At 38.0% G+C, this 240,591-nt stretch overlaps 14 protein-coding genes and 1 long non-coding RNA gene across 25 annotated transcripts; 7 read left to right on the forward strand and 8 right to left on the reverse strand.

Annotated features, from left to right (window-relative positions):
- Positions 1–7,961: 7,961 nt before the first annotated feature.
- On the forward strand, positions 7,962–65,079 carry LOC125232436. Its single transcript, XM_048138094.1, has 49 exons — positions 7,962–8,129; positions 10,119–10,326; positions 10,867–10,953; positions 11,337–11,566; positions 12,329–12,542; positions 13,130–13,225; positions 13,686–13,915; positions 15,143–15,368; positions 18,697–18,792; positions 19,277–19,506; positions 19,961–20,177; positions 20,611–20,703; positions 21,133–21,362; positions 21,638–21,842; positions 22,282–22,374; positions 22,705–22,931; positions 23,388–23,601; positions 24,071–24,166; positions 24,340–24,569; positions 25,539–25,755; positions 25,980–26,072; positions 26,230–26,459; positions 28,848–29,055; positions 29,457–29,552; positions 30,355–30,581; positions 31,131–31,347; positions 32,660–32,755; positions 33,159–33,388; positions 43,662–43,872; positions 44,063–44,155; positions 44,602–44,831; positions 46,193–46,400; positions 47,761–47,856; positions 51,366–51,592; positions 52,066–52,282; positions 52,397–52,492; positions 52,809–53,032; positions 53,459–53,669; positions 53,848–53,943; positions 54,578–54,813; positions 55,327–55,546; positions 55,766–55,861; positions 56,167–56,393; positions 56,891–57,098; positions 57,449–57,532; positions 61,172–61,398; positions 63,264–63,480; positions 63,835–63,930; positions 64,522–65,079. Exons 1-49 carry the CDS (start codon positions 8,007–8,009, stop codon positions 64,731–64,733), a joined length of 8,691 nt encoding a protein of 2,896 aa, XP_047994051.1. The 5' UTR covers positions 7,962–8,006; the 3' UTR covers positions 64,734–65,079.
- Positions 65,080–65,267: 188 nt separating this feature from the next.
- Positions 65,268–68,744, forward strand: LOC125232441. The gene is made up of 2 exons (XR_007177742.1): positions 65,268–65,343; positions 68,645–68,744. It is a non-coding gene; the product is annotated as an uncharacterized LOC125232441 (long non-coding RNA).
- Positions 68,745–75,446: 6,702 nt separating this feature from the next.
- Positions 75,447–82,642, reverse strand: LOC125232557 (serine/threonine-protein phosphatase 5). The gene is made up of 9 exons (XM_048138268.1): positions 82,318–82,642; positions 81,948–82,189; positions 80,726–80,873; positions 79,995–80,116; positions 79,593–79,863; positions 78,738–78,968; positions 77,981–78,200; positions 76,778–76,859; positions 75,447–76,110 (listed from the first exon to the last, which is right to left on the reverse strand). Exons 1-9 carry the CDS (start codon positions 82,409–82,411, stop codon positions 76,048–76,050), a joined length of 1,473 nt encoding a protein of 490 aa, XP_047994225.1. The 5' UTR covers positions 82,412–82,642; the 3' UTR covers positions 75,447–76,047.
- LOC125232559 lies at positions 82,289–112,352 on the forward strand. 5 transcript variants are annotated; one of them, XM_048138276.1, is made up of 7 exons: positions 82,289–82,388; positions 83,386–83,538; positions 100,807–100,889; positions 102,783–102,857; positions 103,314–103,446; positions 111,403–111,556; positions 111,925–112,352. In XM_048138276.1, exons 4-7 carry the CDS (start codon positions 102,834–102,836, stop codon positions 112,088–112,090), a joined length of 477 nt encoding a protein of 158 aa, XP_047994233.1. In that variant the 5' UTR covers positions 82,289–82,388; positions 83,386–83,538; positions 100,807–100,889; positions 102,783–102,833; the 3' UTR covers positions 112,091–112,352. The 5 variants fall into 5 exon arrangements, with proteins under 5 accessions (XP_047994233.1, XP_047994232.1, XP_047994229.1 ...); XM_048138275.1 differs by lacking the exons at positions 82,289–82,388; positions 83,386–83,538 and adding an exon at positions 91,898–92,016 and having other exon boundaries at positions 102,763–102,857; XM_048138272.1 differs by lacking the exons at positions 82,289–82,388; positions 83,386–83,538 and adding an exon at positions 91,898–92,016.
- On the reverse strand, positions 83,329–91,874 carry LOC125232558. Of its 2 annotated transcripts, none has more exons than XM_048138271.1 (5): positions 91,765–91,874; positions 86,279–86,429; positions 84,917–85,073; positions 84,067–84,253; positions 83,329–83,524 (listed from the first exon to the last, which is right to left on the reverse strand). In XM_048138271.1, the coding sequence occupies exons 1-5, from the start codon at positions 91,872–91,874 to the stop codon at positions 83,371–83,373; spliced, it is 759 nt and encodes a 252-aa protein (XP_047994228.1). In that variant the 3' UTR covers positions 83,329–83,370. The 2 variants fall into 2 exon arrangements, with proteins under 2 accessions (XP_047994228.1, XP_047994226.1); XM_048138269.1 differs by having other exon boundaries at positions 86,279–86,441.
- On the reverse strand, positions 103,735–110,598 carry LOC125232556. 2 transcript variants are annotated; one of them, XM_048138267.1, is made up of 5 exons: positions 110,468–110,598; positions 107,051–107,157; positions 106,150–106,253; positions 105,752–105,973; positions 103,735–104,657 (listed from the first exon to the last, which is right to left on the reverse strand). In XM_048138267.1, the coding sequence occupies exons 2-5, from the start codon at positions 107,133–107,135 to the stop codon at positions 104,112–104,114; spliced, it is 957 nt and encodes a 318-aa protein (XP_047994224.1). In that variant the 5' UTR covers positions 107,136–107,157; positions 110,468–110,598; the 3' UTR covers positions 103,735–104,111. The 2 variants fall into 2 exon arrangements, with proteins under 2 accessions (XP_047994224.1, XP_047994223.1); XM_048138266.1 differs by lacking the exons at positions 103,735–104,657; positions 105,752–105,973; positions 106,150–106,253; positions 107,051–107,157 and adding an exon at positions 107,933–110,049 and having other exon boundaries at positions 110,468–110,597.
- A 670-nt stretch (positions 112,353–113,022) lies between the features above and the next one.
- LOC125232400 (L-asparaginase) lies at positions 113,023–127,812 on the reverse strand. The gene is made up of 13 exons (XM_048138047.1): positions 127,382–127,812; positions 124,916–125,041; positions 124,379–124,491; positions 123,806–123,931; positions 123,182–123,306; positions 122,547–122,776; positions 121,871–122,028; positions 121,203–121,316; positions 119,466–119,522; positions 115,477–115,621; positions 114,920–115,049; positions 113,704–113,929; positions 113,023–113,180 (listed from the first exon to the last, which is right to left on the reverse strand). The coding sequence occupies exons 1-13, from the start codon at positions 127,734–127,736 to the stop codon at positions 113,028–113,030; spliced, it is 2,058 nt and encodes a 685-aa protein (XP_047994004.1). The 5' UTR covers positions 127,737–127,812; the 3' UTR covers positions 113,023–113,027.
- LOC125232401 (N-acetylneuraminate lyase-like) lies at positions 125,589–139,976 on the forward strand. Of its 2 annotated transcripts, none has more exons than XM_048138048.1 (7): positions 125,589–125,740; positions 135,776–135,905; positions 136,846–136,988; positions 137,516–137,684; positions 138,070–138,203; positions 139,258–139,429; positions 139,766–139,976. In XM_048138048.1, the coding sequence occupies exons 1-7, from the start codon at positions 125,666–125,668 to the stop codon at positions 139,918–139,920; spliced, it is 978 nt and encodes a 325-aa protein (XP_047994005.1). In that variant the 5' UTR covers positions 125,589–125,665; the 3' UTR covers positions 139,921–139,976. The 2 variants fall into 2 exon arrangements, with proteins under 2 accessions (XP_047994005.1, XP_047994006.1); XM_048138049.1 differs by lacking the exon at positions 125,589–125,740 and adding an exon at positions 130,923–131,009.
- Positions 139,977–142,320: 2,344 nt separating this feature from the next.
- Positions 142,321–150,366, reverse strand: LOC125232404 (N-acetylneuraminate lyase-like). Its single transcript, XM_048138052.1, has 7 exons — positions 150,275–150,366; positions 148,229–148,358; positions 147,547–147,692; positions 145,311–145,479; positions 143,973–144,118; positions 143,205–143,376; positions 142,321–142,542 (listed from the first exon to the last, which is right to left on the reverse strand). The coding sequence occupies exons 1-7, from the start codon at positions 150,275–150,277 to the stop codon at positions 142,397–142,399; spliced, it is 912 nt and encodes a 303-aa protein (XP_047994009.1). The 5' UTR covers positions 150,278–150,366; the 3' UTR covers positions 142,321–142,396.
- Positions 150,367–151,158: 792 nt separating this feature from the next.
- On the forward strand, positions 151,159–154,035 carry LOC125232403 (SAGA-associated factor 11 homolog). Of its 2 annotated transcripts, XM_048138050.1 has the most exons (4): positions 151,165–151,739; positions 151,867–152,056; positions 152,902–153,045; positions 153,577–154,035. In XM_048138050.1, the coding sequence occupies exons 1-4, from the start codon at positions 151,385–151,387 to the stop codon at positions 153,800–153,802; spliced, it is 915 nt and encodes a 304-aa protein (XP_047994007.1). In that variant the 5' UTR covers positions 151,165–151,384; the 3' UTR covers positions 153,803–154,035. The 2 variants fall into 2 exon arrangements, with proteins under 2 accessions (XP_047994008.1, XP_047994007.1); XM_048138051.1 differs by lacking the exon at positions 152,902–153,045 and having other exon boundaries at positions 151,159–151,739.
- A 1,478-nt stretch (positions 154,036–155,513) lies between these two features.
- LOC125232549 (adenylosuccinate synthetase) lies at positions 155,514–189,608 on the reverse strand. The gene is made up of 10 exons (XM_048138256.1): positions 189,330–189,608; positions 176,168–176,270; positions 166,808–166,941; positions 165,007–165,152; positions 163,940–164,145; positions 163,368–163,522; positions 162,262–162,386; positions 160,622–160,748; positions 158,750–158,870; positions 155,514–158,223 (listed from the first exon to the last, which is right to left on the reverse strand). Exons 1-10 carry the CDS (start codon positions 189,510–189,512, stop codon positions 158,171–158,173), a joined length of 1,353 nt encoding a protein of 450 aa, XP_047994213.1. The 5' UTR covers positions 189,513–189,608; the 3' UTR covers positions 155,514–158,170.
- Positions 189,609–202,175: 12,567 nt separating this feature from the next.
- LOC125232468 lies at positions 202,176–217,404 on the forward strand. Its single transcript, XM_048138148.1, has 4 exons — positions 202,176–202,649; positions 209,458–209,706; positions 213,951–215,114; positions 215,985–217,404. The coding sequence occupies exons 1-4, from the start codon at positions 202,364–202,366 to the stop codon at positions 216,761–216,763; spliced, it is 2,478 nt and encodes an 825-aa protein (XP_047994105.1). The 5' UTR covers positions 202,176–202,363; the 3' UTR covers positions 216,764–217,404.
- On the forward strand, positions 216,115–233,338 carry LOC125232471 (putative FERM domain-containing protein FRMD8P1). Of its 3 annotated transcripts, none has more exons than XM_048138151.1 (11): positions 216,115–216,184; positions 225,329–225,546; positions 225,763–225,888; positions 225,988–226,227; positions 226,786–226,951; positions 227,263–227,424; positions 227,778–227,963; positions 228,698–228,827; positions 229,518–229,658; positions 230,006–230,126; positions 231,478–233,338. In XM_048138151.1, exons 1-11 carry the CDS (start codon positions 216,171–216,173, stop codon positions 231,660–231,662), a joined length of 1,689 nt encoding a protein of 562 aa, XP_047994108.1. In that variant the 5' UTR covers positions 216,115–216,170; the 3' UTR covers positions 231,663–233,338. The 3 variants fall into 3 exon arrangements, with proteins under 3 accessions (XP_047994108.1, XP_047994109.1, XP_047994107.1); XM_048138152.1 differs by lacking the exon at positions 216,115–216,184 and adding an exon at positions 225,020–225,257 and having other exon boundaries at positions 230,006–230,137; positions 231,478–231,611; XM_048138150.1 differs by lacking the exon at positions 216,115–216,184 and adding an exon at positions 225,022–225,257.
- LOC125232472 (SAYSvFN domain-containing protein 1) lies at positions 223,397–224,724 on the reverse strand. Its single transcript, XM_048138154.1, has 2 exons — positions 224,220–224,724; positions 223,397–223,964 (listed from the first exon to the last, which is right to left on the reverse strand). The coding sequence occupies exons 1-2, from the start codon at positions 224,379–224,381 to the stop codon at positions 223,584–223,586; spliced, it is 543 nt and encodes a 180-aa protein (XP_047994111.1). The 5' UTR covers positions 224,382–224,724; the 3' UTR covers positions 223,397–223,583.
- A 22-nt stretch (positions 233,339–233,360) lies between the features above and the next one.
- On the reverse strand, positions 233,361–240,311 carry LOC125232470 (dynein regulatory complex subunit 7). Its single transcript, XM_048138149.1, has 12 exons — positions 240,049–240,311; positions 239,025–239,186; positions 238,617–238,802; positions 238,305–238,515; positions 237,701–237,848; positions 237,438–237,547; positions 237,055–237,202; positions 235,344–235,620; positions 234,722–234,943; positions 233,871–234,080; positions 233,618–233,709; positions 233,361–233,517 (listed from the first exon to the last, which is right to left on the reverse strand). Exons 1-12 carry the CDS (start codon positions 240,229–240,231, stop codon positions 233,361–233,363), a joined length of 2,106 nt encoding a protein of 701 aa, XP_047994106.1. The 5' UTR covers positions 240,232–240,311.
- Between the last annotated feature and the right edge of the window lie 280 nt (positions 240,312–240,591).

Raw genomic sequence — 240,591 nt, forward strand, 5'->3', positions numbered from 1 at the left:
TTGAAAAGATCCGATTTCTTAATACATAAATCAGATAAGTTAGGTGCCTTCTCGTCCAGTGGCAGATCCGACAGAGCATCATAGTCTATTACACCCTTAGGAGAACGATTTTTCTACGACGATAAACCCGAAACCGCGTTGGCCACTTGAAGGACAACATTCGCCGCGTTCTTGCCGATATACAGCCACAAATGTTGGAAAAAGTAATCGAAAACTGGACCTCTAGATTAGACTACGTCCGAGCCAGCCGTGGCGGTCATATGCCAGAAGTTATATTCAAATTATAATGCCAGAAAATTGTCTATCGAATAAAGTTAATTTCATGTAAATTGAAAAATATCATATTTGTTTTATTCCATTTCAAAGTTCTATACCTCTAAAAAAACACCCTTTATATCCCATACATTACAGGCGCACTTACTCCTTCCACCACACTCCTTACGCACTTACTCCTTCCACCACATTTATTCGTAATAGGTACTTTTCTCGTAACATGACTTTCATACCTCCGCATCACATCACCGTAGGTACCGCGCTAAGCGATTTGCCCGTACTTTTCATGTTATAAAGTGCCACTTTCAGGATTCCTCTAATATACTTTTCATCACACCCGCACTTTAAATGTGCTATTGCACGCAGGCGGAGCGTGAGTTATAGAAAAATCGTTCTCCCAAGGGAATAATGAAATTTCTTGTACCGTACTTAACTTTTTTTACATCTTTTTACATATTTTTTACATTGCGAGTTTGATGAAAAACATTGTGTGTAACTCGGGGAGTATGAATATAACAAACTCGAGTCTTTAAATCGCTCCGGCAGGCCATCGCGATTTAACTTACTCTCGTTGGTAATATTCAACTTCCTCCCTGTTAACGCCATGACTGGCAACACTGTCCAGGACAGCCAACCTCCGGTCACCCCGCTGATCCAAGGAGCATCGGCCAGCGCCTCGACCTGCCGGACCAATAAGAATGAAGACTGAAGCGCCACAGCGCCCTTTGGCGTCACTATAAAAGCAAGGTGCATGGCACCAGCGCCCCTTCTTTTCTAAACAAAATCTCTCTCTGTTACGTGTCCTAGACGAGAACCTCTCATTGTATTGAAAATCCATTAAAAATGGTAATATTTTAAAAAACTGTTTTATTTAATGTTTGGGTTCCGGCTCAAACACTCCCCTTGTTGCTCAATGTACTATTATTTACCTATACCAAGATAACTTTATTGCCCATAAAATGTATTACTTATCGTACGTTACCTACAATAAAAATAACATCATTACCTACTGTTATCAATATCTAGAAACATGAATTATCCTAATCCAAATGAAAGGGTATCCCCTGATTGATACAATTGTTTCAAGTTTGAATTCTAGAAACTTCTTTCATCGCCTTGTTCGCTCGTTCGGTACCTAATATATTTATAAAAAGGTTGACTGGTAGAAAATGCCTTATGACATTAAGTTCGCCTATTGTATATTGTGTTTCTTTGTTCAATAAAGATTAAAATAAATAAATAAAATATAACCGTTTAATAAATGCAAGGTTCCGGCATTTGCGACGCATGGTAATACATACATGTGATGTGACTAATTATCATGATAGCTAATAGTATAATCAGTTTTATTATCTGCAGCTTATGACAAATAATGACACAGTTGCAAAGAACTGCATATCAAAATAACTGCGTCTATGTACCTATAATTATAAATACATGAATATTTTTTTTGCATATCAGACTACATAAGCAGCACTGATATAAAACCCGTAATCTGTATTTGTATAATAGAATTGACATTCAGCATGTAAACGAGTTGGTGATATTAATGTAAGTTTATTATGTGACTGAATAAATGAAAAAAAAAAGAAATCTGTTTGATTGCGAGGTCCGTGAAAGAAAATTCCCCTTTTTAACCGCCGCCTCAAATCTCTCACAGAAGGAAGGTTCTCAATTCGTCTGTATGTTTTTTTTTATGTTTTAATATAAGTAGGTACAGTCAGCTGCAGAGTACCTAACCCCTTCATAGAATACAAATAAGGCTAATGAGATTTTGAAATTAGTGGCATTCTGTAGCATGCCATTAAATTATACAAAAACTAGCCTTTGCCCACGGCTTCGCTTGCGTTAGAAAGATACAAAAAGTAGCCTATGTCACTCTCCATCCCTTCAACTATCTCCACTTAAAAAATCACGTCAATTCGTCGCTCCGTTTTGCCGTGAAAGACGGAAAAACAAACAGACACACATACTTTCCCATTTATAATATTAGTATGGATATAATTCAAAATGTGTTATGAATACCAAATCATAATAAAATGTAGCTTCACACGAGACACATCAACAATTTAAGTTAAGATTCTTTAAATAGTTTAAATCATGGTTCTCCAAGAAATTGAGGTTATATTAAAAATTTAACATAGATTACCTACCCCCTACCCGTGTGGTCAGCACGTTAAGAATTTTACCACCCTCTTTAATCCCGTGGATGATAAGTCGACTGTGGCAAATATTATTATGGGTTTCATTGTGGTGTGGGCGATAGGTATGCAAACACAATATCAGTTTCTTTCATCCCCTTAATTGCCAAGAGTGGCACTGGAGCTTAAGCAGTTTCCGGCAAAAATAAGTGATGATTTCTGTACCTTGTCGCTTTCAAAAATCATTTGACAACTTCGTATGACATTTCAAACAAGATGTTAATGTGACAAGGTACAGAAATCGACACTTATGCCGGTGACTACGCTATCCCGTTTGAAAATACAGGCATGAGGTTACGTATGTTCCACATCGTACGGTCATGGAATTTAATTGCTGATCCACTTCTAGCTTATTTTATACCGGACATCTCATAGTTAAGCTATGACTTTCCAGTATAAAATGAGCTAGAAGTGGATCAGCAATTAATGTCCGTGACTGTACCTACGTACAGTAGCCGGGTCTCTATTGGTTCCCATAATTTTTTTAGTTCGATTTTTACAATCCATAACGTTGTTAGTCATAATTTTTAATAGTCATATTATCATTAGTCATAAAGTTGAATGTCAGAAATTGCAGGTCAGATTTTTGCAAGTCATCATTATTGTTAGTCATAAACATTGTTTGGCATAATAATCAAATTGCATTTTGTATTATGGACATAATGTTGAAAGCAATAAACATGTTTGTCATAATTGTCGTAAAGTATATTTTCACAAGTAATAATGATTACTGTCCACATTAACTTTAATCATAACATTCAATGGGATCTATATTATTTTTCATTATAAGGAACACAAGGTAACTAACGAACCTACCCGAGAAATGAAAATTTTCTCGTTGGGCTCACTGATTTTCCCGCCATTACGTCTTTTACATGTTATGTGTTTAATTTTTTCATGTCGCTTTTAAGAATATTAGGCCCCGCCAGCGATTCGACGGAGCCCCGCTATGCGGGGCTCCTATTTCTGCTCTGAATGACACAAGGTAACTAACGAACCTACCCAAGAAATGAAAATTTTCTCGTTGGGCTCACTGATTTTCCCGCCATTACGTCTTTTACATGTTATGTGTTTAATTTTTTCATGTCGCTTTTAAGAATATTAGGCCCCGCCAGCGATTCGATGGAGCCCCGCATGCGGGGCTCCTATTTCTGCTCTGAATGACACAAGGTAACTAAAGAACCTACCCGGGAAATGAAAATTTTCTCGTTGGGCTCACTGATTTTCCCGCCATTTCGTCTTTTACATGTCATGTGTTTAATTTTTTCATGTTGCTTTTAAGAATAGGCCCGGCCAGCGATTCGACGGAGCCCCGCATGCGGGGCTCCTATTTCTGCTCTGAATGACACAAGGTAACTAACGAACCTACCCGAGAAATGAAAATTTTCTCGTTGGGCTCACTGATTTTCCCGCCATTTCGTCTTTTACATGTTATGTGTTTTATTTTTTCATGTTGCTTTTAAAAGTATTAGGCCCCGCCAGCGATTCGACGGAGCCTCGCTATGCGGGGCTCCTATTTTTGCTCTGAATGACACAAGGTAACTAGCGAACCTAGCTGAGAAATGAGGATTAAAATACTCAATGAGGTCACTGATTTTCCCGCCATTTCTTCCTTTGCATGCTGATTTTTGTAGTATTCGGCTTCGTCAACGAGTAGAAGGGGGGCAGGGGTCCTATTTCCGTTCTAATGGACGCGAGGTAAATGCGGACTACCAATAAAGTCATAAGGTATAATGTATCGATTGTCCACATTTTCGTTAGTCATAATTTGGTTTTTCTCAAAAACGCGTAACTTTTCAGGATTGCCATAAAACAAACCTAACCTAACCTATCTATAGGTGACCCTAATGAAACCGTTTCAGAATTATGACTAATGATAATCTGGCTAACAAAGGGATCCGTTTTAAATGTTATATTCATCAACTTTCTTGATTCTAAGATTATAGTATTCTATAATATGGGTTGTTAACGTTAGAACTATTAAACGTTATTCGTAACAAAGATAATGACTTATGAGGTTTATGCCTTAAAAACTGTATGCAGAACAATCAGTAGGGCTTCAAAAAATATGCCTAGTAATATTTCTGGATAATTATTGTTATGCCTTTCAATTTTATACTCATCAACTTTATGACTTTTAAGGTTATGGCATCCAATATTATGGGTTGTTAATGTTAGTACCATTAAGCATTATTCGTAACAAAAATTATGACTAGTGATGTTTATGACCACAAAATATATGAATAACAACTTATGACTAACGAAATTCTGACCAAAAAGTTTATGGGAAAGAAAGGGGTCCCACAGTAGCCTGTCTAAGATTACCTTTGTCTAAATATTAATTAACGGTAGCACATTACATAGTTTATTTATCATTAACGAGTTCGTACCAATGTACTTGGATTAAAAAGACAAATATCTTATCCTTAATAGTTTCAGTATCTCCAAAATTACAGATAAAGTACACGAGCAAGTATTTAGCTGTAGTATCTAAATTATTATTTAATTCTTATCTTCAATAAACTTCAATAATAGTTTATATCCATATTGTGGCTTATAGAATACTAGCTTATGCCCGCGGCTTCGCTCGCGTTAAATTCAAAAATTGCGGAACACTACATACAAACTTCCACCTCCCCCCATTTTAGGGAAGTGGAGGGTTAGAAAGCGACAAAAAGTAGCCTATATTTAAAAATCACGTCATTCGACGCTCCGTTTTTCCGTGAAAGACGGACAGACAGACACACACACTTTCCCATTTATAATATTAGTATGTATTTAATTTTACCATTACATCTTTTTGTACTTTTAAAATGCACAACTTGTAACGTGGTGGTTCCATTATTGAGGTATGGTTAAGTTCCTTTAAGAGGCCTTACGCCTTGGAAAAATACTTATTAAGAAATTATATAAGTTTTTCGAACTACCCGCACTTGATTGTCATCAGTCACTTTTACGCTAGGGTTGCCACTCTGCCTACATACAACACTCACGACATCCGATGGTATGGGACGGGAAGTTTTCTCACGTTTACACTTGCCAATCACTGGATTCCACGAAGATGAAATCCCTTGCCCTTCATTTTGATTGAAATTACGATGTTTCCTGATTTCAATCGCTTCACGTACTTTCCTGCTATAGTAAAGACGTTCAAGGAAACATCGTAATTTCAATCAAAATGAAGGGCAAGGGATTTCATCTTCGTGGAATCCAGTGATTGGCAAGTGTAAACGTGAGAAAACTTCCCGTCCCATACCATCGGATGTCGTGAGTGTTGTATGTAGGCAGAGTGGCAACCCTAGCGTAAAAGTGACTGATGACAATCAAGTGCGGGTAGTTCGAAAAACTCGTACAGCTAGAAGATGTTGATACAACTCCCAGCCAGTCTACCCGTGACCACGGACGTAATGTCATGTCCGAAACGTCGGGTTAAATATAAAACGTAAGTTTTACGCGATTAAGTCCCGTTTTAATTTAATAATATGAGTGAAGATCGTGTTAGTTTAAATCAATATAAATTATATAAGGTACAGCGGGGCAAATCTCTCCAGGAGGAACGCCGTTTGCAAAAATTTACTACTGGCCATTTGTTCTTAAATATTATATATCTACTCAGAAACCACTTTTAAAATATTTGTCCTATCTGGTGTGGTTGTGGTGCGGTGGTGGGTTAAGAATTTCACCACCTCCTTTCTTCCCGTGGGTGTCGTAGAAGTCAACTGTCGGATATGGGTTAAATTGTGACGGAGGCGAGAGGCTCGCAACCTGTCACTGCAATGTCACAATTTAGATTTCTTTCAATCCCTTTTTGCCAAGAGTGGCACTGAAACTTATTAGTTCATGTGCTCTGCCTACCCTTTTATGGGACCTGTATCGTTGATATAAGGCCTTTTATCAACGAAACCTTACGCATTCAATTGATTGAAACACTAGTTCTGTCTAAATTAAACTACATGGACATGGTGTACGGCCCTCGGCTTCTATCAAAAACAAAACGGCTTATTCAAAGGGTACAGAATGCTTGCGCACGCTTCTGTTTCAATATTCCACCCAGAGCTCATGTCACGCCATTTTTGAATAAGCATAACATTCTCAAAATGTTGCACCGTCGCAAACTGCATCTAGCCAGTCTCCTTTTTGGCATAGTTAAACATAAATCCCCTGTATATCTCTTCGAAAAGCTGTCATGGATGGCCACTCGCAGGTCTCTTGGAGTACGCACTTGTAGCGTACAGCTGATAACTCCTCGGCATGCAACAGCTGCTTTTCGTGGCTGCTTCAAGTACAATGCGACCAAGTGCTGGAACATAATCCCTCCTCCCCTCAGGAACCTACAAAGTGTAACAAGTTTTAAAACTAAACTAAAAGAACTCATACTTAAACACCAGCAGTCACAGGAAGCATTACGGCATGACACCAGTTATATCTGATATTATATTATTTGTATATATTACTGCATACCTACTTAAATAGTGCATACCTGTTTTTCTGTCCTTTCCTCGCTATCAATTTTAATGTACCTAAATGTTCGTGCTGTTGTAGTTGTGATTAGTTTATTTCTGATGTGCCACATTGAGGTTATGTTTAGTATCCTGTAATTCTCTTCCAAGCTACGTGTTTTTGTTTTCTTTCTTTATTTCTCCCTTAATGTGCATTGTATAACTTTTAATCACGAAAACCTAACATAATCACTCCACTTAAGCTCTCTCCTTTGTATAGGAAAAGATATTACTATTTAAGTCCCCATGTTACGTTGTGTTGTACCAACATTTATCTTTGCTATTATAGCCACTTTATTATGATATTTTACCACCAATGTTTATTTAGTTATAGTATAACTTCTATGCCATATCAGCGTAATTAAATTACTTTGCTGTGCGGCATGGCTCCATTGATATTATGTGAGATGTCACCATTGTCAAAAATGACGCAATGATACCCTGCCATAGATATAAGACAAGATGGCGTTGATCGCTTCAATAAGGATGCGTTCGAATTGCGATGGGGCTGTGTCGTGCGGCTGCGTTCGTGGTCTCACAAATGGTCTCGTCGGAAGATCAGCGCTGACCTCCGGGTCAGCATTATGCTGAGACGGGACCTTTTCGCAATAAACTTATTAATCCCTTGTACGTTTGTAGTTTTAGTAATACTGTTTTTTTGCATATTGTGTAGTTTTAAGTTTATTACGAATAAATATTTTGATTGATTGATTGATTGATTGATTGATTGATTATATGTATATATGTACCTGTCTGACCTACCTATTCTTCTATAATCTTATCTACATGCAGTACCTAGTGCATGACATAGACGTAGGTCTATTAATACCTAAACATAGTCCATACCATGCTCAACTATTGACGCACCGACATCGATTTACTTATAATTATTACATCCGCAAATCACAGCACACCAGATTAACGCTAAATACCAAAAATATCTATAGATAAAGTTTTTATAAATATGATAAGCTAAGATAATACCGCCATTTGAGTATTGAGTTCATTAGTGAGCGGGGACTATAATGATCTCATGATGTTGGCGTTAGTAATAGGTTTTAGTATTTTAGGGCTTTTAGGAACTAGTGCTCAAATTGTACAGGATGGACAGTGTAACCCTGACATCGGTTTGCAGGCAGCCTTCAATATTGATAATGTAAGTTTTGATTGATTTGTATACATATATATTTACACGTAGGTAAAAGTGTACACCTTAAATACTCGCAGCTCATTTTTTAGCAAGCATAAAGTAAACGTCCGACAAAATGTTGACACCGAGGATCCCAATCTCCTTGAGAACGCAAGGGCTGTACCTTGGAATTGTGGGTTAGTTTTTAGGGTTCCGTAGTCAACTAGGAACCCTTATAGCTGAAATTTGGTACCAATATGTTTATCAATCACGCCAACAAAGTGCAAAAATAAAAAAATGAAAAAAAAATGTTTTATTAGGGTACCCCCCCCCCTACATGTAAAGTGAGGGCTGATATTTTTTTTCATTCCAACCCCAACGTGTGATATATTGTTGGATAGGTATTTAAAAATAAATAAGGGTTTACTAAGATCGTTTTTTGATGATATTAATATTTTCGGAAATAAAAGTGCGCCCTAAAGGAAAAAAAAGTGCGTCCCCCCCTTCTAACTTTTTAACCATATGTTTAAAAAATATTAAAAAAATCGCAAAAGTAGAACTTTATAAAGACTTTCTAGGAAAATTATTTTGAACTTGATAGGTTTAGTAGTTTTTGAGAAAAATACGGAAAACTACGGAACCCTACACTGAGCGTGGCCCGACACGCTCTTGGCCGGTTTTTTAGCGTTAAACGCACAGACTTGTACCTTGGTGAGGTTTAATCGGACTAAATTGTCTCGATTTCAATAAGGAAATTGGATGGAATCAGGCTCTCCAGCACTTCAGTGCCTGTGTAAAAGGCATTTCCGGTATTGACGTCTACATAGCAACGAATGTCGCCGATAGACAACATAATATTATTGATGTGCAGCAGAAACAGCATTTGGGAATGCGCAGACCGAGATTTTTCTTTTAATTTTGTTTAACTCTTAGTTTAAAACAGTCGAACTGTACAAAGAAAAGTCGATTGCATCAATTAGGTTTAGACCGGTACATCAGTTAGGTTTATGTTGGGTTTACAATAAAAAATATAATTTGAATTTGTTGTGAGTACCTAATATGTGTCATCCTCGATTATTAACTATAATACACAAAATCAAGTAATTTTTCTTTTATACTACGTCGGTGGCAAACAAGTATACGGTCCGCCTGATGGAAAGCGGTCACCGTAACCTATGGACGTCTGCAACTCAAAGAGTGTCACATGCGCGTTGCCACCCCATTAGAAACATGTACACTCCCCTTTGCTGTGTTAAGTGTAAGTACACAGCAAAAAGGAGTGTAAGGAGTAATTACGTAAGATCGCAGTATAAAATCCAACGGCCTTGAAATTGTGTAAATTTAGACCAATAAAAGATAATACATAATATAATTTGCAAATGATTAGCGTCATTAATGATTATGATTAGATAAACATCTATAAAATAATTGTAGAAACTTCTCTGATATTTTACGTGACCCAACGGAGTTTGATAAGTAGGTACAAAGTAGGGGAACTAAAAACCGTAAAATATTGTTCAAACACACAAATGTTCCTTACGACAATTTAAATTTCCAATGTGGATTTAACGTCTACTTATAGTACTATCAGCTGCAAAAGTGGATGGCGAATTTATCAATGAATTCATTCATAATTTCTCCATGCACTTTTGCAGCTGATAGTACATGTATGAATCCTGCTTTTGTATTAACTATGTTGGGACGTAAAATATATGTACTTTTTTTTTATACCACGTCGGTGGCAAACAGGTATACGGCCCGCCTGATGGAAAGCGGCTATGCTATTCATATAGATACATGCATAAAAAACTATCCTGACTCCGGAACAATAACAATAAACAGTAACAATATAACAATAACAATATATTTATTTCAAGAAATACAAATCAAGAAGAAACATATTCGATGGCCCAACAAACATCATTGTTTATCACACAAATGATTAGTAGGATTAGGATTCAGGACTTCACTATCCACAAGACCAGATCAGTCATCAATTTCTACTCAATATTTTAGTTCCTCGGCGACTGGTACGAAGTCGCCAGAGCAGACAACCCCCAACAAGATGGCGACTGTTCTCGTCTCAGCCTGACCAGAGATGACGGCGGTGCGGTCAACATCAGCTATGAGTCTGTCAACCGCAACTTCAATGAGGAGATCAATGGCACCGTCAGCCAGGAAGAGGGGACCGCTAAACTGTCTCTCAACTTTAATGGATTAGAGTGTAAGATTTTTTATTATTATTGGAAACGGCATTTTGACTATTTCCGACTACGATCTCACCTGATGAAAAGTGCCAATGCAGTTTAGGATGGAGCATGTTTACCCAAAAGATATCTATACACTCTTGATTTAGAAAGATTCAAGTAGAATAGAATAGAATAGAATAGAATATTCTTTATTTAACATCAAATTGGACAAATACAAGATAGATAGGTACATACAACACATACTCGATGCTAAATGGGATCCCACTCAGCATGTTGCCACGACAAGCCGAGGCACTGATTTTCAGTGGGTGGGTGGGGGTGGGGTGAAGTACAATGAGGAACATGATTTTTGGACACTATGATTAACGTTAGAAGATTACAACAACAAAAAATCTTTTTTGAAGTAGTAATAGTCCAAAATAAAAATCGTAACCCGCACTTGGCTAACTTTATCGAAAGACTTTTTAGCAACCAATACAAAAGTTATCTTTAATAGGTCATTATTTTATACATTATGTAACAATTTACCAATGTAATCAATGATTTTTTTCCAGCTGTCGACTTTTGGGTTCTAATGACGGATTATAACACTTACGCCCTAACTTACCAATGTGTCAACATAAATGCAAATCAAAGAGCTGGTAAGTACAAAACCAAATTCCTACTTGGAATAACTTTAAAATAACAAAGAATAGTTAACAGCTTTTAAGTTACTAACGAACTTTAAAACCACAAAATTTAAAAAGGCAAATACAAGAACCAACAGTTAGCGTTCCAAATTAAACTTCTCTAGCATTAGACTTACATTTTTTTAATATATAAATAGGCTTACTCATGGCCACAAACTAATAACGAGACATAGAACGAACGATTTTAAAATGTATTTAGAAGCCGTACAATAAATCCGCACACTGTCAAACAACTTAACTTACTATCGTCCAGAATCTCCTAGTTTCGTAGTTTTCGGAAAAGACGAGAACAAAGTTTATCAGACCAAAGAACTGATTACAGTAATTCCTTGCAGTAAACATCTGGCAATTGGGCAGAGGCCAAACATTCACCGACCTGTTCCTCGCTCTAATGAACACCACTCTGAACAATCTCCTCGGCATCAACTTAGATCAGCTAAGATCCACGGATTTCGGGGAAGAAGCCTGTTATGCACTACCCGTGATTGAGGAGAACCAACCAATTGTGCTCCCTGGGCAGTGTGATCCCAACTTACCTGTTGTAACCTCTTTAGATGTTGAGAGAGTAAGTATTAAACACGAGGCGTTGTGGGTATATTTTGACAGCAAGGATCTCAAAATATTTCAGCATTTTGCAAAACTCATCAAAATATTATTTTGTAAACTGGTTGTTCAAGCTGTAAGTACTTTCGTTCCGGAGGTCACGGGTTCGAACCCCGGCTCGCACCAATGAGTTTTTCGGAATTTACGTGCGAAATGTCATTTGATATTTGCCAGTCGCTTTTCGGTGAAGGAAAACATCGTGAGTTCGTGAGGAAACCGGATCGATCGGATCGTGAGGAGGATCGGAGGATAAGGTCTAGATTACCCTTCGGGTTGGAAGGTCAGATAGCAGTCGCTTTCGTAAAAACTAGTGTCTAAAAGATTAGTTGTCAAAGCGGACCCCAGGCTCCCATGAGCCGTGGCAAATGCCGGGATAACGCAAGGAGGAGGATGATGATGGTTGTTCATTGTATCTTCGAGTTTATATGTAGTTGCGCTGAATATCGGAATTTCGGGAAGCAAATAAGCGCCTCATTTTTAGATTTTATTGGTACCTAAAGTATAAATAAAGGCAATGGTTACTGAGAGGAGCGAGCCATACCAAAAAATCAGAACGTCGCTCTAATAATACCAATAGAAAACTAAAAATTTACCTTGATAGAAAGCTCAAAGATATTTTCGTTTCATTATTTTGAGGAGGATCGGAAAACAATTTGATATTTAAATAGTAACAGATAAATCAGCAGGTACATTTAACTGCATTTTCTTCATATTTCGTTCGTAGTTCAGCGGACTGTGGCACGAAATATCAAGTTACTACTCAGAAAACGCCCTCGGAACTTGTGCCAGGGCCGAATACACCCTATCAGGTGCCGCGGTCAACGTTGTCAACAGTCAGGTGGTCAACCAGGGACTGGAAGTTATCACGGGAAACGCGACGGTCATAGATCCCAATGGTGGTGGAAAATTATCGGTGACTTTGGAGGTAGTGCCTGGTGGTAAGTATTTTATGGATACAAAGTAAATTTTATACAGGATGTTTCAATGAACGTAACAAAACATGTTTTTCAACCTGTCATAATAATCACCACCTTGACAACTGACAAGACACCCAACTGACGTATAGCAAGACATGCCATGACGTCACAATGAGTGACCACACTTCGAGAATTGGATTTATTTACTTATTTTGTTAGAAAATTAGCAAAATTTAATTCCTTACGTAGAATTTTAAAACCTGGATACGTGCATTATATTCTTCGACGTTAATAGAGCCGGAATCACTTATTTTGTATTACGTTCATTGAAACATCCTGTAGATAACTAGCTTTTTCCCGCGGCATCGCCCACGTACTAATCTAATCTTGTTTTCCCATACAAACTTTGGACCCCCACTTCACCCCCTGAGGAGGTGAATTTTGAAAAATCCTTTCTTAGTGCTCCTCTACACCTTAGAAGGAACCTACGTGCCAGGAATTTCTAGGACCTCGGCTGTGCGTTGATATGTTAGTCAGTCAGTTTCTTCTTTTATATATTTAGACTTCTATTTTGTTTTGTCTTCATTTTCATGTTTTTTTTTTTTCAGTATTTGTAGATCAAGAACTTTGGGTATTGGATACAAACTACAGTGACTATGCAGTACTATACAGTTGCATCAACCTACCAAATAACCAGAAACGAGGTAATTTTTGAAAACCTGAAATCTATCTGTCACACCAACTTTGTCAGTAGATAGTTTTTGTCGAAGGTTAAAACGCTAACTTTTTTATACTCGTAACTGAGCATTTTCAGAATTTGACCCCGCATTAACGTAAGTCGTTAACAAAAATTAACTCGCTGTCAATTTTGTGACGACAATGAAGCCTAAAATCTGTCTAAAAATTTACTTTTTTCACGTTAGAAATGTAGATTATCGCTTAAAGTTTATATAACTAACACAATAACAATAATTTTATTGAAATTTCATGCTTATAATCATGGGCACAAAACTGACAGTTAGGTACTTAATTTTTGTTAACAACTTACGCTAAGCGGGGGGTCTCGAATTCTGAAAATGCCCAACTACAATTTACCTATAGCTTCGTGTACAGTTTAAAAAAAACAAATAAGTAACTTCATATACATATTTGTATCTATTTTAGTATTCAGTTGGATAACAAGCCGAACGAGAGTTCAAACCGAAGCAGCCAGGGCAGCGGTCACAGAAGTGGTGGACTCGATTATGGACCTCAACTATGTATATTATGACGTAACCGACCAGACGGACGACGGGTGTTTCTACTACCCTGAACACGTGATCGACCAGCCCGTGGTGTTTAGGGGCTCTTGCGATATGAGCATACCGGCCATGGCCGATTTTGATGCTGAAAAAGTGAGTATTGTTCGAATTTAATTATTAATTTAAACTATCGTAACATGAAGCAATTTTTTTATGATTTTGTCACTCGCGTAACTAGTTTTCAATGGCTTTGGTCTCTTTTTAACCCCCGACGCAAAAACGAAGGGGTGTTATAAGTTTGACGTGTCTATCTGTGTGTTTGTCTGTCTGTCTGTCTGTTTGTCTGTCTGTCTGTGTGTGTGTGTTTGTCTGTGATATCGTAGCTCTCGAACGGATGAACCGATTTAGATTTAGTTTTTTTCGTCTGAAAGCTGATTTATTACAGTAAGCAAGCATGCAATGTTTGAAATAAGAAGTCTAAGCTCTCCGAAAGTTACAGTTTTATACAAGTTCTTCTCTACAGGTTACAACTATTTACTCTCAATAGATTTCTGTTTAAAAAGTTTGTGTTATCGAGGTTTTGAAATCCTTCAAAGTGCGAAAATTGCCCTAAAGGACTTAAGCGACAATAGCGCGTTTGGCGCTTAAGTTCATCGTGACTTGACTGTGATGATGAATTCGGGAATATGTATTTTTGCGTTTTCTAAACCTATCGTGAAGTTCTAGGTACAGTCAGCCAAGAAAGTGGTTTACCACTTTTCGACCCTATTTCAAACACGGTCGAAAAGTGGTAAACCACTTTTTTGGCTGACTGTACAGCTCACAGAGCTACCAGTTTAAATATTGTATTATTTACATAAATATAATTCAGGGTCACTAACACATTAACAAACAAAACAATAAATTTACGGAATGCGCTAAAAACAACTGAGTAAACATAATATTTACGTTCATAATTATTATCTTTTCCCCTCACTAGCTCGGAAACACTTGTTTTGTCCTTTAATACCAGCGGGTATAAACGCATTTTATCCACTAGTGGGTAATGTAATTTGACCTTGAATAAAGTCAAATTAACTGCTTTAAAATTGATAAAAGTAGGTGAATCTAGTAATAAAGATGATTTACCACCTGTGGGAACTACTGGAAGCAGTGATAAACGCATTTTTTGCATTGTAGTTTCCTCGCAATAGTGAGGGGAAAAGTTTTGTGTTACACTCGGGTGCAAATGTATTTTACTTCTCGTTTGTTAAAAAACTCGCAAGTTCAGGATTCTATTCTCGAATCCTTTCACTTGCTCGTTTTTCAATTCCACACTCGGCGTTAAAATACAACTTTGCCCCTTATAACATTTCCCATATAACAAATAACTATTTTCAGTATATGGGATTATGGCACGAAATCGAATCTTATCCGTCAGCGTTCCAAACCGGCACTTGCAATAATGCGAGGTATACACTAGACGCGGCGCTTGGCGTCGTCGATGTATTCAACACCCAAGTTATTGACCAATCGCTGGACACCATTCGTGGAAACGCCACTATAGCAGAAGACGCAGATGGCACTGGAAAGTTAGTTGTTACCTTCCCAATCGCAGGAACACCGTGTAAGTACTAAACAAGTTTTTCAATGGAAAAAATGCGAAATACTAATTTTCTATGGTGTGATAAACACACGCTTACATTTTTTGAATGTGCCTCTTTTTTCTAGTGATTGAAATGACCTGACAGACTTCATTATACGTCTAGTGGCCTGTGAATTAGGCCGCGTACAAAATTACCGGCAAACGAAATGGCATGAAAGTGTATTGTGCCTGACTGGCATGCCAGTTGTGCTAGATACAGGCATGTGTATCGCAGGCCTTAACGCTTGGCACGACACGAACAGACAACCAATTGGGACCCTAGGCCACTGAAGAACAATGTCATAGTGACGTTATGAATCAGATTGAAAAAAAATCTCTTACTGCTTGTCATTTTGACATAGTTGTAGAGTGGCCTAGAGTTCCATTGGTTGACTGTGCCTAACTTAAGTTTTGATATCGATGGCAGGATCTTATCTGGTCCAGCGAATATCTTAAGCCATTCAGCATGGCAACTCAAATTGTATATTTGTTCATAGTCTACATATTGAAAGATAAACGGGGCTCATTTGCTAAGTTACTTATAATTTGTACTGATGATATGCGTAAGAGCGTTTCCACATTATCCCATCGAATGTTGAAAGGATTTATGACAGGCAGATGCCAAAGATGGCGTCCATATAATGGATAATGAGAAAATGCTTTATGGAGCTTTTTTTTAAGGAAAGGCACATTATTGTTTAATTTCCCCTCCTTAACACTTCCCTTGTGTACTTAACACAGCAAAAAGGAGTGTACACGTTTCTAATGGGTTAGCAACGCGCATGTGCCACTCCTTGAGTTGCAGGCGTCCATAGCTTACGGTGACCGCTTTTCATCAGGCGGACCGTATGCTTGTTCGTCACCGACGTAGTATAAAAAAAAATCGTAAGTATGGTCACTACCGGCTAGACTAGAAGACTTTCAAAACATATATTTATCCTTGAAAATACCGTTTATCGAATCGGCCTCTAAAAAGTGTCTTGGTCTAATTCACAAATGATTATCAGCTAGATATGAACGCGGAATATAGATACTAATATGTTATCTATATCAATACTAGTAAAACGAATAGCATCTTAAGATGTTATGTAGTATACAAGGTACATTGTAATAAGATGGTACAAGTACTTAAGGTTATAATTGTAATTGAATTTATTAATAAAATCAATGACTCATATTTTATAACATGAAATATTTGTATTATAAGTACTACATGTGCAATACCGCAACAGTACTTTACGATTCAAGTGCGAAGGGTATAATATTCACTACGAGTGGCTATATATTAAAACATACACCGATAGAAGTATTATTATATTGAGTTGCGAATTACCTATTATGCTATTTACAATACATTTAATCCTATCCTATTTGATTTTAAACATATGCACGTTAAAAATTCATTGCCGCACTAGTACGGTAAAGTAGCGCCATCATATGCAATGAAAAAAAAACATAAACTTTACTGGTGTAACAACAATGATCTCATTTCACAGAATTTACCAAACTTTTATAACATAAGGTATCTGTACACTATTACGGGATAGTAAAATGTGGTACATTATTCCGGGACACTTTGGTTTTTGTCGTAAAATAAGGAAACTATCAGTAAAATCTTAAGTTAATGCAGTATTTAATTAACTATAGATCAAACAGAACCTAAAAAGTCGATTTTCGGATATTTATCTTATCTTTTGAAGCCATGAGGTACCTCCAAACGCGTCAGTCGCAACCACGCAGTGGTTTCTATGGGCGTGTTTGACGGTGAGCTTAACGCGGCAGCGGAACTTCGTAAGGGTTTGCTGTGATGATGGTAAGTTTATTGATATTAAATTTGTATCATAATTGTCTTATAGTTATTAAAAGACATTTATATCATCTTTTCAAGTTAATTTAAAACATAATTTTATTAAAATACCCGCTCCCGGAATAATGTACACCATTTTGACGAGGTGTACATAATTGCGGGAGTATCACGGAATAACGGAAACACAGTCCGTAATGTTTTTGTGTCCTATTACTATTTGCGGTTAAGTATATTTATATATTTGATGTAAATACATTAAGTAAAGATTGCAGATTATAGTGACATAATTACGGTACATATATTTTTTAGATTTTAATCTCATAATTGAATACGAAATGTATACTCATTGAGTAATACGTGCGAAATATTGGACTGTGGCATCAACATTAAATTTGTTTTATTTCATAAAATTAAAGCACAAAGTTTATTTATTTCAATGTTTTGAGTATAATTGTTATATAATCTTCCAATATACTAAGAAAAAAATCTTGTTTATCTTTTAATATAGCCTTTTTTAACTGCCGTAATTAAGTACACGACTTTATATGAGTGTATCTTATTCCGGTATACTTATATAAAGTATATTAAAATATATAAACTCATAAAATAAGGTACATAGACCCGGATATTATGTTTTTAAACTTCCTTAGTTAGCTAAAAATCTTTATACCGCATATTGGTTTGTCCGTCAGTCAGTCTGTCCGTCTACGATTTAGCTCAATTATCATTAGTACTAGAAAGCTAAAATTTACATGAGGACAATACATAATAGGATAGACATATATAAATATAAAATAGTACCTATTTAAACCGATTTCATCAAACATGGCTAAGAAGAACACTCTCGATTAATTTAGATCTTTCAAATGAAAAAAAGCTAATCAAAATCGGTTCATCCATTCGAAAGCGATGCCTTAGACAGACAGACAGATAGTGAAACTTATAACACCCTGTCGTTATATCATATAATCGTTATACCGTAAAATATCATATTTCCCTTCCCATTCCAGCCCACCAAAATATTGCCAATTATAAAAAATACACTCTGTATAAGCATTTATCAAAACGATATGTGCATTATATATTTATGTAAACGATATTTTTAATTCGTTTCTTTACATTATGCTTCAACAAAGTGGACTTTAAAGATATCCCGTAATAATGTACAACGACTCCCGGAATTAAAGCCATACCAAAATTGTATCCCGGAATAATGGGCAAACTAAGGGTTTAGTAAAACAACGGTAATTTCTATAAATTAGAAGTTACGATGCAAAATAGTATCTTAAATCGATCGTAGAAGACTTATCCTCAAAATAAAATAGTTAACACGACTAGAAACTTCGCATTTTTGTTTCAATCCTCACTTAAAGTAGGAAACGTCTTAAGTTCCCGTAATATGGTACAGTTACCTTAACATCAAAAATCAAGGAGGTAGGAATCCGCAATAACCTTTTGTCCGATGTATTAACAAAAAGCTGAAATCATACTGGTTACTTACAGTGACGACTTCAACCGACTACTGGGTGTTGGACACCGACTACGAAAACTACGCTTTAGTTTACACCTGCTACAATATTGACCCCGACACCAGAGGAGGTAAAGTTGCTTTAATACACATTTCTACAAGCTACGGCAATCCAAATATTATTAGAGGGGCCTAAACTGTAGTTTAACCTTGATGCACATGAGATACCTATAGTGTTGTGTTATGGTCGTATCATAACAATATTGAAACTAATATCAAACTGGCGAATTAGAATAGGCCTCAGTGTCAAAAGTAAATGCTGCTCACAATTGAGAGATACTGGTATAAATCTTCTTGAGCAAAGTAGACCATATATCACCAAGAATGAACAGGCACCTTGTTAGCACCCTCCATCAGGCCATGTATTCGTCTCGGTTAATACACACGGTTCTATCTATAGATACGTATGTACGCAGCTGCAGAGCTAAGTGACCCCATTTGCACTTGAAATTAGTTCACAAGGGGTCACTACTCTACATCTTACTGTAGCTACATCAATATGGATGTATGTAGTGTTCTTATTTACAAAATCGTGACTTTTCTGATCATTTCCAGTTTGGAGTTGGAAGCTCAGCAGGACTAAAGAGCTATCAGCCGAGGCCAACGCCACAATCAATGCTGTCATTGCATCGATACCTGTTTTGGACGACCGTTATTATCAAATAAGAGACCAGAGTCCTGATGGATGCTTCTACTATCCCGTACCTGAATCGGGAGTACCCGTGATCTTTCCGGGACAATGCGACGAGGGGATCGCTGCTGTGCCTAACTTTAGTTTGGAACAGGTATGTACTTATCTAGTGAGGATAAGATGTATACGATATCAGAAAATTCTGAAATTGAACCTCGTTATCTTCTACAACAAAAACTTTGACTGTCTCAGCATTCGATTGAATACCAGTGTGCGTAGCCGATGCACAAACACTCACGAAACGCTCGCGATATTTTTTTCGTAGCTATCTTTCTCTATCGCTCTTGCGTATTGGCGCGACAGAGCCTGACTATATTTGTGCGGCGTTTCGGTGGCGTTTAGCGTCGCAGAAATGCCACTCGGCTACGGGGCCAGGGCTCAATGACGGACCACGGTCTACCGCCGACCTATCCAATGCGGACCGCGTGTTGTTCCACTATCGCCCGGAATGGACCGCTATGGTTATCTTTTATTTAGAATTTAGATCCTTGAAGACACTTGTTGTTGACCCCTATTGTATTTGTATTTCATTAACGTTATCCTTTCAGTTTCAAGGAGTGTGGCATGAAGTGGAAAGTTATCCAAAGACCGAACAAACAGGAGAGTGCATCAACCATGAATTCACACAAACCGCGGGCAACACGTTGAATCTTCTGTCTTCACAAGTTGTTGACCAGTTCCTGACTGTTTCTTCTGGAAATGTATCTTTCACTTCTACTGATGGAAGTGCAAGATTATTAATAACTTTAGTCTCAGGTGGTCAAGGTATATTTATAATAGTTTCTGGAATATCTTTTTTAATGGCCCGTTCATGTGTCCCACTGCTGGGCAAAGGTCTCTTCCCGTGATTTCCACAGCTCCCGTTGGTGTGCTATTTCTGACCAATTAATCATGAAAATGTCAAGGTCGTCCCGCCATCTCCGTCTAACACTAATAGCTGATGTGGGAGAGAAGACCGCCAGACTAAAGTGGGACTGGGCAGGCCACGTTTTCCGCTTGCACCCGGATAGGTGGGCCAGCATAGACACCAAGTGGATGCCTCGAATTAAGCGCGGACATGGCAGGCCCAGGCGGAAATAGCGGGAATGCTGTTATTTTACTAAAACGGAAAACTTGTGCCTTCGACTTTGTTTGCATGGAATGAGTAAATTGGGTAGCACCTGATAAAAATTACATTGTTTCAATTTTATCTTTTCAGTGATCGAGATTCCTTTTTGGATCCTGAACACTGACTACAGTGGCCATGCATTGGCTTACAGCTGTGAAAACATCGATAGCGATTATCGAATGAGTAAGTGTTAGTTGATCACCATTTTCTTTTGTTCAAGGACGTTTAACTTTCGGTTATTTATTGCAATTATTTATAAAACAATAAACATAGAAGTCGTAGAATTGAATATGATTTTATTTGGAGTCGTGGACGTTGGAAACGTACGAGTAAGATTCGGTGATCCCTTATAAACAACTGGGGCGTATGCTTCTTTTGAAATAGTTGTCCTTAAAGTCAAGGAATTTATTTGTGAGACTGGCCTAGTAAAGTGTCAAAGTCACCATTGTTTCTAAACAAAAAAAAACAAAGATCAGTCTCTTCATGATACTTGGTTTTCAGAGCGAGGAAACATACTAATTTACTAAATCTCACTCTGAAACGTAAAATTTATAAAAAAAAAAAAAAACGTTGTACCTATCTTTCTATCTCTAACAAAAAAACACATTTCAGTATGGAGCTGGAAGCTCAGCAAAACAAAGCAGCTCTCAGAAGAAGCTAGCGCAATCATCGATGAAGCTATTTCAAACATTGATGTGCTTAGCAATGAATACTATGAGCGCGTGGACCAAACCGACTCAGCCTGCTTCTACCTACCTGATTTGGCGCCTGGGGAGCCCGTTTTGATCGTTGGACAATGTCAAACTGATATTCCTGTTGTACAGAACTTTAACGCTACTTTGGTAATATTCTAGAATTTAATATTGCATATTTGAAGTTCACGTGAAGCGCCTTTAAAGACCGAAAAATTCTTAGACAAAACTACAGTCAAAATTTTAGTTTGTGTAAGAATTAAGAAGAGTAAATTAGTTTGTAATGATGTATTGACTGAATAAATGAATTATATTTCTATTAAATCAGTTTAATTTTTGCGATCTTCTTCATAAGTTTGGTTTATACCTAGTATTGATAACGTGATCTGGAAAATATTTACCTACAAATGACCATTATTTTCCAGTTTTCTGATCGCTGGCGTGTAATAGAAAGCTACCCGGTAGACTCCTCGATAGGAACATGTGACGATACAACATACACAATTGATGGGGAATATCTGCGAGTAGTCCACACTCAGGTTATCAACGAACGACTGAACACCAGCCAGGGGTCTGCGAATCTAGTGGCAGTTGGGAATGAGGGAAAAATTCTGGTTACTTATCCTAATGGTGAGTAATAATTAAAAAAAAATTGTTTTCGCAATTTGAAAATCAAATATCAAATATGTCATGAATATCTATAATGATTATTATGAAATTCCTAGAAGTGTTTCTTCCAAAGGAACGCTTTTCTCTTTTCTAACACATATATCCTGATTTTTCTGATGTTAAAGCGTGTTTTTTTTTTCAGTTTTAGGTTCCGTAGTCAACTAGGAACCCTTATAGTTTCACCATGTCTGTCTGTCCGTCCGTCCGTCCGTCCGCGGATAATCTCAGTGACCGTTATTAGCACTAGCAAGCTGAAATTTGGTACCAATATGTATATCAACCATGCCGACAAAGTGATAAATAAAAAGTGGAAAAAAAATGTTTTGTTAGGGTATTATAATATTACGTCATGTTTTAGGTAAGTATATAATTAAACTAATAAAATTATTTTTGTTTCTAGCTGACCCGGTTGAATATTGGGTACTTGATACGGACTACATCTCATACGCTATTTTATACGCCTGTGAAAATGTAGACACCGAATGGAGACGAGGTAAGAACATATTCATTACTTTTTACGAGAACCACCATTTATAGTAACTATAGGTACAAGACTACAAAATTTACTCTGTCCGAAAAAATAGATAAATTTTTATACTAGTAAGACTGAGGTTTCCCATGGATTTAGGGACCCATCAACACAACATATTACGTAAAAAAGTTTGTAAATTTGGATCATGTCTTCGATATTGATAAAAATTGGCAGGCTGATCATGAACAGCAAAATTCACCAAAAAGGAAGTTTCATACAGACTACCTGGTACATTATAGAACTGATCTCAGGGAATTGCTGATTTAACATATTCATCAATTGAAATTCCAGTATGGAGTTGGAAGCTGAGTCGCACCACGGAACTGACGGAGGCAGCTGTGGCTAGCATCAACCGGATAATCGACAGCGTCGACGTCCTAAACAACCGCTACTTCCAAGCGATCGACAATTCTGACGCCGGCTGCTTCTACTACCCTTATGCTGATGGCAACCCCGTCGTGTTCAGAGGCCAGTGCAATGAAAGCATCCCTGTAGTGACTGATTTCAATGTTACTAGGGTAAGTTGTACAGCATATTGCATGATTAGACACGCTGCACGCTCACAATTCATAATGCAGGCGTCAAAACTAAATGGAATTTTTAATGGTGATTTGTTTCGTCTCAATATGAAAAGTTTAAGAAAAAATAGGTATTTCAATCTGAGAGATACATTTTACCAACAAAAATTATATTTTACATACACAATTCTATTCTAGCTAAGTAGGTACGTAGAAAACATCAAATCTACTTTTGATGATTTCTCAATACCGATTATTGAAGATTGTGATTTCTTGTCATAGCTCAAGTCATTTATATCTATCTTAACTGTTAATAACCTTTTCCCCATTTAAATTTTATAATATTTACACTTTAAAAATCGACTGCACCTTTTGGAACAACTGTTGCTCTAAATACGTTTTTCAACATTTATCATTTCTTAAACATTACTAAATTTTATTCTTCACAACTTTTAGTACATGGGTCTGTGGTACGATATCGAGAGCTACCCCCAAGCATTCCAAGATGGAACCTGCGCGACTGCGACCTACACACTATACGACGTGGTTGAAGTATACAACACTCAAGTCATCAACGAAACCTTGGACTTCATTTATGGAAGCGCTGTCCCTGAAAATGACGACGGATTAGCGAAGTTACTTGTGACTTTCCCTATAGCTGGAACTGACTGTAAGTCAGGCCTGGGGTTCGCTTTGATAACTAATGCTAAGATTTGGTGTAGGCACTAGTTTTACAAAAGCGACCGCTATCCTGACCTTCTAACCCGAAGGGTAACTAGGACTTAATGGGTAGGAGTCCGGTTTCCTCACGATGTTTTCCTTCACCGAAAAGCTACATACTAATTTTATAAATGGGAAAGTGTGTGTTGACAAATTGTCGTGATTTTTTAAGTGGAGATAGTTGAAGGGATGGAGAGTGGCATAGGCTACTTTTTCTCTTTCTAACGCGAGCGCAGCCGCGGGAGAAAGCTGGTTTCGCATATAAGTTCCGAAGAACTCATTGGTACGACCCGGGGTTCGAACTCCGAATTTGCAAAGTCGCACGCTCTTACTAACTGACTGTATTTTTATGTGTTGTAGATGTTTCTTTACAATTAATATTCGTGTCCCTTTGTAATTTATGTTTTTATGTTTTGCAGTTACCGTCACCACTCAATACTGGGTGTTGGACACGGATTATGAAAACTACGCAGTCGTCTACTCATGTGCTAACCTCAATGACGAATCGCGCAGAGGTAAACTAATATAAGTATTGCAAGCAAGTACATTCATCTACCAATTAGTTAAAACGACTATGTTCCCATGAAATTCTATAAGCCATTATAAGAGTACTCTGAATAGCCAGAAGTATTTTCAATATACATAGTAATAATTATTTTTTGTCATTATTCGCAATTGTTTTTCTCAGTAACAAGCTGGAAGCTTAGCAGACAGAAAACTTTAACTCAAGAGTCAGAAACAGCTATAGACGCAGTATTAGACAGCGTCCAAGTTCTCAGCCAGGAGTACTTCGTGAACAGAGACCACACTGACAGTGGGTGCTTCTACTTCCCTGAAGCGGAGGCTGGCAAGCCTGTGGTCTTCCCGGGACAGTGCGATGAGAGTATCCAAGCGGAACCGGATTTTAATTTTGATCGAGTAAGTACGAGTATTAGGCGGTATCAGCTTCAACACTTGGCAAACTTGAGTTTATTACCCAAGGAAGTAAGGCAATGGCACGTACTGTCACGGACTAATTGTTATCCACTTCTAGCTAATTTTATACTGGACACGTCATAGCTTAACCACAGTATAATCAGGTAAATCAGGGGCGGCTCACTTCGCGATCCTTTCGCCGCGCTAGTACTAATTCGCGGCCCATTCATGGCGACTTCGCGCGGCGCAATAGAATTCAATGTCGTCTGCACGCGTGCGGTCCGTTTGTTAATGTAGGTAAGAATTTAGAATGGCGGCGTTTTGTGAACATCAAAGGAGTGAGCGTTCTGTACTTGTACTATTATATATTCTGTGGTATAATAAAGAGTACTATCGTACAGTATGGCCACTCCCACTCCCCGCTGAAAGCCCACCCTCTCTTGGTTACCTCAGCTACCGCCTGCATGTGAAAAACGCGAACAGTCGACCTGTCATATTTCACTCATTCATAGTGCGCGTTCACCTACACGAGGTTAGACTGTGTGCTAGGAACACGCCTCTTTCATATATTTCATCGCCAGTGTCTGAGGTGTGACTTAACTATGAGATGTCCAGCATAAAATGAGCTAGAAGTCCGTGACCGTACCTAACATTATCAGTGATTAGAAAATATTAGGTAAGCTATAGAGCTTTGTTTATAGTTATTAAATAGGAACCATTAAATAACCCTGTGAGTATCGGGTTGATAATAAAATAGGATTGTTAGATAATCTATAAACGCCATCAAAAACGCACTTCTTCTTCACGACACCTATCCACCAACTCTTTACAGCAACCGCTTCTATATTAAAGTTTAAACATTGTTATGTTGTTCTTACATGTGAAATATGGTTAGAAATGTTTTAATGAACTCGAACGGATAAAACCTGGAAGCACACTAGTTTAAAATATGCTTTTTCTACTTTTAAACAGTTCTCAGGATTATGGCACGAAACAGCCGCCTACCCCAAAGTAGAGGTGGAGGGACAATGCATTAACTACGACTTCAGAACTGCAACTGCTGACTCCTTCAGTCTGTACACGGCTCAAGTCATTGGCCTAGACCTAGACGAGAATAACGCAACTGTAGTTCGCACTTCGACTGACAACAGCGCTAAGTTCACTATTACCATTACCTCTGGTGGAAACAGTAAGCGACTACTTTACCATTTTGTTATGTCTGAACGTGTCCCCAAAAACTGTAATTGGTATCTTTGTTTGAGTTTAATTTACTAAAGAAAAAATTTGCGCCTCTTCTAGATTTACTTAAGTAAATCAGTATTGATACTTTTGATAATTCATTCATTTGATAATATGAGTTACAGGATAGCAGCAACTTTATAATTAATATCTATATTTAATTTTTGTTTTCAGCAATCCAGATACCTTATTGGATTTTGTCAACCGATTACGAGAACTATACTTTAGCATACAGTTGCAGGAACATCGACGCTAACTATAGAGAAGGTATAACCACCATCTTTATCTTGAAAGTCCCGTGTTCTGAAATCATTATGCCCAAGTATAAATAAATATTTGGCAAGTTATAAGTCACAAACCTGCTGTCCCATTACATAGGTCATATAGTGGTATCACTTGTTTTGAAAATGTATTATCTTTGCAGTGCATAGTTGGAAATTAAGTCGCACTAAGGAAATGACACCAGTATCAGAAGAAGCCATCAGAAACGCTATGTCAGACATCCAAGTCTTAGACGACCGCTACTTCGAATCGACCAGCCAAAGCGATGAGTCTTGCTTCTACCTTCCCGTGCTGGGTCCAGAAGACCCCGTTGTATTCGTTGGACAATGTGACCCTAATATTCAAGTCATTCGGGATTTCGAACCGACTAGAGTAAGTCGATTGTTTTTAAAAGCTGATAAATAAATTTTGGTCAGTTTCTCAAATACTGCAAAAGTTATTTTAAATCACTTATTTGATTAATAATGCCATGGATGATATCCATCCTTCTTCAACAGACTACCTTGAAATCCAGTACACCACATTCCAAAGGCATTATTTGATGTTGAATTAAAGATACTGAAGATATGACATTAATCAAAATTCGTGTTCGAACTCAATAAATCGACATTTACTGCTTCATGAGATCAATACAATACAATACTCTTTATTGCACACCTTGATAAAAAACAACAATACAAAACAAGGAAGCAACACGAACAAAGGTAAACAACAGGCGGTCTTATCGCTAAAGAGCGATTTCTTCCAGACAACCTTAAGGTAGCAGCAAATTCGAAGAAATAAACTTATCGCACAATATAGGCAAAAAAATTAACATACATAAACATACATATATAAAGATAAATAACTAAATGCATAAATATATAAATAAAATATATATAAATAAATTCACATATAACAGTACCAGGTTATTTAGAAGGAGTAATCAGACAAAAATGAATGAATGAATGAATGAATGAATGAATGAATGAAATATTTATTTGTATCAAACAAGCGTATATACAGGTCTTACATAATAATGGTTTTTCATGGACGATTCTTGTTTTGCCACGACGGGCGTACAAATATTGTTCTTATAACTAACTTATTTAGGTACTATGTATAAGATACAAACTAAATTCATGCATTACATGCAATTATATATATACAAATTTATTTTTAAATTACATTTTATTAAATATCATTATTATTTTAAAAATTTACTAGTAGTAATATTAATTATTTCAATGATCATAAATTACATTTGTTGATGAATTCATTAACGGAATAATAACATTGTTTTATTAAATAATCAAATAATTTCTTTTTAAACATATTTATAGGCATTTCTTTAAATGTATCAGACAGAGTATTATAAATCTTAATAGCCATACAGTATGAATTTTTCCGTGATAGCGCTAGATTGGTTTTCGGTAAGTTTAACTTATATCTATGTGTTCCTCTTTTAGAATTTGTGACTCTTACATCAAATAATTCTATATTTTTATTTACAAACATACACATCTCAAACACATACAGACATGGAAGTGGCAGTATACGCTTGGATTGGTAAAGTGGTGTACAAGGGTCAAGGAAGTCGGCTCCACATAAAGTGCGAATGCATTTTTTTTGCAGTTTAAAAATAATATCAGCATCCGTCGAGTTTCCCCATAGTATGAGACCGTATCTTAGTATTGACGACACATAACCGTGATATGCAGAAAGGGCTGCTTCTTCTGAAACTACATTTCTTAACCTATATAACACATAGACAAATCGATCAAGTCGTATTCGTAAATTATCAATATGACTCTTCCAGTCACAGAAAGAGTCTAGTGTTATTCCTAAAAATGTCGCAGATTTAACTTCTTCAATTGGTTGATTATTGTATGATACATTTAGATTACAAATTTTACTTCTACATGTCAAAAATTGCATAAATTTAGTTTTTACCAAGTTAATACTCAAATTATTATTATCCATCCAATTTATTATGTCATTTAGAGCTTGATTTATTTCATATTCAAATGTTAAACGATTATTACACTTTATAAGTAAGGTTGTATCATCTGCGAACAAAATACATTTGTGATTCGTTGCATCTGGTAGGTCATTTATATAAAGAAGGAATAGCAATGGACCTAATATACTTCCTTGAGGTACACCGGTAGCATTGATTTTATAATTAGATCTATATGCAATTCGATCACGACCAGTCATTCTCATGACTTCCACACACTGATGTCTGTCAGTTAGATAACTACTTAACCAATCGTACGGAAGACCCCTTATTCCATATCTAAACAGTTTACTCATTAATATGTTATGGTTTACAAAATCAAAAGCTTTAGTCATATCTAATAAAACTGCTACTACGGGTATCCTATTGTCAAGGTTTTCAGTTACATATTTTACCAGATTGAAGCATGCTTTAGAAGTAAATATTAAGGAAGAGATAAAAAATGGAGTTTAAGTAGTCTCTTGAAAGAGTTAGGAGACTGAGCACGTCTTATGTCATGAGGTAGGGAATTCCAAAGTCGCACAGCTTGAAAAGTAAAAGAATGATTATAGAATTTTGAAGTAGAGGAGGGGACAGAAAGAATTAAATTCTGGGCGCACCTAGTAGAACAGAGATAACTAAAGCGATTTTTAAGATAGCGGGGAGTAGCAGGGTTAAATAGGATAGAATAAAGAAGAGACAAAATGTGAAAGTTACGACGAAGACGTATAGGGAGCCACTTGAGATCATGGACATAATAATTTAATAATTTACTTTTACAGTACGAAGGTCGCTGGCGCCTCATCGAAAGCTACGCTTCAGAGTTCCAAACTGGCACCTGTAGCGATGCCACTTACACCATTCAGAACGATGGCTCCGTCTTAGTTTACAACACGCAAGTCGTCGACGAGACTCTGGACACTATCACCGGATCAGCTGTTCTTGCCACTGCCGACGGCTCTGGGAAACTACTAGTGACCTTCCCTGGAGGTAATCTCAAATTTTATTGCTGATATAATTACATGTACACTACTAATAAAGCTCTATTTATATGGATATTACGAGGAATCAAAACCAAACCAGAGGAACCAAAAAAATTGAGTGAAACACGTCGAGCGTTATATCGACTTAACGTGAGTAAACCGCTTAAAATATTTTTAAATATGTCTGAGTCTCACGGCAGTTTTATAGTTACAATCAAAACCTCTCTAAAGAAAAAACAAGGATATCCCGTTATCGAAACATGATACACATTTTGAGAATGCTTCAAATATTGTTGAAATATTACAATTTCTAGTCGCAACAAATCTAAATTATCATATGTATGTCGTTCTTAATATGGATTCTGAGCTATAAAATACAGGCAGGTTAAAATTGACTTTTTTTTTCAGCTCCTGAACCTGTGGAGTACTGGATTTTGGACACAGACTATTTGTCATACGCGTTGGTCTATAGTTGCGTCAACCTGAACAGCGATCAAAGGCGAGGTAAAATTCGTTTTGAGATATGTTGATGAAAACTATAGGTAGATCGAGGAAAAGAAGATAATAAAATTAGATAATTAAATACACGGGAACTGCATGGTAGATTAATAATATATGTAGCTTTATTCACGTGTGGTGACGGGTTAAGAATTTCACCACCCCCTTTCTTCCCGTGGGTGTCGTAGAAGTCGACAGTGGGATATGGGTTAAATTGTGGCGTAGGCGAGAGGCTGCCAGCCTGTCACTGCGATGTCACAATTTTCGTTTTCTTTCAACCCTTTTTGCCAAGAGTGGCACTGAAACTTGAGTAGTTCATGTGCTCTGCCTACCCCTTTATGGGATACAGGCGTGATTGTATGTATGTATTAGTCCCCTTTTTGCTAAAGCAGAGCTGTGATTTAAATACTTCAATCTGATTTGATGTTCGCATTAAAAGTTTTAGAGTTTTTACGAAATGACTAGCACCATATAATTTACTAGCTTTTGCCCGCGGCTTTGCTCGCGTTAGAAAGAGACAAAAGTAGCCTATGGCACTCTCCATCCCTTCAACTATCTCCACTTAAAAAATCACGTCAATTCGATGCTCCGTTTTGCCGTGAAAGACGGACAAACAAACAGACACACACACTTTCCCATTTATAATATTAGTATGGATGAATCTCCATATATACCATGACTATTCTCTTTCCAGTCAGACTCTAAAAAGCCTTAAGACTGGTCTTGAAATGAGTCAAAATACTTCTTATTCGTGGTTTTATTCGTAAAACAGATATTTCGTAAATGATAGCAACCATTTTAATTCCAGTGTGGAGTTGGAAGATGAGTCGCACGACAGAACTGTTGCCGGAAGCGGCGACCAACATCAGCCGTATAGTCGACAGCATCAACGTATTGAACGACCGTTACTACCAAGAGGTCGACAACACTGACGCTGGCTGCTTCTACTACCCCACTCCTGACGGCAACCCCGTCGAGTTCAGGGGCCAGTGTAATGAGAGCATCCCTGTAGTGACTAGTTTCGAGATTAACAGAGTAAGTTGTAAAGCATAGCGCAGGAATCTGATATGCATGCAATCTAAATTTATTTGGAATCTGAATTGCTAGAAATTTTTGTTCAGCTTTAAATGGGTCAAAGTATTTTAATCAGTGTTCAAATTAAAATTCTTAAAATCACTTCCGTAACAGATATTTAGCCAATTGACTGTCTTGTGATGAGACGCGATAAAAAATAGGCCTGATGGAACTAAATCCCTGTATGATTCTAATTCAATCCCCCCTGGGGCAAAACGGAGCGACGAATTGACGTGATTTTTTAAGTGGCGATAGTTAAAATGACAGAGAGTCACTGAGTCACATAGGCTACTTTTTTATTTCTTTCTAACGCGAGCGAAGTCGCGGGCAAAAGTTAATACTTACTAAAGCCGTTCAGTTTAGGTTGAGAGAAAGGGACACTGCTATACCAGTTATATAGTTCCGTCCCTCTCATTCAGCCTTAAACTGAACGGCTTTTAGACCTTTTAGTGCTTCGTGGTACGAACCAGGACAAGTTTAATGATCGCTCACTACCTACTGTTTTTTTAGTACATGGGTCTGTGGTACGACATCGAAAGTTACCCCCAAGCATTCCAAGATGGAACCTGCGCGACTGCGACCTACACACTAAGTGACAGCGGTGTCGTAGTATACAATACTCAAGTCGTTAATGAAACTTTGGACGATATCTATGGAACCGCTGTGCCGGAAAACGACGATGGATTGGCGAAGTTGCTTGTGACTTTCCCTATCGCTGGAACTAACTGTAAGTTTTTTTTTATTACAGATCAGTAAAATAAAATGGTAATTTTGCCAGATGTGTAAGATTATAAATACCTAGAGCAGTGCGAGTATCTCGAATCCAACTGCTTGTATGCAATGGATTACACTTAATACTTTTGAGTTGAGACAATATTACAATGCATACTTAGGGCCGGTTGCACCAAACCGTTTGTCACCATTAAAGCGTTCGTTAAGTTTTATTGTATGGGAAGTTCCATAGACGTCTGTTGCTGCGTGACGATGATGTGTCTGTCAAATATGGTTGATGCAACTGGCCCTTAATATGTGTAATTATTCACTGAGTCAAAACGACCACTAGTTCTAGTAAATTGTATGTAGGATGTATGAATTGAGGAGTGTCTTTTCAAAAGGGCTTATTTCCATTTTTTCTTTTTTTTTAACTATGAATGCAGTTTTTTTTAGTATAGAAAATTACGTGTTGTTTTGATATTAAAGCTCAAAAAGTCTCGCCTTGATCTTTAAAAAAAAGAGTAACATCAAAGTTTAGAACACATTTTGAAAAATGTGTAATGATTATTTATGTGGATAAACCAATGTATGTAGTACAACAACATTGATATCAACAAATTTAATACAAAATCAAAAAATAAAATAAAACTATTCTAAAATAATAACATTTACGCTGCAAGGCCACAACAAAAGGGCTTAATTGAAGTTAATTCCCAAAAGTTCGCATCAAAAGTGCTTAATTCTCAAAAATATATGGTAATTAAATATTTATTTAGGTACACATGTTACGTTTGATGTAATCATAGCATTAACGTCAACTTACAATATTACAATTTTGCAAATTAAATATTAATTTCAAAATCAATACCGTGGAATTATGTTTTTCTCGATTTCCCAAAAAAAGTTCAAAGTGGAAATAAGCCCTTTTGAAAAGACACTCCTCAATTGTAGTCTCGAACATAACAGCGCAAAAATTTGGAAAACTCATTTCTTCAGAATTTTCACGCTGCTGTTTTCTGGCGTTGTAAAAAATATATGCCAAACCTTATACACTTGTGTGCCGCTCTTTTGGAAAGTATCAACTACGAACATATAATTTGGGATCTGAATGATACAATACAATACAATACACTACAATACAACACAATACAATACAGATACTCTTTATTTCACACCTTGATAAAATAAAACAATACAAAACAAGAAACACGAACAAAGGTAAACAAAAGGCGGCAATTATCTGATGGTGCATTTGAATAGATTTTAACCATTGCTTGCTTGCACTTGCACATGCTTTGTCATTGTTATCGGTATCGTTTTTGCAGTGACTGTCACCTCTCCATACTGGGTGCTGGATACGGACTATATTAACTACGCAGTGGTCTACTCGTGTGTCAACCTTGGTGACGATGCTCGTAGAGGTAAGAATAAAAATATTATAAATAAACAATATAAATAATAAATAAATAAATATTGGGGACACCTTACATACATCAACTTCAAAACTAAGCAAAGCTTGTACTATGGGTGCTAAGTGACTATATACATACTTAAATAGATAAATGCATACTTATATACATAGAAAACATCCATGACTCGGGAACAAATATCTGTGCTCATTACAAAAATAAATGCCCTTCCCGGGATTCGAACCCAGGACCACGGCTTAGCAGGCAGGGTCACTAACGACTGAGCCAGACCGGTCGTCTAGTTTATTACAAGTACATTATAAATTGTAGAAAAAATGAGAAAGTATTGTGACTATTGAGTACAGGATAAATGTCCATTTGATAAATAAAATTGGACAAATGTCCTTTTTTTTAGTATCAAGCTGGAAGCTCAGCAGGCAGAAGACCCTATCACAGGCATCAGAAATAGCAATCAGAGAAGTAGTAGACAGCGTGCAAGTTCTCAGCGACCAATATTTCGTGAATAGAGACCACACTGACAGTGGGTGCTTCTACTTCCCTGAAGCGGAGGCTGGCAAGCCTGTGGTCTTCCCGGGACAGTGCGATGAGAGTATCCAAGCGGAACCGGATTTTAATTTCGATCGAGTGAGTATTTGAAGGTTTACTTTGAAGAGCAGAAGCACACAGTATGTCGAAGATAATTAATAAAGAAGCATTTAAAAATGAATAATGATGTCTACTTGATATCTCCAGAATTGGTCCAAATCGCCGAGTATTCAGAAATAGAAATATTTTTTATTCATGGCAAAATAATACAAAAAAAACACACACAAATACAGATCAACAACAGAGAATTATTTACACATTATCACAAAAAGGTAAGTAGGTACACATAATTGCCATGAAGATGGTCCTGACTCAGCATGGTGTTAGCCTGGGTGGCCAACGCTTCAGAGATAACATACACCAGATAAATAATTAAAAAATTTAAAAAACACGACTGCGGTTTTATAGCTTATCTAAAGATTATTTTCATCTTTTCAGTTCGCTTTAAAACCGCAGTCGTGTTTTTTAATTTTTTAATTATTTATTTTATTTCTTACATTTTAGTGACCACACAAACAAACCATAATTATTTTATTTAGGTCATGGTGTTGGCTCTTGATATTTTCAGAAACAAATAGCTTTGAATAGGTATAGAACTCTCAGATATTTAGAAACTTTTTATTAGAAAAGTTAAAGGTAGTAGCTTCTTGAATCCATACAACAAATTATACGCGAGTCCCAGAAAACTACCAGTACCTAATGCCAAATGATCTACAACTACAGATATGCGTAGTGAGATTCTTCTAATTGTTATTCTGCCAAAGAAGCCGTCGGCGAACCGCTGTTGGCGTGCCGAAAATGATTGTATTTTTTCTCGGAAAATCAGTCGGGCACTGTCACCTACTATTATTACCTGATATGAAAATACCATAGGGACATAAATAAACAAGAAATATAAGAGATAACATACACTAGAGAAATTTCGTCGGGTACCACGGCGGGCGGGTGGTCTAGTGGTGAAGACGTTAGCCGCGTAAGCTCGGCCACCAGTGGGCCTTGTCGTTTTTTCTTTCGTGTATGATATCTATTTAAATTTAAGAAATATAAAGTTAAATAACAATTTATTTATCTAACTATGAAACCATACAGGGGATTTATTATACTATCTTAGTTTACGAATTCTAAGTCTAGCCTTTAAGTCTAAAATACAGATATAGGATATTGATAGTTTTAAGTTTTATAGTTAAGATACAAGTAGTATTAGATTTATCCTTAATCCAACATAGCCTAACTCAAGATAGTGGGTTCTGAGCCTAGATTCTGGGTCTGACTACCGGAGAACTGGTCGGTGCCCTTGTATAATACCACACGTCCCTCGGCTGTGCGTAGCGTGGTTGAGCCTGACAGGAATCCAGAAGCGGAAGATAGTCGAGGTCAAGGTCATCCACGGTCAAGGTCATCCAAGGTCAAGGTCGTCCTAGGCCGACGCGGTGGTAGCGGTCGATGGTAGCCTTGCCATCCAAAGTCACTTAGGCCTTCCAAAGCCCAAGGTCAAGACGGCCACGTGCCGACCCCGTAGGGAGTTCCTGGAACGCGTCCAATAGCATAGGTTAGGCTTGTGTTCAAAAATCCGACCGGGACTGCTAACCATCACACGCTATTGCACCAGCAGTGGTGGGTATTATTTACAAAGTAGCAATCATTTAGTGTGATGGGCATGGAAAAGCGAGGCGGTGAAACGAGAATCAGATTCTGATTTAAGTAATTATGCTGTAGTAAAATGTCGAGACGAGTACTGTTAACATTAAAAATAATGATTAAAAACAATTGTGCAAGCAAATCCGCAGATAACGCTAGTATTATGTGACAGCAAAATCAGATTCTCGTAACATTACAAGAAGAAGGCAGCGTGATTAAAAGAAAAAGAATAGTGATTATTAGCAAACCTCTCCTTATAAATAATACCTGAATATGTTGCAAATTAAGCGAATAACATTTACTTATAGTTTTTTTTTCCTATTTTTAAGAAGCGCTGTAGCATATTTTAGGTATTATTTATAAGCAAAAGCAAACAGAATGTTATCAGGCAAAATCATCTTGCGAAGGTAAAGCGGAAGAGAAAGAAATAGAAATGTATGATAGGTAGTAGAAGCATAAGCCCATTACTATAGGTATGCAGTTACAGTCTAAACTATTGAAGATACCTAGGATTATTTCTACAATACTAATGATTCACATTAATTAAATGATTCCCACTATAAAACAATAAGAAATTTTAATGAAATTATCAAAATGTATGGATGGGCTCGCAAAATTAACAATGAGAACAAAGAAAGTACAAGGTGCAGATAACGGTATTTCTGAGTTGCTATGTTCTATGATCTGGTTAATGCAGTAATTAACAAAACGTAAGCAGGATAAAATGATTAATGCAACACTTACCCAGTATGGGATTCACAGAATTTATCAAATAATTAATTTTAATTAAAATATGGATTACGTCCACACAGTAGCGATCGATCCGCGGACCAGGTCTTACGCTCGGCGCTCACGACAGCCGGTGCGTGCGTAAGACTGGGCGTAGCGGAATGCCATTCGGCTACGGGGCCGCAGCGGCCGCCGGTGCGTGGTAGACTGGGAGCGGAATGTCGGCGGGCCGCAGCGGCCGCGAGAGCGAGGTGCCGCGCGGTGCGCGGCGGAAGGGCGAGGTGGCCAGTGGCCCGACCGGTCCGCCTTACGTATATATAAAATACCTAGCACAGCGTAGGAAATCTGTCTGTGCGTTGAATTATTTTAGTATCTATAATATAAGATAAGTTTGAAACTGTATACATAATTAAGTGAGCGTAAGTAGGTATATAAAAAAAAGGATAATCCAAGGCAACAAATAACTTATTGAGCATGCATTACTAAATATTCACGTTATACGTGACAGTACCCCCTCTCTTAGAGTAGGATTTTTCCTAAGAAAAATCCGTCTAGAGAAATGTGTAACTTATAAAGATTTCATTATTTTATTGTTAAAAAAAAACTAAACATGTATGAAGTCATCACCCGCTCCAGGTTAGGCCATCCTTACAAGGGATCGAATGACCTTGGTGACTTTTGATAAATAGCCAGTAGGAACCATATTAGAAGAAATAAATTGGAGTAGGTAATACTAAAAACAAAGCTACATTAAATTTAAACTACGTATATAATAGGTACAGCCTGGTTTTACGTAAGCTTACGAACTCAGCTGCTCAGATTAGACGGCTCCTACGTCACGCTTTCTGGCGGCGGTAGGGAGATGTATTCTACTACCCGTCCCTACACGGGAATATCAAATTATGGTAAATAGGCCCTGTTGGACATTTTGAAGTCTTTTATATGCCAGGTACCAAGATCACGCCCTGACATATCCTCGACTACATAAACTAAAGGCGAAAGTTTAGCTTTTACTCGACATTTAAGAAATTTAGGCGTGAGCTTTTTGCTGAAATAAGCGGCCTTGTCACTTTGAAAGTAATTTCGTTTAAAAACTATGTCCCCGACTTGGAATTCAACATCTTTACGCCTGGTATTATATATTGCAGCGTTCTTTTGGTGACTTCGCCATAATGTAGTTTGAACACGGTCAAAGATATCAGCTAAGTGGCCAAGATTTTCTCTCATAAGGTTCATAAGGTTCTCGTGGAGAAAACATCAACTCGTTTGGGTTGTCATTATCTAAGTAATGCGACCCGCACGTAACCAGTTGACGACCATACACGAGAAGCGCGGGAGTTTGCCCAGTTACTTCATTTGTAGAAGTATTCATCGCGAATTGAATTTTTGGAAGGTTTACGTCCCATGTTCTTTGGTCTTCTCCGACAAATGTTGACAGGGCAGTGACAATAGTTTTATTGTATCTCTCGACCACGTTGATTTGGGGTGTGTACTTAGGAGTAAAGTGGACATTTGGTATTTTGTACCTTTTAAATAAATGTTCCATTTCCCGACTGGCAAACTGACAGCCATTGTCTAAAATAATAGTTTGAGGTACCCCGTGTACAAGGATCACGTTGTCCTCGAGTATTTTAGACGTGGCTTCTGCAGTAGCACGGCGCAATGGAAACATGAGACAGTATTTGGAGAAACAGCACATCACTACAAGTATGTAGCTGTTTTGTTTCCTGCTAACAGGCAAGGGGCCAACAAAATCAATGGAAATAACTTGCCAAGGCCTGCAACAGTCTTTTGGTCTTCCCATTTTACGGAGGGTTCCGTGGGTTGGGTCCTTATGAGCCAGGCAAACCTCGCAATTAGAAACATAGTTGACGACATCCTTGTACATTTTTGGCCAGTAATAAGAAAGGGTGACACGTTTATAAGTCTTAAAGACCCCGAAATGACCCGCAGTTGGGTCGTTATGGCACTTAGACAGCACATCCAAGCGTTGTTCCGAGTAAGGGACCTCCTTCCAATTGAACTCGGTGGTAAGAGGATTTTTGTTCTTCATAAGTCTAAACAATCTATTACCATCTATTATATAGTTCGGATAACTGGATGGGGAGTTTAAGCAACCCTTAAATATGCCCAAATACCATTTGTCACAAGTGACCGGCAGGGTAGTAGTAGTTGTTACAGCAGCTACGACACATCTCGACAAGGTATCTGGGACTATGTGGTCCTTACCCTTCCTATGTTTGATAATACAGTCAAAGGCTGACAACCTAACACCCCATCTAGCTAGACGCCCAGTAGGGTTTGTCAACGAAAGAAACCATTTGAGGGCGGAGTGGTCAGTAAACACTGTAAAAGTACGTCCGTTCTCTAGGTAACACCGCCAGTGTTCAAGAGCTGTAATTACAGCCAGGGCCTCTCTTTCCGTTACACTATGATTTTTTTCAGGCCCTGTAAGAGTCCGGCTCATGAAGGCAACTGGATGCTCTACACCGCCGATAGTTTGACACAGCATCGCACCTATACCGTAGTTACTAGCGTCGGTGTGGACCTCAAAAGCGTAGTTGAAATCGGGACAGGCTAGGACAGGGGCCTGAATTAGGCAATTTTTCAAAGTTTCAAAAGAGGTTGCCGCGTCAGCTGTCCACTCAAAAGGAGGCGAGGACTTCTTAGATGATGTAAGCTTATTGAGTGGACCCGCTATAGAGCTAAAATTAGGTATGAAACGCCGGTACCAGGAAACAGCACCTAAGAAACTTCTTACTTCCTTCTTGTTAGTTGGGACCGGATAATTAACGATAGCCAGAACTTTCTCTGGATCAGTGCGCAGGCCTTGTTGATCGACAACGTACCCAAGGTACCGTAAAGATTCTCTAAAAAATCTACTCTCTTCAGCATTAATAGTAAGGTTAGCCTTTTTTAAGTTTTTCAAGAACGCTTCCAAGGATAGAGACATGTTCCTCAAAAGTTTCACTTATGACAATAATGTCATCTAGGTAACAAAAGACTTTAAGCTCAAAATCAGGAATAAAAAGGGAATCCACTAATCTCTGTTGCGTAGCCGGAGCATTAGTGAGACCGAAAGCAGTTACGTTAAACATTAAAGTTCCGCGACCTGGCACAAAAAACGAAGTTTTCTCCCTATCAGGCTCATGGATAGGTATCTGCCAAAAAGCCTTAGACAGGTCAATGCTGGACAGAAATCTCGTGTTTTTTAAATTGTCTAGGATTTCTGTGACGTAGGGTAAACAGTAGGCATCCTTTTTTGTGACTGCATTTAATTTTCGGCTATCGAGACAAAAACGCGGTTTGCCATCCTTCTTACGAACGACTAAAACAGGAGAAGACCAAGGGCTTTCACACGGGGAAATAACTCCTAATGACAACATTGCGTCAACCTGTTCGCCAATAATCCGTTTCTTTTCGGGCGACAATCGGTAATACCTTTGCTTAATGGGTTCGGCTGCACCTGTGTCTATTCGATGGGTTATTAAGGATGTTCTACCCAGGCCCTTTTTCTCAAATGCAATGTCATTAAAACGTGCAATTAATTCGTCAGCTACTACTTTTTGTGAGGGTTCAAGGTGCTTGTATGAATGCAAGTGTATATCAGGAGTAATAGATGCTATTTGCGTAGATTTATGTTCAAGAGGAGAGAGATAATCAATGTTGCTTATCCATTTAGGTAAAATATTGAATATCTTCCAGAAGTCAACGCCGAGGATAAGGGAATTTTCTAAATTGGTAATAACATAGACTTTTAACACATGGGTAGATTTTTTGAAAGTAACAGGTAACGCTAAATAACCCAGACAGTGTAACTTGTTGCGTCCGGCTCCGGTAATATTTGAGTTGTCATTATCGGTTAACTGTAAGTCTGGATTAATTTTAGAGAGATACGAATAGGTGTCATCGCTAATAATAGTTAAAGCGGACCCGGAGTCTAAGAGGCCGTACATTTGGACCTTGGAACCGATATTTACTTTAATGAATGGTCGAGGATCGTTTGTGGGTTTTGAATTGAAAATTGTTGCAACCTTATATGTATTGAAGAAATTACGAATGGTCACGAGCCAATTTTCCCAATCTAAATTCTCGTGTCGTGGTGTGCAACAATTTTCGACATTTAGTTTTTTGGAACCGTTTCGGTAGGCGGTTCGATGGCACAAGTTTCTTTTTCTTTGAGGGGTGACACTGTGGACAATCAGGAAAACGGAAACCTTGAAGGCCACACTTAAAACAAAGTATGGTACGCTCTGCTGTACATTCTCTCATTGAATGAGAATTGACACGTCAACGGTAGCAATATTTGTTTTCCGCAGCTGAAACATTCTGAAATTTACTAAAGCTAGGTTTAGAAAAAGTTTGCGAATAGTTCGGAGTGGCCTGGTAGTTGGCGGAACCGGCCTTTGAGCTACTCTTTATAGCGTCCTTTCTAGGCTGGTAGCAGTACTCGGGTGCTAAGGTAGAAGAAGAGACCGCAAGTGGTTCCTTAAAATTATCAGATCGAGCCTTTATTTGTTCATAGTTCCTACAAAGCGTGCGTAATTCAGTGAGTGAGTTTGAGTTGGGACAAGTAGCAAGTACGCTCGAATAACAAGGACGTATATGTATTGTGCAAAATGATTTCAAGGCGTTCTCTCTCACTTGGCATTGCGTCCAGCCTACTAAACATACCATGCATGGTCGCTAGGTAGACAGTGATTGACTCAGAGGGGCCCTGACTACGGTTACTAATTTCCCTGCGCATGAGGTAATCAAAATTGGCAACGTCAAAATCACTCTTCAGCATGTTCAGCAAGTCCTCTCATGAATGAACAGTTTCCTTAACACTGCGGTACCAGTGTAAGGCATCCCCTGTAAATATTTCTGTAGCCAATGAGAGCATTTTCTTATCAGTGACATCTTTAGCAAGACGGAACTCTTTAGCGCGTGCAATAAAAGCCCGAACGCAAGATTTACACCAATAATGCTGATAGAAAAAGGGAAACTACCCTCCAGTAGACCCAAAATCTAAAACAAACAGTTGGGCGCCAACTGTCACCTACTATTATTTTACCTGATATGAAAATACTATAGGGACATAAATAAACAAGAAATATAAAGTTAAATAACAATTTATTTATCTAACTATGAAACCATACAGGGGATTTATTATACTATCTTAGTTTACGAATTATATTAGAAGTCTAGCCTTTAAGTCTAAAATACTCAGATATAGGATATTGATAGTTTTAAGTCTAGCAATTAAGTAGTTAAGATACAAGTAGTATTAGATTTATCCTTAACTAATCCAACATAGCCTAACTCAAGATAGTGGGTTCTGAGCCTAGATTCTGGGTCTGACTACCGGAGAACTGGTCGGTGCCCTTGTATAATACCACACGTCCCTCGGCTGTGCGTAGCGTGGTTGAGCCTGACAGGAGTCCAGAAGCGGAAGATAGTCGAGGTCAAGGTCATCCACGGTCAAGGTCATCCAAGGTCAAGGTCGAGGTCGTCCTAGGCCGACGCGGTGGTAGCGGTCGATGGTAGCCTTGCCATCGGGGTGGTCACTTAGGCCTTCCAAAGCCCAAGGTCAAGACGGCCACGTGCCGACCCCGTAGGGAGTTCCTGGAACGCGTCCAATAGCATAGGTTAGGCTTGTGTTCAAAAATCCGACCGGGACTGCTAACCATCACACGCTATTGCACCAGCAGGGGTGGGTATTATTTACAAAGTAGCAATCATTTAGTGTGATGGGCAGTCCAGGTACATGGAAAAGCGAGGCGGTGAAACGAGAATCAGATTCTGATTTAAGTAATTATGCTGTAGTAAAATGTCGAGACGAGTACTGTTAACATTAAAAATAATGATTAAAAACAATTGTGCAAGCAAATCCGCAGATAACGCTAGTATTATGTGACAGCAAAATCAGATTCTCGTAACATTACAAGAAGAAGGCAGCGTGATTAAAAGAAAAAGAATAGTGATTATTAGCAAACCTCTCCTTATAAATAATACCTGAATATGTTGCAAATTAAGCGAATAACATTTACTTATAGTTTTTCTTTCCTATTTTTAAGGAGCGCTGTAGCATATTTTAGGTATTATTTATAAGCAAAAGCAAACAGAATGTTATCAGGCAAAATCATCTTGCGAAGGTAAAGCGGAAGAGAAAGAAATAGAAATGTATGATAGGTAGTAGAAGCATAAGCCCATTACAATAGGTATACAGTTACAGTCTAAACTAGTGAATATACCTAGGATTATTTCTACAATACTAATGATTCACATTAATTAAATGATTCCCACTATAAAACAATAAGACATTTTAATGAAATTATCAAAATGTATGGATGGGCTCGCAAAATTAACACGTGTTCAATGAGAACAAAGAAAGTACAAGGTGCAGATAACGGTATTTCTGAGTTGCTATGTTCTATGATCTGGTTAATGCAGTAATTAACAAAACGTAAGCAGGATAAAATGATTAATGCAACACTTACCCAGTATGGGATTCACAGAATTTATCAAATAATTAATTTTAATTAAAATATGGATTACGTCCACACAGTAGCGATCGATCCGCGGACCAGGGGGCCGATTTTTGATCTCACTGTCACGCTACCGGTTGCAAACAGCCGGTGCGTGGTAAGACTGGGAGCCGTGAGACTCAATGTCGGTCTTACGCTCGCCGCACAGCCGCGAGGTAAGACTGGGAGCGGAATGCCGCGCGGTGCGCAGCGGAAGGGCGAGGTGGCCAGTGGCCCGACCGGTCCGCCGTACGTATATATAAAATACCTAGCACAGCGTAGGAAATCTGTCTGTGCGTTGAATTATTTTAGTATCTATAATATTAATAAGTGATATAGTACGAAGATAAGTTTGAAACTGTATACATAATTAAGTGAGCGTAAGTAGGTATGTAATAAAAAGGATAATCCAAGGCAACAAATAACTTATTGAGCATGCATTACTAAATATTCACGTTATACGTGACAGCACCTGCTTTGATCTGTACGCAGATTTCTTTTGTATCTTTATGATCGTATTGCCTAATAAACAGACGTAGATGTACCTAAATTAAGTTTTAATTTAACGTTTTCAACCCTATTCGCGCGATTCATAGTCTATTAACTATTAGGTCCCCGAATAACACCTACTGTTATTCCGAATACCTATATTTTCTATTATCCTCTATCTAAAGTCTTCATTTTAATGTCTCATTCAATAATATTTGTTTTTATTAGATTTCTTTAAGTTACATATTTTGAAAACTCTTAATCTCTATTCTCTATACTCTTAATGTCTATTCTTTATTTCCTGCTACCCTAAGGTTGTCTGGTAGAGATCGCTTACAGCGATAAGACCGCCTGTTGCTACCTATGTTTAATGTCTGCTATTTGTAATCTGTTATCCTTGTGGTGCAATAAAGAATATTTACTTACTTACTTACTTAATCTCTCAAAACAAGACATAAACGCATATAATGTGTATATATTATTAATCGCCTTTAAAAGCTCTTCATTTTGATACCCCACTCGATAGGTTTGCAAAAAATTTTTTTCTAAAGTTTGCGCATTATGACGTAATACGCCCGCCATATTGAATTTTGAGTGACGTCACATATCCTATGTTCATTGGGATGACGTAAGGATTCCAATGATACATCACTCATTTAAATCGGTTAAGGCATTCAGAAGTTATGGTGGAACAAAGAAACTCACATACATACAAACATGAACGCTGAAAACAATACACTCTTTTTTTGGGGCAGTCGTGTAAAAATATGCGATGGGTCGACCACAACGGTTGACATCAGCCACGTAAGCGGCGCGGCTTTGCCGCCATGCACTTGACTGACCGACAGACCAGTGATTTTTTCTTTGGCGTGTGCGTGCTATCTATATCATCTTATAAGACAATCTAGTAATTATCACATTGACAAGTCTGATTATTCTTTTAACAGTTCTCAGGATTATGGCACGAAACAGCCGCTTACCCCGAACTACAAACGGAGGGTCAATGCGTCAACTACGAGTTCACAACAGCGACTACAGACTCCTTCAGTCTGTACACTGCTCAAGTTATAGGCCTGGACCTTGATGTGGCTAATGCCACTTTGGTTCGAGCTTCTACTGACAACAGCGCTAAATTCACTAAAATTATTGGCTCTGATGGTAAGTAATAATTTCTTTTGTTATTTCTTGATTTGCCCAAACTTTTAATGAAGGTACGGCAAACGGATCACAATATTGCTGCTACAAATTTAAGTAGCACGCTTGAAGCATCATAATAAATTGGTTATTGATCTTATTAATATAAATATATACTTAGCATATTTTTCAACTATTTGTTGATATGTTTCAGACATCCAGATACCATATTGGATTTTGGCAACAGACTATCAGAACTATGCTCTTGCATACAGTTGCCGGAACATCGACGAGAATTATAGAGAAGGTATTTTTTACCCACAATGTCTTTATTGCCTCATTAACTGTACGGAAATTAAAAAAAATCAAAAGCGTAGGTTCGTATCCTACCGACTGCGCCATTTCAGATATTACTTTATTACTACCCAACAGTGTTATTGTGAATATCAATAGCTACACGTTGTTGTGTGTTTTTTTTTTTTATTATGGACTGATCGGCGATTGGCCCTAGTCACACCTGATGGAATGTGAAGACGGAGTCTAAGATGGAGCTCACCGATTCAGTAATAGCTTATTCACTCTTGCTTTAAAGAGACCGAGGTCATATTTCTATGGAAACACCGATTTCCTGTGCAGTCCGCATCACAAAAGATGAGGCGAATTTTTTTGTGTGGAAAAATGTAATATCACTCTTATAATTTTAAGAAAAACTTTGTCTTCGTGAAAATAAATAAGATTAATGACAATTTTCAGTATACAGTTGGAAATTAAGTCGCACTAAGGAAATGTCTGCTGAATCAGAAGAAGCTACCAGAGAAGTCATGGCAGGCATCCAAGTTCTAGATGATCGTTACTTCGAATCGACCATCCAAAGCGATGAGTCTTGCTTCTACTTGCCCGCGCTGGGTCCACAAGACCCCGTGGTATTCGTTGGACAATGCGACCCTAATATTCAAGTCATTCAGGATTTCAATGCGACGAGAGTAAGTTGCTTATCTTTATGTTAATATAGCGTATTCGGTATTTCTTTGAAAATATTTTGTCCATTTATATCTATCAAAGAGGATCGAGTATTATAAAGACCCATTTAGACGGTACGAGAACTCGCATACGAGTTTTATTACATTGCGGTATTGACGGCTGTGCACAATTGTATGTGACCTCAACAGCCCGCAATGTAACTAAAATCGCATGCGAGTTCGCACGCCGTCTAAAACCCCATTTACTGTCAAAGTAAAATGTGTAAACACAGTGCATAGACTGCAATCTCTCGACACAAACTTAAAACTTTTGAACCTCAGTTTTTACAATTTGGCCCATATTGTTAGCTTGATATGTGGTTAAATATCAAATATTAATATTAGCGCCATCTAGCCGAGCGTTCCTCAAAGGTGTAACGCCATCTAGGCCACCGTACCTTTTTCTCTATGGCTTTGAGGTACGTTTTTTTCTTAAACCTTATCCGTCTATACGGAGTTACATATGTCTTTGTATCTATCAAAATGTAGTACAACCGAATTGGAAATTATTGAGACATTAATTAACACAGATTCATTCGAATTGATCAAAAGCACTTACTTGACAACATCGCAACGGTAACGCAGCTTCTGTTGAAATAGTAGCCACTCGGCTTTTTCCACTAACACTTTGCACCACACTGACACAAGACACCATTTGCGACAACAGAACACATTTCACTTTTTTTATACTACGTCGTTGGCAAACAAGCATACGGTCCGCTTGATGAAAAGCGGTCACCGTCACCCATGGACGCCTGCCACTCAAGAGGTGAGTTTCGGTTGCCGACGACTCAAAGGACAATAGACGGAACAAATTAGTTCCGTAGGTCCTTCCGTCACCAGCACACCGCACCCTCGTTGAGCTCTGGCAGCCTTACTCGCCGGCAGGAACACAACACTATGACTTCACTTATTTCTGCTGCTGCAGAGATCAGACAATAATACTCCTAACTTCTTGAACCCGCGCCGAGTGTCACATCACATATAAATATTATTTACCTACCTAAAAATTATTTTTAACCGCTAAGCAAAACGCAATTTTATTACACACTTTTATTGTGTTTTCATTACGAGTGTACTAAAATTAACTAAAAAAGATTCTGTCAAAACTATGTTTTTAAATCAGTAAAGTTCAAGAGTAAAGTTCAACCAGTATTGTGTTGTCCATGAAGTATCATTATGTTATAACATTCTTTGAACTACAGAGGTCTGTTCCTGTGACTGAGGAATGACAGGTGACATCAATCAAATTATTTATAAATAACAGTCTAACCTTCTCTTCTAACTAAATATCGTCAATATTTTAAGAATATGATATTTTACAGTATGAAGGCCGCTGGCGTCTCATCGAGAGCTACGCTTCAGAATTCCAAGATGGGACTTGCAACGACGCCACATACACCATTCAGAGCGATGGCTCCGTCTTAGTTTACAACACGCAAGTCATCAATGAGTCTCTGGATACCATCACCGGTTCAGCTGTGCTAGCCACTGCTGATGGGTCTGGAAAGCTGCTAGTGACCTTCCCTGGAGGTACATACTAAATTATTGATACATAGCCCCCTCCCCCCCACATCTAGCGTCTCGCGAGCGTAGCGTCGGGCCAACTATCCATATAGTTAAAGCCTGACGTTGAGTCGACGTTGCGTCGACGCGGCTTTTTTTCATACAGTTGGCCCGACGCTACGCTCGCGAGACGTTACCTAGACGTTACCTTTGAAGAAAGTTACCCCGCGTAATTGAATAGACTGTTCTTCATATTCACAATATTTTGTACCAATTAACTTTTTAACAAAAAAATAAAACCGCCTTCAAAAAAAGCGTGTTACAAAACACGGAGAAACTAAAAAGCCAAAAATAATAAACCTTCGAATTCAGATTTCTTATCGGATTGCAATAATCTAAACATCCAAATTATAAACAAATCAATTTTTTTGTAGTCGGTACCAGACCTGTTCGTCGTCTTGCTATTTCCTGTTTGCCCCACCCAACCATACGCAGGCTGGCCCCGACTCCAAAAATAATTGATTTGTTTATAATTTGGATGTTTAGATTATTGCAATCCGATAAGAAATCTGAATTCGAAGGTTTATTATTTTTGGCTTTTTAGTTTCTCCGTGTTTTGTAACACGCTTTTTTTGAAGGCGGTTTTATTTTTTTGTTAAAAAGTTAATTTATTTGTTGATTTTTAGTGGTTCCTAGTGATATTATATGTATCAGTCCGAATATATGTACAGTAGTGAAAGAATTATCCTTTAACTCCTAACCGTTGAGGAGTTGACCTTCCATCATCAGCTCAGCCACATAAAATTATTACCATCAGGCGTAAATACTGGTGTACCTTTGAAAAATACACTAAGAACATTACATGTGCCTATAACATTTGAAGAGTTCCCTCGATTTCTCCAAGATCCCATCATCAGACCCCGACTTGGTGCCAATGGGACCATCTCGGGGTTATACCCGTTCGATCAAAAAAAAATTTTTGAAAATCGGTCCACGATCCTCGGAGATATCGAGTAACATACATACAAAAAAAAAAAAAACATTCAGTCGAATTGAGAACCTCCTCCTTTTTTGAAGTCGGTTAAAAATGCATAGGTATGGCACTGGTCCCATCGCGAGCTAGTAAGCTATGAGCTATCGGCTACAAAAACGAACAAAAGATAAGCACTCCCATGCAAATAAAAAAGAACACGGCGATTTTGATAGCTCACCGCTGGGCGAGTAACTATAAACATCGCCGTGTCTCTTTTATTTACACGGGAGTGATTATCTTTTGTTCGTTTTTATAGCCGATAGCTCATAGCTTACTAGCTCGCGGTGGGACCAGTGCCCAAGTGTAGGTAAAACTTTAGCGTTTATACATTTTGACTAATATGTTACCTTTCAGCACCGGAACCTGTGGAGTACTGGATTTTGGATACAGACTATGAATCATACGCATTGGTCTACAGTTGCGTCAACCTAAACAGCGATCAAAGAAGAGGTAATACTAGTTTTGAGATTTATATGTAAGCAAAAGAAGATTAATATACGGAAACTGAATGGATTTATTAGTCCACATAATATATTTCTAAATCAGAACCGTGATTTAATTACTTCGGTCTGACTTGATGTTCACATCACAAGTTTTCAAGTTTGCACACCTATACGGTAAGTAACTAGGATAAAAAGTGGTCTCTGTCCTCGAATCTTATGCTTTTTTGGAGCTGAAGGATGGATATTAGCGTCGGGTTTATTTGCTTGTCGAATTACGTAAGATCATTAAGGTTTACGTATCCCAAAACTTTAGCATCGAAAGTTTCCGTCCGAAAACCCATTCCTGTCAGTAGCAAAAGTCGACAACTTAAAAAAGGTAGATACAAAGTTAGATCACGTTTAGATGCGCCTTTTCTATTGATAAAATTGAGCAAGATCCATCTGGATCTTGCTCAATTTTATCAATGGAAAAGGTACATCTACTTATACTTACTCAAAAATACGCTTGGTATTTTGTTATACTAATACTTTGAAGTGTAAGGCCTCAGAGCACGTTCATATTGTACTGGGGACGCTATTGCTATGTCTTGTATGGGAACCCTGCATTTTATGATTAAGCACTGAGACTTGGCACAGTTGTTCATTTGGTGGCCCTGAGTAGGTAAAGATCGGGAGGCATCGAGAGCCCCCCTTAATTTAGGAGGGAGGAGGGGGGGAAGGCTGGCGCCTCCGCGCTTCCTTTGAAACCATATTTCTCTAAAACTATACAAAATAGGGCATGCGATATATCATTTTCGGATAAATGAAAGATGAAAAATTCATTTTTGGATCAAAAAAAATGTATTTTAGAACAAAAATACAAAATAAAATGGAAAAATCTGAAAACGAGATTTTTTTATATATATATTATTGCACATTTTATAAAAACCGTAATAGTTATTTTAAAATAAAAAATATTATTAATTAGCTACATTTATCTAGTTTTAGAAAATGTATAATTTGTTATAGAATAATATTATACGACAAGTGATAAAAAATAATTTACATCGCCCGATAGGGTGATTTGAATGCTCATTTCAATAAGTTTAGTCAATGATTTCAGGTATAATCACTATTTTTAACACACGAAAGCCGTAATCATTGTATTTTATGGCTATTTTAGTGATTAATGTACTTAAAATAAAAAAAAATACAAAAATTAAAAAAAAAATGAAATGTGATAATTTTTTTATAACATTATCCTATTTTGTTCTTTCTACTCAATATATATCTAAAAGCAATAAATATAAATTAAAAGTCACATTTATGTAGTTTATAAAAATATATAGTTTATTGTATAAATATATTACGAAACGCGAGATAAAAAATAATGAAAGTGACGTGGCAGGGCGATCTTGATGTACGGTACGGGTCAGCTTGTATGATTCGATGAGGTGCGGTAAAGGTAATCAAAGCTTTCAAAAAGTGTAGTTATTTAGAGTACTTCAAATTAAACAACATACTCCTATATAGTCTGAATTTAACTATTTATATTACATGAAATGATCGATTGATATGATAGGTCAGATATATACATCTGATCCTAATACATCTTGTGAAATAGTAGTTATCTATATGATATGCATAATTTATGAATAATTCTTACTTGACATATTTATTATTCCAGATCTGCGTTACTTTGGTTAACGAGTGCCAAAAATAGTTTTTAACCAAAAAGACCGCCAAATTAACAGCATTTCATCGACAAAAGCTGCCTTACACCATTTTTGTAAGGGGTATAGGTATATCAACCCAATTCAAAATTTGCCATTATTTGCTACTTGTGCAACCGTAAAAAAAGACTTTTATATTAAATGTTCGGAGCTGATGTGCTTATGCAGTGGATGTTGTGATATATACCTACATAATTAAATTCAGACTATTCATGTTGTTTTATTTGAATAACTCAAAATAGCTACACTTTTTGAGAGCCTTGAGTAGTAGCCCCGATACACATGTTTTCGTCTAGTCAGACCATTTTTTGAGGTTCTCCTTTGTACAAAAGCAATGTCTTAGTTAAAAAATCATTAATGTTTAATGCGATGTTTAATACGAATCTAGTTTATTTTTTATGGCACTATTGCGCAATAACTAACTATCATTGACACTGAAAGAAAGAATATGACAATTTTATTTTATCTCTTATGGATGGGTAAAACCGATTTAAAGGGGCCCAAAGGAAGTAACTAAATTCTGCTAGTAAACTAAAAAATCTTCAAGCCTATATGCATGCAGAACTGCTTTAGGAGAGGAGAACGTGATTAAGACATTTTTTTGCAATATAGGTGACATGCAATTTTATTTTACAATCAAAATAAACTATATTATAGGACTTTTACAATTTTTTGTACTGGGTCGTGATATACATACATGTGTAAACGTTATTAGAATAAGTATATTTCTGTATTACTAGACGAATTCCACTGCATAGGGGGTAGTACCTTAACCTCACCTCATCGAATAATGCAAGCTGACCCGTACATTAAAATTTTCATTTTCATTATTTTTTATCTCGCGTTTCGTAATATAACAAACTATATATTTTTATAAACTGCATAAATGTGGCTTTTTATTGATATTTATTGCTTTTAGATATATATTGTGTAGAAAGAACAAAATAGGATAATGTTAAAAAAAATTATCACATTTTAAATATTAAAAAAAAAAAAATTGTATTTTTTATTTATTTTAAGTACATTAATCACAAAAATAGCCATAAACTACAAAGATTAAGGCTTTCGTGTGTTAAAAATAGTGATTATACCTGAAATCATTGACAAAACTTATTGAAATGAGCATTCAAATCACCCTATCGGGCGATGTAAATTATTTTTTATCACTTGTCGTATAACATATTTCCATAACAAATTATACATTTTCTGAAACTAGATAAATGTAGCTATTAAAAAATATTTTTTATTTTAAAATACCTATTACGGTTTTTATAAAAAGTGCAATAATATGTATATAAAAAAAATCTCGTTTTAAGATTTTCCCATTTTTTTTTGTATTTTTGTTCTAAAATACATTTTTTTTGTTCCAAAAATGAATTCCTTGTCCTTCATTTATCCGGAAAAGATATATCGCATGCCCTATTTTGTATAGTTTTAGAGAAATATGGTTTCAAAGGAAGCGCGGCGGCGCCAGCCTTCCCCCCCTCCTCCCTCCTAAATTAAGGGGGGCTCTCAATGCCTCCCGATCTTTATCTACTCAGGGCCACCCAAGGAACAACCTCTGCAAAGTCTCAGTGCTTAATCATAAAATGCAGGGTGTTGTGCAATAGCGTCCCCAGTATTGGGCATTCAGCGGGGCAATAATCAATTGAAGTTTATAATATTGTCCTGAGTCGACGCTCGCCCAACCAGTGGGTTGGCGAGCGTCGACCAGCGTAGAGTGGATCAGCGTACAGTGGTACGCCACGATGAACGCTCCGCTCCGAGCGTCCACTCAGACCTTTCACTAAAACTACAATTGCAGTATGGAGCTGGAAACTCAGCCGGACCACGAGCTTGACAGACGCCGCTGTTACCGCCATAGATGAAACCATCGCTGCCGTGAATGTCCTCGACGCCCGCTACTACTCTTCGATGGACCACTCAGCCACCGGCTGCTTCTATTTCCCAGTTCCCGACGGCAACCCGGTCACATTCCGGGGGCAGTGCGACCAGACCATAGAAGTTGTTTCAGACTTCGAGTTACAAAGGGTATTTTTGAAATCATTTATTCAATACAAATGCAAACGTAGGCGGTCGTACACCTGTCGATCGATGAAGTATATTTTTGTCAAGCTAACAGTGGACATGTCTAGTTAGTATAACTTCTAGCGTGATGAGAATGTGATTAGCGATGACAAGTTTTCCATAATATACGACCAACTTTGTATAAAGTGACGACTATCTCAATCCCAAACTAATCGCGGTTCAGTAATAAGTCCGGCGGGGCCAAAATTTTCTTGGAAGAATTGAGCCCGTGTTTGAGGGAGACGTTATGATCCTGGGTCTGGGACATTTCTGATTCAGATAATGTAGTGATTCCGCGTTGTAAGCATCTTGAGTATCCACAAGTTAAGTACTCAGGACTCAGGACCCTTTAGTACTTAATTTCAAGTAAACTTTCACTAAATTATGATGAAGTACTTATTCTAAAGATCTTCCCTTATAGCCTTTTTATTCCACAGTATATGGGCGTCTGGTACGACATCGAGAGCTACCCACAAGCCTTCCAAGACGGCACTTGTGCTACAGCCACCTACACTCTCAATGGGGACACTGTGACCGTCTTCAACACACAGATCGTTGAACAACTTCTAGACAGTGTGAATGCTACCGCTGTACAAGCGGCCAACGACGGACAAGCGAAATTCATCGTCTCTTTCCCTGTCCCTGGTTCTGACTGTAAGTATACCATTAGTCGCTGGTAAGACCTAGAGAGCTCCAAACAAGCGTTACAATATATTTTGCTAAAATATCTACCTAAACCTAATGTTTTGTTTTAAAATGCTCTTTCAGTGACAGTGGACGTACCATATTGGGTGTTGGATACTGACTACAGCAGCTACGCGCTGGTCTACTCTTGCAGTCAAATAAATGAGGAATACAGAAGTGGTATGTCACTTATAGTGTACGATATTTCAGTTTGTAATTTCACAAGTGATCTATAATCAAGACTTAATCGCGTATGACGTATGACGCCATCCCTGAAACGTTAGAGGTCAGTTTCATTTTAATATGTAGTCATACACGATTAAGTCCCGATTTAAAAATAATCATGTATCTAATAATCGTGAAAGTTTCAATCAGTGTTTATTTATAAGTTGTTGTATTTAAAAGTAGCATGTTAATATTACAACCGCCATTTGGTACTTATTCGATCACACACCGCAAAAAAGTTAAATTTAGCCATATCAAAATCTGTTTACAGTAACCAGTTGGAAACTCAGCCGAACGAGAGAACTAACGCCAGAAGCCCGAACTGCTATCAACGCCGTAATAGAGAACATCCAAGTATTAGACAACCAGTACTACAACGAGCGAGGGCATACAGAAGAACAGTGCTTCTTCTACCCTGACAACTTCGGAGGGCCGGTGGTGCTGAATGGACAGTGTGAGCCGCAAAATGTTGTGCAAAACTTTACTCTCAATTTGGTGAGAATCTTAGTAGACTTCATTATTTTCCAGTAAAGTTTTACAAGTCAGCTGCCTATAATATCCCAAGTTCCTAAAAACTCTGATCATCCCCGGTCTTTTGGCTGGATATCTTCTGAAGTGCGTTCAGACCCTTATGAAAATTTGCTTTTATAATGCAATGCAACAGTTATTTTTTTGTGAAATTCCTGCACCATCTTCATCATCATTATCTTATATAAGATGAGCGTCAGCTTCCTGTAGGCTCTTGGATCACTCCAGTCACTTCACTTACAGAAGGTAGAATCAGGAAAAGAAACATATTTGGCTGTGTTGTGTCTGAGCAAAGTTGGAACATAGATCTAGATATAAATTTGAGTCTCAGGCGGCCCTGACTTTACATGAATAGACCAGTGGGCAGCAATAAACCATCTAATAAAATTTCAGTTTGCTGGCACATGGCACGAAGCAGCCCGCTTCCCATCCGACTCCCAAACCGGCGAATGCGCCGCCAATGAATTCACGATCAACGACAACTCCTTTGTGTTGACGCAGACCATTGTGTACAATGAGAGGTTGACCACGGTCTCCGGACCAGCTGTTGTGGCTAGCGATGGCAGTGGTGTTATTACTGCTACGCTGCAGAATGATGAAGGAGGTAAGTGCATTGAAACGTAGTTCCCCTTGGGATAGTAAGGTATCCACGGACGGTCTACAGCTTTTTTTTTGATACTATGCTATCGTCAAACGGTCAAGTGGATAAAGTTAAGGACAACACCAATTACATGATCTATTAAATTTTTTTTTTTTTTACCATTTTCTATTGTAAATTTCAGTCTCCGTTGATGTGGAGCTTAGCATCTTAGACACGGACTACACGGAATACGCGTTACTATTCAGCTGTGTGAATGTAGAAGAGACCAGCAAACAAAGTAAGTACCATTAATCCTAGAGAAATAATGATTGAGTCTCATCTCATCATTCTCTCTCTTATCATCCGTCATCTCATCATTAAGGGCCAGTTGCATCAACCACATTTGACAGACACATCATCGTCACGCAGCAGACGTCTATGGAACTTCCCATGTAATAAAATTTAACGAATAACAGTGACAGACGGTTTGATGCAACCGGCCCTAAGACGCTGTCCTTTTACATCATGTGAATCATGTCTCACACAGTCCATCCACCTCTTATACGTTATGATTGAGCCTCACGCTCACTTTTCTAAACGTCGTGATCTCCAGCAAAATATCAAAACGGAGACCGTAACGGTTGATTTGACCTCGAAAATACTTGTGGAATAAAATTATAGAATATTCATAAATTAAAAAGAGGCAAAGCACTTTTCTGCCTGAAACACAGGAACTATCCTAGCTCAGGCATTTGTATAAAACATCTCTTATATGTATAACAATTCTTAGCCTTTAAGAACAATCACTGTACAATTATGTTTTTATTAATAAATTGTTTGTATTTGTAAAAGAGGCTAAGACCTATATTATTAAGTTAGTAGCTAAGTATAATCTAAATAGAAACACTTATCTTCAATAAACTTATTCACAGTATACAGTTGGAAAATGAGTCGCACCAGATCAGGTCTCTCCCAATCAGCCAACGACATAATAGACGAAGTGGTCAGACAAAACGTGGACCTCCACGAGAATTATTACGAGCCCAGTGACCAGAGCTATGACGGATGTTTCTACTACCCCGTCTTTGAGGAAACGCCTGCGGCTATCGTGTTGCCGGGGCATTGCGATGATAGGATCCAAGCCAAGGCCGACTTTGATGTTGAGGCTGTAAGTACCGTAAAATCTGAAATATACCTAGTCTATCTGAATGATTTTAACTCTCGAATTTTATACAATTATAATGGATATAATTATATGGGTAACGGGATGACTTGTGGGCTATGATAACCTCAAAGTGGGAGCCCCACGAGTCAAACCGGGGCCAGGGATCTGGCAGACCACATCGGCGATGGCGGGATAGGCGATGGTTGGTCAGACTTAGCACTAAACAGAGGTTAATGGAAAAAGAGGGGGAGGTTTTTGCCCAGCAGTAGAACACAGCACAGTAGACTCTGAATAATAAAATAATAATGGGAATAGGCAATGTGATTGGACAATTAATTTTAGTAGGGTTGTACAAGCTTTGCTGTTGATGCTGTAATCACGGTTGTCATCCATTTCAATCAAAACAATTAGAATTAAATTTTTAGTACCTAATGAAGGCATTTATACAAAAATGAGCCAGTTTATCGCTTTGTTATCTAAGGGTCAGTTAAATAATTTGTATTACTTTACCAACAGTACCTCGGCAGATGGTTTGAAATATCCAAATACCCGCAAAGGGACCAAGTGGGCGAATGCTCCCGCGCACACTATAGCCCTGGACAAGGCGATGCTCCAGTATATGTGATGAACACAATCGTCTACAACCAAACCCTGGAGACGAGGGAAGGAACGGTAGTGCTGCACAGCACTGATGGAAGCGGCCTTTTGTGGGTCACCTTCGTTCTCGATAATGGAGGTAAATTTTGCAAATATTCAAATTAAAATAAATTATGTAAATACCCTAATTACTACAAAGTATAGCGCAGAGATCTGAAGTGGATCTTGACCTTATACCAAAGACATTATTCACTGTTGGTACAAATCCATCCGACAGCGCTGAGTTCGCTAATTCTATTTCCACTTCGTCTCTCCAAATATTAAAGATTTGTATAAAGCTGCATGTTTTTGTTTTCAGTGGTTGCGGAAACGAATTACTACGTTCTGGAAACTGACTACATAAACTTCGCTCTCGTCTACAGCTGCAGGGACTTAGACAATGGCGACAGCGAAGGTAAAATTATTTTTAAATAAATAAACAACAAATATTAGGGGGTCGGGGTCTGCATCGGTAGCACTCATACAATAAGAATTGCTTGCAAGGGTCACTACCGATTGGCTAGACCGGTCGTCAATTGTATTAAGCTGTAGTTGGGATGACAAAGAAAAATCCTGGTGGGAAAATTATGGGTTCCAATTTACCAAGTTCCTACTGTTCTTAGTGTTTTAACGGACTGTTTATGAATTAACCATTATACTGGCCATTTGTGGTTCCTACATATGTAAATTCCAATATCTAAAGCTACTTCTGTACAACAGTATACAGTTGGAAGCTCAGCAGAGAGCCAACCCTCAGCGACGCAGACAACAACATAATCGATGACGTCATAAGAAACACAAGAGGTCTGTTAGAAGAGTACTACGTACCGACCAGCCAAAGCGACGAGGATTGCTTCTACGTGCCCGAACTGAATGAAAACGCTGCGGTGCTCTTTAGAGGACAGTGTGAAAGTGTCACTGGCGTAGAAGGATTTGATGTGTCTCGGGTAAGAAAACGATTATCATAATATCCATAGGTAAATTTTGCTAAAATAAGAGCACTAAAGCTAGGTTTAGACGAAGCCGAAGCAGTGAGATTGGCAGCCAGCACTGGCTTGTTATTGGCCTTGTATAAACAGTTTTTGAAGACAGGCCAGCGCTGGCTACCAGCACTTACGGGAATAGAGCGCCGGTCTATTTTTCAAGCCAGTCACCCCCGCCCGCATGCCCCGCAACCCCTGCGCCAGTGCTTGGACGCGTAAAGACACCTCGCGCCAGTCGCTGGCATATATCAGTATTGCACACGTGCTTGTTTCCCAAGAATTAATCATTTCATTCCATCCAGACAATCCAGCAATCACTGGCCTCATCTAAACAATACACCAGGCCAGCTCTGGCTTGGCTGAAGACTGGCTCAGAGTTATTGGCTTCCTCTAAACCTAGCTTTAAGCGTATTAGGTACTTCCATTTCATCAAGTTGAGAATTTCTAAACCCAATTCACAGTTCGCGGGCTGGTGGCACGAGATAGAGCGATACCCCACAGACAGCAACCCAGGCCATTGCACCAGCTCTCAGTACACCAGCGTTGGCAACACCTTCCAAGTGGTCGATACCAGCGTATTCGACCTCACAGGACAGATCACCACCGGCACTGTAGTGGCAAGCGGCAGTGGCGTCCTGACTAGGACCCTGAGCAATGGACAAGTCGAAGGTATGTATATAGGCTGATAAAACAACCGTTTTTCCATAGTCCGGGAATTTGCAATAGGCTAGTTTCCTACTACCTAGTCAAATCAGCTTCTTATCAACTTAACTGTCAAAACGATTTGCTAATATATGGAGTGACGTCAGCGTCGCGATCAATTCATTTACTTTTTAGCTTTCTTTGACTTATTAAAAATAGAAATTACCTATGTTTAAACATAACTACAGTCCATATTTTTCTTCTAATTATGTGGTGCTTTATTTCGTCACTGCTTAAAATATTATATTTTAAGTATAGGAAACTAGCCTATTTATATAATAGGTATTATACATATACTTTTCACAATTTCTTTTCAGAATTGGTTGTTCTGGCAACGGATTATGAAACATATTCGCTGCTGTACTCCTGTTCCAATACTGAAGATGGAGAACACAGGCGAGGTAAGTTCGTAATTTTCTGCTTATATTTCGACATATGATTAGTAAAAATCTAGTAATACATTTTAATGACACTAGTACTTTAACAATTCTAAACGTTTTGAGATAGGTATAGTGACACTGTGCACGTAATGACGGTTTGGCTTTAAACTATTAGGCTTAATGCAGGTTAAAAATAAAGTTGTACTGTACTTTTACTTAAAATGACGTTATGGTCTTAACTCGCTAAAAAGAATTTGCATGAATGAATCGTCATTATCTGTTTAGTGTCATTTTTGATTGTATGAATTACCATAATTACGCTTGCAAAGAAATGGAATACCGCTGTTATGAGTTTAAAGCCACTTTAACTGGTAATGGTAGCTTTAAACGCGTTGACTGATTATTGTCACTTTAAGTTTTATGTCATGCTTTGCGGTAATTAAAATTACAAAACAGTTAATGATTAATTACCTTCTAGACATATTACGTTTAATACCATTGTTCCATTTAAGTTTAGCACATAAATCTACACAATTTTGATAAAATCCTATGAAAAAGACATTTTACTCTATTTTTTTGTAAAATACCTATAAACAGCGCTATTGAAAATGAAGGTTATTTTTTGTATAATCATTTTTTACGAAGTAATTGCTATTTTTGTGATCTACAAGACACAATTATTAATTTAAGATACTGTAAAAACTATGATTGCTAGTGGATAAATTTCTTGTGCATTAATATAATTAAATTATTAGCCATAAATAAGTATATTTGTTTGTTACAGTAAAAAATGGCTCAACGATATTCAAGGCTCAAAAATTCAAAGCAATCATCAATAGTATAAACACACCAGCATATTTGCTACATCGCCACGGGCATGCAAATTTCAAGCGGCCGACTAAACTTCGCATAAGTTAGGGTATACCACGTCGTCAAAAAAAAAAATCGCACCTCGCGCAAAATCGTTTCAAGCAAAAATATCTCTAATCTTATTGACTGTAATCTATCAATATTTGTATCATTTCAAAGTACAATTAAAGCCCTTTAAGAGAAAATGTGTACAACTTTCTTAAAAACAATAATCGCCAATCTGCCGTGGATTAAAAAAAAAGGTATTGATGCGATTTTAATGGGACTCTAGGTGTGCTACCCCAGACGGTTTTAAAAGGAGCTGTAAAGGTTTCATGTGGATCTTTTGCACTCCAAAGGTCACCGAGGACGAACGCCTGCAGAAAAAAAAAGCCTTGAAGGCAATAGGGGTAAAACACCAGAAAAAGCAGCTCAAGTGGTACTGCTCCTAAACGGACTACGGCAGTAGCAAGTTGCTGAACGCCTAAGCATAATCCGTTTCCGGGTGCGACGAGTCTTGTTGGGGTTTCTGGAGACCAGTAGCTACATCAGGAGGCCTAGATCTGAGAGAAGACGCTGCACCACCGCTAGAGACGACCAGTACATTGTATCGGCCTCTTTGCGGAACCGCTGTCTTATCGCTCCTGAGCTGCAGATACTGCTTAGAACAGCTCGAAGAACTGTAGTGAGTGAAGATTGAGGGAGGAGAAAATGTTACCCCGAAGAGCTGACAGGGGCTACCAATTGAAGCCAGAGCCAATACCCCAATCGAATTGCCATAAGGCTTAAGGTTTGGACGTTGCAGCAATAGAGGAAAGTTTGTTCCCCAACGAGACGAAGGAGATCATTTATACCAACTATAGACGCAAAAGGGTGTACAGCAGTCAAGGAGAGCAGTTTACACCAGTCTTCACCGAAGAAACAGTCAGTTACGTGCATGTTCTGGGGCGGCATTTCCATCGACGGCAAAACGGATCTCGTCTGTGTTTCCCGCACTGGCTGTGGTCGGTTTGAGGGGTCCTTAACTGCAGGCAGTTACATTATGGAGATCTTAGAAGAACGTATGGTCTCGTACGCTGAGTTTTTTGGACCTGATTTCCAATTCATGCACGTCTACGCCCGTTGCCATACTGCCTTGATAGTGCGGGACTCCCTGCATGAGGTCAGAATGCACCGTAATGTAGTGGCAGCAACGAGCCCCGACCTGAACCCCATCGAACATCTCTGGGATGAGTTAAAACGGCTTGTTTGGTCACGGGATCCTTTTTTTTTTTTTCTCGGAGGGGAAAAATGCTGTTACGCATACCACTCGGGTACGGGGATGAACCCGAGTGGTTATGTGGGACTCCTTTACCCAAGTTTACCCACTAAACAACCCCCCCGTCTTACACCTCGGTGCTGTATTGGAGGACATGGGAAATACAGCTGTACGCTACCATGCCCCCCAGCAAACGGCTGTTAAGCCCCGACATAAGATATATAGATTATCCGCCAGTAAAGGGGCATCAGAATACCCTCACCACGAGAACCTTCATTCTATCAGGTGGCAGTCGTCCCCGTGACTGCCACCCAGAGGTCCTCGTTAAGGCGGCAAGCGACGGTCATGGGCGACCCGCCTCCGCCCAGCTCGTTTACGCCGCAACGGGTGAGCATCGATGTCTTCTTCCCGTGCGCGCTCTGCCAATTCTTTTTCGGCCATGACAGCTTCGCAAAATGAGATCATGGCCTTAAAACATGTTTTATTTTGGGTCATTGCCTTAATGATGGCTTGCAACGACAAATCTCCTCCAACCACCGCAACCAATTCATTCCGGTGCTCCTCCCAGCCTGGGCATTCCGCCAGCGTGTGCTGCGCCGTATCTTCTATACTATTGCAGTGATGACACGCTGGCGTGGGCTCCCTCTTAGATCGCTCACACAGGTATTTGCCGAAACACCCGAGGTCACGGGATCCTGCTCCAGCCACCCTCAACGAGCTGGAAGCCGTAGTTATTGAGGAATGGCAAAATATTCCTCAAAAACTGATCGTAACACTGATTAAACCCTATATCACAACTTGTCTTGTCGCGCGCGAGTCCATACTTGAAGTCGTGCTTGATGTATGGACTCGCGCGCGACAAGGCAAGTTGTGCTAAAAGGTCTGGTCCATAACTGATCGCATGGAAGCTACACGAAGGGCCAGAGGGAGGAACACCGGGTTTTAAGGTTAGTTTTAAGTCATTTTTTTCGATATTTGTTGATTTTATTGCGTTTGACTTTTTTTAATTTTAACCTGAATGCACTTTGGTTACTTTTTCCTGACAATTTTAATTTTTTGTATAAAATGTCATGAATTTTATGGATATTAAAATAAATGTTGTATTACTAACGCAAATGTCAAGACTGAAAGTGATTTTTGTTTCTAATGTTTTTTTAGTTTTATTTTATTGTTTCAGAGGGCAAGCCAGGAGTGTTTACACTAGTTTTTAAGGGCAGTAATGCTAAATAGATACAGGGTTTGAGACCGAATGTCATTTAATTCAATAAATTTTAATGTATTTACATAAAAGGTGGTTTGATTGCTAATTATTCATTGAAATAAAAGGTAAATTTCACAAAAAAATGGCTATAGTGTCATTTTTCCACAAAGTAAAACGAAGATATAAAATTGTCATGTGTCCCTAAACAAAAATAAATGGAAAAGTGTCACTACCTTTTTGTTTAAGCTTAATTATCTTAGAAACAAAATAAAAAAAATATTCAAAAATTTCGAATGCCAGAATTTTTTACGTCTCGTGTGTTAAAAAACTCGCAAACTAATAATTCTTACAGTATGGAGCGCTAAACACAGCAAGCAGCAAGAACTGTCAGAATCAGCTAAAACCGCGTTGGAGCCTATAATTGAAGCCAACAAAGTTCTGTACCCGCAATTCTATCTGCCAGTTGATCAGTCCGATGACGCTTGCTTCCATTACCCTGAGCCGACTGGTCAAAAGGTCATTCTTCGCGGACAGTGCGATGACAACATTCCGACTGTTCGGGACTTTGACGTTCCTTCGGTAAGAAATGATGCCCGGAATCATATTTTGGCAAAGTATGTCAATGTGCAAAGAGAACAGAATAGAATAGAATATAACATAATATAATATAATTTATTCGTGGACACAGTCAAGATTAATTACACATTACAACACGAACAGAACGGTATGAAGTGCCACGAAATGGCCTCATCTCAGCGTGTTGCTGCCGTTGCTGGTGACTTCCAGCGCTGATCTTCCGATGAGACCATCATGTGAGAAAAAAAGAGCTGTGTGCAGTCGGTTATTTTTCATTCTCAAAGATTTTTTTAGTTTGCCCTCATCACGTGTACACGGACAGTCGGTTATAGACGGTCAACCTATTCATGGCACTGAAAAAAGGCGGCAAATTTGGCAAATCACCGGCCAACTGTCTTCAAAAAACGCGTGCCTTCCTAAACTTTGACGTTGGCGGAATCATAGACGAGCCATAACACTTAAAAACCGGCCAAGTGTGAGTTGGACTCGTGTTGCAAGGGTTAGATCACAAGAAGAGCTTAAGCGCCTTTTGGAGGCGCTAAGTCATTTTTGAAAATAAAATAATAATATTTTGAACAATGTATAAAAAACCGGCCAAGAGCGTGTCGGGCCACGCTCAGTGTAGGGTTCCGTAGTTTTCCGTATTTTTCTCAAAAACTACTTAACCTATCAAGTTCAAAATAATTTTCTTAGAAAGTCTTTATAAAGTTCTACTTTTGTGATCTTTTCATATTTTTTAAACATATAGTTCAAAACAAAAGTTGGAGGGGTGGGGGGACACTTTTTTTCCTTTAGGAGCGATTATTTAAGAAAATATTAATATTAACAAAAAACGATTTTAGTAAACCCTTATTCATTTTTAAATACCTATCCAACAATATATCACACGTTGGGGTTGGAATGAAAAAAAATCAATCCCCACTTTACATGTAGTTGATGTAGTTTACCACTTTGTTGGCGTGATATACATATTGGTACCATATTTCAGCTTTCTAGTGCTAACGGTCACTGAGATTATCCGCGGACGGAGGGACGGACAGACAGACATGGCGAAACTATAAGGGTTCCTAGTTAACTACGGAACCCTAAAAAGACGAAACAAAAATGAATGTACATGTAATATTCAAACGCACTCAACACTTTCAAAAGATTTGGTAACTCCCTGCAGCCCCAGTGAGTGAAATTCGTAATTTGAGTTTTTTTTTTAAAGTCCAATTTAGGCTTGACTATATATTTCTAATAGGTTTTCTTGTAATCTATACATTCAAGGCCCGGTAATGTTTTGAAAATTTTATGCTAATTAGTTTCGGAGATAAGGGAATGGTAATTTTTGCCTGTTTTCTAAATTACTCGATTGAAAATTATTAAAAACATATATTTTTGAAATAATAAGGGCCATTTTTTTCAAAGTTGTCCACCCCACTTTTTTTGTAACGTGGGTATTTTTTACGCGATTCATATTCGGAGTCGCGAGGTCTTTTGATCGTGGTGGGAGAAAAAAGTGTCCCAAAATTTCCATATTTTTTTTAGACCTTCCATTCCGTTACTCAGGTCAACCTTTAGCGGTCTGCTCCAGTAGATCGGGCGTTTCTCTTTGGTTTTCAATTTTTTTAGCATTCTAATCATTTGCATGAAATAAAAATTTCCAAGGTTTAACCCCTCGTTTGCGGCCTGTCAAATTTGATCATAGAAAGTGACCTTGACATTTAAAATATTAGATTAAAATTCCCACGCACGGGTCCGTGTCTAAGCACACGAGGGGTTAATCCAAATCATAGTTACTAGATACTATCCTGGAGACGTAACCCTCCAGACTTTGAAAAATGTTGAAACTTTACTCTCTATGGTAACCTCTTCTCTTCCTCTAGTATACCGGCGACTGGTACCTCATTGAGCAATACCCCAACCCCCACGTCTCCGACTCTGGCTCGTGTGTGGGGGCTCGCTACACGTACGACTTTGAGACAGAGGAGATCTCAGTTCTCCACTGGGAGGTCGTGGGAGGCAACCTTACCTCGATCAATGGCACCGCGAGCGCGGATGGTGGAAAGATAGTTTTAACTATGGCGGTTCCAGACAGCGATGGTAAGATCTCTTCGTCATTATTTTTTGAAAGACTTGTCGGTAAAGTTTCCATGTATGTCATATCGTCACTACTTTAAAAAAATCTCGTATCTCACGCTGTTCCTCAAAGTTAAAACGCAGTAAGTCTATATGGATTACATACATACTTACTACAATTTTCTTTTCATTGACAGACGAAGATACAAGTTTTTTTAAAAGTAGTGACGATATGCTCTCGTGACTTTTACTTGAAAATTATATTTCTTATAACTGACGTAGGTATCTGCTTTCCAGTTTTAGCTGCCGCTAATTTACTGGCCATAAATTTTCTGGGCTTTGCAGATGATAATTTATAATGCTCATTGACTTTTTCAGACACTACAACTACCGAGTTGAAAATCTTGCAGACTGACTACGCCTCATACTCTCTGGCGTACACTTGCACAAACATTAATCAGTTCGAACGCGAAGGTACGTAAAATTAATAGTTTATGCTTCGCACAACTTAATAAAGAAACACTGCCCACAGCCACAGAACCATGCAAGCTCTTTTGTAACATGCACGAACGCTCGCACACACAGCATCAAGTACACATGTTCGCATGTGATGAATCATCATCATTCTCTTGCCGTTCCCACTATTTGGGGTCGTCGCAGCAGATTTTCCTCCTCCATTCCTCTCTATCAGCCGTCATTTCCATACTAACACCTTTCACTCTCATATCATTGTTCACACATTCCATCCATCTTTTCTTAGGTCTTCCACTACCGTTGTAACCACCCACCTTCATCTTTATCACTCGTTTTATAACATTGCTTTCATCCTCCGCATTACATGCCCATACCATGTTAATCTGCTTCCTCTCACCTTCTCTGTCACTGGCGCTACTCCCAGGCTTCCCCTTACATACTCATTCCGAATTCTATCCCGTCTTGTCACACCAACCACACATCCATCGCAACCACACATCCATCGCAACATTCTCATTTCATTCACATGCAGACTTCTCTCATCCTTCTTCTTCGCATGCGATGAATATTATACAGAAACTCTTCTTACAGTAACTGCCTACAAGTTCAGCAGAACGCGCTCCCTTCCAGCGAGTGCTGTGTCCGCTATCAACTCATACATGGCGACGAGACAAGAGCTTCACCAGCCGTACTTCACCTCGGTGGACCAAGATGAAGAATGTCTGGAACCCAGCTCCGCGCTCCTGATTCGCGGTAGCTTCGTAGTGTTACTAATCTGCGCTGTTTGGCAGATTTTATTGTAATTTATTCGTAGGAACATATAGTTGCGTGACTTATTATAGATGGATTTAACGCAATTTAATTTCCTTATTGATAAATGAAGGTACAGTCGACATCCAATAAATTGGAGCGGTCAAGGTCTTCGCAAATAAAGCCTGACCAGAAATATATGACTACGCGCCATGTTGCGGAATTTCATTAGAACTATTTTCTTCATACTAAACTTAACTGTCACCCCATACATCAGAATAACAGCGCCCTCTTAACAATAATTATATTTCTGGTCAGGTTTTAAGTAGGTCCCTAGGTACTTACGTACAGTCAAACAATTTGAAGCCCAGGCCACTGTAGAACCTTTCCACAGTAAACGTTTAACCTTTCGTATGCGTCTGTCAAAAAATTGTCATTAATATATTAGTCATAATAACTACATGTTAAAGTTGAAACAATATGGAGCAGATCTGCTCCTAAGCATACGAGAGGTTAAGTGACTTCTATGGCAAATAAAGCACGATGTAAATAAGACAGGGTTCTGGAGTGGCCTAGGATTGAAATTGGTTGACGTTTGAGTAGCGACAATTATAAAAATAATGAGTCACGCAACTTTATGTATCGGGAATGATAGTATTTAAGGTGGCTCGCTTAGGTTACCCGAAGCTCAGGCTGCGTTAGATGGCGTTAATCTTCAAATTACCAGTCTTATTTTTTTTGTGGAGTCGTACAGGCATTTATATACTTTCAATTATGCTTCGCGAACATTTAATATTAAAATTGACGTATTACAACAAACATTCAACTTCTCATTGTAACGTTAATCCCCTTAATGTAGATAAATTTACTATTTTACACTATTTCTAAGTACCACTCACACATACAAACAGTGTTATTGTATTCCTTCTAGTCGATAATTTCACGCGGCGACAGCTTGTTTAAATAGCCTTGTGGTAAATACGTGCCATCGCATGATTTGCATGGAAGTACTGGGTTCGAATCCAGGACTTTTTCTCTTTTTTTTTTAATACTACGTCGGTGGCAAATAATCATACGGTCCGCCTAATGGAAAGCGGTCACCGTAACCTATGGACGCCTGCAACTCAAAGAGTGTCGCATGCGCGTTGCCGCCCCATTAGAAACTTGTACACTCCCCTTTGCTGCGTGTGCACAGCAAAAAGGAGTGTACAAGTTCAAAGGAGGGTTTGGGTTGCCGACGACTCAAAGGACAATAGACGGAACAAATTAGTTCCGTAAGTCCTCCCGTCGTCAGCACCCCACACCCTCGTTGAGCTCTGGCAGCCTTACTCACCGGCAGGAACACAACACTATGAGACACTATTTTTTGTTTTATTATTATACATAAATGTATATGTACTCGTACAGAAGTTACTGAGCGTTTTCCACAAAAAAGATTAAAAACCTATTCTCTTACATGGTAATAATTTTTGGGTTCGTCGAACTCAGAATTTCTAACATAATTATCCTAATCTGATATTTTTAAAAATTCCAAATAAGTATAGATAAATTTTAGTTTCTAAACTACGATTCGAATGATTTTTTTTTCTAATTGTTTATTTTCGATGGAGCAAGGGTATTCAAATCGCTTTTGAAATCTTAAATTAGTAAATGAAAATGCAATAGTTAACTGAGTAACGTAATGCTTTAAAAACTCAAGTGGACTTTTTTTATCTAACGCCGTGTCTTGCGTAGGCGACGGTCGCGCGATGGTCGCGCGACGGCGATGCGACGCATACGAAATCAAACCTTATCGATATGGAAGTATGAGACGCGACGGCGACGATCGCGCGACGGTCGCGCGACCGTCGCCCACGCAAGACACGGCGTAAGGAGTAATTTCGATAAAATATTATATTTAGCGAGGGTATTAAAAGTTGTGTTTTATATCTCAACTTAATAAATAGATAACCTAACCACAAAATTAAAATTTTGAAAAAACCCCCGACCGCGACCTAGTGGACCGATTTTCATGAAACATGGCTAAGAACACTCCCGACTAACACAGCTTTCAAATAAAAAAAAACTAAATCGAAATCGGTTCATCCGTTCGGGAGCTACGATGCCACAGACAGACACACACACAGACAAACAGACAGACAGACAGACAGACAGACAGACAGACACGTCAAACTTATAACACCCCTTCGTTTTTACGTCGGGGGTTAAAAATCAAAATGACAATAAAAATATCAATAGGTTCTCTAAGATAAAATTGATACCTTCGGCTCTCCATTCTTGCTCGGTGAATAAAAAATACGAAATTTATATCCAAAAAAATACAAAAAGTTAATAGAATCCTGGGAATCGAACGCACCTTCACGGCGTGACAGACGACTGTACACCAACGACGCCATTACATAACATGCTGTTCCCGACGAAATTGGGCTATACATAATATAATTAATTAAATATAAATAATAATGTCAAATCCATACTAATATTACAAATGGGAAAGGGTGTGTGTCTGTTTGTTTGTCCGTCTTTCACGGCAAAACCGGAGCGACGAATTGACGTGATTATTTAAGGGGATTTAGTTGAAGGGATGGAGAGTGACATAGGCTACTTTTGTCTCTTTCTTACGTGAGCGAAGCCGCGGTCAAAAGCTAGTTTATTATAAATGGGAAAAGCTGGTTACTCTATAATCTGAAGTGGAAGAATTCGTTGTTTCACCAAAGATAATGTGTGTTTGTTTGTTTGTCCGTCTTTCACGGCCAAACGGAGCGACGGATTGACATGTTTTTTAAGTGGAGATAGTTGAAGGGATGGAGAGTGACATATGCTACTTTTGTCTCTTTCTAACGCAAGCGAAGCCGCGGGCAAAAGCTAGTACAGCACGGGTAGCATGGTCGCGCGATAGACGATAAAATATCAGGCCGTCCCTGTCGCACTATTAGTAAGTGCGATTATAGGGACGGCCAGATGTTTTATCATTTATCGCGCGACCATAATTGCCTGCCTGGACCAGATTATATTGATGATAATTATTATTTGTAACCATTTAGTTAATATTGTCTTCAGTTACCGCGATAGTTACTCATGAAATAAAAACTATGAAAACGGATTAAATCGCGTATAATGAGTTTAAAATTCATCCCGATGTTTCAAACACTTTACAGCGTTCGTGGTCAACGGGTGACTGAGGGAAAATTACAATGTGCAAAAGCTACCCAATTTCTTGTATATAACCATTTAGTTGTTGAAGAAAAACATTTACACAACAATAACATAGGTCAACCAGCTCAGTAAATGCAATACTTTACTAATACTATGCCCACACTATGACCTATGTATAATGTATTATACCAGACGTGTAATATTTTATTTTATCAACAAAGGCATAATAAAGGATTGTATTGTATTTTTGTATGAAAATAAAAAATAGGAAAGCAATATAGTAATAGTCAAATATTCCATTAAAAAAATAAAAAATACTTAATAAATCCATAAAAGTTTAAATGATTAAAAAAAACTTCGGATTCGAACCTACGATCTTCTGCATCATAGTCAGTCGTTTGACCGAGACGCCATTTCGATTTACATTAGCAGTGTCGAAATACACGATATGTATCTTTGTTGACAAAATGCGTCATTATTTCTGAGTCTGCTTGAGTTAACTAAACCAATATCTTTAAATAATTACTTGTCAAGAGCCAAATGTCACTGATGACAATGTCAACTAAAAATGCGCGAAATATGACGGCTCTGTGTCTGTACACAAAATTTGGCACGCACATTTACGTAAAATTAATAAAAAATTCACAAGGATTTGTCCATGATTTCTGTATGAAACAATGTATTTCATTCCCTACCGCGACGACGGATAATGTATAGTAGATGTATGCGCATATTTTTATTTAGTTGTAGTGTGCGGTGACTAAATAAATGGTAGATGTTTTTTGTATGGAAAGCGAGCCACCTTAAGTAATTATTTACTTTGTAAATACACATTGTTTGACGCATTTTGCCGTTTGTACAGTTAATTTATTAAGTTTGTAAGATATTACACAAAAGAGGTAATTGTTTTAATTGTTTTACTTATCGTATCCCCGTGTTCGTAATACACTTAGACACATTAGGGATAAATAGAAAATATCTAAAATGGGACTATGTATTTAGTTGCTGCGAGAAAGTTATATATAACTATTCCTATTATAATGATATCTATTTAGACGTCCTTGTATTCCATCAAATTTCTTCAATCAATATACATACAACCTAATCGGTACGTAGGTGCCTATATAAAGATGATATAAAAATCCTCAGTGACCCATATACATACACCGTGTTTTTATTGAATTCCGTTAACTTTAATTAAGGGAAGGTTCTTTAGGTCATATACAATTGATTTCTCTAAGAAACTAGCGTCCTAACTCTTACGGTATTCGAATTATTAAAAAAATAAATTTAATTACTGAACACGTGTGTGGTGTGGCATCCTTACCACTTCCTCGTGTTATTTGTTTTGACTTTAATGTTGTGATTAAGGTCCTCAGTCAATAATTAATGTATTTATTATGTATGGAAACTAAAAAAACGAATTTAACGTAAAGCGATATACAGGGTGATTCCTGATTATGAACCTGCGTGTCGAATTTAAAGGTAAACAAAAAAACAAGGTGTATATAGAATAAGTACTTGTGGAGCTAGTTTGTCGTTATTAAAATATGGGACTGTGACAATGTTAATCATAATAAATAATTGGGTACAGGAAAATGAAAAATCCACATTTCTCCCCCTGATACGCAAGGGAAATACTTTCCAGAATCAAAATGAAATCCAATATGTACAAATTTAACAATTTATTGATTAAAATCAACACCAAACCCTATCTACATCGTCTGATATGCTCGGCAACTCAATTTATGACAAAAATGAACGTCCATCGCCTCTACATCGCCATAATAAAATAATAAATGTTAATTGGGATAAACATAATTTAACTACCTCAGAAATTCTTATGTACTGCAAGATTGTTTTGGTGACTGAAAATAATATTTGAACTAGTAAAATTTGCTATATATTGCTTCGCCCGTCGCGATTTGTTCGGTAAAAGTGAATTTAAAAACATATTTACCTGAAATACTATTATAGTTAACTACTAAACTGGAAAAGGGCACTATCATTAGCTTATGTGAATTATAATCACATATCTTTTTTTATGGTATACTCTTGGGTCGACTCGTTCGTTTTTCGTCACGTTCCTAAATTTGTCCGATTCTGCTTTCGTCAGCCATATTCTTTATTCGTCACGATCATCGATGGTCTTTCTCAACTACGGTTATTTTCACTGTTCATCTTTATCTTAATTCGTTTCGTTGACCCAAGAGTATACCTTTTTTATGGCAGTTTTTTCATAATCTTAACTTACATCGTTAACTGTTTAAATTAATGTGTGATCTCTTCTATATTTATCCTTATTAAAACCCGTATGATAAATAAAATTAAGGTTTATCGTCAATCACCAAAACAAGTATATTTTAATAAAATTCATAAGGTACCTACGACAACAAAAAATAACAAACATTACAGAGCAGTCTCAGTAGCGACTTCCAGTACTTTCAAAATCCAGACATTACAAATGTAACTATTTGAATTTCGTTTGTTTTGAAAGGTTTTATTTGTCATCCGGGCATTTTCAGAATTTGGTGCCCCCAATTATATCTAACGTAAGATGTTAACAAAAATTAATTCGCTGTCAGTTTTGTGACGACAAATTAAGCATAAAATATGTCTAAAAATTTACTTTTTTCACATTCTGAATGTATATTATCGCTTAAAGTTTATGTAATTAACACAAAATTATCGTCACAAAACTTTTGTTAACAATTACGCTAATTGGGGGGTTCCAAATTCTGAAAATGCCCATCCATATCAAACCGATTTTGTCGTCACGCTACTGTTGTATCAAATAATCCACATTGCATCTACTCATAAAGAACCTGGCCAAGATGACAATCGTACGTCATTGTCCTTCACCGGTTGTTAACTTGGCTAGGCCCTAGCACAGAAAGGGTGTTTAATCGCCCCCTGTGTTCTAAATATTGCTAAATCGCTCTTCTTGCAACGAAAACTATCTACCTGCCAAATTGTCTTCTAACATCACAGTTTATCGATGAAACATCCGATTATGAACGCCAGATGTCAAAGGAATATGCCGTGCCTCAGACGCCAGGCGACCACGATTATTTCAGCAAAACTGAACTATACTGGGTACCGCATATTCCCTACTACATTGGCGAAGGTCGTTGCCTCCTTGCTTACATTCCATAAGTGCGGAAAGGCAGGTTCGATAAACTGTGTTAGAAAACGGTAAAAATAAAAAATCAGGGAAAGGCAGTGGATTCACAAGCTTCCTTAATTTAAAGTTCTTGTCACTATACTTAAGTAATAACTTAACTTATTGGTCTTTTTAACCATTATTGCATTGAGTTACACTATTTTGTTCGTTATTGAGTGAACGAATGAAGAAATGCATTGATTGGCGTAACTGCAAATGCTATATATCACGAATTTAGTTCAAAAAAGGTTGTTAAAGTTTACATAGATATGAATTTAAATAGTAAAATAAATGCTGTATTTACGTCTTTCTTAAGTTCAAAGTTGTATAAAGACCGCAACACACTATCGTGATATTTGCGCTTATTTGTCATTAGCCGGGTCCACACAGAGGCACGGCGCGAGGCCTCCGTGCCTCGGCCGAGGCAATGCATGCGTGTTGCTCGGCCAAGGCACGTCTACATAACACGTTTGCCGCGCGGGGAAATTGCCTCGCGACTGCTCTGTGTGGACCTGGCTATTTAAATCGGGAATAGATTAGTAATAATTCATAACCTATCATCAAAATTCGTAATATACGGATTTCGGCAAAAATAGTACATTACGATACAAGTGCGTAAAAAAGGAAGTTCGAAACGAGTGGCGATAAATTAAAACACGACCGAAGGGAGTGTTTTAAATCGACACGAGTTACGAATTTCCTTTTCGCACGTGTATCGTACGACGTTTTTCAGTACAGATGAGCCTCCGAAGTTTCGACCTAGCATATAATGAATCACTTCTCGCACTAGTGCGTAAAAAAAACACCATCTGTACTGAAAAATACCGTATAGTACGAGTCGAGTTCTCGCGCAAGTTCATAATTACTTGAAATCGCGCTAGATGTGTGTCGCGTGTGAAACGGCAACTCATGTTAGCTGTGTAGATAGTAAAATATGCCTAGATAAGTTCATTAATGTCATTATGCTCCAAGCAAAAATAACCAGATGAAACCTTCGTTGAATTCACAATAGGAAACCTTTTTTTTTTCATAATACTCGTTATAATTAGTAGGTACCACTAGGTGACATCATCATTGAAAAATGAACTAAGTAAATCCACATTGAAGGTGCCATCGGTACCCATATTATTAGCACCTAGTCATTATAACTGGATATTCGATCCCAATGTCATATGTGCGTGCACAAATACACTAGGCAGGTCCACACAGAGCGAGGCAAGTTCCTATTGCGGCAAACGGCCAATGAAGACGTGGCTCGGTCGAGGCACCCGCACGCGTTTTCTTGATCGAACCAGTCGAACTAGGCCTCTACTTACTGACACGGCCTTATGTGGCAGATACTACCTACAGTTTACGCTTGTTGCGAACGCCCGTATAGTCTGACCAAAAAGAGTAGAAATTAAAAAGTGGCAACCTTGTAGTGACATCTCTTTCAAATCAATGGGTGAGAGTAAACGGGACGACACTACGTTGTTGCCACTTATTAATTTCTACTCTTTTTGGTCAGACTGTAGTGAATACCTTACAAGACCGTTGTACCCACAACTGCTACTTAGGTAACAGAGTATTTTACTCTATAACGCTGTTAAACATATTGTTATAGTAACAATAAAACGCAGATACTTTTAACACTTAGTTATAGACATGAAGAAATCTACAACAAGGTGTGTATTTTAAAAATAAAAATATATTTCACATTATATTTACAAATTGAGAACATAAGTAAAATTATAGATGGCCAATGAGAACAATATCTCAAATAAAATAAACATTACTTTAGTAAAATACGCCTTACAAGTTACTAAGAATAATGCAGCAACCTAGACTTGCTTTGAGATAGATTTAATCCATTTGGGGAAAATGTATATCTTTGAAAGTGTCGATGAATAATATTTTTCCTGAAATATTATAATATAACAATATTTGACGATTAAGTTAATGCTATTGGTACAGCCCAAATCACTAATATTTACGAATCACTATGATACAACCATGAAATATTTCTTTTTCCTCAAAACATTGTGCCATCAATGAAAACGAACTTACGACAATCCTTTTTTTAGCTAATTTCGAATTTCGTTGTATAGAATAAAGACATCTAACTTCACATTTTGGAACGTATGCACGTTCATATTAAACGGAGTGGCCATAAATCTCAATATTTACAAACATTTGTCAAATCTAGAGTATCCTGACTGAGTGAAACGCCTTGCGAGGAATTTGCCGCGCGAAACAACTCTGTATGGACGAGGCATATTTACACCGACTAAGTTGCGTCGCATGGCAATTTCTTTGCGAGGCATTTCTTTTTGTGGATCAGTCTTAACATTGGAGTTTAAAGGGTAAAGACAGTGTTTAAAGTTAATAGATAATTTTAAACAAACAAAAATAGCACCAATCTTTCTTTTCACGTTTACATTGAAGACACAATATATGCTCAATATTGTCTAATTTAGAAAAATATTTTTACAAGGCTCCTACATAAGTATGTATACGCACCTTGACAAAAATTTCTTTTTATTTCATGTGAATTGACAATTATTATTTCTTTTTGTTAAGACCGTTAACGCCGTCTAATAAGTGTAAGAAAGAAGCTCAATTTTGTAATTAACTATGTAGAAATTGAACTTAAAAATGGTCCTTATAATAACAGTTTTCCTATAGTGTATGTTAAAATACACTAAATGACATTAACACATTCAATTGAGCGTTACCTGGTTTCTGGTGGACTGAATATTTAACTGTTAGAATAATATGTTGTGCAGGCAAAATTTATTTGTGCGAGTAGATAGTGTTAGTTATAAGTTATAAGTATGTACTAAATTGCTTTACCCTACCCGGGTCCATGTAACATAGTCATAAGTCCTAGACGTAATGCATGTACATGACTGCAATAAACGAATATGAATATGAATATTAAAGCATTTTATTGTATAGAGGAGTGCTTTACAGCCAAATAGAAAAATAGGTAGCACTGGCCCCGTAGCCGAATGGCATTTCTCCGACGCCAAACGAAAGCGATACGCCGCTGGCTCTGTCGCGCCAATACGCAAGCGCGATAGAGATAGATATCTACTAGCGCTTCGTTTCGTGAGCGTTTCGTGAGCGATTGTGCCATTCGGCTAGCCACCCTGATAACTCGTCTACTGCTTAGAAAAACTCTCTAAGCAGCTATGTAGTATTGCAACATGTCTACAAGGCTCATCTAGTAAATTTCATACCAGGCGAACCACAGCATTTTGACATAAAAGTTTGTCTCCTTAACCCTTAAATGCATGGTGATGTATATATGCATCACATATTTGATGGCCTGTGGCTCAATATGTAGACATCCAAAATCACATTTATAGCTTAATTATTATTCAGTATTTATTATTATTTAATAAATAATTAAATAAATTAAATAATATTATGATTTACTATTTATTATTTAAGGATAAAGATGAAATGGCGGAAAAGTGTGAAAAAACAGGATGATGGCGATTTTTAGTATGTGATTTAGGCAGAATTTTTCGGAGTTAGTAATTAGTTTATGTTTAAACATTTTATCATGGGGGTTTCACAAATAGTGTACTTTTCTAATAGTAGTCAAACTTTTCAAATAAAACTTTCCAATAATTATATATTCATATAAATAAGTATTGGCCTATTTAACTACTAACACTGATTTAGTAGTATTAAAATCGGTATTAAATATTTTTTTTTCTACTTGTCGACTGTAATCTGTCAATTAGGACACCACAAACTAAACCATAAGTGCTAACTTTTCAGTGTTGGATACTCTATGGCAGTTCCGACTCAATTATAATAAGCTCATTATAGTTGACTTTAGTTAACTGTAATAATTTCAAAAATAGAACTTCATACAATTTCTATACTAACTTGCGATACCTGGCAAATTTTCCTGAATCTGAAACACATTTTTTTATCTGTCGCGTTATCGGCCAATCAGAGACGGTTATTACAAACAATTGGTTGCTAGGTAATTCGATGTTGATACAACGGTGAACGACTCTATTAACATTAATTTTAACTTGCATGAATGATGATATGATATGAATGATTATGAAGATGATGACTCGTAGAAAAAGTATTGTAGGTATACAATAGTGATATAATTATGCTTTTCTTTGTATTATATCACGATTGTATAAAATACTATTTTATTATTTTTCCCAGAGTGAAAACCATTGTCTATCACATATATTAATATCTCGTTAAAAGAAAAATTCATGCATTTAAGGGTTAATCATAAATGCTTTCAACCTCCATTAGCGAATTATCGTTTGCCTTAGTGTCACTTTGACTTGTGTATTTGATGTAAGAAAGTGATAAAACATAATTGAGGCTTGTAAAGAATTATCCAAGTTACCTAAACTTGACCGTGTTCAACAGCAGAGTTAGGGTCGAATTGTTTTATAGTTGCGTCCTTTTTTTGTCATAAAAACATACAAGAAATATTATATCGTAGTATAGTAATCCATGTTTGACATAAATGCTTTTAAATTACAGCAAACGTTTGAAAAATCATCGGCATGTCAACCTTTTTTATTACAAAATTCTAACCACGTATGTTTAAGATAAGCGTCCACAAACCCGCATCGCATTCAAAATCGAAAGTCACAAATTAGCGTACCGTACGTGTCGCAATATCAGTAGACGACACGCGATGCTTACGACATAGAAATGTGAACGCTTACCCTTACACGCTGCGATGTGACAAGGCTTTCTCATGCAGCAGTCTACACAGAGAGAGGCACGTCGCGTGGCAATGTGATCGCGCAGCCTACGTTCAGTGTTGGCATACCACGGTAGAGGCAGGTTGCTTGGCCGAGCAAAGCACGCACTGCCTCGTGCGAGGCAAATCTATACTACAGCACGTTTGCCGCGCGAGAAAATTGCCTCGCGATATGCTTCCTCTGTGTGGACCTGACTAATGATTTTAAAAATTTTGTCTCTATATAAATTTCATGAACATATGGAAAGATGTTACTGTGTGTATATCGTAGTCAGCGTTGGCGGTGTGTAGGCTGTCCGGCGTAGTCCGATCATTGACAGAGCATGCTCAGGAACGAGTTGGCGTATGCCATGGGTTTGACGTCGGGGTGAGGCTGAAAATAAGCTCTTGTTAGAAACACTGTTAATATAGGTATACGGTGATATAAAAAGGACCATTCAAATTTTGCATAGTAACTTTTAAGGTCATAATGAACAACTTTTATTATGGGATCAATAAAAAAAAATTTGGCTGTTCCCTAGAAATGAGTGGCATCATGACAGGCGAAATGCGATTTCAGCATTTCATAATAAAAGTTGTACAGTATAACCTCAAAAGTCACTATGTACATTATAAAACAAGTTGTCAGTAAATAGAACAAAGAAAACTATAGGTATCCTTTTCTCTAAAAAGAAAAGGATGCATATAGTTTTCTTTGTTCTTATTTACTGACAGACTTGTTTGACAGAGTATAGAATGTCCTTTTTATTTCACCATGTAAATAAAATAATAAATACATATTAACACAACTTTTAGACCTACAGTATGTTCAAGGTTTCAGTTGTGAGTGACATAGAAAACACCCACTCTGGAACAATCCATGTTCATCACACAAATGCCGTTAACGGGATTCGAGCCCAGGACCATCAGCAAAGCTACTAGTCAGTGACCCTGCTCATAAGTCTCATAACCTTTTAACATTTGTTTTTTTTTTGTTCGGCAGACTGGAAGACATTGCTTTAGTTATGTGAATTGTGAAAATTGTATTGAATGTTACTCACCACAGCCTCATAGGTGGTGAAGTTCGGCTTCAGGTCTTTGCCATTCATTGTGATGAAAGCACCTAGGTTACCCATTGTATCACTGGAAAGAAATATATTATATGTATAACTTCCATTCCATACAAGCTCTTAGGTATATTATGATTATGAATCATAATCATAGCATAGCAAGAAGTCTAAGTCAGACTCGAAATCAACAGGACAAAAATCCAGTTAATGACCAATGGCAAACAATGGCGCGGCTACTGATGATCTACGGCAGTCCATTCCATTCCGTTGCAGAAAGTTGGCAGTAACATCAAGTCATGTCGCTATAGTGTGGCCGTTATGTCGCTGAGCAATTTGTCTATATATACTCTTTGCCCAAAACATAGCAATACCTATGTAGTACAGTCACCGGCATAAATAAGTGATGATTTCTGTACCTTGTCGTTTTTAATCGTTTGACAATTTCGTATGACATTTCATACACGACGTTAAAGCGACAAGGTACAGAAATCATCACCTACTTATGCCGGTGACTGTACAAGGATGTTGGTAACATCAAATCCAAACTAAGTTACTATGTCGCTAGCCACTATTCAATTCAATTCTTTATTGCTTCCATGTTGGTACAAGATTTAACAGGTGGCAGATATAAAAGGCAAGGCACAACACAACATGAGACCCTGTTAGGGTATTGCAAAACATATAAATAAAAAACTATAACTAAAATACTATGTCGCCAACATGTCGTTATTATGCCGCTGAGTATTTTTAAGTAAAAAATGAAACATACCAGCAGTTTTAGCTCATAGCCCTCATTCTTAACCTCGGGGCTACGGACGATGTACTACAGTCCATTCCGTTGGAGGAAGTTGACAGTCACCTTGGGCCTAGCTTCCTTACAATGTCGCTATAGTGCCGCCGATGTGCCCCGAACAGATCGCCATTGTGTCGCAGAGTATTTTTAATTAAAAATTGAAACATACCAGTAATTAGGCGCAGAGAAGACAGTGATGCACTTCCCATCATGCGCCAGCTCGTAGCCCTCATTCTTTAACCTCGGGGCTACGAATGATGTACTGCAGTCCATTCCGTTGGAGGAAGTTGACAGTCACCTTTGGCCCAGCTTCCTTACAATGTCGCTATAGTGCCGCCAATGTGCCCCGAACAGATCGCCATTGTGTCGCAGACTATTTTTAATTAAAAATTGAAACATACCAGTAATTAGGCGCAGAGAAGACAGTGATGCACTTCCCATCATGCGCCAGCTCGTAGCCCTCATTCTTAACCTCGTGGCTACGGATGATGTACTGCAGTCCGTTTCGTTGCAGGAAGTTGGCAGTAACGTCAGGTCCGAACTGGCAGCCTACGCCGCGCTTGGAGGGCGAGCGGCCGAGCATCGGCTGAGGGTCCGACCAGAGGAGCTCGCACATTATGCCTGGGAATAGAATAATATTTCAAACTGACATAGCGGTATTTTAAATGTGCATAAATTGTCAACAAGGCCTCACGGTTAACTGATTATTCTCACAGAGAACAATTTGATAAGAACAATAATCAGTAAAGAAGCCTTTGAGATATCATTCTGGTTCACATATTTTATTCAGATTGTTTAAAATAAAAATCCTTTGGACCCTGTAAATAATAATATCATCCTTTTGAGAACAGCGCCCGGTCGTTGATGTAGTGTGCTAGTGGCAAACAAAGTCGTAAGAGGTCCTGAGAGGTGTACTTGTATGTTATTCAGCAAATTATTGTATTGCAACTGTACCAAATTGCAAACGGTGCAAATTGTACCATCTTCCATTGGCTGTCAACATTATAACTTTATATCATCCTTGGTGAATAGTCCTCCGTGCATCACCAGCACCCGGCTATTAATGCAGTGTGCTAGTGGTAACCAATTGTACACTCCGTTAAAGAAGTCTGCTAACTGAGAGGTGTGTTAAAATTTTGTTCAGTAAACTATTCTTACCATCTTCCGGTGGCTGCTTATTTCTGTCCACCCTTCTGATATCATCCAGCGTGATATCATCCTTCGAGAAGAGTCCTCCGTGCATCACCAGAACCCTGCTGTTGATGCAGTGTGCTAGCGGCAACCAGTTGTACACCTCGGTGAAGAGGTCAGCCATCTGGGAGGTGTACTTGGAGGTGACTTCGCCGCGGAAACCGTACATGCGGTTCATGTCCAAGGTCTCGTGGTTTCCTGAACAAATAAAGAGTACTTTAACATTTTCCATAATAGCGGTTGCGATGTTAGAGTAGCTCTATTGGGCACCTAAACTTTCAGACTCTCAGAAGAATGATCTCAAGAAACATGACTGTTGATTTTAAAATAGTGTAGTTACACTCAGTGGCTTCGCGTTAGGAATTGCAATGCTCAGGATTTAAATTTGCCAAATATGTAAAATATTTAGATTTTTTTATTTCTAAATAAAAATATTGGTGGTCTAAACACTAAGTTTAGTTGACCTTTTGAACGCTTTACCTCTCGCGTCAAAGAGTGGCCTACACGCCAATACCTCTACTAGTCAACAACAAATATAAACCTTATCTGTCAGCAGGACAATTGCTTTGATAGCGCCCGCCATAGCCACTTTAGTGGTTATTGGCGTGGTGGGCACGACGGCACACAACCACTTTAGTGGTTCTTGGCGTTCAAAGGGTTAATTAGGCTGGTGTTCAAAGGGTTAGGGCACTGGGCACTATGCAATGCTAAGGGACTGAAGCCAACATGTTGATGCAACATTGCACGACGCTCCATCATGACACCCACGTCGTATCGTGTGTATGTGTGTTTGTGTGAGTTCATAGTGAATAATATTCTTACCTCTAGACATGTAAAAGTGGTCAGGGAACAACAGCTTGAAGCTAAACAGTGTGAAGATACACTCCACACTGAAGGACCCCCGATCCACAAAGTCTCCATTGAACAGGTAGGGATTTGTTTCAGACGGCAGCCCGTTTAGAGCGAAAATATTCATTAGATCATAGTACTGTCCGTGAATGTCTCCGCAGACTGTGAACTTCTTATCATCTCCAACTTTGATGTCTACGAGGGATGGTTGTTTCTGTAGATAGTTCTTGACGTCAATTAGAATCTGAAATAAACCATGTTTATAAATTTTTACAAATTTCTTACAATTTTTCAGACAAATGTGATAAATTAGCAGTCTGCCAAGTCTGATTAATATAATTACTATCTGGATATAAAAAATAAAGAGATTATTACCTTATAAGCATATTTCTTGTGAAGTTTTTTCTGCTGCTTATAATGTTCCATTAGTTCAGTGACAAATTTCAGTGTCACCTTGCCATTTTCCAGGGCAGGGCCTTCATATTCATCTTCAATGGCTAAAAATTGATGACTAATAAACTATAGGTACATAAATTGAAATAAAACTATGGAATTGGATTATATCACTTATACTGAATTTACAGTTTATCCCGACGTTTCAAACACTTAACTCACCCGTTGGTCACCCTTTGACCACAAATGCTGTAAATTGTTCAAAACGTCAGGATGAATTGTAAATTCATTATACGTGATATAGTTGATATAGTCCGTTTCCATAGTTTTATTTCATGAGTAACTATCGCGGTAACCGAAGACAATATTATACATAAATAGAGTATATGTATGTACTTAATATACAGAATGTGCTTTGTGGCTCAAGTAAGCACATGCACAACGAAATTTCTGCGTGCATGAGCTCCATCAGTGCCTCAGCGGCATTGCATTGCCTTGGGCAAGGCACATTTTGATCAATCTAGCATAAAGTGTTCCTTTCTCTGATGCTTTTAAGAGTCTGTATTTAAAACCTCAAAAATGATTGTCAACATTTAGAGAACATAATTTTGATCTCTCCAAAATAATGTGCGAATGTTGTGAAAGTCTTCAGCCAGACTCTATCCAGATTATTCCCTTGATGAATCATAAACATTTAAAACTAGTAAACTTACTCATGGCATCTAGGTTGATGGAGTCAGCAATGTTGACTTCCTTCTTGTCTACAGAGATGGCCTTTTCAAATGCAATTTTTTTCACAATTTTGTTACATTCATTGAATTTCATTTTCGCATCCTGGTCATTTGGCCTAACTTTGGTTACCTGCAAAAATAAAAGCCATGTTTGAATAAACAAAAAATTATTATACTAAAATTTAATGTCATGAAAATGAAGATGTGCAGGCAGCATCAAAAGCAGCGGATGAAATAACACTCTAAAAATAACTATCATTCTGTAACCGCTGAACAAAAAGAGATGTGTGTCCACATGTAGCAAAAATAATTTCCCCCTTATTCATAAACATTCACTAAAGTTATCAAGCTGATAAAGTTTGTTTGTCCCTTTCTATCACACCAATACGTTGGAAAGGGACAAAGAAACTTTATCGGCTTGATAACTTTAGTAAATGTTTATGAATAAGGGGGTAAGACTTTGAAATTTTCTAACCACAAACTGTACATATTTATCCATATTTAAAAAAATATTAAGAATATCGGACACTTTTTTGGTGCAAGATTTCATCTGATACTATTGCTGACTGTACCTACTTATTCAAATAATTTTTACTATTTTAATACACACAGGAATAAAGAGCAATATTGAAATGTTGTATTAAACTTTTCTTATACTATTAAATAGAACATGTAAATTGCTTCATCTTATGACAGACAGACAGGCAGAAGATTGCTTAGATTTATTACTGATGTCAGACATTTGATTACTACACATTTTGTACTAAGTACATAATTACTATAGTTGTCATGTATTTAAGACTGGTAGATAGCATATTTTAGTAAGTTTGGGTATATTCTCGAATACATAATCTAAAGTGGGGCAGGCAATTACATGTATGATTAAAATCTTTGATAATGGTATTTGAAATGAATAATAAGTAGATTGTCACAATAAGTAGAAATTAAAATTGTCATTATAATTAGGTACCTATACTAATGCAAAAGGACTACAGAGTGTTGACTGAGTAACATGTCTCAGTAGAGAGTCTATGACATCCGCATCTAGCATGTGTGTATGAAATGTTTTCAATGTACATTGTTCACCTATTTTTTGTACTAAGCTTTTTATGAGGATGCTGTCTTATGGTTAATTTATTAACGGCTGACAGTATTGACTACTAAGATCTGCTGTTTGTTGACATAAACTGAAGGCTATACTCACATATTCAAAATCCTTAAGTGCTAATTTGTACTTCCCGAGAGACATATGTGCCGCGGCCCTCCGGTAGTAAGCCTTCGTGTAAGACCTATCCAGCTCGATCGCCCGCGATGCATCCGTGAGGGCATACCCAAAATTCTCCAACCGCAAGTTAGATATACTTCTATTCGCATAGTACACGGCATTGTTAGGATTTTTCTCTATCGCCTTTGAGTACAAATCAATTGCGGTATTGTAATTCTGCTCTGAAAATTTAAGGTTATGACAATCAATTTTTATTCTATTCTTGTCACGATCAATAATCGAATGTCATAAATTCGGAAGAAGAAATATGTAACATGGTTTTTTAATCGGTTATTTGCTTATTACTTACTTTTAAAGTATTCATTTGCTTCGTTTTTCCATCTATCCGCCGCCTCAATATCCTCCTTGGACAAGGGCCCGGTAAGTTCCTCGTTACTTGCCATTGTTTTCACGTTATACGAATAAAATTAAAGCTTGAGTGACTTAGCGCTTAATCATAAGAAAAAAAAATGCGATTTTCTCACATACATTTACATGCTTTCCGCACTTCAAGAAAAAGTGAATATACTTGAATGAATGATTTTTTATTTATGAATGAACGAAAGAAGGTTACATGATTTAGAGACGTGAAAAGTATAAGTTTATCGACCATTTACGCACACTTTAATCACGTGACGTTACTAAAAGAAGATGTTTAAATACAGGATTGAGTATGTTAACTTGTCATGTAATTTACATTCTTTAATTGTTGATGCTCAAACAAATATTATGTTTAAATATAATAAATACTTTGTCATGTAATACGTAGAATAAATGAATAGTTATCGATAGTTGTAACGATTTCCACATACATCCTTATTTTTTACAATGTTGCCACCACAACAAGTGGCTGTCACTTTTATAGCTGCGTTCATAATTAGAGCAAATACAAAAAAGTACGTTCACAATATATTTCAATAAAATACTTATTACTTATTTTTATACAATTATACTCAAAAACACCCACTTTGTCATTGAAAAAGGCGCGATACTTACAGTATCGCTACGCTACGAGTTGAGAAAATGATGCAAAATATTTTTTTTTATGGGACGATAAATATTCAGAGGCAATCAAAAAGCTCACATTGAGCATTCTGTGAGATACCCTTGGTACTTGCTTGATACATATACAGAACACAAAATGGCGGCAAAATGGCGTCAAACTTGAATAGTGCAGGGGCGAATGTTTATCGTCTCATAGAAAATTGAAATCTCGCTTTTTGAGTGGCAAGATTTGCTTTGCCATCTATAATTTATTAAGTAAAGATATGTTCTGTGTTTAGGTACCTACTAGGCGAACAATAGAAATAAAACACAAATAAACAACTAAGACTAATTTATTCTACAATAATCCTTATCTATTTTACGAGGGCACCAGCTGCGTCAGCACCTTGACGACGGTCTTCTTGTCCAACTTGCACTTTGGATAGAGTTGCTGGCAGTCGCCGTGCGTGCGGCCCGCGCTCACCGCTTCGAATATTGCCGTGCCGTCCAGCATACGACGGACTAGCGAGTTGCTGGAGATGAATAGGTAAAATTTAATAAACTGGTCAAGAAATGGCAACGAATTCCAAGGATCAAGGACGAAGCTTTCTCATGAAAATAATAAACAGGGCAGATGATTTTTCAACAAATCATTTTTGGAGCCGATTTACTTTAATAAATCTTTTTTAGAGGTGAGACACAACTTATGAGAAATGAGGAGCTCTTACATGACATCACCAGCCCATTTACCTACACGTGTAAATTACCTCCCAATGGCTAACAAAGATCACATAAGATTATACCTATTGCGATACCTGAAATTCCGATCTAACTGACATGACGACATGACACACTTGAGAGGCAAACAACAAAATTTCGGTTTTCGCGGTAATCGGTCAAGCCTTCTCAAGAGTTTTTTTTTAATCATGGGGAATCCATCTAAGATAGTAGGTACTTATATCTGACTTCCACGGATCCCTATTGATTTAAAAAGGTACCTGGATTTGTTTTTTATCATGCAGAAACATCTGCGAGCGTTATTACATATTTTTCCTTTAATTTAAAAATAAGGTACCTGGACAAATTAGCCAGCAGCGCGTCAAACTCCGTAGCATTCCCGGCCTGCATGTTCTCATTGGCCAGCTGAACATACGAGCACGCCAGCCGTTGCGTACACGCGCCCGAGTCGATATTGTACCGCGCTAGACTCTCGTCCAGTCGATTCAGCATGTCTGATATCTGGGATGACCCTGAGTCTACACCTGGCAAGAAAATGAATCCTTTTAAACATGTGATTTCAACATGATCGTCGATTGACTTCAAGACGGAGCTCACTAATTCAGGATCTAACAGCCCATTCCCTCTTGCTTTAAATATATTTTTCCCCTCACTAGCTCGGAAACACGTGTTTTGTCCTTTAATACCAGCGGGTAAAAACGCATTTTATCCACTAGTGGGTAAAGTAATTTGACCTTGAATAAAGTCAAATTAACTGCTTTAAAATTGATAAAAGTAGACGAATCCAGTAATAAAGATGATATACCACCTGTGGAACTACTGGAAGCAGTGATAAACGCATTTTTTGCGTTGTAGTTTCCTCGCTATAGTGAGGGGAAAAGTTTTGTGTTACACTCGGGTGCAAATGTATTTTACTTCTCGTGTGTTAAAAAACTCGTAAGTTCAGGATTCTTTCCCTTGCTCGTTTTTCAATTCCACACTCGGCGTTAAAATACAACTTTGCCCCCTTGTATAACAAATAACTATTAACCTAGGCTATATTTTGTTAGGGAATACAGATGGCAGGAGCGCATTTCGTGCCTTCGCATATTCTATGATACCTACATTATAATACTGCTGTATTATCTTTGTAGCAGTCTAGATACCAGTATATTGCCAAGATTCATAATATATAATGGTTTACTTACTACGTCCGTATCCACCACCATAGCCGTACGAAAGCACGTGCATGATCTTAGGCAGGATGAGCACCGCTCCAAAACCTAGGATTGACCCGATCAGCACGCCACCCAGGTCTATTTTCACGGGGCCGTATAGACCCGGAGCCGATCCGCCATACGGGCCCTGAAAATTATAAAAAAAGACATGGATTTTCGATAATTTCCTTGACGTAACACGATTCACTATCGTTTTCGTTTGAGACCTACCATATTAGGGAACATATTTATTAGGTAACCTTTTTGGATCTCTTAGAGTAAGTATGCACTAGGCTTTGTGCCGTTTCGTTCGTTGATCGGAGCGCTCCGATCTCGTTCAATCGCTCCCACGAACTAGTTCGCTCTTTTAGGTCTTTTGTCTACATTCCATACTTTTGCTCATTTAGTTGAGCCAGACCAGCGACCACTGCGGTCGGAAAGATCAGAACGAATGGGACCGAATAGTGTCAAAATGATACGAATAGTCCACAGATAGTAACATTCCGGGTCGAAAGTAAGTAACCGAAGTTTAATATGAAACCTTGATGTTTTTGTGTTGCTCTGCTAAGTAGCTCTCGCTCTCGGTCGGCGCAGTCACACACTCGTTCTTGATCGAAACCGCTCGCGCTCGCCGATCCTATACTGAACTAAATGAGCAAAGACCGATTCTCAGAGCACAAAAAGATTCAGTTCCTTTCGGTCATTGATGGGATTTTATTTATGGCCGCTGTACACATATGGCCAACGGTTCCACCAACCCCCTTGGCCAAGCGTGTAGAGGGCTACTTGGCCGTAAGTTGGCAGTTGGCGCTTGCGCTTGCCGGCCAACCGATTGGTGTCGGTTTTTTGTCCACACATCAAAGGATCTTGGCGCCAATGGCCAACTGCGTTTACACGTTGGCGCTTCATTCAGTTGGTCGTCAGCCGTCAGAGAGGACAGTAGTGAAATATTTACGAAAATAATAAGTTTATCTATGCCAATAATAGTGTAGATTTTAGGAAATAAAATAACCTTGCAAATGTTTAATGTATTTCCTAAAAAAGATAAATGTTCTTATCAGAATATTCAAAAAATTGTTAATATTTCAAATAATTTAATTTTACTACGGGGTTATTATTTTTTAATCAAATTTTTCTGACAACGTCTATGACCTAGAATTTCCTAGACTTTTCCATTCCACGTCCATCTTTCATGAAGAGCCAATGCCAAGTGATTGGTTCGCCAATGTGTAAACAGCGGCTCTTATCTTGGCCAAGGGGTTTCACAAAGGGTTGGTGGAACCGTTGGCCATATGTGTACAGCGGCTATAAAAGACGCCTTCTACTACAGTGGTACAGTGGTGGCTCCCATACCTGCGCCCCCGTCGTGCCATAAGTGGAAATCCCGAAGCGCTGCGTGCGATCCCGATCATTCTGCTCCCTCTCTTCTCTGCTCTTTTCTACCCTGGCCGAGGGCTCCGCCAGCTGGTCCTCCGTGCGAAAACTGGAGCTCGGCATGAAGCCCCTGAAATTCAAACTGGGGTAGCTGATAAAGTGTGTCGTTAAGTATAACAGTTAAAAGGATGGTTGGCTTATGAGGCCAATAAAGTGACATCAATGATTTATCTAAGCTGTTATACATGGATAAATTATTATGGATTAGTGGCTAAGTTTTTTTTTATCAGAACATTAGATGCCAACAGTATTAAGTTAATACAAGGGCCCGTGATTAAAAATATCGAGTTTATTTCATTATTATAATTGTCATGTAACCGTTTAACATTGTAACAGATTGTAATAACTCGCGTTTTTTTACAATAGACATAATATTTTATAAATAGGTAGTAACAAGCATTTATCAAAATTAAAGAAAATATTATGTGCTACTCTGCGGCGGCGCCACCATAATGAAATTCAACTAATTATATGTTAAAATGATGTTCGTAAGACGTACAGTATGTACGTATAATTTTATGACTGTACCTATAGCGGGAAACGAAATAATGGGCTTTTATTGTGGCGCCGCTGCAGAGGATGCTCTGCAGCGGCGCCACTCAGTTCTCATAGATAGATATGACATCATCTACTTTTTTCTCATGGAAATTGATGTACCAATGCTGTTTATTATGTACGTATTGAAAAAATCACTATAACTTAGTAAATTTATGTACTTTCACTAATTCCGCATTCCGCCTGAACGGTATGAGCTAGTATGTAAGGAGGTGTACCTACGGGTAAGCGAGAGGGAGATATGTTCCTTCCCGCTCGCTCCCGCGCTCGGCGCGTTTCGTTCTAGGTTTCAATAATTATTATTAAATTTATGCCCCTGTTGTACACTTTGCTTTTTACTTCGATTGCGAGGAATTAATTATATTTTTCTCGGCAATTTACACCACGAAATTGTCGTAAAGCGAAAGAACATAATAGGTACATAAGATAACCAATTCCCGCCAACTTTTTTTTCAACATGTGATCAGAGTTTCAGACGCTTGGTTTTTTGCCAAGTCAAAAATTTTTTAAACGATAAGTAATCGAATCCTATTTTATTTAATTTACTTAATTTAATGACAGAAAATACGGAATTCTAATAAATTATAGCAAAAATAAAATAACCTATCAAAGTTTTGTCACCTACACAATTTTATTGCTCAATAAAATTGTGCAATATGTTTTAACTGTTTGTCTCTTGAGACCGATTACCTTAGTCTTAGGCTCCCCACAGACAGTCTTAAAAATTCATAATCTTAAAAAAAACTTGTATGCAATCTGACAGTTCAAACTGACACTGACAAGACACTGACAGATCTGAACTGTCAGATTGCATACAAGTTTTTTTTAAGATTATGAATTTTTAAGACTGTCTGTGGGGAGCCTTAGGCCGGCACGGCAACAGACAGTCTTAAAATTCATAATCTTAAAAAACAAGAGTGTGTGTGGACTAGGGCTTCCAAATACCGGACCTTATCCAATACCGGTATTCATTCCGGTATTGGCGATTTCAATTCCGGGATCCCGGTATTGAAATCGGGAAAATATAAAAACCAAGTAATTTGCTTAAAATAACAAATTTTATTCAAAATCTCGTTACTTTTCATGCGTGTTATATACTACAGCGGAATCTTGCCAATCCGACTTAGTGAGGTGTCAAATCGATTACATTTCCAACTTCATAAGTTTCGATTTCAACCCAAACGGTTCGCAAACTTATGTGGCCAAGTCCGTTCAACTTCTATTGTTTTTAAGTATACATAGTTCAAAGGGCTACGCCCTGTGCTCTTTATTTTTGTTATGAGTCCTCAGTCCCAAGTACGCAGTATAAAAGCAAACGGGAAAGAGCGCCAGATCTCTACTCAGGTAATTCTGTAAGTTAGATATCGCCGCCATATCGGACATTTCACAAGAAGACGCGGCTATAGCAAACCATGTTTTCTGCCAAATCGATCTCTTTAAGCTCGTGCGGAATAGAACCTTTTACATTTTAATAATAACAAGCCTTTGCATATATAACCAGATGGTTCAAACGGCATCCTTGCGACACTTACGTTTGTGGCTGTACAGCCCAATTCGATAGAGGATCCCTCGTCCGCACACACGGCAGGTGTATGCTCCCCCAGATGAGCGGGGTTTAGAGGCTTGCTCGTGACGCCTCATGCGTTTATCATTCAAGGAGGAGAACCAGGCATTGTCGTGCTTGGATTGAACGTCATGGACAACACGGCGCCACGTGGTTCGGTCTTCGGCCAGTCGTTGCCACGGGTCGCATGGAATATCAAATGTGACCATGTCACGCTTCACGCAATCTTTAAAGCGCAGCGTTGGCCGTCCGACCGGTCTTTTTGCATCTACAACATCTCCCAGCGTGGCAAACGAGTCCGCTCCATTCGATACACATGCCCGAGCCACCTCAATCGCCTCTTCTTTAGTATGGCTGTGATACTAGGAAGCTGCTGTGGCTCATTCATGCTGTGTTACATTTTATAGGTAGTTTTAGTTTTATTCTGTAGGTTTAACTATAATATCACTTTATTAAATAACAAGCATTAAGAAGCATTTCTCGATTATAGTTTCATCATTGACTTTTGAAATTAGAACATGAGATGATTTTTTTTTAGAAACACATTGTAATCAATATCTGTGGTACAATTTAGTGGTATTTTTGTATTTCGTGGCGCTAGAGGCGCTAATGCACTAATAAAATAAATCCGCCAAATCATTGAACAATTAGCCAAAAAAGCTGAATTGTCCGACATAGATTATCAAAAATCACATTAAGAAATAATCTATGGAATCACACATTACTTTGCGGAAATCCATGATAATCAAAATCAAAAAGATTATCCGCGGAATAGGAACACTTAATTTACGGATTAGAAAAGTATTTTTCTTGATTTTGATAGTTAAGGAGTGATTTCCCAATTTCGGTACTAAGTATAGGGAATGTTATGTACGGCAAAGTTTTGAGCTAGATAGAGTTCAACACACTAACGCACACGCATAGTAAAAATAGAGTAGCTACGGTATACGTTAGTTCGTATGCATTAACCAATTTTTTGAAAAGTTATATCTATGATATAGATGCATCAAGGCGATTTGTTTACAGAGGATTTGTGTCCTGTTGCAACTACGTTTGATGTGTTGCTCCTCTGTCACACTTACGTGCGAATTCACAAGTGCGACAAATGTGTCAAAAAATGTTCGCGGCCGACCCTCCTCAATGAATGCTTTTGACACGTATCTTTAATTCTTTATCTAGCTAATCATCGAAAAAACAATCATTTTCATACAAATATTGCAAAAACACCAAACAGAGAATGTGTCAAATCGAAAAACGAGAGCAAGAAGAAGATTTACGCGTGTAGTAACCATCGTGATGCAGAAATTTAACGTTTTTGATGAGTGATTTACGTTCATTTGGTAGTTACTAAAAATACCGGGATCCCGGTATTACTAAATTAAATACAGGTATTGAAATGTGCCCAAAAAAAGGCGGGATCCCGGTATTGGAAGCCCTAGTGTGGACGGTCGCGAAATTGTATGGAAACTCCGTGCACTCGATCTAATTTTTGTACTGATTATGGCTTCCCACAGACAGTCTTAAAAATTCATAATCTTAAAAAAAAATTGTATGCAAATTGACACTGACAGATCTGTCAGTGTCTTGTCAGTGTCAGTTTGAACTGTCAGATTGCATACAAGTTTTTTTTAAGATTATGAATTTTTAAGACTGCCTGTGGGAAGCCTACTATGACTTTATCAAATTATGAATTTTAAGACTGTCTGTTGCCGTGCCGGCCTAAGACTAAGGTAATCGGTCTCAAGAGACAAACAGTTAAAACATATTGCACAATTTTATTGAGCAATAAAATTGTGTAGGTGACAAAACTTTGATAGGTTATTTTATTTTTGCTATAATTTATTAGAATTCCGTATTTTCTGTCATTAAATTAAGTAAATTAAATAAAATAGGATTCGATTACTTATCGTTTAAAAATTTTTTGACTTGGCAAAAAACCAAGCGTCTGAAACTCTGATCACATGTTGAAAAAAAAGTTGGCGGGAATTGGTTATCTTATGTACCTATTATGTTCTTTCGCTTTACGACAATTTCGTGGTGTAAATTGCCGAGAAAAATATAATTAATTCCTCGCAATCGAAGTAAAAAGCAAAGTGTACAACAGGGGCATAAATTTAATAATAATTATTGAAACCTAGAACGAAACGCGCCGAGCGCGGGAGCGAGCGGGAAGGAACATATCTCCCTCTCGCTTACCCGTAGGTACACCTCCTTACATACTAGCTCATACCGTTCAGGCGGAATGCGGAATTAGTGAAAGTACATAAATTTACTAAGTTATAGTGATTTTTTCAATACGTACATAATAAACAGCATTGGTACATCAATTTCCATGAGAAAAAGTAGATGATGTCATATCTATCTATGAGAACTGAGTGGCGCCGCTGCAGAGCATCCTCTGCAGCGGCGCCACAATAAAAGCCCATTATTTCGTTTCCCGCTATAGGTACAGTCATAAAATTATACGTACATACTGTACGTCTTACGAACATCATTTTAACATATAATTAGTTGAATTTCATTATGGTGGCGCCGCCGCAGAGTAGCACACAAAATATTGGATCTTACCTACATTCGCTATAAAATTATAACGTCTTTTCCTGTTCAAAAATGTTAATAATAATTATTATCACCACACCAACTGTTAAAGGCTTACTTTGCTATTCGAAAACAGATAGCAAAATTGTATTTTATCCACAAGAGTGCAAAGTAATTTCATACAAATTTTAACTTGATGTCTTAATTTGACTGGTAGAATTTACCTATAAATGATGATTTTGAATCATAATTATTGGATAAATTGTTGAATTTGATTTAGTTTGATGTTTTACAGTTAGTATTTTGTTCGTGTTGGTGTGGTGAAAAATTTTGTGTTTCACTCGGTGGCAAAGTTTGTTTAACCTTCGTGCCTTGAAACACTCGCAACGCTCAAGATTCCACTTATTGAACCACTCGCTACGCTCGCGATTCAATATTGGAATCATTCGCTTGCTCGGGTATAAATTTTGGCACGTGCGGTTAAACAACAACTTTGCCCCCTCGTAAAACAAATAACTATTAAATCAAACACTCACAAGTCAGTTTGGGGTAATTAAGTAATTATCTCAGGGACTCTTTATAGAATTTAGAACTACGAAAATTACAATCAATCAACATTATTATGTGTAAATGACGTCCCAAATCTTTAAAACTCCTGAACCAATTTTGTAGCAAATAAACACAAACACTTTTCTCAATGATCTAGATGCCCTACATATTTAACACCCTAACCTCATTAAACACTTACCCATCACTGTACTCCGCAGCCACCGCACCCAGAAGCAACCCAAAACACAAAACCTTCAGACTCATCTTACCACCCATCACAAACTGCCGTCTTCCACGTCCGTATACCATATATACGGGGCGTTCCGTATGCTGCCCAGAGACAATGTTATGGGGAAACACTATTGTCAACTTGTGTATGATCTTTGATGTTGCACAATGACTTACTTCGTCACGCGTCGCGGACAGATGCTATCGAAGGGGGAAGAATGAGGTTAGTGATGACAACGTAACAGGTAGCAACATCTGAGGAACCATCCAGAACTGTTATACTCTGGCAATGGCATGCACAGAAAGAGGTGGCAAATTCAACGAATTTTGTGTTAATAACTTGACTTAAACTATTTCTTCATTTATACACATTTCTTTATTTATTTAACTGTAACGTGATCTGGGTACCGGCAGAATATTATCAGTGCCTCACTCAAAAGGGTGAAGCGTATAGCTGAGTCGGAACCCTTTTGTTTTTGCTGCAATGCACACAGTGTGGGTAAGCATTTTTTTTTATGTTGTGTACGTAATTTTAAGTCAAATGTATGTTTTTTTCTCTTCTTGTTGTTCTGTGTTGCATTTGTAATTGTGTGTTATTGCAGCATTCAAGTAAAGCTTTTATCTATCTATCTATCTTGACATCCCTTAAAAAATTAAAATCGTGTTAGTGCGTTTTCACATTATCCGATCCGATATCGGACGTAGGACCGATATCCCATACATTGAAGCCGCCATCTTTGATTCTTGCCTTAGAATTTTAACAGGATTTCAAAGTTTGAAATGCTTCCTACATCCGATGTCGGATCGGATAATGTGAAAACGCACTTAATGTAGTATTAATTTCTACTGACAAGGTTGATATGCTAAAGGATACCTAATTGCTAAGGTGTTAGGTCTGCTCAAGTGCTCAGTTACCAGTTACGTTCTTATGATGCTGTTATTATTAAACTAAACACCTACAATAGTTTCTGTACGGTGAATTCATATAACCTAACCACAAAATTAAAATTTTGAAAAAAACCCCCGACTGCGACATTGTGACCGATTTTCATGAAACATGGCTAAGAACACTCCTGACTAATTCAGCTTTCCAACAAAAAAACTAAATCTAAATCGGTTCATCCGTTCGGGAGCTACGATACGACAGACAGACACAAAACAGACATACAGACAGAGAGACAAACAGACAGACAGACACGTCAAACTTACTTTTGCGTCGGGGGTTAAAAAACTAGGTTACATGTAGGTAATATATCGCCAAAATTAAGAGTAGGTACTATGGTGTTTTACCTTAATACGTTTGATGAAAATATTGATTAGTGACTATTACCACAGTATAATTAAGAGTACTATCGTACAGTATGGCCACTCCCGCTCCCCGCTGAAAGTGCCGCCCACCCCCTGTCGGTTACCTGACAGTTACCGCCTGTCAAAAACGCGAACAATCGACCTGTCATATCTCACTCATACAAGCATGGTACGCGTTCACCTACACAAGTTTAGAATGTGTGCTAGGAACGCGCCTCTTTCATATATTTGATCGCCAGTGTCCGAGATGTGCTATTACTTAAGCAACTGAAGTGACTTGTATGGTTGTATTATCTAGCAGGTTATTGTAATTACTATTTTAAGACACCTTCACATATTTGCATGCTGTTTGTACACGGCTAAAAAAGGTGAACCCAACGACTGTTTACTTATTTAACATCTGTAAGCCATACCCTTTTTTGCAAATAAATTATTGTTTGTTTGTTTGGGCTTAGTCCACTTTGAATGCTCCAGTCTCTAATGTACGAGTGTAAACAAATAGTCACAAGGCATGTCATGAAAGAAATTATGTATGTGTCTTATAATTAGTAAGTACCTTAGGTACGTAGTGGTTTTTGTCATTTCTTGGCTAGGGCACTTCGCTCGTTATTTGGAGACTTGGGATTCATTGGATCATTAAAGATCCCGATTCAGTATGTTTAACGGTTTTAAAATGGTTTTGATACGACGATTTGAAGCGACGTACCTAGGTGCCAAAATAAATGTACCGTAACAAGTTGTAATCGGAATCAGCCTCCTTCGCTCTTAATTTCACACGATGGGTATACCGTTATTCGGGGTGAGTAGGGTTCGCGGGGAAGTTGGGTTATGAGTACCTAAGACGAGAAGGGACGAATGGGAGATAAATTTTAATCTTCCAAAATCACCTCTGTATGAAATCCCATCTCACCTCAATTTCGAGGGACTACGGGATAAGGTGGGACTTTTTTCAATACAAGTACAAGATATAAACTGAATTGATTTAGTGCGCTATGGTGACGCCCTATGTCTCTCTTTGTATTGGTCGAGACTCATGAGATGGTTCACCGACTAGATTATCTAATCAATTATTTATATATAACTTAAACTAAACAATTTAATATAATTATGCACAACTTAAAACTACACAACTTCCCATTATGACGTAAACCAAAGTCTGTAAGTCTATCCTTCTCGGCTTTTACAAGATTCTCGTCTCTCATTCTCGAGGAGCAAGGTCCGGCGCTAGTATCGGTCTATCTGTACTATCTATGACAGGCTCACTGATGGCTACAGTTACAGGCCCCGTAGCCGAATGGCATTTCTCCGACGCCAAACGAAAGCGATACGCCGCTGGCTCTGTCGCGCCAATACGCAAGCGCGATAGAGATAGATATCTACTAGCGCTTCGTTTCGTGAGCGTTTCGTGAGCGATTGTGCCATTCGGCTAGCCACCCTGATGACCTCAGTGCGTAAGCTTAGTATGGATAAAGCTTTTAACCTCGGGATTTTATTTGAAAAGTTAGGTGATAGATCCAAATAGAACGTGGCACTACTTTCGAGAACTACGAGTAACTCATGTGCGTTGCTGTTCCGAGTTTCTCACACATATTGATTGGGGCAACACAATGATGTTTGCGACTTTTTAATTTCTATCCTTTTTTGCAAGGCTGTGTTATGACCAGAGATCGGATTTTAGTGCGTCATCTCATACTAAAAGTCATTAAAATGACGTAAGTCAAATGTCGCAAATCCGTCCGATCTCTGGTTATGACACGTTGAGGTCCACAAGGCCGTATAGTATAACAAGTTGATGCTGAGCCAGTTTATTATCATTAAGTTTATTGACCTAAGCGGAGACGAACATATTTAGAGCATAAAATCCCTCCATTGTCTTTAGATATGTCGCGACACTAAACATAATAAAATGGCCGGTTATTGCAAGACTTGTGCAAGATGTTTAAATGATGTTCTTGTAAAAGTGACGTAACACAACACAGTGACTATCTTTATGACCTTGACATTTTCATTCAGAAATTGACCTTGCTTTTCAAATACCTACTTATATTCCTACGTTATCAGTAGAAACCAAGGATTATTTATATGTATAGGATTCACAATCTTCATACTAAGAATCGTACAGTCAGCCAATTAAGTGGTTTATCACTTTTCGACTCTATTTCAAACAAATAAGGTCGAAAAGTGGTAAACCACTTTTTTGGCTGACTGTACCTCGATTTTTTTAGCGCCACCTTTAGGGTGTTTCATTTTTCCAAAATTTTGATTTATCTTTGACTTCGCTTTTCTTCTTGGTTCTACACCTATACAGAGCCCATATACCAAAAATCAGGGAAATCGGACAATATTTAGAGGTCGCGCTCTGTGGCAACTTTTGTCTGAAGAAGTTACTATGGGCGCAGGAGAGGCTAGGAACAAAACTTATGTAACTTTTTGTAGGAGGTGGTTTAAAAGTGATTTTAATGAGTAGTGTCTATATTGAAGCAAGTTCTTTTTTAAAAATGAGTAGTAGTCGTGACATTTAGTTTCTAGGCATAGTTCCTTATGGTCATTTTTTTGGACGCTCGACTTCCTTCTAAGGAACAAATTTTGTTGATTTTTTGTCCTGTTTTTGGCATGAAGCAGTGGTCTATCGGCCCTCTCAAGGCACTAATAACAGGATAGGTGGAAGAAATCAAGCAGCACATGGCTATCACCAGGTCCGCCATGGACCGGCTCAGGAAAATATGGAGAAAAAGAAACATCACAAATGCCACTAAAATGCGACTTGTCAGGGCATTAGTATCTCCCAATTTTCCCATACTTCTTTACGGTGCTGAGACATGGACTTCAAGGGGAAAGAAGATAGATGTCCTAGAAATGTGGTGCTGCAGAAGAAAGCTAGGAGTGTCCTGGACAAGGTTCAGATGCTATGGACCGGCCAAGTCAAGGCTGCATTCAGTGGCCCACTCTACGAATGCCCTTGCAAATGGCCATGCATTGTTAAGCTTGCTACCACCCCTGATGTGACGACTACCACTCTGCCAAGAGTGTAACGACAAAGAAGAAAACAAGATCGTTCTTTGACTTAAGTATATTTACCGGGACATAGACCGTACTTACCTTTGTGATTTTTGTTTTCGAACTATTTAATGTCCAGGATGTTAGCGATTGTTAGCGCAAAGAGGAGAATATATTTTATAATAGAAATTAACGCTCCAGTCAAAGATAAAGAGCAAAACATCGGTGTCAAACATCACAGAAAATGCGTTACTACTTACCTACTACTTAAGCGAACAGAAGATAAGGTTGCGGCTTACATTTGTAAGCTAAATTATGATGATGATGACTTTCTTTTATCAAGCATGGATGTTACAACTGTTGATTTGAATAAATTTACTTTTACTTAAAAATAATTTACAAGTACTCTATTGTTTTATTTGGTAATAAAATTGAATAACATTACTTTTTAGTGACTTTCTTTCAAACTGTTCATCAAGCGCGACCTCTAAACAACGTCCAAATCACTTGAAATTTGGTATATATGCGTTTAAGATAAGCTAGAACCGAAAGCCGAGCGAGGTCAGAAAAAATATCACAATTTTATTTTTCCCATACAAATATGAAACACCCTACGCCACCTATTAAATACTATCATAATAACTACACTGATGATGCCTACAATTTTTTTTTTCAAAATTTGTATTGACGTGATATCATGATATTAAAATAAAGAAATACCTATGTCATTTGTTCTTATAAAAAATAAAATCACGCAAAAATATTCAATGTGATTTTAGTCACTTAATGTATACATTTCAGGGGCGTACGCTTTTTTGTATGGGCTTTGTCAGTCCAGTAATTAATTGTTCTTGGTAGAAACTCTTAATTCATATCATCGTACAGCCAGACTTACAATTTACAAGTGTATTAGAGAGAGCAACATTTTTCTAAATTCCCAAGAATTAGAGACAGGCCAACATAAGTTGGCAACGATTTTAAGCCTTATCTCATCTGCGGTGTTTCCGGACCGATACGATATTCAAACTTTCAAGAAAAGAGCGTACACCCATGAAACCTTTGCCTTGAACGGAACGAAGTTCTCCTACGAGTAGGTAGATTAATTAAGTAAAAAGCAGTTCTTACTTGGGCCGCTTGGGTGTTAACACTTTAATCCCTCACTACGCTCAGAATTCAATGTATGCCTTCGCCGTAAATATGTGATGTTGTTTACTAGAGGCACCATCTACTAATAATTCCAAATGATTAAGAACATTCATTTTGTCACAGATATGAAAAAAAACAACTTTCTCCTCCGTTTTCGAAGAACACCGGTGCCCTTACAAGTTGCTGTGATACCTATAAAAAGCAAACATGGTCATTATACTCTTGAACGTCAATTTTATAGTCACCCAATCTTCACCATCACCACCACCATAGTCGCGCATAGTCACACTTTCACCAGATGAAGTATATATTTATAAAATATACCAACCCACTTATTTACTGATAGCTGATAAACTTCAATTGTTGTCAAACAAAAGAATAATAGTTCGGTAGACTCTAAAAGTAATACATTACTTGGGGCAAGCTGCGTGAAAATGCTACAAATTGGCCCTAATATTGAATGCCATAGACCTAGGAATGTGAAGAGATGTCACACATACAGGCATTTCCATTTAAGATTGTAGTGCCTCCAAATTGCGTTTTAGACTCATAAAAGTAAATAGTCATACTTGTTATGGAGAATTTTTGGCCAAAAGCTGCACTTTTGGATGGAAGCAAGCCGCTTTGCATGGTGATAGTAGACATCATAGTAAACGATTTTTTCCGAGGACATCGAAATTTCATCCCTTAGGAAACCGAGCGCAGCGAGGTGTTTTATGAAAATGAAAAAAATTATATATTTTTATTGTATCGTCCGATTTTGACAAAACGTATCTAAAATGAAAGGTATTGCTTTATGTAATTTAAAAAAAATTATTATAAAAAAATTTGAAACAAAAATTATTATAAAAGAAGTAAGAAAAAAATTAAAAAAAGTAAATTTACGTCTCGCACTGAATAACTTCAAAGAATGACAGACAAAATGTACAATGTCGATGTATCAGTTTTTTTAAATCAAAGACAGATAAATTCATAGTTGAAAACTAAAGACCGCATCGAAATTGGATTAGCATTTTTTAAGATACAAGTTGCCAAAGTTGGGAAAATTTGCTTTATATGGCCACTTTGAAATTCCTTTGCCAGAAAGTCAGAAATAATATATTTTTCTTACAAAAGTACATAGTAACAGTAGAACTCAAAATAAAATAAAAAATTCCGAGGACATCATAATTTCATCCCTTAGGACGACGAGCGTAGCGAGGTCTGTTACGAAAACCGAAAAACAAAACTAATTTTTTTGTACGTCGTCCGATTTTGACAAAACATATTTCAATTGAAAGGTATTGCTTTATGTAACTTAAAAAAAGATATTGAAAAAAATTGGAAAAAAAATGTAAGATTTTTAAAAAAAACTAAAATTTTCGTATCACACTGAATAACTGCAAAAAACGGTAGACACGATGTGTAATATCGATTATATGAATTTTTAAAATTAAAGACAAATAGATTCATGATTATAAACTAAAAACCGAATCGAAATCGAATCAGTAGTTTTTAAGATACCAGTTGTCAAAGTTGGCTTAGTTTGTTTATATGGTCGCTTATAAATTCCTTAGCTAGAAAGTCAGAAACATTATATTTTTCTTACAGTTAGAAGTATGCATTGGTAATAGACATCATAATAAACAATTTTTTACGAGGATATAAACATTTCGTCTCTTAGAAAGCCGAGCGTAGCGAGGTCTGTTACGAAAAACAAAAAAAAACAGTTTTTTTTATTGGATCGTCTTTCTAAGGGTTTCTAAGGGACGAAATTTTTATATCCTTGGAAATAATCGTTTAATATGATGTCTATTACCAATGCATACTTATAACTGTAAGAAAAATATAATGTTTCTGACTTTCTAGCTAAGGAATTTATAAGCGACCATATAAACAAACTAAGCCAACTTTGACAACTCGTATCTTAAAAACTACTGATCCGATTTCAATTCGGTTTTTAGTTTATAATCATGAATCTATTTTTCTTTAATTTCAAAAATTCATATATCGATATTATACATCGTGTCTACCGTTTTTTGCAGTTATTCAGTGTGATACGAAAATTTTAGTTTTTTTTTTTAAAATCTTACATTTTTTTTCCAATTTTTTTCAATATTTTTTTTAAGTTACATAAAGCAATACCTTTCAATTGAAATATGTTTTGTCAAAATCGGACGACGTACAAAAAAATTAGATTTTTTTTCGGTTTTCGTAACAGACCTCGCTACGCTCGTCGTCCTAAGGGATGAAATTATGATATCCTCGGAATTTTTTATTTTATTTTGAGTTCTACTGTCACTATGTACTTTTGTAAGAAAAATATATTATTTCTGACTTTCTGGCAAAGGAATTTCAAAGTGGCCATATAAAGCAAATTTTCCCAACTTTGGCAACTTGTATCTTAAAAAATGCTAATCCAATTTCGATGCGGTCTTTAGTTTTCAACTATGAATTTATCTGTATTTGATTTAAAAAAACTCATATATCGACATTGTACATTTCGTCTGTCATTCTTTGAAGTTATTCAGTGCGAGACGTAAATTTACTTTTTTTATTTTTTTCTTTTTTAATATTTTTTTTTTCAATTTTTTTTTAAATTACATAAAGCAATACCTTTCATTTGAGATACGTTTTGTCAAAATCGGACGATACAATAAAAAGATAGAATTTTTTTCATTTTCATAAAACACCTCGCTACGCTCGGCTTCCTAAGGGATGAAATTTCGATATCCTCGGAAAAAATCGTTTACTAAGACGTCTACTATCACCATGCAAAGCGGCTTGCTTCCATCTAAAAGTGCAGCTTTTTTTTCATAACTAGTATGACTAAAATTGCCATACATTCTTTTGTTTGTCCATTTTGTTACGATCCGTTTTGTAACGTTGTACCTACTGAAAATTTCAACGAAACCTTTCCCAGTATTGTTTTTTCTTTTAGTTCTGAGAATACAGATAAAGTTTCAATTTTAATAGGTTATTTTGTAGCAATTTACGCAAAAGAACCTGAGGCACATTCAATAAGTTTGTAGGTTTCGAATATAAATGCCATGATCAGTAGAAAAAAGTCGCAATCGTTTGTCTTCCGTTAAATATATCAAGTATTTTAGTGGTATTAACAAGTCGAAAATAAACTATTTTTAATTCTTAGAATCTGAAAAACAGCATCTTATAGCGGGAGATTAAAAAGTCTCGAGTTTTGTTTTTACTTTCCTCTGTCTAAGTCGGTGCAGAAGTTAATTTAGATGGACCATCTTCCTGCGGGCATGTGTGATAAACTTTCTCGCATCTCGAAAAGGATGGCCCGAAGTGATAGGCTTCATCACGCGATCGAGTCAGTTCTATCCGTTACAAACTCTACACCGTTACATCTCGAGTTATCCAACAATAGTTCGCGGAAACACATTGTCACATAATTTTAATTTCCTACTCTACTTCTGTAAAAACTCCGCGAAATGCCGCCAAACGCCTTACCGTTTCGCAGGTGGCACCACCTGTCCAGAAAAACAAAATTGCCTGCAATTAAAAAAAAAGTATTAAAAAATGTGGCAAAGGAATCTGCTTTCAGTAACTTTGGTTTTAGTGTACGTGTCATGTGAGAAAGATGTGAGAGGTTCGCGAAAATCCAGGCTGTTTACTTTCAATACGCATGACGAAGATGTAACAGTAAGTTTTTGGGTCTATATTAATTGCCATAATTTACTTGTAATACTGCTAATATGATTTGGCATATCGTAAATTACGCACAACTTTAAAAACGCATATTATTATTATGCATATCTAATAATGTGCATAGGTAATTTAATTTGTTTTAACGATAGTTTGGGATTTTATGAGTTATTAAATACTTGTGAGAGTTATATGGCGCGAATCGACTCTTCGTCAATGGACGCAGTCTCATAGACAATTATAGGAGGCGAATGATTGCAGTTCGACTTCCCCATTATTATGTAAACTTATGTTATGTGAAATAAAAGGGACCCCTTTCTTTTCCATAAACTTTTTGGTCAGAATTTCGTTAGTCATAAGTTGTTATTCATATATTTTGTGGTCATAAACATCACTAGTCATAATTTTTGTTACGAATAATGCTTAATGGTACTAACATTAACAACCCATAATATTGGATGCCATAACCTTAAAAGTCATAAAGTTGATGAGTATAAAATTGAAAGGCATAACAATAATTATCCAGAAATATTACTAGGCATATTTTTTGAAGCCCTACTGATTGTTCTGCATACAGTTTTAAGGCATAAACCTCATAAGTCATAATCTTTGTTACGAATAACGTTTAATAGTTCTAACGTTAACAACCCATATTATAGAATACTATAATCTTAGAATCAAGAAAGTTGATGAATATAACATTTAAAACGGATCCCTTTGTTAGCCAGATTATCATTAGTCATAATTCTGAAACGGTTTCATTAGGGTCACCTATAGATAGGTTAGGTTAGGTTTGTTTTATGGCAATCCTGAAAAGTTACGCGTTTTTGAGAAAAACCAAATTATGACTAACGAAAATGTGGACAATCGATACATTATACCTTATGACTTTATTGGTAGTCCGCATTTACCTCGCGTCCATTAGAACGGAAATAGGACCCCTGCCCCCTTCTACTCGTTGACGAAGCCGAATACTACAAAAATCAGCATGCAAAGGAAGAAATGGCGGGAAAATCAGTGAGCTCATTGAGTATTTTAATCCTCATTTCTCAGCTAGGTTCGCTAGTTACCTTGTGTCATTCAGAGCAAAAATAGGAGCCCCGCATAGCGAGGCTCCGTCGAATCGCTGGCGGGCCCTAATACTTTTAAAAGCAACATGAAAAAATAAAACACATAACATGTAAAAGACGAAATGGCGGGAAAATCAGTGAGCCCAACGAGAAAATTTTCATTTCTCGGGTAGGTTCGTTAGTTACCTTGTGTCATTCAGAGCAGAAATAGGAGCCCCGCATAGCGGGGCTCCGTCGAATCGCTGGCGGGGCCTAATATTCTTAAAAGCGACATGAAAAAATTAAACACATAACATGTAAAAGACGAAAAAAGTATCTTCTGTGAAAAACTAAATTATGACTAACGATAGTGAACACGAACAAACATTATGACTTCAAACTTAATGAAAAATAATATAGATCCCATTGAATGTTATGATTAAAGTTAATGTGGACAGTAATCATTATTACTTGCGAAAATATACTTTACGACAATTATGACAAACATGTTTATTGCTTTCAACATTATGTCCATAATACAAAATGCAATTTGATTATTATGCCAAACAATGTTTATGACTAACAATAATGATGACTTGCAAAAATCTGACCTCCAATTTCTGACATTCAACTTTATGACTAATGATAATATGACTATTAAAAATTATGACTAACAACGTTATGGATTGGAAAAATCGGACTAAAAAAATTATGGGAACCAATAGAGACCCGAAATAAAAGCATAAATAAATGAATGTTCGCCTTCTAAACTGCGTCCATTGGCGACACGCACACAAGTCTGAATACATCGTTGTGTGTAGTATTAATTGTCAATTTGCAGGTGACATTGGATTTTTCAATTCCCTTCCTTACAATACCCGTGAAACCTACTATGGACAACGTTTTCGGATCTGCAGTAAGTCAATTAGCCTCTATACCTCATGATAGCTGCCGGAATAACAACGTGTCAATTACTATACAGTTAATTTAAAAGTCCGCTGTGGGACTAATAAATCTAATAGGTAGCTAATAAAGTTCTTCAAACTAAATGCTCAATTTGAAAACTAGTTAATCAAATAAAAGTCCAATTGGCCAAAAAGTATTGATACCTTGTTCTACATCCAAACGAAACTTAGAAAACTAATGTCCCAAGAATAAAACCTAACGTCTTCCTAAGAACTTACAATTAGTCCGTTTTCACACTATCCGATCCGATATCGGAAGTCGGAAGGATTTCAATAGAAAAAATCCAAGATGGCGCCTGTAATGTATGGGATATCGGTCCGACATCCGATATCGGATCGGATAATGTGAAAACGCACTTACACATTACACTTTCACCTAGGTACACCTATTTATTTTCTTTTTTCAGGGTATACCGTCAGTGAACCTAAATGTACCAGCTCTGGTATTAGGGGGAGGGTTGGTCATAGCCTCGACATTCCTGCTTCCGTTACTGTTCAAGACTTACGCACATCATCCTCCTTTGGACAGATATGCTAAGAGTAAGTACTTACCTCGTAAAAGTGCCTAATAAATATGGTGCCTATTGGAGGCATGTGTCTTAACGCCTATAAACAGGTGCCCTTTACAGCAGATTTACGCTCTGGTAAATACTACCTACCTACTCAATAAAAGGAGGCTTCTAATACTACCTATACCTACTCAATAAAAGGAGGCTTCTAATACTACCTACCTACTCAATAAAAGGAGGCTTCTGTAGGAAAGAAGGACGGTGGAATGCACATTTTTTTTTACCAGTTAACATTCCAAAACATTATCTACAATACATATTTAGAGTATCAGCTTTTAATGAATAGGGGCTACTACTTTACAATATGGGACCTAAAAAAAACAATACAAGAATTTATAACTCAAAACGAACAAGACATATACTCTGTCAAACAAGTCTGTCACTAAATAAGAACAAAGAAAACTATAGGTATCCTTTTCTCTAGCACCCTAAAGAAAAGGATGCATATAGTTTTCTTGTTCTTATTTACTGACAGACTTGGTTGACAGAGTATAATTTGATACTTTATATGAGTTCAAAATTAAAAGCAATAAATGGAAAACAACGCAAACCCAAAAAGCCCGTATCCACGGAAAATGACGAGCGCATTTTAGTGGTCAACTAATGGCGCATGATGCTTAGCATCTCTGCAGAAAATTAACGACATGGTGTCATACAACAACACCGTTTTCTAGGTTTCCTCGCTTTAGACGCCGCACCTGAAGAGCATCTCGTGCACTTAGATTTTGGAGGATCGACTATCCCCGCATCAGCTTTCGTGTACTGTGTTTCCACATGGACATAATGTTTCCTCTTTCTCGGAGCTAAATCGAAGCAGCCGAAAGGCGGAGTATATTCGATGTCCCAAGTCGCATTGCTGGATAAAGAGCTAAGAGACTCCTCTTGGCAGATGCAGTCAGGCTCCTTGAATGCCGGACAACTGTCTATGACTTTGTCTATGGCGCTTAAGTCGTTGCAGTAAACGTCCATGTACGCACACTTGCAGATATCCTCAACTGCTTCGGCAAGAGCCTTTCTAATTTGCGCGTCACGCTGTTTCTTTAGTTTGACCATTTTGCGCGCCTCTACCTTGGCCTGCTCCTCAGGGCTGCGTTTTTTGATGATTTTGAAAATTAACGGGTCGCAATCCACGTAGGGGTCCTCGTTTGGAGAAATTTCTGTCAAATCTTTCAATGGGTTCACCTGTTGATCAAACCAATTTTATAACGTACGGTCAACCAATTCGAATCCTAGACCACTTTAGAACTCAGTCTTATTGACACTGTGCTGTATTTATTTGTCATAGAAGTCACTTCGACGTATACTGTGTAAAGGTTGTACAGTGGCCTAGGATTCAAATTGGTTGACATTAATTCTGTCCAGTGAAAGTTACTTCGAGACATATGAATATACCTATAGATATTTTTCTGGCAGGAAAGTTGTTAGTGCTTGACAAAATAAAAACATCGACAATCCTTTTATCGGTATCGGTTAGCCTTACATAAGGTTATTAATTTCCCCAAATAATAATCTCTAAAATCTTGAATAATCGTGCAAGAAATTATGTAAACTATTAAACAGCAGTTCTCGAAAAGTTTGTACAAAAATTAAGGGAAAAGTTAAATTTGTTTTTATTAATTCCTATTTTGTTACCAAGATTTTGTTGATGAATTGAGATTTTATTAAGTTTTATTTCGTCATTAAGGTTCTCTAGTATCTATATTTTCTTAATTATAACAATTATCCTGTATATATCTTACGAAAGTCGAATTATATTACTAAATGTTGGTAACAAAATAGGATCAATTAAAATTTGCTGACGTGGCATTGTACAAAGTTGACGGGAATTGCTGTAAAATACTTATGGTTCCTTTTATTATTCTTGTCCATTTATTTTTAAACATGTCACATTTGTATAAATAATGTTCTATACACATAAAGTCAAGCCTGTTTTCCCTAAATGGGGTAGACAGAGCACATTCAACTAGGTACTCAAAATTAAGTGCCACGGCAATAATTAATGACATAATTATAATAATTAATGACATATTATAAATAATAAATAAATAAATATTATAGGACATTCCTACACAGATTGACTGAGGCCCACTGTTTATTTATTTATTATAATGTAAGTTATCGATGAAGTAAATATCGTAAAGAAGTCACTAGTGTGACTTCGTTCGTGCCAGAAAAATATCTAGGTTTATATATGAATATAACAGGGTTTGATTTCAATCAATGATATGATGAATGAATTCAAAAAAATGATATGATGAATAAAAGTTAGAACGAACCTGAATAGTAAAAGTGTCTCCTTTGCGCTGCACTTTCAGGGTAGGCTTCGGTTCCAAAGGTTCATCAGGCTCTGAATCTCCTCCCCCAACGTATTTCTGGCCAGGTTTCCGCTTCTTTTTCTTCTTATCTTTCTTTCCATCCATTCCTGCCCGGGCAGTTTTGAAGACCATAAGCTTGGCTACGCTTTTACCGATGCGGCCAGGTTGCCATCCTTTCGCTGGCTAAAATTTGATTATAAAAATTTAAACAAAAGATTAAATCTATTTTTAATGGATTGGCGGTATGTACTAAGTTTGAACGTACTATTCGATTTTAGAATGTAATTAGTAATTACTGAGGTACCTAAGTACTTATGTATTTTGATGAAATTTGGAAATAGTATGAATATAAAAGTTACCTTAAGGCCAGGTACGTCATGAGCGTTCCAAAGCCAGCCCATCTTGGTGGGCACCGGCATACCCGGTTGTCCAAGGCACCCTCCATCGCAGATCTTATGCCGTGCTGCACAAAACATAAGTGTAGTTATTATCTATAGCTAGGTATATATCTAGATAATGGTCAAGTTGCAAAAATATTACGCTCCGTAGCGTTTCAAAGTTCTCTCTCTATTGCTTTCCCTTCTTCGCACGACAGAGAGAGTTGAGTTTCGATGATTAGTGGATAGGCGAGCTGATCTGACTAATGCACTACTAGAGCACTATTCGCGAAATGCTGATAGTATTTTTCAGCTGAAATGAGTTCTGTGACCCTTGAAAAAAATCTGAATTTATAATTAGGGCATACTCTTGGATCGACACGTTCGTTTTTCGTCACGTTCCTAAATTTGTCCGATTCTGCTTTCGTCAGCCATTCTTTATTCGTCACGATCGTCGATGGTCTTTGTCAACTACGGTCAATTTCGTTCTTCATCTTTATCTTAATCCGTCTCGTTCTTTATTCGTCCTAATCTTCTTTCAGCATAAATCAATATTTGTCATGTTTTTTCGAATATGACAAATACGAAATGACGAAAAACGATGGAGCCAAAATAAGAGACCAACAACTCATTATGGTCAAAGATAATAATGACTGCAGACTAAGTTGACGAATGAAGAGTAGAGTGGCTGACGAAAGCCGAATCAGACAAATTTAGGAACGTGACGAAAAACGAACGTGTCTTCCCAAGATTATTATTATTACCATAATTAGGTTTATCGTCGGTCTTTCGTCTGTATTCTTAAAAATATCAAACATATAGTACCTACTCCAAAATGCTTCTAAAGTGTTTTTTTACCAACGTTAACAATAAAATGTCTTACGTGGATAAAAGTCTCCAAATGTGTAGTTGTATTTTGATGCATTTTTCTTTTTCTTCTTATTATTATTATCCTCCTCGTCTCCCATTTTCCTGTTGTTTTTTACGGCTCTGGGACAGACATATTGATACTGGTGAGATTGAAGAGTTATTTTTCTGCATTTACCTACTATGAAACTGCGTCCATTGTCGACGCGTATACATACAGGCTAATTTTTGCTATTCGATTCGGCGAGCCTAGTGGACGCCACACTTTACGGACTTTCGGGAGGCGTAGGTACGCTGGGGCAACACAATGTAGGCCTTTTTGACACTTTATTGAATTTACTGATACTTAGTTCAATGATAGTTTTAATCAAGTAGGCTATCTACCCCTAATACCCCCATCTGTCTGTGGTATGGTTATCAAAGTTATAAACTGAAATAGATAACATACACGAAAGAAAAAGCTAAAGAAGTTAGCCACGTAAACTCGCTACCATCCTCATTCCCGGCTCGGCCACCCAGCGAAATTGGTTGCTTTTTCTTTCGTTTGTGGTAGGTATCTAATTTGTGTTTTTTTCTTTTTTAATATAAGTAGGACTACTACTTCAAGAGACAAAAAAAAACAATAAAATAGTTTGATTTGTTCCCTATTAAGTTGTTACCCAAGTTGTTAGGTATATATGGCTTCTAAGGTGACTGTTTTTGTGCGGGGTACCTATACTTCGATTCTTTACTTTTAAACGACTGTAGTGATTCAGAATCAGATGAAGTCGGAAATTGCTTGCGACCCAGGGAAAGACAATGGACTTTTTAGTAATAATCAGCATAATCCCCTATACAGGCGAATTTATAAACTAAAGCTATTAGGTACCTAAATATAAAAGAAATAAAACAGTAGGTATTTAGTATCAAAATTTATAATATGATGTTATCGGGTTACAAAATAAAATAATCAATGCGTTACTATTGCTACTTTTTCTCTTCTTTGTACTTCTCATGTAAAGCTAGCTTGTGCACTCCGCAGCAGCTTTTGCCCATCTGCGACAGGAGAACCTGTTCTTTGTCACAACACCTTCTCTCTGTGTCCACATTAAACGTGTTTACGCACCGCATGTCTCTCTCTTTCTCATATTTCATGTATTCTCTTATAGCAGCCTTAATTCTTTCAAATTCTTTAGAACAACATACTTTTCCAGTGTCACTGTAACTCGGGGGAAGTGGTGGCTGAGCAGCTGTTTTGTACATCCTTGCAAAGCCATCTGGAACTGAGCATGGTCGGCCTATGACGGGGCAAGGACCAAGTTTGATCGGAGGCAAACCGTATGGCAACGGCTCTACTGCTTCCTCATCTTCTTCAGCCTTTTCCTCGTCTTCTATCATCCTCGTCACAGGACAATTATTTTTGTGTCTATACAAAGGGCAATACGCTTTATGCTTCTTCCTGGCCGCTACATTCAATGCCTCAGTTAAACAGACGCAATCAAAGGTTTTGCACGACGGAGTGGGTACTGGTGGGTTGCACTTGCAATCCTTGTCATCAGGAATGTCCAGACAAAGTTGTTTGTCTTGGGTTACACTCACATTGTATACAAATTGAGTGTTGGACCCTATAGTGCGTGAAGATTTCTTATTATTTAATGATTGCATATTAGGCACGCTTAATGAATTGTACGTAGATTCTTTTGGAGGCACAGCACTTGCACATCCTTTACTGCAGCCACAACCGCAGGAACTTACTCTTTTTTCAGTCAATGACATGCTTTCTTTCGTGTTTAAATATTGATAGTAAGCATAGTCTATTTTTTGATTCGCCTCTTTAAACGTCGGTACGCTTAGCACGTAAGCGACTGCCGCAGCATCCTTGTCCTTCTTGGAATCTTTAGGGTTATTGGGCTTCATGCAGTTTTCCATTTTGTCTTCCTGTTCCTTACATGTGTGACCTGGCATAGCGTTACCGCCGCAAGCCTGGCACAGAGCTGTCTGGCCCGGAACCTTATCAGGACACTCTTCTCGGTGATAGCGATCATCTTTACAGTCACAAGCACCGCAGACTTTTTTCGTTATATTCGAAGTGTCTTTATTTGGTAATGAACCAGCTTTTTGTTTATATGCATCGAGATTTCTGATATAACATCTTACTTTATGAGCAAGCGCACAATTAGTATTACCACATGGACCTCTAATGTCTCCCATTTTGATTTTATCAATAGGATATTCCCTTTTCTTAGATTTCTTTTCATGTTCACAACGAAGATCCGCGTCAATTTTTTGTCCACAGCTTTGCAGTTCTGTGCACACTTCAATTTTCTTCTGGGCATTATTAATCACATCTGGATCTTCTAACGTTGTAGTCTCGTAGAGACTTCCAATCATAGTAAAGTTAGGATCATCGCCTTCTACACGTCTACATTTAAACATGCTAGGAGCTCTATTGGTTCTAAATACGAAGCTGTCTGGATCTTCCATTAGTTGCTGGAATTCTGTGGTAATCGATTCACCTAGAGCACTTATTCTAAGAATAAAATCGATTTCCCCAACCTGCCTACAACAACACTCATCCATGAGTTTGGTGCGTTGTTTGATACTCAGAGGTGGATAGAGTCTACAGGGTTCAGCAGAGTCTTTTAGTAACTGGTAAAAATCCTTTTCCCAGAACATTGTGCCAATTCCAACGAACTCTTTTATTTCATTTTCATCATCGGTCCAGACTTCCAGTTCAAGTGGAAACTTTTCTAAGATATTAAGTACGGTATCGGGGTAGCTAGGAAATAAGAAAGACTTGCCTACTCTGAATATTCTGGACCATTTTCTATGCCCGTTCTCATCACATTCAATGATGTCATCTTCAACTTTTGGATTCTGGGCCATTTGCTGTTCTTTGATGATAAACTGGTTCTTAGGCCCAAATGCAACTTTAATTATGAGCTTGTTTTCTGCGCTTTTTGATTCGTTGTCTTCAGATACAAATATCGCCACTCGGTCTATCATAAACTCAATCAGGTACAATTGCTCCATGACCTGCCGAGTTCAATCGATTTGTAAGAATACACTTCACCTTTTTGTTTTTATTTCGGGCTAACATTTAAAATTCGTTTTTCATTTACTCAAACCAAAGTGGGTAAAGATAATCTATTTCAGAATAACAAAATGTAAAGACCAAGAGTAAGAGGAAAATTCGGTAAATAAATAATAATATATATCGTATATAAATTATGTTCGGTATAGGTGTGTAAGTACACATTACGTAGATACTCGCTCTTGGAATAGTCAAAGTCGCATAGCCTTTCAGAGATAATATAATACACCAAAGAATTTTCGAAGAGTACCACGGCGGACAACCGTACAATTTGGCCACCGGTGGACTAGGTCGCTTATTCTTTAATGTATGATACCGATTTCAGTTTATAACTAAACAAAGTAAACCAAAAATACTTACGGTTGTTGTTAGTCGTCTTGTATTTTAATTAGTAAATGTATTCATTACTATGGACACTGAAAATTTTATTTTGTAACCCTAAATTTTGATACATTTATTCAACCATGTTTGTGACAAGACATGACTGTGCAGCCGCTTAAAATAAGAACACCATGGCCGTCAAGATTGTTTTATTTTTTTACTATTCGCCTTGATTTATAACTTGTCAATTATTTATCAAAAGTTTATTATCATAAAGGTTCATTTCTCATGCCCTTGTATATTTAATTATCAAACGTGCAAAAATTATTCATTTGTACACTAGATACCTACCTAAGCAAACTCTCCAAGTATTTTTACAAAGGCTCTGATCACAGCCCGGTTTCTAAAACATAATAAAGGTCATTTGAGGGGTGAAAATGTAGGTACCCTTTTTGCGAATTTCCAAGTTTCCACTGACGATTTTAATAATTATTCTTTTATGGACCACTGAGGGTTCAACAATTCAGCCTATCGCAACTCTTATGCGAGTTCTCGCCCTATCTAAATCAGTGGTGGGCAAAGTACCCACAGCCCACGGGCCAAGTACTGCCCGTGATACAATTTATTCAGCCCGCCACCGGCCTTTCAAAATAGTGTGTGATATGGCCAGCACTGTAGTAAAAATGCATTTTTGGTGTAAATCAGGTGCCGTAGCCGAATGGCATTTCTCCGACGCGAAACGAAAACGAAACGCCGCGAAAGGTAGTCTAGCTCTGTCGCGCCAATACGCAAGAGCGATAGAGATAGATATGTAATTACGAGAGTTTCGTTTCGTGAGCGTTTGTGCCATTCTGCTACGCACCCTGACCCACCTCTAAATTTCGTTCAAAATTTTGGCCTGCAATGAAAAACGTTTTCTTATCAGCATCACTGATCTAAATGAACCATTATGGATAAAGTTTGTTTTCTAACAGTATTGGAGCACACACAATTCGGTGCTGACGGTGTACTGGACTTCGCAAATAACGTGCTGAGCGGCGGCGTGGAAGGGTGCGCGCTCAGGGTTGCTTGCTGGTCGGGCCAGCGTGATCACGAAGATGAGGCCAAATTCTGGACGGGAATGATGAGGTAAATATAATAAACATATTCAATATTCATAATGTATTATTATTCATAATGTTCATAAAATATTATGGTGAATGCCGGGATAACGCAAGGAGGAGTATGATGGTTGAGTATTCATTTTATAGCTTTGCATCGTGTTGTCAGTTACACGAAGATTTCGCATACCTAATAGTAAGTGGTTTAGTATATCTTCGTACCTAGATGTGCAGGTTTTATTTTGATTTTTCTGCTTGTAGGCAAATTGAACCTGCATTTAGTAGTTCCACATAATATTAAATTTCAAATTCATTAAATTATAATTTTACTTTTTTAGAACTAAAATTAATAACAAATGCGTTGAACTATTAAATGAATTCCACATTTGCTTTCAGCAACCAGCTGGTGTCCACCCTGGTAAACTCCACAGCGGTAGAAGACGCCATCGCATCAGGCCGACGCGGTAGGGACTGCTCCGTCTACTCGCCCTGCCCTCTCTCGGCGCAGCACTATCCCATGCTGATGAAACATTTAATGCAGCTGTCTAATACTATCAGTTAAGACTTAAGTTAGTGGTGGGCATACGGCCCGCAGGCCATATCCGGCCCGCGAAAGGATTCTATCCGGCCTGCTACCGGTCCTTTTAAAATAGTGTGTGATATAACACACACTCGCGTCATAATTCTCGCGTTTTGTTCAAATTTTTAAAGACACACAGGTAAAAAGCGATAAAAATGTTTACCTTTTTCCCAACGTTTCGGCCAGGTTGGTAGTCTTCCGCGACCACGGCTAGTGCAACCTGGCCGAAACGTTCGAAAAAAGGTAACAGGGGGGTTACCATGACGTACTAAAGACGTTCAGTTTAGGTTGAAAAAGGTAACTCCGTCCCTCTCTCTCAGTGTTAATTTATCGCGTTTGACCCGTGTGTGACTTTAAAAACTGTGTGATATGGCCAGCATTGTAGTAAAAAATGCATTTTTGGTCTTACCCGTCTTCCAAATTCCTTCATTAGTTTGGCCTCTGATGAAAAAGTTTGCCCACCACTGGCTTGGCTTGGCACTGGCTTTAGTTATTGTTAAAGTCGTCAAGTTTTTATAATAAGTTATGGTACTCCTATTGCTAAATTATATAACTTAAAGTAGATGACTTTGTTAATCAATTATTATATTTGTATTTTATTGTTATTAAAGACTGATTGTTTAAAGATGCGTTTAATTACGTGCAGATATCCCTATGAATTATAAATATTTGTAGTCTGACTTTAAAAAAAAGATAACAGCATCAAGAAGTGCTATCGGTCACAACCAGGTAGATAAGTTGTACCTTTGTTGATTTTCCAAAGTGGTAAAAACTGGAACAAATTCGCATCCCTCTTGTCCGTATATCACAGCCACAATACGAATGTCATTTGTGAGCGATATGATATAGACATTTAGGTTCACATCTACCTATCTAAACCTTTTTGGTTGCATAGGCTCAAAAAAACTTCCAGAGCATTTCACACAGGTTTATTCAGCACATCAACGATATCGTTCCGGTTCAACTTGACAGCGTAGTCCAGAGCTGTATAGCCCAGCAGGTCTTGCAGGCTCGAGTCCGCTCCGTGCTGTTTCAGGTAAGACACCATGGAGGGGAAGTTACAGAGAACCGCCTGTGGAATAAATGAAGTCCTTAGAATTCAAAATTTATTTAACATATTGGTCACACAAACGATCAAGTACTTAAGTGTAATCGTGATAGTATAATGCAGTAATTCTCTTAGTTTGGCCAGAGAATATCCAGAGAATATCTATTATAAACAGAACCGATCTTGCTGACCGTCCCACACATAGCCACTAGAGAAAGCAGCTCTGAGTCGGATTTGTGATAGTCTACTCTTGACAAGGCATTGTCATTGCCTTATGCATGCCTGCTTGGTGCAGACCATCCTTACTCTGGGCCTAAATTTTGCTGATCAACCCGGTGCCACTGCTTGATGCAATGTTCAGACCTGCAGTCCTTATAAAAGCTACCCCCCGAGGGTTGGAGGTGGCAAGATATTGGCAAAATATTATTTAGTTTATAACTTATGATCCCTTCACACGATAAGAAGAAGAATTTTGCTGATCCTTTAACTTTTAGCTGCTAAACGCAGCAACTTAGAATCTAAACTCGACAGAATGTAGGATATGAACCTTATGCAGTGGCGTCTGCTTCAACTCATCCAATTCATTCAAATCCGCGCCAGCTTTCCTCAGCGCCTCAATCTTGTTGACCGCACCAGTTCTAGCTGCCAAGGACAGCAGCTCAGAGACAGACTTGTGGTCGACACTTGAGAGATGGGCACCACATTGCTGGAGCAGGTCTATGAGGGATAAGTCATCTCGGTGGATTGCCGTGATTAGAGGTGTTTCGCCGCATCTGAAGAAAGAAAACGTTTTCATTTGTTTCTTTTTATGATTTTGACTAACCACTGTACTTATTTATTATTTTTTAGCTCAATTCCTACCACAAGTTTGATACTTCATACTAGGCCACGGCCCGTGTCAGTGAATGCGTTGTGGTCATCTTTTATTTTTATTTTTATTTCTTGGAGATACAACAGAAGTATGTAGCCCTTTTAGTTTCCAAGAAATGGCATCCTGGTTTTTACAGGAGTGACTTCTCTAGGATTCAATTGGTTTTTCACAATTTTTGAAGGCTAGGCTTAATAACAGTTGTATAGTTAAATATATTTTAAAAATGTAATACATCTTTACGTCGTCGCGTCGTTCGAGTCAAATGCAAACGTATTATATAATATTTATTTTTATAGTTGGCGCAGTCAGTAGGATTTGCAAAATACTCAAAAAAAGTATGTAGAGTCAGATCGAGCAAAGTTCATAAACTTATCTACACCGTGTTTTTATTGAATTCCGTTAACTTCGGAATATAGTTACGTCCATTATAGGAAACAGAATGACATAATTAGTTTTCTTAAATTTGTATTTTTTTCTACAAAAACCATACACCTGCGATAGATGTTACTTTAATTGCTGATTGAGAAACTGGCTTTACAATTAACTCACACTAAGCAAGTGTCAAAACTATGACATGTCAATCGCATATCGAACACACAAAGCCCGTTTCTTAACAGCAATTGATGTAATATCTATCGCAGGTGTATGGTGTATTTCAGAAAAAAGGTAAGAATAAAAAACTAACTATGGTGTTCTGTTTTCTATAATGGACCTAACTATAAGCCAAAGTTAACGGAATTAAATAAAAACACGGTTTATAAATTCTTAAACTAGTCTTTCGTAGACTTTATCGTAAATTCGTGACCAATTAGGTTTTTTTTTGGTCTAATAGGTTCGTCTGATAAAAACTGTCAGCGTGCAAGGGAATTAATGGAAAGAGGAAATTACTTGCCTCGTTTTTAAATGCACGTTAGCACCGTTCCGTAACAAATATTCTACTATAGTATGTTTCCCTTTTAGAATTGCCTCGTGAAGAGGGCTCCTGCCTTCAGAGTTTTGCGCGTTCACGTCTGCACCCATATCTGAAATCATGTATCATCATATTGTATAATGTATATGTATAATCAAATTTTATATTAATAGTAATTTTGCAACTACTTTTAATCGGTTTGACGTTGCAAGGCTTCACTAGGTATATGAGTATTAATTAAGTACCAAATTCAAGCGAAATTACGCACGCAGCGTAAAGTTTAAGATAAGATTGCCATAAGATAGTTATAAGAGCGGCCAGGGTGCTCACAAATATCTGAACACCCCTCTAATAATCAGGCTAGACTATGTGTTCTAACAAGTACAGTATATATGTATGTATGATGGCCACTGTACATACGAGAACATCTAATTCCGGCAATTGCGACGCTATACGAGATAACCAAAGGATTTATTTATCAGCATTAATAGTCTTGAAGCATGAAATGTAAAAAAAAGTAAAAAACTAGTACAGCTCACCCAGCATTTTCTTGACAGCTAGAATATCATCGTGTTCTATAGCATACAGAAGAAGAGAACTAAATACTTTCTCCGTCACTTCTATCAGCTTCTTGGGAGACTGAATGTTTAGACTCGCGGCCAGAGCGTCCACTAGAGTATTGTCCTGAAAATAAAATGAAGTTCGTTTGAATAAGTGCTTTAAAGAGCGCTCTAGAAAAGTAAATCTATGTACTTATAATATCGTAGAAAGTAGTTTCATGCTAAGACGAATAGTAAACATATATTTAGCACCGTCAACATTAGTCATTTCATTTTAGTCATTTAGGTACTTATAGGTGGACTTGTACATAACATGCGGTCTTGGGCTGCGCGTATAATCGATTAGTATAGGTAGAGGTACTATTAGGTAAGTAAGTAGATTCGTACGAAATAAGTTGACAGTACAGGGGGCCGATTTTTGAGTCTCACTGTCACTAAAATACCGGTTGAAAACGGTGAATTGCCTATTATTTTTAGTGACAATTTTCTGTATTCGAACGCCGTGAGATTCAAAAATCGGCCCCCAGATGTAGTGCGAAAAGATTTACCTTCTTAATGTTACGGAAACGTACGAACATATCATGCTATTTCAGTCAGTCTCAATACAAGATGTACTGACATTGACTGAACTGGGTGGCTAGCCGAATGGCACAAACGCTCACGAAACGCTCACGAAACGAAGCGCTAGTAGATATCTATCTCTATCGCGCTTGCGTATTGGCGCGACAGAGAGAGCGGCGTATCGCTTTCGTTTGGCGTCGGAGAAATGCCATTCGGCTACGGGGCCTGGCATGACAAATACGAACGTTTCCGGAAAAATACGAAGAAAACCCTTTTCGCTCTACATCTGTAATAGTTTTGACAGCGCCACCGGTCTTGATTGGTACGATTTTAACAAATCCAGTCTATTTTAAGGCTTCAACTGAGAGCAGATTCTAGGCAGATAACTATGTAGAAATTTTTAGATAAGTACGATTCTAAAATTAATCATATTTACGGTTAAGATAGTACTAAGTACTCATATACTTTTGCTAAGAACCCCAACTCATCGTCAACGCAATTATATATTGTTGATAACCCTAACTTCGCTTTAATGCGTTAAGTGACCTTACAAATGTTATCACTATTATCAGTTATATTATATTATACAATAAAAATAGCAAATTGTACTTATTTTTACATAATCTTATAGTTGTTATGGTGCTATCATACAGAGTGGGGCCTGTAACAAAGGCGAAGAATTGAACTCTAGGCTATTCTCCTTATACTGATCAACATTTGTTCGGCGACTTTTAAAAATAACTTGTATTTTGATTTTTATCACCCTTGAAAGTTTTTTCTAAGAGGTAATGTATTGCGAATTCTGTTAAGTCTAAAGTGTGACAGACAACGTCAATGACAACAATAATGGCGTACATTGAAGCTAATATTTATTTTGTATGAAAAATTAAAAATTTAAAGACTTCATAATTTTTAAAAGTCACTGAACAAATGTTGATCAGTATAAGGAGAATAGCCTACAGTTCAATTCTTCGCCTTTGTAACAGGCCCCACTCTGTATGAACATTGTGAACGCCACAATTATTTAGTATGGTCACTTATAGTGTTGAAGAAATATTATTGTCTGTATAATATGTTTAATATTATCTGAAATAATAATTAAATATGTTCTTTTCATACCAATCAACTTTAAAAACTTTATCACTGCCTCTAAACTTATAAATTTTGAAATTGTTAATGTCAATCCTCATCACAATAATCGTAATATAAAGCAGGTGATTTTATAATAAAAGTAATCTGTGGCAATGCGATCAGGGGCCTTCTCGAAGTTACAAGTTACAATTTACAAGCGGTAGTCAATGTCTAATTTGACAAGTTGGAAAGACAAGTTGGTCCGCTTGTAACTTGTAACTTTCAATTTTGAGAAATGGGGCCCTGCCCTGTTAGCAAGTCGTCGTTGCCGTCGTTTTTGCAAACATTTGTTTGCCTAATAAAACTCTTTTTAGGAGTTTGTTATGAACGCTAACACATTGTCGTAAAAACTTGTAACGTTACCGCCACACCTCCGAGAATAATAAGCGTGACCCCCCAATACCGATATAATACTATGTATGTACATTTCATTAGTAGGTTGCTATTAATGCTATGACGTAAATATGTATTTGTAACACTTAGATATTTGCATAAACTTGTGCGAATGACATCTGTACACACAGCTAGAAGGTTATTATATAAAATCTATCATTTATTGAATTTTTTTTTTTATTACAAATGGGCATACTCTTGGCCATATTATTACAAGAGCCGGATATCGCGAGAAGGAGAAGTATTAATTATAGACGGTCAACCAAATCATGGCAATTTTGGCAATGGAGCGAAATTCAAATTTTCTATGGGAATGAAACTTTTGCTCCAACTTTTTCAATGTTTGGCTCGTCGATGTTTCCGCCAACGTCAATGATGGCACGCGTTTTATGAAGACAATTGGACGGTGACTCTACATTTTTCAAATTTGCCTCCTTTTGTTAGTGCCAAAATTTGGTTGACCGTCTATAGTGAAAGCATTAAAAACATGAAACATGCCGAAATAAATCCCCTTATCAACAAAATATCATTCATGAGACTACTGTTCTTTTTCAAAGAATTTTAGTCAGACTTAATTATGTAAATTAAATTTCATGTAATTATTTGCCCCCTTATCATGAAAAGTGATTTAAATCATACATACATTACATTTTAATCTAGCGGAAAGTAGTCATACAAAGTTTATTTTTAGTTGCATATACGTACAGGGATGTTTGCTTACACTGAATCAACAAATATTTACGTCGTACTCGTAAAGGTTACTCGTGTTGATAATACGTCACTATAATCTATTTACTATCTAGAGATCTTATTAAAAAGTCGGTTTTTGTTGATTTTATCCATCATAACACCAATGATGGACAAAATCTACAAAAAAACTTTTTAATAAGATTAGATAGATTTTTAAGAAGAATTTTTAATAAGATGCTGTTTACCACTCTCTCTTATTAAGGTAGCAAATTTTTATTACTACCGTTCGTTTGATTCGGTTTTTTCGTTAAAAATATAGGCATTTATGGGCATTTTCAGAATTTGGGTACCCCCAATTAGCAAAAGTTGTTACAAAAATTAACTCGCTGTCAGTTTTGTGACGACAATTAAGCATATAAAATCTATAATTGAAAACGAGATTCTTAATTTCATACGCTCTTATTTGAAAATTGGCAATTCACCGTATACTTAAATATCGAAATTGCTCTTGCGTATTGACGCGACGATTACGACCCAGACGATTAGAGCCAGACTACCTTTCGCAGCGTTTCGTTATCGTTTCGCGTGGCAGAAATGCCATTCGGCTACGGCACCTGGCCTTACACTAAGTTATGACATACTAGCCCCGATGCAAAAGAGTTCGTCTAGTAATACAGAAATATTTTGTTTATTCTAATAACGTTTACACATAATATATAGGTATATCACGTCACAGTAATCAGAATTCTAAAATTACTATAACACAGTTTAATTTGATTGTAAAATAAAATTGCATGTGACTCATATTGTAAAAAAAAATACTTTAAAAAAATGTTGTCTTAATCACGTTCTCCTCTCCTAAAGCAGTTTAGAATTAGTTATTTTACAATACTGCCATAAAAAATAAACTAGATTAATATTAGCATTAAACATTAATGATTTTTGAACTAAGACATTATTTTTGTACAAACAGGAGAACCTCAAAAAATGGTCTGACTAGACGAAAACATAATTATGCATCGGGGCTAGTAAAAGAATCTGAGTAAAAACACACTGGAAATAAAATAGCCATGAAACTAATAATAAACACTTAAACAGCGACGCTGGAAGTTTCCTACAGTCAATCTTAATGACAACACGTTGACTTATCGACCTATATCGGTCTTAATATGTTTTAAATAGTGTTTTATTACCTCAATGGCTATTGATGACGTGTTGGTCAATTCACCCCGTATATTGGTTGACATCAACTGAAATGAAAACATTAGGTTATTTAGTCGGTACCTTTAGGCATTCAAATAAATATAAACAAAATAAATAATAAATATTTAGGACATTCTCACGCAGATTGACTGAGCCCCACGGTAAGCTCAAGAAGGATTGTGTTGTGGGTACTCAGAAAACGTCCATGACTCAGGAACAAATATATGTGCTCATCACACAAATAAATGCCCTTACCGGGGTTCGAACCCATACCACAACCAGGACCACGGCTTAGCAGGCACGGTCACTACCGACTGAGCCAAACCGGTCCTCAAAGTGTACCCTCAAGGCTCCTTACACCACTTGAGGGTAATGAAAAAATTACCTACATGACTAATAAAAGATTACAAAATTTGCAACCTACAGAAAATTTGTTGTCCTAAATAGACATTTTATTAGGCGACTAAAAGGCCTAAGTATTTAACATAATATTCATAAATAATCAATTAAATTATTTAATTGACAATCATGTCACGTCGATGGAATGAACATAAAAAACCAACCTTCCTGACAAAGAATAATTACATGTTTATTGGCGAAAGTTACCACATCGTAAATCGTGAACAAAGTCATATTAAAAGATAAACTATACCTTCCAACTCACAGATCATAAACAAGAGTGATAGGAAAATAATAGATTATTATGCTAATCAGTATCTTGCATGCCAGTGAATTATGTCTATACTACCTATAGCAAAAGCAAATTGCGCACGCTTTTTGACGCTCTTAACCAAGTTTAAAGAGTACATTACGCTATAAGTACGGAAAAAAGGAATTCGAAACGAGTGAATTAAAACACGACCGAACTCCCTTCCCTCTTCGCACGTGTATCATACGACGTTTTAGAGTACATGGTCATTAAATTTTTGTCATAATTGCGTAATGGGATCATTACCTAACTTAACTAGTGTGGTAATGTGCCGCCAGCGCACAGTGCATAGGTAAAGAATTTACATTTGTCAAGTAGCTATCGGTACTGGACGCGCATAGCCAACATGCCAATCACAAACGCTGAATAGAGATATTGTAGTATTTTATTTTATACTACGTCGGTGGCAAACAAGCATACGGCCCGCCTGATGTAAAGCGGTCACCGTAACCTATGGACGCCTGCAACTCAAACAGTGTCACAAGCGCGTTGCCACCCTATTAGAAACTTGTACACTCCCGCCAGTAGCCATAGAAGTAGGATGACAAAGAAGAACTGTTGAATATCAAAAGTGAGACCAAAACTGGAACAATGTCAAGTGTCATTGGGAGTATTAAATTCAGAAATTATGTATAGTAAACATGAATAATTTGCTTTTCTAACTATTTAATCGAAACGGATATCACCTACTGTATCTTCTAAATACAATAAAAGTACCTAGGTATTTGTACTGAAAGGTCCGATTAATACGTTAACTTAAATTGAGTAAGGCCGCTAGCGGCCGCTGCCTGTCATCAAAAATGGTCACGTTTTTTCATTTGTAGGATGATTATTTGATAAGATTTCATTTGTAAGCGACATGATAGGTCTGTGGTAGTAGCGCAAGCGATTGTCACGAGCTAATATTGTATTCACGAGGCAAATAAATTATGTCTGGAATTTTCTGTTACCTGTCTATCTACCTCTACATATTAAAAGTATCCTAAAATACTTAGCTATCCAAAAATAGATAGATTACCTCAGTTTTCTCCTTATAAGTAAGTTCAGTCTTAGATAGCACGTAGGATAACTTGGTCAGAGCTGCTTCTGGCGTCATGTCGTACCCGGATACAACTCCACAAGTAGACAAGACCTATAATAGAAAACAGTCAATTTTACTAATGTATCTATCCAGTAACTAAAAACTTAATTCGAAATATATGTAGATTATTACTTTAGTAGAACAAAGTTTATGAGATGTAACTAATAAAGCGATTTTCGCGATTAGATCCAGGAAACATCGGTGGTCTGAAGATTAATCTTAATCCGTGTTAGTAGTTATAAGTTGAGTCACGCAATTCCATAGTGTCCATACTTAGATTTCGCGCTAGATGGACACAAGCTCGAAAATCGCAAGACTCAAGGCCTTCAGACCCTTACTGTTAGACAAGCAATGCTTCTGACCTGACTGGTGTGTGACCATGATCACAGTCTTCAACATTGAGTGACTGATTTTTATACGAATCCTTTCCAAAATCTCGTACTGTTTGAGGATTTTCGATATTATTGAATAGGTCTAATGGCCAAGTTCATAAATGCCTGTCAATTTACTATAATAAGACTTTTAGACCTAATCTATTTATGTGTAGTGCACCTTGTTTGATTCACAGAAGCTGGTAGGAATGGAATGAACGAAACTTTACACACCCTGCCAGTCTCATAAAGGGGCGACGCCACTGAACCCGTAGTACACTGGGTTATATTGACGAAGATCACACCGCGTTTCACGGCATCCTGTATTTCATTGAACAGGTCTTGGCGATTTGAAGGAATATTTCCGGCACCATAGCTCTCTATTACTACTCCTGTGAAATATACATATTTTGTTTTAGTACAGCCAGGAAATATCTATTTAAATAAATTGCTAGTAACCTGCAGTGAAAAATAATCTACCCGAGCATATAATATGTACATTATTTTTCATTGTCGTGATATTCTGCAGCTAGGTACTATATCTTACGAACATATTCCAAGTTTCGAAGTTCTTAGTTTGTGTGAGCAAAGACAACAGCTTACAGAGTATGTCCCATTTCTTAATAGTTCTAACGAGTATAGATATTAAAGAAGAAAGGAGCCAAGACCGAACCTTGAGGAAGACCTTTCTGTAGCTCTTATAACAACTTTTCGTATTTCGAAAATAATAATGTCTAATATTTTTAAACTTTAAGATAAACAACATCTGGCTAGAGACAAATTAAAGATTCGCATGCTTCTATGTATTATCATGTCGCCTGATATGAATACTGAGAACGTCTAAATGCATATTTAACAGGTGATGTCCCTAAAGCATTCTAAAAATTGAAAATTCCGCTTTCTTACTTACCCTCAATAGGAGGCTGACAGAAAGCTTTGATGACTGAAGAGCTGATACTAGGGAATATCCTCAACAGCCCCACGTTTCTGCACAACTTGGCATGCAGCTGACACTTCTCTATAGTTGTTGGCTTAAATATAGCTTTCTTGTTGAACTCTATATCAATCCCCACCTCGACCAGGGGAGGACAGTTGGGGGAGTCAAAGGCGAAGAGATTGTAGGCTGAGATCTTGCGGACTCTAAAAATAATTTACGGAAATAATTTTACAAACAGTGAAGTTGAAAGCAAACGTTTACTTATAGTACAAAATAGCATTTTAGCACCAAAGTTTTAGAGAGTAAAGGGCGATTATAAACTGGTGTTTTAGAAGCGCTTATAGCTACCGCCTTTCCGAAAATGGGTGTAAGCACACTTAGGGAATGGAATGGAAAGCGCGTGTATGAGAGGAACTTCGAATCTTCTTCACACGCGCTAAATGTTGCAATTTTTTTACTCTCTCAACTAATACCTATTTTACCTTCTCAATTAGCTCGTCGCGCGCGGTACTAAGCCGGGCGCCTTGGGCGCCCTCTAATTTAAAGTGTCGGGCGAAGCCCGGCGCCCTCATATGTCGTTAAAGTAGATGCGAGTTTATAATGCCAACCTGTTCCCTCTGAAGAGTTTGCCCCCAAAGTACACGGTAACCTCAGGTATATTCAAGCTCCCAGCTATAAGCAACGATGAGACAAAGTTGTCAGATCCGTCGCTGCGAGGCTCGAAGATCGGTATCTGTTCATTCAAGCAAAACAAAATAAATATTTTATTAAGGAAACTACTTTGAACTTGGCGTGAAGTGCAAATGAAAGAACTTGATACATTCTTTACGCTAATTTGATAATATGTTGAATGTAGACAATACATTAACAAGTATTAGTATATCGATTGCCAATCAAAACTTTTTTACATCGTTGCATCAGACATCAATCTTTATCATTTTTGCGGGCTTTACAATGAGTACTTACTATATTTCCATCGGATTTTGATTGGAAATCTCCATGTACAATAATTCGAAAACTTCAAATTTTTTCGTATCGGAAAAATTGGAATGGAAATTCTCCTACTTAATATCTTCAATCATTTTTCCATAACTTTTAACGCCAACCCTTACTGATTTATTGTAAAAATGCGTTACAATATTTGCATTCGCACATAAGCTAGGACGACTCTTTACCATGAGGTGGTTCGTATGCTTACTGGCCACATGGAATTAAAAAAGAACCAATATTACCTGAGAGCCGGTAATGACAACACATTTGCCAATGTTCTCGAACATGAAAGACAAAGCCGACGCAGTGTAAGACATAGTGTCTGTGCCGTGGAGTACTATAAATCCATCATATTCCTCGTAGTATTTCTGTAACGGAAAGTAGACATGTGTAAAAAAATGAGGATAGGTTTCCAAAGAATCAATAATAGCAAACAATTATCCAGTACGTATAATAAAGCATCTAAATATTCGGAAAGAAAAGAGCCATGGAATGCACCTATGGAGCCCTTTGCTTTCAACGATAACTCTTAATTTCTCACTCAGGCTAATATTTAGGAATTTTAAGACTCCCTCATTTTAGCCGAGGTAGTTTTTTTTTACTTCGGATTAGAAATGTAAAGTAGAGTATTTAAGTTGGGTGTGTTAACCATTTGAGTTCCGAGCTAATATTAGCACTCCCACTATGTTTGATCGTCAAACCTTTACCTTGACAAGATTGATGTACGTACATATTTACATTTTTTTCTGGAACCTAAAATCAATAAAAAAATATATATATAATGGAAATATTTTAAGAAAATAGTTTTTACTCACCATAACACTTTCTGCTATTTGTATCCATTGGGCTTCTGTCATGTTTGAGGAGTCCAAGAGAGTGTCGTACTCCAGTATTTTATAGAATATCCGAGAGTCCTGATCCTTTGCCTCTGTTAGGTAATAATAAAATATTTAAAATCTCTACTTTTAGTCTATTCATGTCCATGATCCAAAATTCGTAAGAAGAAGAGAATGTATAAAATATAGTACACACTGAGGTAAGTTAAAAAATAAAGCATTCCTTTGGATTTGGCGGCAGATAAAAGACAAAAACTACATATTTAGCATTAATTATGGCTGCCATGATGCCAGATGCTAGTGGATTGGACATAGTAGGGAGAGAAACCAGAAATGTCTGGGAATTAATGACGATACCTATTAGAAGCCCAAAATAGAACATAAAGGCAAAAGCTAGAATAGACTTACATACATTTCTAAAATGTAAAAATACTTAAAAGAAGAGGAGACGACAGTTAAAAAATCAGCAGAGCATGAATGCAATAAAATGAACATAGTTATCCCTTTCTCACTTACGTGGTAAAACAAGGAAAGACGTGTCAAAACCCGGCTCGGACAACCTGCTTCTCCAGAAGGCATGGTCGTGTAGTTGTGGATATCCTCGGATCAGGTTCTCAAACGCTGCTTTTTGTGGTATTAGGACTGTGAACAAAGCTTTCAAGTCAGAAGGTATACGATGACTATAAAAGTGTAAGGTATTAGTTATTTGTTTTACAAAGGGGCTAAGTGTTGTTTATGCCATTAAAGAAAAGAATTAATGAATAGCATTAGTATCATTACCCATATTGTTTATATTGTACGAGTATTACACGCCAACACGCGTCAATTGCAATGGAATTTTATTAATTGTCTGCTTGTTATTATTAACTGCTTCAAAGTTCAAGACCTTAGAGATTATCAAAACTATGGAAGATGAATAGTGTATGATAACTTTATAAACTAACTCGAATAGAATCAAATTAGATTACAAACCAAGAAAGGCTTTTCCTTCCATATATTTTACAAATTTTAGTTATCAATTACAAATTTTCACTTAAAATGTTCAAAGCTAATTTGGCTTTACAGTAACTATACGTAGGCATATAATTAAGCATATTTCAAATTATTGTTTACTAAAAATGTTATCACGATTTTGACCTTTAACCTTGGGTAAGATTCCTACCTATTTAGTTTTATAGCCAAGAAATCTTAGTACTTTGTGGGATCTCAACTGGAACAGTTATTGTAATCTGAAAATGATACGTATTGCAGTATTCTTTTCTTTTAATGGCATTTGCCACCTCTGCCTTTTTGAGTGAAAACCAATGTCCTAAGTTGAAGGTGTTAACAAATTATACACGGGTAAGTTATAAAATAGTACATTACGATACAAGTGCGTAAAAAAGGAAGTTCGAAACGAGTGACGTTAAATTAAAACACGACCGAAGGGAGTGTTTTAAATCGTCACGAGTTACGAATTTCCTTTTCGCACGTGTATCGTACGACGTTTTTCAGTACAGATGAGCCTCCGAAGTTTCGACCTGGCATATAATGAACCACTTCTCGCACTAGTGCGTATAAAAAACACCATCTGTACAGGCCCCGTAGCCGAATGGCATTTCTCCGACGCCAAACGAAAGCGATACGCCGCTGGCTCTGTCGCGCCAATACGCAAGCGCGATAGAGATAGATATCTACTAGCGCTTCGTTTCGTGAGCGTTTCGTGAGCGTTTGTGCCATTCGGCTAGCCACCCTCTGAAAATAAATTTTACGTTTATTGTTTAACATTGCGATAGATATTAGGTAGACAAGTGGCTAATTGTTCATACTTCGAAGAATATCGTAGGTCTATCTATCTCTGTTGCACTTACACGGAAGAGCGATAGAAAGAGATAACTTGAATACAAACCCGTATTTTAACGTTAAAACCTCATGAATAGTTACAACAAACTTAACACTTTCGCTACCAAGAACCCGACTGTCGGGTACACCGCTCGTAGAAGCGTAGCCGATTACATGGGGAAACCCGTATGTAGCGAAAATGTCGTAGCGCCGCGTAGAGCCCGGTTTCGAAAGTGTTACATATAAATAAGAACAGACTGCCAAATCATCGCGACAATAACATTTACTCAAGGATCTTTGATAGTGTTCTTGATTACATTTTTAGGGTTCCGTAGTCAACTAGGAACCCTTATAGTTTCGCCATGTCTGTCTGTCCGTCCGTCCGTCCGTCCGTCCGTCCGTCCGTCCGTCCGTCCGTCCGTCCGCCCGTCCGTCCGTCCGTCCGTCCGCGGATAATCTCAGTAACCGTTAGCACTAGAAAGCTTAAATTTGGTATCAGTATGTATATGAATAACGCCGACGAAGTGCAAAAATAAAAATGGAAAAAAATGTTTTATTAGGGTACCCCCCTTACATGTAAAGTGGGGGCTGATTTTTTTTTTATTCCAACCCTGACGTGTGATATATTGTTGGATAGGTATTTAAAAATGAATAAGGGTTTGCTAAGATCGTTTTTTGATAATATTTATATTTTCGGAAATAATCGCTCCTAAAGGAAAAAAAAGTGCGTCCCCTAACTTTTGAACCATATGTTTAAAAAATATGAAAAAATCACAAAAGTAGAACTTTATAAAGACTTTCTAGGAAAATTGTTTTGAACTTGATAGGTTCAGTAGTTTTTGAGAAAAACCCTACGGAGCGTGGCCCGACACGCTCTTGGCCGGTTTTTGTATAATTATGTTCAGTAACTGGTTCAACCAGGTTTACTTTTATATTCGTACTGTTTTGATTTAATTGGCCAAAACTAGCGAAACCAGCTGCGACTACATTCACGGACACATTTTAACGAGCTAAGTTTTAAAGTAAATTCTTATAACAACTATTAATACCTATTTAAAAACTGGTAGGTTATAAATTTAGTATGGTCGCGCGATAAATGATAAAACATCTGGCCGTCCCTATCGCACTATATGTAATTAGTCATTTAACAAGAAAACTTACCGCCGTCCCTGTTTTTGACCATTCCAATAGTACCACCAGTGTAAATAACAAGAACTCTTCTATCATTCCTACTGAGACTTTTAACAGGATTCGTAGATACCGTCATCTCCATAAAACTTCTCGCTTTTTGAACTTTAGCAGCAACTTTCGGGTTAAACCCGCGAATTTCTGACCCGCCATTTTGATTCACACTTTTTCGCGCGTCCCCATTTAGCGGGTTGCCATTGGTGGGTTGCATTTCACTTTCCAACGCTGCCAAGTGTGGTTTTATCAATTTCGCGATTTTTTTTAGAATGTCGGTCGCACGTGTGTTGTGTTCGCAAAGCTGAAACGCGGACTGAAGTCTTCTTGGCATGAACGCAGTTATTCGAAGCGCTTGACCTATTATAACGACTTATTTATAACTGGGAAACTGTTTCACATACATTGATTTATTATCGAGCTGCTTGAGATAAAGCGCTCCTGTATTTGCGGCAATGAATATTGTTTAAAGCAGAATAAGCGTTAGTACAACCTTGATTTGTAAACTTTCCACATATTATTATTTGAAGTGAATTTGCAAGTTATCCATTATCTCACTAGTTTATCATCTTTTCATAAGCGTCAACATGGGTATATTTATAGACTTATAGATAAAAAATTATGGCAATAGTCTTGTAAAAATAAAAATAAATCTCAACTAAATACTGTAAAAGTGTATCGTAATTCTGTTAATGTCAAGTGCTAATACGATGACACATTGTAATTTTCATTATAGGTTATTAAAATTCACAGCATAGAGTTAGGTACAATTAATATTATGTCTATGAATCATAGTGTCTGTCTCTTTGGCAACTTTTTGTCACCCACTTATTATTGTTATTTAACTTATTTACAAATAAATAAAGTTTATACAATGGTCTGCTAATAAAGTTTATAATTCATCAAATTTAACATAAAGTAGAGCAATAGTTTGAACTCAGGTAAGGTAATAGAGTATTTGATAAGTACTATCGTAAACATAGAGATTTAAAAAGACACACCTCCACTACTTACTTAGATATCTCATGTGCCCTATTTTTGAACTAGACACCATTATGTTCAGGTTCTATGAACTTCTATGTTTAGCTTACTAGCTCGCGGTGGGACCAGTGCCTAATAAAGAGTACGTACAGTATGGCCACTCCCGCTCCCTGCTGAAACTGCGCTCTCGGTTACCTCACAGTTACCGCCTGTCAAAAACGCTACCAGTCAACCTGTCTTATCTTATCTCAGCCATACACGTATGGTACGCGTGCACCTACACGAGCTAAGACTGTGTGCGTAGGAACGCGCCTCTTTCATATATTTTATCGCCAGTGTCCGAGATGTGCTTGAGCCCTCACCGCACAGTCAACCTTAATCTGTTTTGAAGTAGGTACATATTATTCAAGTAAGATAGTGGACGATGTTATTAAACAAGAACCGATACATTATTGTAGAAATCAATAGATTAAGTTCAAATTCATCATTCTACGACTCTTGTATTTCTGCACAAAGGGCCAGGCCCCGTAGCCGAATGGCATTTCTCCGACGCCAAACGAAAGCGATACGCCGCTGGCTCTGTCGCGCCAATACGCAAGCGCGATAGAGATAGATATCTACTAGCGCTTCGTTTCGTGAGCGTTTCGTGAGCGATTGTGCCATTCGGCTAGCCACCCTGTTACATTACACGCTCTTAAAGCCTGACCAAAAATATCGTCACTACTTTTAAAAAATCTCGTATCGCTGTTCCTCAAAGTTAAAGCGCAGTAAGTCTATATGCATTCCATACATATACTTACTACAATTTTCTTTTCATTGACAGACGAAGATACAAGTTTTTTTAAAAGTAGTGACATTATGACTACGCGCCATCTTGCGGAATTTCATTAGAACTATTTTCTTCATACTATACTGAACTGTCATCCTATATATCAGAATAACAGCGCCCTCCTGTTAATCATACATTTCTGGCACACCTCGGACACTGGCGATCAAATATATGAAAGAGGCGCGTTCCTAGCTCACAGTCTAAGCTCGTAAAGGTGAACGCGTACTATGCTTGTATGAGTGAAATATAACAGGTCGACTGGTCGCGTTTTTGACAGGTGGTAACTGTGAGGTAACCGAGAGGGGGTGGGCGGTACTTTCAGCGGGGAGCGGGAGTGGCCATACTGTACGATAGTACTCTTTATTATACTGTGTTTCTGGTCAGTCTAGGTAAGTAGGTAAGTTACTTACAATTTTTTTGTATAATGTTTTGTAATAATAAATTGGGTGCATATTAATAAACTAGTCATTTCTGGATATTTTAAATGAATGCACTGCCGGTCATTAGAGAAATCCATTTAGACCAGACCGCAGAGTACGGAGGGCTGGCCCATTTAGAATCTAACGTCATTTAAAAAAAAATAGATTTTTTCAAGATATACCTTTTTTTATAATTTATCCGTTGAGGTCAATCCTGATGGAGTCAAACTTCCTATAAATATCAAAATATAGAAATTAAAATCATTCCCGTTAAGTATCCATTCAAATTTTAATTGCTTAGTAAACTTGCTGTTCGATATTCTCTACATTGCTTAATATTATATGTATATTAAATAGGTACTCGTAGCTCTCAAGTCCTTTCGAATCCATACTCAAATTGTTAAGCCTAGCGTCCACTATGGCGGGGTCGAGCCGCGTCGCATCGAGTTCCCATACGTTTTGAATGCGAATCGACGCGGCTCGATTCCTCCTTAATAGACGCAGTCTCATAAGAAATGCAGAAAGCGAATTAACGAGGCTCAACTCAGCGAGCCTAGTGGACGCCATCAGGCTTTAAGCCGCTAAAGAGGGTTAGGTACTTAGGTACCTAAAGATTTGACGACCGGTCTGGCGCAGTCGGTAGTGACCCTGCCTGCTGCGCCGCGGTCCCGGGTTCGAATCCCGGTAAGGACATTTATTTGTGTGATGAGCACAGATATTTGTTCCTGAGTCATGGATGTTTTCTATGTATATAAGTATTTATATATTAAATATATCGTTGTCTGAGTAGGTACCCACAACACAAGCCTTCTTGAGCTTACCGTGGGCCTCAGTCAATCTGTGTAAGAATGTCCTATAATATTTATTTTATTTATTTATTTTTAAAGAAAGTCCTATTGTACGCGCAGTTTTCAGTGACGTACCGTTTCATAATTTAGTTCAAATATACCGCCAACGCTAAAGCTCGTATATTGCAAGCAAGCATCTTGCTCTTTTACACCAACAAAGGCGTAATTACAGTGACAGAGAAAGATACGCCTAATTTACGAATTTCGATGTTCGCAATTACAGCCTTATAGCTAACCAAAGTGACAACCGCTTGAGCTGGAAACAGGCGGTACACTCTGGGTACACTCGAATTATCGGTTAATTTTCTTTCACTGCATGTTTAAACGCGGCACGGCACACTTACTTCGGCTAGGCTAATAGGTATTTAATGGAGCAATCCTGTCTTTGGCAACCCTAGCTTAACGTATCAGGTTTTAAGTAATTTAATATATGAATATAATGCGGACTCAATTCTATTTTCACCAGTTTTCTGTTGACATTGTGCCAGATCAGTTGTGCTATAATTGTTAATATAATTTGCAGTAAAATGGTAAGATATTCTATTTCTTAAAGGTAGCCACACATCAATTATGCGACGATTAACTTAAGCAGGGTTCATAAACAAATACCTATAAAAAGTCTTCACCTTGATCAGATGATCAATTCGTAATACGAGTATAGGTGAAAAAATATATATTGTTTTCGTCATTTTTATAGAATAATATAGACACACAGTGCGTTGCAAAACTTTGCTGTTTGGTAATGTAATCCAGCTACCTTGCTCTAATACATTACACCAAATAATTACATGTTACTCAGTCGATCCCGCTTCATATACTGGTAAATTGGTAATTTATTTCATTCATAATTTGGGGTTCTGTAGTGTGGTTGTATCATTTTCTTTTACCATCTTGCCAAAAAAATATTTGTGGTGTTTCATATCTTTTTATCATACTCGTAATTTCGGATGAAAAGAATTTCATTGCACTTTAAGCCCATTACACCCACCTTGAAGGCCGGCAAGGCGCCTCCAACACTTCTGGTGTTTCAGGACTTTCAGGTGTCCATGGGCGGCAGTGAACGCTTACCGGCGACCTGTCTGTTCGTTTGCCTCCTATCTTATCTTAAATCTGCGGGGGCCCTTACGGATACACTTCGACCCATCGGGATCTTTTGTGCAATTACCCCCTACGATCCTAAGATCCTTCAGCTATTCAGGAGCTTCTCGACCATCTCCTCGTATCGGATGATGAGGCTCATGGGTAACCTCTGAAGTCCTTTGGTACCAGGTAGCCTGCTCCAAAGTTCTTCATTATTTGTCTGGCGAGGGCGTGACATTCACACATTAGATGTCTGACGGTCTCTTCCTCTTCGCCACACATGCGACAATCAGTGTTGTCAGCGTGTCCCATCTGGCATCGTGACCAAAATTCGTTTGACCCCGTAAAGGCCTATCTCATAAAAAAGCATAGGTGCGTTTTCACTTTACCCGATCCGATATCGGATGTAGTACCGATCGGATGCAGTCTTATACATACATATATTAAAGGCGCCATCTTTGATCTTTGACTTTGACATCCATCCTTCATCCGATATGGGGTCGAATAAAAGCATTTATTCAAAAGTCATCGGTACATGTAAAACTAACTTAAAAATACTAATTAATATAATACTACTCTATTAAAACTAACATGACTATAAAACTAAATTCTATTCACAAAACTCGTTCCGAGCCCTCTCAGATGCAAAGGTGCCCATCACACTCGATGCGTTCCCACGCTGAATTGCGATAGACAGCCTTTGCATCAGAAAAGACCCGGAACGAGGGTCATGGCCTCTCTCGCTGAGCCGCCGCCCCAATTCGATCAAAAAGGCTCTCCCCTCCGCACACCAACACCCCGACGTCTCCACTGCCAACGGGACAAATAGATAGCGCGACAGCAGCGCCGAATATTTGTCGCGCTTCCGTGATGCTGCTAGTTCAGCCGCTGCTCCAGCAGTCCGGACTGTCCGGCCGATGTGCGAGGCGGCAAACGTGCTGACACACGTAGCGTCCCAGAGTAGGCACTTACCCTTCTCCCACGGTACGAGTGTCAGCCCGTCTGGCCTTTTTCCATCGGACCGGCTGAGGCCTGGAGGTTCTAACATGCACGGCACATTTGCCGACACAAGTGCTCTCCTAATAATGTCATTAAGGGCATGGTGCCGTGGAAACCTCCCCATACACCGACAACAACTCAACGCATGATGGCCATTACTCTCCACCATAGAGCCGCAGATGCATTTATGAGGTTCGCAAACATCGCAGCCCAGGCGAAGAGCGACAGCCACCCGCATTGAGTCGTTGTCGAGAAGAGTACCTATGTGCGGAGAGGGTAGTGCTTGTAGCCATGCACCAGCTTCAGGCCTTGCAACAGCCAAAAGTCTCGCCTTATCTGCACCTACAGCATTTTCCAGCAGGCTATCAAAAACCCGTCTCACACCTATTTCATCCCACATCCGTTGTATGTGCGGTTTATCCGGCAACGATGTATTTGGGTTTAAAGTCTGCCAGGCCGCCACAGCATCAGACGCGAAAGGAATCGTGGCTCTGTCGTCATTCAAAGATAGTATTTTAGTAACAAGACCCACGACCCCCTCTGACGATGCTAAGAAGGCCGGCAGACTAATATCCCGAGCACGTCGTATACCCAATCCACCCTTCCGTATGGGCAAGGACGCTAGAGCCCACTGATCTGGATTTAGGGAGACATTTAACAAACGTTCCACCGATTCCTTCAATACACCGTCAAAGGAGTCGATGTGAACTGGGTGCAACCAGGTTGGTACGGTGCGCAGAAAATAAATAATTTTAGGCACAGCAAAACAAACCCGCAAAAGAACCAGTGCTACGTGTGCCGGAAGATCTTTTAATCTTTCCGCAGCCATCATAAGAAGCTGCCTTCTCTTATTAAAGGCTTCAGGAACAGCCTCTGAACAAATTGGAGAGCCCAGCAAAGATAAAGAGTGAGCCGACACTTCCTTGAGTCCAGGAAGCAAACTACTGAACACAGGGAAAGAAACACGGGACTCTACACTGCAGGGAAAAAACTCACATTTTTCAGGGTTTACTTCTAAACCCAGATCCCGAAAAAGTGGCAGAAGATTACGCAGGTCCTGCTCCACTTCGTTCGGCTTGCCCCCGAGCGTGCCATCATCCAGGTACCAAATGTTTAACGGCGAAGCTAGCCCAGAGATGACTTTCTGTATAGCCAGGCTGAAGACCAACGGACCCAAAGGATCCCCCTGCTGCGCGCCTACCTGGGAAAGGACAAGGGAGCCGTTGTAAAAAAGATTGGATGGGGCGGAATAAACTTGGAACAGGAAGGGATATAAAGAAGGCACCTTCTCCCTGACTTCTGACAACAAAATATCACGCTCAACCGAGTTAAAGGCATTTTTTACGTCGAGCTTTACTAGAACAGATTCTTTATTTCTAGGATCCTGTGTGAACGCTCGAGTCGCATGTATGGCAGCCTCACAACCAAGTCTAGTTCCAAAACCTAACTGGAAAGGTCGCATATATGCCGCCATCTCGTCTCGCACCGCTCGACACCCCAGTTTAGCCACTAATCGGCGAAATGTGCTACCGATTGCGATTGGCCTTAGCCCGCCATCTTTTTTCGAAAGAGCGCACAACGACGCTCCATAAATATAGGGGCAAACTTCTGGGTTTAGCTGTCCACTAAGCAAAAAGTTGCATAACTTTGCTAGGCACTCCAGCAAGCGACCTCCACTCTCGCCCGCAGAGGCAGACACAAGCTCCTTCAAATGAACTGGACGGATTCCATCCACACCGGCAGCTGAACTGTTATTAAACGATGCCAAAGCTTGCGCTACGTCTTCTGGGCTTACCGTTAAGGCAGTGAACGACCTGTCTGGCTCTTGAGGGAAAACTAAAGGCCGAGACGGGACTGGATGCTTCGACTGCAAGATGGAAAGAGTCTCCGCGCTCGGCGGTGCCAGCCCATCATCCGACATAAGCACCCGCACTGCACCCGTAAGGTCTCCCTCAAACACTTTACACTCAACCGTCTTAAGAACAGAGGGCGGCCTCGTGGCCCCCGTCTCCGAAAACTCCCCTACACCACAACTGGCGCATGCGGATTCGACATTGCGCTTAACTTTCGTGGTTAAATTGCCCGAACCTTCTTCTCCCGGCACTTTAAAAGCGGAGTAGGCATACGAAAGTAACTGAAACCACTCAGTTGTGCTGTTGGACCTAATACATCTGTCAATGATGTGACACAATTTCTCCGCTGCCACATTCCGTGCTCCCTTGGAATATGGCGCAATATCCGCACAGAACATTTTAGAGTGGCTAGATCAGCCAATCCCACACCAGGACTATCCGCACCAGCCTGCTGCGAAGTAAATGACGGAGGGTGAGGGGATACTCCCGGGCCACTTCCTTATGCTTAAGCCCTATATGAACTTTTAGGCCATGAGGGTTAAATGTTTTGGTTGAATTAGGGCAATAGGGGCACACCGACAAAGAAGAGGAGGCACTCATGATTACAATGTATGTAGAGCTCTATAATAATATTATTGTGTGTCATAAGAATAAATTAAAAACATGTATATACACAATTTGACCAAACAAAAACACACAATGTTCTAAGTAAAATTATTAAATAACTACATTTGACAATAATAATCAATTAAACATAAAAGTAAATGGGACAATTATTTAAAAAAGTTGTACACGGTAGATGTCTTTCACAATACGGGATTACCCAAATAAACACACACACACACCGTACGTAGAACAGAACTGAGAGGCGAGGCGCTCCAATCACCAGCTGACTCTACCTCACCGTGCCACTGCGGCTACGCTGGTGGGCAGTCTTCGTCGTTGCCTTGACCTTGACTGCGGCACGGAGCACAGGATCTGCGCGGACCCCTCGCCACATTGCACAAATGTGTCAGCTTGAAGCCGTCTTCGCTTGAGTACTTGTGATCGGATCGGCCACCTACCGATTCGACTTCAATGTTAAGAGTAAGATTAGAACGCAATTTTCTGACGACTTTTCATGGTATTTACAAACACACACAAATTTTAAATTTGAATTTAATCGGAAAAAAAATTTGGCAGCCGCTTGACATGACAGCGTTGACAGGTTTTCCTTATTTACTTTAAATAGTATTAATAATTGCCATACCCCACCAGGGTGCCATGTGATCCCATGTACTTATATGTAAACAACTTTGTAACCTTGTTTTTCAATAAACGATTATCTTATCTTATCTTTAATACTTTACTTGTAACCTGTTCAGGTTTCCTTTGACATCAAGGGAGTCATAGCGCCAGTGTTCACTCCGTTCGACGATGCGGGATGTGTCAACTTCTCACTCATACCCGAATACTTCAAATACTTACACGAGAATGGTGTCCAAGGAATACTGGGTATGGATCATTTGCTATTTATACTTACAGATTGTCATAACGTTGTTGACTGTATAAAAGGTTGAATAAACCTGATCTTGAAACCAAAAGAACTAGTAATGTTAATTCGCTCATTTGCTAATCTATAAAATAATGACATGTAGATTGTAGGTACTCATCTAAGTTGCATACCGTTGAGTGAGTGGCGACGGCGATCGGTCGTAATTACCTAATTTTCATCAGATTATAAAATTTCAAAAGTCAAAAGTCAAAGTCAAGACCATTTATTTGTCTAAATATGGACAGTGGGTATGTTTAAACATAATTTCTATTTAATACGTCAGAGAGTAGTATTAATGAAACAGGCGTTTAAAGGAGGTCAAAAAAGACGAGTGGCGTGGGTAACAATTTGAGGCGAAACCGAAAATTGTTATTAAGACGCCACGAGTATTTTTTGACTCAGTTAAACACCGTTGCATACAATACTTTTTCTACGACCATGCACTTAGTTTTTAATAGTTTTCTTGAATAACTTTCGCGAAATTCACACTGTTTCCTGTATTTTGACGCAAAGGTTTACACTGTCCGCTCAGCTGCCCAAAGCCTTCCCGCGCACGCACGCAGTATTGTTATAACAATGCGTTGCCATGGTTACAGAGCCAAACAATGCGTTTTCAGTTTTTTCGATACTGAGCGCATGCGCGGAAAGTCGGCGGACGCTGGCTTTGGGGAATAGACTTTTATGTAGGGTTTTAAAGATGCACGACCCTGTAAATGACGAAAACAGTTCGAGAGTAGAAAAAGTAATTAATTGACCGTGACGTCACTCCTCAGTATTTCATAGTACCTAATTCCATATTAGCAAATCGTTTTGACAGTTCTTAAAAAGAAGCGGATTTGATTAGTAGGAAACTAGCCTAAATATTCCAACCACTATGACATTATACTCTCTTCCCACTAGTGGGCGGCACAACCGGTGAATCCATCACACTGAGCTTGGACGAGCGCCGGGCTCTTCTAGAAGCCTGGGTGAAGGCCAGACCAGACGGCATGAAGATCATCATGCAAGTCGGCGGAGTACCCATGCCTGATGTCATCAAGATGGTGAGAGACTGTCCGTGTCCGCATTATGCCTGATTTAGACGGCGTGTGAACTCGCATGCGATTTTAGTTACATTGCGGGCTGTTGAGGTTACATACAATTTTGCACAGCCATCAAATACCGCAATGTAATAAAACTCGTATGCGAGTTCTCGTACCGTCTAATTGGGCCCTTTAAATCAACTAAAATTGGACTTCAATATTCATCATTCGACTTTATAATGCTGAAGAATAAAAGCTAAATTAACTTTTGGCATGAGCTGTTATAAACCTACTCAAGGCTGCACCTACCATTTGGCCACTTGATCCCCCTCCTTTCCTCACCAGGAGAATAGACTAACCCTAAAGTTTCACCGTGACCCTTCCCACTGAGTGCTAATCTGGATCCGTCCAAATCCCAACTAAATAAGTATGTTTTATGTATCTTGTGTGGTCTTTCATTTCACCATATTGACACAGCACTATCAAAAATACTAGGTTAAAGTTAGTTAGTTAGTGTTAAAGTTTAACGTTTTTTTCCACTTTTAAAGGCACAATACGCCGAGCAGCTGAAAGCAGACGCCATAATGACGCTCCCAGAGATATACTACAAGCCGAAAACCGTAGAACACCTGGTAGACTACCTTCATGCTGTCTCTAGTGCTGCACCTTCTCTACCACTGCTGTACTACCACTTCCCAATGATGAGCGGAGTTGATGGTAAGACAGTGCAAATACTGCACCCTAAATCATGACTTCCAGCCAGAGATATATTGTCTGAAGACCGTAAAAGACCTGGTAATTTTGATTATGCAGCCCCTCTCTGAAACTACTTACCATCACTTCGATATGATGAGTGTATTGCAGTGGAGTTGACGTAAGAATGAATAAGGGCACAGGCACACTAAACAGTACATATAGGTGCTACTACTAAAATAATTTATGACGACACTACAAGAAAGAAAACTGAAATACCTAATTAGCGCACTTGATACATTACACACTGTGCTAAAAACCCAGAACCGGTCAACATATACTTACTTACGGTATGAGAGATATATCAGGATTTATCATACCAATGCATTAATAATGATTCCTCTTGCAGTAAACATGCCAGCATTCTTTAAATTGGCTTCAGCAAGGATCCCCAACTTCAAGGGAATGAAGGCAGATTTAGGAGTGGCACTACAAGTGTCTGATCAACTGGGAGAAGACCAGAGAATATTTAATGGAAATCACGTAAGTTTAACTTTAACTTAGTATATATGCAAGTACTCTTAATTCCATTGTTTCTGGTCGTGGTATTGAACATCATTAGGAAATCTTAGCTCAATACTTAATATGGCCCAAAGCCGTGAGTTCGGGGCTCTTGTTTTGGGCACTCAATTAGGTTTTAATACTAGTCTACAATAGTCTTAGTCATAGGGGATAGGGGTTTAGTGTGTCCTGACCGGGTGCGCCAAAGTTCATATAAAATAGTTATATAGATTTTTGGTAGTCCGAAAATGTTTCTCATACAATTTTACATTATAACGATCATTATTTATAACAATTTTATGTTAATAACTATCGTAATTTCGAATGACTTATGTTCATAATGTCATTCATCATAAATACGTTTTATACTAATGTTTATGTTTATATACTTATTGATCATAACGATTGCGAGTAATATAATTTATCGTTATATTATTGTTAACAGAACAGACATCACATGTGACAGTCCAGTTAGGTGCGACGACGAGCGTAGCGAGGAGGAGCGAGTTAGGTTGACCGTGAGCGAACCAGAAACGAATTTTTAATGTAAATTGTATATGTCACTGTAAAAGCTTCAAGCGCGCTTCTATAAATGGCACAAGTTTTTCATAGAACTTCCCCAAAACTTTTTAAATAATTTTATGATGAATGATTTTCTTAAACACAAAATAATGAATGTTATTAAATATTTGTATAGAATTTATGATTAAAAATTTTCGACTAAATTATTATTATGAACAGTGATAGTAGTACTATTGATAATAATGAAACAAAATTATGATAAGTAAAAATATGAGAAATGATCATTCGGAGCACAAAGTCCTGACCTGACATATACTACCAAATTAAGGATTGTAAATGGATCCTAAATATTTTTCTCATAATTATAACACTCCGTACCTGCTGATCAAGGCGCCTACTGAACTCTTCAATGAAATGTAGTAACCTGACATTTGCTACAACTATTTTATTCATTTATTTATTATAACAATTATTTTACTCCACCATCACCAAAATGTTGACTATTTTTTTACAGCTTGTGGCTCCACCAGTTTTACTCGGCCACGATTCCAGCATAGCCACGGTGACAAACATGTTCCCTAGGCTAGTGAGAGCGGTGATCGATGCCGTGAAAAGTGGCGAAGTCGTGAAAGCCAAGGCTCTGCAGGAAAAACTTAATGCTTTGGTTACTGCTATATCTTCTCAAGGTGATGAATTTTCTTATCAGTTTTCTAATAATAACTATTCTATTTTATACACAATAAAATCCATCTCCCACAGTCGACTTCTAGAACACCCCCGAGAGGTGTGGTTAAATTCATAGCCCCATCACCCCGGGGGGATTTCTTAATAATTTCCATAGAAGAGCCATGAACTGTCGCACCTCCTGTTGAGGCGACTTCTATATGAAATAAATAAAGATAATTGATAAAGAGAACTTAGAACAAAGTATTTTTTTGTTTCTTTTTTCTGATATTATTCTTCAACGAACTACGCATGCAAATATTAACTTGTATTAACCAAAGTATTTTTCACAATTTCAGGGGAGTTTCTACCAACCATGAAAGCGGCAATGCCGATGATAACCGGAATCCAGGTGGGGCCACCTCGTCGGCCTCTAGCCAGTATCGATGACCAAAAGAAGAACCAGCTTATGGAGGACCTCAAGAGACTGAATTTTGGCCGAATGGACGAGTGAGGGTTAAAATAAAGTAAACAACATTTGTTTAAAAGAAGTATATATTTTATATTTCAGTCTAAGTACTAATTATTTCTTTATTCATATAGTCTAAAGTATAGGTACCTAATTAGATATTCAACATCATCACTATCATCAGTCAAAAGACGTCTACTGTTGTGCGGAGGCCTCATACAGTATTTTCCGAATTCAGATGTTCTATTCTTTCATCATTAAGAGTTCATATTCATTCATATTGCATATTAGGTTTCATTTAGCCATCAACCGTTTTCTTCGTATCATATAAAAATATTCTGCTTGATACATTTTCTAATCTATTTGACTAGGTTGAGGCTCCTCAGTTTGCCCTCGATTCTCTTTTTTGCCTCTTCAGAAATTGGCTTCAGGGGTAGCAATGGCGGGCCCATTCTGATGCCAGTCACAATCTCCATACCAGCTTTCATTGTTGGCACCCATTCACCTGTGGACATTATTTTTATTTTTAAATCTTCTGTCATTAAACAGAGCGTATAATTAAGTCACTTGCCTCCAATATTTAGCTCCATCAATTGAATAGGAGTTGAGCTATCAGAAAAGGGATCAGTGCCGATCAAAATGGAAGAGCTATGACCGCGTCAGTTGCTCTGCACTCTCTGCAGCCACATATGATATTCTGAGTTAGTTGCAGTACAAGCTGAATGAAATACCTGATGAAAAGTGGGTTAGTGGGAATGCAGTTACGCACGATGTGTGGGACTCACCGTTTTTACCCCTCCCCTAGTGAGAGGGGGAAACTTGGCCTTACCCACTGAACCCACTTCGGCGTTTCACTATGTTTTCCCTATGCCGTTTGTGAGGGCGCGCTGGGATCGATGTCATTCACCACGGCGACCTCCGGCATTGCCCGGGCTTACGGGGCTTGTGGAGATCAGAAAAGCTTGATCCCCCTTCCTGGCATCAAGCATGGAGGCAAGCCCCCCTAGGGCTCGAGGCGAGGGAGGTACCTACTAATGCTAGATAGGAACGACGTTTCGTTCAGCCACTCTATCTTACCTTCTACTGTATGGGCTTCTACAGCAGTACTAAGGGTATCCTGCAACGCTTTTGCTTTGACAATGTCGTTCACTTAGTCGAGGCTTATGAACTTCTATACTTAGAACAGTTATAATCTGAGCAAAAAGTGTAAAGAGTCGTGGGTTGTACTGGTTCACTTACTCGTTTATAGCATGACTCTTCTCTTTGTACACAGTTTCTATTACTGACAGAAATTCCGACTTTTAATGATGGATTAGTGTGAGCAATTTCCATTGCTAATGCTAATGCGACTGTGGCCAAAGTTATGGATGGCAGGTAGTCGGTCTTAACTCTTAAGTGATTAAATTTATACACACCTAGGACAGATTTAATGCCGAACTTTTGTAGGAACTGCGCATACGCCGGTATAACTTGCAGTTGACGGTTAGGTCTTCGTTGAGCGGAGTAAAGACGGCTGGCATAAGCCCACGGACGTTAAATCTTACCTGTAAAATATTGTAAGAAAGAACCATGAAATTTCACTCAGATTCACATATTTCACTTCAGTAGTTTTTACAATAAGTAGGTACTTACATGTAAGAATTAAAGGTCTGTAGGTCCTTAATGACTTTTGAACCTTAAAGGTACTGTACCTCAAGACTAGTCTTTTAACATCACTATAGGTACTTCATTTATAATATTTAGTAAAATATCCCATATAAAGATAATATACAAAAAAAATCTTACCATATTGAATCCGGAATAATTTTAATGAATAATTATTATGATTATGGTGTGTCAGCATCTTTTGAGCCCAATTGAATACTTATCAACATTTACAAAAACATAGATATCTGTTATCATTACGTATATTTTTTATCAAATATAAAACAATGTACCTAGGATTCCGTAGATCTTCATAATAGATATTCTGTATTGGGAATTGAGCGAGACTGTGTTCTCGGAACTTTACTAAGATGAAATAAAAACCGCTCGATTAGTTGTGCTCATATGGCCGTTTTCACATTATCCGATCCGATATCGGATGTCGGAAGGATTTCAATAGAAAAAATCCAAGATGGCGCCTGTAATATATGGGATATCGGTCCGACATCCGATATCGGATCGGATAATGTGAAAACGCACTAAATCTCACTGCTGACAAAAACTAAAAGGATTCCTAAGGGACCCTTAGTTGACTAATGTTCCTAACCCAAATATAACTAGGTTTGTAGGCAACATTTTTCTATGGTAAACAAGGCACTACCAACTGATCCGTTTGAAGTCGGTGCCAAGCCAAAATTAATTTGGTTAATATTAATTTTATTAGTAAGTTTTCTTAAATTGTATTTTTTCCTCTAGATACTACCTGTACTGTAGCCAAACTATGGAAAAAAAAAACCAATGACCAATTTGTATTAATTTATTGTTTGCGTTTCCATGATTCGATTATTTCTGTTCTTCTCTCTTCCATTTCTTAATTCTACTTGACTAGTTTAAGGTTCCTGAGTTTATCCTCGATCCGTTTTCTCGCCTCGGCAGAGATGGGACGTTGCGGCAGCGACGGCGGGCCAACTTTGATGCCAGTTACGATTTCCATGCCAGCTTTCATTATTGGCACCCAGTCACCTAAACAAAAAGATGATGTAAAGTTTTTTAATGCCTGATATGAGTGATATGTGACAACCTATTCATCCTTCCGAAACCAGAATGATGAAGAATGATGAGCACTCTAACAAGCTTTGAACCTCTTGACCACTTGGGCGGTCAAAGGCGCCTAGCCTTTCAAATATATCAAACACCAGAGATTTTGGAATAAGGTTTGGGATTTGGTTACGCCGTGGTCAGAAGGAGGATGGACGAACACTTGGCCACCGGTGGACTACTGAATTACATTTACTTTAGTGAATCTATCTGTTTCAGTTTATAGCTTACTGAAGATGTGTGTCACCTATGTTGGACCCAATATCAACTACTAAGGACATCTGCAGTTATCTCTGACGCCGTGGCTTGCGTGGGCGACGGTCGCGCGATTCGCGCAACGGCGATGCGACGCATACGAAATCACGATATGTATGAGACGCGACGGCGACTGTCGCGCGACGGTCGACAGCAAGACTGAGGGTCTAATGCAGAGCTCTTCCTTTGGCAATATCGTTGGCTTCTAAGCAGCTAAGATATCTTGAGCCAGTTTCGGAAACTATTTCAGTTTATAAGTTACTGAAGGTATGTGTCACCTATGTTGGACTCAATATCGAGTACTAACGACAGCAACTGCAGTCATCTCTTACCTTCTGCAGTATGTGCCTCGACAGCAAGACTGAGGGTTTCCTGCAGCGCTCTTGCTTTTGCAATATCGTTGGCTTCTACGGCAGCCAGGATATCTTGAGCCAGTTTCGGGAACATGTTGAAGGTGGTACCAATGCCGGACTTAATACCGAGCAATGCTGCTGGAGCCAGTAGCTGAAAATTAAATAAGGTAAAGTAAATATTTACCGTGAACCATGGTATGTACAATTGGTGTTCTTATGAAGGCCAAAATAGATTATACCTCTTCTTGTATTGTCATGCATGGTCATTGGTCATAAGGATAATGGACGGAACCATTCGCTATAAAATACGTCGTCCGCTTTTTTGTTTTAGGTTATCCACTGCCCTGCCGGCGTAGCCAAAGCAAGCGCGGATCCAGCTTCGTGCCCAGGCGGGGGGGGGGTCACGTGGTAACAATCGCCAACTTAGCGCTGGATCGTGAGCCAAAGTAACAATCTTTAGCGCTACGTGGCGATGGAAACACTGTCTCACTCTGTCACGCCACTACAGAAGAGCGATAGGAAGAGCTTTATACGATACGCTTACGATGCGTCAGCTATTGAAACTTATTACAACTTCTCTAAACTATGACGTAGCGCGTAGTTCAAACATCTCCAAAGTCAACTGCTATTCCGATCGATTGAGACGGAATTCGTGATTTTTTTTTTTCCCACATCTTGCACTTACTAACGTTAGTAACTACTTGTATAGTTCAAAACAATTGACTACCTATAGAAGAAAAAACTTACAGTATCCGCTCCCAAGAAAATTTCTTGGCCATCCTTCAGAGCCCTCAAAACTTGCGCGCCCTCGCTCAAATCGTTCGATGTGAACTTAATGCCCTTGAAGTTGGGGATGCGAGCCGTCGCTTTTGCTACGAACGCTGGCATGTTTACTGAAAAAACGAATAGTGCATTTATATAGAAACAGACCAAAGTATACTGGTTCCTGAGAAATTCAATGAAGAAGTGAGAAACAGTTGAGGAAAGTTCCAAACTTTTTTCTTAATATGGAGCAAGAAAAAACCCACAGAAAATTGAGGTAGTGTGAGTAAAGAGTGCTTTGTGTCTGTAATGGGGTATTTTGAAAGAATCTGAGAATTTTTCCTCAACTACTCCATCTTAAAAAAAATAGATGATCTAAGATATTTTTCTTCTGGACTAGTCTTCAAATGCGATCTTTTGATGGCAATCTGAGGCACTTTCAAGGTGTCAAGGTCCTACGAGATAAATCCCAGAATGTATTATTTTATTTACGATTACTTGAGATTTTCTATGATTAGATTATCACTTGCTATGGTGTTGACAAAGTATTTGGCAGGATGACCTTGAACCGATAGCCAACAGCATTACCACAGAATATATGAGTATAATACACGTACAGAAGGCCCACTGCTTTGGTGTTCACGAAATGCCGCCTTTTTAAATGCCTACAAAATTCTAACAAAGAAACGAGCCACACGTGCGCAGCGTCGGACGATAGGGTTGCCTATACATAGATTAAAACGAATTAATATTTGGATAAAATGTTATACTATTATATTCATGACTTGGGTAATTTCTAGTTTCTAGGTATATATACAGTATTTATATATTTTTGTTTAAGTCCCAACATCACAAGCCTTATTGAACTTTTCCGTGGGACTCTATCAATAGTAGATCTGTGTAATATTGTGCTATTTTATTCATGATGTCTATTTAACTAAGCTTTATTAGCCATTCCACACGCGAACATCGCATATGAACCTTAAAAAAACACGCGACGTAAAGTAACAATAGAAAGTGCGAATGTGCGTTGCGTGAGAACGCGCGCCACCTCTGATTAGGCCGCGCATGTACTTGTAGCGCGGCGATAGAATCGCGGAGTGACCGCTCCTGGCATTACTAACTAGGCTTGTGCCGTTTCGTTCGTTGATCGCGCTCCGATCTCGTTCAATCGCGATAGAATCGCGGAGTGACCCGCCCGAATAGTCCACAGATAGGGGCATTACTAACTTTCATAGGTTTGAAAACTGATAATCTATGTCCTACGGCTAAAGTATCTGTTCACAGATTGATATCGTTACATTCACGGTTACTCAGTCTTACCTTCAACTCTGCTCATGAAGGGAATGTGATAGTACAGCACGGGCAGTTTCGGTGCCGCCTGAGCGACCAGTTCCACATAGGAGACCAACTCGTCCACATTCTTTGGTTTGAAGTACAACTCCGGAAGGGTCAGCAGGGAGTCTGCGCCGACTGACTGGCAGTATCTGGCCTGAAATGAAGCAACTAATGGTTAGAATATCTTACTCTTCTAATTTTGAAAATGTTCTTTGTCGTTTGATATTTGCCAATTTGCGGGTCACAACTGGTGATCGGGACTATTTGCGTACTATAGGCCTATTCTCAGCTGATATTATGATGATGATGATGATTTACCCATCGCATTTTGGTGAAGAAAAACATCGTGAAGGAATCCGAACTAATCCTAGTAGGACCTAGTTTTCCCCTCTTGATACCTAATTACGTAGTTCCTAGATGGCAATCGGTTTTGTAAAAAATGAGACTTGTAATTTAATAGGACTCAATAAAAACCTTGCTTCTTTCCTTGCTTACTTCCTTTTTGCCTTCCTTCTTTTTAACCGACTTCAAAAAAGGAGGAGGTTCTCAATTCGACTGAATTTTTTTGTTTGCTTCCTTTTTGCCTTCATTTTTATTTTATAAAGCTACATAAGTATATGTGACGTTATCTGGGTAAAGGGACCTTTTATTGTCGATGGCGCTTACGGCGTTATGAGTGATGTTCGTATAAAAATACGACACCGCGGGACGTAAGCGCCATCGACAATTAAAGTCCCTTTAGGTACCCAGAAACGTCAGATATGTGCAGGAGATTTCACGTTTAATTCATTTCATTATGTTTGTCTTTTCTACGTAGAAATATTTAATAATATATGTATAATCCATACTAATATTATAAATGGGAAAGTGTGTGTGTCTGTTTGTTTGTCCGCGGACTTTCACGGCAAAACGGAGCAATGAATTGACGGATTTTTAAATGGACATGGTTGAAGGGATGGAGAATGACATAGGCTATTTTTTATCTCTTTCTAACGCGATCGAAGCCACGGGCAAAAGCTAGTATTATATAATTTGTACCTAAAGTCTAAGCATAAGTAGATTTTTTAAATTAACCATATTCGCGCAATTTACTTTAATAAAAAACAAACAGTCACATTTTATCTTCCTCGCAGAAAAGTATAATGACTATAATGAGATAAAGGTTACGTATTCAGAGATAACATGACAAGTTAATATGTGTGGTGATTATATATTTTGTTTATGTTTGTTAGCGGCAAATTTTCCATCATACTTATTCCATTCATGGAATTCATAATTATTAACTTGTCTATTAGCTAAATACGAGTGACGTGCGCTGCCCTCATTGTGTCGGCTTGTCTAATTTATGTTAAATCTTATGGATTAAAATTAGTACCAGAAGCCGCCGCAAGCAATAATGTTTTCACCACACCAACTGGTAAAGACTTATTTTGCTATTCGAAAACAGATAGCAAAATTGCATTTTATCCACAAGAGTGCAAAGTAATTTCATGCAAATTTTAACTTGATGTCTTGAGCTGGCTGGTATAATTTACGTGTAAATGATGATTTTGAATCATAAATATTAATTAGATTGATAGATTTGATTTAGTTTGATGTTTTAAAGTCAGTATTTTGTACGTGTTGGTGTGGTGAAAAAATTTGTGTTTCACTCGGTGGCAAAGTTTGTTTAACCTTCGTGCCTTGAAACCCTCGCAACGCTCAAGATTCCACTTTTTGAACCACTCGCTACGCTCGCGGTTCAATATTGGAATCTTTCGCTTGCTCGGGTATCAATATTGGCACGTGCGGTTAAACAACAACTTTGCCCCCTTGTAAAACAAATAACTATTGACAGGCCAATAAGATCGCGTACATGTGTGGCAATATACGCCACTTTGTCACGCACCCTGCCAATAATCTTACAAATCTGAAGGTGCCTAACAAAGGTTACCCTTTTTGTTCGATGTGTTGGAAACGTCAGCTGCGTGTCGTAAAATGGCAATATTCTTTACGCAATATGCGCTTACGAAGGGAACCAATCTTCTTCCTGTCGGCAAAACTGGAAGAAATACCTATTACAGATAAGTTCTCATTTGAACTTCCTTCTTCTTCTTTCTTTTACATTTGATGTCTTGTGTATTTTATGTTGGTAGTGCAATAAAGAGTTTACCTACTTACTTACTCAAAACATAAGGACTGGCGTTTGAGATGCCACCTCTTGTTAAATCTTGCTACTTACCAACTCCTGAACATCAGCCAAAGGCGCACCGCCGACTTGCACTTGGATGTGTAGACCAGTAGTTTTGGCGACGGCAACCCATGAATCTATCACCTTCTTCCTGTCGGCCACACTTAAGGACTGGTGCTCACCGGTAGTGCCACCCACTAAAACAGTGGAAAACGTTGTTCAGAAAATTTGTAAAGGCAGTATCAGAGACTGGAAGCAATTTTCGCGAGTAAGGAACGGGTGTCACCATGGACGGACTGAAGCGCTATGGTCTCCTATTCTACACTAGTTATACGAGTACTTCGGCATGAATGTTTGTATGAAATCCAGACGCCAGCGTTGACGTGTGAAGAATACCGCCGAAATACCACACCCTTCGAACAGCGAAAGCAGTCGCGAGGGTTTTCTGAGGGCCTATCGCCCCACATTCGACGTTTTTCCTCTCTGTTGCATTTGTACATTCGTAAGTGGTGTTAGCAACAGCCGCCGAGACACATGCACCAAGAATAAATGACACACGATGACTATGCTTAATTTAATGCTACTTAGGGCCACTTGCACCAACCGCTTAACTCAAGGTTAATGGGCTGTCAACTGTCTAATTCCATATAAAATGGTGGGATAAGCTCGTTAAGTTAACCCTCCATTTTCGGTTGTGCAAGTGACCCTTAGGTACTATATGTACGGCACTTACCTAAGACCGACTTGATGCCGGCTTTCTGAAGGAACTGCGCATAGGGGGGTATCGCAGCGTAGTTGATGGTGAGGTCATCGTTCAGGGGCGTGAAAACAGGCGGCATAAGACCGCGAGCATTGAACACGACCTAGAAAAGTAATAAATATTTATAAGAAACTAGTTTTTGCCCGCGGCTTCGCTCGTGTTAGAAAGAGACAAACAGTAGCCTATGTCACTCTCTATCCCTTCAACTATCTCCGTCAAAAAAAATCCCGTCAATTCGTTTCTCCGTTTTGCCGTGAAAGACGGACAAACAAACAGACACACACATTTTCCCATTTATAATATTAGTATGGATAATTACAAGTAATAATAATATGTTCATCTATTTTTTTGCTACCATTAGGTATATATTAGCTTTTATTTATTAATTTTTTTGTTATTGCAGTGCACCGAAAATATCCAAATTTTAAGAATACGATAAACAAGATCGTTGGTAAAAAGTCGTATCAAAACGCGATCTCGAACATAACAAAGTGTGAATTCAGAATCGGTTACTTTATTTTTATATTTACCTCCTTATCTCTAAATTCTAATAGCCTTCACAATGATCATGAAAATTTATAAAACTTTAAAATGGTATTATTTTATCAAGTAACTTAAAATGTAAAATTAAGAGCAGGGGGAAATTGTAGGTAACTTGCCCAGATACTAAATAAAGCTAACAGTTAAACAAATAATTTGATTTAAAATCATAAGTAATTTTAAAGATGAATAACCTTCTAATTTCACACTTCACGTTTAAAGAAAACACTGAGCTTTTTTGTTAGGTAGCTACATTGTTTTCAAATTAGCAAGTTATTGTTTATAGTGCCGGCAGGTATATAAAGGAATTCTTTCTAGACAAAATGTAGTAGTAGGTAAGTATGTGAAATGTAAATACCTAATGTTGATAAGCGTTGACAACAATATACAATATATATTTCTGGTACAAAAGTACCTACAAGATCAGTTCAGCAATGAGTACGCTCGTTGAATCCTGAGCAAGCGAATGTTTCTATTATAGAATTACGAGCACAGAAAATGTGTTTTAAAATAGATACATATATAAAGTTGAATGTTCGATATCAAATAGGTACCTACGCATTAATACTTATCAAAATATTAAAAATCTTATATTCATTTAACAATACCTATCTGCAAAGTAAGGTACGGAGGGGAGGGGGGGGGGAAGATTGAAGGGTTTTTTAAAGTATATTTGTTTACTCCCGAACTGATTCGTCATTTACAGGGTCGTGCATAGATCTTTAAAACCCTACATAAAAGTCTATTCCCCAAAGCCAGCGTCCGCCGGCTTTTCGCGCATGCGCGCAGTACCGAAAAAACCGAAAACGCATTGTTTGGTGTTGTAACCATGGCAACGCATTGTTATAACGATACTGCGCGCGTGCGCGGGGAGGCTTTGGGCAGCTGAGCTGACAGTGCAAAAACCTTTGCGTCAAAATACAGGAAACAGTGTGAATTTCAAGAAAGTTATTCAATAAAACTATTAAAAACTAAGTGCATGGTCGTAGAAAAATTATTATACAGAGCATATGAAACGGTGTTTAACCGAGTCAAAAAATACTCGTGGCGTCTTAATAACAATTTTTGGCTTCGCCTCAAATTGTTACCCATGCCACTCGTCTTTTTTGACCTCCTTTAAACGCCTGTTGCATAAAATACTATATCGGGGGCCATTTCTCAAAACTGAAAGTTACATTTTACAAGCAGAAGTCTCTTTCCAACCTGTCAATACTAGACATTGACAACCATTTCTAAATTGTAACTTGTAGGTTCGAGAAATATGCCCCTGATAGTGATAAGGCTACAACATAACCGCTACCCGTCTTTTTATTACTTAAGTAGTTTTACTTAAGCAAACAGTCTGATTCTTGTTTACCTAAGTAGTTAGTTTTCAATAGGTATATATGTGTGCATTTATAGTTAAATTTATACAACCTGATTCGTTAAATTCATAGCTCTTTAACAAATTCAATATTGCAATTTAATTATACATCTTACCATTTTAATTCTTGAAATAATATTGACGAAGTAACCAAACCGCGACAATGCTCTGCCTCAACTGAACTGGGTGAGCTAAATAGACGCACAAATACATTCATTACATTTTTATCTTATCTGTGCGTTCGTTGTTATGTGGTTGTTATCGAGAAGAACAGCTTTATTACATAATTATAATATATGCACTAAGCTATGTTCTACAATGTTTATAATTTAAGGAAGTTTATGTTCTAATCGTGATGTTTTCCAAAACCTAATACACCATCGTTTCAGTAGTTTTGCCATTGCTGTGAAAGGAGACGGAGTTTGCATTAAGCTTTATCGTATTTGGGTCATTTTTATCAAAGTTGTCCACCTCACTTTTTTTGTATTTGGACATTTTTATGTGGTTTCCACCAGAATCGCGAGCTATTTCAATCCTAATAAGAGAAAAAAGTGTACCAAGGTTTTTTCCCATTCCGTTACCAATTTTTCATACATTTTGTATGGCGGTAACGGCATGGAAGGTCTAAAAAATGTATGGAAATCTTGGGAATTTTTTTTCTCCTATCAGGAATATCAGGATCGAAAGACTTCTCGATTCTGAGTATGAATCGCGTAAAAAATACCCATGTTACAAAAAAAGTGGGGTGGACAACTTTGAAAAAAATGGCCCATTTATCGAAAATAGTGTATGTGCTTTATGCCTTATTCACCAGAGTTTATTACCAACAGTAATTATCTAGATTCATAAATTTTAATCGGTTAAATTAAAAGCATCAGTAACAAAACTAAACTTTTCAAAAGTTTCACAAGTTCGCGCGTAAATATTTTTAATTTTGGTGGTCCAATGTTGCCAGGTATTGTAAAAAATAAAGCCGTTCTGACAGTATTAAATAATAGTTTAATACAATCATAGATTCCTTACCAAAATTCTTACTTTCTTTGATATCCCGGCAGTATCCCGGAGGTACATCTCTACGGCTGTCAACTGTCAACTTTGAATCATTCGATGCGTCTCAATCATTCGTTCATCGCCCCATTCAGCTCCATTCATGGTCTTTGTTGAATTGAGACATTGAGAGTTGTGAAAAATAATTTGATTTGATTTATTTAGTGTAAATAATCACAATGAATACCATCGTAAGTGAGCTCAGTATGAACGATTTAAACCACAAATTCTTTGAAATAATGCAAAGCGAAAGCAATGCCGAAGAAGCAGCCAATTTTATTTACGATAGTGTCCTGGACGATGTCGCGATTGGATTTATTTTTGAGTTCCACCACGGCTTGAAAACTGGGTTGACGGATTTATTAGAAGGAGAAAAAGAAGATGAAGAGCCTTACAAAATTATAAACTCGCCGGAGTGCGATGTGTTTGGATTTTCCGTGTTAAAAAAGACCCCAGATAGTAACTGTTCTTGCCCGAATTGTGAAAGGCCCGTGTCGGCGACCAGGTTCGCTCCTCATTTAGAAAAATGCATGGGTAAGTCCTGAACGTTTTGCAACTTGATTTAACTTCCTGGATAATACAATTTCTTCATATTGTCATTACAAGGCATCTATTTTCCTGGTGTTGTTTATAAAGCATGTTAAATGTTTTTTTTTTCTAGGAATGGGTCGCAATAGCTCCCGCATTGCATCCCGTCGTATAGCCTCAAACAGCCGTGAGCCTACTTCGTACGCTGGACTCCTCAGTGACGATGAAGATGACGCCGACTGGGCTGGTGGCTCCTTGCAGAATGAACGCAGGAAGAGAAGGATTAAGAACAATAACAATAGGAAGCCTAATAAACTTCATAAGTAAGTTTCTAGAAAATATTATAGTAATATTGCTGTGTGTAAATACCATGTACATATTATGCTTGATTTAGAAGAGAATTCATTGTAACTAATAAAGAATGTTTTTTTTTAAGTTTGGTTTTTAAATTGGCATTGGCACTGTTTCTAATGATAGCCAATTCGGCTGTTGGTGGTATATACCAACAACTGATCAGAAATATTTGTGACCAGTATGTTTTATCATTCTATTATGAATGGACTTAGGTACTCCAAAACAACACTTACACTTTTATGAAAGTAAAAATCACCATGCACTATGTCCATTTGTGTAATGAACCAGTGACAGACCTAACAATCATAATTAGGTATCACATCTATGGGCTACTTTCTTTGAGAATATGTATTGTGAAGTCACATGTCTATGCAAATAAACCACAAACCTAATGAACCACTTTGGAAGCTGACCATCACTGCATTTTTGCAGATATATGGTCACAGTTACTTGAAAAACTGGTCAAAATTACACTTTCTGGTGGCAGGAATTATGTTTTAACACAAGTGACTAAAGATTATCTTTTAAATATAATCAGAAATCAGTACCACATCCAATATTTTTTTTTATTAGATGTTCTAATTTACCTTGAAGTTGTATACCTATAAAAAAAACAGCCTATACAATTTAACTTGTAATTCTCCTTCAGAATAATTAGTAAGTACTTCAATCACTACATGACTTAAATATTACTTGTTTAGTCCTTTAGACTTGTTATTCAATAAGGCGTTTCAATAAAATTTAAAATTCACCTCCACTTGTTGAAGATAATCTTAAAAAGAAATAAGTATACTTACAATGAATTCCTTTACAGTGGCAATAACAGGAATAATGGAACTCAGAACTCTGATTCAAATGATGGTGTTACATATGACACAATGACTGCCAATGACAAGAAAACCTTACTACTGCAGATCTGCGGTGTTGTGTCCGAACACACAAAAAAATTATGCACTAGGTAGGTATGCCATCGAAATAATTTCTATAATTTCTAATATCTTTTCAAAATTATACAAACCTGTAATTTCTAAAGAGAACAATAAAACTGCTCTAGTTTTAGTGCCATTCTTAGCAACTATGGCGTGAAAGAAAGCATAAAAAACAAACACATACATTTAAGGTATTTAAACTAATATGTGGATTGCAATCTTGATAAGTTTTAAATTACCAAACAAAGACGAAGTTATGAACTAAAAAAATAGATACCAAATAATTGTATAGGGTTTTTTTAAGAAACCTGTAGCAACAAAGGGTTTGAATTAAAACACATATTGGTTGCTTACACAAGCATGCAGATTTACTTCAAGTATAGCAGGGGTCATCAAACCTGGGCCCTGCATGGCAGTCCAATCGGGCTTGAAGAGATCAAACACTGGAGCCTATGGTTGAGACAAGAGTGGACTGACGGTCAACTTTGTAAATCACCTCCGACTAGGCTAAGTGACTAAAAGAAAGGCAACACTTTTAAGTAAGTATTTTCCAACTCCAGATCCACCAGGTGTCCCCAACACACCGAGGAGCAGCGCCGGGCGCTCCGCAACACCGTCCTTGAGCCCTCGACCCCCGAGAGCGGGCTCGGGCCCGACGATGCCGGCTCCCCGCCCGACTCCAGCCCGTCGTCCTCCTGTTCCTCGTCGAGCCGCAAGCGCGACCGTCACCGCGCGCCGCCCAAGCCTAAGAATAAGAGGGGCATGTCGCCTAATGGGAGGGAGTAGCCTGCCAGTATTCAGGTGCTTGGTTTAACCTTTTGAAGCACGCCTCCCTGCTGCCTAAAATGAAATGTCCACGCCCCCCACACGGGAACGTAATTAAATAACGTGTGTGCATTTATTTAGCTCCTCTGGGGGGCGCGCTCGGAGGATTACCTAAATCCCTATTGCGTTGTGAAGGCGACCTTTGCAAATCCTCCAATGACGCCCACAGAAGCCTGGCTGTCAAAAAGTTAAATTTTGTTAGTATAATATGAAAGAAAGACTTTGTACCTAAGAGGGATTATGGACTGATATCGCTATGTAATTGGTTTAGAATTACTTTCTATCTACGTACTATGTGTAACCAAAACTTATATAATTTAAATTATAAGTAGGATTGTAGGTACGACAATTTATCGTTTGAGATGCGATTGAAACCAGATTTTTATTGCATTTAGAACAGCAGCAAGCAAGAATGGAATGGCCCAATAGACCAAAAAGCCTCGACTGACTCGTATTTAGTCACAGTAACAAACATAATGCAAAACTTGTTTAATTTTGTATTTGATGTCGCATTGTATGTTTGTTCCACTTGTTTGCCATATTTAGAATAAGGACGGGAGATGTACGAATCATTTGGGCAAATATGGCTGTGTAATACCGGCCATGTATGTCTCAGAAGGACATTTTTTCGTCAGAATTATATTTAAGACGAATAAATATAAGCTTAATGGTCTCTTGTACTGATTACGAAATGCCTAATGTAAGACGAATAAATATAAGCTTAATGGTCTCTTGTACTGATTACGAAATGCCTAATGTAAATAGTAATGTATATAACTGTATTCATTCCTGATATATAATAGAACTTGAAATGGGCAAAAAATTATTTAGACAGGGTTTTGTATCTTTAGGCACTGGTCCCACCGCGAGCGACTTAGCTATGAGCTATCGGCTATAAAAAACGAACAAAAGATAAGCACTCCCGTGCAAATAAAAGAGACACTGCTATTTTGATAGCTCACCGCTGGGCGAGTAACTATAAACAATATAAACATCGCCGTGTCTCTTTTATTTACACGGGAGTGATTATCTTTTGTTCGTTTTTATAGCCGATAGCTCATAGCTTACTAGCTCGCGGTGGGACCAGTGCCTTAAACATATAACATGATATCTTAAAAATAAATATTTATAAATTGTTTAATTGTATCAATATTATCACAATTTAGTGTAAATTTAAAATATGGCTATATCGGGCTCAAAATTGTTTTATTGTAAAATAATGATGAAATATCTGTGAACTTGCTGTGAACAAATGTTCTAGGTAAGTAATGTAAAAAATAATTAAATAAGGTGTACAATTACATTTGTCTGTTTTATTTCTCTTCCTTTGTCCTTGATAGGCTGATAGTTAGCACTCTTATCGAATTTTCTCTTTTCCGCACTTCTATCGTATTTTATTCAAAGATCATTTTTTTAAACATGTGTGGATAAAAGTAGGTTCAGCTTCGTCGCTGTCGCACGACTAGTATAAATTCAAAACAAATTGTAAAAGAATAAACCGTTTATTTGATAATTATAATAGTCACTGTATTGAAATATTTACAATATCAATAAAATAGATATCACATAAAAACACATTTCAAAAGAATGTTAGCAAAACAATGATTTCCAAATGTAAGTACCTAAATGATTCAAGATCTTTGGAATGGGCGTGTAAAAAGAAAGACATAAGTACATACATACCACGTTTAATAGACTCAATTAAGGCTAGTGGCTTGAATTTGTAGCTTTCTATCAGAGAAGGGCCTCTTGTCAGAATTTCTGCACTTGGAGTACGCATCTATAACGGAAAGCTGCAAATTTCCTATACCTAGTCGAATATTAAAACTAGTGTTAGCAAAAAGTCGCCCCTTGGGCAGCGGCACGCAAAACATAGTCATAAATAATGGTAAAAGTAGTCAAAAAACATTCAACATTTTATAAAACTCGTTGAATTTAACAGTTAAATCCATTTGTGCTTCTTCAATAATAAAGACAAATTTTATGTGGCAACATTATGTATAGTTTCCATATCTTCAATTGACGCATGGTCTTGAATAATGTAGAAAAATTAAGTACTCTCTGAGGATAGGCCTAAAATGGCAGCTACTCTTAGTTCACAACTGCAATGTTAAAATTATCGCCTATGGCAAACACATTTTGCTTTATACATGTTTTATAAACAGGAAAACTCAATGATTTACCTACTTACTTTTAGCTTCTGCGCGCTATGTTCACTTTCAAATGAAATCATTTTTACAATTAACTGATGAGATGCATACTTGTATTATAGCGTATTGCTAGTAAAAACGACAACATGTTTAGATTATATTTAATCTAGAAAATAAGCCTTGGTATCTTATAATACTATGAATATTTGCCTAACATTGGTGTTCTTGGATTGCTTTAACTTATGAAGGATGTAATTGTTAATCTATATACCTATTTAATTATTGCTCCTAGAGGAATTTGTGTCACACGAACCCTTATGTGACTTTTCAGGCAAATGGTTCAAGTTGTAAGCGATAAGGACGAAACCTGCTAGTATCTTTATAAGGAAAAACTGTCAACATTCTTCTAGCAAATGGCAAAAGCGACAATGAGAACTTTATTTATAATCGCGGCGAACATCGAGTGGCAAAAATGTTCCATCTTCCAGTAGACAGATACATTTATACTAGCGATATTGGTTTACGAATCGATTTTAGTCTACCATGGAAATTGAACTTGTTTCGCTTGGCACGTGTGACACATTTATTTGTACTAAGCACCGTATAAGCATCGACGCTGTATGTTATAGTGTGGTTCATTGTTTGTACAGGCAGCTACAGAAACTGTAAAATTGACACAACACATTATTAAAAGCACTCAAAACACTGTAACATACAACAGGAAGTATAAAATAATATTTCGCGAGAAATAATACAAATCAATTACCGATAACAACACTATTCATCGATACACGCGACTGTAAAGCGAAAACCACGACCTGTGGCCCGTTTCTCGAAAGGTACACGCCTTGTATTACAAGTGTATTTCCATGACAGCCCATACGATTTGACAGTTCGCGCACTTGTAATACAAGGCTTGTACCTTTCGATGGCCCCTGATGTTAGTGTTGGCAAGATAAAATAACGAAATACATTGTTATAGTGTCTTATGATTTATTTCTGACGCTTTTATGTCATGCTACCGAAACATACTGTCGATATTTCCGAAACTTTGCAGTCAAGTACCTATACCACATGTCTCAACAATACTGATTCTAACTGACGAAGTCGGCACCCTCCATAAGTTTCAGTTTCTGCGTAAGAGCTACTAGAATACCGTACTTTACAGGTCGTTTCACGAATGGAATGAACTTTGTATGAGTGACACCTGTATATGCTAAGGGCCACTTCCACCACCCGCTTAACTCAAGGTTAGTGGGCTGTCAACTGTCAATTTCCATATAAAATGGAGGGTTAACCCTTCGTCTGTGTTTGATAAGGATCCTAACATGTGGCGTTGGACTTTAAAAAAATTATGTCAAAGTTAAATATTATATGACAATTTTGTGACAGACACAGACGAAGGGTTAACCTAGGTTAACTCTCCATTTTCGGTGGTGCAAGTAGCCCTAATACAGTTGAAACTGTCAAGAGCCACCTTTATTTTTCATTCACTCATTCGTGCCAGTTGTGAATTGACCTTGTATATTATAAGTTAAGATTTTTATACCCCGCATGCCAAATGATAATCTCTATGACAGTTCGTATTTATATTCAGTTGTCTAGTATATTGAGTGGTAAAAACATTACTACCAGTTTTTTCAAAACTGTCACAAGACTATTCGAAGCGAAAGTTTATTGTATTGAAAAATCTACAGTAGCCCTATTTTTTACTCCTGTCTAAAAATATGTCTAAAAACGTCTATAGATTTAAAAGACCATCGCAATATCATTTTTAGGTACAAATTAGTCATTAATACTTAGTAGATAATGTATTATGGTTAATTTTATGGCCAACTGGCTGGTCAAAGGGTTAGCTTTTTTTTTATGGGATAGGAGGCAAACGAGCAAACAGGTCGCCTGATGGTAAGCGATCACTGCCGCCCATTGACACCCGAAACACCAGAGGTGTTAGAAGTGCGTTGCCGGCCTTTAATATGGGTGTACGCTTTTTAGCATATTTTGTTCCTGTTCTGGATTAGCTATTCTATTGTCTTTTTCAACCATAAATGAGCCATTTTAAACCTATAGACGTCACATTTATATAACGGTAAAGGTATAAGGTATAACCTTATGTATAATTAATTAATTAGTGTGAATGTAAATGACACTAAGTACTAACGAGAGGTGGAGACCAGCGTTAATCTATCCGGATGATGCTTTCCCGGCCCTGTCCCACGCCGATGTATTGTACTGAAAACAAAATGGATACAGGTTAGAAATCTGCAGAAACTACATTACAAAATACCTTTAAAATAATGAAACTATATCTCATGAGTAGTAGTTTTTTGATTCGGTATTGATATATATACTAGCTTTACTAGCTTTTTGAAAGAAACGAAAAGTAGCCTATGTCACTTTCCATCCCTTCAACTATCTCCACTTAAAAAATCACGTCAATTCGTCGCTCCGTTTTGCCGTGAAAGACGGACAAACAAACAGACACACACACTTTCCCATTTATAATATTATAGTAGACGCAAAACCATCGTGCCGGTCCATAAATCACCAGGCCGGCCACGCCCCCTTTTCTACCTGCTTGTAGGGATGCGTGCCGCAACCTTCGCATATTATCGATGGCGTTACCGTACTGTTTCATAGAACAAGCGCGATTCATCGATAAGAAATATTGACCAGTCGCATCCTTGCTGACAGCTCATTTTTCATTTTATGGCCCGACCGGCACGATGGTTTTGCGTCTACTATAGTGTGGACTAACCAGGTATCTGAAGGAATTCCGCGATTTTGCGGACGTAAGCGCGCGCCTTCTCGGGCAGGTCTTTGAACTCCCGCACGGCCTCAATACTGCACGCCCAGCCAGGCAGCGTTATGTAGTCCACCTGTGAGAAAAACATTAATTTCATTTTCACCACATCAACTGTTTATTTTGCTATTCGGAAACAGATAGCAAAATTGCATTTTATCCACAAGAGTGCAAAGTAATTTCATACAAATTTTAACTTGATGTCTTAAGCTGGCTGGTAGAATTTACCTATAAATGATGATTTTGAATCATACATATTGAATAAATTGAGGAATTTGATTTAATTTGATGTTTTATAGTTAGTATTTTGTTCGTGTTGGTGTGGTAAAAAATTTTGTGTTTCACTCGGTGGCAAAGGTTGTTTAACCTTCGTGCCTTGAAAGCCTTGCAACGCTCAAGATTCCACTTTTTGAACCACTCGCTACGCTCGCGGTTCAATATGGGAATCTTTCGCTTGCTCGGGTATCAATATTGGCACGTGCGGTTAAACAACTACTTTGCCCCCTTGTTAAACAAATAACTATTAAATGTGTATATTGTTGGTACAACCTGTCAAAAAGAGTAGAAATTAAAAAGTGATAAGTGTCGTCCCGTTATCTTCATCATTCATCATCATCATTATCAGCCTATCCTCGTCCACTGCTGGACATAGGCCTCTTCTAATGCACGCCACTGCTCCCGATCTTCAGCTAATCTCATCCAGCCAACACCAGCCAACTTGCGGATGTCGTCACTCCATCTTGTCACAGGGCGTCCTGCACCACGTTTACCGAGTCGCGGTCTCCACTCAAGAACCTTTCGGCTCCACCGACCGTCTGCCCTGCGACTAACGTGACCAGCCCACTGCCACTTCAATTTGCTAATCCGGTGAGCTATGTCGGTAACTTTGGTTCTGTGACGGATCACATCATTTCTGATGTGATCCCTCAGAGATACCCCGAGCATAGCCCTCTCCATAGCTCGTTGAGCGACTTTGAATTGGTGGACCAATCCAGCCGTGAGTGCCCACGTCTCGGCACCGTAGGTTATCTTACGATGTTATTAGGTATAACTTTGTAATTTGTACAGGCCATAGTCCGCTGTTGCAGCACTCAAAGTATCTAGAGTTCCAATTACGGTTTATACATCATTTCGATAAACCGCAACTCGAGCGATGCATGTGGCTCTTTGGAACTACAGGTATCAATTCAATTCAATTAAAAAAAAATATTTCAGGTAAATGACCCATAGTAAAAGAATCATTACAGTATTTCAAGTCACCAAAAGCACTATCAGAAAACGACATTCTTGGTCCTGGATTTGATTGCTGCATTTATTTTTTGTGATGACGAGTTCCTGAGTCGCTGGTGTTTTCTATATACTGTACTAGCTTTTTTGCTCCTCGGCTTCGCTTGCGCTATATTCGAAAATTGTGGAGTGCTCCATAAAACTTCCATCCCTCATTTTAGAGAAGTGGGTGTTAGAAAGAGACAAAAGTAGCCTCACTCTCCATGCCTTCAATTATCTATTCTTAAAAAACACGTCAATCCGTCGTTCCGTTTTTCCGTGAAAGACGGACAAACAAACACACACTTTCCCATTTATAATATTAGTATGGATATACAATATACATTGCTGTTTAAGTACCCTCAACTCGAGCTTTCTTGAGCTTTCCTTGGGTCTTCAGGCAGGCAAGTATGGACACGCGATAAATGATAAAACATCTGGCAGTCCCTACCGCACTTATAAATAGTGCGATAGGGACGGCCTGATGTTTTATCATTTGTCGCGCGACCATACTTGCTCGTCTGGTCAATCGGTATAGGAATTTCCTTAATGTATTCATACCTCAACTTTACTCAACTCCGTCATCGAAGACGGGAAGTAGTCGATCTTCTTGCCGTGGAGCCTGTACGCGACGCCGATCTTTATCTCTTCAAGCGTGTCCAGGATGTCTAGCTTTGTTAGACACAATCTGGAAGAATATAACATATTTTTAGCTACAAAATTAATGTAAATAAGTCTTAGCAGTTATGTACATGAATTTAATAAGTTTAGTTCAAAGCAGTCATACAAGCCCGCTGAAATAGTCTCACACGCACGTGAACGCAATCGAAGCGCTTCAAAAAATCAAAAAGCATTTATTTCATTAACTAATTTACAACATAACACTCGCAGGTTGAGACTTCTTAGTAAGTATTTATAATACCTGTGACAGGAAGCCCCACTCTTCCACTGTTTGCAATTACATTTATTTGTACCAATGAGGATCGAGTATTATAGAGAGTTACTGTAGAAGTAAAATGTGTAATCACAGTGCATAGACTGCCATCTCTTGACACAGGCTTAAAACTTTTGAACCTCAGTTTTGACAATTTGGACCATATACTTAGCTTGATATGTGTTAAAATGTCAAATATTAATATTAGCGCCATCTAGCCGAGCGTACCCTAAAGGTGTAATGCCATTTAGGCCACCGTACCTTTTTCTGTATGGTACTGAGGTACGTTTTTTCTTAGACTTTATACGGAGTTATATATGTCTATGATTTGTACACAGTTAACGAGGCGCTTATTTTTAAAGCCAAGAAAGGGACTGTGAGTGGAACGTTCGGTTTGTCGGGGGAGGGGCCCGCGTGCACGCTATGCAGCGTGCTCTCAGGACGCTTGTCTGACATGCACGCCGGACGCCGCCCAGCTGCACTCCCTATACGAGCGTGCACTCAGGCCTTACACTTAACACATTACCACGGCAAAAAATGGAGGACTATGTCAGAAACCGCACACGAGAACTCGTCCAGCGGGTTCTCCGGCATCTGAGCAAAGTTCTTGATTGTGTCGAATATGTTAAGGCTGCTTTCGAGAAAAACGTATGCACGTTTAGGAAAACCCGCGTTTAGTGCTGGATTAGTCGATCTTATTTGTAAAATTTGGACAATTTGGAATACTGAAACTGGTTAATTTATAATACGTGTATCCTGTACTATATACAAACTTCTCAGACTACATTTTTATTATAAGGTTTTTAAAAAGAGTAACGAATTCAATTTTTTTTAGAAATTACCTAAAATTAAGTGACAATTTCTTTGAAAATCTACATCACATCGGAGTTATTTTCGTAAAAAAATAATCTGCAACGTTTACTTAAATTGCTTTTATGCTTTAGTGATTATAAATTTCTATTATATATTTTTGGCAATTTTTTGAAAACGAGCCTTCCCCGTCACATTTATTGCCACTTCTGGACATTTTCTCATATTTTGTTAGACCAAGTAGAAAAGGTCGATGGGACTACTTCTTTAATATGATACCACACGGTATGGCTGCCGCTCATAGGCAAAACCACTAGGCAAAAAATGGCGGAATATGTCAGAAACCGCACAATCGCGCATTTATATGGCGAGAACGAGCATCTGAGCAAAGTTCACGTGGGGGGGGGGGGGGTCTTGGTGTCGAATATGTGAATGTTAAGATTGTATGTATACTCACGAGGTGTACCCGTTGACCATGGCGGTGTACTGGACGACGACGAGGTCGAGCCAGCCGCAGCGCCGCACGCGCTTCGTCGTCACGCCTACTTCGTGGCCACGCTCTTGCAGCAACCGACCGACGTCCTGCACAAGTAATATTACAATCACCCCTACTATTCTGAGCACTACTGGACTATTGGATCTCTGACGCCTATGCTAGGAAATGCACAATGGTAGCGGTTCCACGACATGCAAGGTAACAATGCCCCTTGTCAAGTTGTCATACCGCGCGAGTCACGCGGGCATACCATGCCGAGTAGTAGACATGTATTACAACGGACTCATCCCTATAAAAAACGGCTTTTCACTTCTCATGCTCAAAAAGTGCACCTTTATGTTGTACGTTAATCGCATTTTATGCTCTAGAGCATAAAAGTAAAATTTTCCTCTAAGACTAAGGTAGTCGGTCTCAACAGCCAAACAGTTAAAATATATTGCACAATTTTACTGAGCAATAAAATTGTGTAGATGACCAAACTTGTTATATTATTTTATTTTTGCTACAATTTATTAGAACTCCGTATTTTCTGTCATTCAAATTTAGTAAATCACATAAAATAGGAGTTGATTATCGTTCAAAAATGCTCCGAAATGTTTGACTTGGCAGAAAGCCAAGTGCCTAAAACTCTGATCACATGTTAAAAAAAAAAAAAAAGTTGGTTGGCGGAAATTGGTTATGTATTATGTTCTTTCGCTTTACAATTTGGTGGTGTAAATTTTTGTGAAAAATATAATTATTTTCCTCGCAATCGAAGTAAAAAGCAGAGTGTATAAGGGCATAAATGTCCATTTTTACCCTCGCCTACTATTTTGGTGTTCGCTTCGCTCGGACCAAAAAATTGCCCCGGGTATAAATGGGTCACTTTATGCCCTTATTGCACAATCTACTATTGTCCCACTGCAGCTGGGTAGATTGACAGTGGATGAAGCTATAGACATGAGTAAATCTTGGAGCTACAATCGTGGTTTTTTTATGATTTCCTGGCGATTTAAACTGAGCCTCTTCTCATGTTTATGGTGCAAGACAATTTACCAAGAAAAAAATGTATTCAAAGTATAACTTACATCATGTAACTCTGTAGGGAAGGGCCCGTCACCAACGCGGGTGGTGTAAGCCTTGACGACGCCCAGTACATTGCCGATGACGCTCGGAGGAAGACCCAGGCCTGTGCATACACCGCCGATACTGCAGTTTGAGGAAGTTACGTAGGGATATGTGCCTGGAAGGAAAAACATTGATGTAGAATAGGAACAAATACACTCTGAAAGATAAGAACTTAAAATTTAAAAAAAAAAATGTTTGGATCTGCTTCGATCAATTGTAATGAGATTTAAGTCATTTACGTGTGTCAAATCTAAGCTTTAGTGGCATGACAATACGACCAAAACGGTCTTCGTAAATGATACAATCTATATTCTCGAGCAGTAGCTGTAACTCACCAAAATCGATATCCAACATGGCGGAATTCGCTCCGTCGACTAGGATCTTCCGTCCCTCACGCAGCGAGCGGTGAACACACAGTTTCCCGCACTAGAGGCCGCACTTAGTAGACCTTGTCATTCACGATGCCATGCGTACCAACCAAGGCATGAGGACGCACATGAAAGATATACTCTATAGTCTAGCAGTAACTCACCAAAGTCAATATCCAACATAGCGGCATTAGCGCCCTCGACTAGGATCTTCCGTCCTTCACGCAGCGATCGGTGCAGATAAGCCACGGTGTCCTTCACTAGAGGCCGCACTTTGGCCGCGTACTCTCGGTATTGCGCCAGTTGGGCATCGATGTCTACCTCCAGGGCGGGGAACATCCGCTTGTATGATGCAGCTATCGTGCGGAATCTGGAATTAGTTATAAGTACCTAAGTTAATTATGGGTGCGTTAAACAGTCGAGGCTAAGGGCCACATCTAGCGTCTCACGAGCGTAGCGTCGGACCAACAGTATGGCAAAAAACGCCGCGTCGACGTCGCGCACAGTTGGCCCGACGCTACGCTCGCGAGACGCTGGATGTGGGGGGACCCTAAATCGAGGGCTAAACCTACGAACATGACAAGACAAAAGATAGAGATAAAAAATGTTAATTGCGCTATAGTCAGTAATACGACGAGAGTATAAACAGATAAATATGTGTACAAAACGTGAGAGTTCAATGTGTTATTCAACTCACTTTTTCATTCCGTCAAGTAGGCCACATTTTTAAAAGTGTGCTGTAACTTACACTGAGAGAAATTTGCATTGTGAATTTAACAAGTTCGACTTGTTGCGGTTTTATCCGTTTGACACAAAAGTATTTTAGTAAACGGAATAATACACAATATTGATGATACAAGTCGAATTTGATCGAACAACAAGGTCAAACTTGTTAAAAGATATTTGATTGAATCATCTAAACATATGTTTAAAACAATATGTGTCAAGTTCCCTTTATAAAATCGACTTGTTGACTCAAATGACGAGTAACTTGTAGAATGTACTAGTTACACTTAACAAAATTTAACTTGTTGTTTCAACCAAAGAGCACGTAGGCGCTATTTTAACCAAAAAACTTGTTGAACGAACATGATAACTAGTTGTTTTTTTCTCTCAGTGTAAATAGTTTCTTTGTACTAAATACTTAATTATGAGTCGATGCAAGTGGCTATTCAGTTGATCTGATATCGTCAATCAGCAGATACATACTAGCTACTTGGACATAACTAACTTTTCCTCGAAGAGCGCGAAGTCTCCCAGCAGGTCTCCGATCCGCAGGCCGTTTCTCGACGCCTTGGACGAGTAGGTCGGGCCGATGCCCTTCTTTGTCGTACCGAGTGAATTTTTGCCCTTCTCCGCTTCTTGTAGACCATCAACCTGCGTCAAAATAAATGCAGAATACAGAATGATTTATTTGTCCAACATAGGTGTGTGTTATTTCAATCAGTTTCACTATATGGCGCCTTACGGCATACAAATAATGAACGTATCAAAATTAAACTATTCATTTGTCTCCAGTCGCCCACTGCTGAGGGCCTACTTTAGTCAATACACTTGGTACATACGAATTTACAAGTGTGACAGGGGCAACGTAGTTTGGAGTGGGCCCTCAATTATCCTGATCCTGGGCTAGCCTCTTCCAAGTGTCTAGCGATTGCCATCAAATCAACCATGATCAAGCATGAATCATGAGCCAAAAGCCGTCAGGCGCTTTTTTCGTGTGAAAGCGCGCAATGTGTTTCACCTGGTATCACGCTGTCTGGTAACATGTCCCGCCTAATTTATTCAAGCTTTGTAATGACATCACTTATGTCTCGCATTGCATATTATTGAGATTGGTAATCATTTCGTTACATTACATACATTTTATTCGTAACTGAACGAGAACAAAACAATTTTGATATCATGGTTGTTGATAGGTCGTCAAATCCAACTTTCGAGCTTCACGAACATTAATCCAATGGCATTCATTCGCCTTTACCCAACGGTAACGCCACAAAGCACGCATTGCAGTGGATTATTTTACAAGATAAAATGATTATTTACATGTCATCAAGTTAAGGGTAGGTTGGAAACCTGGAACATTGAATGCTTATTAAGGATATCAGTTTCATAGATCCTGGCTAGACCAGGACCCATTAACCCTTAAATGCATGAATTTTTCTTTTAACGAGATATTAATATATTATGTTATAGATAATGGTTTTCTGACTCTGGGAATAATAATAAAAAAATATTTAATACCGATTTTAATACTAAATCAGTGTTAGAAGTTAAATAGGCCAAAACTTATTTATATAAATATATAATTATTGGTAAGTTTTATTTGTAAAGTTTGACTACTATTAGAAAGGTACTTACTATTTGTGAAACCCCCATGATAAAATGTTTAAACATAAACTAATTACTAACTCCGAAAAAATCTGCCTAAATCACATACTAAAAATCGCCATCAGCCTGTTTTTTCACACTTTTCCGCCATTTCATCTTTATCCTTAATAACAAACAGTAAATCATAATATTATTTAATTTATAATATTATTAAATAATAATAAATACTGAACAATAGTTAAGCTATAAATATGATTTTGGATAGCTACATATTAAGCCACAGGCCAACAAATATATGATGCATATATACATCACCATGCATTTAAGGGTTAAGAATGATTGCACAAATTCATCGTTTAATATCAGGGACGCACGTCGTAAGACGCGGAACACGACGCCCGCGCCGCGTCTTACGACTTGCGTCGCTTCTATGTGGGTCACGTCATGACTAAGAGGATACCATAAATCACGTGAACTTGTGACCATACTTAATTATATGTACTTATACTCGGTGCTGCTTCGCAAAATGGACTAAAGAAGAGAAACACCACACATCGCGGAATCCTTTTGCTTTTAGTACTAAAGAGCAGAATCATTAGGGAGTTCGGTCTAGTACAATGGAGGGAATCCTGTCATTGTACTAATAGTATCTACATGTACTACACAAGCCTAGGAATAACAATAAAGATGGAATTACATACCTGCTGGTGTAAGTCCAGTACTATATGTGCGCGATCGGAGACAAACAACCGCCCTTCCCAGTCCCGCATGCCTTTGGTCTCGTTCTTTTTTAATTCCTCGAAGAGGCCCGGTAAGTGCACGACCACACCATTGCCTGAAAAAAAAAATTAGTAAACGAAATGAAAACAAAACCCATTTTAAATTAATAGTTTTTTCTTAATAGTGTGTAAACACTGTAAACTATGCCTATGTCTAATATCCAATAAAAATAATTCAAAAACCTTTTGCGAAATAAACAGGTTTATTATCTAAAGGTCAATATTTTTCAACAAAAATACATAGTATAATACTTTTAAATTTCATACACAGATAGAAAAGATATTTTAATTTAAGACGGAAAACTCTCTCAAACACTGTTATTTAAAAGGAATAATATAATTCTTCATCTAATAACATGGTCTTAACCTAAAGGGATATTCCTTTTTCAAAGAAGAATCAAAATTGTTCAGTCGTAACTTTATATACATTTGGTACAAATAGGACAGATTTGAATCAAAGAAGTATTTATTTGCAACAAAATATTACACCGTTTTAGTATGAATATGCTAGTTCTTAAAAAACGTCTTTGGTTCAAGTAACCTTTATCAAAGCAAAAATAAAAACCTGTTAAAAGAAGATTCACCACAATTTAACTACAAGAATTCTGCGTTTTTAATAGGAAATCATAATTTCTTAATTTAACTTTTACGTTCTACAGTCAAGACATAAAAGTTTAAATAAAAAAAATACACGGTTTTACGTCAAGATTTAGTTCAATCTTGGCTTGATTTTAATAGTTCTTGATTTGATGCTTTGCAACTCCATTCAAAGTTCCAGAATAACTTAAAACAAAAATAAACACAGATTTATGTCAAGATTTATTAAGTTCTTGGCTTTGTGTCACAAATTCTTGATTTAATGTCTACAAGCTCCATTTGAGAATCAACAAGTTCAAATCAAAAAATATCAAGGTTTTACTTCAAGATTTAGAACAATCAGGGTGTCCACTACTAAACCCAAAAAAAATTCCCTGACTTTTCCCTGACTTTCCATGACCATTTAAGAAAATTTCCCTGACCAAATTTTCATTCAACTATTACCACTTTTGCTTAGAGTTGCAAAAAAACCGTTTTTTTTCTGCCTTGAAAAAAAAACCTAAAAAAAATAAGTTTTTACTTTTTACCGTACCTCAAAAAGGAAAAACGGAATCCTTATAGGATCACTCGTGCGTCTGTCTGTCCGTCTGTCACAGTTTTTTTTTTTTCTGGAATATGTTTGTTTTTTAAAGGCGGAATATTAAAATTTGCAAGGCAGTTCATACTTTTATACCTACGGTTTTTTATCTTTATGTTAACTATCAAACTTTAATTTCTGGTTTTATAAAACTAACATTAACGAAATATGTAGTTGGTAGTTATCGCCATTTACTTTTGGCTATACCAGTGCCGGCCCGTGCATCAGGGTAGAGCGAGTTTGAGTTTTGGCGCCCTTGGGTAAGCTACAGTAGAAAAAACCATCGCGAGCGCAGCGAGCGCGAAAAATTTTCCACTTTTTAACCGACTTCAAAAAAGGAGGAGGTTCTCAATTCGACTGAATGTTTTTTTTTTATTATTTTTTTGTATGTATGTTACTCGATATCTCCGAGAATCGTGGACCGATTTTCAAAATTTTTTTTTTGATCGAACCGGTATAACCCCGAGATGGTCCCATTGGCACCAAGTCAGGGTCTGATGATGGGATCCTGGAGAAATCGAGGGAACTCTTCAAATGTTATAGGCACATGTAATGTTTTTAGTATATTTTTCAAAGGTACACCAGTATTTACGTCTGATGGTAATAATTTTATGTGGCTGAGCTGATGATGGAAGGTCAACTCCTCAATGGTTAGGAGTTTAAGGATAATTATTTCACTACTGTACATGTATTCGGACTGATACATATAATATCACTAGGAACCACTAAAAATCAACTGAGCTGATGATGGAAGGTCAACTCCTCAATGGTTAGGAGTTAAAGGATAATTCTTTCACTACTGTACATGTATTCGGACTGATACATATAATATCACTAGGAACCACTAAAAATCAACAAATAAATAAACTTTTTAACAAAAAATAAAACCGCCTTCAAAAATAAGCGCGTTACAAAACACGGAGAAACTAAAAAGCCAAAAATAATAAACCTTTCAATTCAGATTTCTTATCGTATTGCAATAAGCTAAACATCCAAATTATAAACAATTCAATTATTTTTGGAGTCGGTACCAGCCTGTGTATGGTTGGGTGGGTCAAACAGGCAATAGCAAGGCGACGAACAGGTCTGGTACCGACTACAAAAATAATTGATTTGTTTATAATTTGGATGTTTAGCTTATTGCAATACGATAAGAAATCTGAATTGAAAGGTTTATTATTTTTGGCTTTTTAGTTTCTCCGTGTTTTGTAACGCGCTTATTTTTGAAGGCGGTTTTATTTTATACGTCCCTGGGGCTGATAGTAGTTATTATGTACATAACATAGGAAACAAAATGGAGTACCTAGTCTATCAGAGCAGAGTAGTTATGTGCAAGTTGCGGAAACTTTCCAAAAAATCTTAAATTTCATGAAACTTACACGAAAATAAAGGGAATTAAAATTGATGAAATGGAAAATACTAATCGCGAGCGAAGCGAGCGCGAAATTTTTTCTTTGTTGTCAGCGTCGGGATGCCCATTTAGGTGTTTTGCCACTACATGCCTTTAGGTTTCCAACTGCAACTTATTATCCTCCTATGCTCCTTTGACTCATACAAAATTGCGCCTCTATGTGACGTTATGCGCCATTGCCTTTATGGGGAACTCCGCTTTGGATTGTCGGATAGATACTTAGAATTTGGACAGCGACGTAACTTTATCTTTGTCGTTTTCACATCGCCCTAGCAAAAGCAAATTATGAATGTTGTATATGGTGACATTGTGGTGCAACTTTCCAATTAATCTGAATCACAATAACTGACAATGGCAATGCAATGTGGCAATGTAATGGCAATGTCACAGTTTCGTTTTCTTTCAACCCCTTATTTGCCAAGAGTGGCACTGAAGCTTTGGTAGTTTCATGTGCCTACCCCTTTATGGGATACAGGCGTGATTGTTATGTTTTGATTGTATGTACGATAACTGAATTTATTCCCGACCCCCTTCGCCATTTTGGAATATGTGGGTAGGGCACGCAATGTAAAAAAAAAAATCTGGATTTTCCGCATTTACGATTTTGGGCCGGATAAATTAAGGTCAGCTAGAGCATGAGCTGACATCTCTCATTAGCAATCACTGGGATGGAGGCCAGGTACTATACTTGTAATGAAAAGTCTAAAGTGTCATTTTTATGTTGCCTTAAAATCACTACCAGGAGTCGATCTTTGCTGTCATGGATGTGGTCAATCCAAGAAATCATATAATTTTTTAAATACTTTTTGATTTTTTTTTCTTGGTGTCAAGTTTTTCCCTGACCTCCAAATCATTTCCCTGACTTTCCCTGACTTTCCATGACCACTATGAGCTTCCCTGACTTTTCCCTGACTTTCCAGAAAGTGGACACCCTGACAATCTTGGCTTGATTATAATAATTCTTGGTTTGATGCTTATAGACTTCATTCATAATTCGAGCAGGTTTTAAATAAAAAATCAACACGGACTTAGGTCAAGATTTATTACATTCTTGGCTTCATATCACAAATTCTTGATTTAATGCCTACAAGTTCCATTTGAGAATCAACACGTTTAGATCGAAAAATAATAAAGTTTTGCTTCAAGATTTAGTTCGCGCGCCGAGCGGCGACACCGGTTTAGTTACCAAAAAACCCGCTAGATGGCGCTGACCCCAGCCCATAGAATTCGTACATCGCGGTGTTAAGATTTTTCTCGATTTGGTTAGGCTCGCCGGTTGGAACTTGATATGTATCGAATCATAGGAATACAAATTCCGACATAATAGCCCCCTGCTTCCCTCTGGGAACTACGCGCTATTATTGAGGACTATCCTAAACGTGCTTCCGCTCCAGTTCTCTCTCTCTCTCTAACTGGCTGGGGAACTCGAAATTATATATTTTAAATGAAATAAGATAAATTACATCCAAGAAGTAAGTATATTTGGTTTAAGATACTTACTGTTTCACCCCAAGAAACATTAAATCTAACTTCAAACATGTAAATCTTCATCTAATACCGTCAGAACTTTTAAAATGAAAATAGTTATTTGTTATACAAGGGGGCAAAGTTGTATTTTAACGCCGAGTGTGGAATTGAAAAACGAGCAAGTGAAAGGATTCTATAGTTGAACCACGAGTGAAGCGAGTGGTTCGAGAATAGAATCCTGAACTTGCGAGTTTTTTAACACACGAGAAGTAAAATACATTTGCACCCGAGTGTAACACAAAACTTTTCCCCTCACTATAGCGAGGAAACTACAACGCAAAAAATGCGTTTATCACTGCTTCCAGTAGTTCCACAGGTGGTAAATCATCTTTATTACTAGATTCACCTACTTTTATCAATTTTAAAGCAGTTAATTTGACTTTATTCAAGGTCAAATTACTTTACCCACTAGTGGATAAAATGCGTTTTTACCCGCTGGTATTAAAGGACAAAACACGTGTTTCCGAGCTAGTGAGGGGAAAATATAAATATTTGGTGTAAGTAACTAATTGTTTCACCCCAAGAAACATTAACTTTTACTTTAATTATGCATAACTCTTAACCGAAAACCGTCATAACTCTTAATACAACAATTTTATTACTTAGAACCAAGAAATATTATACTTGTTTTTAAGAACTTGCTGATTTGCTTCTGAGTAATAATTATCACTGAACAAAACGTTTACGCTCTTGGAATAAATGATTAAGTTTTTAAAAAAAGATTGTTTTGCTAATCATGTTAAGATATAAAATGGTTAGTGCAAGTAATAAACATCGAGACATTTTATGTTTTATATCAAGTAATTAAAATCTTCCTGATATGGGAAACTGGATATCTCTTGGTTCAAATAGGTTTCTTTGGTTGAAGAGATATTTTCTATCTGTGTATGTACCTACAATCTATACTCTACTTCATGTAGTGTCGATCTTTTACCATCGTATTTCCTCGGAATCGCTCGTTCGTTCGCATTTGCCATACTATCTGTCACATAGGCTACTTGCCTCCTAGTCAAATCAGCTTGTTTTTAAGAACTGTCAAAACGAATTTGAACGGCTTGCTAATATGGAATTAAATATGAAATCGAATTGAGTGACGTCACGGTCAACTGATTTACTTTATATATTTCTATCTGATTTATAAAATACATATTGGAGTTAAAAATAACTTCTGTCTCTGTTTTTCTTATAATTTTCTGGTGCTTTATTTCGTGCATGGTATAAAATATTTTATTTTAAGTACAGTCAAGTTCCTTATTCGTGGTATGTTTGGTATCTGCCTGAATTATAGAATATAGAATAAAACCTTATATGACTTTCATAAAAACGAGTTGTGAAAGGCATAAGTGTGCACGATTGTAATCGTTTGGGTTTATGAGTCACTCGACTCTTGAGACACAGATAAACAAACTGACAAATTATAAACAATTTATCTCAGGCACTATCTCCAGACATTCCGGATGTCTGACATCGGAAACATCTGTTGCAAATATTGTGCAATTTGTTGTTTTCGCAATTTTCTTTTCAAGGTAAAAATAAACAATGACGCAATCAATAAAGATGTGGTTATAATATATACAGAAACTGTAGGTACTGATCACATGACATGATGCCAAGAAGAAACGCTTACATTACATGCATTATATATAAGGCACCGGCCACATCAGACCGTCGCGTGTCTCGGGGCGCGCAACGGGCGTCCGCGCCATTGTAGGTCTCCTCAGTACATTTTGTCGTAAGGCGCGCCGCCAAGCGGCGCGGCGCGCGCCACGCCGCCGCCACGCCACCTGGGGCGCGTCTTACGTCTTTCCTATACAAAATGTACTGAGCGTTTTTCGAATTACACTGAAGCTACTGCGCGCCCCGAAATACTGGGTCCCTGGTAAATTTAGCAATGACTACTGAAATACTGGGTTAACTAAGTGCAACAAATGTAGGCCGTACGCATGTTTTTAATCGCAGAATTTGTCGTTTGACAAGCGCTTTTGAGTAATGAACATGTGACATACACATAAGGCATAGTGACATATCATCACTACTTTTAAAAAAATCTCGTATCTCACGCTGCTTCTCAAAGTTAAAACGCAGTAAGTCTATATGCATTCCATACATACTTACTACAATTTTATTTTCATTGACAGACGAAGATACAAGTTTTTTTTAAAGTAGTGACGATATACAATAGATACTACGGTCACAGAAGCTTGTGTGCTTACTGTACATAAGTACATCCATACTAATGTTATAAATGGGAAAGTGTGACTGTTTGTTTGTTCGTCTTTCACGGCAAAACGGAGTGATGACTGGACGTGATTTTTTAAGTGCAGATAGTTGAAGGGATGGAGAGTGACATAGGCTACTTTTTGTCTCTTTCTAACATCCCTCTTCCCTAAAATGGGGGAGTGGAAGTTTGTATGTAGCATTCCGCAATATTCGAATTTAACGCGAGCAAATCCGCGGGCAAAACCTAGTTTCATATAATGTAAATAAATATTAAATATGTAGTTTTATGACAGTTCTAACACTTTCATTGCTTCGCTCTGAATTGTAAACCTTTTGGTATTGTAATAAGACTTTCCGTGACCTACTACCTGTATGTTAGGGCACTGGACCGCACAAGATTTGAATTCTTACTTGATCAGACAAGTGACCGTCATGCGACTACGTAAAAGTGGACGAAATCTTTCATTGAACAACCATAATAAAGGTAAAAAGTAAAACCGCCTTCAAAAAAAGCGTGTTACAAAACACGGAGAAACTAAAATAATAGTATTTTAAAATCGTGATATAATAAACCTTCAGTCGATTCAGATTTTTATCGGATTGCAATAATCTAAACATCCAAATTATAAACAAATCTTGAAAATCGAAATCGAAAATTTTTTCATCTCGGGGTTATACCCGTTCGATCAAAAAAAAAAATTTTGAAAATCGGTCCACGATTCTCGGTAATAACCGTCGATTGGCCGATAACGCGACAGATAAAAAAAAATTTCAGATGCATTCAGTCGAATTGAGAACCTCCTCCTTTTTTGAAGTCGGTTAAAAAGTCATATAATCGTTTGTTCAATAGCTCTGTTAAGCACGCACATAACATAATAGGCTAGTTTCCTATACTTAAAATAAAATATTTTATGCAATGCACGAAATAAAGCACCACATAATTAGAAGAAAAATACGGTCATTAGTTATGTTTAAACATAATTTCTATTTAATAACTCAAAGAGAAAGATATAAAGTAAATGAATTGACCGTGACGTCACTCCTCAGTATTTCATAGTAATTCCATATTAGCAAATCGTTTTGACAGTTCTTAAAAAGAAGCTGATTTGACTAGTAGGAAACTAGCCTATTATCTAGGTTCTAGAATAAGACTACAAACGCTAATAAGAATCCATTCTTCAGCCGCAGAACCAATTAGTCGACCTTGGGATCAATTTAACTGTTTTCAAGGTACCCGATTAACGTACAGTCGAGATCACAAACATCTTTACAAACCACCATTCCAAATAAATGTATACACGACCTTATTACCATTGTCTTAGAGACGTGTAGATATATTTTTGGCATGTTGGGTTGTGAAGATGTTTGTGAGTGTACCTTCGTGCCTGTCGTGCACCGGCACAAGGCATTAGGACTTTTTATAAAACAGAAATATTAGCATTTAGACGTTTTACCAATCATTCGTTCTTGTACATGCTATTGGAGGGTTAAAAATGCAAACTAAGACACGATACTTTTATTTTATTGTTTGTTGTAAAGTTATTTGGCATAGTGAGACTTATAAAAACACGCAATAGCATGGCATTGTGGCATTAACTTAACGATGGAATCATTCGACTTAGTAGGTATATGATAAAACAGTTTAAGAACTAACATTAATTTAGAACATAACAAACACTGCGATCAAAATTAACCGACCATTGAACCTGGTCAACCCTGATTTATTTCGTAAATAACCTGGTTTCTTTTATTGTGCAGAAGTGTAAAAAAAGTCGAAGTATGCAATTAATACATATACAGAGTGAAGCATTCAATAGCCAATAAAAATGTTTACTTTATGTAACGCGTCTTCGACTCGGCCCTTAAGTGATCATTGAGATCCAAGTTTATTGCAGAAATGCGGTTTCAGAGCGTTTAAAATAGCATCTTCAAGTGTTAAATGAAATTGGTGCAGTACATTGCGCAATGATGCTTTATTATTATTGGTTAGGTACAATACAATACAACATGCCGTATGTAAACGTATCATAAGTAGCTGGTATCATCACACACTGAGAGAATTTTGCATTGTGAATTTAACAAGTTCGACTTGTTGCGGGTTTATCCGTTTGAAACAAAAGTATTTTAATAAACGGAATAAATCACAATGTTGATGATACAAGTCGAATTTGCTCGAACAACAAGGTCAAACTTGTTAAAAGATATTTTTTGATTGAATCAGCCAAACATTATGTTTAAACAATATGACTCACGTTGCTTTTATAAAATCGACTTGATGATTCAAATAAAACGAAACTTGTAGAATGTACTAGTTACACTTAACAAAATCTATCTTGTTGTTTGAACCAAAGAGCACGTAGGCGCTATTTTAACCAATAAACATGTTGAACGAACATGAAAATTGGTTGTTTTTTCTCTCAGTGCAAACGTAACGACGCCGTGAGCCGAAGACATGGTACATGACCGTTTTACCCAGCAATATAGGTAAAGTGAATAAAAAGACGAGCATTAAACACCAGATGGAAAATTCCATTTTAAAGTAAGCTTTTATAAGATGTCGTCGAAATCAGAAGGTTGTTCAAACTCTATCTCCGTCAGTCGACCGACAGGGACATAGTCACAATTTCAGTTGTTATACCTTCCGTGTAAGGCCTGAGTGGACGATCGGAGCGGAGCGTTTGGCGGGGCGTGCAGCGACTTAGGACACTTGTATGACCTTCAATTTTTTGACAATGACATGCACGCCGCACGCCCCGCCCCGCTGAAAGCCCAATATGAGCGTACACTCAACATTACACTCAGATGCGCAGCCAACTTATGAATCTCCTTCTTCAGTCGTTCCCTCAATGCTGAGGATCGTGACATCCTGTCATTCTGTTAAAGACTAGGTCCCTCCATAGGCAGCTGTTCCTCGCCAAGCGTCAAGCTATTTATGAATAGACACTCTCACCAATAACTGATGTGCATTTCGGATTGATGATGCCGCTTGGTAGGAGGTGGAAATCGAACTCCTTGCCTTCTACAACGACTGTGTGGCCAGCGTTGTTGCCGCCCTGTAAGGTCAAACAAATAAAAATGTTAAAATCCTAATTATTAATTAATGCGTTTATTGTGTGAATACATTTTTAAATATAGTAAACGGGCCCTTTGATACGGGATATAATATTAATGACATCAGCGTTATTTACATTCGTTTACACGAAGAGTAAAATTAGTTTAATGAAAGTTAACATGAAATAAAGTACTTAGGCTTACAATAAAGATGTATTTTTGGCAATATAAACAAATATTTTATTTATAAACTTTGGGAATTCTTCATAAAAGCATTTAACACTTTCGAAACCGGGCTCTACGCGGCGCTACGATTTTCGACTGGGGGAAACCCATGTAACTGGTCCATTTTTTCCATGTTTTACAATGTTTGCATTATTAAATAGAGTGTCCACCAGTTACATATGGTAGGCGCGTGCAGTGGATACATGTAGAACTCAACATCGTAGTGTAATAATGGAAAAAATGGATCAGTTACAATTGTCCCCCAGTCGAGATTTGCCCCGCTGTACCTTACGTGAGCAGCGCGCTGAGAAAAATACGCCGACTGTTAAATAAAACAGTGAATTTCAAGCTTAGTAATTGCCGTAGATAATTTTGAATCACGCGGTATAACAGTAAATAAATAAATACAACACAGCTCGGAACATACATCTCTACTGTTATATAATCGCAATAAAACAGTATGACGTCTGTTGGGTTTACGTATACAGAGCGGATGACTACAGCAGTATAATATACTCATCACTTAGAGAAATTTTCAGTTCAGAACTGTTTTCAGTTTGTGAAACATTGAACGCAAATTGTCGAATAAGAAGTTATAACTTCTCAAAGATATCGGCTCCACTATTTTGGTTTCAGCGAATTATTTGGTAAAAGTAGGTTTGATGGAGGTTCAATTTTGTATAGAAATGTAATAGTTTACAGTTTTGAATCTAATAATACAAGTTTGCAAATTGTTTATATGCTAGTCCAGGATATTCGTCTGCCAAGTATCGTCAACATCGCCAAAATCTTGTCATACGTTAACGTAAATCTTTAAAATGGCATAAACGCGTAGAAATGCATCCAGAAAAATCTTTTGAGTGTGAAGAAATGGTGTCAAATGCCATAGTAGGTGCTCAGAAAGAGCACGTGATAAGCGTCTAGGGCTCTAGAATGCTCATTAGATGTGTGAAGTGTTTCTCACATAGCTTCGCCTTCGCCCCGCTTGTACTTTCAGTCATAATAACGTGCTCGATCTATAAAAACTGAAGTGAAACCGTGAAATATATGTTCCAGTCCTTATTTTAGTTAATTTTCAATTCACAGGCCAGTTCGCGCTTAAGGGGCTCCACACGGTTTTCATCGATTTTTGACAAGTTTTGAGTTGAAACTCCTAAATTTGCACTACAGATAGAATTATAAGACCAACGGCCATCGATTCTTCAATATTTTATCTCTATTCGTACGAGCCATATTTGAAAAAAAAACCTATTTTTTTTTAAACGTGGTCTAAAAAAACACTTATCGAAATTTGATTTTAGTGAAGGGACTAAGGGACAGGGTTACATACATGAAATCAACATGTTTGGGTTTACCTTTGACTTTTCTAAATATTCAAGAGAGATTTCAATTTTTTAATTAATTAAAACAAAAGTTATGACCAAAAGAACAGTTTTTGATCCTAAAATTGTTCAACTTTGATGCCTAATATCACAGAAACAATGAGCTGTGAAGTAATTATGAGACGCTATTTTTAACCCCCGACGCAAAAAAAGTTTAACGAGTCTGTTTGTCTGTCTGTCTGTGTGTGTGTCTGTCTGTGGCATCGTAGCTCCCGAACGAATGAACCGATTTAGATTTAGTTTATTTGTCTGAAAGCCGAGTTAGTCGGGAGTGTACTTAGCTATGTTTCATGAAAATCGGTCTACTATGTCGCGGTCGGGGGTTATTTCAAAATTTTAATTTTGTGGTTAGGTTATGTTTAAAGACGATGCTGTTAATATGATAGGCTTTAGAAATTCTATCATAATATCAATGGATTCAAATCGAAAGTTATTGGCACAGGGGACGAGAGAACGAGAAGAAGAATTCAGTTTCAGGCCAGTGTCATGCTTGTGGTAACTTGGTAAGGTACAGTGCAGTGTTGCGATGCGATGCATTACATTGTACACCATTATTACACAAATACACATGCCGATTATCTACTTAGCTAGTCTCGTTACTAATGAATGATAAATACTTATTGCTATGCTACAATATCTTGCTCCAAGTCAAAGTAGATTGAATGATTCTAAAGGCCAGACTAATAAAATCTCGCACGTGAACTTTATTTTATTATGTAAACATTTAGCGATAATGAACTAAAGAGACACGTTTACTGGCATATGCACTTTTCCGATTATATTTTTTAAAGAGTCGATCACATCTCGAACACTCGCGATCAAATATATAAAAGAGGCGCGTTCCTAGCACACATTCTAAGCTCGAGTAGGTGAACGCGTACCATGCTTGTATGAGTGAGATATGACAGGTCGACTGTTCGCGTTTTTGACAGACAGTAACTGTGAGGTAACCGAGGGGGTGGGCGGCACTTTCAGCGGGGAGCAGGAGTGGCCATACTGTACGATAGTACTCTTTATTATACTGTGGGTCGATAAAGAAGTCCATAGAGTACGTCGTATGACATTTTCCCTCCACACAGGCTATTTCCCAATAGTAACCTCTAGAAACTAGTGGGAATAAAAATATGACAGAAAAGCTGAGACAAAGAACTGAAAACGAAGAGTTGAAATCTGGTTTTAAAAGTTCGCAGTAGTATTTGCCTCGAATATTGCGGGCTCTGGCGTTTGCAGACCATAATGCGGTATGTGTAATCAATTTGATTATTTCATGTTTCAATAATACACGTCATAAGGAAAGTTTCATGAAAGTACCGAGTCTCACCGAAAGAAGACACAATGCACAGCAAAAAAAAAGCACATCGAGGTATGGATTTCAGTAGCCGCAGTGCCTACATGCCGTCACAGTTTACATGAATCGGACTGCGGCCGGGCCAGTGGACGGCCTTATCAATAAAAATACTAGTATTACTACAACGAGGCGGACGGTTCCGGATAACTCGGGTACAAACAAAGCGGGCAACGTGTCACCGGATGTTCGACACGTGAAAATTCAAAAAGTCTTGATGGTAGAGATGTTTGATATTTCTGTAGCTATCTCTGTTCCAAGTTGTAGCACACATGGTGATTTGGTCAGTTTTCCTTATCTTTTCCACTTCGCCTTAACCACAGAATATATAATAATACAAGTACAGAAGGCTCACTCCTTTAATATTCACAAAATGCCGCCATTTTAAATTCTCACCTACATAACGGACCGCACGCGGACAGCCGACATTGAATTCTATTGCGCCGCGAGAAGGTCGTCACCATTGAACGGGCCGCGAACTCGCGGCCCCGGCATGTACTTGTAACGCGGCGATAGAATCGCGGAGTGAACCGCCCCTAGCCTCACCTTGACTTCGTCATCTTTTCTTTTAGCTTTCGGTTTACGTTTCCCTTTTCTATCGGAGATGGAAAGTCGTACTACATGTCTAACCTAGTCTTGTGGTCTTCTTTACTAGGGATGTCACGAATGTCGCATGTGTCACATTCGCGAATGCGAATGTGCGAATGCGAATATCGCTGAATTTCATAAAAAAAAAAAAAAATAAAAACCAAGCAATCACCAAGAACCAAGAACCCGCTAGGTAAAAAATTTAAAATGCTTACTATTGGTCAAAATGCCGAGTACGAACTTCACGCTGTACGAATTTGACTTATCTGCGCATGCGCGAGTCGACAGTCGACAAGTAGCAATTGGAGCGGCCGGCGCGGGCGAGGAACAAGCTGCGACTTGCACATATTCGCATTCGCAAAACATTTGCATCGTTTGAAGCGAATGCGAATGTCAATGCAAATGTTTAAAAGAATGCGAATCTTTCGCATATGCGAATGCGAATGCAATATCGTAACATCCCTATTCTTTACAGTTGATATGTCTGTAGCAGTTTTAAATCGGATAATCCTCGGAAACAGTGAAATAGGCACATAAGTACGTATTGAAAATCGAACTTACGTATTCCTAAATGAAAGTCACAATATATTACTTTGAGTATGATTTTATATTTTTATTGAAGACCGTTTGGGATCTAGGAAGGTCTAGGTAAGTTAATAGAAATTCATTGCAACATTACTACACTGGCCTTATAGATAAATAATATCAGGCCTTGTAGATACAATAGAAAATTATTCGATTTCTTTTATTGCATCACAAAATTAACCTTGCTCTGGTATCTATTTGCAATAGTAATTTATTGTGTATTTTTGCGCAACTTGTTTTTATTTAGGCTATACCTACCACCTAAGGCAGCGTTCCCACTTATGCGTCGCGTGTCTCGGGGCGCGCAAAGGGCGTCCGCGAGTGTAATTCAAAAAGCGTCTCCTCAGTACATTTTGATACATAAACAAATCTTATCGATGAGTAACGATCGATCACATATAGGTAGTTAATCTGCAGAGAATTTACTCGTAAGTCATAAGGTTCTTTATCAAATGTAAAGTATCGATTTTGAGACGAATATGGATTAAGGAAAATATCGCGAAAAGCTTGCATAAACTACCTACCTACTTTTTCTTTGGGACCTGTATCATAAAAATAAAACTACCTATACTATACGATTAAGTAGGTATGTGCTAAGGCCCATGATATTTAAAGTGTGTGTACTTGTGTAGTTTAAGTCACATAACAATATCTATCAGCAGTCTCGCTTATTTTATTTTAAACGTGTTAACGAGGAACTAATTGAATTCTGGTTCCAGAATGCACTTGCACATGCACACAATAAATCGGCAGGAGATTGAATTATTAATGACCTATTGAATATTGAGAAGGATGTAATGGATGTACAGCCAGAATAAAAAGAGTGGATAAAAGTACGTTTTAAAAGTATAGCGATTATTCTGTAATAGTTCCATAAAAATAGATTACTTCTACATTACAGAACAATGCAATGATTCGTATTGTAATAATTATTATCAAATGTTAGATTTGACAGATTAGTCGTGAATAAGACGACCGATATGAATGTACATTTGAAATCGAATTAAAATTATGTGTGTGTGTGGATTGAGTGAGCACCTTCCGAAAATAAAAAAAAATATGCTGATCATTTAGTAAAAGTTCTAAAACAATTGTAAAACGAATCTCTGAATTTGTAAAAAGATAAATCAAAAGATACAGCCATTAACATGTGCTCACTCAGTTCTCACAAACCACCAACGAAAACAGTGAATATATTCATTTAACATATAATATTTATATACTAACATTTAGTAAAAAATAGGCCAACCTACCTCTATAAATATTAGATCACCTAGTGACATATTAAATTTTTTACAAATAGTTTCTTATGCTCACTCAATCCACACACTTTTGAAAAGCCGAATTTTGATGAAAAACATAAGATTTAGACCGCTATTATATGTGTATAGTTTAGTAAAAGTGAAATGGGAATTTGTAAAATACAAAACGAACCACTAACGTGTCAGGTTTTTTTATAATAAATTTTTGTAAGTGCTCACTCAGTCCACACGTTTTGAGAAAGTTAAAAATGTAAATATCTTACGATTTGTAGCACCTAAGACACTCGAAAGTACTTCAACATTTAGTAAAAATTTTTACTAAATATCCACCATCTAATATTTTATATTCGTTGTCTGGTTTTAAAGATAATCAGACATAACTTTTCTCATACAAATGTATCAAGTACGGTGACCACACTATGTCGGCTCCTGATTTTCCCCACCTTCCCATTGTCATATTGAGATTGGGGAGTTTCGTTCAATTTTGATAATAGTTTACCGGATTTGTAAGTGGGAGCGAGAAAAGAATAACTATTTCTCGCTCCCACTTACAAATCCGGTACGCTCATCTGTTAGCGCGATTAGATTACCAGGTTCTGGTTTCTTACTAGTGAAGTATTATATTCTTTGTTTCTTACCAATTATTATTCATGTCCTTTTTAATGCATGCATGTCGATATGGTTATTATCCTGACGTCGATAAAAATTACACAATACACATCATCACTAGGCCAAGAACATAACCTAAAAACAGTTTGCAGATGGAGAATTAATATGGTATTAGTTTAATATTATCAAAATTGAACGAACGAAACTCCCCAATCTCAATATGACAATGGGAAGGTGGGGAAAATCAGGAGCCGACATAGTGTGGTCACCCTACTTGATACATTTGTATGAGAAAGGTTATGTCTGAATATCTTTAAAACCAGACAACGAATATAAAATGTTAGATGGTGGATATTTAGTAAAAATTTTTACTAAATGTTGAAGTACTTTCGAGTGTCTTAGGTGCTACAAATCGTAAGATATTTACATTTTTAACTTTCTCAAAACGTGTGGACTGAGTGAGCACTTACAAAAATTTATTATAAAAAAACCTGACACGTTAGTGGTTCGTTTTGTATTTTACAAATTCCCATTTCACTTCTACTAAACTATACACATATAATAGCGGTCTAAATCTTATGTTTTTCATCAAAATTCGGCTTTTCAAAAGTGTGTGGATTGAGTGAGCATAAGAAACTATTTGTAAAAAATTTAATACGTCACTAGGTGATCTAATATTTATAGAGGTAGTTTGGCCTATTTTTTACTAAATGTTAGTATATAAATATTATATGTTAAATGAATATATTCACTGTTTTCGTTGGTAGTTTGTGAGAACTGAGTGAGCACATGTTAATGGCTGTATCTTTTGATTTATCTTTTTACAAATTCAGAGATTCGTTTTACAATTGTTTTAGAACTTTTACTAAATGATCAGCATATTTTTTTTTATTTTCGGAAGGTGCTCACTCAATCCACACACACACAAAATTATACTATTTTCGAATTTCGGGGAATTATTTCGGTAGATGGCGTGAAGAACTTAATAAGTCGAGATATTGTTTTACTGTAATTTGAATATATCAAGTCTTAGTGCGTTTTCACATTATCCAATCCGATATCGGATATCGGAAGGATTTCAAAGGCAAAAATCAACGATGGCGGCTTCAATGTATGGAATATCGGTTTGACATCCGGTAACGGATCGGATAATGTGAATTGTGAAAATGCACTTGTGGCACTATTATATATTCTGTGCTTGTGGTTCAGTTTCGTTCCGTCCTTTACGACGGATTTATCAAGTTCTTCAGGCACCGATTTTATCAGCCTCTTTTTAGGGTTCCGTAGTCAACTAGGAACCCTTATAGTTTCGCCATGTCTGTCTGTCTGTCTGTCTGTCTGTCTGTCTGTCTGTCTGTCTGTCTGTCCGTCCGTCCGTCCGTCCGTCCGTCCGTCCGTCCGTCCGTCCGTCCGTCCGTCCGTCCGTCCGTCCGTCCGTCCGCGGATAATCTCAGTAACCGTAAGCACTAGAAAGCTGAAATTTGGTACCAATATGATATATATATTCATCACGCCAACAAAGTGCAAAAATAAAAAATGGAAAAATGTGTGATATATTGTATTTAAAAATGAATACCCTTATTCATTTTTAAATACCTATTCAACAATATATCACACGTTGGGGTTGGAATGAAAATAAATATCAGCCCCACTTTATATTGTTGAATAGGTATTTAATAAAACATTTTTCCATTCATTACTAAAATAGTTTTTTGATAATATTAATATTTTCGGAAATAATCGCTCCTAAAGGAAAAAAAAGTGCGTCCCCCCCCTCTAACTTTTGAACCATATCTTTAAAAAATCACAAAAGTAGAACTTTATAAAGATTTTCTAGGAAAATTGTTTTGAACTTGATAGGTTCAGTAGTTTTTGAGAAAAATACGGAAAACTACGGAACCCTACACTGAGCGTGGCCCGACACGCTCTTGACCGGTTTTATAAATACTATTTTAAAAACTAGGGGTTTTTATTTTAGATATAATTGGTTTGTCATTAGCACAAGGATTACATCAAGGCTCGAAGATAAAACCAGGATAAATTGCCATTTTTATCATTTCGAGTACTTAATGCAAGCGGCGAGACGCATGTCATATTAACAACAAGCTGATAAGTGGCTTAATGACGGCCATTCACGTGCCAACTATTGAGAGTATGGAGACAAAAAACAAATGAGCTGAAAGCCATTACAATATGACTCATAGGTATTCTCCGCTGTTTATTTAACCGACGTATAGTCACAATAATATCTGACAGGTCAAAATGATATGACGTATTAAAAGCAAGTTTTTAACCGCCGCCTCAAATCTCTCGAGGAAGGTGGTTCTCAATTCGTCTGTATGTTTTTTTTAATAATGGTTCTCAATTCGTCGTGTATTTTGAAAATTTTTTTTTTGATTGAATGTATACCTGTTGCACGACACAAACTTCCATCTATTTTAGGGAAGGGGTTAAATAAATAAATAAATAAATATTATAGGACATTCGTCGTTACTGGACCTCAAGATTTTTGAAAACGATTATTAATATATAAATACTTATATACATAGAAAACATCCATGACTCATGTTTATGCATACAGATTGGTCCCATTTTTCTCAGAACCCAGTTCTGATGATGGGATCCTGGAGAAATCGATGGAACTCCTCAAATCTGAAAGGCACACATTTGTTTTTTGTGTTTTTTAAGGAACAGCATGCATTTACGTACGGAACAGTGACATTTGTCAGTCGAGAAGAGAAAGTCGTCGAATGTTCGGCCGAATATTCGTATTCTAATCCAAATGTACAACTTTTCGGGAATTGCTCAGTTATGCAATAGGTTGCCTAGGTAGGTACCGTCGCTATCTGAAATATCGGAGCGGGCGAAGTGCTAACACAAATATCGGATTACGCTTCTATTGCTTAAGCGTTAAAGTGCTCGTTCCGATATTAGTGAGTAAAACCCACTGCGATATATCAGATGGTAACTGTACCTAGTTAATGTAAGTGACTGTACTTTAGTGGTCATGTCAAAAGATTTTACATTGTCGAAATAAAGTTTATGAATTATTAAGGTGACCCGAACCAGGGGCGGCGGTTTGTTAATGTTGGTAAGAATCTAGAATGGCGGCATTTTGTGAACATCAAAGGAGTGAACCTTGTGTACTTGTACTATTATATATTATATTCTGTGCCCGAACCGGTACCGGTAGGTGCCGAACCTGATATCGAAACTTTGGTCGATCAACTAATAGGAATAGGTCAATCAATTCCACCGTAGCTGTATCCATTTCATATCATATTATGAGTTAGGTAGTAATTAATATGTTATTTGTTCTTCAGTAGTATCCGAACGAAGTTCGATTTCTGCAAACATAAAATAAACATAATGTTTCGGCCGAAGATTTGGTTTTTAGGGTTCCGTACCTCAAAAGGAAAAAACGGAACCCTTATAGGATCACTTTGTTGTCCGTCTGTCCGTCCGTCCGTCCGTCTGTCAAGACCCTTTTTCTCAGGAACGCATGGAGGTATGAAGCTGAAATTTATATCAATTACTCAGGTCTACTGTCCCTTGAAGCTGTGAAAAAATCAAACTTCTAAGCCAACGCAATCAAAAGATACAGCCGTTTATGCCGCAAATTTTCGACATTTGCAAGGGAATCAAAACCTACAGGGTGCTTCCCGTGGACTCAGAATCTTGAAATTTGGTACGAAGCAACGTCTTATAGCATAGATAAAGGAAAAATTACGAAAACCATAAATTTTTAGTTACATCACATAATATATATTTTTTTTAATAATTGTAAACCTTGCAGGTTTGTACGGAACCCTCGGTGCGCGAGTCCGACTCGCACTTGGCCGGTTTTTGATAATAACAAGGTTTCAATCAGGCCACTACTATCTACCTATCTCAAAAAAAACCTAACCAGTGATAACATCATAGTAAGTAGGTGTTTTTGTACGTCACTCATCGCAAGGTCGGTGATGACAATTGCAAACATTGTACGTACTTATACTCACAGTACACACACTAAGTAAACGCCTAATTTACAATATATAACAGTGGAAACACATGATTATTTTGAATACGATCTGAGATAGTTGAATCAAATCCTCAACAATGAAGTTCAGTAAAAAGAAAGAAAGAATGAAATCAATGAAATAGTACATTGTGCAACAAGGGGAGGAAGTTGAATATTACTAACGAGAGTAAGTTTAATCGTGACGGCTTGCCGGAGCGATTAAAAGACTCGAGTAAGTAATATTCATACTCCCCGAGTTACACACAATGTTTTTCATCACAGTCGCAATGTAAAAAATATGTAAAAAAGTTAAGTACGGTACAAGAAATTTCATTATTCCCTTGGGAGAACGATTTTTCTATAACTCACGCTCCGCCTGCGTGTAATAGCACATTTAAAGTGCGGGTGTGATGAAAATACATTTACTGCAACCAAGAAGATACTTACATACTAAGCAGTACAGAATCACAACATGAAGAGATATAAGGTTTTGCATAGTGGTTGGAAAAGGACACCACTCACACAGCATATGCTCTAGCACAGACGTTGCCACAGCGCTGGTACTTGTGAGAAGGTACCCATCAAGTTCAGTTTTGAAATACAACAACACGTTTTGGAATCATTTTGTAGAACAACCACAAGCCCTTTATAGCAATACAATACCAAATTTTTAGATAAGTACTACTTTGTTTGCTTTACCCTTTACCAAACATATTCACAATAAATATTTTTTTGAAGCAAAAAAATAGGTGTTTGTAAACAAGTCTTTGCGGCGAATCGTAGGAGTCTACTGGCCACGGACCATCTCCAATATTAGACTATGGGAACTGACTGGTCAAAACCCTTTAGACAAAGAAATTCTGCTGCGGAAATGGCGCTGGATAGGTCATGTTTTACGAAGGCCAAACAACCACCTATCCAAGCAAGGATTGACCTGGAAAATTCCCGGAAAAAGAGGGCAAGGTCGCCCACGTACCACCTGGACAAGCACAGTGGAAAAAGAGGCGGCATCAGTTGGCCTCGGCTGGGCGGAGCTGGAGGAGGCCGCGCTGGACCGTGAAGAATGGAAATCCCTTCTGAGAGCCCTATGTCCCTGATGAGGGATAACAGGATATCATCATCATCATCATCAAAAAACAAATTGTTTGAAAATTAGAGTGTTCCGGGTCCAAACTCTTTCATCTCTCTTCTAGATTCCCAAATGCAGTGTTTAAGATTTCAACTCGCACTCATACCTTTGTTATTTGTGATTGATTAGATCCTTTTTTAATCCCCAACACATAAACGACAGGGTGTTAAATAAGTTTGGTCTGTCTGTCTGTTTGTGTGTCTGTCTGTGGCATCATAGCTCCCAAACAGATGAACCGAAAATCGGTCTACTATGTGGCAGTCGGGGGTTAGGTTATTAGATAAATGCAACTCTTAAAATTGGCAACATTAAACTGCTAAAAAATTTTAAATAATAGTTTGAAATGTTCATGCATTCCACTAATTGTAACCAATATTGAATTTAGCTGTTATATTAATAAAGATAAATATTATAGTGAATGTAAAACTAGGTTATACCTAAAGGTCAATAACCTGCCAAGCCAAACAAAAGATAATTAAACAGTTCAATCAACTATCTGTCTGTTATAGGTCAATGTAATGACTAACTCGTCACCAGATAATTAAACTGTCATTGTATACTTTGAATTTGTTGCCATGTGAACTTAGAACAAGTGTATGCAATGATTTGATAATAGCTATGATTGTAGAAAATGAAATATGTAGGAAGTTTTAAATTATAAACAGTAACAGGAGAGATTGACACTCCATACAAATAATCCTTATCCATAAAATTGTTTCCCATGTATTTTATTTTTGCACTTAGAGAAAGAATATCAGGCAAGTTAGTGATAGACTATAGCATCCATACTAATATTATAAATGGGAAAGTGTGTGTGTCTGTTTGTTTGTCCGTCTTTCACGGCAAAACGGAGCGACAAATTGACGTGAATTTTTAAGTGGCGATAGATGAAGGGTTGGAGAGTGACATAGGCTACTTTGTGTCTCTTTCTAACCCCCCCACTTCCCCAACATGGTGGGTGGAAGTCTGTATGGATCATTCTGTAATTTTCGAATTTAATGTGAGTGAAGCCGCGGGCAAAAGCTAGTAAACTTATAAAAATAAAATAAAAGATTCTAGTCCCCACATGACATTGCTAGATAGTCAATAATCCATAGGTAAAGCAGAAGTTAAGCCTAGTGAAATAAGATAGGCACCAGGCAAGTATGTAAAAAAACAAGTTACACATTTAAACAAATGTTTTCTTTCCCGGCAATAAATAATCCTCATTAGCTACCAGAAAATGTTTATTACCTATAAGCTTCATTGCCCAGAAATTTACTGAATCTATTAAAATTTACAGCTTAAATTTAGCTATAGCCCTAGATTGAGAGAATGTGTGGATTCATGGGCCATCAATAGCATAACCATGACAATAAATGTCCCAGACCTTGGCAAAACTCCACAATTAGTGTGAAGCAAGGTCGGATTACGATTTCACTGTCTACTACCGGCCACGCTAACGGACTTCCATCCATCAAGAGAACAATAAAAATACTCATGTAATATAACGAAAGTTACGCAATATAATCCTACCTAAATACTAGAAACGTACAATATCCCGTTAATTATTTTATGCAACATTAAACAACCGTCGTCAACGGATTCCCGCCAGAACGTATGCCAACTCCCGCGATGTCGTACAAAAACATTGTATCAAGCGGAATTGTTTTCAAACACGCTGGCGATGTGCCAATAGTAAAAGCTTCAACAAAAAAACCGTACTTGAGCTCCAAATATTCGAATAGCCCGGCTAGATCTTATGAAACGGCAAAATCAATTATGTGAATGATGAAATTTGCTTTATAACCTCAACAGAACTGTAACCTTTTGAGGCGGAAATGTTTTGATACGGAAATTTACAATGACGATCAGAAAGAAGGACGAGTTTGTTATAATTCAAGAGTAAAGTAATGAACAGAAATAACAAAAAAATATTCCGGCAGTTTCTAACCTGGCAGCGGCACACGATGTCCGAGTCTACAGCAAGAAGATCCACCACTTTTCCTTTGCCCTCGTCTCCCCATTGTGCACCAAGTACTACAGTCACTTTATTTTCCATTTTTGATTTTTTACACGCTCCTGCGAGACACGGTCTATTCTCGCCGTTAACTTCTTGCTTCGCAGTCGAAGCCATTGTATTAATATTATCACTAATTTACTTTCGAAATATTCACGGAATTAAATTAATGTGAACATGCGCGCGCAGAAATCGCCGACTAGCAAAAAGATTTTCGGGATACCATGTGTATTGAGGAAAAGTACCTTTAAATCGCAAAGTAATTATTTTGAAAACCCTATTTTTATTATGGTGTATTCTCTTTATTGAAATGGTCAAAAATAATAGGGAAATAGAACGCCATAATTTTTTTTCGATTTATAAAGTGTGATTGTATTAATCACTATGAATTTTATGTATGTCTCGAATTTGCCTCGTATACATTTACTGTGAACGGTGAATTCGATTCGACGCGTCGCTAATGGACGCAGTTTCATAGTAAATGCAGAAGGCGAATTAATGAGACTCGATTTGGCGAGCCTAGTGGACGCCAGGCTTTATAAGTAATAGTTTTGACAGTCCAATTTTTTATAGCTTAAACTGAAAATATGCAAAATTACCTACTTAAGAAACACAGATCAAATCTAGTCCCTAAAAAAATATAAAAACGAAAATAATTTCGCCCTTTTCTAAGCGAACTTATTATGTTAAGATTTTCCCATGTTTAGGGTAAATTTGGAATTCATGACAACATTAACCGAGGTGTATGATACTACTAAATGAATAAGCTACGACAAAAGAAGAAAGCGCATCTTATATCTTATCTTAAACTTATTAAAATAAAAGAGAAGTCACTACTATGAGTGGTACATTTGTAATTTAGGTGGATTATATTATCTGTTCAGAAATCGAACTCGTGGCGAGTTCAATGAATATAAATATTAATAAAAAAAAATTGGTTGTCTGTAAAGTCGGTTTACGGACGGTAGTTTAACGTGATAACGTCAAACATTACAGTAGTATAGACAGGGGCGGTCAGAGTATAGCAAAAGGGGCCCGATTCTGGGACTTTTTCACGTTTTTTTATTTATTTATTTATTAAAAATACACAAAAGTTAACAGTATTTCACCAAAGCACTTATGTGGTAATATAATTATGTACATGTTAAATTGACATAAATAAAAGCAAACACACTTAAAAGTTAAACTATGGTTATTGTCGCGAAACACGCGATGATTGTAAAAATTGTAAATAGCAACATTATGAAGAAAAGAAAAAATAAGTAAATTTGTCTATGGGTGAGTGACATCTTGTTTTCATATTTTGTGAGTAAACTCTTAAACTTTAAATTCATAAACTATATTAGAATCAGTGTTTGTGCACGAAGATCTCCAATTCGCAGTTAACGAGATAAAGCTAAGTATTTAGAATAAACCAATATTTATAAATATCCCAATTAGAAAGTATAAAACGACGATCGACATGATGAATTAATTTATATGTTACCATGCTTTCATGAACTCTAATTTCTTTAGCCATGTCGGGCTGGATAGAGACTATAGAAATTGTGGATACGGTGCACCGTCGTCTTAGTATCAGATCTGGAGATGTCTTCCATATAGGTTGTTTCGAGATTTCCAGAACCTTAGCACGTGAGCTTCATGTTTGCAGTCAGGAGATCCAACAGAGTGACTGGCATAACCTGATGAATGAGGGATGTATGTTGAATGTTCGCATGTGTCCACCTTTAAGAATGTCTTGAACGTTTAAACCCAATAATTCTTATTGTGTGAAATAATTCCTAACCTTGATCTATCCATAACTGTGTCTTAGATTAAGTGCTTAGTGATTCAGAAGGAATCAATTTAACAATCTTTAAACAGATTGGAGAGATGACTACCATTAGCTGTTAATGAAAGGCTGCGATGGTTGGGGACCTTCGGAGCACTGTAACATATATTTATAGAGGTAAGGATGACCACATTATAATAATAATATTGATGCCTTATAATTGAGATATCAAGTTTTCTAAACCCAGATTAATTATATATATAAAAGCGAAGCAGTAACTGAATATTCACTGAGTTATAATTCAATGAGAACTCAGGCCAGTATTTATGATTAAAGGAACACTAAATAACTATTACTAATTATCATAATCAAATATGTATTGAATATCCCCCTTTGGTACATATTTTTGGTGGAATGATGATGGGGATCTGATTAATGAGCATATATTCTACTCATATTTGCTATAAAGTAAACAAAGGCTTCAATAAAACGAATGTAGTCATCCTATTTTGAAATACAGTCAGAAAGATAAATAAATGAGAATAATTAAATCAAGTAGTTGAGGCGACATCTGTGGAGGAGCGGTGCAAATATATTTTACAATACATGGACCCTGAAAGGGTGTAGTAAGATTGGTACTTAATTTACAGTATCTTAAATCATAAGTACTTCGTTTATAGTACTTAAAATATGTTATCATGTCAAAACATTTTCAGCATAAGCCCAGGTGGAAGCTTCAGGCGACGGATTCTTCAAAATAAAGAAATTGTTTGTACTTTATTTATTATGCCCTCAGTTTGTGATACCCTTTTCAGCTAAAGATTGGATAGAGTGGTCTTCATAGTTTGACTACTCTCTCATAGATGGCGTTAAAGCGAGAGAGTCTTCATGGTTTGACTACTCTCTCATAGATGGCGTTAGAACGAGAGAGTCTTCATGGTTTGACTACTCTCTCATAGATGGCGTTAGCGCGAGAGAGTCTTCATGGTGTGACTACTCTCTCATAGATGGCGTTAGCATAGGAGGAGACTTTTAGTTTGGCTACTCTTCCGCAGATGGCGTTGTCAACCGTATATTGGAAAATCGATATTGAAAATCCTTTTATTTGTAAATAAATTCGACTTTCAATAATGAAAATTAATCACAGTAAATAATAAATTAATTTATGCCATTATTTAAATAAGAATTTTGGCAAAATTTGAAATTGAAATAAGTATTTCCGATCACTGAACGAAACGTATCAGTGAAGTGACATTAATGACGTTTTTACAGTAAGCAATCACCATCAGTGTGGAAGAGAACTTTGTTTATTTGCAAGTTAGATAAACTTTCAAGCAAAAGTGCTCGTGAATCAAAAATAAGGAACAAGCTATTGTCCTTACAGGTGAGAACATTTATGTTACATACTTCTAAAGCGTTTTGTTAAGTATTAGAGATAAAATAAAATCACAATGGCGGAAACTTTCCGCAATTTATAAATTGAATTAAATTGTCACTGATTTTAAACTACAAATACTAGGAAACACCTCATAATAAAGTAATTGTTATTTACTCACTAAGGTTTCCCATCGCACATGGAAATGTGAGAAAATTTCACGTGAAAAGGCTACTTATTGGAAATCAGTTTCTTGAATAAATCAGGTACGTAAATTTCCTACTTACAGTGAAATGATTTGTCCTAAAAGATTGAACTACTCTCTCACAACTAAACTCACATTGATACTAGATAAATAACTAATTGATAATGAGAAATAAATCAGTTTATAATAGTTACATACTACATTGTTTATCAAAGACAATTAAGTACAAATAAATATAACATAAGAGAATTACTTGTGAGTAATGATGTCACATTTACATTTCATACTATGAAGGATCCCTTTGTGAAAGGGGCAGTTTAAAATTACTAAAGCAGTGTTGGCTACCTGAAATTACATGTGATCTTAAGTATTGTCTGATAACACATAATAAATTAGATATTTGTGTTATATGAAGTGAACATTTAAAATAAAGCATATGGAGTAATGAATGAAATTAAGTTTAGTCATTCTAAACTAAATAAACAATGAGTAGTCAATTGCATTAATGAAAATAAATAAATGAAAAGGGCTTAATTAAAAGAATTGTTTGTGCTGTCTGTGAATATTTAAAATTAAAACTAGAAATTGTTTCTAAGATCCCTGTTACATTAAAGACAGACCCAATGTGCATGGTCATGGCCAGGTCGAATCAAGTCAATTAACGGTGGCAAACAAAAGGTTGTGTCATCTAGTCGGTAACTATCCTAAGCCGAAATAGTGGGACTTCGATTCGAAAATTAAATATACCCAAGGGTTTGGCCAGGTTGAATCAAGTCAATTAACGGTGGCAAGCAAAAGGTGTCATCTGGTCGGTAACTATCCTAAGCCGAAATAGTGGGACTTGGATTCAAAGATTAAATATACCCAAGGGTTTGGCCAGGTTGAATCAAGTCAATTAACGGTGGCAAGCAAAAGGTGTCATCTGGTCGGTAACTATCCTAAGCCGAAATAGTGGGACTTGGATTCAAAGATTAAATATACCCAAGGGTTTGGCCAGGTTGAATCAAGTCAATTAACGGTGGCAAGCAAAAGGTGTCATCTGGTCGGTAACTATCCTAAGCCGAAATAGTGGGACTTGGATTCAAAGATTAAATATACCCAAGGGTTTGGCCAGGTTGAATCAAGTCAATTAACGGTGGCAAGCAAAAGGTGTCATCTGGTCGGTAACTATCCTAAGCCGAAATAGTGGGACTTGGATTCAAAGATTAAATATACCCAAGGGTTTGGCCAGGTTGAATCAAGTCAATTAACGGTGGCAAACAAAAGATTGTGTCATCTGGTCGGTAACTATCCTAAGCCGAAATAGTGGGACTTGGATTCAAAAATTAAATTAACCCAAGGGTATGGCCAGTTCAAACCAAGTCAATTAACGGTGGCAAACAAAAGATTGTGTCATCTGGTCGGTAACTATCCTAAGCCGAAATAGTGGGACTTGGATTCAAAAATTAAATTAACCCAAGGGTATGGCCAGTTCAAACCAAGTCAATTAACGGTGGCAAACAAAAGATTGTGTCATCTGGTCGGTAACTATCCTAAGCCGAAATAGTGGGACTTGGATTCAAAAATTAAATTAACCCAAGGGTATGGCCAGTTCAAACCAAGTCAATTAACGGTGGCAAACAAAAGATTGTGTCATCTGGTCGGTAACTATCCTAAGCCGAAATAGTGGGACTTGGATTCAAAAATTAAATTAACCCAAGGGTATGGCCAGTTCAAACCAAGTCAATTAACGGTGGCAAACAAAGGGTTGTGTCATCGGGTCGGTAACCAAACTAAGCCGAAATACTGGGACTTGGATTTGAAATTAATAATGATCAAGGCATGGTCGTGTCAGCTCCAGGTCAATTAAGAGTAATAAACTATAAGATGTGTCACTCCGGTTTGGTAATTAGGGCCTGTGTGCCTAAACCAAACCATGTGGGACCTGGATATGAATATTAATTAATAAAAGGGATTAGTTTCACGTCCAAATTAAATTAATGAAACATTTAAATGTAAAGTTTGTCATGTTCGGGTATTAAAATTAAATAAACTAAGCCGAACTATGTGAGGGACGTGAATATAATAAAGTTTTGATTGACAAGTTTAATTTCTAGAATGACGACCAGTAATTAATAAAGTTTAATATATACCATAAAGGGATATTGGTCGATGAAATAAATTCACAGTCGGTACAATCAATCAGCAAATTTTAACTAGAAAGTCGCTTACCATAAACAAATTAATGAACAATAACACTGAGTCTATTAAGAGACTATATGAATAACCGTGGAATTATGATGATTTCAGGTTTCATTATAAGAATTACAGTATCTTGAAAAAATGGAAGAAATCCATATAGAAAGATTAAATAAATTTGTGTCAGAAATAAAGAATCTATCTAATAAAGCCAAGGAGCTTTGTGCGTCAAGATCATGGAATGATGAAGAATATGATCAAGCTAAGATCACTACAGCTAAGTTGCAAGCTGTAGTTACCCGTTTCAATACAGAATTGTACCAGTATTTTAAGATGGCTAGTAACCCTAATGCGGATGATATAAGCATCTTAACAACTGAACAATTAGAAGGGGAAGAGTCCTTGGCTGAGATCAAGTCACGAATTCTATCCCAAAGGGAAAAAACTAATACTTCCTCCTTCCAAAGAAAGCCCAACGTCAAATGCAATATGCGTAAGAAATTTAAACCAACTTTGACAGCGTTTACAAAGACATATCAAAACAAAAGAAAACTAATTGATGAAGAGAATACCTCTGCACCTGTTCAAAAGAAAAGGAAGTTTTCATGCATATTCTGTAGTGGAAATCATTTCAACGATGAGTGTACCAAAGTCAAATCATTGCAACTCAGAAAGGCAAAACTGAATAATCGCTGCTACAAGTGCTTAGGGCTGGGCCATTTAGGAAGAATGTGCAAAGCTAAAATACAAACTTGCCCGCATTGTGGTAAAAGGGGACAGCACAATAGAGCACTCTGTCCATCTAGGGACCAGTCTAAGAAAGAAACGACCACTTCTTTACATGTCAGTGACTGCGGATCTACTGTGCTTTAGACGATAATTGTCAACGCTATAGGAAGAGACAAAACTGCACAGAAATGCCGTGTACTTTTAGATAACGGCAGTATGAGGAGCTACGTCTTACAAAGTGTTGCGAAAAATCTCAATTTAGAACCTGAAGAAAACCATCACCTCACAGTATTCACTTTCGGTAAGGAAGAACCGCGCGAAATTGAAAGCCCTCTAGTTAGACTTTGTCTGCAATCGAAAAATAATAACTCAAGGATTATATATGTCAATGTAGTACCTACAATCACGAGAGAAGTATGCACACAAAATAAAGATTTCTTAGACTGGGAACACCACAATAAGTATGTTTTAGCCGATGACGGATCTCTGGAGGATCGCATTGATATCCTGATTGGTAACGATTACTATCAATCCATTATGTTGCCTGAAAGGGTAGAAATAAAAGAAAATTTATATCTTGTGAACTCAATGTTTGGTTGGATCTTATCCGGTCGGTCAAGAAAGGAAAGGGGAGATGATTTATCTGCACTCACGTACTTTCAGGCCGCATACGAAACCAAATTAAATGAACCTGACTTGCCACTGGACAATGCATCGATGAAGACTTTATGGGATCTAGAATCTATAGGTATCGTCGACTCACCTAACACAAATAGAGAAGGAGAAGCTATTAAACACTTTAATGAAAATACCAAGCTAGTGGAAAGTCGATATTATGTCAGTTGGCCTTGGCAGGATTATCCCCCAGAGTTACCCACCAACTATGGATTAGCATATGGAAGACTGGTAGGACTAGTAAAAAGATTAGATAAAAACACCTTGTCGATATACGACAAGACACTGAATGAACAATTACAGAGAGGAATTATAGAAAGGGTCCCTAATGTTAAAGAGAAGAAACATCCTGTACATTACTTACCTTTTCACGGAGTCATGGCTTCAGGTAAGGCTCTCAGACTAGTGTATGATGCCTCAGCAAAGGTAAAGAATCAGAAAAGTCTTAATGAATGCTTATATGCTGGTCCCATGATGCTGGAAGATCTAACTGGTCTATTGATTCAATTTAGATGTCACGATATAGGATTGACAGCAGATGTTGAAAAGGCATTTCTACAAGTTGGATTGAATAATGACGATAGAGATGTAACTAGATTTCTATGGCTTAAGAATACTGAAAAACCTGTTACAGAAAACAATCTTGTACAATACAGATTCACTAGAGTTCCCTTTGGAATTATATCCAGTCCATTCTTGTTAAATGCGACGATCAAAACTCATCTCCAAACATGCGAAGGAAATTACACAAAACAACTTGCTAAAAACATATATGTAGACAATTTACTTACCGGTACAGAATCATTAGACGAAGCAATCGACTTGTACAAAGAGGCAAAGGAAAAGTTCTCCGATATATCAATGAACCTACGAGAATGGAGCTCTAACTCAAAGGATTTTCTTGATCAAATACCAGATGCAGCACCAGAAACAACAGTGAAAACTTTAGGTTTAAACTGGAAATTACAAGAAGACTCATTACATCTTAGAGCACAGATAAACAAGACAAATGCTATAACTAAAAGAGGAATTCTTAAAACCATTGCTGCAATATATGATCCGTGTGGCTTTAGTGTACCCATAGTATTACCAGCCAAGTTACTTCTACAAAAACTATGGAAGGAAAAGATCAAATGGGACAGCTCGTTATCTAATGAAAGGAAACAAGAATGGATAAATATACGGGAAGACCTAGATGAAATTCAATCAATAAGTCTACCAAGAAAGATGACTGTACCAAATGAGAAGAAAGCACAATCGCATTGTTTCACAGATTCTTCGATGGTGGCATATGCGGCTGTTGTATACTTGGTACAAGGAAATAACGTACAATTTGTGATAGGTAAATCAAGACTTATACCCATCAAAGATCAAGAAAATCTGAAGATACCTAAACTCGAATTGTTGGGCGTTTTAATTGGAAGTAGACTTATAAGCTATGTACTACAATTCCTGCAGTTGAATATAAGTGAGATGATATTATGGACTGACAGCCAAATAGTGAAAAGCTGGTTTTACTCAGACAAACTATTGGAACCGTTCGTGTCCAGAAGAATACAAGAAATCAAAAAGAACAAAAAACTGGTTGTGAGATATGTTCCATCTGGACAAAATCCAGCTGATGTCGCAACGCGGCCGAATGCCTCATCAGAAGAGAGGAAGAGGTGGCTAGAAGGACCAGTCTTCTTAAGACATGATGTGAAAACTTGGCCGAAAAATCCGAATATTGAAGTTTCTCTTCTGTTGGGGGAGGGTCCGTCCAAGACAGAAGAACATCAAGGAGCAAAAACCTTGTCAACCAAATCTTGTTCTGGGCCTAACCTAGACCCTGAAGTACAAGAAATAAGACAGCTACAAGAAAAATGGTTTTTAGAAGAAGTACAAGGAAAAAAGACAAGTCTAGCTCGCAACTTAGGTTTGTTCTGTGACACAAATGGAATCTTACGCTGTGACGGTCGCTTGACATATTCAGATTTAACATTTGATGCAAAACATCCAATCCTTTTGCCAAAAGATTGTGAATTTACTGAAAAACTCATAAAAGAGACTTATGAAAGATTGATTTCTATAGTGAAACATTGTTTAAAAAGAACGTTGGAAAAGCACATTTTAACTGATAACCAGTTATTGACAATAATGAAAGAATCTGAGGCAGTAATCAATTCAAGACCGCTCACATATGTGGGAGCAAATGTAGATCACATTCTCAAACCTGCAGATTTTCTGACACCAGGAAAGTGTTTCAGTGTCGAAGTACTCACTGAAAGCTTACCATTATCCGGTTCACTTATTAAAAAACAACTTATAGAAGGATGGAACCGAGGCAACATGATAATGGCCGAATACAAGGAAATGTTCTTAAACCAGTACTTGTTGAGCTTAAGAGAAAGATATCGAAATTCACCCAAACAAGCAAGGGTGAGGTGTCAGAGAATTCCAAGGATTGGAGATGTAGTACAAATAAAGGGTGAAGCCAAGAATAGGGAAGGATGGAAGGTGGGAACAATCTCAGAATTAATCAAAGGAAAAGACGGTTTATGTAGAATTGCAAAGGTTAAAGTAGAAAACGGTGTGTTCACAAGGTCAATAGCACATTTATATCCTTTGGAAGCTGATGAAGATACGTCTTTCCAAGATCCTATCAGAACATCCTTAGACAATGAAGCTAGAGGCGTATGCATTAACTTAGAAGAAGAATCTCAGACCTTACCATTGAGAACTAATGAGACTCAGGCGTACGACTCTACAAGTGCAGGAAGTTCTGAGGACAATCATAAAAATTCAAATAATGATATCGAAAATGAATTAAATTTAAATGACCACAGTGAATTGTTGATAGATTCAGATTTGACACAAAGAGAGGATACTGCTCCAGTACAAACTCCCATTACTGACACAGAATCTGACAATGAAGAAGCCTCGAGTCAAGCTGTTGATTCAGGTGCTCAACGCAGAACTGCCGCGGTCCAAGCTATGCAAAAAATTCATAGATGGACGCGAGATTTGATGTCAGCCATAAATTAATTTCTGAGAGGCGGGAGTGTCGCGAAACACGCGATGATTGTAAAAATTGTAAATAGCAACATTATGAAGAAAAGAAAAAATAAGTAAATTTGTCTATGGGTGAGTGACATCTTGTTTTCATATTTTGTGAGTAAACTCTTAAACTTTAAATTCATAAACTATATTAGAATCAGTGTTTGTGCACGAAGATCTCCAATTCGCAGTTAACGAGATAAAGCTAAGTATTTAGAATAAACCAATATTTATAAATATCCCAATTAGAAAGTATAAAACGACGATCGACATGATGAATTAATTTATATGTTACCATGCTTTCATGAACTCTAATTTCTTTAGCCATGTCGGGCTGGATAGAGACTATAGAAATTGTGGATACGGTGCACCGTCGTCTTAGTATCAGATCTGGAGATGTCTTCCATATAGGTTGTTTCGAGATTTCCAGAACCTTAGCACGTGAGCTTCATGTTTGCAGTCAGGAGATCCAACAGAGTAACTGGCATAACCTGATGAATGAGGGATGTATGTTGAATGTTCGCATGTGTCCACCTTTAAGAATGTCTTGAACGTTTAAACCCAATAATTCTTATTGTGTGAAATAATTCCTAACCTTGATCTATCCATAACTGTGTCTTAGATTAAGTGCTTAGTGATTCAGAAGGAATCAATTTAACAATCTTTAAACAGATTGGAGAGATGACTACCATTAGCTGTTAATGAAAGGCTGCGATGGTTGGGGACCTTCGGAGCACTGTAACATATATTTATAGAGGTAAGGATGACCACATTATAATAATAATATTGATGCCTTATAATTGAGATATCAAGTTTTCTAAACCCAGATTAATTATATATATAAAAGCGAAGCAGTAACTGAATATTCACTGAGTTATAATTCAATGAGAACTCAGGCCAGTATTTATGATTAAAGGAACACTAAATAACTATTACTAATTATCATAATCAAATATGTATTGAATATCCCCCTTTGGTACAGTTATTACATTAATCACCTAAGGAGTGTAGAGTCTATGAACCTTAAGAGTTTTCTGTAAAACACACCAACACTATCAGCAAATATGTCAATATCGTCTGTCTCCAACATGATGCGGTTAAGAGCAGCTCGGGCTCGAGCGGTGCGCCGGCCGCCGCGAACAGGCGCCGCCGCCGCCGCGCCGGCACCGCGCCCAGCATGCCAACCACCACATTCGCTCTTGGCACTTGCAGCCCCATTCTCTCAAGCACGGATGCGTCATCTACTCTATGGTGAAACAGTTGGCGGTAATGCATAATATGCAGCAGTTTCCGTCTGGTTTCTAGAGTTTGAAGACCAACCATTCCTGTTACGAATAGAGATGGATACATATATGGGCAGAGAAAATCCGTACAGTCGTTTGTAAATGTGCCTACAGAACTTCCTCTGCCTGCACTCTTTCTAGCATAGTGTTTTGTTCTTATTAGAAAGAATGCATTAAAATAAGCATCTTTTATAAATTAAAGTTTTTTTTAAAACCTACTAATTTAGGAGTTAGAGTGGTGCAAAGTTGCAAAATTTTCCCGTAGCATTACTAAGGCGCCAGAGACAGAAAGCGATATCGACGGAGCCCCGCTTATTACAGAAACTGCACAGAATAGGAGCCTTCGGCCGTTTGAAGATACCTAACGAACCTAACCTATACCTATATAAAAGTCGTCCTAGACCGTTTGCGAGACACGCGTTAATTTTATTAAAGTGCTAGTGCCATTTACTAATCTTAGAACCCTAATATCTCAGTAAATATTAATGGAGAAGAAAAAGTTTATATAACAAAACATCCTTATTTAAACGTGTTCTATATGATTTATCAATATTAACATAGGTTATAGGCTCCCCACAGACAGTCTTAAAAATTCATAATCTTAAAAAAAACTTGTATGCAAATTGACAGTTCAAACTGTCAGTCAATCTGTCAGTGTCAGTTTGAACTGTCAATTTGCATACAATTTTTTTTTAAGTTATGAATTTTTAAGACTATGGGAAATTGGTATCATCGTAAATTTATTAAGTCTCTGGCGCCTTAGTAAATACTATGGGAAAATTCGTAACTTCGTACTGCTCTAACTCCTAAATAAGTAGGTTTTTCAAACAACTTCATTCTATAAAAGATGCTTATTTTAATGCAATCTTTCATGATTTTAAATTACAAACACTCAAAAATAATAAACACGGGCGCGCCATCTGTCGCAGCTGTGGTGCTTTACTCAGGCCACACGCTACAACCATACCGAGCGCATCGATCAGCCGCTTAGTTCCTTGCGCCAATAGATGGCGCTTAAGCTATATTGGGAAACGGGACAATGACGTCATCTTTTTCGTGCATGCTGCCCGTAGTAACGAGTTATTAGACGTTATCACGTCAAAAAGAGATAGAAGAAACTTCAACAAAACTGTATTATGATGACTGTTATTGAAATATTCATTATTTTCGTTAGAAATCTATAATTGACAATTGTATTTTGGTTTTTCATATGTTTGATTTCTGAACTTGGTGAAAATGGCGTTCGAATACATTACCTAATTATCAAGTCCAAAAATAAGCGCCTTTGTTATCTCTTGGAAAACTTGTGTAAATCGAGCTGTGTACTTTTATAGAAATAGTCGCAGTTTTTATGATAGTCTATAATATTTTGCAAATTTACTTCTGTCTTCTTATCACTCCTAGTTTTTGTGCCATACTATGGTATCCGAATGTACGCGTAGATTGTCACATTTGACAATTGACGGGTTGATGGCAGTATTGACAGATTGACAGTGACAGAGTGACTTATTGTTGGCCACGGCCACTGGGAGCAGTAGGGAGGTGGTGCTGCCTCCAGCGGGTTAACAGCTCCTTTCGATCGTTAATCATCAAAGATTACAATACTCCAAGATAAACGATAACTTAATATTAGATAACGATACATGATAAACTTTAATTAAAATCAGAAAGTGCCCAGTGAGTGTCTAATCAGTTTTCAGGTAGGCACTAGGCGATATGAAAATCAGTTTGTATTTTTTGCTATTTTATGTGTGTAATACGGCATGCAATGGCGATAAAGAAGCCGAAGAGGAGGCGAACAGGAAGCGGATACTTGATCAATTGACGAAAACACGCACAGTGATACTGGATGACTACCACTTGGTCACTAGGCAGATAGCGACCGATGTATATATGTACAGAAGCTACCGCACTGTGTCTGTTGTGTTTTATCCCGTCAGGAAAGACGTTAGCGATGCACGCTTCACATTCCAGGCTGAAGAGCTTCATTTAAATAACATTGGTAGGTGTTTTGTGTGATGTTTGGAATAATATTTATTTATGCAGGTATAGAACAACCCACTCTATTCATGACTCACGGCTATGCGAAACAAAGTTCGTATTTCTGCCAATTGTAAATAAACTAACAAACTTGACTGTAGAGCTAGTAACTGCAAAAAGTCTGGGATAAATCAAATATTATCTTGAAAATCTTGAAATAACATTTTCTCTTCATAGTACAAATTACCCGAGGCCGAGGTAGGCCAAAAATGAGATGGCGGAAAGACCTGGACTCATTTTGTGGTGATTGGCGGGAGCATGCAAAGAGTCGTGACGAGTGGCGGAAAACAGGGGAGGCCTTTGCCCAGCAGTGGGAAACAATATAGGCTAAAAAAAAAATACAAATTATTATTTTTTAAATTATTTGAACAAAACAGATTATTCGCCAATATTGCGGCACTATAGAAATTCCAAAATGATGTTCATTTAGACTAGAATAATGGAACACCTGTTGTCTCTCATGGAAGAGCAATATTCAATGTTAATGTTACAGCAATGGTTGTGTTTTGTTTGCTCCCTATGGTATGTAAAGCTGAGTTTAGACCAGCAAGTTATTGCTGCATGTTTTGAGACGCAACTATAGGTAAGAGTGAGTGGCAAATATCTGCATCTCTTTCTTGCATATACTGTCTCAAAACTTGCATCAATAACTTGCATGTCTAAACTCAGCTTTAGCTAGGCTGGCAGGCTTGATTAACTACACTGGAACACTTCTGCTGAGAGCTGATTAATTTTATTTATTAATGTTTAAATATAGGATGTGTTATGATCACAATAAATCTATTTTCATTCACCTTGGACCTTTAAGCATGATATCATCCCCTTTAGTATTATGGCACATGTCCATATAACAGATATACTTTATGTCAGAGATAGGGTTCTGTCATTAGACTGATTGATAGATGCAGTCTATTACATCAATATTCAGAGTAATTGCAACCATTGTAGGGCTCGCGTGGGCTTGTCCATGTCCACACCTCTAATAAAAAAATAATAAATATTATTGCTTGTGACATCAATTGATTCAATGAACTGGGACAACTGAATGAAATTCCTTCCTGAGTAGTAGTTTGACTCGAGTTACATACATCCATAGAAGTAGGTAACTTGAATTGAACTTTTGTTTATGTTATTTAAGTGAAAGACCAAGATTCTCGAGTAAACTGTAGGTTTGGTAGGTATAGGTATATTATTATTTTGTTTTCATCAGAACACCTTCCTTTGTTAGATAAATAAATGTGACAGAGTCTAGTAATAGATACCAAATTGTCATTTAAAAGTTAAACATATCATTATTCAAATAACTGTGTTCTTATGCTTTAGCATCAATCTAGTACCATTTGCTTGAAAACGCCATAAATGATATTTTACATTGTATTGTATAAATTATACCTATTTAGTTCTTAACAATATATTGAAACAGAGTAAGTAAACCGAGAGCTAATCTCATAGCTTGCCATGCGCGGATCTAGGGGGGGGGTCATGGGGGTCATGACCCCCCCCTGGAGCCTAGGTTGGCCATACAAATAGACCACGTGACCCCCCCCCTGGGGCCTGGGCCTTTACCACGTGACCCCCCCCTGGGCACGAAGCTGGATCCGCGCTTGTAGCTTGCTTACAATAGTTACAATGTCTATATATAGTCCTCCTCACCGATTTCGGCGATGGCGACCTCAGCAACTATGGATTACGCCTGTTATGGGCTCTAATATGGCTGGCCAGGCCGAACTTCGTCTTAAAGACTCTTTGGCAAGTGCTACAATAGAGTTGGCCAGAGGTATTGTATGTATATACGTAGGAGGGCTTCGGTCTGTCTTTGCGTTGCTGGCGTTTGGCATCTAAAGTATTGAGGCGTCTTTCCTCGAATACTTTGATGTTTACAATGTCTACAATCAATACTACAATAGTAAAGACGACGTCATAAGCCTCATTATGACGTAAAAAAAAATCAAATCAAATGTATAAGGGTATCCCCAAACCTGTCAATACGGCTCTAGCCGACCAAAAATCGCTCGTTTTGAAGATCCTTATATTACACGTCGTTGCTGAACGCTTCCGTACACAAGTAAGTATGAACATGGTTGAATCAACTTTTTCTTGTCTGTTATTGCCATGGTTACGGTCTCATGAGTCACGCTGGTTTTATGCAAAAATATGCTACTTAAACTATGCAAACATGCATTTTTCTGGTGTTAACAAGCCCTTTCCTTAATTTGCCAGCTACAAACATGGACTACATGCATGCTTGCATAATTTAAGTAACATAATTTTGCATAAAACTAGCATGACACCTATGGGTGAATCAACAATTTCTTGTCTGTTAGTATATGTACTAAGTTACTAACGAGCGATTTTTGGTCTACGAAAGCCGATTTCGCGTCGATAGGTCGGGGAGACTCTTAGGCATTGGTCCCACCGCGAGCTAGTAAGCTATGAGCTATCGGCTATAAAAACGAACAAAAGATAATCACTCCCGTGTAAATAAAAGAGACACGGCGATGTTTATAGTTACTCGCCCAGCGGTGAGCTATCAAAATCGCCGTGTCTCTTTTATTCACGGGAGTGATTATCTTTTGTTAGTTTTTATAGCCGATAGCTTACAGCTTACTAGCTCGCGGTGGGACCAGTGCCTTATGCATCAAAATGTAGATATTCGCTCACGCAAATGATTTAAACTAAAACTAAAAAACCTGATTAATTTTTACTACCCAGCGATGCAAGTCTCAGAGACCCCAATGCTGGCATAATTAAATTAACCTAATTTGCTCTCAAATCACTTGCATTCCTTTGTTCATCGCTACCGCTTTAATTTATACTTTAAATCTCCTGCGTGAACGTTCAAGTTAATTTAAAACAATATTTTATTAATAGTCGATTAGGTAAATAAAGTACACGTGTAGGCAGCGAAGGTACACGCGTAATGAATATAACTCGGCTATGTTTGTTTACCCTTAAGCAATCGATAAAGTGTACATTAGAGCTATTTTGATATGGGTAGTGTGGATGGCTAAACGAAATGATCTAGTTTTTTTGCTAAATTCTTCTCGCGGAATAGGTATTTTTAGCAGTATACATTCTGGCCTCGAAAAAGTAGGCAAAGATTTTTTGATCGACTATATGAAATAGAGATGGGCCGAATACGGACTTTGCCGAATACGAATATTCGGCCGAACATTCGGTTCAGCTGTTACCGAACCGAACATTCGGCCGAATATTCGGTTGAGCCATATTATATACCTGGTTTAGAGTTAAAAACGTTTCATTGATTGGTAATGGGTACACATTTATCTTACTAAGGCTCTTAATGTTCCTATAATTTAGTGCATAATAAAATTTTGGTTCTTGTTTCTTAAGATACGTTATCTTACCTTTTTTACAAAATTATTGTATTTTATAAGTATTTTAACGCATTTTTATTTCCCTTTGCTAGTTCCTTAGAATGCTGATATAGGATGTCATTATCCGATGAATTACAAAACAACTTTGCTATTTATTTACTTTGTTTATTCGGTAAATATTCGGCAATGTAACCGAACTATTCGGCCGAACACGAACATTGAAAATCTTGCCGAATTTGCCGAATACCGAATATTTACCGAATATTCGGCCCATCTCTAATATGAAAGAAAGAGAAACCGAGAAAACTGCCCAAGTGCGAGTTGGACTCGCGTTCCAAGTGTTACGTTACTACGTACAATAAAATAAAATATACGAAGATGGACGTGAAGGATAGGATAGAAGAAAGTATATTTTATTTTAATGTACTTCCACTTGGAACGCGAGTCTGACTCGTACTTGGCCGGTTTTTTTTAAAGAATCGTCAAATGGAGTGAATAGGGGACAAGGCTTAAAATGTGATTCCCATTTCTTTAAAAAATACTACAGAAATTGTATCATTAAATTGTTATGATACACTTTGTGTAAGTAGATATTTACTAAATGTCCAGTAAATCACAATTTAAGTCTAGTCCCTATTCACCCCGGCATCCCTATTCACCCCATTTGACTGAATCAACTCAATCCTGTTTTTGCAAGTCTATTTAGGATCGGCTCACACCGGAATGACAGCGGCGCGGCGTGCACTTTTAGTGTGAAATAATTTTAAACTTTATCCACATATTTAAAAAGACCAGACCAAATACTTTTTTTTTTTTTATTTATTTATTGAAAAAAGAAAAACCTTAAAGTCTAAAGTTACAAATTATCGCCAAACTGTATAACAGTTTGTTGGCGGTGCTGGGCCGGCCGCTGCCACCCACTGCTCGCCGCTTGTGGTGCAATGGGGTTTAAATATATAAAAGAAGATATTGACTGACTGATTGACATATCAACACACAGCCGAAACCGCTGGTCCTAGAGATTTCAAATTTGGCACATAGGTTCCTTATATGGCGTAGAGGAGCACTAAGAAAGGATTTTTCAAAATTCTCCTCTTAAAAGGGTGAAATGGGGGTTCAAAGTTTGTATGGGGAAACAAGATTAGTTTGACTATTTTATTCGAAACTTCACAGGAGGATTCCTAAAGACATTTGACTAACATGTTTCAGGTTTTTTGAAAATTTGACCCCTAAAGGGGTGCAAAGGGGGTAAAGTCAAAAACACAATATGGGTATCGTTTTTATGGTTTATCGGGTCGCTGATCACGATAAATACAACGATTTTAAAATCTAATGAGGTGGAAAAGAAATTTTCTCCCTGTTGTTGTGCAATGGGGTTAAAATATCCAAAATAGCCATAAGTATAGGTTTAGTTTTTATCTTTACTTCTGGTTCAAGAGATTTCAAATTGACACGGAAGTTCCTTAGAGGACCACTAAGAAAGGATTTTTCAAAGTTCACCTCCTAGCATGATAATTTGACAGGTAAAGGGACAAGAACGGGTTAGGGATAGGGATAGGGATAGGGATAGGGATAGGGATAGGGATAGGGATAGGGGACGGGAACGGGGATAGGGATAGGGGAGGGACGGGGACAGGGACGGGACGGGACGGGGACGGGGACAAAGATAGAGATAGGGACGGGGATAAGAATAGGGATTGGGGTCGTAATAATCGGTCGGCAATCGATATCTAGGCAGTGTAAAATGCAGGTGGCTCAGTGGGAAGGGATTAGTAAGTAGGCATCGGCGAGTATCCTGCATCCGTAATAACTATTACATTCAATGTGCTGTAAGAAGATCGTTGTTTTGCTTGCCTTTTATAGGTTTACGTTTGCAATAAGTATAAGCAAAATGGAAAAAATTGTAAGCGATAATGCAAGGAAGTACTTTTTACCCTACCGCCATAGCCGAGATACTGGCTATGTGGGTCGTATAAAGTTTCCCCAGTATAAATATTTATATGGGTAAAATACATACATATTCGTACCTACTACCTACGCTGTGGTCGCTGTGTAACAATTCTACAATCATTGCAAGAATTTCTTTAAAAACAATAGTAATATGTGTAAGGTACAGTCAGCCAAAACCGGACCGTACAGCAAATAGATCAGTTACAATGCCCCCCCCTCCCCCCAGTCGAGAATTGCCCCGCTTTACCTTAATCGAAATAATCGCGGACAGATGTACCTACAAAGAAACCTACGGATCCAAATGAAAATATTATATTTTGTAAACGTTTCAATAAGAATACTTTTATTACGCGGGCGAAGCCGCGGGTAAAAGCTAGTAAAATATATATTTATAATTTTATATACTTAGACCAAAAAAGTATATGGATATTAATTCGAACCACAAAGCAAGACGACAATTTAAAGAATATATAAAAATTAAAGAAAAATATTTATGTAGGTATCCCAAACGTCTAAGATGGTCTAGACGTCCAGTCAGCTGTAGGCATATTTATTATGCAAATGGTCCAAATTCCATGAGGAACTTTAGGATTATTACGTGATTCCAGAATAAACTGACTGGTCTTGTCATTGTCATATTAGTCATAGCTGGGGAATCCATTTGTCTGTTTGTGTCATTATAATATAATTATGAGACAATTACCTATTAGAAACGTTAGATGTTATGAATTTTTTCGCACCTATGTCATCTTTATACATTCATATTTATAAATACTAAACTTATTTATATTTTAATAGGTATATTTTAATTTAAAAGTTATGGAAACAGAAGAAAGGGCATAGGGACAATATTTGTGAATGATACAGTTAGCTATTTGTCTACTATACTGAGCTTTTGTTATTTATCTTTTAACTATTTCTTGAACGTAGATGAAAAGGGCTGACGGCACGCTTGTTTCGAAATGTTTAGACTTATCTAATGAATTAATCACTTTGGGTACCATGCGTCCATGACTCAGCACTTCGTTTTGTGAGATAATGAATTCGCCGCAACAAGAATATTGGTAGAAAATATTTACTATATAACTTTAGGATCATAGATACTTTAGACTTTTCGGCAACTACCTATAACCCAAAAAAACTTGCACTATTTGCAGAGCCAAAAAAACTTGCACTATTTTTACGTGTGTCTCTTCGTGTTTCGAGTTAGATTCATTTTTGCATGAAGTGTTAAATAGTTTAGTATCCTTTACCCCCAAAATTATCAAGAAAATCTTTGCTTTTACACCTTATGCCATAGACGAAGTACCAGCGTGATGCAGTCTAGTTCGGGATCAACACGCTTCAAAACCGCGAAACGCTGATCGCTGACGCCAAACGCTACAAATCAGTTAGCGGGCGTCGTCAGCATCCAAAATGATTTAGCGGTCAGCGTGAAGCGTGCGTAACGTAACCATCGGTTAAACGTTCATTTGTTTTCAGGGAGGTGCGACCCTCAAGATGTCATAATCAACATAAAGCACGGCTCGTACCCAGCCGTGAACCCTGACGGGTACCCCTTCCCCAAAGACTTCGTCGACCCGGCAAACAGGGGCTCCATACACACTGTGGAACTGCTGTCGGACGGCAAGAACAAGTCCTACAGTATAGCCCACCCCAAGCCTGGCTCATGGTACGCGTTGGTGTACAGGAAATGGGAGGATCCTAGGACTCAGAAGGTTGAGCAGCAAGGTATGTGGATATTTAATACTGTACATATTGTATGATGGTCGTCGTCAATATTATCTCCAATTACTGAGAGCACCTGCAGTAGGTAGACTATAAAAGTTTGGTAAAGGAACAGACAGCCTTCCTTTCCTTGTAATTTGATAAGTCTGACGACATATGCCTATTTGGCAAATATCTTCCAATTCCCGAGCTCTGCTTATTACTATACCCATCTACCTACATACTCGTATTGCCTAATGTGAAGTAAATTGCATGACTTGACTGTCTAGGACCTAGATTGTAGTGCATGTGCGAGGTCTAGATTTCTCACAGACCAACCCCTATAGACATCCATTACAAGACGACTCGCGGTCGCCAGCCTTCCTAGTATTTGCACTGATATAAGCGCGGGCGCTCGCCGTGCCCGATCAGTATCGACCAAGTAACAGACCCGAAAGCAGCGCGTGTTTTTCGCACTAAAAAATTGGAAAAGGGTATTTTGATGCCTTAAAGATGTCCACCTGTAGTGTGAAATGGTGTGGAAACGTAACAAGAAGCTCAAATTTAAAAACAGACGGCATTACATTCCACAAATAAGTCATATTTATAATTTATTCAGAGCCGGCATAGGTCAACTTACATTGGCCACTTACGCGTCAGTAGAGGGACAGTCATACTTCTGTCCCTTTTCATCTGGCGCGACTGCCCGCCGTCCTTGAAACGGCCAATCACAGCGCGCTTAACACATTCCCCGCCCGCTCCTCGCACCCCAAACACTGGTGACTCGTATCGCGAACAAAATATACAAGATTTCTACTCTATAGGAGGTTCTCTGTGAGATTTCTAGACTGGTAGACTGGAAAAAACATCTAACGGTTACTATATTGAATGATTGGTGCGTGTGCGTGACATCGTGTCACGTGAATGCTAAAATAATTTGTCGCGGTTTTCTATTCGCAATTCTAGTTGTATGTGAGAAGTCTGGGGCTTTTAGTACCTATTTACACATTTGGATACATTCATACCGTATTTTTAATTCGTATATTGTCAGGGGTTCTTAAATATTAAAACATCATGCCGTATAACGCACTTAAAAATATTGCAATAGCCGATGTTTTATCATTTATCGCGCGACCATGCTTGCCTGCCTGATGAAGGTAATCATATATTTATACATATTCAACGGAATTACCTACCTAATTCAAAACAATTATATTTCTTTTTCTCACGCCGCAGCGCCGCAGACCAGAACTTTTGATGATCAATATTGTTAAATACCTCCTAATAACATTATAGGCGCTTTGGTACCACACTGTAAGCTTATGATTGTAATTGAATAAATAAATATAAAAATATAAATTAAATATTAGTTAAATTTTAACTTATAACATTTGTCGACCTATTTAAGCAAGCGAAGTAGGCGACACCATGGCAGATTGTCAATTTAGTAGGTAAAGGTCAAATCGATGGGCTGAGACCATGGGACGGCCAAGTACACAGGCGCTCCCTTAGGGAGGGGTCACGTGTACGCGTAATGACGTTAATTCATGGTACACCATTGACACTAGGCTACATGAAACCAATTACTTACCTAATGTTACCAACGTATCGCAATTCATTAAAGCTGGGGTTCCCATATTTGTCGTACCTACACAAAAGATAATTACCATTTTATGTCGACTCCTTATGATTGATCACTCCTTGTCCTTGATTATCAACAAATTAAACGATGGTGATATATTTTTAATATGTACTGTAAAATGTCGTATGATACATGTGCGAAGAAGAAATTCGTAACTCGTGTAGATTAAAACCTCTCCCTACGGTACGGTCGTGTTTTAATTTATCGCCACTCATTTCGAATTTCCTCTTTTTCGCACTTGTATCTATGTACTATTATACTCGTCGAAGATGACGATGGCGGGCAAATCGTTAAGTCCTAATACAAATTATCGATTTAGCTAAGAATTTGGATTTTTTAAACGTTACTTACCTAATTGAAAAAAAAAACAACGATGATGTGTCACAAATTATTGTTTTCTCGTCAAATTACACACCTAATCAACATTCACTTTGAAAGGTCATAACTAATCAATAACTTATTACCTACTTATTACATTTTCTGTGACTCCTCGTTCCACCCTCCCCGTCCATCCAAACATTCCTAAATTACCTTGTAAACACAAACCCCCCTTATTCATAAATGTACTCTAAAGTTATCAAGCCGATAAAGTTCGTTTTTCTCTTTCCGACGTATTGGTGTGATAGAAAAGGACAAACGAATTTTATCGGCTTGATAACTTTAGAGTACGTTTATTGAATAAGGGGGAAAGAAAATACGTACCTAAATTTTAGGTACTTTTTGGGTGGATGTTATAATTTACGTATTAGGTACGTCACCTCTTGTATAGATCGATCAGGTCATTCAGTAATTCACCTCTGTTGCTCTGTGCACTAAGGTCAAATGTTAGGGCATTTAACCTGGGCATTTAAGTGCTCAATAAAATCGACAAATTAAGTGTTCTTTCTCAAGGTGGTTTTCCACCGGCAGGGCGTGAATGGACAGAGCGGGGAGGGAATTGAAATCGCCCGGACCCTTTTCCACTAAAAATTGCCATTAATAGCCATCGCGGGCCTGCGCGAGCCCGCGCGTGCCTGCGCGTGCCTGCCGCAGATTGTAGGTTTCATACGATATTCTATGTCGAAAGCAATACGGTACATTTTTACACTAATAAATATCTCAATTCAAGTCTCGCACATCCTCTTCAATCCGCGCCTCGCCATGTCTCGTCGCACTCTGCCGGTAGAATACCACTTTCGAGTTAATTTATACTCTAAATAGAAAGCAATACGGTTAATTTTTACACTAACTAATATTTCAATTCACGTCCCGCACATCCACGTCAATCCACTCCTCTCCACGCTAAGCCACTTTTCGTCTCGCTCTGCCGGTGGGAAACTAACATCAGAGTTAATTTATACTTTAAGTCGGAAGCAATACAGTTCATTTTTACACTAACAAATATCTCAATTAAAGTCCCGCACATCCAAGTCAATCTTTACTATTTCCACCAAAGATGCGCTGGGCGAGAATTTAAAATTCGCCATACAAATTTCAATTCCCTCTCCGCTCTGCCCATTCACGCTCTCCCGGTGGAAAACCACCTTCACGGGCGTATTCTGAGAGATTCTGGACACGTGTCCTGACAGATCTTACTAGGTAGGTATCTAGATAGATATTTCTTACACTGTTAGGTAATAGGTTTGTAATAGGACCCCATTGATAATTATATGTATTTTCATCACAGAAGGATCTTTACGCTTCAACTGAAACCACCTGAAATTTTAACATAATTTCTGACAAAATTTAACCATAATTGTACCCTTTAGACATGGATTCCCATATATTTTAACCCATACATGCTTCAGATAATACAAAAGGTTACAAAAGAACATCTCGGCATAACATACGGGGCACAGTTATTGCCAGCTCTCATTACATTTTATTATAGAGTTGACGGCTAGACGGTAAATAGGATTTCAGGAAGCCGACACAATCTCGTCTGCAGTTATGTCAATAGCACGGGCACTCATTTTTGTACTGTCTAGATACTAAGAAACACATTTGTAGTTGTTAAGGTATTTTTCTTTATGTATCTGCTACAGTTGTTTTAGCAGTTTACTAAACATTGTAGCAACCAGTAGTTCCAATCGGGGTACGGATACTTTCCAAATTGGGGTGACTTTTGTTTTTGTTGTCACGAGAGATTTAATTTCCTCCTTCTTCTTCAGTCATTTAATATCATTTTCTGAGCTTCTGGATTAATATATGGAAGAAAATAAATAATTATACAAAATAACGTTTTGGTGTAACATACACAGGTACCGTTAGCTCTCGTCACATTTTACTATACAGTCAACGGCTATACGGTACCTAAATAGGTTGGCAGGAAGCCGGCACAATCACGACTGCAGTGATGTCAATCTAGCGCGGGCTGTGATTTTTGTGCTGACATATGACTCAGTTTTGACTGGGTTGTATTTGATACATAGATAGAAGGGGAATATGTCTCCTGTTAGTATTTAATACTGAACTAGACTGTTTCTGTAAAAATACTTTAAAGTGCCCATAGTATTTGGACTATTTTGTTCCACGCTAAGATCTTAGCTGTAGGTGCTTAGGGGAAATTAGTAAATAACCTTAGTGCAGCCTACCTACTGCATCTACCATCTATCAGTAACTCATTATTTTTGTTGTCTCATTCCAGGTCTCGTCGCCGACTGCCACACAATCTTATATACAGATCTGCAAATCAAAATAGACGATAATATCCGGCTTATAGACTGTGACCAGGGCATCACCGTCTCCTACTCAAACATCCCCGTCACCTACAAATGTATGGTCGTAGACGACATACAGCCCGTCAACTTCAACTTCACTATTACGAACACTGCTAGTGCTGACAGACAAGTCATCTTCCTAGTACAGGCTCTCTACCAACCCTCTATAGATGACAACCTCCTCTCGTGCTTCTTCGACCCGAGAGCCAGCAACATCCACTCAGTGAACTTCATTCCTCATCCCAGCGCCTGGCATTACTTAAGAATAGAGTACTACACCCCCGACAATGACACCAAAATCAACAACTGCAACAACCTTTACTATGCCAGAACGGAAGAAGACGATCTCAGCAATCATTCCGTTATAGATCTCATGCGCGATGACAAAGGTCGCTTTTTCACATTCGACTATGGCTTACCCACCACAGATTTGCAAGACGCGACCAGCTTAGTCAATCTGACCTCGGACGAAGTGAAGTCCTTAAGGTTTCCGGTGACTAAAATCTTAGATATCGGTGGCACTTTAGCATTAGAAGCGAGTCTGCTTATGAAAAACTTAAGATATTACATGGGATGGAAGAGAGAACGTAAAGGTGCTCAAGGACATTTGTTGGCGTTTACGGAGGATAATCAATATATGCGCGTCGTGATCTGCTTGGACATCGGTCACACAAGTTTGCCTTTAGCTTCTGGGCATTGCCAGTACAACGACCACGTGAAACCGGCGCTGTTCGTGTTGAACAGCACAGATTCTGAATCTATAGATGATAAAGTGATAATTCCTTTTCCGGACGACGGGCAGTGGTACCTGACGTTCCGTTTGTTTTGCGATGAGGTCGTGTGTCCGTGCCGGACGTTTGACAATGGTACGAAGTATTACGTGAACTCGAGCGTGTTGGACCGTGACGAGGAGGAGTTTGGGAACGCGTCGTCGATTCGCGAAGGGGAGCGGGACTGCAACGTGACGGTGGTGCTGTCGGTGTCCTCGACGTCGTGCGTGGGCGGCCGCTGCGGGAACCACGGCAGCTGTCTGCTCAACACGTTCGGGGGACTGATTATGTCTTTTTGCTCCTGCACGGCTGGTTACGGAGGTGAGTTATAATATCTAACCCTTGAATCATTTTTTTTTAGATATTTTTTAAAGCTTACATAATACAATTTAAAGTTACCCCAAATTGAATAAAATGGAGTAAGTACCTACTAAGTAAGGTTTTGGACCAAATTCAATTATAAGTTATTCATATATAGTTATCCCTTTAGAAAAAAAACGTAACCTAAACAAACGCAATATACTTAATTTCAGCCCTAGGTATCGCAAGACAGCAATTTATTCTATATTCTGATATTTAGAGAAAATCTAGGTTTTAGCAATTGAGAAACATGTAACGTTGTATCGTTAGTCCGTTTTCACATTATGCGATCCGATATCAGATGACGGAAGGATTTCAATGGAAAAAATCTAAGATGGCGCCTGTAATGTATGGGATATCGGTATTATCGGTCCGACATCCGATATCGGATCGGATAATGTGAAAACGCAGTTACATAGTATGGTTAAATCTCATCATTTACTCAGTACTGTGGTAATTAGTTAACACATATTTAATTTTAATTTCCTTATATTTATACCCAGCAAGGACCATTCCATGTACCTATTATTACGAATCAAGAACATTTTATGCAAATATTTTCTATACTCGTAAGGCCCAATGTACATTACAATGTACATAGTTGTTGCAAACGAATTTGAATCTTTCATGAACCAAATAAAGTAGAATTTCCCTTGTTTCATTGCTTTTTGAAACAAACGGAAATCTTACCAATTTACTTATAGAACAAGGTTCAAATTCAAAATGGGAAATCTAACTATGGTGGGCCTTACGAGGCTATATAGAAGCTGTAGATACCTAAGATAAAACGTATAAATGGACTGGACTCACCATCATCATTTCTAATTTCAGGCTGGGATTGTTCTGACGACTCCAGGATGGATAGTAAAGTATCCATGCTCGTGTCAGTACTTCTCCTGACCCTCAGCAACATGCTCTTTTTCATCTCCATCTACGTGGCTATCATCCGCCTGTACTACACCGAAGCCATGATGTACGGGTTCACCATGGTCTTCTCCACTTTCTACCACGCCTGCGATGCGCCGGCTCAGGTAGCTTACTGTATAACCAGACCAAATATCCTACAGTTCGGAGACTTTTACTGTGGGATCATGTGCTTCTGGGTAACTTTACTAGCCATGGCAATCATGGGCGATAAACTTAGATCTTCACTACAACTTATCGGTGCAATAATCATAGCTTTACTCACTACGTGGAACATGCATTCTATAGTCGCGTTTATTTTACCTGTAGCGATCGGGTGCGGATTTTTATTTTTAAGTTGGTATCTAGATTGGAGAAAAGCCCATGTGTTGATGTATAGAAGATCGTATTACACGACTTTTCTACCTATAGGCTTATTGTTGGTCGGTGTAGGTTTGATCTGTTTCGCGTTTCTTCAGACCGAGCAGAACTATAAGATCGTTCATTCTGTTTGGCATATGATTATCGCTGGGAGTGTAGTGTTCCTTTTACCGGATATTAAACGCGGAGGCGATGCTAACCCATTCCTGCCCAACCCCAATTTCTGCAGAATACCTTTTTGTAGCCAATTCACCAGATCGCAAACCCCCAATAATGTTAATAGATCTCAAACTCCAACAACAACGGCCCCTTTAACAGCAGACTGAATACGTCAATTGCCATCCATGAAACGAGCCTTATATCGTTTTGTTAAGGTGAAATAACGCGTTAGTGTTAATAGTAATTAAGATATAAATGTTATTTCCGTTAGTTACGACATTCTCCTACTAGTCAACACTATTTTAAACGAGTACAGATATTTTAGGAATTTCTATAACTCTTCATAGTTAGGTGTAACGTATTGAATTCACATGACAATAGATAATGTTAGGTGATAGTACAATTTTCATATATTTATTGAAGTACATGAAACAAAATGAAAAAGACTGCAGCTACAGAGAACTGAGCAGAGCCGGACTTGGGCATATTATTGATGTAAATAAATAAGTCCTGTGACCTTTTGGCCGCTGCCGCCGCCGTGCAATGTCGTGGTCAAACCGTCACATACGTCGGTTTAAGACTTTCTCTTTAATGCTCGAGTCTAGTAAAACCACCACGCCCCACGACCCCGTTTGAAACGGACCAATTTCGATGTGATTTTATGTGATAATGTACCAGAGGATAGCTGATTGTATTATTCTGTTTCTATACTTTAACATTTTTAATTGATATTCCAACGCCCGTTCAAACTCTAGCCCCCTTATTCATAAACGTAGGAGTTATCAAGCCAATAAAGTTCGTTTGTCCCTTTCCGACGTATTGGTGTGATAGTAAGGGACAAACGAACATTATCGGCTTGATAACTTTAGTGTACGTTTATGAATAAGGGGGTAAATATCTTCTTTTCTAAAACGGGTATTTATGGAAATAATAAATTATATATCCAAGAGAATAATAATAAAGCTATCTACAATGATAGATTAGGTATATATTTATGGTGTGGGAAGTGCGTTTTGAGGGGAATATGGATGAGCGGTGACAGCTCGCACAGGGTGGGAAAAATGTGAACTTTTATGTAACATTTAAACTTTCATGATTTTTATATATACTTGAAATGGCGGGACCTAGTCGCTTCTTCTTCCAGTACCATCTCCTACCGGAGGTTGGCTATCATAAGGGCTATACGAACTTTAGATACAGCTGCGCGGAATAATATTATAAGCGAGTGCTAGCGAGTGAGTCAAAGGATTAAGCCATGTTCGTAGATTTTTGAGCCAGGAGTTACGTCGTCGTCCGGATGATCGTTTCCCTGGATTATGAGGACCTAGTCGCTTATAACTGTTTTTAAATACCTAATAAATGACCTACGACATTTCAAAGACGGCATTGTCCCCGTCGAGTCCAAGCAGAGGTTAAATTTCAAAACATAGTTAACAAGTTATACGCGAGTAAGGGCCAGTTAAATCAACCTCATTTGACAGACATCATCGTCACGCAGCAGACATCTATGGAACTTAAAATTTTATGAACGCTTTAACGGTGACACACGGTTTGATGCAACCGGCCCTAAGTCCCACAATTTTAAGTTTTATGGAACATGTTTGAGCATTTCTTTTTTTTTTTGCCACTTTTATGAAGTGTGAAGTTGAAAAAAAAAATGCTATTTCTACTCAGAATTATTACTAGCCTTTTCAATCCTAGTAGTTAAAAAAATTGTCCCATACGATTTTTTCTTATTTTGTTACCATTTTCCGTACATGTTGTATGAGGTAACAAAAGAGGAAAGTAAAAAAAATGTATGGAAATTCTGGGACACTTTTTGTCTCCCAGTGAGATTGAAAGTACTCGTGATTCTGAGTACAATTGACCTAAAATTCCCTAAAACAATAAAAAAAAATTATTGGCAAAAAAAAAGAAATGCTCGTTTATGCTTTTGACAGTTGTCAATTGTCAGTTAAAAGCTAACTTTGTCCCGAATCTGCTAGGACAGATGCACAAATTGAATAGTGATAACCTTATTCTCAATGGTTTGCAGATATAGAATTAATATTTTAGTATAACTGTTGTCAAATATAAAATAAAATTTACTAATACTTCTGGACAATAAGGCTGTAGACCATTGAAGTAAAAGTATTAAGGCATGTCTCAATGAGGAGGCACACTCAAAAGGTTATGAAAGATGGCGCCCATTGCACAGATAAAGAATTTCATACATGAGAGCGAGAATTTTTTTCTCTCTCTCACATATGAATGACAGTGGCATGCCTATGCTCTTGCACAGGCGCCACCTGGCGGGATAAAATGTCAGTGTGCCTCCTCAGTGAACACAATACGACCTTAATTAAAATGTCAATCCTAAGTAGGTATGTATAAATGTATATTTTCTAAGCATCGCAAGTGGATAGTGACTATAGTGAGATTACTTCAAACAAACACTCAAATTATATGTAAAATATTGCAGAACATATGTATATAATAAATGTACAACTTGAAGAGGCTCCAATTTTAATAATAGTCATTAATGATGCGACTTCGGATATTGACAAAAGTCAAACAAAACACAAACTTCTTGACAAACGACGTTGAAATGTCACGTAACTTTTATGTTGGTCTGATATATTCGTCCGCATAATAGAATACAAATCCTCCTTAGAAATAAGTACACAGTAAAAAGGAGTGCAACACAAGTTTTTAATGGGTCGGCAACGCGCATATGATACCCCTTGAGTTGCAGGCGTCCATAGTGTTGCAAGGTGACCGCTTTCCATCAGGCGAACCGTATGCCTGTTTGCCACCGACCTGGTATAAAAAAAAATATTTCATACAGCTTTAATTAGGGTTCTTTTTTCTTGTTGTGTATGTAAATTATGATATTTGAAAGAGTAAATGCAGTGTAAATTAAACTTAAAATTAAATGTGCTTGTATTTTTAGAATTAGGTGGATTATAAATAGCTTCTGCGATTTTAACAGAAGCTTATGCTTAAGTAGAAAATTATGAAAATGATGTTTAAACCTCTAAAAATAGTACATGGGCCCAACCATGGCAACGTTCGTCTAAAATCAACTGTGTTCTTCATAATAGAGTTTAAAATCAAATGACGAGAGCGCGACGCAATACAAAGCTGACGACGCGTATGCGTCGCGCTTTCGAGACGCAACATGTAAAGTGAGTGGCAAATATCTGCATCTCTTTCTTGAGAAACTTCTGAATATCTTGCTGCAATAACATGTCGTCTAAACTCAGCTTAACGATTTATAGTTATTTGTAACCCAAGGGGGCAAAATATATTTTAAATATGTGGAATTGAGTCTCACGGCAAGAGAGTTTTATATTAGGTGGATTATAAATCGCTTCTGCGATTTTAACAGAAGCTTATTGCTTAAGTAGAAAATTATGAAAATTACGTTATTGTGAGAATTAATTTTACGAAATTAACTGTGTGTTCTTCATACCTAATAGAGTTTAAAATCAAGTGACAAGAGCAACATTATGTAATGTTTATCAATATAATATACCAGATTTAATGTATTTTGTACCTATAGGTTATGTGTAAAGTTTATGTTACGGTCGAGGAAATTGATTCTTGTTTTCCCTAATATTTGGTGTCAAATGTTAAGTAGGTTTACATAAACCATAAACTGCTAAAAATAATTTTTTTACACATTTAAAACATATTTTGATGAATTATCACGCCCTGAAATAAATGTATAGATTATGATTTGTTGATGATCACATACTTTTGCTGTTCTCGTTGTCACAGTAAATATAAGATATGTCCAGTATTGTATTATAACTGACGGTGCCTTATACCTATTGTCCACTTTCAAATTTCGAGACCGTTTGTGACTGAATTATTGGCGATGACTTTGCATAATTTAGGACAATTACAACTACAAATAGAAGAAATAAATTTGGTAAAAGGCAATATGTCCAATTGTCCACTTTCCACATACCTACTTACCTTTTTATTTTACTCGTAGTTGTAATTGCCCCAAATCACCTGAAAAAAACCTAAGTACGTAACCTCAGTATTACAAGTATAAAATGTGTCTTTTCATTTGTTTAAAGGAAACTTTGTCTATTAAAAAAAGAATGGTCTTCTACTTCCATTAATGTTTGTGCCATGTATAATATTAAGATTTAGTAAATTAATATCCATGTTTTTAGCAGCTTTCTCTTTATAATGCTCACGTGTTTAAATAATAGGGCTGTCCCTTGTCTGTTTTTGTCTAAAAATTCTATACGTGTACACAAACTTGTGTATTATGAAAATCAATCACTTCCAGATTTAAAAATCACACCGGTACGTAAAGTCCTATTTGATTTGGCTGTATCCAGTATCCCATTATAAATAAAGAAATAGACATGTAACTAAATAAGGTACAAATATAAGTAAACAATTGACAATGGAATCCCTTGTTATTACTATTTTAAATATGAACTGACTTGGTTAAGCGCCTAGTTGGGAAAGCCAGTGTGCTAACTTGGTAAGGGAAGATTGTCTATGGGAAATATCTATGTAGTAGCTATCAATACTCCAAAACTATGTCAACCATGTTTGATACACGTTACTGTAGAGTCGAGTTTGTTTGTATCTACGCATACACAAAAAAATAAAATTTTAATAAAACCCCCGATCGCGACATAGTAGACCGATTTTCATGAAACATGGCTAAGATCACTCCCGACTAACTCAGCTGTCAGACAAAAAAAAGAGAAATCTAAATCGGTTCATCCGTTCGGGAGCTACAATGCCACAAACAGACACACACACAGACAGACAGACAGGCAGACAGACAGACACGTCAAACTTGCAACATCCCGTCGTTTTTGCGTCGGGGGTTAAAAACAAGTATGATTAAATAAAAATAATAGCGTCGCACCGTAAGAGGGTTCCTTTTGTACAGAACCTTGAAAAGATCTGAATACGCTTTTATGCTTAATATCTGGGCAACCGAGCTTCGCTCGGTTCTGTCGTATCCTTGACATGTGTCGCCATCTAGTTCAAAAATGAATAGTACCTACATCGAGTGAAAGAATTCTCAGTCTTAACAACACAACTACTCCACACGAGATGGCGCGCATTTCGCCACAAAAACTCAAATAGTGTATTTTCTATTCGTTTTAGCCTTGACCTGTGTCGCCATCTAGTGTTTGCAATAAATAGTACTTACATCGACCGAAAGAATTCTGTCTTAACAGTACAACTACTGCACACGAGATGGCGCGCGAAGAAAAACGCATGAAAACTCGAAAATTCGCGTTTTCCGGGACCTAAGGATAAGTTAGACCGATTTTTCACCCCCAAAAACCCCCACATAACAAATTTCTGCGAAATCGTTAGAGCGGTTTCCGAGATCGTCAGTGTAAATAAATATATATATAAATAAATAAATAAATAAATAAATAAATATACAAGAATTGCTCGTTTAAAAGTATAAGATAAAGTCTGACCATAAATATATGACTACGCGCCATCTTGCGGAATTTCATTGGAACTATTTTGTTCATACTAAACTGAACTGTCACCCATACATCAGAATAACAGCGCCCTCCTGACAATAGTCATATATAAGTATTTCCGGGGCTTTAATATTACAGTTGCGTTCTGACATTTTTTGTTTGTGTACCTAAGTCTGTAGAACTTTAGATATAAAAAAACCCAATTCAATGTCTACATATTGAATTGGGCATTGCATTTTTTTTTGCCACTTTTATGAAATGTGATATTTTTGAAAAAAATATGCTATTTCTACTCAGAATCACTAGCTTTTTCAATCCTAGTACTTAGTTAAAAAATTGTCCCATACGATTTTTTCTTGTTTTGTTACCATTTTCCGTACATGTTGTATGGGGTAACAAAAGAGGAAAGTAACAAAAATGTATGGAAATTCCCGGGACACTTTTTGTCTCCCAGTGGATTGAAAATACTCGTGATTCTGAGTACAATTGACCTAAAATCTCCTAATACAATCAAAATAAAAATGGCAAAAAAAAGAAATGCTCATTTATGTTTGACATATATGTCACATTGTGTAGACGATCTTACCTGCACAGACGATGTTAACACCATTCATCATCACAATACTTGGCCTTATAAGGTTGACATTCCTTCCATCTTTGTTTGCTCAAATGGTGAAGTTATACTTCTTTTCTGATCTCTCGGGGCAAAACAGGAACATTGTACATTTCTGACTTTAGCCTTTAAGTCATCTATGGTGTTTTAATGAACTTTATTTGTGTTATATGTCATCTTTTACATATGTTTCGTTCTTATAGGGAGTTTTGTATCATATTTTATTACCTACTAGTATATTTTGAAAATCTAATATGTATAGTTTTAAAATTATACCAGACGGGCTCTGCAATAGGGGGATGTATTTAAAAGGATGGACCATTTTTTCAAATTTGATTTCTGGAATATATTTTTCTCATTAAAGTTCAGGGCCCAATCAATGTATGTATAATTTAGATAGTTTGCTGAAAAGTGTTCTGTTTTTCTTTATATAACCTTATTATAAATGTTTAGGTAGGCTATGTCATTGATGCTTTATGTATAGTTGTATTAGTGATTTGTACACAAATATTCTAGTTAATGTTGTAATATATTGTAATGTTCATGAACAAAGATGCCAGTTACCAAGCACATTAAATATTGTATAAGTTAATTCAATTAAAATATATTGTAATCATGAACAATTATATTTGTTATAAAAAGATCTGTAAGTAAATATAAACCAAAGTGAAATTTATGAAATATTGAATTTGTGTTTTATTACTCTAAAAAAAAGAATCTAGTTTTTTGCATCCCTTTATTATTTGTAGATTTTATTAATAAATGTAAAATAAATTAATTTGAATAATCATAATTTTGTCACTTTCGTAAAAACTATTGCCTACAGCAATTCTCGGGATTAGTTGCCAAGGCAGACCCCAGGCTCCCATGAGCCATAGCACAATTCCAGAAGGAAGAAAAAGTCACCATTTACCGAACAGCTGCACCATACATCATTTCTTTCATTAACTGTTCAGCGTTCAATGTGCCATCAATGCTGGCACAATCCTTATTAAATACACTGTACGCTGACACTTCTCCCTTCCTCCTTGGCCCCGTTCTGGTATTTAGATAAATTCCAATTAAAACGGAAAATACAAAGAAGACTGCTCCAAATTGCATCTTTAAGAAGAATGCATACAGTGTAAGCCATATTATGAAGTAAATGGACCATTTGATGATGAAGTACCGCCAAGATTCCTGAGTTCCCGGTGCTACGGTTTCCACCTCACTTGTTTCTGATGCTAAGTCTGTACTATCTTCAAACTGGTGGAGAGGGTATTCTGTGGCAGTTGGCTCTTCATTTTCTATCTATAACATGGAAAGGAAATAATAAATATTTATAGATATTATCATACACATACATACATAGGTACATATTAACAAAACTATGCAAAGAACCAACAAATAGATCTGGTAGCTTAAATGTAATTAAATATCCATAAATTCAGCATTTGATCTTCTTTAGAAACTCAAGGTTTGGTATACCTACATTACCTACATTCTAAAACTAAATGAATAACCATGACCTTTTCAAGACAATAAACCAATCATTTTAGTACATACCAACAACACCTCGTCGTCTTTTGCCTTTTCCATCTCTTTGAAGAAGTTTGGGGTGATGAAATCCACGAATTTATTCTTGGACTGCTCGAGCTTGTTCTTTGCGTTTTCAATGAGCTCCTTGCGACGTCTAAGAGCTCGGTATTCCTTTAATTTCGCCTCCATCCGTGACCTTATCGTCCTTATCGGTGATATTAAACCGATATAAAAACAATGGTGCTTCAGCTATTAATTTTTTACGCTCACCGTAGGCTTTAAAACGTTATCGAACTTCGATTATAGCTACGGTGTTCATTAAAAACGACAACACTTGTGATTACAATACAAGAAATTATAAACAAGTGATATACGGTGTTACAGCAGCACTCAAACATGTATTGTTTCAAAAAGGTGTTTTCATTCTCTGACTTTGAACTAAATAAAAGGTTTAATTATGTTTATTTAACGACATAGGCTTTGAAATTGAACAAACAAGAGATGCGAACCAAATATATGCAACGCCAGCTGATGCGCTGTGCTACTGCTATAGTTGTCATAAAATGACAGTGACAGTTGACGCAAGCATTGCATAGGGTAGTCACCGTTGGTGGAAAAGAAATCAAGTGAAATTTTATTAAATATTGCTAGTCGAGAGTTTTTCTATTAGAATTTTAGGATATTTTGTATCATTTGCTGAGAAAATATTATTTGCCTTGCAATTTTGATTAAAATTGAAAAGATAACGAAATAAGCGATACAGTTATTTTACGTTGGTAACATTAGTTAAGGCGCGAATACCAATCGATAATTTCAATAACAAACGACTGTACCATAGAAATATGAATTAAAACACAGTGCTGAGTTAAAATTGATTTATAGGATATACAATTACAATAATGCCTTTGTAATAACCAAATAACATCAACCATAAATGGAACATCAATCTGATATGGGGGCATATGGAGAGAATCCTAATGTTCAGAATTCCGGAAATTATATTACAATAATTCCCGTGGATTATTCAAGAAGAGGATATCCAATGCAAGCAGAATACCAATACAAGTAAGAGCTTTACCTTTTTTTAAATTCTGTGATAAGATTCAAAAAATAATTTTCTCCATTTTTTTTTTCAGCGAATTTAGGTCACGAGAAGAATACTACAGCGTTCAAAGCCAGAAGCTGCAGGCTGAAGTAAACGCACATCTTTACTCTGTGTCCCAGAGGCTTCCTCATTTATCATACAGTCCCTTAGGTAGACATAATGAGTGGGACAAACATGACACTCACAAGCCGCTGCAACCCGATTCCAAAGAGAGTAACAGTTCGGACTCGCTGGAGAAAAGTGTTATGGGTATGTTGATAACTACCGTAAGTTCTTCTAATAAGCTAAGTTTAGTAAATGTGCCGTTTATTCCTTGCATTATTCTGGTTGTTCCCAAAATGTTGGCGTGGATCATCGCATCCTGGAGGGAATCCTGGAATCGAACTTAGTTTGAACGGAATTAAAAGTTACACCCCCTTACCGCTCGGCCCTAGAGTTTCTTATTTATTTTTATTATTTTTACAGGATCAAACTTAAGCAGTTGCTCTAACCAGACTGGATCCAGCAGTATAGCCGCAGGATCATTCAGCACAACGGAACCTATAACCAGTGGAGGCAGCTCTTCTAGCGCAATCTCACCTCCGCTTCCAGGTATTAAAAAAATAATAGACGATGTACGTGGTTGGCATCAGCACAAATCGACCATCAATTTGCTACTTAACCACTGAAAACACCTAATATCTGCTACAGGATCATCAGGCAGCACAACCTCCTCCTCCACCGTATCCTCGAACCCCGTGACGTGCGTGTACATCATGTCCCGCATCGCGATCATGGTCGAGATGAGTTCCGAGGAAGTGCCTTCGTGCGTTACTGCATCTCGGTTCTTGAATGCTGTGTTGGCGACGGAAGAGTTAGGCATGACGCAAGCGAGTACCAGGAGTTTGGCTGCGAGCGTGTTTGCGTTGTGGATGTGCAGTCCGCTTTTAGGTGAGAGAATACCTATTATAGATATTATTCTGAATAACAGCTGTCGTATCGAAATGTCTTCGTGCGTCACTGCGTCTCGGTTCTTGAACGCCGTGCAGGCAACGGAGGAACTGGGCATGACTCTAGCAAGTACCAGGAGTTTGGCTGTGAGCGTGTTTGCATTGTGGATGTGTAGCCCTCTATTAGTAGGTAGGTGAGATAATCAAATCGAAATGTGGTACAGTAAGAGCAATTAGGTATTAGCTATAGCTGCGACATGACCTGTGTCGGACCTGGTGATAACTAAGTTGGAAATAACGGAAGCTAGCACAATTAAGAATACTCACAGATAAGAATATCCATGTGGATCCATCCTATGTAGGCATATCCCCATCAAGTGTAAATAGTATTAGCACCTTGTACTTTGGTAGGTTCAGTGTCAGAATAGTGACCAACATTATTTGGCGTCACAATCTATTAGTTTTACAGAAGCTAATAGGAATCTAGTTATAAGACCAAACCACCCCTTTGTCACTTTTCTATATATTTTGTACTCGAGGCTAAAAATTGTTTTTCCAGAAATCCAATTGAAGCCCCACCACTGTCCCTGGCGGCTATGGGCCAGCTGGCAGAAACTTCTCCAACGATACGGCCACGGCTCCGAGTCACGCCGCAGCAAAGACCAGCCCGTTCTCAGGTTGCAGCGAAATGTGTTCTTTCCCAAGCATTTGGAGGAAGGGATCAAGTGAGTGTTGTGACTTTCCAGTGATGACTTTGCCCCGCACAAAAATAGACTTAGAAAAAAAATGTAGCCTTGATTGAGTACTTGGTCGGTAGACTGACTTACCGTGGCTAGTCTCATAATTTAGAATTCCAGCATTCTCAGGGCACATTATATGTATTTCACATAGATACCTATCATATCATATGCAATTTCAAGACGAAAGATTTAATCCGTTTCCATAGTTTTATTTCATGAGTAACTATCGCGGTAACCGAAGACAATATTTCAATTTCAAGACATTAAGGTTTTTAACAATGACTTACATTTTTCAGAGATTCCCGTATCCAAGAGTTGCTATACGAAGAAGCTCGTCACAACGTAGTAACAGGTCGATATCCACTTGAAAGTGCCCAGGCTGTCATGCTGGGAGGTTTGCAAGCGCGCATTCAGCTCGGACCTTATGACCCTCATACACACACTGCTAACTTCTTCAGGTAACCATCCAACCAGTATTAAAAGCGGGTCACAACGCTCGGTCGAGGTTCGATATGTTCGAAAGCGCGCGTGTCTTAATCTTGATAGGGCCATCTAGGCGTGACTCAGCTCGGGCTCTACGACCCGCATAAACACCCCGCCAACTTCTTTAGTTAACTAATTTCTAAGAGTTGTTTTTCGTAGGAGCTCGCCATAACGTGAGACAGGCCAGTATCCTCTCTATCTCTGGGAGGATTGCAAGGCGCACATGACGCGTCTAACTCGGGCGCAACTATTTTAAGAATACCTCCAACTTCTTCAGTTAATATCGTTCAAAGACTACACTAACGGTAGTTTGAACGTGTGGTTCCAGGGAAAACCAAGACAAATACCTGCCGAAGCACGCGCGCTCAGGACGGTGGGCGCAACTCTTGCCAGCCGGCCGTAAAGGCAGTCCCGAGGCCAAGCTCCTCGAGCAGGCTCAGAGGCCACCAGCCGCGCCACCGAGGAAACTGCGCCACAAGTATTTGGCGCATTGTCGGACAACGCCTACATATGGGTAAATCTTTTTTTATTTTTTTTTGTCTTCGGCTATCGCGATAGTTACTCATGAAATAAAACTATACACAATGTTACAATTGAACTGACTAAGGCCCACTTGCATCAAAACATCTATCACCGTCAAAGTGTTCGTTAAATTGTATTGTATGGGAAGTTCCATAGACGTCTGCTGCGTGTCGATGATGTGTCTGTCAAATGTGGTTGATGGAACTGGCCCTAAAACAAGGATTATTTATATAGGATTTACATACTTTATCGTAAATAGGTACACGAATTCGTAAATACTATGATAACGATACCTACAATCTGATGATGCCTACAATTTTTTTTTCAAAATGTGTATTGACGTGATATTATGATTTTATAATAAAGAAGTCATTTGTTGTTATAAAAATTAAAAACACGCTAAAATATTTGGGGAAAATATGATTTTGGCTACTTCCAGGCTGCGGACAGCGCCATCTAGTTTTAAGGTTAAAATGCCTATACATTTAAGGGGTACGCTTTTTTGCTGGGCTTTGTCAGTCCAGTATTAAATCGTTCTTGCTAAAACTATGATACGGTTCAAAGGACCACCTAATTTAACGATGATATGGTCCTTCGACCCGGATCATATTATCAAATTGCCAATTTCTTTTTGTTACTTTATGTGCTGCCTTCCTCCTGATAAATTAAAAAAAAATATAATGTATTGTATGTATATATCTTATAATTAATTTCATATTACCACAGGGCGGCGTTTTTCCAAGGGCAGATAGAGCAGCCGGTCCGCAGCCTCACGAGTCTGCTTACTCACGAAGACATCCCAGTGTTGGTGGCCGTCAACGCTAACGGCGTTTACGTTATTGACGATACTGAGAGTGTAAGTACAGTCAACCAATTGCTAGGCCACTGTAGAACTATGTCATAGTGACGTTATAAATCAGATTGTAGGAAATCGCTTACTGCTTGTCATTTTACATGGTTGTAGAGTGGTCTAGGGTGCCAATTGGTTGACTGTACAAATAAATCATATAAAGGTAGCAGTTTGTAGCAATATTAAGCTCTATTGCCCGTACTTAGTCATATTCTTCGCAACTCTTGGACGGTTCCTTTAAAAACAAGTAGAGTTTCCCAAAAGTCGTTAAGACTGTTATTCCGAATTGTTAGTCCGTTTTCATCCGATCCGATATCGGATGGAAAAAATCCAAGATGGCGCCTGTAATGTATGGGATATCGGTCCTAAATCCTATATTGGATCGGATCATGTGTTAACGCACTTAGGGTCAGTTGGTGTGTACTTGGTCGATCAATTGGACTTTACTCTTTACCCGAGTATCAAAGGAGTAATGCTAAGCCGTGGTCCTGGGTTCGAATCCCGGTAAGGGCATTTATTTGTATGATGAGCACAGATATTTGTTCCTGAGTCATGGATGTTTTCTATGTATATAAGTATGTATATCGTCGCTTAGCACCCATAGTACAGCTTTGCTTAGTTTGGGGGCAGTGCAAGGTGTCCCCAATATTTATTTATTTATTTAATGTTGTGTTGTGTGGTTCCCACTGTTCTCAGACGGTGCTATTGGGCCTTCTCTACGAAGAGCTGTCCTGGGATATCGGCTTGCCTTCGGATGACAACGAAGATTGCCTCCCATGCCTGTTTCTGCAGTTCATGGTCGTTGAGAATGGGCTTCGGGTTTCTAAGATATTACAGGTATGACTATTACCTTTTTCTTTTCTTTTGCCCTTGTATGTTTAATTTAGACGGACCAGTGTGCACGTGTACACGAATTTCAATTGATTGTAAATGTCAAGGTCACTTTTTCAATTACCAAATTAAACAGACAGCATAGGAGGAGTTAATGGGTCTTGTGAAGAACTTTGGCACAAATAATTTATATGAGGAGTTATCCTGGGATATCAGCCTGCCTGCCTGCCGATTGTGTTTACACTTCTAAGGTATTTTTTCAATTAGGTACTTATATACAACTCGACTTAAACCTATTTAATCTATAGGTACACCAATTTATTTAGATTTTCAACGATTAACATTGCTTCCAGGTATTCTCAAAACAGGCGATAATGATGGATACGCTAATAGAACACTTTGCTGGCGAGTACCGCAAACGGCTCGGCCAGGAGACTCCAAGTGATCACGCCGCCAATTATGAATACCATTCCGGTACGTAAATGGTACTTATTGCATGGTCTTCCTCAATTTGTTGATGTTTTTTTTGCACCCTAAAAACCCTGAGCCTTGGCGTGTGCTTTATATGCATTGACAGTGTGTTAACGGTTCTCTTAATATTCAAAAAACCGGCCAAGAGCGTGTCGGGCCACGCTCAGTGTAGGGTTCCGTAGTTTTCCGTAATTTTGCTCAAAAACTACTGAACCTATCAAGTTCAAAACAATTTTCCTAGAAAGTCTTTATAAAGTTCTACTTTTGTGATTTTTTTCATATTTTTTAAACATATGGTTCAAAAGTTAGAGGGAGGGACGCACTTTTTTTTCCTTTAGGAGCGATTATTTCCGAAAATATAAATATTATCAAAAAACGATCTTAGCAAACCCTTATTCATTTTTAAATACCTATCCAACAATATATCACACGTTAGGTTTGGAATGAAAAAAAAAAATTTCAGCCCCCACTTTACATGTAGGGGGAGGGGGGGTACCCCAATAAAACATTTTTATCCATTTTTTATTTCTGCACTTTGTCGGCGTGATTCATATACATATTGGTACCAAATTTCAGCTTTCTAGTGCTAACGGTTACTGAGATTATCCGCGGACGGACGGACGGACGGACGGACGGACGGACGGACGGACGGACAGACAGACATGGCGATAGTTGACTACGGAACCCTAAAAACGGATGAGACAGTTGCATTTTATAAGAGTGCAAAAGAGTGCAATATTGAATTGGAATCTGCTTACTACATGGGGTATATTAGGGCAACTTTGGCCCCTTGTAAAACTATTTTTCAGTACAGATGGTCGCTTTTTTACGCACTATAGTTCGAGAAGTTCATTATATGCCAGGTCAAAACTTCGGAGGTCCATCTGTACTGAAAAACGTCGTTCGATACACGTGCGAAAAGGAAATTCGTAACTCGTGTCGATTTAAAACACTCCCTTCGGTCGTGTTTTAATTTATCGCCACTCGTTTCGAACTTCCTCTTTTTCGCACTTAAATAAATAAATATTATAGGACATTCTTACACAGATCGACTGAGGCCCACGGTAAGCTCAAGAAGGCTCGTGTAACTCGTGTTGTGGGTACTCAGACAACGATATATATAATATATAAATATTTATATACATAGAAAACATCCATGACTCAGGAACTATCCGTGCTCATCACACAAATAATTGCCCTTACCGGAATTCGAACCCCGGACCGCGGCGTAGCAGGCAGGGTCACTACCGACTGCGCCAGACCGGTCGTCAAAATCACTTGTATCGAAATGTACTATTTTAGTGTTCCCTGAAGACGATAGTTTTAATAAATGAAATCAATCGATCGGTTCCAGACTCGGGCAGCATATCCCTCCCCCCGCTCTCGCGGCCGGACTCCCCGCAGCGGCGCCTGGCCAACAAGCTGTCCCGGCTGGCGCTCGCCACGCACGACGGCCGCGGCAACCTGCTCGGCGGCGCCGGCGACTGGAACGCCGCGCCGCACCACCCCATGCCCTCCTGGATCCTGCCCAAACACTAGTCCTACCTAAGTGTACCTAATACTTATAAAGTGCTGCGTCACACACAAGAACTAGCCAGGAAGGTCAGCAGAGGCATAGTGTGGCCGTGCCTGACGTCACCAGATAGTCATACACATACAACATTATGTTGACAGCGATTATGACAACATCGAAGGTGCAAGTACATAAAGGTCGCAGCAACTTGCTCGGCGGCGCCGGCGACTGGAACACCGCGCTCCACCACCCCATGCCCTCCTGGATGCACAAGCACTAAACTTGAAACGCAGGACTTTTTGTTCAAGTTCAGTAATTGACCTACTGCGGACTCCCGAGAAATGCTTCAGACCGCTGAGGTCCGTGGAGTAAAGTAACCAGGTAGGAAATTGTTAAATCTGCGCCACACACTCCACGAGGCAAAAACGTAATGTGGCAACGTGACTCGTCACCGGCCAGTTCGACCACTATACAGCCTTACCTACTTCCCACACGTATCGCTGAATGTCTGGCTGTATTGCCTACAAGCTTGGAGAAAGTAGTTTAGGAACCCTTTAAAATAAAATACTTTAGTTAAGTATTGACATAACTTTATTACTTGTATAATGAATCTCAATAAAAATCTAACAATATCTAACAGTGTTTTATTAAACCTAACTTAGCTGACATTTAAGTAGCAATACCGAAAAAAACTTGGTTCACGAATAATATTTTGTATAAATCATTATAATTGGCATAAAGCCGAATGAGATCAAGATTACATAATAAAACACAATGGCGCTATTTTTAACAATTATTAAAGTTTTTATAATAAAAACGTATAATTAGGTTTAAGTAATAACTAGATGAATAACCCTTTACAGAACCAGTGAGCTACAACCTCGGCCTTGTCGTCACTTTCCATCAGGTGCGATTAACCCTTCGTCTGTGTCTGTCAAAAAACAATTCTATCTATCTATCTACTAAGCCCCTTTTTCCTGAATTAGAGAATGTCTCTTAGTTCAGTGTGCCGCTTGGCAAGGCCTCCTGTAGCTCTTTCCATTGACGTCTATCCTGGGCCACTCTTCTCCACTTCGAGCCCACTGTAAGCTTCAGTTCGTCCTCCCATCTCATTCGGGGTTTTTTCTGGCCCCTAGTACAACCTCTAGGGTACCAATCCGTTATGATTTGGCTCCATTTCTCCTGCTTGTCTCTGAGCATATGGCCGGTCCATCTCCACTTCTGCTGGTCAATTTTCAATAGTATGTCGGTTACTTTTGTTTTTTCCCTAAGGTCTTCGTTTCGATAAAACAATTAACTTTGATATATTATTTTAAAGTCCAACGCCTTATGTTAGGATCCTTATCAAACACAGACGAAGGGTTGGTCAATCACTGGCCAGTTTACAAAAAAAAAACCAGATAACTATAAAATACGATAACGTTAGTATAAAAGCCACAGGATTCATGAGACCATCAACAGCAGGGTCATCGTAATTATATCTTTTGTAAATTGCTAAATAGATTTTGAAATATGTAGGTACAAAAATGTGTACACAGGTAAGTAGTCTAGAGAAAAAAACAGCATCAAAGTGGAATACAAGTTAGTGGAATGCAAGGTGACTACATGAACTTATTGATGCTAAAATCCACTTAAGCGAGAATAAATTTTTGGCCCCAGTCCAACCAAAAATTGTCCACCTGTATGACAATGGCTTAGTACTTAGCTCGTTTTGATTTGCCGTGTTACTTGATTCCGTGATGGTGTCTGATGCGGTTAAACTCCTTGAGCAGGGGATGCTTGTCCAGGTAGTCCATAAGAACTTTGTATCGCGGCGCGGAGAGGTCTTGGTGTCGGGTGAGGCGCACCTCAAGGGTGTGCAGTTGGAACGCTAGCTCGGCGCTGGAAAGGGAAAAACGTGGTAAGTAACAAAAGACGATTTACGCGTAGTACGTGACATTGATCGAACAAAGTAAATTTAAGAAGGTAAGGCGCAACTTACCTAGACGCGAAATACTTGGCTTCCTTTTCGGGAGTAAGAATGTACTGGTTCGCCAAGTACCACAACCTGTTGTTCTTGTATTCCGTGTTCATCTGCAATGAAATATTTTTGTTAAGGTATGTAAAACATGTATCATGATCTTGATGGAGGAGCTTGCTATATTTTTGGCTAAAATCTGCACCAGATAGGCAAAGATTCTTATTATATCTAGCAGAAGAAAAAAGACTGAATAAGAAGTTTGATTTCAACCCACCGTCTCAAACCGCTCATGGACCAATAGTTGGCGCTGTAGCAGCTTCGCCTTGAAGTCATTAATGCACTGTTCCCTGATGATGGTGGCTTCCTTGATCGTCAGTGGCGATCCGCTGCCATGACCAGAGCCGAACATGCGGGCTAAGTATGGAGCTAGAGGGTCGATCTCCGCCTCCTTTTCACGTTCTGATACTTCAGCTTTTCTGGCTTCCTGATGGAGGGGAAAAACATTGTGTAATGTAACATAATTTTCAGTCAAACAGCGAGTGGCGACCGCGTACCGGAAGGCGCAGCGTGGGCCATGACCGGGAACAAGGTGGACTGATGACCGGGTGAAGGGTCCGCTGGATGCGGGTGGCGCAGGACAGGTCATTGTGGCAATCTTTGGGGGAGACCTATGTCCAGCAGTGGACGTCTTTCGGCTTGTATGATGATGATGATGATGACGATGAATTTTAAGCCAACGTCACAATTGCACTTATATTTATGCTCCGCAAGGCTCTTCCGTATTGGCGCAATAGAGCCGGTTCTATTTCGATCGCCATGTAACGTAAACGATTGCCACTTCGGCTAGGCCGGCTGCAAGATCTCACTGCAATGATACCGATCGGTGATTACAGAGCGTCAGGTATACCTAAAGAAACAAATACGTACTTGTTCCATCCATCCCTTTCTAGCCACATCGTTCCTCTCGGTATCAACGAGCGCCACGATCAGCTCGGGTTCCGTGAGCTCCTTATGTCGCTGCTGTAGATATGTGATTATGTCCGCCTCGCGGTCCCGGGTGCCCTTGAGAGCCTTACTCCATGCTGTCACAGAGTGTCAGGTATACGAAAAGCAACAAATACGTACTTGTTCCATCCATCCCTTCCTAGCCACATCGTTCCTCTCGGTGTCAAAGAGCGCCACGATTAACTCGGGTTCCGTGAGCTCCTTATGCCGCTGCTGCAGGTATGTGATGATGTCCGCTTCGCGGTCTCGAATGCCCTTGCGCGCTTTGTTCTCATAATCCATGTTGTCGCAGAGTGTCATGTAGATGTTGAGGGCGCGGGGCGGTTTGGCGATAGGATCTGCCTGGGAAACAAAATGTGGTATTTTTCACTGCTCGACGAGTGGTGAAAAGGAATGGTGTTAATGATAAGATATGTAACGCGAAAGCCAATATACAGATAGAGTTCCTACAGGGAAATCACCACTAGGTAAGATGTAATGAGGAGGCACGCTGACATTTTATCCCTTTAGGCGGCGCCTGTTCAAGTGCCTAGGCATGTCACTGTCATTCATATGTGTGTGAGAGAAAAAAATATCATCTTGTCGCTCTCATGTATGAAATTCTTTATCTGTGCAATGGACTAATTAGGTGACGCTATATGTCCTGTCCTAACCTTTCAGTGTGCCTTCCTCATTTAGCGATGATTTAATGTATTTAATGGTGCTCCTATACTAGTTGGTTATCTGAGCATATAAAACTTACTATATATCCTGACGTCTTCTCCGGATAGAACAAGATCTTGCCACCCGTCTCAGCCAGGTTCGACTTCAGGTATTTTCTAATATTATTCGTGACGAAGTTATACGCGTAATGGTACAGGAGTTCGATGGTATTATCCGGAACCTGGAAGATTCTTCTCCAGATGTCTTTTTCAGCTGGGACGCTGAAGTCGCGAGCGTAATCGTCAATGATCGTCTTTAGTTGACGCTTGGGCTCAGCTTTGGTGCCTTCCGTGTATATTGTTTGACGGGATTCTAGTCTGAAATATAACGTTAGCACATTTTAATAAATGTTAGAGGGAAGTGCCATTTCGTATTCCAGTCCCATGTTACCGCCGCCATTAATGCTACTAATTACTTACAGTTCTCCCTTTAAGCGACTTTCAAAAGCAAATCAGAAGTTTAGAAATATTCTGAAAATATTAAAAATTTATATTATTAACCGCCGCCTCACATCTCTCAAAAGAAGGTTCTCTATTCGTCTGTATTTTTTTTTTTTTTTATTGTTTGTTCCTCGATATCTCCGTCGTTACTGGACCGATTTTGAAAATTTTTTTTTGATTGAATGTATATGCATACAGATTGGTCCCATTTTTCTCAGAACCCAGTTCTGATGATGGGATCCTGGAGAAATCGAGGGAACTCCTCAAATCTGAAAGGCATACATATGGCGATTTTTGTGTTTTTAAAGGAACAGCATGCATTTACGTACGGAACAGTGACATTTGGTGCAGTGGAACTGCTGATGATGGTCAGAACGGAACTCCTCAAATCTGAACGGCACGCTTATAGCGACTTTGGTATTTTTATAAGAACAGCATGCACTTATGTCCAGAACAGTAACATTTGGTGCAGTGGAACTCCTGATGATGGTCAGAACGGAACTCCTCAAATCTGAACGGCACGCTTATATTGACTTTGGTATTTTTATAAGAACAGCATGCACTTACGTCCAGAATAGTGAAATTTGGTGCAGTAGAACTGCAGATGATGGTCAGAACCGAACTCCTCAAATCTGAAGGGCACACTTATAGTGACTTTGGTATTTTTATAAGAACACCATGCATTTAAGTTCAGAACAGTAGCATTTATTTAGTTATATTTGTTAAACATATTGACTTTTCAAGTCAAATTTTGTCAAGCTTCGATTTCTTATAATCGGATTCATGAGGAATTGAGGAAACTCCCCAAACCTTAACGGTATACGTATATTGATTTTTGTTGCCATCAAATAATGAAAGCATTAAAAGCAGTTTAAAAAAATACCTACACATTTCTACACAATCCAACATTCCGCAAGTAGCTTTCACCAGAACCCCAAAGGCGGCGGTTTTTTTTTTCTTAAAAATTATTTATTTTTATTTCTATTATACATCTGTTAACATTCACTTATACCACAGTATAATAAAGAGTACTATCGTACAGTATGGCCACTCCCGCTCCCCGCCGGTTGTGCCGCCCACACCCTCTCGGTTATCTCATAGTTACTGCCTGTCAAAAACGCGAACAGTCGACCTGGCATATGTCACTCATACAAGCTTAATACGCGTTCACCTACACGAGCTTAGTCTGTGTGCTAGGAACGCGCCTCTTTCATACAATTGATCGCCAGTGTCCGAGGTGTGCTATTGGGAAATAGCCTGTCTCGTGGGAAAATGTCATCCTAGTCTATGGACTTCTTTGTTTATACTTACTTATCTTCTCTTTTAGTGTAGTACTCGAAAAATGTTAGAGGTGTGCACACGATTTTGGTGAGATGGTCCAAGCGCGCATAGTAGTTGAACTCCAGGGTACGGTGGGCTTCTATTGACGTCGGAGGGGCGTCAAATGAGTACTCGTGATCTTAAAGTAAAGTTGACAAGCTTAAGTAAATTTCAATTAGAAAATGTATTTGATTCATTTCAATTTTTGTCTTCTGCGTGTCTCATGCGGGAAAAATCAGAGTCATTATCGACGCACAAAATATTAAATTAAATTCGAATTACATGTCTAATATCATGTGGTGTGTGGTTTTTACACACCCACATGTCGCAGTAAAAGCGTTTCTAAAAAATATATATCTGTGCAAAAAACATACGGATCAAATGATCTCTTCTTCCGATGGCAAACTTTTCGTATGTGATTTTTTGGACGTAGTCTATCTTAACGTACTCCATCAAGTCGGCTCGCTGTTCAAACCACTCGTAGCTAAAACACAAATCATACGTCTACCATCAATATTATCATTATTATTAACTGCTACTCTTGTACTCTTGCTATGGACACATATTTGAAAGTTGTATGTTTGATTTATGATTTTCTTTCTCCTTCTGTCGCACTAATAGATAAATTAATAATTACGTGATCAAAGGCTTCGTCAAGGCGTAGTCATCAAACATCATGATTCTCTTCACTAGTCCATCGCGCTCGAAGTAGGGTGCAAACTTCTCCAACAGCACCTTTTTGTAATGAACAACCTTGTGGCTGCCAGGGAACCGCCGTTCGAATTCTGGACACAAACTATCAGTTATTAGAACAATGTGTTCAATGACGATATTAAATCAATATCCTGAATAAATACTGACTTACATTGAAAGAGTTTACCCTAATGTATCCGGAGGATCCGCAGTTCATTACCATCAGGCTGATGTTCAGTTAGTACGCAGGCTATTTGTCCAAGTGCTCCCAACAGGAGAACTAAGTTTAGGTAGGTTAGGTGTATTAGGAGGGTTCTACGCATTTTATGTACTACCTATTCTATTGCTACACCATCAAGCGTGATGTCCAGTTTCCAGTAAGCTGGCATATCAAGAACGAGATGCATTTCCCGATCAAGATCGATCCGGGTCAAGGCCCGTCAAGTATTTTGTTTTTTCGGCCTGCAGGTGCTCCCATTAGGACAGCTTGTATGCAGCAAGTGTGTTAGGAGGATCCTCTCCTGTAAATGATTTATTTTTTTCATTACCATCAGGCGTGACGTCCAGTTTCTCAACCCAGCTAGGCGGCATGTCGAGATGCTTCTCCGTATCCACGGCCGTCCGCGGATCGTCCTGGTCGATCCCAGTTATGACTCTTCGGTAGTTCGGCTCTCCAGCCAACAGGTGTTCCCAGCAGGACAGCTCACAGAGATCGTAGTTCAATGATCCAAGACCCTCTTTGCAATCTTGCAGGTTTACCTGAGAAAAGCAGTTGTAAATCACAAATATGACAGTAGCTGAAGATAATATCAATAAATCATCTCTGAATAAGAAATGTAAATCTACAGGTAAAAACTCACATAGTAATTTTCATGATTGTAAACACTATCCAATCCCCGATATTGTGGCGCGTCGAGTGGGTACGCAAAGCCATCGCTAGGTTCTATGAAGAAGGGTTCCTCGATGTCCTTAAACCCCGGCAGGATCAAAACCCACGCATGTGTGCGCCAGTCTGTGATATCGTCTGGTGGGGGCTTCTCAAGCTCCTAAATAAAGTTTATATTTAATTTGAGTCAGAAATACATGCAAAATACTGCACAACAAAGAAGCATGAGCATCAAAAGAGTATCAGCAATAGGCTCGATTTTCGCGTCTGTAGAGCCTCTCTATTACGAGCGCCAGTTGGTCAGCTCATCCCTAATAGGATGGTGACCTAGTAGAGGCATCCTACATTTTAAAAATAAAAATGAAGGAGATGTCTATCTTACAGCAATCTTGGCGAGCCGTTTGTTCTCGATCTTGTCAAGTTCCGCTTGGCGTAACGCTCTCTCCTTCTCCTGCATGGCGATGACGTACTTAGACGTCAGGTCTGGCAGTGGCACCAGCCGGTAGCGAGGAACCTCGTCGGACGGTGGAGGTGCTTCTTCTTTCTGAAAACACACATTCGACCTATTAAACCTCAAGAAGTACCTAAAAGAAAACTTTAACTTAGATCTGAGCTTAAATGTCTGCAGAATAGGTTTAGGTATGGATAGATTACATACATAATTCAATACCATGCCAGGAGAGGATACCCTGAACTGTGCGAGCTTGCAGTTACATGAAGTGACAAAACTCACCAGGTTCTCATCAGGCATGCAGCTCCAGGCACAGTCCGGTACTGGATAGTCATGCATACTTTCCCATGGCGCATCCCACGACTACTCGTACATACGCGTCGTGTCCGACGCCGATAAAGCACGAGACCGTGACGACACCGACCTCTCACAGTTATATGAAGCAGTCAACTCACCGTGTTATCATCAGGCAGCTCCAGACACACGGTCCGGTACCGGATGGCCATGCACACGTCCCGCACGGCATATAGCCCACAACCACGTATGCGTTGTATCCGCTGTTGATCAGTCACGACACCGTGAAGAGCCCGACCTCTCACAGTTACATGAAGTAACTAACTTACCGGATTTTCTTCAGGTAGCTCCGGTCACACGGTCCGGTACCGTATGGCCATGCACACGTTCTGCACGGCGCAACCCACTACCACGTACGCGTCGTATTCGGAGCCGATCAAGCACGACACCGTGAAGAGCCCGACCTATCACAGTTACATGAAGTAACTAACTTACCGGATTCTCGTCAGGCAGCTCCGGACACACGGTCCGGTACCGGATGGCCATGCACACGTTCCGCACGGCGCAACCCACGACCACGTACGCGTCGTATTCGGCGCCGATCAAGCACGACACCGTGAAGAGCCCGACCTCTCACAGTTACATGAAGTAACTAATTTACCGGATTCTCGTCAGGCAGCTCCGGACACACGGTCCGGTACCGTATGGCCATGCATACGTCCCGGACAGCGCAGCCCACGACCACGTACGCGTCGTATCCGGCGCCGATCAACCACGAGACCGTGACGTGGGCGAGCTCGAACGGGTTCGCCTTCCGACGGATTATCGCCGTGTACGGGGACATTATGCGTTCCGGCTGAAAAAAAAAGAAGCATTTTGTAGTAAGTTAGAAAATGGACGGTGGATGCTGAGTTGCGGACGTGATTTTCCCGCCCAAGTGGCATCCCTGGTGGCATTGGCACATTTCTCTCGTTCCGCATGCACGGCAGCGGCATGCAGCTACTTTAAAAAAATGTGTTGAATAAAAATGAACAATAGGTATACGAGCAATAAATAATTTGGTGTTTGTAAAAATCTACTTTTATGTGTGCCCTCGCTTTAGCTAATAAAATAAAATAATTTTATATTTAATGTAGAGTTACATCCAAAACTGTTTGTTAACAGATGGCGCTTTATAAGTGCATACAGAACTTAGAAGTCCAGT

Source organism: Leguminivora glycinivorella, chromosome 13, assembly GCF_023078275.1.
Source record: "Leguminivora glycinivorella isolate SPB_JAAS2020 chromosome 13, LegGlyc_1.1, whole genome shotgun sequence".
Lineage (NCBI taxonomy): Eukaryota > Metazoa > Arthropoda > Insecta > Lepidoptera > Tortricidae > Leguminivora > Leguminivora glycinivorella.

What these genes read in the sequence shown, in the direction of transcription:
- LOC125232559 (XM_048138276.1), top strand. Translation starts at nt 102,834, where the DNA reads ATGGACAACGTTTTCGGATCTGCA. An exon ending in ACAACGTTTTCGGATCTGCA is followed by an intron (nt 102,858 to 103,313) that starts GTAAGTCAATTA and finishes TTCTTTTTTCAG; the next exon opens with GGTATACCGTCAGTGAACCT. An exon ending in TTCTGGACGGGAATGATGAG is followed by an intron (nt 111,557 to 111,924) that starts GTAAATATAATA and finishes ATTTGCTTTCAG; the next exon opens with CAACCAGCTGGTGTCCACCC.
- LOC125232468 (XM_048138148.1), top strand. Translation starts at nt 202,364, where the DNA reads ATGAAAATCAGTTTGTATTTTTTGCTATTTTATGTGTGTAATACGGCA. An exon ending in TCAGAAGGTTGAGCAGCAAG is followed by an intron (nt 209,707 to 213,950) that starts GTATGTGGATAT and finishes GTCTCATTCCAG; the next exon opens with GTCTCGTCGCCGACTGCCAC. An exon ending in CTGCACGGCTGGTTACGGAG is followed by an intron (nt 215,115 to 215,984) that starts GTGAGTTATAAT and finishes TTCTAATTTCAG; the next exon opens with GCTGGGATTGTTCTGACGAC.
- LOC125232472 (XM_048138154.1), bottom strand. Translation starts at nt 224,381, where the DNA reads ATGGAGGCGAAATTAAAGGAATACCGAGCTCTTAGACGTCGCAAGGAG. An exon ending in AAGACGACGAGGTGTTGTTG is followed by an intron (nt 223,965 to 224,219) that starts GTATGTACTAAA and finishes TCCATGTTATAG; the next exon opens with ATAGAAAATGAAGAGCCAAC.
- LOC125232557 (XM_048138268.1), bottom strand. Translation starts at nt 82,411, where the DNA reads ATGGCAAGTAACGAGGAACTTACCGGGCCCTTGTCCAAGGAGGATATT. An exon ending in CATCAACCTAGATGCCATGA is followed by an intron (nt 80,117 to 80,725) that starts GTAAGTTTACTA and finishes ATCAATTTTTAG; the next exon opens with CCATTGAAGATGAATATGAA. An exon ending in TAAGCAGCCACCGGAAGATG is followed by an intron (nt 78,201 to 78,737) that starts GTAAGAATAGTT and finishes TTCTATTCCCAG; the next exon opens with GCATAATGTGCGAGCTCCTC.
- LOC125232400 (XM_048138047.1), bottom strand. Translation starts at nt 127,736, where the DNA reads ATGCCAAGAAGACTTCAGTCCGCGTTTCAGCTTTGCGAACACAACACA. An exon ending in AAATAGCAGAAAGTGTTATG is followed by an intron (nt 123,932 to 124,378) that starts GTGAGTAAAAAC and finishes TTTCCGTTACAG; the next exon opens with AAATACTACGAGGAATATGA. An exon ending in CTTATAAGGAGAAAACTGAG is followed by an intron (nt 119,523 to 121,202) that starts GTAATCTATCTA and finishes TTTTCATTTCAG; the next exon opens with TTGATGTCAACCAATATACG.
- LOC125232401 (XM_048138048.1), top strand. Translation starts at nt 125,666, where the DNA reads ATGGCATTTGCCACCTCTGCCTTTTTGAGTGAAAACCAATGTCCTAAG. An exon ending in TGGTGTCCAAGGAATACTGG is followed by an intron (nt 135,906 to 136,845) that starts GTATGGATCATT and finishes TCTTCCCACTAG; the next exon opens with TGGGCGGCACAACCGGTGAA. An exon ending in GAATATTTAATGGAAATCAC is followed by an intron (nt 138,204 to 139,257) that starts GTAAGTTTAACT and finishes ATTTTTTTACAG; the next exon opens with CTTGTGGCTCCACCAGTTTT.
- LOC125232436 (XM_048138094.1), top strand. Translation starts at nt 8,007, where the DNA reads ATGATGTTGGCGTTAGTAATAGGTTTTAGTATTTTAGGGCTTTTAGGA. An exon ending in CGACGCTAACTATAGAGAAG is followed by an intron (nt 26,073 to 26,229) that starts GTATAACCACCA and finishes TTATCTTTGCAG; the next exon opens with TGCATAGTTGGAAATTAAGT. An exon ending in GAGCAATGGACAAGTCGAAG is followed by an intron (nt 57,099 to 57,448) that starts GTATGTATATAG and finishes ATTTCTTTTCAG; the next exon opens with AATTGGTTGTTCTGGCAACG.
- LOC125232549 (XM_048138256.1), bottom strand. Translation starts at nt 189,512, where the DNA reads ATGGCTTCGACTGCGAAGCAAGAAGTTAACGGCGAGAATAGACCGTGT. An exon ending in ACATCGTGTGCCGCTGCCAG is followed by an intron (nt 176,271 to 189,329) that starts GTTAGAAACTGC and finishes TTGACCTTACAG; the next exon opens with GGCGGCAACAACGCTGGCCA. An exon ending in ATGGTCAACGGGTACACCTC is followed by an intron (nt 160,749 to 162,261) that starts GTGAGTATACAT and finishes ATATTCTTCCAG; the next exon opens with ATTGTGTCTAACAAAGCTAG.
- LOC125232404 (XM_048138052.1), bottom strand. An exon ending in CGGCATCAAGTCGGTCTTAG is followed by an intron (nt 147,693 to 148,228) that starts GTAAGTGCCGTA and finishes CCACTGTTTTAG; the next exon opens with TGGGTGGCACTACCGGTGAG. An exon ending in CTTCATGAGCAGAGTTGAAG is followed by an intron (nt 144,119 to 145,310) that starts GTAAGACTGAGT and finishes TCGTTTTTTCAG; the next exon opens with TAAACATGCCAGCGTTCGTA.
- LOC125232403 (XM_048138050.1), top strand. Translation starts at nt 151,385, where the DNA reads ATGAATACCATCGTAAGTGAGCTCAGTATGAACGATTTAAACCACAAA. An exon ending in TCATTTAGAAAAATGCATGG is followed by an intron (nt 151,740 to 151,866) that starts GTAAGTCCTGAA and finishes TTTTTTTTCTAG; the next exon opens with GAATGGGTCGCAATAGCTCC. An exon ending in AAGCCTAATAAACTTCATAA is followed by an intron (nt 152,057 to 152,901) that starts GTAAGTTTCTAG and finishes ATTCCTTTACAG; the next exon opens with TGGCAATAACAGGAATAATG.
- LOC125232471 (XM_048138150.1), top strand. Translation starts at nt 225,127, where the DNA reads ATGGAACATCAATCTGATATGGGGGCATATGGAGAGAATCCTAATGTT. An exon ending in CAAGCAGAATACCAATACAA is followed by an intron (nt 225,258 to 225,328) that starts GTAAGAGCTTTA and finishes TTTTTTTTTCAG; the next exon opens with CGAATTTAGGTCACGAGAAG. An exon ending in CACACTGCTAACTTCTTCAG is followed by an intron (nt 227,425 to 227,777) that starts GTAACCATCCAA and finishes GTGTGGTTCCAG; the next exon opens with GGAAAACCAAGACAAATACC.
- LOC125232558 (XM_048138269.1), bottom strand. Translation starts at nt 91,874, where the DNA reads ATGGTATACGGACGTGGAAGACGGCAGTTTGTGATGGGTGGTAAGATG. An exon ending in ATGGCACGACGGGGGCGCAG is followed by an intron (nt 85,074 to 86,278) that starts GTATGGGAGCCA and finishes TATAATTTTCAG; the next exon opens with GGCCCGTATGGCGGATCGGC. An exon ending in CTGCTGGCTAATTTGTCCAG is followed by an intron (nt 83,525 to 84,066) that starts GTACCTTATTTT and finishes ATTCATCTCCAG; the next exon opens with CAACTCGCTAGTCCGTCGTA.
- LOC125232556 (XM_048138266.1), bottom strand. Translation starts at nt 110,046, where the DNA reads ATGGAGCAATTGTACCTGATTGAGTTTATGATAGACCGAGTGGCGATA.
- LOC125232470 (XM_048138149.1), bottom strand. Translation starts at nt 240,231, where the DNA reads ATGTCCCCGTACACGGCGATAATCCGTCGGAAGGCGAACCCGTTCGAG. An exon ending in ACTGGACGTCACGCCTGATG is followed by an intron (nt 237,849 to 238,304) that starts GTAATGAAAAAA and finishes GTTTGTGTCCAG; the next exon opens with AATTCGAACGGCGGTTCCCT. An exon ending in GCCAAGTATTTCGCGTCTAG is followed by an intron (nt 233,518 to 233,617) that starts GTAAGTTGCGCC and finishes TTCCCTTTCCAG; the next exon opens with CGCCGAGCTAGCGTTCCAAC.